The following is a 279,907-nucleotide window of genomic DNA, read 5'->3' as shown; positions in this document are numbered from 1 at the left end:
AGAGAGAGAGAGAGAGAGAGAGAGAGAGAGAGAGAGAGAGAGAGAGAGAGAGAGAGAGAGAGAGAGAGAGAGAGAGAGAGAGAGGTTGCATAGAGACTTATATTTATATTGAATGGAACTCAATGAACTATATTCTTTAGTGTTGATATGATATTTCTTAGAAGTTTCAAATTTCTCTTTCAGTTTAAGTCTCTCAGCATATTTGTGACCTTCGAATCTTTTTGCAATTTTATGATTGTGTGTCTCGTCCACAACATTATAACTCCAATTACCACCGATCAACATATAATTTCTCGTTTCTTGTTGACGTACATCCTATATTCACCACTTTTCTGACAGACCATCATAGCATAAACTTTTCTATTATCACCCTCATCGTCCGATTTCACAACCACAACTATAAATCCTAACTTCTCCGCTTTATCATGAACTCATGCAAGCATCTCTTGTTGTGTAGTAAATTTCCCATGATCGTGAATTGTACGCGAAAATCAATTGCGGATTCCACAACCATCGGTTCTTTGCTTGGTTTTACACTGCCCTTAGACGGCTTCTCATCAAGCTTAGGTTGTTTGTTTGACTTAACATCAACATTAGGTTGCCTGGTTTAGGATCAACTATAATTGAAACCATTAAAAAATAAATGTTATTTACCAGCTCAAGTATTAGAGTGATCCACTACTTATGTAGCGAACTAGCCCAACTGTGTACACTAAGTGTTCGCTACTTAAGTAGTGGATGACAAAAAAGTCCAAAATTTTCTCAAGGGGTTCCCTGGGGGACGTGAAATCTTCAACCATTCTTTCACTTTGAATATTTTTACTCGTCCGCTAGTTATGTAGAAAATAGAGTTCACTAGTTAACTAACAAGTGGGAGTATTTCTGAAAATTCGCAGGGTGCGCGGAAAAATTTAGAGAGTGCCAAAAAAATCTCATGACTTTGAGGTCTTTGAATTTAGGCCCACTCCATAACCAACAATCCAATCAGACCAGTTACACATTTTTGGATCAGGTTCAGCCCACTAAATATCTCTGGTGGCTTGGGTGTAGTACTATATTTAAGGTTTGTGTGACAAGAAACAGGGATAATAAATGCCATGTTCCTTATAGGTAAATGAATAAATGTTCTTTTGATCAGTTCCTAGGGTATAGGGTAAAGAGGGATAGGGTAAAATTTACAAAACAATTCAATGGGCAATGGCATTGACATCACTTCCTACAGCAAACAATTAATTATGCACACCTATATCAACTTTAAACCAGTTTACAGCAACATGTTAACAAGAGTATATAGTAGACGGGGGAAAACCTGCAAATTATAAATGCATATTCCATCTTTATCTTAGTCAAAATGTCAACAAAAGGTATTTTCTTCGGTCTCTTATATAAATAAAAGTTCACATTTTAGATTTATTGAATTAAATTACCAAGCAACCCTAAAAAAAGTTAAATACCAACCATTGAACGGAATGTTCAAGAGTTAATCATGTATATGGACTAAATACTAAAAAAAATTAAGGTCATAAGGATAGTAGTTAAGCATAGAAATTTTGTATTGAAAATGATAATTTTTAAACTTCAAAAAGATTGAATACAACAATTTTTAAGTTTTTAATTATTTACTTCATTAACAAAAAGATTGAATATATACAACAATTTTTTAAGTTTTTATTTACTTCATTAACAAAAAGATTGAATACAACACTCTTTAGTTGTATGAGTTAGAACTCAGGACATTAGTACACTATGAAGGAAGCCTCAAGTTAAGAAAAATAAAAAAGACTTCTGTTTGTAAACACACGATTAGAGGAAGTAAAGACTAAGAAATATTAGAGTACTCTAGCCTCGTGAGTTAGTACTTAGGCTATAATAATGCCATTGTAAAATAAATTAAACTTTCAATCAATCATAATTATCAAATCATAAAAACAGTTTAACTTAATTAACTTAATTATAACCACTTTAAAATCATACATATAAATATTTGTAATTTGCAGAAAATATCAAACTTCTTACACCAACATAACATTAAAATTAAACTAACTATAGAATTATGAATTCATACTACTACCTTACATTGGATATTGATGAATGCAATCACCCCATGGTCCCTTCTCATACTCACCAAATATTGTCCTATTACACTTCAAAACAACACTACAACACTTAGGACCACTTCCCATTCCAAGTTGCCAAATGTTATCACCTTTCTTCACATTTTCCTTGGCTTCCAAGTAAGCAAGTTCATACCACAAAGATGAAGAAGATTGATTTCCAAATCTATGTAATGTCATCAAAGCAGCTTCAATCTCTCTCTCACCAAGCCTCAACCCTTTTCCAACTTCTCTTATCACACCTCTCCCTGAACATGGCAAACAAAAATGCTGTATCACAGTCTTAAAATCAGGCACATAAATTCCCTCAGATTTCATAAACACAAACATCTTTTTTATCAAAGAAACACCATACCAAAATTTCTCAGAAATTGGTAATATTTCAGAACCCAAAATTGAAATATTTGATCTAAGTGTTTCACCAGCTACATTAAGTAAATCTCTCTTCAATGTCACACCAAGTTTTCCATCTGAATCTTCTTCCCTTATAGCAGAAAAATAAGCTTTATCATCAAAAGCTCTTAGTGTTCTAAGTGTCCTAAGTAACAAATATTTTGCATTTTTACTTGCTTCTTTTTTGTTTGAGAGAAGAATTGCAGCACTTCCCATTCTAAAGAGACAGTTAATAAGCAACTTTGATTTTTCATTACCTGAATACCAACCATTAGATAAAATCTCTGTGCTTAAAACAATAGCATTAGAGTCTTTATGAACTCTAAGAAGATTTTGAGCTAAATCAATGCATAGAGCACTAGCACTACATCCCATACCAGAAACATTATAGGTTTTAATGTCACTTCTCATAGCATATTTGTTAACAACAATGGAAGTTAAAGATGGTGAAGGACAAAAACCACTACAGTTTAAGATAAGTATGTCTATTTCAAAAGGTGAAATTTTTGTTTTTGCAAAAAGATCCTCCATGATAGGGAAAATTACCATGTGAAATTCTTTGATGGATTCTAAATGATGGGTTTTTGGTGGAATGAAGTGTAGTGAAGGAGGAAGATAGGTTTGTTCACTTTGGCCTGAAGAATGAAGGACTTTCTCCATGAAAGACATGCTTTCATTGTCAAAACATTCAAACAATGAAGCATTTTCAAGGAATGTTGAGAAAGGTACCCTACAATAGTTTGGTGGTTTAAGACATGAGAAATCAATGAGGTAAATAGGTGAAGGTTTTGAGAGGAAGTGTTTTAGAAGGAGATAAAGAAGGACAAAACATATGAGAAGAAAATGGAACATTGGTTCATAGTTTTGGAAAAGTAAGAAGGCTTCAAAAGATGTTGCTATAGTGTAATGATAGAAAGACATAGGAATTTATCATAGGAATTTATGTGAAGTTGGTGCATTGAATGAAGATAGGGACATGGTTTGGTTTGGAAGTGGCTTCCATTAATATGCTAATAATGGCGCTGAGTTTTACCAAGGATTTTGGTTGAGGAAGCTACAATAAATAGATGGCCTATATAACAAAATCAAAGATCTCTGACAAAATAGATTTCTTATTTTGTGTTTGAACTTTGAACTATAGCAGCATGAATGAACTATTCAATGAATAAAAATTATGGCAAATTGGTATGATGAGAAAAATTGATTTTGAGTTAAATTCAATTTTTGGTGAAAATAATTTTTTGACAGACTTTACTTATCTCAATGGCACGAAGTGTTGTAATTTTTTTTTTATATTTTACATGTTTAACTAATGGAAAATGCTAAACAGTGCCCCGGGGCACTGTTTAAGGAAGCAAATATAGTAATATGACTTTGAACTTTGTGCAGCCAACGCCTCGAAAGTCTAAAAAATATTATTTTCAATTTAAAAATTTCTTTTTTTGGTTTCCTTAACCAGTGCCCGGGCACTGGTTAGCATAACCCTTAACTAATTTCCTTATGATTTAAACAATTTTTTTTTTTTTGGTTTAAAAATTCTTTACTACCTTAATTTTGTTGCTCCGCATTTAGCCCTTATACATAATTAACTCTTGAACATTATGGTTGATTTCTTTTCTTTTTTTTTTTTTTGTTTAGGATATATGGTTGGTAATTTAAGTCAATGAATTCAGCCGGTATACATAATTTACACTACCTTTTGTTGATATTTTGACTAAGATAAAGATCTAGTTTGTTTAGCAAGATAATAAAATTGACTTATAACTTTTGTTTTATTGCTTATGAGTTAAAATATTTGTTTGATAACTAAAATTTACATATAGCTTATTTTTCAGATTTTTAGGTACCATTTGTCCTAATTTTTTTTCCTGTTTTAATTTTTCCTTAAAAGTAAGAAGTTAGGCCAAACAACAATTTTTAAAAGCTACACTAAAAAAACAGCTTCTATAATTTAGGAAAATTATAATGAGGAGTGCTAGCAATAGAGCTGTAAAAAGGGCCTTAAGGGGCCGGTCCTTTAAGGGGCGGACCCACTTATTTCTGATTATTAATTTTATTTAAATTTTAAACACAGTTTTTTTAGGGTGCCGATCGTGGACAGTGCTGATTGAAGAAAACGAGAATAAGTTCACGACACTAGAAAAATTGTTTAAAATTTAAATAAAATTAATAATCAGGAATAAGTGGGTCCGCCCCTTAAAGGGCCGGCCCCTTAAGGCCCTTTTTACAGCTCTAGCCTAGCAACACACTCTTTAACAAACACACTCTAACACACTCTTTTCTATTGGTTAAAATTTATATGGGTCCCATAAAAGTTATATGGGTCCATATTTTTTTATGGGACCAATGTGAATTTCAACCAATAAAAGAGAATGTGTTGGAGTGTGTTTGTTAAAGAGTGTGTTGCTAGCATTATTCAAATTATAATATATTATCAAAGATATCTTTCAACCCTATTATTATAAAAAACAACAACTTTAAACTTTTTTTATAAAAAAAAAAGTAAGATTTGCCGAACAATTTTTATTTTAGTTAAAAAACTATTATTTCTAGCTTGGTTAAAAGAGTTTTTACACCTAAAATAACTGGGTCAAACGGTACCTTATTTCAAGTACGTAGCATATAGCTTAACATTTTTTCTTCCACTTTTATTCTTATTATTTTAACTAAAATCCACTTTTACCTTTTATGATTTATTTTAATTTAAATTAATGTAATCATGTTTTAAAATACAAAACATCTGTATCATATAATTATTTTTTTAGCAAGCAAGTTAAGATTATCTTAATTTTTATTATATGTTTATTACAAAATTTACATAATTACGTTGAATATATTTTATTATTATGTTTATTATTATGTCATTTTATAATTGATATAAATTTTGTTATAAATTGAGAATTGTCTTTTTATATTATTATACCTACACAATATCACATTACTACTGGAGCATAAAGTCTATTTTCAAGTATCACAAGTTGACTAATGTACAAGTACACTTTGACGTGTAATATATATTACCTTAAAGTTAAAAAAATTAAAATGTTAGCTTATAAAAATTAATTTAATAATAACAATATATAAAAAATATATTACATTAATAAATTTAAATTATATTATTTTAAATATAAATTTTATTATTAACTAAGAATGTCATTTTATATTTATCAGTTAGTATTAAACCGTTAGTTCTACCAAACATGCACTTCAATTAGCTTACCAGCTATAAACTATAACCTATATATCAATCATCAACTATAAATTGTAAGCCATTAACTAGTTTATCGGTCTAGGTTCTCATTCTACCAAGAATCGAATTTAATTTAAAATCAATTTTTCTCATCAAACCAATTTGTCATATTTTTCTGTTCATTGAATATTCCATTCGTGCTGCTATAGTTTCAAGTTCAAATACATAATAGGAAATCTATTTTGTCAGAGGTCTTGATTTTGTTATTTACGCCATCTATTATAGAACCTGTATAATTAACTTTTTTTAAATTAAATTTTGGTATTATGTTAAAAAAAATACCTTAACATGTGTTCTTAAGACAAACATTAGTATGATCCAATGATTTATATACTCCCTCCGTCTTAAAATATACGTAAAAATGAGTAAATAAAAGTTAGTAAAATGTTAAACAGTGCCCCGAAACACTGTTTAAGCATCTCAAATATTACGCATTGAAAATTGAAATGTTTCACTTTTTGAATAAATTATTTCTTTAAATTAAATGTTTAAAAAGTGTCTGATGGCACTTGTTAGCAAGACCCTAAAAGTTAATATATCTAACCTAAATTTTACGGCACATATATTAACTTTTATTAACTAATTTATACTCCCTCTAGTCATATTTATAAACAAATTTGATTTTTTTTAATATATTAAAGAATGAATGCATGTGACCTATATCATAGACCACATACATCTTTTTTTTTCAATGTACCAAAAAAATCAAATTTACTTATAAGTATAGCCGGATGGAGTAATTGATATTGGATTAAGTTTTCTACTTTGCAGGTTTTCCCCCATTTACTATACTACTAGTACTTTGCACCTGCATTAAAGTTGATATTTGATCAAGTTTGCATCATTAATTGATTGCTGTAGGAAACCATGTTATGTCAATGTCATTGTTCATATAGAATTGGTTAGTCAATTTTACTATATGCCCTAGGAATTGAAGCGTGATATGTGTTGATCAAAACTCAAAAGAACATTAAAAACCAAAAAAAAAACTCAAAAGAACATTTACTTTTTCCCTTAAAAAAAAAAGAGCATTTATATTTTATTATTTTAAAAAAATACACTTATTTATTTATTACTCGTATTCTTTTCGTGATAAAATATAAATAAAATTAATCATTTTAAGTTTATTATATAGTTAATGTACCGTCTATAATATATAAAAAAATTGCCTTTTTAATCATCCCGGTGTATTATTATACAATAAATCGAAAATAATTAATTTTGTTTATATTTTAGCATGGAAGAAGTATAAGTAATAAATAAATAAATAAATATACTTTTTTTTTCAAAATAATAAAAATTAAAATTTCTAGGGCGTAGGGTAAAATTGGCAACCCAATACAATGGGCAATAGCATTGACATCGTTTCCTATAACAATTAATTAATGATGCAAACTAAATCCAATATCAAACTTTATTGCATGTTCAAGCACTAATATAGCAAACAGAGAAAAAAAAATAGAAGTATGAGTTGCTTAATTTTGTATTATTGGAGGTTTGAAGCAAAATATATATAAGTTGTATAAGTAATATATGATATTGTAGGAACTTAATAATATATGAAACTCAAAATAATATCAACATCGAAAATGCTATTAAGTTGAACAAAACAAACACTCAATATAAAGGAAAAAATCTAGTATCCCAAAAAAATTATTCCTCTATTCCATTTTTTTTCTCTCAATAGATTACTTTGTTTATGTTTTTTAACATATAGTATGTCTAAACCAATCAACATAGTATTCTTAAGTGTTCTTTAATTGTTGTAGGGACATGTGAGATTCCGTAAGAGACTTCCAAACCATTTAATTTAAGAATAAGTGTAATTTATTTTACATCTCTAGTGACGTATTAAGAAAAGAGAGATTAAAAAAGATGAGACACTTTAAAAAAAATATGGTGATCATTTTTTTTACGTAAAAAAAATGGTTTTATATTAAGTATGAAAAATGTAGTTAAGATAATGGGTTCAAGTGGTTAATGACCTTATCCTTAGACAAATTGTTCTGGGAAATTCCAATTTCATTCCTCATCGGAGCAATTTTTTGCAAGACTTTATTTACTTTTTTTTTTTTTTTTTGACAAAGAGACTTTATTTACTTGGAAGTCAAACTTTGGATTATCAGACCCCCTCTCCGGGAATACCAAAATAAAATGTGAAAATGTTATATTGAAGATTATACATTTAAATTTCTTAAAATATTAAATATTCATTTTTATAACACAAAACTAATATAAACTAGATAAATCAATTTTTTTAATTATCAAAAAAGTCAATTTTGTTAATAGTAGTGATCGGATGGAGTACTATTTTTTAGACTTTTAACATGACCATATAAAAGAGAATTATAATCTAAAAAGAGAATAAATACCAATCTAGATTCAATAAAGTCAAAAGTTCTTTAAGGGTGTGTTTGGTTTGAAAGAGAAGTTGTAAAGAGAGAAATAGATAAGAGAGTAAGGGAAGAGAGAAAGATGTGAGAAATAAAGTAAAGTTGGAGAATTGTCGGGTATATGAGAAAATAAAGGTGTTTAATTTGAAGTGTTGATTATAACAAAATGTACAAAAATACCCTTAAGATAAAAAATCATATAAAATAATTTAATTAAACAGTTATTTTATTTAAATCATTAAATTAGGATTATTAGTATTTATTTTCATTCATCAACAATGAAAAACATATCACCCAAATACTATAACAAAAAAAAGTCATCACCCCTCCAATTTTGGCTTTGTTAAATTGCCTTCACCCTTCCAATTTTCTCTCTACCCTCAACTAGTTTCACTCTCTATGTGTTGGTAAGACAGAAGCGAAAATATGTTGCAAGTTTGTGAGATCTAGTTAAGAATAAAAACGATATTGGTGGTGGTGTGTGAGATTTGAAAAACTATTTTTAGAGTTTCTCAAGGGAGGGTAGACGTGGAACAAACTACACTTATTCTTAGAGGAGTGCTAGCGACACACTCTTTAACAAACACACTCTAACACACTCTCTTCTATTGGTTAAAATTTATATAGATCCCATAAAAGTTATATGGGTCCACATTTTTTTATGGGACCCATGTGAATTTCAACCAATAAAAGAGAGTGTGTTGGAGTGTGTTTGTTAAAGAGTGTGTTGCTAGCATTATTCCTTATTCTTAAGTTAAGTGGTATGGTCGATGTCTCATACCTAACTTCATTTGTTCCTCCAACAATTAAAGATCACTTAAAAGTATAGTATGTTGATTGGTTTGGACATACTATAGGTTAAAAAACACAAACAAGTAATCTATTATTCTATTATTGAAAAAAAAAATGGAATAGAGGAGTAAATGTTGTGTCATACTTTTTCCTTTACATTTAATGTATGCTTTGTTCAACTTTTAAAGTGATTAAAATTGATTTTAGAGGTATATAAATAAGATGTAAACCGTTCAAAAAAAAAAGTAAACGTAAACAATGTTAAGAAAAGAGAGATTAAAAATTAGAAGGGTAAATAAAATAGGAGAAGGAAAGGAGTTTTCATACGTGCAAGTATATTTAGATCTTGTTCTTCTCACTTATATATATAAGCCACACATTGGATCCCTATGGTAACGTTATAAAAGAATTTCTCAATTTAAAACTAACATCGCTTTTAAGTAGCATTTACAATTAAACGTAAATAGTAACCAACACACTGATATAATAATTAATTTTGCAAAACAAATAAGTCGTGTAACGTTCACTTTGACCAAATAACAAAACGTGCATGTAACGTTGGGTTTGCTGGATTACGTTTTTGGTGTGTATTCTTTTTTCTTTTTTTTTTGGTTTATAGTGTGTATTCTGTTTCGCATTTCAATTTATTATCGTTGAATTTTTGTTTGGTTGTGTTTTTAATTATTTATCACTTACATGTAAGTTGATTATTGTTATAAGGGTCATGTTAAACAATATTCTTTTGAAAATTCAAAACGACTATCTTTGTGGGATAGAGGAAGTAGTTTCATTTAATGACTTACATTTTTTTTGAAACTATGCCTAGACAAGTGGTTAATGACTTACAATTTTTTTGATTAAGTTGATCAAGTTGAAGATCACAAATGTTTTTAGAACCAATTTCAAACATTGGACTCATCACATTAAGGGTATATGTCTTTAGGTTAGATAGTTTGTCACTTGGGCGGTCTGTTCAGCTACAGTTGGATTCTCTCTTACTATATGTGTTGTCATTCGTTTATTTATGTTTTTTCTTTTTTTTTTCCTTAAAACTGTTACTTTTACTGTGAGTTATTGGATAAAAAGTAGTAGAAATGGCTCCCAAAAAAATTATGTAAATTGCGGTGCACTGCAAGTGACAAGATGAGGTGACTTTGTGTAAAAACAAAAATGAGGTGACTTGTTCCAAAAATATGTGCTCCTCCTTGTGAACAACATTGGGTTCACTCTTTAGTAAAAAAAAATAATAATAATTGGGTTCACAGTTCACACACTCACCCACCATCCCTAGTGAGTAAAGACGATTAAAAATTAAGAGTGATGTGCTGAATATATCGTTCTCTTTTCAATTAAACAATATATTGAAGAAATTAGCTAGGATCATTCACAACACTTGAATGAGTGATGAGTCCTAAGGAAACAAGGAAATTTGTTAAACCAAATAAAAATTGGGCCGACTTATAGCAAGTATAGCCTTTGGGCTTTTAATCTTTTATATTAGAATTTTTTTTTCCTACCCCCAACAATTTTCACTCTACCCCAACAACCAAATTTGAAATGACAAAAATGCCCTCATATATAATGTAAAACTGAAGGAAAAAAAATCATTCTCGACCCTAGTCAAACAAAGTGTTTCGGTGTGAGTTTGGCGTTTTAGGAAAAGTAAGTGTAATTTTACATACCGGTACACTTTTTTTAAGTGTGCCGGTTCGATTTGTTCACCGATACACTTGAAAAAAGTGTCCCGGTATGAATATTCATACCGGTACACTTGAAAGCAAGTGTACCGGTATGCTTTCGACGGTTTAGTTTAAATTTACATATCGGTACACTTTTTTCAAAGTGTACCGGTTCACATTGATTTTTTTAATTATTTTTTTTTCAGTGGTGCGCACTAGAGGATCAGACGATAGAATTAGGCATAACAGATGACGTGGAGAGTCTCGGCAACATCAAGGGGAGCCGGAACACAATGAGCCTTTGCCGGCAGTACCTGAGCAGCAGGCTGTGCAGTAGGGTTGGCCTGGAGGGTCGATCGATACGAGTCTTTTAACTCGATATGAGCAGCATGTTGCTCGTTATGTATGGTTTGGTCAAGTAATACTTTGTTTGTTTTGTTATTATTTGTTAAGTTATATTGATCAAATTTTTTTTAATTTGTATTGTTTATACTCTCGTTACAATTGTTAAATCCTTATTTTGCATACAAATTTAGTGTTGAAATATTATTATAGTTCATTTTCAATGTCTTATGGTATGCATCCAATTATCCGGTCTAATTTATTATTCACAATGTATTTTTTTAAATATATGTAGGAACGTGTCGTATGTGACAAAATTGAGCTACGAATAGCATCTTTAGGAAAAAAGCTAACTGGCAGGGTTCCTGATCACCATCCTGACCTTATTCAAGGGTGGTTGAATATTTCGGGGTTGTGCTGGTTTGAGCGGACTAGCTTGAAACTTACCGATCCGCAGCTTATATCCGCATTTGTTGAGAGGTGGCACCTTGAGACATCGTCATTTCACATGTCGTTCGGCGAGATGACTATTACTCTGGACGATGTGGCATGTCTTCTGCATCTTTCTGTTAGGGGGAGGACTATGAGTTTGCATTGGGAGAGACTGTAGCGCAGAGGGGTGGTTATTTTTCACAACAGTGGCTATATGAGAGTTATATGAGGAATGCCAATTTGTACGGGAGATATGACTGCGCAGCCAGGGCATGGATGTTGATGTTGGTTGGATGTACCATTCTGGATGACAAGAGTTACACACGTGTGGATGCCAAATGGCTAGTTAGGTTTAGTGATTTGTCTACATGCCATACATTTTTCTGGGCCAGTGTTGCATTGGTTTGTTTATACGATAACTTGAACGATGCATCCATGTTTTCTACAAGGGCCCTTGCAGGGTATGCGACACTTCTTCAGGTATGTGACACTCACTACAAAGACATAATTTAAATGTTGCGTAATTAAACTTTTTTTCTCTTTGTTGTGTAATTTTTTTTTATCTTTGTTGCGTAATTTAATTTTTTTCTCTTTGTTGTGTTGTTAACAATTTTGTTTTTTCTTTGTTGCGTAATTTAATTTTTTTCTTTTTCGTAACAGGGTTGGATTCACGAGTATTTTCCTACCCTTGGTAGGCGGGCTGCGTCGGGACTTAATTGTGATGATCCTAGCTTTCCTCGAGGTATGCGGTGGATGTATAAGCAGGGGAAGACCAAGCTTCCCGAGTATCGACCTATTTTGGATGCACTGACCCCTGATGACGTGATATGGCGTCCGTTTGAGATTCATACAGGTAGCATTCCTTTTGATCTGATTACTCTGTATAGTGGTTATCTGCGTGGGTGCACGGTAGTTCCTTACTTGCCCGAGAGGTGTATTAGGCAGTTTGGATATGTATAGTATATACCACCACCACCTCTAGCTCCTGCCTATGCTGCTATTGATAGCGACTGGATTGGTTATCACGCGTCCGTTGATCGGATCCTTCAGTCGACACGTCCAGTGACATATGCTTATGAGACTGCACCTGATTACTTGTCCTGGTACTATAGGGCATCACATCCTAGAATGTGTCGCCCTGTTGATGGACCACATGGAGCACCACCAGTTCCACAATATGCACCTGCACCAGATGCACCAGTACACGATGCACCAGCAGAAGATGCACCCGTTTGTTTTTTGCACTGGATGGTCCGTGTTATTGTAATGTTTTTTTTTAACACTAGTTTATGTACTTTTATTTTTAGATTGTGTACTTTGTTGAACTATTTTTACTAGATTGTGTACTTTATTTAGATTATGAACTTTATCAATCAAATGTTTTTTTGTACTTCAATACATTATTTTTTGACACAATGAACGTTACTATAGTAGGCATTGCACTTTATTGACTGTTCATAATAACAAATTTAGATATTTGACAAAACATAAGTAATATAAATATTTGACATAAAATAAACAATTAAAAATATGTAATATTTAATTAATTGACATAAAATTAAAAATTATTCAACAGACATAACACCACTAGGAGGTTTCACCGGAGGATTTAGAAGTTGCCAATATTGTAGCCGTCCGTTTAAGTTTGACATCCAAGACCTTGCATCACGTGAACAAAATTTCTTCCAATCAGCTGTAACTTCGGGCAACGGAAACCCCTTTGACATGTTTACCGGAACCCAATGATTTCCATCGACAAAACCAATACAAAAAAAAACCTTGCTGAAGAGGAATATGAAGTCATCATAGGAAAGAAAGTCTTACTAGGTTTACCCAACGTGACGAAAACGACATTATACCTATTTGCTACCAAGTAACCCATAGCAGGTATGGTGAACCATCTATTTGCTACCAGCGAATCTCTCACAACCTGCAAACCTTGTTTGAATAATTTCTCATACAAACTGTTATTATTTCTAAGCTCTTCATCTAACTCCCGACGGACGATGGACCAACCTTCTTCTGTGTAACCAAGTAAAGATGCAACAGCTCTAAAACCACAATTTCCATCTTCAAGCACATCAGTAATGTCAACAATATGTGGATGTATATGATTAGGAAATTGCCCCCAAATACTTCTGAGATGTCAGTTTTTTAGACATCTGAGATAGTTGTTTCTGAGATGGTTGAGACTGTTGCTTCTGAGAGGGTTGAGATAGTTCCTTCTGAGATGACTGAGATTGTTGTGTACACAACCTCTTCGATGTACCTAGATTTATGTAAAAACAAAAAAAGTTGAATATATAAAAATAGAATATAGAAATAGAAATATAAGCAATAACTATATTATAAAAAAATAAATTAGTCACCTTGTGAATCACCATATTTTCTTTCAACATGTTCAAAGTATGATGGATCACGATACACAATCATAACCCTTTAGTGCTTTGCCTTTATCTTTGTTCTTCACTCCTCCTCTGGTTTTTATTTTTTCAGGTAGTGGACACTGTTGGGTTTTTGTATATTGGCTACATTTTGCAAAAAACATATTTTAGCCAAGTGTTGAGACAAGTGTGTTGACCCCAAGTGTTGTGACAAATGTTGGGACACTTTGGAACAACACCTGACTCTGTATCGTGCGCGCCAGCTAGCGGGTTTAAATTTCTACTCAATCTTTTGAAGATCTGTTTGAAGAATTATTTCAAGGTTTCTTACAGAGGAAGGCGCACGTGTTTAATGTGTTTCATGAGGCAGCCAAACCCTAGTTTTATTTTCCAAAGGAATTATATTTTTGGAAAATATATTTTTGCGTTTCAAAAATATAACTATTGTTTTCAAAAATATATCACAGCTGCCGCAATTCTAGAAGCCCTAATTTTGTCTTGAAGCCCAAGTCGTTCTACTACTATAAATACGAAGGCAAGCATATGGTTTCAAGCATCTAAAATCGTGTTCTTACAAAGCGTGTGTCTTAGGATTTTAGAGTGTTAATTGTGAGCCTATCTTGTGTCTCATTGATGCAAGCTTAGGACCTGAGTGTTATTGAGTTGTAAGTGTGAACTTCTCCTAAGCTTTGAAGTACGGAGATTGTTCTATTGTGTTGTGTGGTTTACTCGCAAGCTTTTAAGCAAGAGTGAATCCTAGTTTCTTAGGAGTGTGTCTCCACCTGTTGTGTTCGTGGAATTGAATAGCAGCGCTGTCTGTGTTGCTAAGGTGGGAATTGGGACGGGGTCTCATATCTAGGAGTTCCTATGTAGAAGGGTCATTGGGTAGTGATTAAGTGAGAAGTTGTAAACGGGTGAGTTTAGCTTCGAAGTAATACTGCTGATAGTGGACTTCATTCCTGGATTGGTATCCCCCAGAGTAGGATTTAGGCTGAACTGGGTTAACAACTCTCGTGTGTTATTTACTTTACTGTTTGTGTTGTTTTATGTTATTTGCTCTGTTTATAGACAAGTGTTGGCGCACCAGTTACAACATCTGTCTACAACAGACAAGTGTTGCTACACCTTGAGCAACACCTGTCCACTGTGTGCCAGGAATTTCAATTGGCATCAGAGCAGGCACCCTGTTCTGAATTTTAGGGTGAGCTCCAGGGAAATCGTTTCTGGCAAGGATGGACAAAGAAGGAGGTTTTGTTACCAGACCACCTCTCTTGGTTGGCGCTTCAAACTATGACTATTGGAAGTCCCGCATGATGGCCTTCTTAAAACAAATTGATAGCAAGACATGGAAGGCAATTCTGAGAGGATGGACTCCACCTGTGAAGATGGACAAAGATGGTAAACCAACTCTTGAGTTGAAATCTGCTGAAGAATGGTCCAAAGAAGAAGATGAGCTTGCTCTTGCAAACTCAAAAGCATTATATGCGCTATATAATGGTGTTGACAAGCACATATTCAGACTCATAAAAAAGTGTGTCTGTGCTAAGGAAGCTTGGACAATTCTTGAGACTGTTCATGAAGGTACCTCTAAAGTGAAGCTGTCTAAGCTACAACTCCTAACAACTAAGTTTGAAAATCTAAGAATGAATGATGATGAAACCATTCAGGATTTTCACATGACCATACTTGATTTTGACAATCAATTTGATGCCTTGGGTGAAAAGATACCTGAAGAAAAGCTGGTAAGAAAAATGCTCAGGTCTCTACCTAAGAAGTTTGACATGAAAGTCACAGCTATAGAAGAAGCAAAGGATATCACAGATATGAAGCTAGATGAACTGGTTGGTTCACTACAAACCTATGAGGTAGCCACAAATGAAAAGATGGATAAGAAAAACAAAAGTATTGCTTTTGTTTCAAATGCTGAGGAAGAAGATCAACTGAGTGACACAGAATCTGAACAAAGCATCTCTGATGCAATGGTTCTTTTGGGAAAACAATTTAATAAGGTGCTAAAGAGAATGGACAAACGCTCTAAGACAGGTGCAGCTGACACTGGTCGCAACACTTACAGGAATTTCAGAAAACCTGTAACAGATGAGAAATCAGCTCCAAATAAAGGTGTTCAATGCCATGAATGTGAGGGGTTTGGTCACATTAGAAGTGAATGTGGAACCTTTCTGAAGAAACAAAAGAAGGGGTTAACTGTAACTTGGTCAGATGAAGATTCTGAAGGAGAAGCCGATACTGCAAAAGCTATACATGTATTGACAAGTGTTTGCACATCTGACACTGAATCATGTGAAGAAGAACTAACCTTTGATGAACTTGCTGAATCATATAAAAAGCTGTGTCTGAAGAGTGCAGAAGTCTGCAGAGTCTCTGAAGAGCAAAAAGAGACAATCACTAAGTTGCAAACTGAGAAAGCTGCTAATTTGTCAAGAATCTCTGAATTTAGTACTAAATGGGAAGATAGTTTAAAGATCATTGAGGAACAGAAGGCAACTATCATCAACTTAGAAGCTGACAAGATCAAACAACTGACTGAGATAGCCCATCTGAATGAAGAGGTAACTGAATTAAACTCTCATCTTGAGAATTTAAAGAAGCATGTTCTTAGGCTATTCAAAGGAAGTGATCTAGATGAAATCCTGGAAACTTTGCCTGCTCCTAGTAGATCCAAAACAGGCATTGGGTATGAATACAAAAATGTTAATAGGATTATGGATTACAACAAAGAAGGGAAATATATGCCTGAGATAAGTAAACAACCGTCTCCAAAAATGCATGACAGGATGTCGTCACACCTGTCTCCTAGACAGCAGAGACAAGTGTTGCCACATGTGGCACCACATCAGCAAAGATGGCAGAGACCTAGGTTTATACCTAGACCAAGAAGCAGGTATCATTCATGGAGATGTCATCACTGTGGAAGAAAGGGGCACATAAGGCCTTATTGCTACAAACTGTATGGTTATCCAAGTGAAATTCCACAAGAATCTGATCAATCCATCACTAAAACAAAGATGGAATGGAAGCAAAAAGATGATGCAACCAATACCAAGGAGTATACAACTGAAAGCAGTGGGAAAAGTTTGATTGCCCATACATCACTCAGAGCCTCATCAAAAGAAGACTGGTACTTTGATAGTGGTTGTTCCAGACACATGACTGGTGTTGAAAAGTATTTGAATGAAATAAAATCCTATGCCACAAGTTTTGTGACATTTGGAGATGGAGCAAAGGGGGAAATCAAAGGTATTGGAAGACTGATTGACCATGGTCTACCAAAACTTGAAAATGTTCTCCTTGTAAAAGGACTAACTGCCAATCTAATCAGTATAAGCCAACTATGTGATCAAGGCATGAAAGTCAACTTTACAAAAAATGAATGTCTGGTCAGCAATAATGAAGGAGACATCCTTATGAGGGGTGTTAGATCAAAAGACAACTGCTACTTGTGGATCCCTCTTGAAGAAGGTAATGTATCTACATGTCTCTTGGCTAAAAATGAAGAGGTTAAGCTGTGGCATCAAAAATTAGGACACCTTAACCTGAAGAGCATGAAGAGAGTCATATCAGAAGAAGCTGTCAGAGGACTACCAATCTTACAGATACAGGAAGGCAATATCTGTGGAGAATGTCAGATTGGGAAGCAAACCAAAGTGTCGCACCAAAAGTTGCAACACTTGTCCACCTCTAGAGTTCTTGAGTTACTACATATGGATCTGATGGGGCCCATACAAGTTGAGAGTCTTGGAGGTAAGAAATATGTTCTTGTTATTGTTGATGACTTCTCTAGGTATACTTGGGTAAATTTCATTAGGGAAAAATCTGAGACTTTTGAAGAATTCAAAAATCTTTGTGTACAACTTCAAAAGGAGAAAGACTGTGGTATTGTGAGAATCAGAAGTGACCATGGTAAGGAGTTTGAAAACTCTAAATTTGCTGATTTTTGTGCTGCTGAAGGAATAATTCATGAATTTTCTTCACCAATTACACCTCAACAAAATGGTGTGGTTGAAAGAAAGAATAGAACCTTACAGGAATCTGCAAGAGTAATGTTGCATGCCAAAAATGTTCCTTACAAGTTCTGGGCTGAAGCCATGAATACAGCTTGTTACATTCACAATAGAGTAACATTAAGAAAAGGTACTGCTACAACACTGTATGAATTATGAAAGAATAGGAAGCCTACTGTGAAGTATTTCCATGTGTTTGGGTCAAAATGTTATATTTTGGCAGATAGAAAACCTAGAAGAAAATTAGACCCCAAAAGTGATGAGGGGATATTTTTAGGTTACTCAACCAACAGCAGAGCGTACAGGGTTTTTAACTCCAGAACAAGAACTATGATGGAATCAATTAATGTTGTTGTTGATGACAGTGATACAACAAGTGCAGATCCAGCTGAAGAGACAGATGTCATAACACCTGTCCCAACACCTGATGATGATCAAACTGAACCTGAACCTGATCAACATTCTGAATCTACTACAGAGGTTCCTAGACCAACCAAGGGACCATCTACCAGAACACAGAAGAATCATCCTCTGGAACTTGTCATTGGAAATCCAAATCAAGGAATTGCAACAAGAAGATCAAAAGAAGCAATCTCCAATTCATGTTTCATATCAAAGATTGAACCAAAGAATGTTAAAGAAGCTTTGACTGATGAATACTGGATCAATGCTATGCAGGATGAACTAACTCAGTTCAAAAGAAGTGAGGTATGGGATCTAGTACCTAGACCAGATGGTATAAATGTTATTGGTACAAAGTGGGTGTACAAGAACAAAACTGATGAAAATGGTGATATTACTAGAAATAAAGCCAGACTTGTAGCACAAGGATACACCCAGATAGAAGGAGTAGATTTTGATGAAACTTTTGCTCCAGTTGCTCGCTTGGAGTCCATAAGATTACTCTTGGCTGTGGCATGCATTTTAAAATTCAAGCTATATCAAATGGATGTAAAAAGTGCATTCCTAAATGGCTATCTAAATGAAGAGGTATACGTTGAGCAACCAAAAGGGTTTGTAGATCCAAGCTTTCCTAACCATGTTTACAAACTAAAGAAAGCACTCTATGGATTGAAACAAGCCCCTAGAGCATGGTATGAAAGATTGACTGAATTCCTTGTCAGCCATGGATACAAGAAGGGTGGTAATGATAAAACCCTGTTTGTAAGAGAAGAGAAAGGGAAGCTAATGATAGCTCAGATATATGTGGATGATATTGTGTTTGGTGGAATGTCGCGACAAATGGTGGAACATTTTGTGCATCAAATGCAATCTGAATTTGAAATGAGTCTTGTAGGTGAGCTAGCTTATTTTTTAGGTCTTCAGGTCAAACAAATGGAAGACACCATATTTATCTCTCAAGAAAAATATGCAAGAAACATTGTGAAGAAATTTGGAATGGAAGGTGGTAGTCACAAAAGGACACCTGCACCTACACACTTGAAGCTTACCAAAGATGAGAAAGGGGTTGATGTGGATCAAAGTCTCTATAGAAGTATGATTGGGAGCTTGCTATATCTCACAGCTAGCAGGCCTGATATCATGTTTGCAGTTGGTGTCTGTGCAAGATATCAATCTGAACCGAAGATGAGTCATCTGACTCAAGTAAAGAGGATCTTCAAATATGTCAATGGAACATGTGACTATGGAATTTTATACTCTCATGGTAATGATTCTACCTTAATTGGATATTGTGATGCAGATTGGGCTGGAAGTGCTGATGATAGAAAGAGCACCTCTGGTGCATGTTTCTTCTTGGGAAACAATCTAGTATCTTGGTTTAGTAAGAAGCAGAATAGTGTGTCTCTATCAACAGCTGAAGCAGAATATATAGCAGCTGGGAGTAGTTGCTCTCAATTGTTATGGATGAGACAAATGTTGAAAGAGTATAGTGTGGAGCAAGATGTCATGACACTCTATTGTGACAATCTTAGTGCTATAAACATTTCTAAAAATCCTATTCAACATAGTAGGACTAAGCACATTGACATACGTCATCACTTTATAAGAGAGCTTGTAGAAGAAAAAATTGTTACACTTGAGCACATTGCATCGGAAGAACAATTAGCAGACATTTTTACTAAAGCGTTGGATACAAGTCAATTTGAAAATTTAAGAGGCAAACTTGGAATTTGCCTTTTTGAAGACAAATAGCAGTTACAGCATGCAATGCGTGTAACTACCTCTCATCACTTTAAGTTACACGCTAATCAAGGAAGTTCTCATTCAACTTCCCACAACCTCCATCAACCACAATCATTACTTTTCATCGTTTCTCTCTCTCACGCTCAAAAACTCTCTATCTTCCTCATCAACATTTCTCTGACTTCTCCTCTTCTCAGCAAACTTCAATTCCAAATCATGTCTAACTCCGCCAAATCTTCACCAACAAAGACAGATGCTACTCCATCACTACAAAAGGTGGTAATCGATGCTGTTCCTCTCACCACCATACCTTCCATAAGTCCAACTATGAGGAGAAAATCAGTTGCGAAGAATGAAAAATCATCACGAACAAGCCCAACTCCTTCATCTCCCTCCTCTTCAATTAAGAAAACGAAGAAGAAGAGCAAGAAATCGCGAACTGAATCGAGAAGGGCCTATACAATGTCTGAACTATATAATGATCCACTGCCATCGAGTGATGCTCCTACACCTGTCATTAATCCTGCAGAAGAGAATGTTGACACATCTGGTAAGACTTCTGTTAATTTAGGTCTTAATGTTGAAAATCCTGCTGAAACCCTAGGTTTAAAGGACCCTGCTATGTCTGAAAAATTGGGGAAAACTGTTCCTAACCCCCCTACTGTTGTTGATGCTAATATTGGTGCTTCCACTGAGACCAATGAGGTTGTTGCTGATGAGTCTCTCAAGAAAACTGCTCCTGAGACTCATGTTCCCACATCTTTGGCACAAGAAAATCTGGTGGACTATTCTGAGTCTGATGAGAGTCCCCCACCTAAGGATACTGATAAAGAAACTGTTCCTGATAAAGTTGTGAATGAAAATCCTGAGGTTATAATTGTTAATGAAACTACTGTTAGTGATAAGTCTATTCCTGCAAATTCTGAAGCTAGTGTGGCTAGGAGGACTAGAAGTAGGGCTGGTAAAGGTGTAGAGACTGCTAACACACCTGTCCAAACACCCAAACCTTCTAAGGCTAGAAAAGATACTGGTAAAAAGCCTCTGTATGGACCTCCAAAACCTGTCAGTAAAGTGGTTCCTAGAACTGAAACTAAGAAGAGAAAAGCTCCACCAAATAATGATTCTGATTTTGAGCCAGAGACAGATGTTGCTGCATCTGGCAGCACATCTAGGAAGAGTGTAGGAAGGAAGAAGGTTCCTCAAACTGTTCCCTATGCTCCATTAGATAATGTTTCATTTCATCTGGAAAATGGGTCTGCAAGGTGGAAGTTTGTGTATCATAGAAGGTTAGCTCTGGAAAGAAATTTGAAAGCTGATATTCTTGAATGTCCTAGTATTGTAGAAGCTCTTGAGTATGCAGGTCTGATGAAAACTGTGGTTGGTTTGGACAAGTGCTTTGACAGGCTTGTTAAGGAATTTTTTATTAATGTTGCTGAAAACTGTAATGATCCAAGAAGTCCTGAATATAGGCAAGTTTTTGTACGTGGAAAGTGTGTGAAATTCTCACCAATTGTGATTAATCAATATCTGCAAAGAAGTTCTGATGAAGTGGCTCCTCTAAAAGCCACAGATAATGAGGTTTGCAAAGTCCTCACTGGTGGAAGAATTAAAGTATGGCCAAGCAAGGCTAAGTTGTCTGCAACTTCCCTCTCTCCGTTTTATGCTGTTTTAAATAGGATTGCTGCCCATAATTGGGTGCCTACAACCCACTCAGGAGATGTGGCAAGAGGATTGGGTAGGTTCATCTATGCTGTGGGTACCAAGGCCAATTTTGACTATGGAGCTTATTTCTTTCAAGAAACTTTAAGTCATGCTCTGACATATGCTGTTGAGAAGCCAGTTGCTCTCCCCACTCTGCTATGCAATATCATTCTTGAGCAACACCCAGATATACTAAGAAGTACTGATGTTCCTTGTAAAAGGAAAGGGGTGTTGGTGATTGAGCAGAGGCTGCTGGATGGGACAAATGCTGCAGCAGGTGTTGGCACATCTGTCCAGGGTGGTGTACTCTCTAGGAAGCAGATGATTGCAGACTTGACTGAGACCAGCAGAGCTCTTGAGGCCAGGAAGCTGAAAATAGACCGTGTGATTGAGGCACTCAAGGCTGAGGAAGCTGCTGAAATGGCTGAGGGTGAGCTAGATGGACAAGAAGGAAAAGAGGCTAGTGAGTCTGAGGATGGTTCTGAGGATGTGATGGAGGACTCTGATGAAAGTTCTTCAATCTGATTTCTGATGTTTCCTTATATTTGTTACTAATGTACTTTTGGTGTTTCTTTTGTTGTTCCTTTATGGGCTAGGTCCTGAATTTCTAGCACCTGTGTGTGCTCTATGGTCTGTAATAACTGCACACTGATATTCTCTATGCTCTGGTACACTATGATTTCCTATTCATGATGTTTGTCTAAATTGTGGCTAAAAAGGGGGAGTAGTGTGTGTGTGTGCCAAGTGTGTGGACAGATGTTCTCACATCTGGAGACTGTTGACTGTTTTTGCATGAAATGTTCGTATACTCGTATTGAGGGGGAGTGTGAGTAATATGCATGTACTGAGGGGGAGTAGTGAATATTCTTTCTCTATCTGGTGTGTGTATGCATGAATTCAGGGGGAGTGTGAGTGATATTATCTCTTGATCGCCTGAATGTATTTGATGACAAATGTTGTGCCAAGTGTCATGGCACCTGACTATTGAGTCCACTATCTACTATGACTGAGAATTTATTTTTCTCAGATGCCTATGGGAATTTATTTTTCCCTGTGTTATTCCATGAGGCTAGTTGTTTCTATTCCGCTGTTGCATTGCCTCTGATACTACTTATTTCTCTTGGAAGTAGTCTTACTATGTGTTACTTTCTTTCCTAGTTGTGTGATCATGTTGACTTGAAGGAAAGGTAATACTGTATCTCTCTATATACTGGTCTAATATTGTTTTAGCCAAAATTTGCCAAAGGGGGAGATTGTTGGGTTTTTGTATATTGGCTACATTTTGCAAAAAACATATTTTAGCCAAGTGTTGAGACAAGTGTGCTGACCCCAAGTGTTGTGACAAATGTTGGGACACTTTGGAACAACACCTGACTCTGTATCGTGCGCGCCAGCTAGCGGGTTTAAATTTCTACTCAATCTTTTGAAGATCTGTTTGAAGAATTATTTCAAGGTTTCTTACAGAGGAAGGCGCACGTGTTTAATGTGTTTCATGAGGCAGCCAAACCCTAGTTTTATTTTCCAAAGGAATTATATTTTTGGAAAATATATTTTTGCGTTTCAAAAATATAACTATTGTTTTCAAAAATATATCACAGCTGCCGCAATTCTAGAAGCCCTAATTTTGTCTTGAAGCCCAAGTCGTTCTACTACTATAAATACGAAGGCAAGCATATGGTTTCAAGCATCTAAAATCGTGTTCTTACAAAGCGTGTGTCTTAGGATTTTAGAGTGTTAATTGTGAGCCTATCTTGTGTCTCATTGATGCAAGCTTAGGACCTGAGTGTTATTGAGTTGTAAGTGTGAACTTCTCCTAAGCTTTGAAGTACGGAGATTGTTCTATTGTGTTGTGTGGTTTACTCGCAAGCTTTTAAGCAAGAGTGAATCCTAGTTTCTTAGGAGTGTGTCTCCACCTGTTGTGTTCGTGGAATTGAATAGCAGCGCTGTCTGTGTTGCTAAGGTGGGAATTGGGACGGGGTCTCATATCTAGGAGTTCCTATGTAGAAGGGTCATTGGGTAGTGATTAAGTGAGAAGTTGTAAACGGGTGAGTTTAGCTTCGAAGTAATACTGCTGATAGTGGACTTCATTCCTGGATTGGTATCCCCCAGAGTAGGCTTTAGGCTGAACTGGGTTAACAACTCTCGTGTGTTATTTACTTTACTGTTTGTGTTGTTTTATGTTATTTGCTCTGTTTATAGACAAGTGTTGGCGCACCAGTTACAACATCTGTCTACAACAGACAAGTGTTGCTACACCTTGAGCAACACCTGTCCACTGTGTGCCAGGAATTTCAGACACAATGAACTTGAGGCTGGATAAGCAAGTTCAAACACTTTACTCTTCAACGCTCTTTTACCAACAATATCAAGTGACCGAAATCGAGTCCATATTGCCTCCATTGCATGACTCATGTCCAACTCATATCCATCCTCTGTGTCATCCTCCAATGGTTCTTCCATAGTTAATTTCTTCTAGTGATCGTGAACTGAATCTAATGGTATCGGTACACCGCTGGATGTATATCCACCCAATTCACAAGCACAAGGCAACTCACATGTTGACCTAAGTTTGCAACCACACAAGTTTTTATTTGTTCCAACAATGCCGATTCTCTTCATCTCATCAGAAATTAGTGTTATAGCGGCCCTGGAGACAAAGTTTCTCAAATATTGAAAAAATGGACTGTTGTGTGTCTTCTCTACATAATAAAAACTTTTTTGAAAAGACTTCTTAATTTTGTCAACTTTTAGTATTATGTTATTATTCACGGATTCCAAAGACTTGCATAAGTCTCCTTTGCTGTGTTCCAACATTTGCTTCAGGTTCCAATGTGCAGGCTCAACTCTAAATATCAAATTGCAAACAATAGTCAATTAAACGCCAAAAAAAAAAAGAAAAATATAATTACAATTTTGAAATAAAAAAAAATCATACCTATTAGTCGTTGTGTTTCCTAAATGCATCACTCGATTGGTTCATGCAGCAACAAATTGTTCTTTGTGAGGGGCCAACCAGGTGTTATTGACATATTCGACAAACTTGCTTGAATTAACACATGTTTGCTGAAACGCATTCAACCGCTGCTGATACTCCACCTCATTTGGACTTTCAACAATATCTCTCCACAAATTTTTCACCTTCTGTCGCATATCCTTAAGTATATGTAGGGTGCATCTCGTATTCACATTTTTTATTACGTGTCACGTACAAAGCATATTAGTAGTATGTGGAAATATATCTTTAATTGCATTCATCAAAGTAAACTCCTTGTCAGTCAAAATTACTTTAGGAAATATATCTTGCTTAGTAACCAATTCCTTCAACTTACCTAACGTCCAATGATAATTGTTCGTCTTCTCAGATTCCATGTAAGCAAATCCAACAGCAAATGTCATGTTAGTTGACGTTATGCCAGTAATTTCAAGCAGTGGCTGTCTATATTTATTAGTTTTGTATGTGCAGTCCATAACCAAAACAATGGGAAACAAGTTCAACAACTTGATTGAATATGGATACGCCCAAAAAATATCACTTAAAACATCGGAGCCATCATCTTTTCTTCTATTCCAGATGACATATTTTGCATCATCTAACCACTGCAGCAAGTGTTGCGGCTCTGTTCTGGAGCCTCTTTCCTGTATTTGCATCATGTGTCTTTTCCTATATATAAGTGTGGCATCAACAACAGACTCTGAATTTTGATCTTTCAAATCTAAAACAATGTGCCTTGGTGCTACCTTACGCTTTGTCAAATCTTCAACACGTTTGTTTTCATCATCGGTTAAACGTGTCTTGTGAGGATGACCGTGATATTGGTCAGGTAGCCCATGGTTGTGAACTCCATGAATAACCCGAACTTTCCATCCTGAACCATCTGTTGAAGGTGCAACTCTAATTTTAAATGGACAGTTACACTTTTTCGATGCAGTTGTCGTGGAACTTTCTAAAGAGTTATACTTTCTACCTTTTGTCACAACCCAAAATCAACTTGTCATTTCTTCCTCTTATTTCGTTCTTTTTATCCGACCGAGTAATGATAATACCGACTTTATTGGCATCTCCAACATCTCGAGCCCATGTGACAACATCATCTAGGGTAGCAAATTTTTGATCAGTTGTAAAAACATCTGTAGTATCTACCAATATTTGACTTGTATCGCCGAGATAAGCCATATCTGTTTAAAAATAAAAGAACAAATTAAAATTAAAAAAATTATAATAACATATCGGTACACTTATTACATACCGGAACACTTTAACTACCGAAACACTTTAAAAAAGTGTACCGGTATGTATAACGATAAACGAAAGACAATATTGCATACCGGAACACCTTTTTAAAAAGTGTACCGGTAAAATTAACATACCGGAACACTTTTTTCAAGTGTACCAGTAAAGTTAACATACCGGTAAAGATAAATACTTACCGGAACAGTTTTTTGGGAGGATGAAAATTCTACCGGAACAGTATAATATGACCAAAAAAAAATATATTAATTTTTTATAAGGATATACTGCGTATTTTAAAAAATATGTTGGGGTAGAATGAAGATTGTTGTGGTAGAAAAAAAAATTTCTTTATATTACTATTACCTAGCCTCTTAGAAAAAAATAAGAGATTATCTTTTACCCTCGTATCAGTTTCTCGCGCGTCCTATGTCTTTCCATTTTACTCTTTCGCTATTTAAGTAGCTGTTTACGTGGAAATTTGGTAAACAACCGCTAGTTTTTGATAAATACCAAATTTATGTCCAACAGTAGCGAACATTTTTATAGAAATTTCTGTAAATGCTAAGTAACAGACGTTATAAAGGTAGAGTATTTTATGGGGGTGTCTGCTACCTAAGTAGCTGACATGGGTATTTTGGAAAATGCATAGAGCCCGAGAAAATTGATAGGATGACAAAAGAAAATCTAAAAAAAATATAAAGACTTAATTGACTTTTTCTTCCCACTTAAAATATTCTATCGACAAAACAACACTGTCTTTAGGTTTAGTCTAATGGTGAGAGATTCAGATAGTATGATAGAGGTCGTTGGTTCGATCCCAACTCATTTTAAAAAAAATAAAAGTTTATTTACTACAAATCTACTTTTAAACATTTAAACTTATATCCCTCCCATTACATGGAAAAATGCTACAAGGATAGTCCTTACTAAGTTACTACTAAATGACAACAAATTGATCAATATTCAAAATGATCACAGTAAGCAAGTGACGAAGTTTCCACAAAATATTCTGTTTCCCTAAATATCTGCCGATTACACATATTTCAACGTACCCTTTCAAAAAAAGAAAAACGAGTAGTTTAAATAAGAAAAAATAAAGTACTATAGTAATTTAATGTATGCCCCCATTTCAAGGGTTGGGTGAAGAAATAACCGGATTCTATACCAGATTCTAAGAGTTAATAAGCCCCCATTTTAAGGGTTGGGTGAAGAAATAAAGTACTGTAGTAATTTAATGTATGCCCCCATTTCAAGGGTTGGGTGAAGAAATAACCAGATTCTATACTAGATTCTAAGAGTTAATAAGCCCCCATTTCAAGGGTTGGGTGAAGAAATAAAGTAGTACTATAGTAATTTACGTAAATTCTAATATGAATCATTTCATCGAGTGGTCCATGGTGGACCAGTCATAAATAACATTATAACGAATATGAATTTTACAAAATCTACCGTTAGATTGAAAGTTTATATCATATAGATCATCTATAGAAAAATTTAGAAAAATTGAAAATCATTTGATATGTTATTGAGACACATCAAGATTAACGGTTTATTAAATAATGTAAATCTTGATGGGTCTCAATAACATATCAAATGATTTTCAAAAAATTTTAAAAAATTTATGGATGATCTATACGATATAAACTTTCAATCCATCAATGAATTTCGTAAAATTCATATTCAGTAGATCATTTGTCCACGGTGAACCACTTGTAAAGGCCACAAGTGGTCCACCATAGCATTAGCCTAGTAATTTAATGTATGCCCCCATTTCAAGGGTTGGGCAAAGAAAATCATGAATTTATAAGTAAAAGACAATCATCATTTTATAAACTCATTTTATATGATTGAATTAGTTTCTATACCAGATTCTAAGAGTTAATAAATAAATTAAAATTTTAGATCATCTAATCTTAATTTTGATCTTGATTCGATGATCTATATATAATAACTAATAACTTGAGTGTTGTCACTATATTCACACAACCCCAATTCCACAAGCATGTGAATGCCACACATAGAAGCAACCTTTTCAACCTCGTGGAAAGTGAATGTTGTGAACAGAAAAATCAACATGTGAGTGATTGTTAAAGTTGTAATGCATCATCATGGACCATTTTTGAAAAAGAACAATGCATCATGGACCATAGTACTATCGAATTGAGTTGGGTTATGATGATGACAATAAGACAAATATCAACCCAACATAACACACATGATATTTTTATCTACACTACTTTCCCTTTGTCTTAACTTCATTCACAACATTTTTTCAACTCTTGTTCCCATTCCCTCAATCCTCAAACAAAACCAAACACCAAAAACAAAACAAAAAAATCATTCAAGAACATCATGGCTAAACTATGGTGTTCTTTTTTCTTATTCATTTCACTACTACTCCAACAAAACAAAATTTGCATGTCTTTGCTAGAACAAGTACCAAGTCCACCATTACCAATTCTCCCACTCCCAACATATGCACAATTAAAATGGCAACAAAGAGAAATCATAATGTTCCTTCATTTTGGTGTCAACACATATACCGACAGAGAATGGGGTACAGGCCATGAAAGCCCATCAATATTCAATCCAATTGGGCTCAACACAACCCAATGGGCCAATGTAGCAGAAGAAGCAGGAATTTCATTGATGATATTAACTGCAAAACATCATGATGGATTTTGTCTTTGGCCTTCAAAGTACACTAAACATTCTGTCATTAGTAGTACTTGGCAAAATGGTAAGGGTGATGTTGTTCAAGAATTTGTCAATGCAGCTACTAATAAAGGAATTGATGTTGGGATCTATCTTTCACCTTGGGATAGACATGATTCTAGATATGGTGATGATTTGCTTTACAATGAATACTATTTAGCTCAATTGCAAGAACTTCTTAAAAAGTGAGTCTCAAATTTCTCTTTTGTATATTATAATTGCTCTATTTGATCAAATAGATTAACAGCGTGTTTGGATTGACAGTGAAATTGGATCGGAATTTTAATAAAAAGTTCCGGTTTGATCTCATATATTACCTGCATGTTTGAATTAATGGTGAATCCAGAAGAATCTTAATATATTATAGTAATTTTATATTTAAAAAAATTACGTTTTGAAGCTTCAAATTTAGTGATTATGGCATGTCACGGTGATTTTGTCAAATTTACCGTCAATTCAGATATGCGGTATACGGTGACATTTAAAAATTTAACATTATGTTGTATATTTTTTTAGATATCAAGATGTTAGGGAAATTTGGTTTGATGGAGCAAAAGATCCCAAGGCACAAAATGTGTCATATTATTTTTCAGATTGGTTTTCTATGGTGAAAGAGTTGCAAAGTTCTATCAATATTTTCTCTGATGCTGGACCTGATGTAAGATGGGTTGGAGGTGAAACAGGAACTGCAGGGGACACGTGTTGGTCTACTATTAATCGAACCTCTCTTGCAATTGGAGCTTCAAACATAACTGAGTAAGTGCTGATATTTTTCTTTTTTGAGTAAAAGCATGCGAAAAAAGTTGCTGATTTTACATTCCGTCACTTGCACTGAACTCTATGGTGGGATTGGGATCGGTCCCTTGCATTAGTCGGTTTTTAGATTGGATATCAAATTTTCAAAAAAGAAAAAGAAAATACATTGAATTGTATGGTGATTAATAATATATTCCTTTCGATTCTTAATATAAGAAAACATTAAAAAAAAAAAAAACAAAGAAAGAAAGAAAGACTAGAGCGAGTAGCTATAGAACTAGAATTAAAGCTGGATATATGACTCAGGCCCGAATACCAACCCGTTTAACCGGCAGTTTAAACTTCTTATTAAGTACTACTATTATTATTTGTCTTCTTTTTTTACTTGTTACTTAAGTTACTCGTGTAACATAAAATTATCCCTCTAAAAAACCAACATATAAAACTATTTACAATAGTAGTTTTTTTAGCTTTTGAAAATAAAACAAATTTTTCGTAATGCCAAATTTTTGTTATGGCCGGATCTATTTAATCCATGAACTAATGTAGATCATATTCGAGACAAAGTATCACAACTCGTTATCATTTACAAACAAACCAATCAGTCTATTTAACGTTGAATTTATGCGGAATGGATTAAATGTGATGGAACCTCTAGCTAGAATGATAAGGTACTGAAAGTGAAGTTTGAGTGATAAAACTTTTCTTTGTTAGAAAGAAAGCTACTAGGTAAGGAAAGTGCATGTTCCACTAAAATTAAAAGGAAAGAGTATAGAAAATGTATTCTTTTGTGAGCCATACTCCATTCTCAATCAAAAGTGGGTGTTGTGAGCCATACTCCTATCTCAATCTAAAGTGGGTATTGAATCCAATCAACCATCCAAAGCAATAATTTTGTGGGTTACCAAACTTCTTGTCATAAATATTATGCTTGTGCAACTTTTGTGCCTAAGCATCCAACTAATTATGTCTTCAAGTATTTCAATTGCTACAATTATTTTCAATCAAGTCCTTCCATATCTTTTAACTGTCCAAATGTTGATGTTTGTATTGAGAAAAATCCAAGTCTCAAATTAAATAGAGATAAGGCTTTAAAATAATTATAAATGGAGACAATAGATGTCACCTTCCATATTTTGTCTCGTAAGAGTTTTTTTGCAAATGATTTTTTTTGGTTACATTTTTACAAATTTATTTTGTAAGGGTTAATTTAGGTTCAATCTTAGGATCCTAACCTAGATGCAATTAAAATATGATATTGAAATTGCACAATTGTGATATTCGAGAAAATAAATGTACAATTAAGCTTAAATTATAATGCTCCCCTGATCGGGAGGGGCTGAAACCACTTGATGCAAGAACCGACCCTCAAACTAGATTAGGCGGTTCAGTGGGTCTGATACTCGTGGTGGAAGAAAAAAACTTAAATTATAATGCTGATTTTTTTTTGGGTAATGACTGATTTTTTTCCCCTCTGCATGACACTCGTGTATTATCAAATAATAAATTATATTTAGTGGAATGGGAATAAAATCTCTCAAAATTCAAAACAAATCAATAGTTCCATCATGAACAAATTATAGCAATACACCTAGCATACCTGTAATATTTGTATTACATACTATTTGAATTAATAATTGGTAGGTTGTTGCTAATCACAATGTAGGTATCTAAGCACTGGTGATCCAAGAGGAACAGATTGGCTACCAGCAGAATGTGATGTTTCAATTAGACCAGGATGGTTTTGGCATAAATCGGAATCACCAAAAAAACTAAGTGAGCTACTTGATATTTATTACAAATCAGTTGGTAGAAATTGTGTGTTACTTCTTAATGTACCTCCTAATACAACTGGTCTTATATCTGAAAATGATGCACATAGATTAAAAGAATTTAGAAGTGCAATTAATACAATATTTCATAAAAACATAGTTGAAAGTTCTTATGTTAAAGTTAGTAGCCAAAGAGGAGGAAAAGAAGGAGGGTTTGGACCACAAAATATGCTTGATAGTGACCATTTGTGGTCATATTGGGCCCCACATGAAGATAAGAAGGAAAAGGAGGACCATTGGATTGAAATTTGGGGTGAGGATGGAATTTTGAAATTTAATGTGATTAGAATACAAGAAGCAATTGGACTTGGTCAAAGGATTAAAGAGTATGAAATTTATGTGGATGGTAAATTAATAATCCAAGGGACAACAATTGGTTACAAGAGACTTCATAGGCTTGATGGAGATGTTGTGCATGCTAGTGTTGTGAGAATTAGATTCATAAAGGCTAGAGGTGTTCCTCTTATTTCTTCTATTGGATTACATTTTGATCCTTTTTGGCACTCAAAGTTTACTGCCACCTGAAGAACATAATCATATATGTAGTGTTCTAGGAGAATGCTTATTGTGCAAGCAATATTCACAAATAATAATCATTCACTCTTCTAAGTATGGTTAGACATTGGTCAAATCTTCAATTTTTATGCATTATTCTCTTTCTTGCGTAAATCTTTGGTAACAAATAGTGCTCATTGTTATATGTCGAAAGGAACAAAATCATTTTTTACAGTGGCAAATGTGTTCCATAGAAAGGCCATTATTTATTTCTCTGAAAAGCATAGACATGCAGGCCACCATCAATTTGTAGAGTGAGCATGATTTTGTATTTCGCCAATTTATTTTGGTCTGCTAGTTTGAAGCCGTGGCTACCTAACAGAACTGCAGAATATATCTTCATCTGTCTGTATGCAAAGTCTTTGCCAATGCAAATTCTTGGACCTGCCTGTGTGAGGAGATCATAGCATATTAATTGATTGTAAAGTTCAATAGAAATCTAGAAAACAAAGAGTTTGTTTATATGGACTCGTTTTAAAACGCTTGTGAGACTGTCTGGAAGAACTTATGGAAACAACTTATGATGTGTCCATAAACTATTGGATCACATGCTATCAGGTCACCTCTTACACGCTCGATGTTTAGTTTTGGGTTATGCTATAAGCGCTTTTTATCCAAACAGGATTTAAATGTTGTAGAATGGAATATCTTAAACAATTATAGAATGTTCCATACCTGGAAGGCTGTGAACTTAAAAGAGCTTTCTTTCATAAAATTTCCATTTTCATCAAGCCATCTCTCTGGCCTGAATTGCTCAGCATCTTCACCCCATAAGAATTTCATCCTTCCCATGACATATGGTTGGAATGAAACAAGATCACCTTTCTTCACACTATATCCATCTGGCAATGTGTCATCCGAAAAACAATACTTGCTTTCCTATATACAACACCATAACATAAAATTGGTTAAAGGATCAAGCACTCATGCCTTTTGATCTTTATCCGTCTCTTCTAAAGTGAACAACTATTGTAAAGTAGGTAACATAAATTACCAATCATGAATGTGTTGAAATACCAATTTCGTTTTTCTAACTATACTCTCTCGTCAAATCCTTCCTGTCCGTGTTTTAACATAGTTTTATTAATGTCTATATCTCTATATATAAACCCTTTTGGCACTTTTCACGTATATTAAGAAAAATCGACAATGTAAGTAATATGTACATTTTTTATATATGATTATTTCTAATTTTTCTTGTGTATAAATATATTTAAGGTTGACTTTTCATCCCAATATTATCAGTATTAACAAGGGATAATTTTTGTTAGGGATGAATATTAACCATAGATGTGTCGGTAAAATGCAAGACTTATATTTAGGGACAACTCTTTTTCTTCAAAAATGGTTTATAATTTGGGACGGAGTCACGGAGAGTAATAATACCACTGGAAGTGCTGGATGGAGCCTGATAGTTTCAGTCAAAGCTGCATGCAGATACTGCATCTTTTCCATGCTTTCTTCAGTTACTTTAGCTGCAAGTTCATCAATGGTTAGACTATCTTCTACTTTTGTTGCCTCCCTAATCTCTTTTGCAATCTTTTCCTGCACATGAGGATGCTTGCAGAGTTGGTAAATAAACCAGGAAAGAGTGATTGCTGATGTATCTTTCCCTGCAATGATAAAACTCAAAATAATGTCTTTAAGGTACTTTGAATCTGTTTCATTCAATTCTAGAAACCTTGACAAAATGTCTCCTTTCAACCCAAGAGAGTTATCTTGTGGCTTTTGAGATTGCTCAATCTTGCTTGTGATTACTTTGTATACGAAGTCATCGATCACTCTTAGGCTTTTTTTGAGTACTGCTTCTGATCCAATGTTCAAGAACCGCTGAACTTTCCCGAGAAAGTTAACATACCGATACATTATAGCTGCACTTGCTTCATCAAAAGCAATAGAAAATTGTGTACCTTCTCTATAGGTTCCCCGCATTGTGTCCAATTCTACACCAAGAATAACCTTGAATACAGAATCTAGAGTTGATTTCATGAACAGGTCCTACCAATAAGAAAAATTAAGATTAAACAACTTAAAGGACAGTAGGATTTATTTTTCCTTTTATGTATTTCACCGGATAACACATTACCTGCAGTTCAATAATATTGTTTGAGATTGCAGCTTCAGACACTATCCCTGCAAGTTTTACTGCACTGGATTTGAACACTGAACTGCTGAATTCTCTCAATAACTTAGTTGAGAATTGATAGCTTGCTGATTTTCTCTGATGTCGCCACTTCTCTCCGTCCACTGTGAATATACCATCTCCCAGTAGATCTTCCAAGACACTGTGGTGATACCAACCCTGCAATAAATTAAGATATGTTTTGAGGCTAAATGCAAAGGAGGAGCAGTTTTATACATTCTTATTTTTTTATACCTTATAGCTATTGATAATTTGAATAGTACCTTGCCATAGTTTGAGAAGTTTGTCACTAGCATATGCTCAATATTAGCAGGGTTTGCAGTGTACACTTCACTTCTAGTGAAGCTAAGCAAAACCTGTAAGTTTTTCTCTTATTTGTGAGATCAATCATGTACTCTAGCAGCCTATGAAAGTTGAACAGTTGATGCAAGACTGTACCAGCAACAGGGTGATATTTTCTTTTCTTGTCAAATAATCTATAGCTATGAATTTTGATAACAAAAGAAGCTAAAACAATAGCTGTTAATATTGGAAAAAGAGCTTTCACTGCAAAGAGAAAATCTATGAATTTCATCGCTCTTATTTTAATTTTATTACAGATATATATACTATAGTTAGTAAGTAGTAACTATCTGTGTATCTCTAATAGTTCTCTTAATATATGAACTTCGCTGCATGAAGAAAGCTGAAATATATATATATATACTCTATAATATATAGTATGAGCCATGAGGATTGGTTTTTGATAAAATAACATAATTCATTAATGATGATATGATATTGAACTTTGATGTTGATGGCTGAATGAACTATTAAGAAGTGAACGATACGTAATGCAATTTCCACATTTATAAATTCATTCATCTACCAACTCTTTCAATTTTGGTCAGAGTATTCATACCAAAAATGTATTTATAAACTTATTCAAAATATGCAATTGCTAAAAACCAATTAAGAGGTTACTAGTCCCACACCCGTGCGATGCACAGGTGTTATGTGGTATTTTATATTATAATGTTGAAAAATTATTCGTATAAATTGTAACAATAAGTATTATAAAATGAAAATAATAATAATAATAATAATAATAATAATATAAAAGTGATGTACTTATTACTTCCTCCAACCAATATATATACCTATATGTATAGAGAATGAGTACGGACCATCAAAATTGAATGAATTTTTTTTTTGTGGGGTGCGTCAGCCAATGCAATAGTGCAACGCATAGGCGACACACTAAAATTGAATGAAATATGATAATGATAATGGTTATTATATATTTCAATCCCATAACCTAACTTTTTGCATAACCTTCACTCTTCTCTAAAATTATAATGTAATTAAGTCAATAATGTATACACTCTTCGTATTTTTTTGTGTGACTAAATTATAAACTCTTTGTTGTTTCTATGAAAACGGTTGACATTTAAATGAGATAAATGTTGAAAGAGAATTCAACTATGTTCATCTTCATTGTCACTAAGAAATGTTATAATAATGTAGAAAAGTGTAACATCTTGTGACATCAATTTTTGGATAATTGGAGAGGTATAATTCAATAATAATGTAGAAAATTGTAACATCTTGTGACATCAATTTTTGGATAATTGGAGAAACATAATTCTTTATTATTTATTATGATATTGATATAATATAAAAAAAAAATATAGAGATGAGAATGATATAATATAAGGAAGTGATGTGGAAACAAAAAAAAATAGAGATGAAAATGATATAATATAAGGAAGTGATGTGGCATTATTGTGTGATTTAATTGGATGTAAGTGGGTGATGTGGATTAGGGTTAAGATGGATAGTAGGAGAACTATCTAGGAATTATATATATAGATATTCATACCAACATTGTTCATTTAATTGTAGGATTTCAGATTCAATAGAGTTTTAAACATCATTTGTGTTTTTTCCTTTTTTCTATAATAACTCCATTGCTTTGTTATTTAATGTAATGCTGAACAGAAATTGATTAGACAACAGTTGTTGAAGCTCTAAAGTATAGTGCCAAACTTACAGTGGCACAATGGCACACCTTGATTTCGTTAAACTTAAACTCATTGTTAATCTAAACATGCACGTTTTATTTTTGTGCAAAACAATCCAAACATGCACGTAGTCAATATCGCGATCAAAAACCTTTTCTTTCTCATAAATATTAAAAATCTAACCTTACATTTTTCAGTTAAGGAAAAAAAAAAATGAAAGTGGGGTATGAGTAATAAAATAATAAAAAATCAAAACACTATACCTCTCTTTCTAAAGGAAATAGTACACCTAAAACAAATTATGTTAATGGATTGAGGACACATTAAGCTCATCTGAACTTGAATCCTCCAAAGCCAATGAACTTCAGTCACAACTAAGCCTCATGCAGTTGAAGCTAACCACATTGAACAACCCTGTCAGCTTCACCATACTGAACTAGTTATCTCCATTGAAGCCTCATGCAGTTATGCTCTCACGTCGAACAAAAGGTAGGTTTCACCATCTTTTCCCTCCCCAGTTGCCACGACCTCTACCACCACCGTTCGAAAACCTATCACTTGAAAATCTACCATTCCTTCCACCACCACCACTTCTCCCACCGCGGCCACCACCGTCACCAAATCTTCCACCTCTTGATTGATCTCTTTGTTGCAGACGTGGCAAAGCTTTTAGCACCTCTAAACTTACATCTGAGGAATTTTCTTTACCTGTATGTAGAACAAATATGCTTGAGTTAAATATATGACCAAAATAACCATACTCTTCACTAATTATGATGAATCAAGCAAAATTCTCTACCAGCAAGATATGCTTCTAAATCTTCAGCTGGTACATCAAAAACAACACCACTTCCATCTGCAGTGATAGTAAGACCTTTCACAGCCTCAACCTTCTCTTCAGGCAAAAATCTCCTCAAGATTTTGTATGCAAAACTGACGACAACCAATGAAGAACAAGTCAAACAAGTCGAAAGGGTTCGTACAATTGCCACTTGCATGTACAGAATACATAATGGTGTGAAATACACAAACAATCATAAACTCATGAAAAGTAACCCTAATTTATGTCATGCTGATTTCAAGCAAGATGTAAATACCACAATTTGTAACCAAAGTTGTTTATAAAGTTCTTACGTTGGGGTAAAGATAGGTCTCCCGTTTTCGAGAAGTAACGTAACATAGTTCTCCATAGAAGTGAGAAGAGATCTTTTCTTGATCTCAGTATAACCCTACAACATTACGCGATAAACCTCTAAGATGAAGGATTTGGCTTTTAAAAAAATGGCAAGGAAAAAACAAATGGAGAAAATGAAGAGAATTGACTCACAACAGCCTTGGCAAGAGCCTTTGCAAGTAAATCAACTTCTGATAAACCAGAGTTTTTTAAAAGCTCCTCAGCCGCAGACTTGAATGCAGGAATCACACTGCATTTATGACATTTTAAAAATCAAAACACAGCATTAAACACAGTTCGCGGATAAAGAATCATACCTATCAGACACTTGGTTAATCATGTCTGCAGCTTCTCGGCCAACAGCTTTGGCAATATCATTAGCCTGAGGGGCAGATACGTGTTCAAATTTAACACCTGACTCTTTCTCTATTTTAGATATATTTGACCTCCTTGGATCATAAAGCATAACAGCAACTCCAGTGTTTCCTGAAAAAATAAATAACAAACCGTCGCATAACCCAAAATTTGATAACCACAATACCAGATACCAATAGCAAAATCCCAAAGATACCTGCTCTTCCTGTGCGTCCGGAACGATGGATATAGGCTTCAACATCCTTTGGAGGCTCACACTAAATCAAGTACAAATATCAGCATGGCTTGTCGTGATGAATATAGTAATGATGCATAGTATCATATGCATCAAAAGTACCTGAATAATTAGCTGAACGTCATTAATATCAAGACCCCGCGCTGCCACGTTTGTGGCAACTAATGTCATGAATTTCCCAGACCTGAAGCCAGACAAAGTAACCTGCAAGTGACAGGACACAATTAAGAGAAAAGGAAACACAGGTGTGGCACTCACTCTCATCGAAATAAATTGAAAAGAAAAACAAAGGAAACACATCAATTCATTGAAATTCATTCATAGCTCACCTCACGTTGTGCTTGCTGTATGTCGCCATGGAGAGCTCTTGCTCCAGGCAACAACTCTGCAAGATGAGATGCTGATTCCTTTGTCTCGGTGAATATAATTGTTCGACCTCCACTGAACCAGAATAGTGTACCAAAACAATGAAGATTACATTCAACAGACGCTAATAGATATCTTGTGTGAATATAATCGGAAATTGAATCATTAAAAACACCTGCTGTAACATCGAATAATATCTGGAATAAGTTGGGACCTAGCAGAACCCGAACAGGGAAGAATAATATGCCGTACGCTAGTACTAGCCTTCATTTTTGTATTTCCAACAAGGTCGGCAGTTTCCTTATCTGGCTTAAGAAATCTTTTAGCAATCTGGCAAAAGTATAAATAAGATGGTGTCAAAAGACTCCCAAATATAAAATCCAATCAGCATAAAGAAGAAGTTATCACATAGAAACATACATCCTTAACCCAATCTGGCAAAGTAGCACTGAAAAGAAGTGTCTGAACTTTACCTACATTTTTCACCTTACCTGCAAAGATAAGAAGTATATTGTTCGACAATGAGTTCAACACACAATTGCAGCAAATTTTGACACTTTTAGCAGTGCCTCGTGAATCGAGAACAAACTAAAGAGATGAACAAAAACACACACACCAAGAATCAGTTCAACATCTTCAACAAAACCCATCCTCAGCATCTCATCTGCTTCATCGAGGACACGGAACTTTAGTTGGCTTAGGTCAATACTTCCCCGCTCTATATGATCCTGTGTCAGTGCATTAAACAGATAAATTAAATAATTGCCAAATATTGTCTTAGACACAAAACCTTTCTTGCAATCTACCCTTGCATGAATAGATATTCATATAAACAAGAATACAGCTAAACTACAATCAATTAGTATTACAACAATTACCTTTATGCGGCCCGGTGTTCCAATAACAATATCCACGCCTCTCTCAAGCTTAATTTTTTGAGGTTGATATGGAGCTCCTCCATATAAACAACAAGAAGTCAATCCCAACGCACCACCATAAACTTCGAAATCAGCATTCACCTAATGCACCACAGACAGTAAGGAACAGAACATTCAGACAGCAATGCAAACACAAGTACAAACACTGCATGTACCTACCTGACATGCCAATTCCCTAGTAGGTAAAAGCACAAGAACACTTGGAGCCCTCCCATCGCCATTCTTTCTTGATGCTTTTCCTGGACCATTCGTTACAGATTCTAATACGGGCAATACAAAGGCAAGAGTTTTACCCTGCACTTTGCCAAAAGTAGACAATTTAGATTTGAGCCTGTTCAAATTGACTTCTTTGAGCTTATCTTCTGGCATAAGCACTTATGATACTGTTTAGGAGAGCTTATGGAAACAACTTATGACATCTCTATATGTCGGCTTCTTTCCATAAGTTATTCTGAATAACTTGAGAAAACAGTATGAATTTATTTAATCTTTTGTTATTGAAATAACTTATAGACAGACACTTATGCTATAAGGGCTTAATTAAGTTGTTTATCCAAACAGGATGAAAAGCCAAAGTTAATCACACTCCTCTCAAGAAAGACTAATTAATTAATTAATCAAACAGTTCATACCGCGCACTATTGCAGAGACTAATCCCTCGAGATATCTAGGTAAATTAGATCGATTTAAGGGGTTGATCTCTCTCAACAAATAATTTTTCCATAAGCTCAATGTGGTAAGGGATCAAACCCTGAACCAAATTGTTAAGCAACCTAAGTATCTACACCACTTGTAATAGTCTATAGAAATAGAAATAAAAAAACTTATACATAAGTGTTTATTAAGTTGTTTATCAAAACAACACCTAAAAGCAGAAAATTAATCAACCATGTAGCCACAAATAATCACATTCCTCTCAAGAAAGCCTATGCATTTCCAATTACAATACATGAAGACAAAATGGATTAAATTACACACAACTTTAACAATTTATAATGAATAAAGGAAAAAGAAATTGAGAAGATAAAGACACCTGACCAGTGCGAGCTCTACCAACCAAATCAGAACCACGAAGAATGATATCAAAAGTCATAGCCTGAATAGGAAACAATGATTCAATTCCCTTTTCCTTCAATTTTTCCCTCAACGGTTCAGATATCTTAAATTTAGAAACCGCATTAGGATCCTCCACCTTCTTTTCCATCACAAAACTTTCTTCTGACTTAGCTTTTTTCTTCTTACTTTTCTTTTCTTTATCCTCTCTCGAACCTTTCGGCTCAACCACCAGCTCTAAATTATTCTCATTATCATCCTCATTGGTTGTCGTCATTGTCTCTAACTCTGAAGCTTTACGCTTCTTCTTGTTCTTCTTCTTCTTTGTCTTCCCCGAAACCCCATTGTTGTCGGGATCGGGGGGGATTCAGATTGTTAATGCTTTTCCTGTTGTTATTGTCGTCAGTGATTGTTGAATCTTCTGGTTCAGTTTGTGATTGGATCTTTTTTGTTTTTGTTTTTTTGTTGTTATGTTTATGAGTGGAGTGAGATTGAACAGACATGGCGGCATAGAGAGAGAGAGAGAGAGAGAGAGAAAGAGAGGAGTGAGTTGTAGAAGCAGGAGAAGAAAAAGGAGTTATCATAGTCGAGGTTTTCGGTTCTATGCTGCTTGGGGTGGAAACTTTCTTCTAACCGATTCAACTTTCTATTACTAACAACCTTTTTGTCGGTTTCAAACTGTCACTTTACTTTTTTATTTTTTATTTTTATTTTTTATAATTAAATTTAAAATATTAGACACTTTGTTGTTATTCAAATAAAATATATATAGATGCCTAAATACCAATCTTATTTATGACAAGTTTGAATTATTGAACTCATGCAAAACATCATATCCTAATAAATAAACTTTGGAAAATAGTGTATTGTTATAAACTTTTTTTTGTTTTATGTATTATTATAAACTTGTCAATAGTTATCAAAAAACAGTTTATAAAGATAAAAAAAAAAATAGTAAGTGAAAATTTATGAATTAACATTAAAGTTTATTTATTTGCATAAACTTAAAAATAAGTCGATTCAAACGGTCCCTGCCTAGCTTTTTTTGAGCTTATGCAATATAAATTAAATTTTATGTTATTTTATAAGTTCACGCTAGTGAAAATTGTAATTTTATAAGCTATTTTATCATAAACTACCATGACAAACTTATAATAATATATAAAAATTGCATAAGTTATTTGCATAAGCTCTAGATAAGAGGGAAAAAACCCGGCCAAACGATAGTAGATGTTACTAGAGTCTAGTGGTTTTTTTATTAACTAATAATATTGATAAAATATTTCATTATCTCGTAAAAAATTAGTTATATTAATATTTTGTAAAGATTAGGAAACTAAATTTACTTCTTAATCATAAAATACTAATTCTACCAATTGAATTCTACTAAATTGTGTAGGTTGGGTTCCATATAAATTTAGGGAGACCCACGAATATCAATCTGACAATCTCTTTACTTGTGTGTTAAACCAAATTCTCAGACATTGTCAGTCTCATCTTCCTATTCTATAAGGCTGTGAAACCTAAATTGCATTTAGCTGAGCCAAAATTTATGAGGCTTTCAATTCTCAACACCAACCTCAAACTACTCCATAACTTGATCATAAAACAAAGAGCAATTTGAAAAGGAACTAGAAAGCAAACATAATTAAGTAATCAACCAACTTGGTAAAGGGTCTTCCACATTTTGTGTCACTACTACTTCTGTATACAATACTTAACTATAAAGTTTCATTGTTAGAAATTACTAGTATAGGACATGTATGTAGTGGATGAAAAGCACATAAATTACAACAAAAAACTTAGAACAAATCCCAGAATTACTAATAATAGACATTTCTGAGCAGTTACTTTGTATGAAGAAGCAGCATTGTTGCACAAATCAAACCCATACCAAGTATCTCTGGGAATGAAAGTGTTGTAGTAGAAAGTAACAGGTCTGCCATTATAACCATTGATTTTCACAGTGTCGGGTTTCCAACCACTTGAGCCAGATCTATAGAGGTAGACATAGCATATCTGATATGCGCATGGACCATTTATCTGAAATGTATCTGAAGAACAGCTCTCAAATGTACCAGAAGATGGATCATCCAATCTTGGTGAGTATATCTGATAGTATGTGAAAGGGGAAAAAAATGAATTTCCAATGATTCAAAATAAAGCTTCCTTAAGTTAGCAAGATGAATACACAAAATGGGGGTTTTCTATAAGACTCTACTTTGAGTCTATTTGATACAATTTACAGACATACATTCAAAATGCATGGTTCTGTTCAGTGAATTTGCCATACTCGTCATTCAGTCAAGACCCTTTATACACTTATCTTCACATAATGAGAGTCAATAAACCTTAAAAGCAAGCAAGATTCTATACTAATGCTTGTAATGCAAACTATAAAAAGCTTTGTCAGCAAGAGATTACAACGTAATCTTGCCCCAAGTGCTACCCAACAAAAACAAAATCCATGATAGGAATTGGATCGGGAAAAGATAATATTTATTGAATGAAAAAATCCACAGATATTTGAGAGTATTAAGGTTTTAAAATAGATGTACCTCATCCTTAAAAAAATTAACTTGTAAGGTGAAGAGTAGAGTATCTTTATAAACTCACTTGTCTTGGGTTTTTCTCAATAAACCCCCTGATGTCCAACCTTATATGGTACCGTATTAAGTTTTGGTCTAACTCATTGTTACAAGATTTTGCAAAGTGGGATTTCAATCTTTGTAAACTCTTTTCAACATGAGATTTAGGGTTTTCCATAAATCTGCCGAATCTAATCACTATTCAGCATAAGGGTTTTTCCATACTCGAGAGTTGGAGATTGAACCACAGACCAACCACTTGCTTAAGGGGTCTCATCTCAATCTCTTATCATTTGGACTAATCTATTGTTGGTTGTCAGTTGGGTGGCTAGAATTCCACCCTTATGTTGAATAAGCGGAGTGTCTGATGTTCGAACCCCCGACCCCTACATATAGTATAGCAAAGTTTCTACCAACTGAGTAAGTTCATGGGACGCCTAATCCCAAATCCCAATTCTACTCCTCGCCAAATGACTACTAACTAACAAGCTTACTAACTCAGTTGGTGTTATCTATCTATCTATCTATCATTTTAACTTAGTATGTGATTATTGAAGCTAATAAACAACTTTGAATCCTTAAATTACAAACAATAAAGTTAGAGAAAGAAATTAAACAAAACCTGATTTCCATAAGCATCTCCAAAAGCAATACTGATTTGATCCGTTGTATACCTAGGAGATGAACAACTAGTAGATATAACCACCAAGTAAGAACAACTTGCAGCGTTCTTCATCTATTAAAGAAACAAACAAAACAAAAAATTCATCAATTTCAATTTTTTATTGATAAAAGAGAAAAAGAAGTAACAAAAGGGTTTGTATTAACCTGAATATAACTGATATTGAAGGATTCATGAGCATGAGGCAGTAGAGAAGCAGATTGGGAGTCAAACACTGCGACTGAGAGGGTCAATTGAAAGGCCAACGAGAGCACAACAAGAAGAAGAAGAAGAAGAAAAAGGATCTCTTTCATCGTTTTCTTTAACTTTCAAAGCAAAAAGTGTGAAATTTATGATATGAATTTGAAGGAGGAAGAAGCTGAAGAATTGACGGAAGATGGCAAATTTGTCTTTTCACGTTTGTCCATGACAAAATAGTTTTTGTTTATTTTTTGGTAAAAAATAAAGAGAAAATAGTATACAAATAAACTAATTTTAATTTTATATTAGAATTCAGAAAAATTTTAATATGGACAACTTCATCGAGTGATCATGGTGGACCAGTTATCAATCACTTCATGGGTTAAACCAACCACTTAATTACGAGTTTTCTAAGTTTTCTGAATTTCTAGGTTCTTTGGTTTCGTCATTTCAACAATATCAACGGGTTCAACAAAAATAATAAACGGAAGTAGCAATCAAGAGTTACCTTTAATAAGGAGAATCATCAAAAGAAATTTGAAGGTTCGAAACTTAAATTCAGAAAGCTCACTTGAACGAAAAAGAAAAAGGAGGGGATTTAAAAAAATTATAAAAGGGAGTAGGCGAACAAAAGACGAAACAACACAAAAATATTTAGAAGTATTTGATTGTTCTTTGTTCTACTTTGCCTTAATTGCACTTTTGAATTCCCTATTTTTAAAACCTCCTCCATGAACACCAATCTTTCATATGGACCCAAAATTATAGTTCGGTTTGGCACTTTGAAAAAAAATTCAAAATAATTAAAAATAAAAAACAAAACGTTTAATTTTTCAACAAAAACTAACTAGATACGGTCAAAAAAAAAACAAAAACTAACTAGATCTAATATAAAGAATAAAATAAAAGATTAACTAGATCTAGAAACAAAAATTAACTTAGATCAAATCTATTATTTATATATTTAGGAGTTTCTCTCTCATGGTCTTATTCCTATGTGGCATCATTTCCTTGATCCATGTATTATGTGGCATTCTAATATTTCTTCAATTCCTATGTGGCTAACTATGAAGGCCTTTGCAATTTCTCTAATAAATGTGGATATGATTTTACTTAGAATCTTTGGCTAATTTGAAAATTCAATCATTTCTCAATTATTGTTTATAAATCGTATTTAATGCACCTATTATCTATCTCCATTGTCTATTATCTATCTATCTATTATTATTATTATTATTATTATTATTATTATTATTATCTATTATTTATATATTTAGGAGTTTCTCTCTCATGGTCTTATTCTTATGTGGCACCATTTTCTTGATCCATATCTTATGTGGCATTCTAATATTTCTCCAATTCCTATGTGGCTAACTATGAAGGCCTTTGCAATTTCTCTAATACATGATGATATCATTTTACTTAGAATCTTTGGCTAATTTGGAAATTCAATCATTTTTCAATTATTGTTTATAAATCGAATTTAATGCACCTATTAAAAATAATTTTAAAAGGAAATAATTGACTATTTTTGTACCAATTTCGTCAAAAAAAAATTATTTTTGTACCAAAGCAATTGTTTTTAAAATTTTTTTTATGAAAGGAAGATTGCCAACTGCATATAATAATTAGGTATAATTGTCAGCTGGATATAATAATTTTTATGGTCTTCAAATTCAATTAAAAAAATATTAAATCTTTATGGTCTCCAAATTATTCTCTCACAAATTTTTTTCTAAATGGTCGTGTATCAAAATACTAAGGTCACACACACACACACATATATATATATTGTATTACGGTAAAAAAAAAATTATATATTTTCATAATTTTATAATTATATAGAGTCACAAAATATAATTAATATTTTATTATTATTTAAAAAAATTGGAATATGTGTGTTATATTCATGTGCATTAATTTATTTAATTTATTTATAATATAATGGAATATGTCTTATTTACTAATTTACTAATTACTAATTTACTAATATATTTTTAAAATTAAAAATGGAATCAATATATTTGACTTTTAATGAATTTAATTTCATATTAAAGACAAAATTACTCATTTGTCCATTTTTTTTACTATATATATAACATTTGTCTGAACTCTAAAACTCACAATTTTTCAATCTTCATTAATTATCTCTTATTCTTCTCTCTCGATAATCACTATTTTTTCTGTATATTGTCACCTTTTTAAATTTCTTTATTTTTTCTTCTTTGTTCGATATTTCTTATATTTTTAATATATTGTTTGTTTTACCTTTTAGATTATTTTCTTTTGGTCATCTTTTTATTTATTAATCCTATTTATTTTTCGTGACAGGGAAATAATTGAGAGGCAAGACGAAATGCATCACATTCTCACAAAATGGATTGAATTGAGAGCTCGGAGTCTGTTTTAACAACTGTAGTTTTGTTTTTTTAGAAAATCTTGCTTATAGCACTTTATCAATATCAATGATGTCTTGGATACAAGTTGGAATATCAATGATGTATTTACTTGATGAATCTATCAACAAATTAATCAAATGATGTATTTTTTCAATAGTATTAAGTTCATCATTATTGTATATTTTTCTATTGCAATTTTTATTTTATACTTCTTTTTTTAAAAAAAAGGAGATCTTTATTTTTGTGAATCTATTATTTATATGTTTAAGAGTTTTTTCTCAAGGAAACAAATCTACGTGTCACTTTCTTATGAACTTTAATTTTTATTAATCCAATGTGGTATCCTCTCATTCATCATTCTCTTAGGTGGCGTCCTCTCATTTCTTTTACCGGTCAAAATCTCACGTGACAATCTCTCAATTCATTTTGCTGATATGTCATTCTTCTATGTTTTTTCCTTTAGTCATTAGTGCTCAATTATAAATATAGAAATTGTTCAATCAGGTTTTATGAACAAATGTCTATATATTAATATTTTGATACAATTGAAATTTTACATATGGAAACTTTTGATTATTGACCAACTCATTTTTGGAATATATAATGATTAAATTAAATCAATGCTGAAATGTATGGAAATTTCAAAAATTAAGGACCAAAAATCTACTATAGTTTCTATATATACGGGTCAATATGTAAGTGTGAGGGTCATTTAGTGTCTCAACGCCCCTTCTCTATTTTCTCTTCTCACCTTCACTACTCTTTTTTTTTTGACAGAATCACTACTTTTTTTTCCTATCTATTGCTATTGTTGGTTTTTTTTTTTTAAATAAAAAATCTATTGCTATTGTTGGTTATTTCTTATTTATTTGTTCAATATAATTTTTGAAATAAACAAATAAAAATTATATAAATTTGGACATTTTTTAAAATTTGCACATTAACAAATGAGATATGCTTAAAAAAATTATATAAATTTTTTTTGTGTCAAGCAAATGACAAACAATTCTACTGTTCATTACTTTTAAATAAATAATATTAAAATTAAAATCGGCCCATTTTGCTTCTCAAATGTGAAATTTTTTCACACGGGGAAATGAGATAAAATATTCCTGAAGAAAACAAATGTCTAAAGGAGAGAGATGACGATTAAGAACAAGTATATTAACTGTTAGATTAGTTTTTGCATAATGACTTTTTTTTTATGAAAATAAAAGAATAAATATATGAACATGTGAGTTTGGAACGGGGAGTGGAATATCACTCTCCATTATGTCATTTCTCCTTAAAATATCCAAAATTTGGATCTTTTATCATATTTAAATAAACTATTACATTAAATATAAAATTAATTTTACAAATAATTAAAAAAATCACAATATTAAAATTTTAATAATCCATATTTTTCATGTGTGAAAAAAAATGATCTATATTTTTCATAGAACATTAACCCGGGCGATAGCACGGGTAAGTTATACTAGTTATTATATTATTTGGGAGGGTTTGATAGAAGGATTCTGTACACATGGCGTTCCCAAATGCATTTTTCTCCCATATTTTTGGCCATAAATGAATTAAATGCTTTATATGATTTTTTTTTTTTGCATTATTACAAAATGAATTGTTTCTGAAGTGCTATATATAGCAAGCAATTATATAGTCATTATTTTTGTTGACCGAAAATCATAAATTTACTCTAATAATTATTTCTGTACCAATTTCGTCAAAAAAAAATTATTTTTGTACCAAAGCAATTGTTTTTTAAATTTTTTTTATGAAAGGAAGATTGCCAACTGCATATAATAATTAGGTATAATTGTCAGCTGGATATAATAATTTTTATGGTCTTCAAATTCAATTAAAAAAATATTAAATCTTTATGATCAAAATTATTCTCTCACAAAAATTTTTCTAAATGGTCGTGTATCAAAATACTAAGGTCACATATACATATATATATATTGTATTACGGTAAAAAAAAAATATATCATATATTTTCATAATTTTATAATTATATAGAGTCACATAATATAATTAATATTTTATTATTATTTAAAAAAATTGGAATATGTGTGTTATATTCATGTGCATTAATTTATTTAATTTATTTATAATATAATGGAATATGTCTTATTTACTAATTACTAATTTACTAATATATTTTTAAAATTAAAAATGGAATCAATATATTTGACTTTAATGAATTTAATTTCATATTAAAGACAAAATTACTCATTTGTCCATTTTTTTACTATATATATAACATTTGTCTGAACTCTAAAACTCACAATTTTTCAATCTTCATTATCTCTTATTCATCTCTCTCGATAATCACTATTTTTTCTGTATATTGTCACCTTTTTAAATTTCTTTATTTTTTCTTCTTTGTTCGATATTTCTTATATTTTTAATATATTGTTTGTTTTACCTTTTAGATTATTTTCTTTTGGTCATCTTTTTATTTATTAATCCTATTTATTTTCGTGACAGGGAAATAATTGAGAGGCAAGACGAAATGCATCACATTCTCACAAAATGGATTGAATTGAGAGCTCGGAGTCTGTTTTAACAACTGTAGTTTTGTTTTTTTAGAAAATCTTGCTTATAGCACTTTATCAATATCAATGATGTCTTGGATACAAGTTGGAATATCAATGATGTATTTACTTGATGAATCTATTAACAAATTAATCAAATGATGTATTTTTCCAATAGTATTAAGTTCATCATTATTGTATATTTTTCTATTGCAATTTTTATTTTATACTTCTTTTTTTTAAAAAAAATGAGATCTTTATTTTTGTGAATCTATCTATCTATTATTTATATGTTTAGGAGTTTCTCTCTCATAGTCTTATTCCTATGTGGCACCATTTCATTGATCCATGTCTTATGTGGCATTCTAATATTTCTCCAGTTCCTATGTGACTAACTATGAAGGCCTTTGCAATTTCTCTAATACATGATGATATCATTTTACTTAGAATCTTTGGCTAATTTGGAAATTCAATCATTTCTCAATTATTGTTTATAAATCGTACTTAATGCACCTATTAAAAATAATTTTAAAAGGAAATAACTCAAATTCAAATATAAATAATTATGGGGTTTTCTAACTTAGACCCTAGTTAGGTCTAAGTTAGCAAGGTGCACCTTTTGAGTTGGACAAAAATACCCATTTTTTTTTTTTTGAAACAATAGAGCAACTGGGGCATGTATGTAATTTGCATCATAAAAATACCCTTTTTTTTTTTTTTGAAACAATAGAACAACTATTACATTTTTTAAATTTCTTCCAAATTTCGACCTCATTTTACGTGCGAATCGAACGCCGATTTCAAAAACTAATACCGGAAACCTTTGTAAAATTGAAAAACGATCAAAATCCATATAAGGAACGTCGAGTTTCGTTGAGTATTGAGGGAGATCGAACCGGGTCAAAAACCGGGTCGCACGACCCGTTTCTGCATAAAACGGGTGGGAGGGACGATGAACAGTGCGCGTCGCCCACGCCCACTCTCACCGGCGGCGCGTGGGGGCGCGTGCGGCCTTAGGGAGGCTCTATTTTTTTTTTATTTTTTCATAATAAAATAGTAGATAATATTCTGGAAATTTTGGTATATTGTATGAAATTTTTGGAGACCCGAAACTATTTTTAGTTAATTAAATGATTAAAAAGGTAATTAAAAATATTATAATTCCATAAAAAATTTCCAAAATTTTATGTAAAGTACTATGAATTATTTAGAACCCTCTTGTATACCTCACTCTCCCTAGTTCAAGTCATGAAATTATTTTCACAAATTCCGCTGATTATTTAAAACCATTTAACAAATAATAATAATAATTTCATAGATTTGTACTCTGAAACCAATTGTTTTTTTATTTGTTTCTAATAAAATATTAGATAATATTCTGGAACTTTTGGTATATTTTATGAAATTTTTTGAGACCTGAAACTATTTTTCGTTAATTAAATGAGATAAAACGGTAATTAAAAACTATTGTTTGCTTCTGAAACCATTTAGCTGGAAGAATGGTTTCAGAGAGTTATACTGTGAAACCATTCTAGCAGTAAAATGGTTTCAGAAGCAAACAATTAAAAATCAACTCCCCTGAAACCATTCTATCAGTGAAATGGTTTCAAAGTACAACGCTCTGAAACCATTGTACCAGCTAAATGGTTTCAGAATGGTTTCAGAAGCAAACAATTAAGAAATTACTCACTGAAACCATTCTACCAGTAAAATGGTTTCAGAGAGTTATACTGTGAAACCATTCTACCAGCTAAATGGTTTCACAGTATTATATAAAGATAATTAAAGGTAGTGAAAAATTGAGTTTTTTTTTTTGTGTCCAAATCAAACGAACCAAGTCTCTATTTGTAGACGTCAGTGCAGGTAGGACCGCGATGGGTGCTTGTTTTCGTAATAATTCTGGTGAGTTTATGGCTGGAATTACGCAGTGGCAGCAACTGACTTTATCAACAGAGGAGGGTGAAGCATGGGCACTTTTGCAAGCTATGAATGAAGCTAAGAGTAGAGGTTTTGAAAGCGTCCAGTTTGAAAGTGACTCTCAAGTGTTGGTTGATGCTATTCGTACCAAACGGCGAGGCAATTCAGAGTTTCTCTCAATCGTTAATGAAATTATTCTTGTTATGTTATCATGTGTAAACTTTGAAGTTAAGTTTATTAGGAGACAAGTGAATTCGGTTGCTCACAATTTAGCTAGGGCGGCCAATTCCTGGACTAGTTTCCATAGATTTGAGATTATTCCTTCATGTATTGAACTTTTGATATTTAATGAAATGCAGTAAGTTTGTTTGGTTCAAAAAAAAAAAAAGTCTCTATTTGTAGACAAAAAAAAATTATGAATTTTGGTATAAAAATAAAAAAATAAAAAATTAATTTACAACGAAATAATTGAGTTTAAAGTATTAAATGAAGAAAAAAAACACGCCAACCACCCAGCAGTTGACACGTGTCCTGCTTTTTTAAAATGAAATTTTCTCTCTCCAGGCGCAGATCTAGTGTGGTGCACGCGCTGGCTTATCATGGAGATGGATGATCTGGACTGTCTGATTGATCCGACAGCCATGACGAGATCATCTCTTGGCCGTCTGATGGAAATCAACGGTCTGTAACGGTGGTCCTGCGGTTGGCGCGCGACACTGGATCAGCGCCAATATGTTTTTTTTTTTTTAAAAAAAAAAAAGTAAGGGTATTTTTGTCCAACTCAAAAGGTGCACCTTGCTAATTTAGACCCAACTGGGTCTAAATTAGCAGCCCCCAATAATTATATCTCATTAATATATATATATATATATATATATATATATATATATATATATATATATATATATATATATAGGGTCAGGATCAAATGACACCAATTAGTTTGACACCAACTGTTACACCTCTCAATAACGTTTTCACCGATATAAATTTTATAAAATCCACCGTTGGATTGAAAGTTTATATCATATAGATCATTTATGTAAAACTTTCAAACAAATCCAAAATCATTTGATATGTTATTGAGATCCATCAAAATTAACGGTTTGTGTCTTTTTTTATATGCCGTTAATCTTTATATATCGCAATAGCATATCAAATTATTTTGGATTTTTCTGAAAGTTTTACATAAATAATCTATATGATATAAACTTTCAATCCAACGGTGGATTTTATAAAATTTATATCGGTGAAAACATTATTGAGAGGTGTAACAGTTGGTGTCAAACTAGTTGGTGTCATTTGATCCTGACCCATATATATATATATATATATATATATATAGGCTTATTCTAACATGAAAGACCCTCTCATGTCTTTCATGGTGCACCACTTATTTTATTTGTTGGATTGAATTACCCACAAGATCTTATCATGAACAGTCAGCACTATATCAACTCTCGTTATTTATTTTTATTAAAAAACACAGATCTTTCTTTCTTCTTTCTTCTTCTTCATCAATTCACATATCTAACAATGGTGAAAGAAAAACAAAATCAGTAATCATTTCAAATTTTCAAGATTTATAGTCTTAAATTATCAAGATCTGACTTTTCTACAATGAGATTTAAGAACAAGATAACCATCATGCATAAATTCTCAAAAGAAAATCCATGTCATTTTACTGCTATTGTATATGAAATCAGAGAAGGTCAAGACTTAGTACAAAATATATTTGGAAGCAACAAAAAAAAACTTGAAGATTTGGTTTTTTCATCAATGCTGGTACAAAATCGAAAATTTCCACGACCGCATTTCTTTACCCAATTTTTCATAAGCAAATCTCTCTGTCGACCCCCCCAAAAAAAAATTCTTGCTCTCTACCCATTTAATCTAAATTATGTAGAGGGGATTTGAGATGAACAATCCTCCTGTTTGGGTTTTCTGTAAAAAATTGCAAGATATTAATTATAATTTAGAATTAATTTAGAATTAATTGTAATGAAATTGATATTTTATATTAGTAGTAACCAAGCCCATGGATCTAATTAAAAAAAAAAAAAAAAAAAAAAAGAGGGTGTCCAATAATAAACCACAAAGTTCAGAAGAAGATAGTGGAAAAAGAGGATGTTTGTGTTTGGTTCTACCGAGGAAGACAGGAATGAGGAAGATGAGAAAATAAATTTGGTGTGGAAGGTGTACTCTGATATTTAGTGGGGGCTTTTAATCCAATGGTTAAAAATAGTCTTGCATGGTGCAAGACTTAACCCACTTGTTCACCCTAGAGATCGCCATATATATATATATATATATATATATATATATATATATATATATATATATATATATTATACATGAATTTTTTTTTTTGTGAAAGTATTATATATGAAATTTTATATATACCAAACAATGGAGTTTTTTTACGTAATATTTTTTTTTATATATCCCACAAGAGATTTTTCTCAAGGAATATTACAATATAAAGCAATTGTAATATTTTAGGCAATTGTAATATTGTAAAAAAAATTAAAAGAATTCAATTACTATATGATTGTTGACTGTGTACGGTACAATGTACTGCATCTCAATTGTTGATCAAATATAATTATTGCCTTAAATTCTGTCGATACTGCAGTAAAAAAAAATTAAAGAATTGGATTACTTAAATTCTTTCTTTTTGTAATTCTTGCCATTATCTTCTTTCTTGTTGGTTTGAGCTTGCAAGGCTTGTTGATCTTTCTTTTCTGAACCTCTACTGAGAACTTTAATCTCATGTGCTTCCAAAGCACTTTGTAATTCCTCAATTTTCATAGTAGTTGTATCTTTCACATACTCTATAGCTATTACTACATTATCAAAGTTTGGAGTTAAGGATCTGAGCACTTTCTCTACTACCATTTCATCGGTGACAGTCTCTCCACAATTTTGCATTTGATGAACAAGTGCAAGAAGTTTTGAGAAGAAATCACTTACTTTTTGATCCTCTTCCATCACCATAGACTCATATTGCCTCCTAAAGGCCTGCAATTTCACCTTCTTGACCTTGGTTCCACCATCATGGTAACCCTCGAGTATATCCAAGCTTCTTTGGACTTAGTTGATTTTGAAATCTTTTCAAAATGCTGTGCATCACAATTCTGCTGGATATAGAATAAAGCCTTGCAGTCTTTTTTCTTGTTTTCTTTGTATGTGTTTCTCTGATCATTAGTTGGATTTGCTCCCAACTCATCGTATCCATTCACCACTACCTCAAGACACTTTTGTGCTCCAAATAAGGACTTCATCACTGCACTCCATCTATCCCAATTCTTTCCATCAAGAATCAGAATGTTTGTACCAAAACCTTGGGTATTCATCTTGAATCTTCAAGAAATCAATCTACACAGCTCACTTTGTGTTTCTCCACTTGATTCCTTCACAAATCCCTCTTGTTCCTGTGATTGAACCAGGCTCTTGATGCCAATTGTTGGCGCATCAAAAGCAAAGATTGGCTTGGTTCACTAGCACAAGCTGCAGGCTCAGCAGGCTTGATGCAGGCACAGGCGCGCGCAAGATGCAGGGACACAGGCAAGCTCAAAGGCGCGCAGGCTTGGGCTTGAGCACACTAGCAGTTTTTGCAAAAACTGTGTTATGCAAGATGAACAACTTGTTTGATTGATTTTGGCTTATGAACTGATTATGAAACTTAGGGAAAATAGAGAATTTTATTCTTCTTTATTGGGCCACAAAAAGATTGATTACAAATGAATGCACTAATTGCATTTATAGGGTAGCTTGTTTAACAAGCAAGTTTATCCCTAGGCCTAACCAATTCCCTAACTAACCTAGTTAGTTACTAACAAACTTTTAACTAACAAAGTTGGTCGTAACTAACTCTAACAACATTTAACAAACTAATATTCAAGATGAATTAGCACTTCTTAACAAACACTAACGCTGAAAGAAAATAACGGTTTTTTTTTTTTGAATGGGGTCGGAACGGTCAACGCCGTGTAAGGGTAGTGAATTCTTGCCGGAGACGGTGGAGTATTTGATCGGGACTTTTGTTGATGATGAGTCCTTCCCTTTCTCTTCGGAGTTTTGGCAGAAATTGTTGGAGCTTCCTCTCAATGTTCGTTCAATGGCCTGCTGAACGTGTTGAACAAGTTTGCGAGCTATTGGGTTAGTCATCTTCTTATTACAATATTTTTAAGGCTTAGAATGATTAATGGCTTCAAGAGGAAGTTTCAATTGATCCATTTTCTGACAATAGCATTTGTTAATAGCTTAGTTTTATTAAATTCGATGACTAGAATGTTGGAATGTGATTTTTTTTTTAATCTCAAAATTATGATAATATTAGCAAGGAAACAAAAAAACAAAAAATTTGCAGCAAAAAACAATTCTCACACCAGGCATCTTGCAAAGCTTTTGTTCCATCTATCATGCTATTTGCAGGAGTCTATGTCTACTTCTGGTGTGCCACCCTTGGTTTATGAAAAGGTTGCCAATGCAGTGTACGTTTTGGTTATGTGCTTTTGAGGTACTTGATTGAAAGTGGTATGCAGTTATACCTATCATTTGATGGTGGTGAAGCTGTACTGAAGGGTGTTCTGTGGGAGGTATGTACAAGTGCATGCTTTGATTGTACTTTTGAGATCTGTAGATTAGAACCAAGATGTTGGAAGATTTCCAATGCAAAATCATACACGCTATACATACATATCATGTAAAAGGCTTGAGCTGAATTTTGGCACCTACTTGGGTAACATGTTGCAACTTATTGCATTTGATGTGATATATACAGTGTTGTTAGATGGTGGCCAATGGCGGAGCTAGAGTATATTGAGTGAACTAAATAATATATGCAGAAAATAGCTCTATATATTTTGCATTTTGAACACCCTGATTTTTTTTTACGCCTCACGCCCAAAAGACCCAAATCGATTTTACTTCACCTATTTTTCGAACCCCCTAGACCAGGGTCCTGGCTACGTATTTTTCGACAACTGCCATAGGAAAGGAATGCTCGCCATGGCGGCACAATAAACCTCAACAGTGTGTTTATATGACAGATTTTTGGCCTTGTACCATCGACAACGCTGGATATATGCATGAATTTTTTCTTTTGTTTTAATTGGAAATTCTTGCTATTCTTATTATTTTCCATTTTCTCCTTTCAATTCTCTTTTCGTTTTTGTGTGTGTATTTCCAGTGTTATTCAGATTCTTAATTTTTTTTAATAATTCTTATACAGATCAAACCATTGAATTCTCGTTATTCTGAATGTACTGAACTTTATAGCATCAGTAGAAGTGAGGTATATCACAACTCATAAGCTACTTGATTGGCTAATTCTTGTTGATTTATTGTGTGAACTTACTGTCCTGACAGTTTTTGTAGTTATTATTGTAGTCCCAACACGAACACATTTCTTCTACATCTGGAGTTGCTTAATTTCATGATTATTGCAATGTCAACTCAGCTTCTCTGTGGACTGTGGGACATCTCCTGGACCAAATGATGTGAACCCTTTTCTTGATGCCGCAATTGCTCAGGTTAGAAGTTGATATTTTAACATCAATTGTCGGTCATTGAGTTATTCTTTATTTGCAGATAGTAAATTACAGGTCAGTGCTTTGTTGTTTTTGCAGGACAGCTCTCTCTGGTTGGTTTAGTTGTTTGCACATTGCTTCTAAATTTCATGATCCCTCCTAGGGTTCCATTCAATAGGGAAACTTATCCCATCTTTTATGATGGAAGTCAGAGTAGTGTGCTACAGAGAGTTGGTTCTGCAGCTGGTATGAACTGGTGACTGGATATATTTTGAAGTCGAACATGGCAAAGTCTACTCTCCGTATAAACTGAAGTCGAACATGGGGAAGGAAAGCAACTCTATTATTTTTCACCATGAACATAAACTGCATTCGACAGACTTGAGCAGTAGGTTTCGCCTCGGACAGCTGATATAGACTCCCCCCTGCACTTCTTTGTAAGTTAGCACATCAATGAATGAATATACTAAGTCTGTTGTCAAGAGTGAGATATTATTATCAATATTTTTTTCCGTCTAATTGCTTTAAGATTCTCTTCTGGAAAGTTGGGAACTTATTTGATAAGTGTTTTATTTTTTTATTTATTGCCTTGCAGCAAATATTGTTTTATTGATGTTTAGTTATTTGGTCAGTTCAGGCGGCGAAGGGTCCAGAAATCCTATAGCGGATAGCAGTCTTCACCTGCTTCTTGTTTTCATTCATTTTCATGAATGTGCTGTGAGTGGAGACTACTCTGCCATTGAGAATAACAAATCTTCAGCTTCAGATTCATTACTCAAAGAAAATGGTAATATATTTTTCATATCCATATATACCATTTTAATTCATTAAGAAGGCTAGCAATTTTTAATCTGTCTTTAAACTCAGTAGATCCTGATGTTGAGGGCAATGCGCACAGTGGTCGACACATAAAGCTGCCGTTTGTTTCTTTGTTTGATTTGATACACTTGGCACATGAGTATCTTGCTGCCTGTTTACATGTTTGACAATTATATACTATTACTACGTCCATACCATGCTCACTTATGCTTTTATTAATTGCGTCAAACTTCGCAAAATACAATTCACATGTCTGTAATTGTATGCTATTATCATGATGCTAACTTGTGAAATAATCAGAATATATGGCAGTTTTAGATCAATCTTATTATGACATTTTGAAAACTGATTACTTATATTTTTCTGTTTGCCAATCAATATTTATATCAAATGAAAAGTAAGAAAATAATCACAATTTATTCCTTTTTCCCATTTTATGTTTGCTCTTGAAAAAAGATAACTAGTTAAAGGCAAGGTGTATATGATATGAGGCATAAGAATTTATGTAACTATAACTGCAACTGAAATAACCGCCTAACAAATAGAAACTAACTAACTGAAACTAACAAACTATCCAACTGTTTCAGTTGGCTCAGTTTTAGCCAATTGATATTTATAAATAGATAGTTCCTAATTCCTATTGTTTCATCACAATAAATCATACAAACAATTAATAGATTAGGATCTCTAGTTTTACTTTTATCACAAACAACACAAAACACAAGAATAAGTTGAAGATGGAGCTCTTGATAACCAAGAAAAGAAGCCCTGGCTCTATGGAAGAAGATGAGGTGTTTACTCTGGAGATAGCTCATGGCAGCACCTTTGAAGAAGTGAAAGAATCGATAAAGAAGATGAAAGGTATTGATGTCAAAAAACAGTTTTTGTGGTGTAAAGACTGCAGTGGCACTGAATTCATCAACTCGGATAATCTCAACAATCCAGAAGTTGATCCTCGCAATATGGTTCTTTTCGTCAATGAAGATAAAGTTAACGTCGAAGTGTTACTTTGTCCTTTGGTGGAGAACAATCTTTGGTCACTCCAACTTGATTTGGTCGATAGCATTTCTGATCTCAAAGCATTGATCAAGGCACAAACTTCTTTGTGGTGGAACAAAGAAGTTAAAGACTATCACAAAACTATCTGGATGCGGCTATTTGGGAAAGATCGAACTTTGCTTCAAGATACTGAGTTACTTGAAACCATGCAGGTGCGGCAAATCGAATGTGACAACACCGATACAATTCAAGTGTACTGTGACTTGAAGATATTTCTCTATCTAAAGAACAAGGAGGAAGGAGGTGAATTTCGCAATATTGCAATAACAGTGAACAACGTAAACATGTTCATCAATATAGAATTTGAGGTTAACAAAACCGTGAAAGATTTGAAAGACACGGTTTCACCATTAGTGCAAGCTCGATTTCCTCTCTTCTGGTTCTGGCAAAATGGCGCACCACTATCAGAGGAGATATTAGTGAAAAATTTGAAGTCAAACGAAATGAGTTTGACCATGTAACACCTCTATTTTAAATTCAACTAGAAACCAAAATTTGTTACTTGGCTAAATTGATCATTTCTAGCGAAATTATAGTGGAATAATGTTCGAGATTGCTTGGTATGTTTGGCTTAATATATTATTCGTCTTTGAATCCATATGTATACGTTATGTCATTTAAGAAAATAAAATTTTAACTTGAGCTTAATAAATAGTAAATATATAGGAAAGATAGCTATGATTAGTTAAACACAAAATAGATGTAGATAAACTTAATTAGGGGTACTAGAAGTGATAAGTCATGACTATCTTTTGAAAAGGTGGAACATACTATTTTGGAGGTATGACTTCTAGAAAGCAATTTTTCCACTTCCTTCTCATAAAACATTTCCAACTATACCACTTCTAATGTGTTTCATTTCCACTATCTATTCATTTCATATTCTAGCCTTTTCATTTCAATTATCAGCCTTATAAATATCCACCAACTCATTCTCTCAAGTTCATGTTAACACAACACAAATTCTCTATCTCCCAATTTTACACTCTACCGAAAAATAGAAGCAGTTAACACGTTAACGTTAAGCAGTCAGAGGACATCTAGAATCAGTCTTATGTCGGGAAGATTATTCAGGTAAGGGCTTTTTCCCCATAAACTCATACTACATAGAAATTGTGTTGTGAGATACTAATAGGATCTTTGTCTTTTAAAAGAAACTATTAAAATGAAATTATAAAGGAGAAGAAGTTTATTTTATACTTATGGTTTGGTATGTAAAATGTTAATCATTTGTTTCGTATTTCCTATAAAACTAAATAAATAAATAAGTTATTGGTTTTGTATATATATGCTTGTGATGTTTGGATTGATATATATGTTGTTGGAACAAATAACACATTATGTGTGAATTGAAAATAAAATATTTGAGTCCCACATCGGGTATTAGAACATATTAATATGTATTATATACTAGTGTGTATTTTGAGAATAAAAATAATGCAAGTAGACTCATGTTGTAGAAATTCACTTGGAATTACTAAATCTTAGTAAGAGTAGTAGAAATTAAGAGCATGTGTTCCTTAATATTCGGCCACATCACTTTTTACTAAGTCATGAGCATGATCTCAATCTTATAGGAAACTAGTGGTGGCAGTTTTACTTCCTATTATTAAGGACGTGTTATCATTATATAAAGCATTATTATTTTCTTTTGATGATTAATATATCTATTTTAATAAGAAAGCACCCAAATATAAGGGCTAAGCTTAGTAGAGCAAATAGAGTCTGACGGCGGGAACAAAACCTTGCGTCCCCAATATCTTGCCGATGGATGCAAGTCTATTTTTCCAGCACCACAAAAGTTCAACCCATTGATGTGAGTTGTTCATTCTATGAGTTATTCTTTATTGATTTTAAGTAATAGCATAGTTCTATTCATTATTGAGTTGAATAGCATAGTTCTTTCAATATGACATATCTCTATTTGTGATGCATGATGAATTGATGATTAACATGCATATGAATTAGGTCATTTATTACTAGAAAAGACTTTCTGTAATTTTATTGTATAAAATCATGAGACAATACAAATCGACCGAAAAAAACAATGTTGGTTTGAGTTTAAGTGAGTTATGTCGTATTAAATTGAAATCGGAGAATTAGGCCTATTAATTTAGCTACTTTCTTTATTAGGCTATGGTAATCAGAAATATTTGTTTGATATTTTGTTACTGATTTGATTAAAGAATAATAAACTTATTTAGGGGTGAGTAATACTAGTATTAGTATTAGTATTATTATGTTTTAAAAGTGATCCTAGTATCACAGTTCCTTCAAAGTTAAGAATGGTCATAGCGCCATATTCCCTATAATTTGAATGGTCTTAGTTACCATATAAGAATGGTCATATAGTACCATATCAGAATGGACTTAAAACCATAGCGCAATGGTTTTAGTACCATATTTGAGGGTGTAATTCTTGCCCGATATCTACAGTGCAGTATTTATCGGTATCAGTAGAGAACTGGGCTGTTTTATCCTGGAGACTTCGTGGTTGATCGTCTGCCTTGCACAATTTTGGGCAGTGCCGCGAAACGTCTTAAAGAAAGCGTATTCACCCGCGACTCAATCCAGTAATCTCTTCGGTGGCTGAAAATTATATTTAACGATTTTGAACCTCGGAAACAACAATTTTAAGACGTTTCTATCATGCCATGCCTACCGAAGAAATTACTGGCTCTGATTATGATATTGCGGACTAGAACAAACCGTTTCGGTTTGAAGTAAATCACTTAAAAATTGGCAATAAAAATTATGCTTTAATAATAACAAAAGAGTTGTTGTTATTTTGAAGAAAAGTGATTTCAATTTTACTTTAAAAATTGAACAAGCTATAAGGATAAATGGCTAAACGATATTCCCTCGAATTTCTGATAACATGTCTTCGCATTGAAGAATAAGCTAAACAGCAAAATCAGAAAAATGAAGTGTTTGTTGTCTTGAACAACAACACTAAAAAGAAATTCACAGGTCTGAAGCCAACTGGCAAATTATTCAAGAAACAGATACACAATGTGAATTAAAACTCTATTAGAAACAGAAAAAATCATCACTTTTACTAATGACTGTTCAAGTTATATTTTCATACATCTTATGAAAAATAAAAGTGATAATTGATATTTTTGACATGTTCCAATTATATGGAACTGAAATTGAAAAGTAATTCAATGAGAAAATAAATGATTTTGATAGAGGCACAAAAATATGATTCCCACATTTTTAATGAGTATGAAATTATCATGAAACAACTGCACTTTACTCTTTTGAGATGAACGGTAAAGCGAAAAAATATAGAACATTTACCGAGCTAGTTGTTACAATCATGTTTAATTAATTTTGGCATTGCATCTCATTAGTGGGAAAAATTTAATTAATTGATTGTTTTGTCTAAATAGAGTGCCTAAGCGCAAGAACAAAATTTCTACTTATGAAATTTTGAAGAAAAGACAATCTAATTTGTCTTATATTAGAACTTGGGTTTATCTGGACTATGTTTAAATTCCAGAAACCAAGAGAGTTAAACTCACCGGTAGAGCCTATGAATATGTACTCATTGAGTATATAATTAGCATTAAAGATTATAGGTTTTATGACCTAAATGCTAAAGTGATCATAGAATCAAATGAAATTGATTTCTATGAAAATGAATTTCTCTTTAAATTGAGAAATAGTGGGGGCACTGGTGGGGGTATTGCAACTTATCACATTTCAGTGATCAGAAGCAGTGATGAGAACATCGAACAAGATGCTATGAACCTCGAAGAGGTAAGATAGCAATAGTTGCTAAAGAGTGTGAACCTTGTTACATGGTTTATACATTAGAAGAGAATCTATAACTAGTTTTCAAGAAGTGTTGTCTTCCTTGAAGGCTTATATATGGCTAGAGGCCATAAAAGAGAAGATAGATTCTTTAGGGTCTAACAAGACCTGACATTTGAAAGAATTGTCTCCTGAGTACAAACCAATGAGTTGTAAATGAATTTTGGAAAAGAATCTAAAACATTATGGAACTTTTGATAAATACAAGGCTCACCTTGTAGCCAAGGGTTTTAGATAAAAGAAAAAAATATAGATTTCTTCAATAATTTTTCTCCGATCACAAGAATAACATCCATAGTGGTACTAAATTTTCTTGATGCTATTTATAATTTAATAGTACACCAGATGGATGTCAAAACTGTTTTTCCTTTGTTTTACCGTGACTGGAAGAAGAAATTTATTTAGAACAACCTGAATATTTTGTAACTCATGGGTGACAAGAAAATTAAAGTCTATAAGTCATATAGTACTTTGTATGGTCTTTAATAAGCCATAAGAAATGTCATGAAGAATTTGACAATTTGATGATATCAAATGAATTAAAAGTGAATGAAGTGACAAATGTATTTACCATAAACTAGTAAATAGCATTTGCATTATCATATGTCTCTATGTAATTGATTTACATGTTAGAGCAAACATTCATGTTGTGAATGGAGTGAAATCATTGTTGTCTAACAACTTTGATAAGAAGGAGTTCGAAAAGGTAGATGTAATCTTAGTTATTAAGATTATTAACTCATAATGAGAATTCCTTTAAATCAATCTCACTATGTTGAGAAGATCTTTAAGAAGTACAAGTAAACGTACTTGCACACCTTACGATCCAAGTGTAAACTTATTTAAGAGCACTGGTGAATGTGTTAAACAAATTGAGTATGAGAGCATCATTGACAGCCTTTGGTATGTCACTGATTGTATTAGACCCGACATTGCATATGTCGTGGTACTGTTGTGAAGGTTTATTAGTAAACCTAATAAAGAGCATTGATATGCTATTGAGAGGTTCATGAAATACCTGACAAGGGTCATGAATCCCATATTACATCAGTAGAGATTTTCTGTTGTATTTGAAGGATACAGTGACGTAGATTAGAATATATTATCATATGATTCCAAAACTACTAGTAACTATATATTTAATATAGTAGATAAATTGTATCTTGGAAACAGACTATGTTGGCTCAGTCCACTATGAAATCTGAAATGATAGCATTATTGACTGCTAATGAAGAAGCAAGATAGTTGAGATACTTGCTAGCTGAGATTCCTTTATGGAATAATCTATGCCAGATGTGTTGATCCATTGCGATAGTACCGCGGCTATTGCATAAATTGAGAACCGTTATTATAACGGTAAGAGACGTCAAATAAGAAGAAAGCACAGCATAGGGAGAAAAGTTACTCTCTAGAGGAGCTGTAAGAATGGGTCATATACACACTGATGAAAGTTTAGCAGATCCTTTGACGAAAGGAATAGCTAAAAATGAAGTCCATAATACATCAAAGAAGATGAGACTAATGCCTATGAATTGCTCGTAATGGTAACCCAACCTAAAAGACTGGAGATCCCAAGAATTAGGTTCCAATGGGTAAACAACAAGTTGTGAGTGGTAGGAAATGATCATGCAAGTGAAGAAGCATGAATCCTGAAGTGGATGTGAAAGGATGAGATAATAGAAACTCTTAATGAGATCTATACTCTAATATGAGTGGAGTACCAAGCTTCAGGAGTACTCCAGATAGACTCACCTATATGAATGTGGAACTGAGGCCGGTTCCTATGGAGTTTTGAGGCGAATTCCTAGAGCGTTCATGAAACCGGGATACACGTGCAGGGCCATTAAAGCACGGGCTTTTAAGATACACCTTAAGAGAGGTTGTGTGCGGGTTTGAGAAAAATCTGAGATAGAGTTCAAGACAAGCGTCACTCTTGTTAAATCGGGCTCTTACTTGCTATGTGAAGGTTCAAGACAAGCGTCACCTTTGCTTATGCACAATCTTATAGAAGCGTTCTACGCTATTTAAGAATTTTCTTTTAAATTCAAGTGGGGGATTGTTGGAACAAATAACACATTATGTGTGAATTGAAAATAAAATATTTGAGTCCCACATCGGGTATTAGAACATATTAATATGTATTATATACTAGTGTGTATTTTGAGAATAAAAATAATGCAAGTAGACTCATGTTGTAGAAATTCACTTGGAATTACTAAATCTTAGTAAGAGTAGTAGAAATTAAGAGCATGTGTTCCTTAATATTCGGCCACATCACTTTTTACTAAGTCATGAGCATGATCTCAATCTTATAGGAAACTAGTGGTGGCAGTTTTACTTCCTATTATTAAGGACGTGTTATCATTATATAAAGCATTATTATTTTCTTTTGATGATTAATATATCTATTTTAATAAGAAAGCACCCAAATATAAGGGCTAAGCTTAGTAGAGCAAATAGAGTCTGACGGCGGGAACAAAACCTTGCGTCCCCAATATCTTGCCGATGGATGCAAGTCTATTTTTCCAGCACCACAAAAGTTCAACCCATTGATGTGAGTTGTTCATTCTATGAGTTATTCTTTATTGATTTTAAGTAATAGCATAGTTCTATTCATTATTGAGTTGAATAGCATAGTTCTTTCAATATGACATATCTCTATTTGTGATGCATGATGAATTGATGATTAACATGCATATGAATTAGGTCATTTATTACTAGAAAAGACTTTCTGTAATTTTATTGTATAAAATCATGAGACAATACAAATCGACCGAAAAAAACAATGTTGGTTTGAGTTTAAGTGAGTTATGTCGTATTAAATTGAAATCGGAGAATTAGGCCTATTAATTTAGCTACTTTCTTTATTAGGCTATGGTAATCAGAAATATTTGTTTGATATTTTGTTACTGATTTGATTAAAGAATAATAAACTTATTTAGGGGTGAGTAATACTAGTATTAGTATTAGTATTATTATGTTTTAAAAGTGATCCTAGTATCACAGTTCCTTCAAAGTTAAGAATGGTCATAGCGCCATATTCCCTATAATTTGAATGGTCTTAGTTACCATATAAGAATGGTCATATAGTACCATATCAGAATGGACTTAAAACCATAGCGCAATGGTTTTAGTACCATATTTGAGGGTGTAATTCTTGCCCGATATCTACAGTGCAGTATTTATCGGTATCAGTAGAGAACTGGGCTGTTTTATCCTGGAGACTTCGTGGTTGATCGTCTGCCTTGCACAATTTTGGGCAGTGCCGCGAAACGTCTTAAAGAAAGCGTATTCACCCGCGACTCAATCCAGTAATCTCTTCGGTGGCTGAAAATTATATTTAACGATTTTGAACCTCGGAAACAACATATGTTGATATGTTTTAATTATGATTTTTAGTTCGGTTTGTACGTACTATTTTTTTTTTTTATGGTTGTTTCTTTTACTTTCTTAAATTGTTGAAATTAAGAATTGGAATATATAAACAAATAAATAGAAGTCATATGTAAGTTTCTTGTGTGGGTGTTGTATTTGTTGTTGAAAGAAAATGATTTCCTCACATTATAGAGACATGCATCATATAGAATGTGTATAGTGGAGTTTGTGTGATATGCCTTTGTGGCTAGTTGACGCTCATCGGGCCTTTGTGGCAAGAGCCTTTGTGGCTAGTTTGACGTTTTTTCGGGCCTTTGTGGCAAGAGCCTTTGTGGCTAGTTTAACGCTTTTCGGGCCTTTGTGGCAGTTTATTCCATTGGTATGGGTTCTCTTATCCGAATCATGTGTCTCGCATAACATGTAGTATTTGGGGTCACATTACATTGCATCGCGAATCATCTGACCAAAAAGTTTTGAATAATAAATTAATTATATGTTTTTGAAAATCTTTTGATTGGTGAAGAGTTTTATTATTGTTTTATGGCATTTTTCTTATGGTGAGTATGAGTCAATATGGATAAGGAAATTGACCCTTTACACCCAACATTTTATGTACTCAAGGAGAAAGCTGTGATTGAATGTGATGTGATGCTTAAAGCGCGTATGTACGGGGCAAAAATGGGTTTTTTTTTGTAATTTGAAAATTTTATATAATAAATAATTCGCTGCTGTATTTTCTTCCGCAAGGTTTTTCAAACTATTGTTCATTTTAATTAAGTTTATATTTCATGTGAATTTCAATTAAGTTATTATTATAGTATTTTATTTGATAAAAGAAAAAAATCATTACTGCACATTTTCTAATTAAGCAAAAAAAATTTACGAATATTCTTGGAAAAATCCGGGATGTTACAGACCAGGTGAATTTTTTTTTGTTATGGTGGTGACTTTTAGTTTCAGGGTCTAGTACTTTCTTTTCGCAGTTCTTTTGTGCTATTCTTTTAGTTTTAGGGTCTTGTGCATGACACCTGTTTTTTTCGCTATTTTCTTCATGGTGTGATCTTTAGTTTTAGGGCATGTGTGTATGACACATGTACGGTGTGTATTTTCGTTGTTTTGTTCATGTATTTTCTGCTGTTCATCTGTTCATGGATTAGTATCATTTTACTTTTTCACTGGAATTTTTGTAGCCTTGTTTTTCATTTTAATCATTAGTAGTATTGTTTTCTCATTATTATCTTCGAATATCAATGCGTAAATTATAACTCGAATTTTCTCCAGCAATTTGTCTAGATCTAAAATTTACTAAGTAAATTATTTGGACTTATTTGACAACAGAAAAGACGGATAACTCAAACTAGTAGTTTGATAAAAGAGCATAATTTAATTAATTTAAAAAAGATAAAATAAATGATTAAATTTGTAATATTTAATAAAATGAATTGTTGAACTTACTTATATATATAAAAAATGATATAAAATATAAATGTTTAATTAATATTTATTTACTTTTTCTGTTTCAAAATAAATTAATATTTATTTTTTCTAATAAAATCACAAGAGTAACATTGGGAGAGAAAAATAATAAATTAGTATAAACTAATTGAATTAACTTATCAAAATAAGCTATAAATTAATAAAAAAAATTATAAAATAAATATTTTATTATCATATAAATTTATAAATTATGAGCTAAAAATTCAGCATTACAAAATAGAACCTTGGTTTACTGTGAAGAAGGAGTATATGTTATAGGGTATAGGAGGATTATTATAAGATTTAGTAGGAGCGCAAAATCAAACCATCCATCTTATATGATTTTTTAAAAGAATCACAGTCAAATAAATTATTTTTGGTTTTTTAAAAGAATCACAGTCAAATAAATTGATGTATATATACAAATATACCAAACGTTTGAAGAAAATCTCCTCAATTAGTATGTATGTATGTATGTATGTATGTATGTATGCGCGCATGAAACAAGTTTTTGCTTTATCTGTAGTATTTAACCTCAGGACATAAAGCTAAGCAGGATTTCTGATGTCATGGAGATTCTTAACAAGACAAGGTTTTCTGGTGTTCATGGCATTGACCATGAGAAATCTCCTCGGACAATCCTCGAGAACCAGTAAGAATCTGCTCATATATTCATCTATGATTGAATTTGAAGTCGTGTTTGAAAGCGTTTATTTGTGCTCATTTCATAATATAACTACTTATATTAGTGTTTGGATGCATTTATAAAAAAAGCTCCACAGAATAACTAATGTTTGCGAATAACTTTCTGAATAAACACTCAACTAGAATGCACGCTATAAAAAAAAAGAAAGGGTTATGGAATAGAAACTGGTATTGTATATGTCACAATGCATAACCAACAAAAGTTAAGTTACTAGTGAGGAAGATAAGCTAGTGCTCTACATCAATAGATCAGTTGGAAAATTTCACATTAATCCAACAGGCCAAACTTTTTGTTCCAACAATTATCACAAAACAATAAATGAAAAAGTAGACAATTTATAATTCAAAATTGGCTTAAATATCTTTGAACTGCAACCATCTTCCTGACTATCTTGTAACCTGTAGCATACACAAAATGAATCAAGAATGATAATTTCCACTTTTTAAATGTCACTCGATTGATTGTAAAGTGAGGTTGAATAGAGCAACAATTTGTTCCTTCGCGAATCGAAAATAAAAAGGGAGGTTGTGGCGAAGTTAATGCAAAGTGAAAGTGAGAGCGAGGACGATGCACTATTCTTGGTTCAGGCAAGAAAGATAAGAAGAGAAGTTGTCAAAAGATGAAGAGAAAAACAAGGATAAACACTGTTGAATATTCTCCAGCTTAATCTCTCTCAGTTGTGAGCAGTTTTCTATGACATGTTTCACTCCCTTCTCTGTGACATCATGACAATCCTCTAATGATAGTTCCAAAAGCCCACAACAATTCTTTGAGATCACATAGAGCGTTTTATCGTCAACCTTTGCATATGTCAACTTCAACACCTCCAGTTTGGGAACTAAGAAGTTCATTCCAAGTAGGTTCACATTTGAACACATGGTTAAGTCCAAATGCCTAATCTTACAACATCTCCTTAAAACTTGACAAATACCTTCAGATATACGATCACAATGTTTCAAATCTAGCAGCTGCAAATTAGGGAAAATGGAAGAAAACATTATAATGTTTTCATCACTTAACCATGAATTACAACCCAAATAAAGAGACTTTAATTGAGGGTGTTGACCAAACTCCCCCAAAGAATCAAAATTCTCTACACTCTTACTCCCAATCCTTTCCATTTTGATCTCTCTAAGTGAAGGGCAGTTCGTAGAGAGTGCAAACAAGGATGATTTTGTGAGCTCATCACAATGACTAAGGTTTATGGACAACAAATCACCAAGAAACGAAGACAACTGGGTAACATGATGATCATTCAAAAAATCAGCATCTTGAAGATCCAAATGTTTTAAACGTCGACTCTTGGATAACAAACAAAAGATTCCGGCATAACTATAAAACCTGCAACGTGTGAGGACAAGCTTTGTCAAATGAAGACCTTCCCTTGCAATAGAGTAGAGCAAGTTATCTGAGATTCTCAAACACACCAAAACAAGACAATTCAAACCCTTCAAACTCACCAATGAGTCAATAAAATGTGCCGTAGCAAACAGTTTTCTGGATTCTTTATGTAAAGGATTAACAGAGCTAATCGATAAAGACCTCAAAGTAGGTCTATCACGGAGAGCAGAAGCAACTCCTGCGTTGGTTATATCATAAGAGTATTTAAACATGATAAAATCTTCGAGAAGCTTACAATTGTTTAAGAAGTTGAAAAGCGATTGGTTGCTCATATTAAATCCAGAAAGATTAACCTTGCGGAGTTTGATAAGTGCAAGTGAAAGGGCCTCTGCCCCATCATCGAGACAGGCAGGGTAATTATCTTGGCAATTTAAGGGATAGCTGAGGTCAAGTTCTTGAAGCAAAGGGAAACATTCCGCGATGAGGAACAAATCACAGTTATCAAGAGAATCAATGACGGAACAAGTGAGAGAGGTCAAAGTTGTAATGTTTTGGGAGAAAGCTCGCATACCTTTTGCGGGAAAGGTGGGTTGGTGAGAGAAACTGAGCGATGTGAGTTTCAATGGAAAACAAGATATGTTGAGGAGAAGGTTGTCTAGGTCATTGTAGTAGCGTGCAATGCGGAGTGACTTGAGGTTGGTAAATCTATTCAAGAGGGGGAGTATTGAATCGTCGTACACATAGAGTGAGAATCGGGAGCGGTTGGTAATGAAGAGAAACTGTTTGGAGACGAGGGATAGAGAATTCAATGAGTGGCACCTGTTGTAATCGTCGTCATCAATGATGAATTGGAAGATAGATTCCCAACACTCATCGGGTAAATATGATGCAACCATTAGTTGTGATTGTGAAGAAGAACAAGTTCTAGTCCTTTTCATCCTAATATGAGTGCCGTCGCTAGTTGATTTGATTTCAGGGTTTCAAATTTAAAATCACAACTGGGCTTTAAAATCATCCTAATAATGTTCGTTCCCTTTATATAAAATAAAATAAAACAAACGGGCTTTGTTTGTGGACTTTATCTTCCTTTTACTATTGATGATCATTCATAATTGCTTGTCACTCAAGCAATTAGTATTTTATAATTTTTTTTACTATAAGATAATGTTCTTATTTAGAATTTGAACTCATCTTATAAAACGGTTTGTATAGTGTTATGGAAAGAGGAAGAAAAAACGGTTTGTTTTTTTTTTTTTGTGAGAAAAAAAAACGGTTTGTATAGTGATGGGAGTTATTTTTTGTAAACTTTTTTTTTTAATGAAATTTAATTTGGTCTCTTATAATTTTTTTAGACTCAATTCAGTTTTTGACAAAAATAAAAGGATTTAATTGATATGCACCGACGGTGTAAAATAATTTTACACTATCAATTAATATCAACCATATTTTTCGTCATATCACCCCACTTCACCCCACCTTCTTGATATGACATGGCAAAATGATAGTTGTTTATTGGACGATCGTGTAAAACTATTTTACACTCATATCAATTAAACTCAAAATAAAATTCAAATTAGTCCTTAATATTTTCATACTCGGCATAAATTAATTTTTTATGTTTTCGTATACAGCACAGATTAGTCTCTAATATGTGATAGAGACTAATTTAAAAAAAAAACAATCTATGGGCGGCTGAACTGGGGGCCAAGAAATTTGAAGCGGTAAAATGTATTTTCACTCTTTTTTATTACTAATCACATGGTTCATATAGGAGACATACTTTTTTTTTTTACCGTAAGGAGACAGACTTTTATTTTACCCAAAGTTTAGCCTCAAATTAAATAAAATCTTATAAAAAATTATTTCATCCAAAAATCAAACTCGGATTCTTTTAATATTTTGAATCCAATATCTTAGTTGATTCTTTCTAAACTCTTCATCCAATGTGGAACTTTGAATTTAGACTACTTTTTTTTTATTGTTAGCAACAAAACCAAAATAGAAAAGAGACTTTGAATTTAGACTACTTTTTTTTATTGTTAGCAACAAAACCAAAATAGAAAAGAGAAAATTAGGGACGCAAAAAAGCTATCCCATTCCCATCACTATTTTTAACCCCGTCCTAGCTAACATAATTTGCAGCCGAATTTCCTTCACGAGAAATATGGCAAAGTTTACCTTCCAATCGCTCAAGGGGCTGCTCCTACAATTCACTCATATAACTGTGGTAGATACGATTTAATTGAGCCAAAATATTGGAACGATGTCTATGACATTGACAACATGTAGAATTCAATAGTTTTTACTTTTTAGGATTGATATCTCTTTCCTATGTTTCATTATGCTATTATTTATTTGTTTGTTTCAAATGAAGATTTAGAAGCAACTTTTATCTAACTCCTACATTTTTTTATCTAACTCATCGCAAATAGATTTACAGCAAATTTTCGTTTTTATTTTAAAATATCGATCTCATATCCGAACAGTCCAATCTCAAATATCGAACAACTGTCTATCCTTGACTTCATGATTGCGTAGAAATTTCGACTGCCGTAAAACACCAAAATGTGATCCAATATTTAACAATCACATAGTAGACTAATAGTACACTAATGAGATGAGATAGTTTCATTTGTTCAAAACGCATGTCCCCAACAAAGTTTATACAACATACTCATATCAATAAATGTATAATAATCCATCAAAGGAAAAAGAATCACAATATCAATAGGGTACAGCCTATATATAAATAAATAAATAAATAAATAGATCTTGACAAGCAAATGACAAAAAAACTCTAACCTACTAAATTTATGTGAATGTGGTATGATTCATCTCTTATCTCTTGTATTATAAGTTTGTATAGCAAACCCTAAATCTAATTTGTTTTTCCTTCACTTTTATCTTGCAATTTTTATTAAAAAATAATAAAATTTTGTCCTGACTAGGATTTGAACCCACGACCCTTCAATGCAAAGCAATATTTTCAACCACTATGGCAAGTATATCAATTGTGATTAAAATTATGTGCAATAATTCATAAGTATCATCGATTTTCATAGGAAAGATTTCATACAACAATTAAACACCATCAAATTACATTGCATAATTTAAACAATTAAAAACTGATAATTAGAAATATAGCAAATCATCAAATTATACATTTTCTTAGTGTTTTATTTTTCGAAAAAATTTACATTATTTTATCCTAATTCAATATTTTTTTACTAATTAACTAAACATGTTAACCAATTTCTTAGTGTTTTTTTTTACGGAAAGAAAAAAATCATTGGACTTAAAAGTTACTTTTTTTTAACTAAACATGCTAAGAAAAATATATTTTTTTTATGTCTTTCTGAACTTAAAAATTTGTTCATGTTGAGGAGTATGGTTGATCGTATTATTGCAAATATATATCAAGGTGATATTTATGCAAATAGTAGTTGACTCCAGGTATATATCAACGTGACTATATTATTAATTACGAAAAAATCCCTGATTCACATTTGTTTCTTTTGCTAACAATGTATTCTAACCTTTCCGGATCAAAGAAGATTGTTTTCTGAATGAGTTTTGGGTGTTGACGATGGAGAAATTGAAGATGACAACGACGATGATTTAGAACTTGACATTCCATCAAATTTATTGATTCCAAATTCAGGTGATCATCTTGCTTCTATCGTTGAAAGCACATATCCCAAACTTTTACAAAACATGAACAATATAACGTGTTTCCAAAATAGAGTTATATTAGCTCCCAAAAATTCAATAGTCGACACAATAAATGATTATATGTTGGATTTAATTACTGGTGAAGAAAAAACATATTTGAGTTATGATACTCCACTCGCACAAAATGTAGATGGTCAAACAGTGGATGATGTTCATACTCCCGAATTTTTTAACACGATTTCTACGTCGAGACTCCCAAATCACAAGTTGAGACTTAAAGTTGGAGTTCCTGTTATGCTATTAAATAATTTGAATAAAAAATTAGGATTATGCAATGGAACAAGACTTATTATTACAAGATTGAGAAAACGTGCTCTCTTGAAGGAAAAATTATTTCAGGAAGTAATATTGGTGATCAGGTTTTCATACCTAGATTTTCTCTAACACCATCTGACGTAAGAATTCCTTTTAAATTTCAACGGAGACAATTTCCTTTAATGATTTCTTTTGCGATGACTATTAATAAGAGTCCGGGACAATCTTTAAAGCATGTTGGGATATATTTTTCGTCGCACGTGTTTTCACATGGTCAGATGTATGTTGCGATTTCAAGAGTTACTTCTAGAGAAGGATTAAAAATATTAATTATCGACGATGACTGCGAAAATACGACTAAGACTTCGAATGTGGTCTATAAGAAAATCTTATGTAATATATCTTCCTTTGTATGAATATTTATCCAAAATTATTCTTGAACTATCGTTTAAATTTACTCAAAAAATTTCATATACCTTATATTATTGCAATTATCATATCGTAATTTATAATTACATATCTTATGGCTAATTAGACCCGTGCACCGCACGGGTCGATGTTCTAATTATTCTTTATTTTTCTTTCTAAATCTAATAACAACGTGTAATGCATTTACCTCAAACTTATTTCCACTTATGAAACTCAGGTTGTAGTTGTTCCTTGAACCTTGTTAATACTCCATCAATTGCATAATCAAATGCATCCTTAATACCCTCAATCCCTTTGTTATATTTTGCATAAACCATCCTAGGAATGTACTCGATCACTTTTTCCCTCATTTTTTTCACCTCTTCTTTCGTGTAACTCTCGAGCACGGCTTTTACCACCGATGTCCCGTTTATAACTGCATTCCGGTCTATATAAACCGAGTAACTCCCCGGTTCATTAGGTAAAAAATTCTGATATTGTAAATATGCGGTTCGCCGCCAGAAAAAAACCGGAATCGAACCAGCAATCATACAATCGAAAATAGACCGGCGCGTGAAACTATCCCCTCTCGGCTGCAAACAAAAATCAGAGTCGAGAAAGGTTTCAGTGATTGCTGATGTGCCATCCGCGCATTGTGACCCAGCGCAATCAACGATGCGGCACGACCCATCGGAGTCACGACACTGATTCAATAGAATTGCTCTGAAATCATTCTTGAAGGCACGACGTGGAGCTCCGACGAAGCAGAAAAGCGAGGTGCGACGGCGATCGCGGACAAAGCTCTGCCATAGAGTGACATCAGAAGAGGAATTAGGATGGAATCCAGTGGGGTAGGGAACACCAACATCGAAATAGTCCCACGGGTTACGCTCTATGATAAGGCGCGTGATGTTTCTTAACCCTGGCTTGTTGATGCAACTAGAACCCCAATCTTCATCTTTGGCGCGACGAAAATCCCATGTGATGCGTCCCATTGTTATAAAATGGTCCCAACCGTTGGATTTTTTGTAATATGGTTGTTCTTGAAGCCACGTCAGCATCATCTCACAGTGATGATCGCAATCTTTTGTTGTGGAGGTGTTCATCCATAAATACTTTCCCACTGCGAGTCCAACATAGGATGGTATGTAGAACGCTGCAGCGGATTCTGGCTCTAAGGTTCTGCACTTGTGGTTAAGAATACGTTTATGGAAAATGATTTCTAAAACGAATTGGTCTGTCCAGTACCACGCCGGAAGAAGATTTTTCGGGATAATTCCAGCGAGTCCGGTTGCGCTCTGTCCTAATCCGTCATTTGATAGAGCATCACAGCGAGAACTCCATGGATTGAGATTGTCACAATTATCGAGGATTTCTTGGTTGAAGAATTTGGGAAGGTCGTAGACAAAAACCTTACCGGAGGCGCATTGATCGTCGTTGGTAGTGGTAGTGGGAGTAGATTTAGAATAAGAATCCAATACCATGGCATTTTGAGTGGCAGCTGTTTGGATTACGGCGCGGCGACTAGGAAATTGGTGGTGAGGGCGTGAAATTGAGGTGGGGAAGCTACGGAGGTTGAAGAAGAGAAGGATCTGGATGAACATGACGGTGAAGAGAATCCATGCGCGAGGATTTTGAAAGGAGAAAAGCGGTCGAAGTATTGCTATAAGAGAATTCATTTATTTCCGTATTTTTCTTTCAAAACAACAAGTTATAAAACCAAAAACAGATAAAGCGGAAACTATAAGACAAATAAGTTTTTCTCTCTTTCTTTCTCTCAAACCAAAAACACCCTAACCATGGCTGAGAGGCCTTCATCATATAAGCTAATGTTGAGACTTCTCATATGTCTCAAAGACCTCCTCCTTTCTTAGAATTACACACAGTAACCAATGAATTAAGGTGGGTTTAATTGGAATTATCTACATTTAGCAAATTTTCGTTTTTATTTGTGATGAAACAAATTAGCTAAATCTATTTGTGATGAAACAAGGCGGGTTTAATTGGAATTATGAAACTCCTAAATTTTTTATCTATCTCATCACAAATAGATTTAGCAGCTTCTTCAACAAATAGATTTAGCAAATTTTCATTTTTATTTTAAAATGTCGATCTAATATTTGAACAGTTCAATCTCAAATATCGAACAACTGTCTATGCTTGACTTCATGATTGCATAAAACACCAAAATGTGATCCAATATTTAACAATCACATAGTAGACTAATAGTGGACTAATGAGATGAGATAATTTCATTTGTTCAAAACGCATGTCCCCAACAAAGTTTATACAAGATAATCATATCAATAAATGTATAATCCATCAAAGGAAAAAGAATCACAATATCAATATGGTACAGCCTATATATAAATAAATAGATCTTGACAAGCAAATGACAAAAAAACTCTAACCTACTAAATTTATGTGAACGTGGTATCATTCATTATTCATTATTCTTTATTTTTCTTTCTAAATCTAATAACAACGTGCAATGCTTTTTACCTCAAACTTATTTCCACTTATGAAACTCAGGTTGTAGTTGTTCCTTGAACCTTGTTAATACTCCATCAATTGCATAATCAAATGCATCCTTAATACCCTCAATCCCTTTGTTATGTTTTGCATAAACCAACCTAGGAATGTACTCAATCACTTTTTCCCTCATTTTTTTCACCTCTTCTTTCGTGTAACTCTCAAGCACGGTTTTTACCACGGATGTCCCGTTTTTAACGGCATTCCGGTCTATATAAACCGAGTAACTCCCCGGTTCATCAGGTAAAAAATCCTGATATTGTAAGTATGCTGTTCGCTGCCAGAAAAAAACTGGAATCGAACCAGCAATCATACAATCGAAAATAGACCGGCGAGTAAAACTATCCCCTCTCGGCTGCAAACAAAAATCAGAGTCGAGAAAGGTTTCGGTGATTGCCGCTGTGCCATTCGCGCACCGTGACCCGCCGCAGTCCACGGTGCGACACGACCCACCGGAGTCACGACATTGATTCAAAAGAATTGCTCTGAAATCGTTCTTGAAGGCACGACGTGGAGCTCCGGCAAAGCAGAAAAGCGAATTGCGACGGCGATCGCGGACGAAGCTCTGCCATAGAGTGACGTCAGAAGAGGAACCTGGGTGGAATCCTGTGGGATATGGAACACCGACGTCAAAATAGTCCCACGGGTTACGCTCTATGAGAAGGCGCGTGATGTTTCTTAACCCTGGCTTGTAGATGCAACTAGAACCCCAATCTTCATCTTTGGAGCGACGAAAATCCCATGTGATGCGTCCCATCGTGATAAAGTGATCCCAGCCGTTGGAATTTTTGTAATGAGGTTGTTCCTGAAGCCACGTCAGCATCATCTCACAGTGATGATCGCGATCTTTTGCTGTGGAGGTATTCATCCATAAATACTTTCCCACTGCGAGTCCGGCGTAGAATGGTATGTAGAACGCCGCAGCCGATTCCGCCTCTAAGGTTCTGCACTTGTGGTTAAGAATACGGTTATGGAAAATGATTTCTGAAACAAATTGGTCAGTCCAGTACCACGCCGGAAGAAGATTCTCCGGTATAATTCCGGCGAGTCCGGTTGCGCTCTGTCCTAATCCATCGTTTGACATAGCATCACAGCGAGAACTCCATGGATTGAGATTATCGCAATTATCAAGAATTTCTTGGTTGAAGAATTTGGGAAGGTCGTAGACAAAAACCCTGCCGAAGGCGCATTGTTCTTCGTCTTCGGTAGTGGTAGTGGTGAGACTGAGAGTAGAATCAGAATCAGAATCTAATAAAGTGGCATTTTGAGTGGCGGCGGTTTGGATTACGGCGAGGTGAGTGAGGAATTGGTGGTGAGGGGGTGAAATTGAAGTGGGGAAGCTACGGAGGTTGAAAAATAGAAGGATCTGGATGAAGAGAACGGTGAAGAGAATCCATGCGCGAGGATTTTGAAAGGAGAAAAGTGATTTAAGTATTGCTATAAGAGAGGTTTTAGTTTTTGTATCTGAGATTTTAAACGGTTGTGATTTCGGTGACGAGGGAAGTGATTTAGGAAGCATGAGAAGTGGAAAAGAATTTCCGGCGAAAATGAACCGGAAATAATGGTGGATGATTTTTTGCAGGTGAAAAGTGTTTGCTTTTTGGGTTCGTGTGATGAATGTTGTTGTAGTAGTGGAGATAGAGAAAATAAAGAATTTAACTGACACGTGTCTGGTAAATTTACCGGCTGCACAGGAAACCGACAAGGTATTTTATGGAATCAGTGCAATCAGGGACGCGTGGCTCTATTTGTTGCGACTGTTATGCCTTCATATAAGCTCTCTCTGTCGTTTATCTGCATGTGTTCTACAATTTCATTTTGTTTGCTCTTATATAAAACAAAAAAATTTAAGGTTTTTCAGGTCAATTTTTTAGTCAGTTTTCATGAGATTAATTAATTTCTAGGCACATAATTTATTTTCTTTTGATACAAAATTTATTTTTTTATTCAAATATGGACGAAATATAATTTTTGTTTCAAAATATGGACCCGATTATATTAAATTTGAATTCAATACTATAAATGTAGCATGTTAAATTTAACCTAATTACCAGAGAACCGGTATTTGAATTCAATTCTATAAATGTAGCTTGTTAAATTTTTTGAGAAACTAATTAAGGTATTGTGCTCAGATTATTAATAAATTTCTTTCATGGCGAATTGTGCGGCAGAGTTGGTGTTTAAATTATGGTAAGAGCAATTTTTAATCAATTTTTACTTATTTTGGGACTAAATTATGGATTATCTATTTTTACTTATTTGGGACTAAATTATGGATTATCGGGATTTTTTTTGTGAACCAAAATATTAATTCCCAAAAAAAATCTCTTGGGTAAGAGTTTTGCACTTATTGTGGTTCTACTTGATTTATATGATTAATCTGATCTGATATTGGCACATAAAAGATATTGGGCTTTCATACACGAATTGAATCAAAAATATGGATTAAAAACATCAACGAAAAAAATTTCAGAGACTAAAAAGTGTGGAAAAAAATTTCATGAACTAAAATGAAAATTTTAAAAAATTATAGGACCCAAAAATATATTTAACCCTAACATACAAAATAGTGACATTGATGGTGGTTTTATTATAACTATTCTAGTTAGGATTTGAATTATGTCTAGCAAAGACTACAAAGCCAGACACTATATATAATATATTGACAACTTGTAAATCATAAGATATTTTAATTGAATGAAAATGTAAAATAAATTAATGTACAAAATAAATTATGATTAACTAAATAGAATATGATTGGAAAATAGTTGGGATATTGGGTCCATGATTACTATATTGAAAGAAGAAAAATTAGAGAAACTTTTAAGTACATGTGATGAGTTCATGTTGGAATGGCAACCAAAAAGCAATAGATAAAGTGAAAGTAGATTAGTAGAGACTTAGATAGTAATCAATTAATCGAGAATTTGCTAGCTATAAGACTATTTTCAAATTTTAAAATAAATTTTACAAGGAGACAAACAAATCAAGTTGTCCATAATGTTAGTATCCACATATTTGATTGGTTTTATCTTATATTCTTCTCTTTTTTTTTTTACATTCATCTTATATTCTTCTATTGTGATGAATGAAATAACATTCTTTCCGTAAAAAAAATTAAAAAAGAGACTCGTGTAATCATGCCACAATGTCAGATGAATATGATGATAAAGATTGTCTAATAAATTTAATGGCCTAAAGGTATATATTGTTCACAAAAAAAATTATTTTCTTTATACATTTGAACTTATAATAAGTAATTTAAAAAGTAATATTTTGTTCTTCAAATATAATATAAAATTCACACGCCATTCAATATATATATATATATATATATTATACATTAGAGTTTAATTGTTGTGTACCGTCAGTGTAAAAAAATTTTACACGTACATCTAATGACGTGTTGCCATATCATTTAATGAATGTGACACATCATGTATTTTTAATTACCATACGTGATGTGTCATTATATTATTGAACGCATGTGCAAAATAATTTTGTACTAACAATGCATAAAAATTAAATTCATATATAATTCACACAAAAATATAAAAGGAGTATTGTAAATTTGAACACGTAAACTTTTATGGTACTCGATGTGAGATTTGCACCTACATGACATTTTTTTGGTGATATTTGAATTAAGACTTTAATTATATCCACCGTGTGTGTCCAATAATATATCGACGCATCATGTATGATAATTAAAAACACATGATATGTCACATTCATTAAATGATGTGGCAACGCGTCATTGGATATATGTGTAAAAAAATTAGACTGACTGTACACAATAATTAAACTCGTGAATTAAAATGAATGTTTTTCTTAACAATATTTAAATTAAATATAATAAAATTTAAACATTATTAAATGGATAAAAATGTGGACCATAGTAATAATAAAATAATAGCTGTAAGTTAGTAATGCCCCAGTGGCCATGAAGCTGTATTGAAATGACCAAAAAAAAGTTGAATTCAAGCTGTATTGATAGGTGCAGCGGGTGATATGGCAACAAAACAGTGCGTAGCGTAGCGATGAGATGAGGCCTCAGACATCGTCGGTGACCCATCTGTCCCTTGTTGGACCATGGAAGCCACTAGTCTACAAAAACTATTTTTTTAATTCGTGCTTCCAAAAAACTACTAGTAGTATATTAGAAATTATAATTATAATCTTAATAAAAAAATTATTTTGTTTTTGAGAATAATTATTCAAGGTATTTCATTATAAAACCAAGTGAAAAATATAAAGTGACTCGTGATAAAAACCATAGACATTAGTCATATTACTAACAAAATTTTGTAAACGAATTTGTTTTGTGCCAGAATTTTAGGCAGAATCAAACTGAATGTCATATTTATTGGGCTATAGTATATAATTTTCACAAACCTCATAAGATATGCATTATTCTAACTTCTACCTTCACGACAAGCTCATATCTTGGGTGTCAGAAAGTTATCTGCAGACACCTCTTTTTGCATCGTCGGTCATCTTCGTGCTCGGATTTCGACCTCCAACTCAAAGCATTTCTTCCCCTGATTCATCAATGTGAATTCTCTACCTCTTTTTTATCTCTTAAGATAAAACTTGTTTTGTAACGAACATAATCGTGTAGTTTGCTTTTTTATACCGTGAATAATAATCATATAGATTTCTAATTTTTTTTTTGAATAAAAAACTGATTTCTGATATAAAACTGGTTTGGTCCAAGTTATATTTTTAAAATCAAATATTTCTAATATAAGACTAGGTTTCTCTCTTTCGAGTTATTCAACACGGATAATTGTCAGCTAATTAGGTGCAGATTTTTTCACTAAGTCATGGTTTGAATTTGAATGTTGGGTTTAAAGACTTTTGTTTTTTCAAATTTTGTTTCCCTTTTCAGTTAATCCTTGTAGCTAATTGAAACTCTTTTTGGACTAATTATGTTTATTTTTTCTTGACGAGTGATTTTATATCATTACTACGGGTCTTGACCCTCTTTCGTACCAAAAATATATATAATTCATTACTACGAATATATCTGGACTGGCCTTAGAGTCTGATAGTTGAGGGAAATTTCCCCTTGGACCATCGAGCAAGGCCTAAGTAAAGAACAATCAACGAAGACCAACTCTGGTCAACAGCCACGGTGTCTCCGCGCACTGTAATGTCTGACCACCGGAAGATGAGTATTAACTGCTCATCATTACTCTTCAACCGTTTTCCGGCAGTCACTTGATGGTCATAAATGTCATCAAATGTCTTGGCCCAGCGCTCGGGGCTATATATACAACTTTCACAATCCTCACAAGGTATGTATTCACTCACGATAGAAAAATTTTGCCTCACTCTCACTAACTTAAGCGTCGGAGCGCCTGTAGTTACATAACCCCCTCTACTTCATCGGGACTTGAACGGAACAACCCCGGACGCGATCACTCTTCTCGTTAGGTCAATAAGGAATATTTAAATATGTTCCATATTTCGAAGTATTCTGTAGAAAGAAAAAAAAAAAACATAGATTTCCAATTATTACATATCAGGTAGGGAGAGAAGTGAAGTGAATGGGACAAAAATATACACAACATGGTTTGGCAATGAATGTGTTGCGGCGAGACAGGATAAGTTGTGTCATGGCCACAACTTTGAAGCTCAAATAAAATCCACCGAAGTTTCCGACATAACACATGAATCATATCATTATATTGCGTTGCGTCATACTATATTAGGTACTTTCAATCATGGAAAAGGAATGACTAGCAACAAACTACTACGTACTTATGAAGGTTTACAAAATTACCACCACTGTGGAAGCGGAAGCTTCGGGGCTATTGTTTGGTTTGCTTTTTTAGAAGAAAATAGTATAATTAAACCAAGGGAATTGGGTCTAGTACAAAATGTTTCCCAAAAACAATCTTTCCTTTCTCCAATTTCCTTTTACTTCCCCTCTCATAATATTTCATTATTTTCACTCACTTTACTATAAAAGCTTATAGTAATATTTTGTGTAAAGGTTTAAAATGGTCAATGAAAAATAAAATATACAGAGATTTATACTTTTTTTGACAAAAAAAATATAGTGGGTGATTTTATATTTGGTTTTAATGTATAAATTTTTGAGTTAAACTATTGAGCAGCACAACGTTAAGAAGAAGGACAGGAGAAGATTAGTGACAATAGGTTTCTATTACAAACGGTGTGGAGCGGGGTGGTCCAACTACTAATGGTTCAAAATTCCAATCCTCCTCGCCAAAATTAGTGGACTAAACGGGTCGATCCAACGAGCTCTACCTATTTTGTCATCTCTAATCTTAATCCAGTCTTTAGTGAGACAACAAATTGTGATAAAGTTAATTTCGAAAGTTATCATATTATGTATCTGGACCGTGATTCCAAGCAATCACATTTTCTGTACAGTCGTGGTATTTATAGTCGTCCGATCAAGATCGGACAGTCATGATTTAAAAAACCGATCGTGATCGGACGGCTATTAAATGACTGCAAAAAAAAAAATCTACAGCACCAAATCCAATTCTCATGTCTCTCTAATTCAAATTACTATCCTCAATTTTTTTTTGAAAAAACCAAAATTATATATATATATATATATATATATATATATATATATATATATATATATATATATAATAAGTCTTCTCAGCACAAGACGTGCCAATTTGAATTGTACTAAAAACCAGCAAGCAAGATATAATAAGAAAATAATTTACTAATTTATTCTATCAATAATACCAAAGTTTTTGTGTCGACTTTTAATAATACCAACAATACTCTTGATTTTTTTAGTAGCAAAAGAAAAAAATTATTAACAAATTCACCGTAACATAAGACACATCTTTTTTTTAGCAACAAAATTTTTTTATTAACAAATTTACCATAACATAAGACATGTTATTTTAGCATAAGTTAGACACATAATGGCGCGAAACGCGTATGTCTGGCCCGCTAGTAATATATAAAAGTAAAATATTTTAAAAAAAAATTGAACCATAAAATATTTAATTTTTTAACAATAAAAGTAAAATAAAATAATTATTAGTAAAAATTACAAAAAAAAAATCATATAATAAAATATCGGTATGATAAAATTATCATGTATACATCAAAAGATAACTTTTTTTATTATTAAAAAAATAAAAACAAAAAAGATTATCCTTTTTTTTTGGCCAAATCTTATTAGTATCTACATTATATTTATATCCTATCTAAAAAAAAGATATGATTGTTGTATTGTACTATAAATAATAAACTGGCCCAAAATCTCCTAAAAATAAAACATAAAGTTTGACGCGAAGACATAATAAAGCGGCCACTGACACCCTAACCTTCTTCTCTTCTCTCAAACTATCTGTCCTTTTTCTGTCTTTCATCTTAACAACATTCAAACTCGTGTTCCACTTTAAACTCCTCTAATCTTCTCCTGTTGATTCCATTCAATTCCAATTGCCCCCCCTGAATCCATGGAGAACACAGTTGTTAAACTTCGATGCCAAAGGATTGGTTGCGATGCTATGTTCACCGAAGACGACAATCTCGATGGTTCCTGTCAATACCATGATTCGGTAATTTCTCTCACTTTTTTTATGATATCTAAACTTGATCGTTATTGTTCTTGAAATAAATTATGTTTTTGTAAATTGGGTAGAGTTCAAAATTGTTTTTTTTTTAATCGGTAGAGTTCAAAATTTGTTATTTATGTGGATTCAATTTAAATATCTTGTTTTTGTTGGGCTTATGATTTTGACCTAGTATATCATGTTATGTTATGTTATGTTATGTTATACTCACACATGATGTTTGACCAAGGATCCCATAAGACAGTTACAGTAGTAGTACTTTAGATCCATGGAATCATTAATTTATGTAATAGCTTCTGCCCAAGTTTATATGAGCTAGGGGGTGATTTGTTGTCTTATGATTATGATTTATGACGATGACAATTGAATTAATTAAGCTGCAAAAAAATCAATCTCATTGTTTTTTGCCCTTGCCTTGGTAAACAAAATTAATTACTATAAAACTTGCATCATTAGTTACCCTAGCTTATTGGTTATCATTGCCAATTACTTGTTTTTCGGTTAAGAAAGAAGTTTGATTCCTGTCTCATTTTTTTAAGTCCCTTGTTTTTTCTGTTAACCCTTTCTTGGTTAATCAGGCTTTATGTCATAGTTCACTTTAGGCCTAAAAATATGTTGGGCTGCCGATGGTTGTACTCAATTCAGTTGCGTTTGAAACTGGACATGTATAGACCATATAATATAGATTCGTGAATTTAGAAAGAGATTTATAATCAACATGTGTTGGGAAGGACACTTGGTGCCATAAGTGTGCCATAACTAGTGTAGTATTTTTTTGTGTTCTTTGAATTTGTGAGCTAGAATCCAATATTAGGAAATTATCAATGATTCCATGCCCAATAAAAAAACAATTTGCTTTCTTTGTGAGTTGTTAGTTTTGACCTGTCGATAATAACCAACTTGTCATTCTTTGTGAGTTTATATTATTTTGTTGATTTATCATTCATGACTGTTGTGGAATCTTACCAATTCGCTTTCCTTTTGGCATGTTTGGGGCTTGGATTTGTTGTGGCCTGTGGGGGCATCTTGATTTATTCAGGGAGTAAGTCCAATCCTATTAATCTATTTCTTCACATTTTTTCTTTTGGACAATGATCAGATATGACTTTTACAATTGATCATAAATAACTCTTCTTTATTTTCCAGCCTGTATTTCATGATGGGATGAAAGCATGGAGTTGCTGCAAGAAAAAAAGTCACGATTTCAGCTTATTTTTACAAATTCCAGGGTAAGAGATCTCACCCATATGTTCTTTTTCTCTGTTTTAGAAATTCGAATTTAGAATAAATAGGATTTGGTCTGTAGTTAACTGGTCAATTAAGGGTCCATTTTTATGAGAATGTATTGATAGAACATAGAGTCGGTTTCTTCTTATGGAGAAAGTCGAGCCATAAAAATGGCTAGTCAAAATTTGCATTGTAGAGTATGGATGTTTTGCACTAAATATCGTAGACTTTATTTTCCACGTATGCCTGGGTTGGTTTCTACTAGTTCACATCTACAAAAATCACTTATGAGTCTAGTCTTTACTGACTTATCTATTTCAAGAACAATGGACTATATTCAAAATCTCTAATCATTGTGACTTTCCTTTTTATGCATCCATTCTACACTATCAATTCATATCTTGAATGTACTTCTCATGTCTTAAAATTAGTTACCAGTGACTTTGACAGTTGCACGCAATAGATTATTGTGAGGCTTGTTTGTATATGTTCACCACCTGTAAAAGGATCACTTACATCAACATGGTGTAAAACGTAATATATATTCATCTCTTAAAGATGGAGAGTGTAGGTGTCCCCGTGAGCTTAGCTCAGTTGGTAGGGACCTTGCATTATATATGCAGGGGCTGGGATTCGAATCCGGGACATCCCACTTATTCACATTAAGGGTGGAATTTCTATCTGTTAGGCTACTTGACCCCCAAAAATGAAATATGGAGAGTGTAGGTTTTATTAGAATTAAAAGGGAGGCTAGTGTAAATCAAGATTTTCTTAGGAGAGGAAAGTGTATTTTACTCGAGAAATAATCACACTTGTCTATTCCTTTTCATATCATTTAAAAATGCCATGCATTTATTGATTAAAACTTTCTTTATAATGAAGGTGTAAGAAGGGAAAACATACGACAGAGAAGCAAGTAATTGCACCGGCTAAGAAAAAGCCCGTGCCCCCTCCAACTGCAGCTGCAGCTCCCTCAACCAATGGCTATCCATCGATGAAGGACTCTTGTTCTAGGTGTCGGCAGGGTTTCTTTTGCTCAGATCATGGTAATCATGTGTAACAGCTTTTGGCACTGTCTTAACTCTTAAGTTCCATTTATTTTTGTGTAATCCCTAAATCATGCTTCCCAAGTTAATTTCTCTTCTACAATTCATCTATTTTTTAGGTTCACAAAGCAAACCTGTAACTATTGTTGAAGAGAAACCTGTAAATCTTGCTGGAGATGCATCTGCAGAAAACAATTCAAGCCTTGAGGTTCCAAAACTTCCTAAAAAGATAGTTGGTATAAATGAGCCGCAAGTATGCAAAAATAAAGGATGCGGTCAAACTTTCAAGGAAAAAGATAATCATGAAACTGCTTGCAGTTACCATCCTGGCCCTGCTGTTTTTCACGACCGGATGAGAGGGGTTAGTATTATATATTCCACTGAATATTCTTACTATATTTTGTAGTTGTGATATGTCTCTGACTTATGATTTTCATTTCCATATTATCTTGCAGTGGAAGTGCTGTGATGTTCATGTAAAAGAATTTGACGAGTTTATAACCATTCCTCCTTGCGCAAAGGGATGGCATAATGCCGATCCAGTGTCCTGATTGGCGAAGATACCAATAAAGAGGTTCTCTATCTGCAGTCGATGTTTTCTTTTATCGAAATGGAAAAGGTGCTGTTGACTGATAAATTAATTTGTCATTAATTAGAATAACATAACCCCCTTTAAATTTATGTCCCTCATCCCATTTCAATTGGTCAAGCTCTATAGTTAACCTTAAGAAGTCACTCCATGAAATTGCTGTGATGGTGTAGGTCCTGTAGGATGTGAATTTGTTGTCATGTGTTTATTGAATTTCACAATCTTCTTTTGCATGATCAGTTTGGACTTAATCTGGAAAATGTACCATGGTTTCGAACATCGAACATGTTTGTTTTGGTTTTAAAGATATTGTCCTTTTTTTTTATATATATATAAGCAGATATTGTCCTTGTTAATTGGGGACTTCATTATTCAACCTTAACTTCTTAACTGCAAATTGTGTGCCAAAATAAAAGTGTACGAGTGATGAATTTGAAAAAATCTCAGGTGATACTTTGAAGTTTCAAATGTAATTTATGTCAAAATTACGGTGACGTACCATGATTCCGTTGTTCTCATCATATGATTTTATATTTTAAGAAACTGTTCAAGAAAAGTGTTCAATAACAAAGAAAAAGATATTTTATGTGATATTTTCCAGTTGTTTTGTACAGTCTGGTTCCATCCATGCCAGGAGGCTAAGGTCATGGTTAGGGATGATGTGAGGATAGTCCTTGTTGGCTTCATCTATAAATTTGGGAATGCTGAATTATTTCATGAACTTAACATAAATGAATTTTCAAAGTCTAACAAAATAGGAGTAAAATAAAGTTAAGGATTTAGTTCCTGGAACATAGATTTTATGTGTTTTGAAATCGAATTTTCAAAATGTATGTACTCCCTCTGTCCTAAAATATAAGTAAAAATGAGTCAAAAAAACTTGATATATTTGGTTAAAGATTTAGACCAAAACATCCACTTTTGTTGACCTACGTTTGCTTATATTTTGGGACGGAGGAAGTACTTTTACTTTGTTTCATACTTTAATTTTTAGCGCAATTTAAAATTAAATTTTACAATGCATTTACCTAATTTCAAAGACAAAGTGGTCTATTTTATTTTATTTTATTTTTTTTACCATGTAGTCCAGGGGAATGGATCGTCTCCATTGACAATTCCACTTCAGGAAATGAAGTGTTGATCATTACTTTTCATTTTATTCTTTTTTAATCATTAAAGCACATGTGAAATGAAGGGTTGTGATTTCATGAGAGGCAAATTTAACTTGAGACAATCTCATTTTCTTAGTCTAATGACTATATGCAAACACTATAAATAGAGAAATGAAAAATTCAGGATTTAAATTTCGGCTCCTTCAATTTTGATCTATGAAGCACAGACATCTCTATGATTAGGCATGTCGTGGTATCCGACATGGGTCAGATAGCTCAGGCCGGTGTCCAAAAAAACTCAATTTTTTCTTTACTTTGACATTCATGACATCTGTAAGACAAACGTACGACACGTGTCAGACAAGTGTCCCAAAAAAAAAAAAAATTTTTGCTTATACTCTCCTTAAGTGCATATCAGACATATCATATCTTGTTTAAAAACTTTTTTAAGAAATAACTTCTTCAACTTAGATTTACATGTATATATTTTGATTATCAATTTACATCTTTTATAAATATATAGTGGTATCGGTGTCCTATATTGTTTACATTAGCGGTGTCGAGGTGTCCGTGTCCGTATCGAGGTAAAGAATGAATAAAAATACTTTTAAATTACTCACATTAAGTACGAATTCTGGATTAAACAAATGAATTAAAAATGAGAAGGGTGTATGAGTTAAAAGGGATGTAAAGAACAAATTCCAAATAATTAGATTTATCTTGTCAAAATTATTGGATACGTATCATACGTTAACGAAAAGAATGCAAACATGATATTTTCTCTTCCCCCCTCCCATGAATCTTTTATACCCCCCAATATTCCAATTTTGCCCTTGCAGAAACATTCGGTTCGCAGAAACCGAAATTTTTCTAGTGCAAATTCAGAGTAAATTTCGGTTTTTAGAAACCGAAATTTGTTTTCAAGGCAAAAAAAAACTTCGGTTTCTACGAACCGAAGTTTTTTCAAGGGCAAAATTGGAAATTCAAGGGGGATAAAAGATTCATGAGGGTGGGGAGAGAAAATATCTGCAAACATACCTTGTTATTGGGCTGTCTGTCTCGTTGAGGATTTGGGCTGCTTATCAACACCCCCCCTCCTCTCCCAAACCCAAAAAAAACTCTGTTCGAATTTTAGAATATGAAGCGTGCTTAGTTTGAATACTAGAATTTACGATTAAATACGTATATTAGTATATTACAACATAAAGCAGAGTTACATCAAATATTAGTCGAAGAAATTATATCAAACATTAGACAAAAAAATCTCGGATTTACCATTTACATCTCACTCTAAAAATAAAAGATGAAGTGTTCCAACTTTTCACTTATGAGGATAGAGACGACATCAAATAAAACCCTCTTATTTACACTTAGAAAGGTGGTAGAATCACAACTCACCGTAAAAATAAATTCTTCACCAACACAGTGATTCCATGCATGACTTAGACAAATGCTAGTGGATTATTCCTTTGATCATTATTATAAGAAAACTAATTTCAGTGATTAAAAAAGTTAGTTGGCTGCAATGAATTATTTAGATTTGAAGTAAAATACAAGTTAAATTTACTAAAGCATCCTTGTTAATGTTAATAAAAATGGATGGAATATATATAACTGAGTTGATATGAGTTAAGGGTTAAAGAAAATGGAGGTCAAAAAAAACAAAATGTACTATAACCCTACTGTCATTACTAATACTGTTTTTTTTTTTTGCTTATGTTCTGTATATAATAGTATTTGCCTAAACTAAATGCAACCGTACTTGTATAATCGGTGTCATAAGAAAGAATAGTTAATAGTAGTAGTACTTTATTTAAAAAAAATTGAATACAGTACTATATATACAGATACATCATTCAAATACTTTAAATTCGTGTAATTGTTGGTTATTATTATTTTGACCACAAGCGTAATTGTTTACTGTATTAAACATCTATAAGTGTCATTTAAATTGAAGGATCAAAATTGCATAGTGGTATAAATTAAGTAACAATAATTCTAAGCCAAAAAAAATAACAATAATTCTTACTAATTATTGTTTTCTATATAAAAAAATAAGTCACTTTCTAAATCAATTTAATAAATTTAAAAAATAGTTTATCTTTTATAAAAAGAAACAGAGATAATATTATTGTTATTTATTAGTTGTATCAAGTAGGTATTTTATACGACATTTGTTTGGTAGTGTTGGAACACAGTAAACGCACGTTTTAACATCTCAAATTCGATTTTCCTCTTTTACAGAATGTTTGGTAAAATAATGACCCTCTCGAACTCAAGTCTAGAACTATTTAATTTACATCATCCAAACAACATCAATTAATAAGAATTAATTTTATATCAATATATCTAAACATAAATTATTCAACTTATTTTTAATCAAAATCAATTCTTTCCAACTCAATTTTAAGCGTAACAAAACCAAAAAACACTCTCATGTCTCACCCTATCTATGTTAAGGTCAAAATATATAATTGTAAAATGATATGGTGAAGTGGACTAGCGGGTTGCACTTGCACTGCACATGACCTAATCTCCACGGTTGGTATGGACTATGGAGGTATAGTAACTATTGGAAATGGATGTACTCCTTTTTAATATATATGAGCAAGTGACTCCTGTACCCTACAACGCATGAACATAATCATATTGTTTCTTTAGAAATATATATTTAATTAATATGTGGACATCATTGAAACTATCATAGTCCCATTATGATTATTATTGTTACTACTACTAGCTACTGCTCTCCGTCCCAATTTAATTGACACAGTTGACTGTCATGCACTATTTACACATGTTGTTTTGACCTTATTTTTTTGTTAATAAACAAAAATAAATATTAGCATATAAGACATTGTTTGATTCGTCTCGATGAATATTTTTAAAATATCAAATTTTTATAATTTTTAATATTATACGATTAAAAAATTTAATTGTCAAAATTATGCATCAACATACGTAAAATAATAAATTGTGTCGATCAAATTGGGACGGATAGAGTATTATTGTGTGGTATGGAGAGAATTGGTTGGTTGCATGTAGGGGAGAGGGCATGGGCTTCACTCACGGGTCTTATGATGGATACAATCAATTATCAATCACTCTATTGCTTGCTTGCTATTCCCTCTCCACTTCTTTTATGTCTAACCACATATGTGGCCATTATTGTTACTATTATACTACTTCTTCCGTCCCACAATGAGTGAGTCAGTTGACTGCGTCATGCATGTTAATGCATAACTTTGACGATTAATATTTTTAATTATATATTATATAATAGTAAAAAATTATAAAAATATGATATTTTGAAAATAGTCATCGAGATGAATCCAACATCTTATATGCTAATATTTGTTTTTATTTATTAGTAGAAAAATAGAGTCAAAGTAAAATATGTTAATAGTATATGTAGTCAAAATGACTCACTTATTTTGGGACGGATGAGTACTCTGCTTCTTCTTTACAGTAATTAATTAATAATTATACTCTGTTCAGAAACCCGTTCATTTATGTGTATATCTTTTTTGGTACATAAATGTAGTATATAATAAATTATACAAGATAAAAGATAGAGTTAGATGAAATTCAAAAATAATTTAGATAATGTAGTTCAAATGGTTAATTATGTTTAAGCAAGTGGTTAATAAATATAAGAGTATGTCGCAATTGTATTAGAAGATACAAAGAATGAGTTTATATAGACGACATTCGTGAACCCATCATCTTATAGAAAGTTATAAGGATGATTTGGTTTGATTTTCACCTAATACAAAAACAAACCAAAACTGACTATATTAATTATTAATATTGATTATTTAAAAAACAAAAACTCATCTTATGATCCCTATAACAGTAATATATTATTCCAGCAATAGATCAAAGAATTGAACCATTATTCCAAGTATTATCCAATATATTCCCACAAGCTAGATCACCTGGATTGATGAATTCCTAGCTTGGAAATGAATGGATTATGGTCCAAAATTTGGTGATGACACACATATAGCAGTTAATCCATAGTTGATTAATGACAACAGTCGGAGCTCAATGGTTACAGTGGAGACATTGTTACTCTACAAGTTGTGGTGTACTAGTGTAATAACACCATTACTTAGGTTAAATATACATTTGAAATTGAAAATCGTGATTAATTTGTGTTAAGTGGAAGATTAACGTTGAAATGAACAAAGTTGATTGTGAAGTGTGAAGTAAGTGGTCCTTTAAAGTGGAGTATTTGCTTTCTTCTAACCGTGAAATAAGTGTCTGCAAACACTATTTACTTAGTACTCCTAGTCCTTTCCTTTATAACTGTAATTCTACACTACAAATCTACAATACCATCTTTGTTCTTTTTTGACTAAACAATACTACTTCCTCCCCGGTCCTTATTATAAGAAGAATTTTATTTTTTAAATTGATCGAATGTTGAATGTATATGGTCCTTAATATAAGAAGAAATTCACTTTTTAAATACATTGAAATATTAATGTATCTGATGTCCTATCAGAACGTACTAGTACTGTGCTACTGCTGGTGCCTTCACTGTTTCTCTTCACCTCCTTTTTGGTTGACTTGCTAGCTTCCTGTGTGTATTCATTGATGACTTATTTACTTTACTTTTTTGTAGCATCGTGGGTGGATATCAATGGGCGTAAATAATGTTTTAGTAGGTTAAGTCTAAGTAGTTTACACTACTAGTACCTTTTATTTTGAACTATTATTATTGAATGAATAATAAATGCTTACTCTTTTTATTTAGAAACCGGTTATTTTCTTGTTTTTATTATCAGTTTAATTTAATTCGAAGGTCAGTTCTGGTATCAAGTAATTTCAGCCCCCTCCCAATCGCAATTGGGGGAATCAAACAGTGGTATTCCCCAAGTTCAACGTTAATCACCACTGAACTAACTGACGATCGATAAATACTTGCGCTTTTGTCTGCTAAAATGAAAACTTAATTCCTTCTTCCCGTAAACTTAATGCACCGTACTAAAATAATTATCACAATTGGCTGTTTAACATCTCTAAGTCTCTTGTGTCAAGGAAAAAAAATGCTTAATAAGTAAAATGGTCCCTTAAATATATTTTTGGTTTCACATTGGTTCCTTGAAGAAAAAAATGTCTGAATAGGTACCTTAAAGAAAAAAATGTCCGAATAGGTCCCTTGAAGACATCTCCGTTAATAAGTTTGGTCGGATATGTCTTTAAGGGACTTATTCATTTTTCTTTAAGTGGCCTATTCAGACATTTTTTTCTTTAAAGAATCAATCTGAAACCAAAAATATCTTTAAGGGGCCATTTTACTAATTAAGCAAAAAAAATATATCTCAAGTCTCTAATTCATAATCTTCACTCTCTTTTGGTTTACATATTTTGTCTCATTTAATGTACTCCCTCTATCAAAAAATGAATGACCTATTTTTAACTTAGTGTAATATTCATATGACCTAATTTCACATTATTTTTCTATTAATATATAATGTAAATATTAGCATACGAGATGTTTGATTTGTCTCGATGAGTATTTTCAAAATATATAATTTTTAATAATAAATAATTAAACATATTAACGATCAAAGTTGTATATGAGCAAACGTAATGGTGGTTAAACATGTCATTTATTTTAGGACAGAGGGAGTATTTATTATGGGCTATCCTGGTCCGCCCCGATTATTTTTGGGCTACACATTTAAGAGTTCGGTCCGGCCGATATGGGTCATGTGGGCCAATGGGCCAGCCCCCCATTTCATTTTATTTTTTGCCCATTTATTCAATCTTATTTTACGCCATTTTGATGTATTAATTCCTCATAAATATCAATTTTATTGAGATATAATTGTATGAAAGTGTAAATAATTTTTACGTCATCACTATATATCAATTAAACTTAAGTTTGATTTTTAAAAAAATTAAATCAAATTAATAAATCATAAATTTACTTCTTTTTTTAAGTTTTATGTAAATATAACCTTTTTTTTTTGTTGATAAATATAACCTATTTTATTAAGCTTACACAATTAACTATATTTTTTATAATAACTTTTTATTTATATGATAATTTTTTATGTTTTAATTGATATTAATTTGACAAAAATGTCTTGATTTTTTTATAATGGACCAGCCCGAAGCCCGATGGGCTGGTCCGGCCCAGTCCAATTTTTACATGGGTTAATGGCCATGGGCCAAAAAGACCCGATTGCATTTGGGCCATATTTTTTAAACCCGATCCACCCAAACCCGTGAACTAAAATGTCAAATGCGGAAAATTTATTAAAAAATAATAATAAAATATTAAATGCGAAAATTTCAAAAAAAAATATTAGACGAAAATCACCCTACATCATCGCTCAAACCATACCCATCACAAACATTAATCAACTTTAATCAAGTACTTCCACCACAATGTCACACTTCGGTTAAAAAGTCTCATTTAAAGACAAAGAGATATTTTTGAATGGTCATGTGATCAAAAAATTATATTTTGATCACTCTCACAAAAAGATAAATAAATATTTTTTAAAATAATTGAATAATATATTTACTTTTTAAATTATTAAATAATATAATATTTGTTGTGAGAGTGAGCAATCTATAATTTTTTGGTCACGTGGCTTTTCAAAAATATATCATACACGAAACTTGAAAAAATATTGTATATTAAAAATAAACATCTTTCTTTTTTGACAAGAGAGATAAACATCAATTGTAAAAATATGAAGGATACATTAATCCTTAAAAAAAATTCATAAACATCAATTGGACAAATTTTCGTTAATATTTTTCTTGTAATATTGTTTCCCTCTTTTGAACCGTGATTAGATTATATAACAAACAAATTTACACTTAGGAGCAATACTTGCTTGGACACAAATTTTTGAGCACAAAATTTGGACACACTCACACAAATTAAAAAATTTAAAACAAAAATAAACTTGTCACATCACTTTAACCAATTTTGCTTTACTTTTATTAAATCTTGTGAGTGTGCCTAACAAGTATAATTTGGTCTTGTGCCCATAGAAGTATTTCTCACATTTAGGTGGTGCACCATGCAAGACCATTTTTTATCATTGGATCATAAAGTTTCCATAAAATGTTATAGTAAAATGAACTCGTCCTTCTTCCCTTCCCCTTCGCCAGTTATAAGTTGTGGATGAAATGAGTATCTCAATTGATAAAATTAATTTAGCTAAGGGTTGAAGAGTTGAATATTCAGGATTCAAGTCTTGGTAAGGAGAAAAAAACTAACATAACACTCAGTGGCAGAATAAAAAAAAAATAGCGTGGGTGAGCCGAAAAAATTATAATATATGAATGGTTTAATTACATTTTTTGTCTCATATTTTATCACATTCACAAAAGCAGTCTCTCTATTTTCATATGTTGCAATTTTGGTCTCAATCTATATTTTTACTCTAAAAATTGTGATTTTTAGCGTCATAAAAATGATTTATTGTCTCCGGCATTTAATCTAAAAGTAAAACATCACATGTGAAATAGGGGGCTTTAAAAAATTATATATTAATTCAACATATTTTTAATATCATTTCATGTTTATATTTATATATGTTAGCTCAATTGTTAATTTTATCCAACATTATAAATTCAATTAGTCATATATCCTTTATTTTTGGCAAACAAAGTCTAAGTTAATTATTATAAATAAAATTGTGTAACTTAAATTAATATTCTAAGTATATTGATTGATTTGAAATCATAAATAATAGACTATGAACTAATATTTACACTAATACTTGAATTAATATGTGTACCGAGTTACTTAGGATCATAAATAATAAACTCTAAATTAATATTTATACAAATAAATATGTTGAATAACTTAAAATTATTAATAATACATTTAAATTAATACCCTATTCATAAAATAAAATAAAAAATGGGACGGGGGTGGACCGTGAGTCACTTCAACCCACCCCTAAATCCGCCATTGATAATAGTATACTAGTAATATACTATTTCCTCTGATGCTTTTACTTTTTAGATTTATTTATAAGATGAATCTAAAAAGTAAAAATTTTCGTATATATAAACATAAACAGGAGGGATTAACAAGTAACAATTTCTCATTAAAAAAAAACCACTTAATTTGTGTAAGCTATAAACCAAAGCTTGCTTGAATCTTGTCAAAAATTGAAAAGGAAGGAAAATAAGTGACATTCTGAGTTGAAAGTTCCAACTTTCCAATGTTGTAGAGATTAATTTGATTTAGGCTAGCCGTACGCTGCTGACGGCGAACAGCTGGCGGATATGGCGCCGGTAGAATCCTTTTCTGATCCTTTGCTCTGCCCATTGCTGACTCTACTGCCCTGATACTATCCATAGATCATCATAGACCTCATTTAGCCCGTTATGATCGTGCCACGTGTAACTATGTCTCACTAGTGTTGCTTTTTTTTCAATCCCGTTGTGATCTTGCCACGTGTTTTATATTCTCAAAGGAAATATTATACGGAGTATTTTCTTTAATTGATTAGTTAATTGAATATTTTGTGTTCAATTTCAATAAGTGTTATTAGGCTGAGCATGGTTTGTCAATTTCGGGCCAATTATTATTATTTTTTTTTTAACCAAAGGGCCAAAAATTGTTAAATTGTTAAAAACTGCAAAGGTATTTAGACTCAATTTCCATAGTTTATAATTGAGTAAACCACCAAATAATCTTTTGAAATTTCAAAATTCGTTAAATACCTATGGATGACAATGGGTAGAGTATGGGTAGGGTACTATAGTACCCATTTCCATACCCGCGGATTGAAAAAATACCCGTACCCATCCCCATACCCGCGTGGGTAACAACTTTTGCCCCCGTCCCCATACCCTATGGGTACCTAGGTACCCATACCCGTACCCGTTACCCGCATTTTTACTAAAAATAAATTGATCAATTATAAAATATTATATAATTTTAATAGAATTAAAAAAATTTCAAAAATTTTAATATTGACTAATGAAAATTATAAACAAAATTATTACTAACTTTATGTTAAAGTTCATATTTATGTTAAATATTCACATTATTTTTATATTATGTTATAAATAAACATTTTTATTAAAAATATGTAATAGTTTAGTAGAGTTGTATTATTTTAAATTGATTTACATATATTATAATATAATAATATAAATAAAATAAATAAATATATGTTATGCGGGTATGGGGCGGGGTGGGTACTAGATACCCGTACCCGCACCCATACCCGTTCATTTTTGCGGGTAATTACTCATACCCGTGCCCGTACCCAAAATGCGGGTTTTTACCCTACCCATTGTGTGTAATTTTTGCGGGTACCCTCTGGGTATGGGTCAAATTGACATCCCTATAAATACCCTCGAAATTTGGAAATAGGCAAATATTCCCGAAATTATAAAAAGTCAATCAAATTACCCCCTGACGTGGACTCTGGCTGGTAGTGCCAGGGCAATTTAATTGACTTTTTATAATTTTTTTTTGAAGAAAAATTGACTTTTTTATAATTTCAGAAGGTATTTGCCTATTTCCAAATTTCATGAGGATATTTAACGAATTTTAAAATTTTAGGGGGGTATTTGACAGTTTACTCATTTATAATTTTTGTTTATTTGGGTGTTGGGTTATATGAATGATGGATTAAGTGAGTCCGTTGTTACAATTTGATTGAAACTTTATTGTTACATATCCAAAATTCCGTTGATCTATAAATTCTTGCTTTTTTAAACAGTTTAATATCTCGTACATAAAGATGAATAAAAATAACAAAACGAAGAATATACGAGATTGAGAGAGAGAGAGAGAGAGAGAGAGAGAGAGAGAAAAGGTGTTTGAAATCGAAGAAAAAAATTTAATTTGTATCCCGGTGATTGTTCGGATGGTTTTATCTACGAAGAGATAAATTTTTAAAGACTCACATCCGTCTGCATATAGCTGTTCATGATTGATTTTTCGCAAATTTTTGACCTAAGACTCGACCTGCACCCTGATCACATGTTTCTATATATTAACGGTTATGTCGATTTCGAGTCGGATTACAAGTCTGTGCTCATCCCTCTATATGTTCCTTTTCCACACCTTTTCTCTCTTCAATCACATTGTTTGAATTGGAGTTTCCCCTAGAGGAACAATGATAAAAATAACTTCGTATAAGATTAAATATTTGGGTTACTTGTATTTGATAGACTTAACCTATAATTATTATATTTGAGCTTTTTCTAACATGAACAAGTGGTTCATGTAGTGCACCATGGACAAGTCTCGAATAACATTATAATGAATACGAATTTTACAAAATCGATCATTGGATTGAAAGATTATATCATATAGATTATCCATAGAAATTTTTAGAAAAATTGAAAATCATTTGATATGTTATTGAGACCCATCAAAATTAACGGTATTTAATAAAACTCATAAACCGTTAATTTTGATGGATCTCAATAACATATCAAATAATTTTAAATTTTTCTAAAAAATTTTATGGATGATCTATATGATATAATCTTTCAATCCAACGGTTAATTTTGCAAAATTCGTATTCGTTATAACATTATCCGAGACTTGTGTATGGTGCACCACATGAACTACTTGTTCATGTTAAACTTGACCATTTGGGTTACATCTTGTGCTTGAGGAGTTGTCGGTTGCTTTAATAAAATTTCTCTTAGTTTATTAAAAAAAACCAATTCAAGAAAGAATGAAAATATAGATCATCAAATCAAAATAGATCAAATAAAAGGATCCCAAAATAGAGAGAAGATGGTTGTAAATTGTAATAGAAGAGGAAAAGGACACAACATAGCAGCTTTATACTACAATGCAAAATGCAAAGATGTTTTTTTGCCCAGCTAGGGAAAGCTGCAACTTCGGTAGCTGTTGTTATTTCTTGCATATTCATATTCATAAGTTCATAACCCATCTTAATTAAGCTCTGTACAATTGTTCTGGAGAGATGGTTCAGTGTTGTTCATAATTTACCGACAAAGAAATTACTACATTGCTCTTCACTTCACGGGACAACATTTTATTTTACTTTTTTTTTTTTTTTGCGTGCGTGTTAGATTAACACTATTCTGTAAAATAAGATAAAATTATACATCAGAAAATCAACAAAATTACACATTATTGTGGCAAGTGTGAGGTGAGTTAAGTCTCACATTGCTTAAAAATGTGGAGGTTAAACAATTTATAAGTGAGAGGTCGAATCTTTTAAGTAAAAGTGTGATGTTTAACTCACTTATATAGTTGTTCTTAAGTCAAATGTGGATGATCTCCCTCACTGCAACTTCATGACCAACAGTCGTATTAAAGCCAGTGGTTTGACAAAGGATTCGACCGACGCAAGTGCACGGATGAAGGAAGCTTCCGTTTGAGGGGGGGGGGGGTGATAAAAAGAATTAATGACACACTTGAGGAAAAGATTGTTGTGACAAGTGTGAGGTGAATTAAGTCTGTACTGCTTGGAAAAATGAAGATTGAACATTTTTTAAGTGAGATGATCCATAAGTTTAATGCCTTAATGTTTCGAGTATAAGTGCAGTGTCCAACTCACTTGAATAATTGTTTTTTAGTCCAATGTGGATGATTCTTCGGCTAATACTTTGTCACCCAACACACATTGTAATTTCATACTCCGTTCCAAAATGAGTGACCCGTTTTTACTATATGCACTATTCATATAACTTGTTTTGATTGTATTTTTCTACTAATAACTAAAAATAAATATTAGCATATAAGGTGTTGCATTCATCGTGATGAGTATTTGTAAAATATCAAATTTTTATAATTTTTACTTGATACAATTAAAAATATTAATCGTTAAAATTATACATCAACGTGAAAGAGTCAACTGTAACATTGGTTTTGGCAAGAGGAAGTATATGAGATATGTGCTGTTATTATAGTGAGTTTACCAAAATTAAAGTGACAATGTAATTTTATTGAATTTTTTTTTACAAGTATTTTATTGAGATTTTAAAGTATAGTTTTTGTGGAATGAAAAATGCTTATATATACGAATCAGAGAAATAAGAAAGGCAAGAAATAAATCCCCACCACTCATTACGACCATCACACCATGTTTTCCGTAAAAAAGGGAGTTTAGCACATTGACAATTGTTATTCTTGTCTTTCGTTTGCAAAATCCTTCGTGCCATATAGCATATCCCTTGTGGAATAACTATTGGCATTGTGTGAGATGAATTAAATCTTACCTTACTTAGAAAAAATAGAGATTAAACACTTTATAAGTGTGGTGATCCATAAACCTAATGTCTTAAAATTTGGAGTAAAAGTATAGTTTCCAACTCAAATCATTCAAAACTTAGAAAAATTGTAACATACTTGAGGTTCCAATGGACAAACAAGCATATACTTTCCAACAATTGTGACAATTTTGAATTCGAAATTTGTTGCTTTGAACTGGCATGTCAAGTTATGTCATACTTGGAGAGAGGATAATCGTTTTGCTGATTGGCTTGCTAACTTTAATCTCTCATTAAATTCATCAGTTTGTGTTTGAATGGAGGCTCCTCCTAATAAGCTCCGTCAATTTTATCTTTGATAATTTTTCTGAAATTTACATGCCGAAAAATGTTCCTTTGAAAAATGATCATTAATACGTATGGTATTATATTGGTTGGCATACTTAAGCATTCCTTGTGACGTTGCTTTGGTGTTAATATTTTTTTTTGCCATTTCAAAATTTTTAATCATTTTCTTCCTCCCCATTTTTTTTATTTTAAATACTGGTTTTTCTTGACAAACAGAAGTTGGATGGTAATTGAATAACATTGGTAAATGATCGAAACAATTTTTTTTTTCACTTAAAATTTTATTTATTTTAGAGAGTCAAATTCGTTATTTATTAAACCACTAAATAAATATTATCGCAATTCATAAGAATTAAGCAAAAGTAATTTTTACATTAAATTTGTTAATATTGTGTTCTCTCTTTTCAAAATTATCATTCAATTATTATGAAAAATAAATATTCAAATTTTAATTATCTTAATTACCAGGAATATTGTGAAAATTTTATTAACTCACCTTGAACTTTGATAATGATTTTCTTTTTCTTAAAAGGGAAAACAAAGTTTTATATATTGGGACGGATAACATTGATATTCTTGTTAAAAAAAATGTTATCTTTCATAAAATAATAATAATAATAATAATAATAGAAAAGTACTTTGATATAATCTTTAGTTTTTCTATACCACTCTCTCCGTGATAAAATATAAGTAAAAATTATTGTAAGTGAAAATTATTTTTATAGACTATATACTTTATAATAAGTTTAAGTAAAAAGAAAAACTTATAATAAGTTAGTTTTTAACGTGAATAAACTATCTGCTTGAATTTATTGTGCTTGATAAAATTAGTAGTTAAATTACTTTATAAATATGAAATGACATAAAAAATTATGTTTAATTAATATTTATTTAAAGTAAAATGACAGAGGTAAAATTTAAATAAAAAATAATAAACTATAAGCTCATAAATCACTTAGAGTATCCACAATGAAGAATTCTAATTTTGAGTACTTAACTGGGTCCCACGTGAATACGTCAGTCATTTATTATTTTTTAATAATAGTACTTAATAGGTACTCAACTCCTTCAACCTAGCACTTCATAAAAAATTCTAAATGAGTCCCATCAATAATCCCACGTCAATTTAAAAATGTGTGTGAGTCTAATAAAAAAAATATTTTAATCTAAAGTAAGGTGAATCCAAGAGGAGAGAGAATTCTTATGTGAGAAGTGATACCTAATAGATACTCAAAGATATTTTGCTCCGATGGTATTACCTAATAAGTACCATGAGTACCTAATAGGTACTACACCATTAGAGATGGTCTTAAAGTTAGGGTTTGAAAAATCAGTTATAAGCTAGTAAATAACTATAAGCTCTTTTTGAACGACTGCTACCTAGCATGTCTTTTTTAGGCTCTGTTTTATAACAAATGAGCGTATAGCGAATAAACTCGCTAATTGAATTTGTAGTGTTTGGTAAAATTAACGGTTGAACTAACTTATAAGTATGAAATGACATAAAAAAGATATGTTTAATTAATATTTATTTTTTTACAAGTAAAATGATAGGAGTAAAATTGAAAGAAAATAGGATAAATTATAAACTATAAACTCATAAGCTACTTGAAAATTGAAATAGCGCTTGAAAAATAAATTATAATTTATAAGCTATAAGCTATGAGGTCAATATTTGACCTTAAGAGGTTCACTCAAATGAACTTATAAGCTAAGCTAGTTTATGGCTGTTTCCAAACGTAGCCTTAGTTGTGATAATACTGCACAATTAATCTTATCTTATTACTATTAATCGCGCGTGGAGGACAAGCGTTACTAGCACCGTAACTGTACGATAAAAACTGAACACCCTCCCTCTGCTCTCGTAGCGCTTATTGAGACTGTCAAAATCGTATAAAGGCATGAAATGAATCAGACTCATTAAAATATTTGAAGCACGCGAGCAATAGAGCGTGATTCAAAATCACAAAAATCCGATGCGATAGCTGTCAAATAAATAACACTGGGAAACGGCGAGTACAAATGACGGCGGCCACATCTCTCAGTATAAACAGTGACACTCATCTAACGTCCCTTCACCGCCGTTTCCCTCTTTCTCTCTCTTCATACACTCTCTCTCTCTCTCTCTCTCTCTCTCTCTCTCTCTCTCTCTCTTCTGTGTTTACCTTCCACTTCACGCCAAACGCCTGTACCTTCTCTCTCTCATAACATTTCTCTCTCTCGAACTCTGTAACAACCTTTGCAACAGCTACATTTTCTCTCATATTGGTCTTCAACTTTTGTCTTCTTTGTCTTTGTAACAATAACAATGAAAGAAAAAGGATTCTTGCTTTTATACTATTCTGGCAAGAACAAGTTGAGGTTTTTCATGTTCCCTTTGACATTGATGGTTTTCATGGTGTTGGTGATTTCTCCATTTGCATTTTCACTCAGTCAAGAAGGTTTGTGTTTCTTTGTTTTTTTACTATCATTTGGAGTAACCCCTTTAGTTCTTTTTCTTTTCTTTCTTCATTTCACCCATCAAAATTTTGTCTTGCTTGTTTTTGTTTTGATACTAAAAAACAACAATACAATGTTTTGTGATTTTCCCAGACGATTGAAACAGTGTTAAGTTAACTATTCTCCTTTTTGTTCACTTTCTTTTCAAACACATTGCAACAGTTTTTGAACTGTTTTTGTTATGATTTTTTTTTACCTTTTTTTCAATAAAGTTCAAAGCTTTTTCTACTTTTTTCTTTCTATTTTTTCTTTGTCTTTCGACTACCTAATGTTTTTGTTGGCGGCTAAAAGATGAATTTTTTTTGTTTGTTTTGTTTTGTTGGATTTAATGGAACATGTTTAGATTTTTTTTTTGTGTGTTGTGAGATGGAATAAATAATGAGTGTATTTCCCGTGAGTAGGAATGAATAAGCATGTGTGTTGTTATTTTATTTATTTATTGTTGAACTCTCTCTGTCATGGTTATGATGATGCATAGTTCATTTTTCCTTTGTTATGGTTTTTTCTTTGTTATGGTGAAGGAATAAGATACTTGAAGATCTAATATATTCAGATTCCACTTTTTAGTGTCTTCAGTTATGTATAAACTGTAAAAGGGTTTATTTAATTTTTTTTTTTTACTATAAGAGTTTCATGTTTGTTTAGAAACTTATCAAAGGAGTAGCTTCTTAGTATTAGAATTAAAAAATTGATAATATTATTTTTCTAATCAAGCTTATTCAAGGAGTATATTTATTTTTTTATTTTTATTTTTTTATACATGGACAAAATGACAAACCATCATAAACTCACATTCATAAGTGAGAGGGCCGGGGTTCAAACCCTGGTCACCGCGTTCGGCCTAACAATTTAGACATTTTTGCCCGTTGAGCTACGACTTGTGGACAAAGTATATTTCTTTCTAATGTTTAAATTTATGTTACCATTATGATTACCTTTTTTAGTACTGACTTTTAAGCTCTTCAACATTTTTGAAAACATGCTATTTATTTCAAGTGACCAATGTAGTGGCTTGAATGGTTGTTTTCTATGAGCAGTGCAGTGTACCAATGTTGATGCAACTTGGGAATTCTCGTGAGTTATAATTATTAAATTGGGAAAAACCCAAGTCCCATAATAAAGATAAGGATAGAGAATGTGTGAAATGAGTTTACAAAAAGTGATACCTCTCTTTTCATACTTTTATAAGTTGGTTTTGGTAGAATCACTTAGCTTCGATACAAAAATCTAATAACACGGAGTAGTAATTATTAAAATCATGTAAATAAAATTTAGTCTATTTTTCTGCTATGATTTTTTATTTTTGATTTATAATATGGTATAAAATCATTTAAGCTAATTTTATTTATTGCTAAAATTTACAATAATCTGTGTAATTTTATGTTAATTACATTTCAGCAATTTTCTTTGTCAGATCGTTTAAAATAATTTCATTGCTATGAATAGTGTCACTATTTTGATGAAAAAAAAGCTGATAACAGTTGAGCAAATTTAAACAGTAGTATTTTGATTTGTGTCTGAGTGTCTCCTCGATCTAACAGTCCTTCCACAGGTTTGGAGTGATATCATTAAATGCAATGTGTGAATAGTTTTAGAGAATATTAATTATTATTTATCACAGGCACATGTACAAATTAATATGAGGAGTTCATCAAAAATAACATAAAAATATCTATTCTTTGGAAAAATATTCTTTTCCTATGTAATTTTTGGTTTACTTCTAAATATTTTTTCATTTTTTATCCATTATTAACGGTCTGATTTTTTGTCCGTAGATGAAACGACAAAGACCACTTAAAACTAACACACAATTAACAACCTATTTAGATCTAGAGATTTAGATTAGATAGATTATTACTCTTACTTATGAAGTGTCTTTATTGTTGAGTTTTTTTTATTACTGCAATAGGACAAGCATTAATGGCAATGAAGTCTTCCTTCAACAACATAGCTGACGTTCTGCTTGACTGGGATGATGTGCACAATGATGACTTCTGCTCATGGCGTGGTGTTTTGTGTGATAATGTCAGTGTTGCTCTTACTGTGGTATCTCTGTGAGTCTTTTATCCTTCAGACTATTTCCATCACTTGTCTTACTCTCTCATTAGTATCATTTTTTGGTTTATGTGAAATTCTAATTATAATGTTTTTTCTTGTTTATGTAGGAATTTGTCAAGCTTGAATCTTGGTGGTGAGATTTCACCAACTGTTGGTGATTTAAGAAACTTGCAGTCCATGTATGTCACCCTTTGACTGTATCATTCTACGTAGCACTGATACTTTAAATTGAAGATGTGTTTAGGGTCCGATGTGACACCGGCACATTATGTTCGTTTTTGTAGTTACTTTTTTTTTCAAATTATTACTAGTATCGTGTTCGGTGTATTTGTTGGTGCTTCATAATTTATAGATGCACATTTTTTTGTTAATGCTGATTTGATTTGTATACTACTATACTGTATTAACTTTATGTATTTTTTGGTAATGTCAGCGACTTGCAAGGGAACAAGTTAACTGGTCAAATCCCGGATGAAATTGGAAACTGTGGTGCACTGGTTCATCTGTAAGACTAGTCTTGTTTCCTTTATTACTGCTTATTAATGTTTTGGAGTGTTTCTTGCCCTTTTGTTAATCAAATGCTAATCACATTACTATTCTTGATGAATTGAATTTGAAGGGATTTATCTGATAATCAGCTATATGGTGATATACCTTACTCTATATCAAAGCTGAAGCAACTTGAGTTTTTGTAAGTCTTGAATTCTAATATTTAATTCAGTCTTTTGTGCTGTTTGATTTATTTGAATTTAATTAAAAATGGTAAATGCAGGAATTTGAAGAACAATCAGTTGACTGGTCCTATTCCTTCTACTTTATCCCAAATTCCAAACCTTAAGACTCTGTAAGTTTTCATTTTGTTGGTATGTTCTTTTAATCGAGCTAAGTATGTGATGCTTAGTTACAGTCAAACTTGATAGAAATGTCATTTGTTAAATACTTACAAGTTTTTATTCTTTATTGTCTTAATTGCTCAGGAGCATTTTTAACAACTCTTTTGTCATGTTTACAGTGATCTTGCTCGAAATAAGTTTAGAGGAGAGATACCAAGGCTACTCTATTGGAATGAAGTATTGCAATACCTGTAAGTTGTACCTTTTATTTGTATCATATGCAATATTATAACTTGGATTTTTCTTAATATTATTATTTTTCTGTAAAATATTTTGATGTGTTTTGCACAATGATGCAGTGGATTGCGAGGGAACATGTTGACAGGAATTTTATCTCCCGATATTTGCCAGTTATCTGGTTTGTGGTACTTGTGAGTAATCAAGCCCTGCCCTATCGAGATTTTGCTTTGAAGCTACTTTGTTTCTAGACTTCTGTGTTGATGTTTGTTATTCTGATATGTTTTTCATGAATTTTCAGTGATGTCAGAGACAATAATTTGACTGGTACTATACCTGAAAGCATCGGCAACTGTACAAGTTTTGAAATCTTGTATGTCAAGTGCTTTGTTTTCTTTATGATCATTAACCTTTCTTAAGATATTTTTTTATCTTGGTTCTTAGTATATCTTCTCATTGAATTTCAGCGATATATCATATAATCAGATTACTGGGGAGATTCCTTATAACATTGGATTTCTTCAAGTAGCTACTTTGTAAGTACAATAACTTAATGCTTTTCCTAATATCTCTTTTTGACAGTCTCAAAGCGGGATCTTTTCTTAGTGAACAATGACGATTTTTGTTATATTGAATGTGGAAATAAACGATCAATTATTATTGTGATTTCTTCCTAGGTCACTTCAAGGAAATAGATTAACTGGGAAGATACCAGAAGTGATTGGTTTGATGCAAGCTCTAGCAATTTTGTAAGTGTAATCTAATTATTTCATCATTGCTATTGTAATGTTGTAGTTACATTTCTTTACTATAATGTTTAGAGATTGACTATTTTGGATCTTCATTGTTGCAGGGATTTGAGTGAGAATCAGTTAGTGGGACCAATTCCTCCAATACTAGGAAATCTGTCTTACACCGGCAAGATGTGAGTGTCACTTTACGGTGATTATAACTAGCTCTATATAGTTATTGCTTCTTTTCTGAACTTTTTAATTATGTAGGTACCTTCATGGAAACATGCTCACTGGTTCAATACCTCCCGAGCTTGGCAACATGTCTAAACTGAGCTACCTGTGAGTTGATCTTAATTTGTACTATCATCTGTATCATTGTTTTATGCATGAAGTTACGATTACTAAGCTTAATTTTTCCAGGCAATTGAATGATAATCAACTGGTGGGGCAAATTCCTAATGAGTTTGGCAAACTTGTACATCTGTTTGAATTGTGAGTTATAAACATTTCGTTACTGTTAATAACAAGTATTAGGTGTAAGTGTGTGATGCTAAATTCCTTCTTATACAATGTTCAGGAATCTTGCCAATAATCGTCTTGATGGATCTATTCCACATAACATAAGCTCATGCACGGCCTTAAATCAGTTGTAAGATTTTGGAAAACAAGTCAGCAGTTGTTGAGCAAAGTAGATTAGTATTTAGTTAATTTTTATTATTTTTTTATACCTTTGTATATTGCTAATTCATTTGGTTATTTTTGGCAGTAATGTGCACGGCAATCAATTAAGCGGTTCTATTCCGTTAAGCTTTCGTAACCTTGAGAGTTTGACTTATTTGTACGTTCTGGCAAACACTTTATGTTAATTCATTATAACTTGTAGTCGATTTCTTGCTTAGTAAGATTATTAAATTTGTGTTATCTCTAGGAACCTCTCTGCTAACAACTTCAAGGGGCATATACCGGTTGAGTTGGGTCATATCATTAATCTTGATACGCTGTAAGTTCATGACAACATGTATTTAGCACGATTAGTTTTAGAATATGCTGAATTTTAATATTTGACTATATTGTGAATCAGGGACCTATCTAGCAATAATTTTTCAGGCAATGTTCCAGCTTCAGTTGGTTATCTCGAGCATCTTTTGACACTGTAAGATGAAAGTTGTAATTAACAATGTCATCTTATTTTCCTTGTTTCTTTTTACTGAATTTGAGTGATATTACATGTCCTAAATGCAGGAACTTGAGTCATAACCATCTTGACGGTCCCTTGTCTGCTGAATTTGGAAATCTCAGAAGTATACAGACTATGTAAGTGTTGTAGATATTTTCTGTTTTGAAAGATATAATTTCAACATTGTGTTGATTTTCGATCCTAGTGGTTTAACTTTATCTTATGATTTATTATGCCTCTAGTGATATGTCCTTCAACAATCTGTCGGGCAACATTCCTCCAGAAATTGGACAGCTGCAGAACCTTGCATCTCTGTATGTTTAATTGTGAAGTGTTTGCAGTTGATATTTTGTGTTTTCTCTTACTGGTCAATGGTCACTGATTTGCCATTACTTTATCTGCATATAGGATTTTGAACAACAATGACCTGCATGGGAAGATTCCGGAACAGCTCACCAATTGTTTCAGTCTTACTTCCATGTGAGTATGCCTGTCAGTTATACTGTTTTGAGCTTTCTCTGAAGTAGATCCCATGCTAATGTTTATTTTCCTTCATCTTATAGGAACTTATCTTATAACAACTTAACTGGAATAGTTCCATCTACGAAGAACTTCACGCAGTTCTCAGCTGACAGGTAATGCGGAGAAACCTTTTCATCTCACAGTCACGGTTAAGAACTTTTATGTCTAAAATGACTTTTAATGTGACATTTTGCAGCTTCATTGGAAATCCCTTATTATGTGGAACTTGGATAGGATCTATATGTCGTCCTTATGTTCCAAAGTCGAGAGGTTTGTGAATCTAAACCCACTTGAAATGTTAATTTTATTGTGACCAAGTTTAAATATAACACCATTTTTTTTTCTTTGCAGAGATTTTTTCTAAAGTTGCAGTTGTATGTCTCACTCTTGGTATCATCGTTTTATTGGCTATGGTAACTATTGCTGTCTATAGATCCATCCAATCGAAGCAGCTGATGAAAGGATCTAGTAAGACTGTGCAAGGTATGGATGGATGGTAGAATGCTACTTAGATAGTACACTGCTAGCCTTTTTACTCACTCAAACTTTGTTATTTGTGTCTTTTCAGTGCCTCCTAAACTTGTAATTCTTCATATGGATTTGGCATTACATACTTTGGATGATATAATGAGAAGCACCGAGAATCTCAGTGAGAAATTTATCGTAGGGTGTGGTGCCTCTAGTACTGTATACAAGTGTGTGTTGAAAAACTCCCGACCGATTGCAGTCAAGCGATTGTACAATCAGCATCCACACAATATAAGGGATTTTGAAACAGAACTTGAAACAATTGGCAGCATTAGACATAGAAATCTTGTCACCTTGCATGGCTATGCACTTACTCCTTACGGGAATCTCCTTTTCTATGAGTACATGGCAAATGGTTCTCTTTGGGATCTTCTACATGGTAAGTATACAGAACTGTCAATTTTTTCATAATTTGTTATAATTTTGACTCAGGATTTTAGATTTACTCAAAATATTTTCTGCAATGCTACTTTTGTGTGCCTAAATTGTCTTGTGAGTTGCAGGTCCACTAAAGGTAAAACTTGATTGGGAAACACGGATGAGGATTGCTGTTGGAGCTGCTGAAGGACTTGCATATCTTCACCATGATTGCAACCCTCGAATTGTTCACAGGGACATTAAGTCTTCAAATATTTTGCTGGATGAGAACTTCGAGGCTCACCTCTCTGATTTTGGCACCGCTAAATGCATCCCAGCCACAAAAACTCACGCCTCAACTTATGTTCTTGGAACTATTGGCTATATTGATCCTGAATATGCACGAACATCTAGGCTGAATGAAAAATCTGATGTGTATAGCTTTGGCATTGTTCTGCTTGAGCTACTTACTGGGAAGAAGGCAGTGGACAATGATTCTAATTTGCATCAATTGGTATGTGTATAACATTACTATTAATTATCAATTTTAGGTTCATATATACATGAATCTATTATGTGTAGAATATATTATTATTAACTGATTGATTTTTATTGTTTAATTGTTTGACTGATTAATATGATTTTCAGATACTTTCCAAGGCTGATAATAACACTGTAATGGAGGCGGTGGATCCAGAGGTTTCCATTACCTGCATTGATTTGGCTCATGTCAAGAAAACCTTTCAACTTGCTCTGCTTTGCACGAGAAAGAACTCTTCCGAGAGACCTACCATGCACGAAGTAGCTAGGGTGCTTATTTCACTACTTCCCGCACCTCCAAGTAAAGTTAAAGTTGTCGCTACTGCTGCTGCTGCTGCTAAGAGTTTTGACTATGCACCTTTTGTGGTTGAGAAGGGACAGCAACACCGAAAATTGGATGGACTACCACCTCAGCAGGATAGCAGTTCACCAAATGCTGAATGGTTTGTTCGTTTTGGGGATGTCATATCCAAGAGCTCCCACTGACTCATAGTGTTTTCCTACTGGGATTCATGTTATAGACAAAAGTTGATGTGTAGGGTTAAAGTAAACTCTATTTTGTGTTTTGATATTTCCTTAATTATATAACCTTAGGAAATAGATAGGATGGCCATATAGGTAATGGGTTGTCTAAAACAACTGAAAGAAAGTTTAAGGTTGCTTGCTGTAGAAGCACTTATTCCTAGGTATTAGATTCTCAAAAGGTTTGAGTATAAATATTCCTTGTTTTAGTTTTTTGGATAGACACTGATATTGTGACCGATGATATGGTTGCATGGTGTAACTAAGTAGCAGGCACCTCATGTCTTATGTTAGATAAGAATTATATGAAAAGGTTTTAAGCATTTATGCAGTTTATGTTATATCCTAATTCAAGATTTTTTCTTTTGATAGTTGTTCCACTTTCATATGAATATTCGCAGCCTAGTCTAGTTTAAGACTAGGGTAATAATTTCTCTTTAGCATTCCTTCAAATCTTCAATTATACTGCAGCTTGCTACAATGAGGGATCATCCTAAAACTTGTTTTAATATAATTTACTTTTGTGCAAGTGCATATACACATGCAGAGTGTTAATAACATGACAATTTAATTACAATTAGAGGGTGAAAATAGAATTTAAAAGGAAATATCTCACTTTCTTTGCGCTCTACTATTTTTTTTCCTGCTCTCCAACATTTTTCATACCTTTTTCTTCCACTTCTCTCCATGATGATGAACCATCACTGCAACAGTTTAACGTTTTACAGAATTGACGCGCATGTCTAGAAGGATTGTCTAATTCTTGGACTACAATGCGAGAGACAACCACCTCATCTATGATCAGAGGCAATGGAACTATTGTCGTCTTGATCAATTGTCGAGTATAGTAGAAAACCATGACCTTAACGAGATTGTTAATTCTCGGTTTTCTGTTGTTTACAGAATCCTTGATGACGGTGGTACCACTTCGACTAGACAAAAAAAAAAAAGATTAATGTGTGGGTTTTTTTTTTTTTTTTTGAGGCAAGATTAATGTGTGGTTGAGGTTATGAAGCTTATGACTTTTGAATATTTGGCAAGTACATTAGGACAAGCATTAATGACACAAGATGACTTCTGCTCATGCATATGGCGTGGAGCCTACTGTGACAATGCCAGTCTTACTCTAACCATGGTATCTCTGCGAGTCTTTTATCCTTCAGTTTATTTGCATCACTTGTCTTATTATCTTATTAGCAACTTTTTTTTTTTTTTCAGTTGGGTTCTAATGTTTTTACATGTTTGTGTAGGAATTTGTCAAGCTTGAACCTAGCTTGGTGGTGAGATATCTCCAGCAATTGATGAATTATGAAACTTGCAGCAATCCTTGTATGTCAACTCTTAATGCAACATTATGTATAGCACTGAAATTTAACATTGAAGGCGTGTTTGTTGTCTGACGTGACCCTGATATTATGTTACATTTTGAGTTACTTTAATTACTTTTATCTTAAAAAATTATTTATGGTATCTATAGTTAGTGTTGTTTTTGATGAATCATTCTTTCTAGGTTTGAAATGGAAACTGATTTTGTGAGAATCAGAATATGAAAGAAACACTTGTTCCCAATGATGTTTTAATTTTGGGAAATATGTATACATGCCTCCACTGGTGAAGTATAACTATAAGCAATATTAAAGAAAATATGATACTATATTACAAGACAAAAGCAAATTATTATACAATCTTCGTTGCGCAATCTCGACAAAGGAATTCATTTGATGGTTAATCTACAGCAGATCTTGTGAATTTGCTGCCTAGAGTAGTTTCAGCCTCGGATAGTACTTTCTCTTCAGCATTCCTTCAATCATACTGCTGCTTGTTAAAGTTGAGAAACATCCAAAAACTTTCTTTCTTGCGGTTTTCTGCATGGATTTGTTGAGGCAAAAGTTGGTATTGAAATATACTTTCGTACCTTATTCTAAGACTCTTAAACAAAATTTACGTTTTCCAAGGATCAAAGCTCAAATCGTCTCAGACGACAGACGCAGTTGTAAAATTGTCATTAATATACTAGTTTAGTTAAGTAAGAATAAATCAAATAAGAAAGAAGAGTTACCTTTGGTGGATCCCATTTGTTCATTTGAGTTGCTTTTCTTCTACAGCTTCTTCTTCTGCTCATCATAATAAGCTCTCCAAGTGTTGGTTGCTTGTTTGACAAGTCAAAAGTATAATAATCTCCAAGCTCAAAATCATTGTCATTTAGTTCTACTAAACTTGAACCTACCTTTTCAGTATAACCAATATCCCTTTCAAGAAAACCAGACTTTGGTGGAAACAAAGGAAATAAACATTCCAAAAAAGCAGAACCAGTTAAACTTGATCTTCCAGTTTCATAACTACTTATACTACTATCACTCTCTGATGATGCTGGAGAGGATGAAATGGCTGTAGGGAGGGGTATTCCAGGCTTTTCCTCCCAAACAAAGGGAACCGATGCAATTTGTTTGAGAGGAGTTTTTGGTAATTGACAAAATGATGTGTCCACTGGTTTCCAATCTTTTATAGGAATGCCTGGTTTTGTTTCCCAAATGAAAGGAATTGAAGGTGGTTCCCTAATATGTTTCTTCCTTTGTTTTTCATTCATTTTTTTGATTTCTCATAATGTGTGTTGAGTTAATCCATTTTATAGTATTCTAGCTGTGATATATTAAGTGGATTAGTGCCAACTTTTTTTATTTAACTGTACCATTTGTTTTCATAAAGATTAGGCATACCTACTTTTCATTCCCAAATCCTCTAATAGTTATTTTTGGTATGTGGCAAGGCAGGTAGACTTTGAATATTTATTTTCAAACTTTCGCATATACATAGAAATATGAGATGCCTACTTAAATCCGACATCATTTGAGATACTGATAAAACTATTGAGAGAACTCATACAAATAGTTCATTTGTTCATTCACAATTTTTAACTTATTTCCATATGCTCTTGAAGATAGTTTATGATTTTTTTTATAACTTATACAGAAATAATTTATTTTATCTATTATTATAAAAATAGTACCACTGCTGCAAATTAAGTTGGGTGTCCAAAAATCCAAAATAGACCTTATAGAAAAAACATTACATGATTTTAATTTTGTCTGTTAAATTTCCAACTAGTGTGCTAGTGGAAGTCTGAGTGAATTAGGTTGAGTATCAGTGTGGTGTCGCCAAAAAATCTTTCTAAAATATTTTGATTTATATTCATCACGTTTTTTAAGTCAAATTGACGGGATTGGATCATCTCCCGTGAAATTTTAATTGCGGGAGGTTCAGTTCCAAATCCAATAATTCATTTTTCAAATAAGAAAAATTAAAATTGCAGTAATAATACAATATGAGGCTGAGATTTTACAGGACATAATAATATATTGGAGAGAATCCTCTCCCCCAATTGACACACATGATAGTTTATTATCTATAATATTTACAAATTAGAAATTATATGAAATTAGAAATGATATGAAAGAAATTTTTTTGACAAGATTTAGTACTATTTTAGTTATATGATATGATAATATTATTTTAAAATACTCATTGTAGAGCACACCTAATATTTCAGCAATTTTTTTTAAAAAAATTATGCCTTGGCTATTTTTAATATTTATGTCCATATATTTTATTTTTTTAATATTTCAGTTTGATATTTAATAGGATCATAATTTGTCAAAGAAAATCTCAATAGAAGCCAAATATAATTCAAATTAAATGTTTTTAATTTGATCATCAATAGATTTTTTTCATCAGGTGAGTTTATCTCAGTTGACAGCGACATTGCATTATATATGCAGATGACTCGAGTTCAAACTCCGGTCATCTCACTTATCTACTTTAAAGATAAAATTTCTAGCTACTATACTACTTGACTTTAACAATATTTATAGCAGCTATCAACTGAGCTACATTTGCATGACTCTTTTTTAATCAAAGATATCGAGTTTAAATTCCACAACTTGACTTTATAAAATGATTTTCAATTTTTCTTAAAATGTTTTTTTACAACTTATACATCACAAAAGACATAGCCAAAAAGGATCCTATACATACACCCCCCTAAAACTAGCGGTTTATATAGTTGTATCGGATTCGGATCCAGGAGTGCATTTTGTATCCTGCCGCGCTGTCTCCTGTTCCTGCCGTCAGATTAATCTTACGTTTGAGAGGAAAATAGAAAAAAAGAAATATTTAGAATAGAGAGAATTGAAAGCGGGTTGGACTCGTCTCGACAAATTAGTGCCATCTCCGTTCTCCAGTTTCCAGTTTCCAGTTTCCGGTTTCCACCGCCTCTTCAAACACAGGTACATCACTACTACACACGCTGTTGCTTTTACTACTTTGTATCTTTTGTAATGTTAAATTTTCCTTCAACAACCTTTCTCTCACTATGTGTTTGTTTGCAATTCATACAAAACTTCTTCCTTCAACCCTAGAAATTTTGTTTCAAGGGTTTATAACTGGCCTGCAATTTTGGTTCTTTTTTTCGGTCAAACGTGTAACTATTGCGTTTTATGTAAGTAATGTCAAGGGTTTACTGTTTGTTCTTTCCTCTTGAACTAGATTGTACATTCAATTTGTGAAGCATGCAAATAAATATATTGAACTGATGAATTAATGTCTGCTAATGAGTAAACTCATCAGACAAAGTTTATTACTTTCCTTTCAGATTTGGTTTAATTTTTGGTCACTATCAGCTGTTTAGTTTCAGTGGAAGGGGTCAGGTGTGTTCTTTTTTTTTTTTTTGCTCCAGGACACAGAGTTTGATGCTTAAAATTGTTTGGTTTACAGTTTGGTGCTTTGTGTTATTAGCAACTGATTTGTGTGTTTTTTTAGGAGTGATACAATGGTTAAACATAAGAAAATTTATGCATTTAATTGATGTTATTTTGAAATATTTGATAAGATTATGTCTATGTTTGGATTAGCGTTTGGAATTCAAAATATCACGTCCCGAGGCATATCTGCCGGGAATTCCATGAAGCTACAAATTATAGTGTTAGTCTAAGCGCGCGCTTTCTTTGTTTTCACCGCGAAAACAAACACATGCTATATACGACTTTTATGAATTTCAATTTTAGTATTTTAGTTAGTACTTACCGCTCCTCCCAATATTTCGTGCAAATTCAATTAATTGCAAGTGATTTTCCCGGAAGAAGTGGAAGTTTTGTGCAGATTCTCAGTATCAAAGATAGAAAATCAATTTAATTATTATAAATTACCGTTGACATTTTTTATTAGGGTCGATTCTTGTCGTTTTAGCTCCTAGAATAAAGCCCTGTCACTTTAGGGGGAATGAGAGTCACAACCAATGTAGTCAAGATCGCGTACTGGGTCGTAATCTTCCGATCCCCCAGCCATGGAAACATGCTCTGATTCCGTGAAGATTGCTGGAATGAGTTTCATGGGCAAGATCGTGCTGGGTGTTGGAGATTTTTGTTGGGGAAGATACTGCAACACTTGAACAAAGAAGATGTCGATGATGGATGCACATAAAGATTCAAAGCGTGTTTTCACACTAACCTTTAGGTTCTATTTGCCCCCACTAATAATGTGTATTGGATGCAATTGAGATGTACGGCGAATACCCTGCAGGATACTTTGATCACCTTGTAGTGATTTGCACTAACACAACAAGCTTATCTTTGATAATAGTTTACAGAAAGATTATTCTTTCAATTCATTCATGCATTAATGAAAAGAAAGATGATTTAGAGTATTGTAAATGGGAGAGGAATTGACTAAGTTATTTCAGTTTTTCGTATCCTTCCTGTTTCCATGTTTCTCTATTTATAGAGAAATGACTATTACTTAAGGAAAAGAAACTTCTCTTCAGAACGGTTATTGATGTTTTCAGTTTGAAATAAATCCATAACTGCTCTCCTAGTGTTTTGGCATGTATATCACTTGCTGGTAACCAAAGGACGCGTGTTTGGTTCCTTGCAGTTACAGTTTTGCTAAAAATTTGAATTTTAATAATTCAAATCAATTCAACAAATAAAATGCAAAAACAGCAAAATGTGGGAATCGAACCATGCACATGCATGTCGCCCCATTCATTGCTCAACCACTAGAACACATTCAATAACACTGATATAATTCTGAATATTAATAGTTATAAACAGTTACAACAAGTTTATATATTTTGGAAATAACTCTTACAATGGGTTGTTTTTGCGTGACCCATTTTTCTGGGCCTTTTAACTGGGTCGGGTTGGGTTATGTTAAAACTTAAAACCCTACTCTTGTTAAAACGTTGAGATCTCGTTTCCTTTCTCAGAAACCCTAATCGCCTCATTTCTCCTTTCCTCTCATTCCTTTACCGGCGACGACGTCCGCCACTGATTCCGGCGACATAGTAATGGCTTCAGGTACTCGTCCTCGGAATGTTCAATCAACTGTAGCTTCTGCCTCAGTTGGGGTTGCAAACGTTGCAAAAAATGGTCGTGGAATGAAGACTGATCCGGCATGGAAACATGGTGTTTTGATTGATGAAGCTACAACAAGAGTGATCTGTAATTACTGTCAAAGAGATTTTACAGGCGGTGCTCATCGATTGAAGCATCATTTGGCCGGAACCAGTAGAGATATTAAGCGTTGTAAGTATGTTCCAGATGATGTCAAGGAAAATATGGAGGATGTTATTTTTATGAAGGGCTTACGAAAAAAGATGCTGAAAAAGAAGTGTATTGATATCGAAGGTCATGTTGATGAAGTTGAGGTTGCTCCTAATTCCAATGGAAAGAGTCAAAGTGTAGGGGAGATAGCACTCAAGGATACGTTCAAAAGAGGTTTAACTACACTTACGGTTATAGGTTATTTTGTTCATATATTTTAATTTTTATGTTTTTTACGAGTCGTGTTACGATCTTTCATCGGCCTACCGAGCCTACTTAAGATCTTGTGTTTGACTACATTGGTCACAGCAATGGATTGATGCGTAGAAAATGTGGGTTTCCTATAGGTGTTATATTAAACTGGAAGTGGTGTGCACTGGAAATAGCATTTGGATTTAGTAGTTTGTGTCAACGTGAAAATAGGAATGCAGCACAACACCAATCTTCAAATCTAACGTGAAAATGAGAACCACTTATTTTTATAAATTTGAAATCTGATTTCTTAGGTAAACAATTAGAAATTGGGGATACAATCACAGCTAGCGTTGTGTATGTTCTTTCACTTATGCTTCACTAAGTAATATGGTTTCAAGGGTCTACTAATGTACTTTTACTGGTTGAATTAATATTAATGGACAAGAGATTGCACCTGTATTCATGTTACTCGTTTTTCATCTTGTATTTGATGCCATGGAAACCCTTTTAATATCTAATTCCATGCCTTGACACACGATAACATGTTTCACTGTTATCATTTTTAGTGTTTTACAAGTAGCAGGGCCGCACATAATAATTTCATGTTTCCTTTCGTTCTTTGGCAACTTTATGCAGTTTAGAAAGGGAAGCCTGGTGCAATTGATTTTAAGCCAAAACGCTTCTTTTGATTGGAAATTGATTTTACTCCAAAACGCTTCCTATGACTATGCATATAAAGTTTTGCACTTTGGGTTTTGAATTGATTTTGCTCCGAAATGGAATTCTGACTTGTGTCTAATCATGTATTGAATTTTTTAATATATACCTGTTCAACCAATGACTCGGTCGTTTGTTGTCTTGATTTCTTTGATGATGTGTCTCAGGCAACTTTGCTTGTAATTATAACATTCATACATCTCCATACCATCTTAGTTCATAGAATTGGTGCTCTGTTTTGGTGGGTTGGTCTAACTTTTAAATCAATAATAAAAGGCGATTTGGGTAATATTGAAGTTTCAAATTCTAACCCTGCTAATGATGTTTTATTAATTGTGTTTTTTTGTTCTTGTAGTTGAGGATTCTGATTCCATGGCCTCTAAAGCTGAAAGTGAAAGTCCAACTGATACGCCACCATCACCGTAAGCATAATTTTAATCTTTTTTAATCTTGCTGCCTTTTGAATATCACATTATCATGGCCACATTTTGTAAGGTTGTGTTTGGTATTGATAGGCCCAATAAAACAAAAGTCTATCATAGAAGGGGAGCAAAGGGGAAAAGTGAGCAAGGGGGTGGGTCTGCTAGCTCAACCCAACCCAAGGAGAGTAAGGGGCCAAATAGAGTAGGCCTCCAAGTTTATACAAGAAAGAAAAGAGAAGTATCAAGGGGAACAACAGAAGTTGTTGTGGGTGAAAACAGTTAGAGGAGGAATAACAGAAGGGACAAATGGCGATGGAAAAGTGTTAGAGATAGTGTATGTATTGGGCCTTGAGTCCAGCCTCTGTTAGCTTAGTTGTTACAGCTGTCTTATGACAGCTGACTTTCTCTATTGTTAATTAATAGCTTTTATTGGAAGCTTCTAGTTAGTTAAGAGTTAGTAGCTAGTGCTACAAGCTTCAAGTTAGTTAGAGTTTGTTACACTCTGTATCTGTTATAAATACAATTAGTATCATTGTAATAATTCAACCAATTATAATGAGTTCTGAAAATCAAACTTTCTCTCACACTTTCTGGCCATTTATTCTCCTCGGGTTGGGTTGAGACAACTCTTTTGCTCCCCTTTTGTGATTGACTTTCGTTATAATGGGCTTATCAGGTATTCATTTCAAAATTTAATTTATGGTACAAAAAGATAAGAGAGGCATTTTATGCTAGAAACGTTATGAGTGTAAGCCAACCAGGTCTGATTGGTTGTTCATAGAAAGCTCTCTAACCAACTTACAGAAATTGGCAATAACTAATAGTATTTTTGTTGTGTTCAGTGTGAAGCTTGTTCCCTTTTCAAGGGTTTCCGTATACACAAACTCTAATTTTGTCTGCATCAATCAATTTCTTCATTAAAAAAAGTGCAATTTTTGGGTTCAGTTGGACCTGTTGAGCTATGCTTAAGGGCTGATGGTTGTTTTTTCTTTTTCTTTAGGCCAAAGAATGTATACAAGGATCCGGATGATGGGCGGCAGCGGTTTTTGCTTGAACTGGAATTTGTTCAATGCCTTGCTAATCCTACCTACATCCACTGTATGATTTTCATTTTATCAATATGTTTTTAAGAGTTTCAGCTTCATTAAGTAATAGCTACATATGTGGCTGTTGCATTTTGTATGAGAAATAATTTGTTTAGTTAGAAAACAAGGAATAAATTGTGAAAAGGGATGTTGGAGTTGGGAATAATAGGTATTCTTTGATACAACAGATTATTCAGGACTAGATTAGGTGTTGGCTGCTATTTAATTTCAAACATATGGCCTGTTTAAGAGGGTTTTCCTTGACAAATATATTGAGGAAGATTCCTTCCCTCGAAACACATTGTAATTTCTCTTCATCTTAATGAAATTCCCCTTTTTTGACAAAATTAAAATGGAATGCTTCGTCATTACTTGGTGTGTGAATTAGTATGATAGTTTTTTGTTTTGTTCCTTTTCTAATATTTTGGTTAAACTTTTGAACAGATTTGGCTCAGAACCGATATTTTGAGGATGAAGCATTCATTGGGTACTTAAAGTATCTTCAGTACTGGCAACGTCCTGAATATATCAAGTTTATTATGTAAGTATTATCTTTCTATTGTCCCACTGAAGGTAGGGAAAGGGATTATGTTGTTTAAGGGCGCCAATAGGGAAACTCTATTAAGAATTTTACACAGTGCAACAATTTTTTTTGAAGCAGTTCTGTCATTTTTATTCTAGTGATGCTTTGTACAAATGGGTTGCTTTCTGATTTAGTTGCTCATTTTCTACGAATGCTAGGTATCCTCACTGCCTCTATTTTCTCGAGCTTCTTCAGAATGCAAATTTTCGCAATGCAATGGCACATCCTACCAATAAGGTAAATAGTGTTATTTCTACCCTTTTACAAAATCATGATTTCTCATGGATTTCATATTAGAGTGGTCATGTGATATGTTAAACTATTCTCTATCATTTTTTAATGGTAATCTTTCATAACAAACTTGGTTTTAAACTGTATGAATTGAGACAAAGGTAGATATAGATGCCGTGTCATTTTACTTAAATAATCTCTTTGTAGGGAAATCTGTAGTCTATTGTTGTATTTGTGATGTGGTGTAGGTATTGATAAGAATTGGTTTGGTTCCTGCTTGCTGTATCTATCTTATGTCACTAATAGATTATCTGTTTACTTTTGATTATGCACATAGTTTAATCAAGCCAGATTATTTGCATTTCACGTCCTTGAAGTAAATAAGATTAAGTTTTGCTTTGCCTTGTGTTTCTTAGATTGATTTTTTTTTTTTCTATTTTATTTTAGGAATTGGCGCATAGACAGCAGTTCTATTTCTGGAAGAACTATCGGAATAATCGGCTAAAACACATTTTACCAAAACCACTTCCAGAACCTACTGCTGCACTTCCTGCTTCAACTCAACCCCAACCACCTGTGCCTGCACTGCCACCGCCACCACCTGCTACAAATGTTGCTGCGACAACATCTTCTACTCAAGCTCCTTCTCCGATGCCATATGGTTCTGTTGCAAAAAATGACACAAGGAATCCTACGGTTGATAGAAGGAAAAGAAAGTGAGTGATGTATACTTTCTTCCTTCATAGCTGGGAGAGTTATGATGATGATGATAAGACAAAAGTTTTCATGAAACAAAGTTTTTTTTTTTGGTACATTTCATGAAACAAGGTTATTCTTGTTATTACTTTATCGTAATTTATTTTCAGTTGGATTCCAATGCCAAATGAAATTACATATGCAGTCGGTTGAAACTTGTTATGTTTTGTCGAAATGAATTGTAAAATGATTTCAAAAATTTCAAATTTTCTTTTGATTGTTTCCTCTGACTGAAATAGTTCCTTATGTAACAAATGATGAAAGGATGATGACTGATACAAATCAGTAGAAGCTTTGGCTTACGGATTTTGATGAAAATGATCCGACCACTATTAGTATGGACCTTTGAGGTGTGCATTTGATTGTCGCGACGAGCTAAGTAGGACATTTCAGGGAAAATTAAATATTGTTTATAGCCGAATTACCACTCAGATTGTGTAGAATAATAAGACTAGTGTATTTTGGTATCCTTAGTTTGAAAAACTGGTGACTTTTTTCACTATAGCTTCAATTACTTAAAAGTTAAAACAAGGCCTTGTACATTATAATTTAGTAATTTTAAATCAATGAAATTTGGTTTTGATTCTTTATGACTTTGTGTAATTGTTAAAACATTTGAGTTAAGGTGGATGGCACTTTATGGTGAGACAATAATCTTAGATGACACAACAATCCATTGAAGATTAGAAATTCAGCTAAATTGTTAATGTTGTCCAATTACTAAAAGAGTGACACATCATTGTCATCTTAGGTTGTTAACACATTACTACAAAATATCACTCAAATTAGGTCTTATTCTTAGTGATAGGAGTATATTCATTACTGGTTGAACTTTATCCCATTTCCCTTGATTTATGAAGACTTTGATCTAACCAGTTGAATCTGTTGAGGAATTTACGGTTAAGCCAATAATTTGAAGTTCATATTCTATTATTATTTGTAGATTGTTAAAAGAACCAATTCATATTCCTTAGCTCCTCATGTGAACTTCTTATTATGACACATGTTTCTAGTCATAATTATTGAATGAATATATAGTCAAAAAAGATTATTGAATGAACATTTCAACCGATATCTTCTTATAAACAAGTGTTAAATTAATTAATGTTGGGGGTATGCCAAATGACCATATTCTGTTGCAGTTCATATGTCATTTGTTTTCAGCAACTTTACCTTGTAGAGTGTGATATAATACACGAGTTTCATTCATGTAGAGTGTGATATGCCAAACTCATTACTCATGTATTATATCACAGTTGAACAATAGTGTTTGTCTTACATGAGATCTTCAACAGTGGCTAGCGTTCAACATGAATGGTGTGGTGATATAAAGTGGTTGAATGAAGTTAGATGGAAGGACTTTTGTGTTGTAGCTTGTCATTGTGTTTGGATGCAACGAAACAAGGAACATCATGATGAGAATTTTTCTCGGCCTGTGCATAACGTGTGCATGATTATTATCATGCGTATTCTGCTAACAGAATATTTACACAGCAACCGCGGGTGGTTAGTATAATTGGATGGAAGTCACCGTTAGAGGGTTGGAGCGAGTGAAGATGGTAGGATATCTGGGAGTGGTGGAATAGCGCGTGACAGAGGGCATAGGCTTGGTGGTTTTGCTAAACATTTAGGAATTTACAACACTTTTGTAGCTGAGCTCCGGGGGTGAAGGTTGGTTTAGAGTATGTTCCTCCTTGGATTACAACACCATATTCTATGAGTCTTGTCCGATTCAAATTAAAAACTTGTTTGTAGCTGATGGAATGAAGAACACAGCCCCACGTTTGTAAATTGAGAATACATATTTTTCTTTGGTCAAATAGTCTATTGGCTAAAGTTTCACTCCTCGAGATAAATAAGTGGAGAATCTCGAATTCGAATCTCAACACTTACATATATAATATGATGTCCCTATCAACCGAGCTTTGTTCACATAAACAATTTAGAGTACATTTTATACCAAATAAATTTGATTTTTATACGCTAATGTATGGATATTTTACTTGAAAATGTAAAAGAAATTATTATATTTAAATCTTTTCACTTAAATTTTAATAATATGTCTACCTTAATATGATAAGCATTGCACCACAAGATTGAATTCATGTTGAAAACAATAATAGTATAAAATGCAGTGAATGTAAACACTCAAACCAAACCAAATCCTTTGCAAACCACAATCTATTATATTACAAAGAAGTGGCACTATAACTGCAAGAGGCAACACTGCAAGCCATACTTACAGAGGCAATGTGTCTCTATGCAAATGCCATCCCAAACTTTTCAATTTATTAAAAGGATTGTGCCATAGAGGATCTTTGTGAAATCAGTGTCCTAGCAGGAGTATGCATAATAATAAGCTTAAGGTTTCTCCCAATCGGTTATACATTAAAATACAACACTAACACTAGACCGGAACAGGTTCCGGAACTTTGCCATTGCTTGATAGTGCTAAACTATCATAGTAGTCAACTAGCACTTTCCAGCCACCAGGGCACATAAATCCATCCGGAGGACTTTCTTTGTTCCTAGCGAGTGTGCGCATCTGTAAATTGCAAGTGACATTTGTTAAGATACTACATATAGAGAACTTGTGTCGACATGTCAGCGTCAGTGCCATGTCTATGTTCAATGATTTCATAGTTTATTAGAACAAAACCTTAAGTTCCATAATCACAAAATAACATACCTTTGTGCCTGATATGAAGATGAAGTCCTGAGGTCTTGATGGATCAAAGAATGCCATTTTACCCTGAGTCTTGTCATATGCAGCAACCTGAAAATGAATGAAAAAAATTACTAAAAACGCCTAAGAATTGAGCCTCAATGTAATTATTAGTGAGAATAGAGATTCATCAATTACCTTGAATGGAAGAATGTTTAGGCGCTCCAGTCCAGGTGCCATGCTCAATACTTTCTTTCCATGGTCAGCGTCATATAGATCTCTCTTCTCAACTGGATGGCCCATGCCTGCAGGGTCACGGCCGACAATGTAGAAGTTAGCTCCTGCATTGATCCTAGCCTTTGCATGCCACTGCACCTCAGTTGGTCCAGCATAATGCATGGGAGATGGGAATATGGATACCACTGTTGTCTCTGGATCAAGAACACCATCCTCGAGTACCTAAAGAAAGATCAAAAGATATAAGTGAAATTTTCAATATGGTGCAGCTCTAACTGATTTTCTTAGTAGGGAAGTAAATTATTTTTCTTAGTCAACTACCGTTAGGACATAGTAGAACTATATAAATTAGTAGCAGTGTTGTCAATCACAACCACAGAAAATAATGGTTTTGTTCAAAATTTGACAAAATTTTGTACTAAGTAGCACATCACAAAACAATAGTGATTTGTTCAAATTCTAGCCGCTATTTAACAACACTGATTAGAGGGACACATGTATCTTTGGAAAAGCAAGAAATCATGGGATGACAATCAAACACAAAAAGAAACAAAGAAGTGTCATAGCTTCAAACAGTGAGACTCATCTGTCACATCATTGATTTATAGTAGACATACCTTCTCATGTTGTTTCATTCGCCAATCAAGTGGGACATCATCAGCTTTGGTATAGCCTCCAAGTGGATGAAGCAAGAGGATTGGATTCTTGTAACCCATATCAAGAAGACGCTTGCGGGTATCAGTCATTAACAAAGCATGACCATTGTGGACAGGATTCCTGAGCTGAAATGCAAACACAGCATCTGCATTGCGCCTTGTGAATTCATCACGGAGCTGTGAAGGGGACAGACGGAAATGATCAAGTCCATCATGATACTTGATGGGTTCTATAACCTCTAGGTCACCACCAATCAGCCAATTTCCAGCATTAGTTATAGTTTGATCAACATAAGGTAGGCCAGGGGCAGTTGTTCCCCAAGTACGAGCTATCCTTTCTTCTTTAGGGTGCTTATAAATTTCAATACTGAAATAACAAATGAAAAATATAAGCCATAGGAAACAAATGGAACAGTTAAAAGAATGAAAATCACACATAGATATCACTATACATATAAAGGTCAACAAAATAAATCAACTATACATATCACCATGCATTCAACATAGAATTCAGTGAGAATATTGAATATATTTTATAGAATAGTAGTATTCAGTGAGAATATTGTCTTCTTGAGCTTATCTTAAATTTCCCAATTGAAATAAGTTGAAAACAAGATATACTTTTTATTTGTATTTACTTGGTCATAGACCCTAAGGTGTCAAGAGGTTTTTGTGGGTCAAAGACCTTATCATGAGATAATGTTTGACATATTCTAAGCTCCTTATTATAAATCAGAACCATCAACATTGATAAACAGAACCTGATATGACTAAATATCAATTAGATTGAATTAATTAATATTAGTAAAAATAAAATAAAAAATAAGCAAACAAGAATAGATTGAAAGTTGAAACACATCCCAAAATCATTACGCATTATATGACTTGTTGACAAATGACAATCCAACCAATCATAACATTTGAACACAAAATGAGAAGGAATTAAACTAGGACACAACATGTCCTGAAAATGACCTAATACTCAGCATATTCTATCCCAAACTTTGCGTCTATGACCTCCAACCCACCCCAATTCCTATTACACAACTTGATCAAAACACACACATACTAAAAAGAAACAACTGTCAATAATTGACCAAGTAAACTCTGCAAACTTGCATATTGAAAAGAATACAATTTACAAAAGCATATCTCTCATCAAGCAAAAATAGAAACAGTAATCATTGAAGATATTTAAACCTCCCTTCCACTTTCCCCTCCTTTCAATATGATACAAGAAACAGATTAATTTTGATGCAAAGGTTTTTCCATTGTCAACCAAACAATCACAGATAACCTTTTGTATGACTTTTGAGGTAAACATGATTAAAATCTAATGATTGTGATTGATCGACAGTGTAAAATATCGAACTACATATCAATTAAAAATTAAATCCTACAAATGCAAGAAGTTATGAACTTTATCATACAGTAACAATAACAAGAAAAAATCACAAAGTTATGAACTTTATTAAACTATAATTTAATTCTAAGGGTTATGGTATCTTACTCTTTGAGAATAGCAACAGGGTTACCCTTTGAATCAAAAAGAGCAACTTTTTTAGAATCACCGATCCGATGTTTCTGCGCATCATCAATGGCTAAAACAATCGGAACAGACATATTCACCACAGACCCATCATCGAGTCTAAGTGAATTGAAATGAAGCGTTTGGAGGAACTCTCTTTCTCTCATGAAACCACCAAGTGGGGTAGCCCACCCTTCACTAAGTACATGAACCCATTCAATATCAATTCTTGAAAGCTTAATCCTTGGAAGTGATAAAGCTTCACCTTTTTTCAAATCTCTCTTTGAATCTTCAACCACAAGCTCCACCAATTTTCCACTATCCGGTTCAATCAAACCGGATGAAACTCGGAGTTTGCGATGGGTTCTGGGTTTGGTTTTGACTGCTACGTTGACTCTGATGGAAGGTGAAAAATGGGTGTCAAAGGATTTTGACAAAGAGTGAGGAGAAGGGAAAGGGGTTTTGGACAAAAGGGTAGCCATGGAAGCCATTGAAGGCTTAGAATGAAAATTGGTGTTTGGTGGGTTTGGAATTGAAAGTGGTTTTGATTTATAAAACTAAAAAGGTGTTTTTGCTAGTGGATGAATGAGGGTAAAAGGGTCATTCAAAAACGCACAAAAACGGAAACTTTATTAAAAAAAGTTTAGTGTATATGAATGACAGTGATCTTAGACAGAAAGACAGAAACGTAGGTATTTTGAGGGAGAAGAGTTTGTGTGATTATATATAGTGGAGTTTGTTTTGACAGAGACATGTTTGAGGTTTGGGGGGGATGTATCTGGACATGTGCTTTTTACCCAATTTGTTTGGTCACTTATTTCATGATCTCAGTAAATCTATGCTTTCCGTTTTTGAAACTGTTTGTTTTATAGGAGTACTACTCTTTTTCGCCTTAAAAGTCTGTCATTTAAAAATGTCTTAAATATCACATTGGACCTTGTATGTTCCTGTTTTTTGGTTTTATCTCCTATATGTTTTTTTTTAAACAGTTTCTGCATGTTCAATTTCTTTTGGTTTTCGTCTCTCTCCTCTCAAAAATGCTGATGTGGCTAACGGCATGACATGTGGCATACTGGCGTGACAAATGAAGGACCAAAACCAAAAAAAATATTTAATGAAGGACCAAAACCAAAAAAACAATTTTTTTAACAGTTTTTACTTTTAAAAAAACCAATTTTTTTTCAAATAGAAAATAAAATTTAAAATATATATATATATATATATATATATATATATATATATATATATATATATATATATAAGAGTGTTAAAATATAGTTCATATACATTAATTATTTAATGAATTTAAAATTTTTGAAAAGTTATCTTTTACTTTAGTATTACTTATAACTAAGGATATATAGAAGGTACAAATTTGGTTTTAGTGCGGTCAGACTGCATGTAGTAAGTGTATTGAACTCTTCGAGATCAAACAATCAAGATTTTATAATTAAATTTTAATTGATAATAAATAGAAATTTTGAGCTTAAATTTTAGATCATCCGATCTTAATCTCATGGTGATCATTGGACCGACTGCATTGCAATCACTATTGCCCGACTGCACACAACCGAAGTACTTAGTTTTTTCTATTTTAAAAATCAGGTATTTTCTGACACAACTGCAGAGACTAATCCTTCGAGTTTTGTAGACCTAAATAAGCGACAAAATCTTCTAAGAGCTTTAACGATAAAATTTAATTTATCAAACAATCAATGTATTTGGTCTATAATATAAATCATATAGTACTTCAATTATTTAACAAATATAATAAAGTAGAATTTTATTTATAATAGTGATTGGAGACCTTGCAGTCCTAAAAAGAAGTAGGTCAACAAATCTTAAAATTTGATTCAAAATTTGAAATAAATAAGTTCTTTTTTGTTTTTGTTTTCACCACCAGTTAAATCTGGTTCGGTGGAAATACGTCATTTTTTAATACATAGACGAAATACTAAATCATTGAAAATTCAACATATACATAGACAAATAATAAATACGTCCTTAACAATTATATTACCATTTTTGTTTCTCAAAAATCATTGTCTCTGAGACATTATTTAAAATTTTTCATTTTTTTTCATCATCAGTATTTGGCTCACTGAGTCGTCTTATTTGGTTTGGGGGTCAGTTCTGCCATTTTAATCCCCTCCCAATCACAATTATAATTGAACTGTGATCCTCTCTATCAAGTGTAATATTAATCACCAATGAACCAACCGACTATTGGTTTCATTTTTCATTTGTTTATTCATTTTGTTGATTACTTTTTCTACATTATGAGTTAATGTTGATCACTCGTGCGTACCTTATTCAGTTTTTATCTTTTTTTATTCTTAGGTTTATTGAATAATGATTCTTTTTTGACAGGTTGAAAAAGTGATTTTATTTATTTATTTATTTCTGTAAAAAACATTCAAATAAAGATCTGTTAATATGCAGCAGTGGTAATAAACCATTTTTAAAAAAAAATAAAATGATAAACACCTCAATACTTGAAATTTAATAATTACTGTATTTGTCTACTGTGTTACTCAAAACATGTAAAATATACTATCAGAAAAAAATGGATAAAATGAGAGTCAAGTGGCTACTAAACTAGTATTATAGTATAGTATATACTTCATTCGTCCCAAAATATAAATAAAAAGGGGTCAACAAAAGTGAATGTATTTGGACTAAATTTTAAACCAAATTCATCAATTTTTGTTGATCACTTTTTGCTTATATTTTGGGACGGAGGAAGTATAACAAAACAAGCACTAACTCAAGAATCCAATTTTGTCACAAAAAAACACTCAAGAATCCAATTATTAAGAGGGGATAGGTAAAATAATAGTACTACAAATTATCAATAGTACACTGTCTTTCCGAGACACCAAATATCACACAAACATAAACATTATTTTTGTAGATACTTGTTTTATTTTATACTTCCTCCGTCACAAATATTTAGTCCTGCTTATAAAAAAATAAATTTTTTTTAGTCCTTTTAACTTTTTAATTTTGTCCCAAAATTTTGGTCCTTTCAAGAAACCAAGACACAATTAATGATTTTTTATTATTTATACCCTTACATAAAGTAATGCATTCATTAAATGGATTTTCTATTTCTTAATAAAGTAAGGGTAAAAATTACTTAACTCAACAATTTTTGTTATTTCTTAATCCACGTGCAAGACTCTAAAAAAACCAAAGTTTTGGGAAGGAAGAAGTACATTAACTATTATTTTTAAAATTTATTTTGAATGTTTCAGCTCAACGTCTCTTGAATTACACTTTTTTTTTTCTTCATAAATAAGATATCCTCTACGCATAACTGCACAGATTAATTTTTCGAATCTCGTAAGATTCAAATAGGCAATAAACTCTCCTTAAGAGTTTTAACGCTACTGCATGTGCAAGTTGGGGATCAAACTCAGAATCTTAATTAAGTTAGAAAAGACTTATGCTATCTCAAATAAAACTGTTTCAAATGAAAATCTGATCTAAGTAACTTCTCTAAAAAATCGTTTTTATAACTAATTTTTTAAAATAACTTTTATTATGATAAAAAAAAACACTTTCACTTCTATCTATTTTATAACTTAATAGTAAGGTTTAGAGTTTGAATTCAAACATATAATAGCGTTAAAATTTTTAAAGAAACTTTATTGTCTATTTGAGTGTTACAAAATTAAAAATAAATAAATTAGTATTTGTTGTAACCCACAGAGGATACAACTTACACGAAAAATAAACACAAAATAATTCGTAATAAATGAACATTAAATATGTGTCAAAAAAAAATGAACATTAAATATAAAAAGCTATTGAGGGTTTAATAATTCATAATCAAAGAATATTCAGTTAAAAAAAAATAAAAAAAAATAGTGGTAATACTAGTACTGTTTTGCATGCCTCTATCAATCCATAATCGACACAAGTGAAAGCACCCAGCCAAAAAGAAACAAAATAAGCCAATAAAGTGGAAGCATCTTCACTGTGGTGGCTGCCAATAAACTTTACAAAATAATTCTATCTAAACGCAAATGGATTTTTTATTTATTTTTTGTGAAATGTTGAATGTAATAAAAAAAAGTACTATTTCTAATAGTTAAGTTAGTTTTTTATTTTTTATTTATTTTTTTTATTTATAAAAGTTAGTTTTTAACTAGTCATAAAGTCTTTTTTGATATAATTAAAAACTTACTTATAGATAATTCGCTATAAGTTCGTTCACCATCGACCAACTTATAAACTAAAGTATCTATTATCTTTTACCAAAAAGAGCATACATTTGTTTTAATATAGTTGTAAAAGAGCGATGCCTCAAATTTTCACACGTTGTTGGCAATATATGAATGTCCTTGTTACACTTAAGTTACCACGAATGTTCCTGATTTGAGATTCAAAAAGCAACATTGGACGACAGAGACAATATCCTAAGAAAAAGTGACCTCATCCGTTACCTAAGACCAATTGCTCATTCAATTCAACACCTGATGGCTCGTCAACATATTTTTTTATACATTTATAGTACAAGTGAGTGAACATTCCCTTCCTTGCGTCTTCATTCATTCATTCATATAAATTGATAAACATTTTTAAAGTGTTTGTGTGAGAAACAAACACTTCCATATCTACTCTCCCTCGATAACAAACCAATTCAATTCGTGTTTGAATATTATTTTTTTATATTATTCATTTTGAATTCAACATTTCCCCCGTCTTTGGTAGTATTGATATTTTTTAAGAGTGCATGCATCATGATTCATGTAGCATGCAATATTGACTACTAAACAAAAGTGTCATGCATGATCTTTTATTTTTTTGAAGAAGAGTTAATAATTATACACATGTACTATTTATATTTCACAGTTTATCAATGTTAACATTCTCCAAAATTTAATGGTCTCTTTCGTGTAGAATATAAGATATGATAAAGATCAAATTGAATAATTATTATAAGATAGTGTGGCAGAATAAACATTTATCTTAACATATTTTTGAAAAAGTGATGTGAAGTGAATATGAAGAAGTTTAGTGAAATAGTTTATGAAATTCTATTAAGTCACCTTAAAATAAGGATGAAAATAACAAATGTTTTTCTAACATCGTAAATTTGCGTAAATTTATATACATGTTTAGAAGTTTAAACTACTCCCTCCGTTTAATTAAAATATAAGTCAAAGTTAGTCAATAAAAATGAATGTATTTAATCTAAATATTTAATCAAATACATTAAGTTTATTTAGTTCATTTTTGCTTATATTTTGAGACGTAAAAGTCTAAAACTATTAGTACAAAAAGTAGTAGTCTAAAACCATTGGGTCAAAAACTAGTTCAGATAGGGGATTATCTTTTTTAAATTTTTGTCTCTTCTTTGTCCAATTTATGATTTGGTAATTCATCCATACAATTTTTTTTTGTCTGTGTAATCGATCTGGAAATTCAATTCTACCGTACAAAAATCAAACAAAGTTTTGCATGTGAGGGCTTAATTAATTAATTTTTTTTTATAAGGATGTCCTAATTAATTATTTGTAGGCAGGACGTAACTATAATATAAAATGTGTATATTGGCCCCACAAATATATATTTTTTACTTTAGCATCTTCACTAAAATTTAATTTTGTACCATAATTATTTAGTTGTTGTTTCCATTAAACTCGAATATTTGCTTAAATTAGTTTTTTTTTTCCACAATATTCCATTTTGTGTGTTGAGAAATATTTTAATCCCAATAAAAAATTAATATAATTTTGACTCACATTTAATTTTTTTTTTGGAGTAGGCCGATGAGGACGGTAGGAGATCGATAGTGAGAACATTATCTTTTGGTTCAATCGTTGGGTTGGGTGGTGGTTCTTTATACTTTAGATTTAAAGATATTTTTGACCTTTTTGTTGATAAAAATGTATCGGTGGTTGAAATTAACAGGTTGAGGTGGGTCCGAGTTAACAGGGAGGGGTGAAGGATCTTCACTGAAGGTGGTGTCGAAGATTATTTGATTGGGAGGAGAAACAGGTGGGGGAGTACGTGTTGCACTATTTCAGATAATTTTTTATTGCAAGTTAATATTTTTGAAGGGGGTGATTTGAAGACCAACACCTGACGAAGGCTACACAGTCACGGTGAAAGAGACTCGTAATATCTTGACTCAAGTTGAACAAGTCATTTTGGAAGAGATTAACATTATTTGGAATAAAATAGAGTAGTTACATTGAAAGTTTCTCTTTTTATTTGGGGTTATTGTCTAATCAAATTCCCACAAAAAATTAAAGTTTTGTTTTAATGTTAATCAAATTCCATTTAAAACTAAAAATTAAAAAATTTAGTTTTATTTGATGGGGCTATATTTTTGCCTGTTTTCTTTGAACTCTTTGTATCTTTATTTTTCTAGATATATCTTATATCAGAATGTATTTTCAATTTATTTTCTTTAGCTTCTTAAAAAAATGAGGAGTAAATTCGTAAGTTTTTAAGGGTCGCTTTGAACTATCACTCTTGTAAATTAATATTATACATTAATTGTTAACTCCCATTTTAAAAAAGAAATATATAGTTTGAATCAAGGGATTGGAACTGTTCCAGCCAGTTAAAGTAAAACAAAGCATATGGGTCTTTTCACTTTTGGTTATTTTACATGCTTAGTGCTGTACTAGTATGCTTCAACTAAATTAAAAACAAAAATAAATTGGGGCTACATATATTCTTTTTCACTTCGATCATATTTGTCGATAAGGGTAAATATATATATTTTTGTTTTTGCTAGTGATTGCATATTTGTATGATTGAGAGAGTTCTGTTTAAGCATGGAGCTTATCCCATATATTTGTTATATTATTGATTTGGCAAAGTATCATCAACAGCAAAATAGAAGCAAATGAAAAGTAATTTTCAAAAGAAAAAAAGAAAGAAAAAAGAAGTAAGGAAAAGTACGTAAATGATAACAAAATTAATAACATTATAAGTAAAGTAAAAGTAATTAACATTTTTGTACCAAAAAATAAAGGTAATTAACATTTATTTTATATTATTTACTTTGGTGGAAAAACATTTATTTATATTTTATACAACAAACATAACTTTTTTATTATTTATATTTTTGTAGTATAATGGAGTGGGCGGAGTGTAGTGGAATGGGGAATCTATCATTAAAGTTAAACTAATCTCATATAGACAACACTGCCTTCTGTCAAAAAAAAAAAAAAAAACTGCCTTATCAACAAAATTTTATTTGATAACAAGTGGACAATTAAATTTGATAAGCACTACACTATCAGTCAAAAAAGTTTTGCACATTTTCTTTATTTTGATATTTATTTTTATGTAAAGTAAATCTTAACTATATAATTGTTTATATGAGCGTTTAATATGATAATTACGTCGTAAGCTCTTATGCTTAATAAATTTAATATTGACTCGAATATCTAAATTAAAAAAAAAAGTGGGATACCTTAAAAAATAAGTGTGAAGAAGAAAAAAATACATTAAAAAATAGGAAGATAAGTTTAAGATTGACTCAAAAAATAAATTCTACAAAATATGTTAATATTGTGTAAAATGGAGTAGGTGGAATTTGAAGCGAGATATTTTTCATGTTAAGCCCAACGATAAGCTTATTAAAATAGGGCATAAGTAGCTTATGAAATTGTGATAAACACTTTTTGTTAATTTACCCAAACAATAATATAACGGCAACTGATAAGCTCACATAAGCTTAAAATAAGGCCCCGTTTGAATTAACTTATTTTTGAGCTTATGCAAACAACTTATACAATTTTTATGTGTTATTATAAGTTTGTCAAAGTAGTTTATGATAAAATAATTTATAAAAATACAATTTTTACTAATATTTATATTGCATAACCTCAAAAAGCCTAGCTTGCAACTATGTTTTCAATTTTAAGAAGATCATGTGGTACTGCTGTTTCTGTTTCTTCTTCTATTATTATTCCCAAGTTTGTTTCAAGTCTCTTTTCCTGGTGACTTTTGCAATAATCACTCAGATGCTATCGATTCATTCAATATACTCACTACTCTATCAAGGTGTTCTTCCCTCGCTGTTCTTTCCCTTTTCAAACAATTGGAACAATCACCCCAATTCTATCATCGTGTTGTCCCAGACATTCATACTTGGTCTATTCTCATCCAATGCCACTCTAGACAAGGTAACATGTCTTCAGCTATCTCTCTATTTCATAAAATCATCGATTCCGGTCATCATCCTACTACTCAAACTTTGAATGATCTTTTAGATGGTTTTTGTCGTATACACGACATTCATGCAGCAATGCTTTTTTATAATGATATCATACGTAAAAACAGCACCAATTTTGTATTGAACTATCATAGTTATCTTATTCTAATCGATGAATTATATGCGATTGCGGAGAAACCCAAATAGCCGTCGAGTTGTTGAGACATGCATTGCAGATTGACAAGGAACCAAAAGATGGTGGTTTTAGTCTCACTTGCTGCTTTAACTCAATCTTATTCAGACTCTGCAAAGATAGACTTTTAAGCAAAGCCTATGTTCTGAAATGATTCATGTCAACAACATCAAGCCTGATGGTACCACATATGTAAATCTAATCTATGGTCATTGCATATTCAGTCAATTTAAACAAGCACTTGCCTTGTTTAGACAAGCGGAGACATCAACATACTTGTATCCAACTCCTCACACTTTAGTTACGGAACAAGAGGTGAAATCTGCTAAAAGTGCAGCAGCTCTGATGATAAAAGGTGGTGTCAAACCTAATGCTGCTAGTTATCACTCTGTTATTGGTAGATTATACAAAGGAGGATCAACAAGTGTTGTTATGAATAAGATTGCACTAAAGGTGGAAGAGTTGGTACTTGCTGAACATTATCATTTGATATGAATAAATATGATTAAGCTAGGATGGTGCAAGATAACTTATTTGTGGAATGTAGATTACATGCTTTCTAGTTTTCTAATTTGAAGGAACATGCTTTTATTTTCTAAATTTAATAATGTCTGGATTTGAGCAATACATGTCCTTTAAACAGATAGGTATCCATGTTTCTTGTTTCATGCTCTTTGATTATGTATAAATACGCCTATGATTGTCTTGGCTTGTGACATTTTCTTGAAAGCCTTAATCAATTTTCTCTCACAATTATCAGTTTCAGTGTGTGTGAGTGCTTGAAGTTAAACTTTTTCTCTTCAACACTAACAATTGGTATCAGTGAGCAATGATGGTGGATTTTCTGGGACTGGGAATCTCATATGTTCAGATGAAGGTTTTGTTTGGTGCGCAAGAAGTTCTTGCAATTGTTCAAGTGGCCCATGTTAGCACCTGTCTTAGTATCTATAGTTTCGAATTGTACAACTCCTTTGTTTTCCCATAAGTGGTCACAGCACTAACTCGCAATGATTTAACCAATTACAGAGTAAATGTTAGAGAGAACCAATTACAGAGTAAGTGTTAGAGAGAGAATGTTGAAAATAACTTTCATAGCACCCAAATGTTTTTCATCCAAAACAATTTTGATGTGAACTTTTTTAAGAGAGACTAGCATGCTTGCTCATAACTTGCCATATACAAGGCTCATTCTCATCTTTTTTTTTGATATTCCAATGTGTATTGATCCTTTGATTTTTAAACCTTTGATTTTTTTTAATACCAATTAATGGGCAATTATTTTTAAATCCTCCGATATTAATCAAATGATCATGCTAACCGGTGCTTCTGAAACACTAGTTAAGAAAACAAAAAGAGAAAATTTTATACTGAAAAGAACATTTTAAAAATTTGACTACACAATTTTCAAGATACTTTTACTATATTTGATTTCCTAAACAAGAAATCAAATGCAACACAGGTGCTGCGCAAGTAGTGTTGTTTTATAAAAAGCGATTTGCTTTTACCCAAAACACCAGAAATCAAGGATTCCCTCCATCTAAGACAAGCACTGTGTTCATAATTTGAGATGGAAAAGGATTATCTTCACCTCATAGGGTGTGGTAATCTTGGATCCACAAGTATTGACTGCAATTGTAATAAGTCTAGCAATGTTAGCCATGAATCGAGTTGCCACGGGAGAAAGTTATCAGAATATGGACCAGTGTCCAATGGGATGGCGCCACTGTCAGTGAGAATTTTTTTTGCGAACTTGCAAATTCTATACATGGATCCATCCAAGAAATATCGAGTGGTATTTCAGAAGGACCATAATTGTATTTCAGAAAAAGGACCAGAACTTTCAGCATCAGCAGCATACTCTGGAATATTGATGTCTTCTGCAGGTGAAAACACAATGCACTCTTCTTGCTTATCACCCACGCTCTGCACTTTGATTTTTTATGGTGCCCTTGAGCACTAGCCAAAGTTTCAGAATTCTTGGTGTTTTCAAGGTCAACCAAATTGAGAATTTTTTTTAGGCTTAAAATGTTACTCCAGTGAGAGTTTGTAAACAAGAGATCTTTCGGCTATGTCAAACTTCTCTTCTTTCTTTCTTCTGATCCAAACCTTTAGCTTATGATAGATAGAACTGAGCTGGTAAATTTGCTGCCGACCAGACCTATATCAAGTCACAAACATAAATCACATGCAATATCTTCACATAGTTACTTGGATGAGAACGAACCTTCGACCGGATATAAAACTCTACGGTCTTAATTTTGGGGAGTCATCATAAATAATTAGCAGGATATATTTTTATGCATTGTCGGTCAGTTAATTGCATCCGACAAACAGTTAAAAACAAATACAAAACTGATGAAACATGTATTATTTAGATGGAACTCAGTGTAGTTAACTTCAAGAGAAAAAGAAAAGATCAGAAACTTGGACCGGCTAGAAATATGTTCAGAGATATACGTAGATATGGATTATACTGCACAAGCAGCGAGTAGAATCTGTTGGACATTTGCTATTGTGTTCAAATTTTAGCTCTAATCCATGCCAACTAACAGTTTTGGTTTCATGATTACTTCTGCTGATCGGGAAAGAATCACAGACTAATGTTTGTAGAAGAAGCATAAATCTCTATAGAGAATTTAGTTTTAAGGACATTTTTATTGAAGAAAAACAGCTGCAATCCCTTTTCCACTGCGTGCTTATATGAAGAAGATATCAGTCTCAGGTAAGAGACTACAAGAACAAATAAGAATAAGAAATCTATAATAAAACAGAAATGAAAATCTACAGACAAATTTCACCCTAGCTTCTCATCTCATGCACACCTACGATTGCAATCTGGTGGATCAGACTAGAATCACAGGAAAATCATAAAATCAACGGGATCGGTGATTTCAACCTAGTAATGGTGGTGGATAAAGAGTAGAATCACTGAAGATGTAAAATCAGTGGGATCAGTATTCCGACCTAGTAATTCTTCAGGCCCCACAATCAATTTTACACTCTATCTGCCCACTTGTTTCACAGCTCATCCAAATTACAAATCTAACAACTCAAACATAAAACAATATTTCCGCAATTAATTTTCTAAAATCAATTTTCCTTGAAGTCATTTGACCTCCCTTTCATTCCCTCTTAACTTCCAAATCTCCTCTATTTCCATTACTCTACTATTCCAACCCTTTTTCCCATGAAAAGCCCAAGACAGACTTGACAAGCAACAGAACTTGACCATGATAGTCGTGGATGCAATCACATCATGATCATGAAAACTGAAGACAAATGTGGCTGATCCAGACGCAACTGCATAGACTCCGAAAACTGGTGAATTATGGCTGCCAGCCAGAAACCCGTCATATAAATATGGTGTTGAGGCTGAAGCCGAAAACCAGGGCCGGTTTATATGTGAGTGCAAAGTGACCAATAGCACAATGCTATCAATCTGTTAATTCTCTAATATTACAATAATCAAAGACCTCCATGTTTAAAAATATGTACAACACCAACCAACTAGAGCTATACCAGCAAAAAATGGAAACAAATGTAAGTGTAAATTCTAAATGTAAGTGACAAAATCCTCACCAGAAAATCTGCAAGCCCTCAACTTCAGACTCAAGAACCTATAAGAGAGTGAGTTCTTGTGGATTCTCCATAGACTGCCTAAGAATATATTCAGCTCTCCTTTTCTTATCATCTCTTTCATCTTCTCTACCAACCAAAGATATCGCTTGCAAAGCACCCTTCTTCTTATTTCTATCATCGAAAGACTCCCCAATGAACTTTTTCCCAGTTCTAAACTTGAAATGCACAGTAGGCCTCGAAGTAGCAGCAGGAATAACCTTCTTTCCCCCTTCAATCTCATCATCATCGTCATCACACAAAACACCACCACCCCCTAGCTTCTCAATTGCAGGAGCAAATGCCTCCAACACCGAAACACGGTCACCATCAACAATCGGTAGCTTAGTCGGCAAAACAACCGGAGCAACATCTACATCTGCATCTTCATCAGGATCACTTCTTGTTTTTGTTCTTGTTGTTTCTGTGGATTCGTTTCGATTACGGTTACTGTTACTGTTACTAAGCAACAAACGCTTCTGCAAATTCAACAATGATCTCTCAGCCTTTCTACGCTGTCTAGCTTGTTCAACCTTATCCTCACGAGGATCAGAGACTCTTTCATCCCACACAGGAGTATGAATGTAAGTATGAGGATCCGGTAATGCCGGTAACCACGGTGGAATATGCTTTGCCGGTGGAGTTTCACCCATTTGTACAAAACTCGGAATGATTCTCCGTTCACGAATCACCGGAAAATGAGGAATCGGTTGAGCAAAAGGAATTTCAGGCATAGATTCAGCGTAATTCATAATTTCTTTCATACCGTTTGAAAACCCTCGAGGAGCTTCTAAATCTTCCCAAGCACGAATCAAATCGAATAAACTGCATTCTGATCTACCTGCGAGGTTGGAGTAGAATTTCGCCGTTTTGCTGAAGTCGATTAGGTAACGGATTATGATGTCGGAGAAGGATTCAAGAGCGGAGTCTTTGACGGCGTGAAAACCTGTGGCTTCACATAGTTGTGCCACCGCGATTTTTGCCGTTGCTCGGCCGAAGTCGTCGTCGGAAGCTCTTGTTCTGTCGGTTGTGTTTTTTGGAGGCGAAATTAGGGTTTTGGTATTGATTTGGGATTGTTCGTTCGGTGTCATTGAAGAGAAGAAAGAAGACAAACAAATCGGAGGAATGGTTTGAGAGAGAGTACTTGAGACGTTGTGGGATGTGTCAGGGTGAAATGTGAAAACCGGATAGGCGATCCAAAAAAATTTCAAAAACTGAATATTGAAAATAGCCATGGCAATATATAAGGAGTGTTCATGGTTGTGGGTCGATCCGCAAACCCGCTAGGGATGGCAGAAAAACCCAAACCCGTGAGACCCACCCGAACCCAAACCCAAGTCAACGGGCGAAACCCGAATTGACTGGGTTTGGGTTTGGGTTTGGGTGACACCCGAAAATATGGGTGTGGGTTTGGTATCACTCAAACCCACACCCGAAACCCATACACCCACCCGAAACATGTTAAAATTACCTAAATACCCCCACATATATATATATATATATATATATATAAGTGTAAAAGTAAAATTAGGTTTTTCACAAACCACAAACCAAAATTGTGTTTGAATTTTGCTTGAAAGTTGGAAGAACTTAATTTTGGTTTAGTTGTAATTTAATTTCTTGAAAGACTATTTTGTAATTTTAAATTCCCTTGTAATTTTAAACCTATGTTTTTGCTAAGTGATTGACAATATGTTTAAATTCCATTGTTTTTGCTTAAATTTACCTTGTTTTGCTTAAATTTGCAAAGTAGTACAAAATGTGTTGTGGGTTTGGGTTTGGGTGTAAAAAACCCGAACCCAATGGGTGTGGGCGTGGGTGTGATTTTGCCACCCGAACAGATTTGGGTTTGGGTTTGGGTTTGGGTGTTGATTTCGGGTGTGGGTTTGATATCACTCAAACCCGCACCCGTGGGCGCCCATTGCCATCCCTAAAACCCGCTAACTAATCCGATTCAATCCATTAATTATCCGTATCCGTTCATTTATGAGTAGTAGAATCCGACTAAACTCATTGTATCTACAGGTAATTGTATCCACTCGTACACTCAACCTGATGACAAATGACACTTATATTTTTAAATACAAAAATCATAATTGTATAGAATTGAAAAATCTACCTATTTAACACCGTGAATCAGATCTTAGCTATTCCGGCGCGTACTGATTTGGATGGTCAAGATACCATTGGGTGGGGAGAAAAAACCACAAGAAACTTCACGGTTCAGAGCGCTTATAAACTTCAGAGAAGGCATTATCAACCTTTAGATGGAGAGTGGAAGGGTTTTGTGGTCTTGGAAAGGCTCTCATCGAATTCAAACTTTTGTTTGGATCTCTGCCCATGAGCGACTTCTCACCAATTATCGTACGAGTAAATGGGGTGTTGGCATTTTCCCTTTATGTTACAATTGTGAAACCAAAGATGAGACAATTATTCATGTGTTAAGGGACTGCCCAAATGCAACACAAATATGACTCAAATTAATTCCTTGGAAACATATCAATTTTTGAAGAAGACTTTCAACGCCCACACAACCCGACTTTTACTACTCTCAAGGTGGCAAAAGAGATTGAAGGGTGTTCTCAGGTCCCCGAAAGCAACATAAAAAGTGACATTATCTACATTGGTTGGAAAAGTCCTTAAGAAGGGTGGATCAAACTCAACTGTGATGGATCTCAAAATGATAGGGTGAACTTTGTTGGGTGTGGAGGGTTGTTAAGTGACTCGAATGGAAAGTGGATCAAGGGCTACTCTCGAAAAATTGGATCTTGCGATGCGCTTCATGCAGAGATGTTTGGCATGTACTTAGGAATGAACTTTGCTTGGTGGTAGAAAATCACTCATCTCCATGTTGAAAGTGATTCTAAAGTGTTGATAGATATGGTGACTGATAGAGTTAAGCTCAATGAAAACACCCCCACTTTGAAACAAAATAGTTTCCGACTTTTAATTTATTTTAATAAAAAAGTATGTTAAAACGCAATCCAAGTTCATATACCGATGAAGTAGGATGGAGATACTCGAATTCCATGGGATACTCAAACCTCATTAGATATGAATTCAATGTTCTACTTTACATCTCCGTTGAGAATTGAGACAGGTGTGAGGATATCCAAATTTTATGAGTTTGGGTTTGGAAAGGAAAAAATATGTCTCCAGCCCCATTCCTGCCGACAAATATATAAATTTTGAAAATGTAAAAATAAATACACCAATTCCATGTGTGGGGGTGGAAAAGAAAATTTTGAAAAATATTATATAGCCCATTATACGTCCATTGGGTCGGTAGTCCAATAATGTAGATGGCCTTTCATATTCTACTCTCCCGATTTTGCCCTTTATCAGGTTCACTAACCTTGATTAGGTTCACATATTGTCGAGGTTAATCTATAATAAACAAAATTCACCACAAAAAAAAAAAACCTATAGAATTTCATGGGCTGCTTCAAACAAGTGCCTCCGGAAATTTCAAAAATACTCCCTTCTTTATTTAAGCAGCAAACTCAAGGGTGCAAAAACTGAAGAAAAAAATAGTTCACATCTTAGAATGTGAATTTTATAAAATCTATAATATTTTTGTATTTGTCACCCTTCCTTCATCTCTATTTAATAAAATTCGGCATCCTAGAATAATTACGAGTTCTGTTACGAACACTATTTCACCCTATTTTGTATCCTCTTCGGATAATTCCGAGTTCCGGGTTATAAAATTGAGTAGGTAGTTGGCCCTCAAATGAACAATTGTTAGGTTTCACGGTAGACCATCTTGATAGATAGGTCTATGACTTTGACTATGATGAATCAATACTTCAAAATTATTTGAAATTTTAGCTATGATTGACAATGCATTTTGAAAGTAAAATTGTTTTGCTTTTCTTCGACTTTAAAGGTATAATTTGAATGGTGTTAATTTGATTAAGAAAATGCATGTTGATCAAGTAGTTTTGCGTCTAATTTATCAATCTCACGTCCAAATTTGTTTTTACTGCAGTTTTAAGTAGTTAATACCTCCCAAATATATAAGATCTTTTTACATTATTTTTAATTACTAGACACTACTGTTCATAATGAACAGCATGTTAAAGTGGTTCACCGCAGGGGTATTTGGCTGAATAATAATACGGTAATTGGTTTCTATTAAAAAAAGAAAATAATATTTGGTCTAAAGACAAACAAGATGAAAAGGGAGTTAAAGTGAAAGTACATGGTCTTGTTTTAGGGGCTTTCTGAGCATTTCTGTTTTGAATTAATGATGAAAGTTTTTGGTGCCTTCTGATACCGACATAAGCTGTATTTTGGTTCAAAGTTGGAAATGAATTCAGACGCAGGAAGGCTTCTGCTTCTACAGTGAAAATTAAACATGTTTTTGGCATTGGTTGTGTGACTATTCAGAATATTATGGAGCAACACAACTTACTTTAAAATTACACTATTAATAAAGTGATAATTGCATGTTCTATCTAACGTGCATAAGATAGCTTTGCATTATTATTTGAACATATAATTTTTTTGACAATGTATCCTACATGCTGTATAAAAATATAGTATCATTTATAACTATCAATGTATCTTACACGCTGTATATGATGGAGAGGAAGGAAGGAATTTTAATGAGGGGAGGGAAAGGAGGGGAGGAGTTTTAATTATTTATGTGTTTGGTTCAAAATAAAAGAGGGGAGGGGAGAGAAGAGATTTGGACTACATATTTGTTTAATTCAGAGGGGGAGATGAGAGATTTTAAAATTAGTTTACTTTTTTATCCTGTGTAATCTTAACATAGTTTCATAATTTTAAAACTATATTTCATATAGTAAAAAAAAATTATACTTCATAAATAACTTTGTTAAGAAAAATAAAAAATAAACTTAGAAAATTACGTAAAAAAAATAACAAACAACATGCTTGTAATACGTAACAAGAACATATTTGAAAAGAAAAGATGTTTATGTAACATATAAAAAAAAAACTTACTTAAAAAAGAAATGGATATAAGAAATTAGCACAAAAGTTTTTATGCAAGGTAAAAAAATTTACTGAGTAAATTTTTTGAAGCAGGAAAAAAAATACTGAGTATATGTAACAAAAAGATTTGAAAAAAAAAAGGTTAGAAGTTAGAACATACAAAATACTGAAATAGGATAGTTTTGGCATTTTAAAATAATTATGAGGACAATTATGTTAATATAATTAAAATCATAATAACAAATCTTCTCTCCCCTCCCCTCCAAATCCCTCCAATTTGGGGGGAAGCAAAAATTGGGTTTTGGAGGGATTTTGCTCACCTCATCTCACCTCCCCTCTCCTCCTAAAAACTGAACCAAACACAATTAATTTAAAATATCCGCTCACCTCCCCTCCCCTCCAAAATCCCCGAACCAAATAGACCCTTACTATTAGACCAAATCTAATGGCTTATAATTTGTTTATGACAAATTCTCCGCATAAGACTAACTCGGTTAGTCTAACTATATGAGTTGAGAATTGAGATGTTGAAGAAATATTATAAGATCTTGCAATTATTATACCAACTATGGGTGCAGGGCACAAACCAGAAAAGTTATGTGTATATTTTGTACTCCTAGTAGTAAACAATTATAATATTTACACACACAACTTGAAGGCGTGCATTGGCAAACAAGAACCTATGACTAATGACATTAAATTAATGATCCATATTTAACAAAGACATAATTACTGCTCATAGTGAGTATTAGTATAATACTACTATTTATGGCATGGCATGGCATGGCATTTGACAACCTCGTTTCATCATACAAAGTATCTATAAGGAGGATTTCAAATACATTCTAAGTATCCATCCACATTTTTTTATTCCTCTTAACCATGATTATTCCCTCACGTGTATATCACTTCCTCGTTTCACACCTGTTTCTAATTCATCTATACTATTTCATTAACATTCTGCACCTCTCTTGTTGGCATCCCTGCCTTTATGCAACTTAATGCTTAACTTACATAGTACTATACTAGTACATTAGAAAAAAGCTCCAATTGCCGGCTCATGCTAGGGTGAGAGACCATCTCATATCTCTCACCCGTGCACACTATGAGCAATTATTAAATACCGTTAGATTAAATGTGATACATGATATTATGGTGTACCGTCAGTATTATATTTATTTTAATTTTTGGGAAAAAGTTTTCAATTTTTTCGGAAAAAAGTTTTCGATATTTTTTTGGGAATTTTTTTTTTCATTTTTTGGGAAAAAAAGTTTCGATTTCAGATAAAAACAATTTCAGAGTTTTTTTTTGAAAAAAAGTTTCCGATCTTTTGTTGGAAAAAAGTTTCGGATATTTTTCGATTTTTTTTCTAGAAAAAGTTCCGATATTTTATTCGGATATCAGAAAAAAAAGTTTCAAATATTTTCGAGAATTTTTTTTTGGAAACAATGTTCCCGATTTATTCGGGGAAAACAGTTTCGAAATGTTCACCTAAAAAAATATTGCTGATATACAAAAGAGAGTGTAAAAATAAAAAAAAATTATATAATACTGACGGTACACTATAATATCATGCATCAGATTCAATCCGATGCATAAAACTTGTGATGCACCGGTGAGAGATATGAGATGGTCTCTCACCCTAGCATGAGCCCCAATGGCTTAGTGTGTTTGAATTCACGTTAGAAAGACAAAAGTGACTCTAAGACATAAAATTGTTTTTGATATGTTTTGGGTAACTACGATTGCAACACTAATTTGAAGTTATATATAGTTTGCAAGTTTTAACGCCAAACATGATTTTTATGTAAAAAAGGGAGCTTCAACATACAAAATTATCAAAATATACACGGTGATTTTAAATAAGTCACAATCAATTGTCACTCGATAAGATGAGTAAGTGAGATACTTATATCGGTTTGTAAATTCTACTTCAACTAGCTAATATTATTGAGATCGTAAAAATACATATTTTTCATTGTTACCCGAGTTCAAACTAATAATCTTTTGTTCGTGTGTGTGTGAATTTTTGTATAATAGTTCTAATACCGGTCTAAAAAATACTTTCACCCGATGGGAAAAATGTTTAAATTAGTTCAAAGGTTACATAGGTTCATTGTGTTGGGTTTTAAGTGTGACTGGTGTGGTTAAGTCTCACATCGACTATATATGTATACCTTAAGGTTTTAGGTTGGAATGTAGCGTCTCCCTCTCTTACTCCATTATTTCTTCCGAGCTTCCCCGAACTCCCAACACATCGATTATACGAAAGTTTAAAGTTTCCTCGGGTCATCTACAAGTACTACTAATACAGACTGAGTTACACACCATTCTACAAAAGAAGCCAACATCATCGAAGTGGGTGGCATATAGGCTGCAATATAGCAGTACAAAATGTGCGATATTGGGATGTGTTTGTTGTGTTGTGTTGTGTTGTGTCTTTGGAAGAGAGAAGGTCCCACCACACGCACTTGTTCATTCTTTGGTTGCTTGGGAAGTCTCACCCCACCACTACAAAGCATCATCAATCTCAAACATGCCCTTTCTTTGTCCACAACCACGACACGACCATAGTACAAATAAAACAAACAAACAAACAAACCCACATTATTTAATTTTAAAATGACAAAAACAAATCCCGAAGCCTAAAAAAGGAACCGGTCTTGCCCATCATCCAACACTTTCATCATCTTTGTCCTTACTACACTTCTATATAGTTTTTCAAGCAAAATAATTCACTACTATAGTTTTTATTTTAGGTAACAAATCACTATACTTTGTAGTATGCTATATAAATAAATGAAATACATATATAACCATACATGTCCACATGCGGGAACAAAATAAGCCCATGCCTTGTATGAAAAACAAATCTCAGTGACTCTAAGTGCATTAAATGTGCTATGGATACTTGTGTTGTGAGTGAGTATGGTACCAAAGGAAAAAGACTAGTCAATTTGGATTATTATATGCATGTAATGTAAGTATATGGTCCTCACAAAACTTTAATGTCTGATAAAATTCTCCCAGTTTGAGATTGTGTAGTAGTAATAATAATAGTGAGTGGTCCTGGCGTCACGCACCACACTATTATAGTGCTTGGGTTCAATGGCCTCAACTTGAATTATTGAACAACAATGTACTGGACACTGGAGTAGTATAGTAGTACATTATATATGTTTGGTGTTTGTTCAAAAAATAATACTAGTATACGTTTGGTGTCAAACTTGGGGGAAGGACTCATTTGATAAATAAGCTCTATCAAAAATCAAAATCAAATCAAAATCCATAACAATTAACATATGTGAAATTTTCTGGTATTGACACAATACAATGATTAGGTCATGTACACCATACAATTTCACCAAGTAGTAGCACCATAAGAAAACCTCCCTCCTCCCACTAATTAAAAAGTCCCTTTCCTCACGAATCTAATATGATTTGAAACAAATTAAATGAACAGTGAAGATCCCTTCGGGCACATCAGTCAACAAGATAATGCCCGTAGACTGCCATAGTGCCATGTACTGAATCAGAATTACTCACAAAACTAGTAGTACAATATTGTTACATATATGTTTCTTTGTCTTAACCTAATGTTGTTGGGTGAAGTACCTTCTTAATCCAACCATATAACATTACTCAATCCAAAATGTGACTGTGGATTAGCAAAGCGTGAGGCACGGACACGCAACCTGATTTAAAATCGATATGAGCCATAACACATTAAAGCATTCAGATGGATGTAGAGGTTGGATTTCGGGACAATAATGAGAACAAATCGATTATGAACAGTTGCATATGAGACTGCGAGGGAGTGTATGTCTCTAAAATTTATATTTTGATAATTGAGATCGATTGAACAATCAATACGATGTAAATTGTTATTTTCTTCTCTCTCTCTCAATCTCTTATTCCCTTTGCTTTGGATTTTTTATCCATTTTTTGTTATAGGAGATAAATGTTATATTATAAACTTATAATTTATGAAGGAGAAATATTCTAATATATATTTTAGATATATTTTTTATTTTTCATCTACTTGATCTATTGTTGTCCTGTTCATTAGGTCGAGTAGATGGACTCTTATAAGATTATTTGACCCATGTAATTGGTTTGAAAAAGATTATGTTACTTGCAATTCAATTTATTATCTTTAATTATCTACTATCTATGTTCTTCGTCCTAGATTCATAGATAAATGCACATATTTATGAATTGTTCTCAAGAATTTTATGCCTTGTAGCAACGCTTTAAAATATCGATTTTGGATAATTAATCTAATTAGTACTAGGGATAGTAACATTGAACTCGTGATTAGAGACTATAGAATTAACGGCCACTGAATTAATGCGTTCATGAATTCAAATTTCGCTCGAGGGCAGGTGTCTTTAATTGAGTATGGTGATTTTAGTATGCGAAAGCACATAAGCTATAAGACACATGTTCAGTTTAGTAAAAAATAACGAATAGCTAATAAGCCGGTTTACATCAGATGAACTTATAACAAATAGCTCCTAAGTTAGCTTTTATTTAACTTATAGTGAATAAACTAACCGACTGAATTTGTAATGTTTGATAAAATTAACCATGTCGAAAGGGTAGTACTGTACTTGAACCAGCAAGCACAATCAGCAAAGGAAGAAAAAAACACCGCAATTGAAATTGTTCTTTGTTTTCTTTACATATGGTTGCTTCAAAATCTAGAGTAACTCTTTTGGACTCATTGCTAGCTACTAGTACGAGTACTTCTATCTCCATGCGTAGAACCAAATATCTTTATTTTTTAGTTTTGCGTTTATCATAAATAGGCATGGTAGGTAGGTACATGACATCCCCGAGGAGGCTGCGCAAGAAACCGAAGAGAGAGAGAGAGAGAGAGAGAGAGAAGTTTAAAAGCAAGAAAGAGAGAGAAAGAGAGAAAAGGCTTTTACACGTGATTAAGAAAGTAGCAAAAGTGCTTTGCATGCGTGTATAACTTCATCATAATCACCATCATCTTCATTTTCTCTTCCCTCTTCCATTTTCTCTCTATACCCTTCTAATACAGATACTTTCCAACTCATTATTTTTCAATCAACTTCTAGTGGGTGAGTTCAAGTTTTCTTTTTTTCATCATTTTCATGGTGATTTTGCTGTCTTTCCTCTCAATGTTTTGTTTTTTGTTTTTCTTGAGGTTGTTTTTTGTTTTCTCTTCTCCAGAGTTTCATGATCTGTCCTGTATTTAATAATGCAGGTTTCAATTTTGTCTTAAAAAAATCCATACTTTAATTTGTTCTATTGATTTTTGGTAGGGAAGCTCAAAATGTTGTATAATCACATTTTATTATTTATTAATTATTTATTCTCTTCCTTGTTCATAGTCATTGGCTTCTTCACTGAACAATCAAAATGTTCTTTTTTGTCTTTTTCTATTAGCTTAATTTTTTGAGCTGCAAACTTGCATTGGGACTCATTTACTACTCATCTTGTTTTTTTTTTTTTATTATTTTCAACTTTAAATAGTTGAAAGCTGATGTGAAAATTCATTTATTTTTTTATTTTTTTTTTGCTTATTTCACTATAAGCTTATTTTTGGATTTTCTTCCTGAAATATGGGTAAAAAGTTGAATTTCAGTTTTGCAAAAAATTGGTAATGCTTGGGTCTTTAAACAATGATTGTTCTCATAGTACATGAATTAGTTACCACTCATGATTCATGAATAGTGTGTGTCAACTCAATTACATGTTTTTTGTTTGTTCTGTATTTTATAGCTGAAACAATTGGTACTGTTTGGCAGATATATAATAATCAAAAGCTAGAAGCAAAAATTTGAAAGCCAAGATGCCAGTGAGACAAATGAAAGAAAGCTCAGAGCAACACATTGTGATTAAAACCAATTTGCAAAACCCTAATAAGATTCCACCAAAGGCTTCTCAAAATGGAAAAGCTCCACCACCAAATTCAGTAGAAAACCATAGTCAAATTTCACCTCAAGCAAGGAACAAAGGAAGAAGAAGAGGAAGAGGTGGAAGAAAATCTGATCAAGTAGAAATTTTGATGAGACCAAGTTCAAGACCATGTACTGCAATAACAAGTATTTCAAATGGTTACAATTCTAGTAACATTGATGTTGGTTTTCCTACTTCAAACAAGTCTTTGAACTTTGCTCCTAGACCTGGATTTGGAACAGTTGGGACAAAATGTATTGTGAAGGCTAATCACTTCTTTGCAGAGTTACCAGACAAGGACTTAAACCAATATGATGTAAGATCTTTTTCCTTGGTATTAGTATTACTATTATTACTATTTACCACAAAACCGAAAAAGTGATTAAATAGTATTTAAGTTCTTCCTGTGATTTTCCTCTTATAGGGAGGGGGTTCTGATTTTTGCAGTCCTTTATTTGTTGTGCTATTTATGAGACTTAAATTTGGTCTGAAGCTTTTGTTCCTATTGTTGCTTTTGCTTTAACTTAATGTCATAACTCATAATAATGTGTTTGTTGGTTTGGTTAATTTTATTGAAGGTTACTATTACCCCTGAAGTGTCATCAAGAACAGTAAACAGGTCCATTATAGCTGAGCTTGTGAGGTTGTATAAAGAGTCTGACTTAGGGATGAGGCTTCCAGCTTATGATGGCAGAAAAAGTCTGTATACTGCAGGACAGCTACCCTTTTCCTGGAAAGATTTTAAGATTAAGCTTGTTGATGAAGAGGATGGAGTTAATGGCCCCAAGTAAGGATTTATAATTTATTGCCTATAATCGGATCACACAGAGAGATTAAGGATTTGGATTTATTGCAGTCGCAAATTCATGCAGTTCGTACATCGGTGGCCCTGGATCAAGATCCGACAATGCAATATCAAACAGATTTTGATTATTTTTTTAAACTCTAAAATACGCCGGCGTGAAATCTTGACCACCCAAACGTTATCCAACGACCATCCACGTGTTATATTTTAAGAGACTGCCATCAATGTGTTGACTGTGTGAGTGCGTGAGATTTGTGACCGCAGACAATCCAAATCCAAGAGATTGCCCTTTTTATTTTTAATGCATTGATTGATAACTTAAAAAAGCTACCTTTTCAATAAATGTTTTCTATTTGTTATTTCTTTTGATATGTGAGGCACAATATAGCATTTGTCAAAATAAAATAGTTTTTTTGATATGTTTGAATAAGTTCCATTTCAGCTAACACCTTTTGGCCATTTTTTTCTTCCAGAAGGGTAAAGGAGTACAGAGTGGTGATCAAGTTTGTTGCTAGAGCAAACTTGCATCATTTGGGCCAGTTTCTAGCTGGTAAGCGTGCCGAAGCACCGCAGGAGGCGCTTCAAATTCTTGATATTGTCCTAAGAGAGCTATCAACTAAGAGGTAGTGTTGTCCTAGTCATTCATGTGTGGTTTAAATTTTGAACTTCAAGAAATGATATATTGAGTAAGTGTGAAGATTAAGTTCTTATTTATCTTACAAAGACTTCATTTTCTAAAGGTATTGCCCCATTGGGAGGTCTTTCTTTTCACCTGATATAAGAAAACCACAACGGCTTGGAGAGGGATTGGAATCATGGTGTGGATTCTACCAGAGCATAAGGCCTACTCAGATGGGCCTTTCCCTCAATATTGGTATATTACAACCAACATTGATTATAATAGTATAGGTAGTATAATAATTAATGTACTTCCTCGGGATTAAATATAAGCAAAAAGTACATATATTTGGTCCACCGTCCACCAGCTACATGTATTTTTTTTGCTATATTTTTAAGTCCAGAGCGAGTACAATTTAACTCTTGCATTTCTTTTCATTTGGCTTTGTTAATGCATTTTACAGATATGGCATCTGCTGCGTTCATCGAGCCTCTTCCAGTTGTAGAATTTGTTGGTCAGCTGCTAGGAAAAGACGTGCTGTCCAGGCCATTGTCGGATGCTGATCGAATCAAGGTACATAGTGATATGGAGAGAGCATGTGAAGTCGTCTATTATGTTATCATTATTGTTCTTTTTTAAAGAACAGTTTTTTTTTATGCCTAACAGATTAAGAAAGGCCTTAGAGGAGTTAAAGTTGAAGTAACACACAGAGGAAGTGTAAGAAGAAAATATCGTGTTTCAGGGTTAACTTCTCAACCAACAAGAGAGCTTGTGTAAGTTGTTTTTCTCAATAATCAAACTAGTTATAATGATTTTGCATTAGATTAATTTGTAATGTTGATTTATTCGTTTAGGTTTCCTGTTGATGAGAATTCAACTATGAAGTCAGTAGTTGAATATTTTCAAGAGATGTATGGTTTCACGATTCAATATACTCACCTTCCTTGCCTTCAAGTAGGCAACCAAAAGAAGGCTAATTACTTGCCTATGGAGGTTTGGAAAGTACCTTGTAATTCAAGTAACTATTCAATAGTGTTTTTATTTATTCTTGTGTGCTTATGGTTCTCCAGGCATGCAAAATTGTTGAAGGGCAACGTTATACGAAAAGATTGAATGAAAAGCAAATTACTTCTCTATTGAAAGTTACTTGTCAGAGACCCCGCGATCGGGAAAATGACATTTTACAAACCGTTCAACATAATGCTTATGACCAAGATCCTTATGCAAAGGAATTTGGAATTAACATCAGCGAGAAGCTAGCTTCTGTCGAAGCTCGAATTCTTCCTGCTCCTTGGGTAATGTGCTTCTCCTTCTAAAGATCTTGTTTGTCATATACCAAAAATATAATTTATCTTCTTTTTTTGTACTATCCATTGATTTAAATCACTTTCGTCTGCAGCTTAAATATCACGAAAGTGGGAAAGAAAAGAACTGTTTACCCCATGTTGGCCAGTGGAATATGATGAATAAGGTATTTTGTTTCATTGATATAAATTAGACATATTTGATCTATCCCTCAGTTATTATTGTATAGTTTATAATCATGACATTGTCCAATTTATTTGAAATAATGAAACATTAACATATCTACAATTCTTGGTTGGTCTTGTGATTTTCTGGCATGGCTTGTATTACTGATATCTATGTCTCCTAATTCTTGAATGACACAGAAAATGATTAATGGAATGGCTGTTAACCGGTGGGCATGCATAAATTTCTCACGGAGCGTGCAAGATAGTGTTACTCGCACTTTTTGTAATGATCTCGCTCTAATGTGTCAAGTATCTGGCATGGTAGTTTTCTATCTATTTTATTATATCTTCTTTCCGCTTTATAAGTACAGAAATAAAATTTCTGATATCCAATAACATGTTTTTTACCCCATAGGAATTTAATTTGGAGCCTGTTATACCTATCTACAATGCGAAGCCTGAGCAAGTGGAGAAAGCTTTGAAGCATGTTTACCATGTGTCAACAAACAAAACTAAAGGAAAGGAATTGGAGCTTTTGCTAGCAATATTGCCAGACAATAATGGTTCTCTCTATGGTATGCCACATACTAGTATGTTGATATAGTAACAAAATTGTCATATGGTATCAATCGTCGAATTTAAAATGCTGAGTTTTCATATAATCATCCTTTTTTTCAGGTGATCTCAAGCGAATCTGTGAAACTGACCTTGGTTTAATTTCACAATGCTGTCTTACAAAGCATGTCTTCAAAATCACTAAACAGTATTTGGCTAATGTGTCTCTGAAGATCAATGTTAAGGTTTGTTCGCTCTCACAATCACATGAAATTGCATATATTCTTGTGTAAAACATTGTTTACATTCTACTTTTTATCTTTCTTTAGAAAATGTAGTTTGCTTTGATTTTTAATATTCATATAAAAACTTATCTCAGGTCTATAAATGCTTCCAATTATTAAATAATGTTTATTTACCGGCTTCTTGTTGCAGATGGGGGGTAGAAACACTGTTCTTCTTGACGCTGTAAGCTATAGAATACCATTGGTTAGCGACATTCCAACCATAATTTTTGGAGCAGATGTTACACACCCTGAAAATGGAGAAGACACTAGCCCCTCAATAGCAGCTGTATTAATCTAATATTTTTTATCTTTATTTTCGTAACATTGCAACGGTTATTGACTTTTCTTAGCAACTGATACATGCTTTCGAATCTATAGGTAGTAGCGTCCCAAGATTGGCCCGAAGTGACAAAATATGCTGGTTTAGTATGTGCTCAAGCTCATAGACAAGAACTTATACAAGATTTATACAAAACTTGGCATGATCCTGTTCGAGGCACAGTTAGTGGCGGCATGATAAGGTAAAAATACTTAATTGTAATATGAATTTTACTTTGTTAGTTTTGAGTTTTGACATAAGTTGCTTAACCTTTTTATTGTGCAGAGATTTACTGATTTCCTATAGAAAAGCAACGGGACAAAAGCCGCTACGAATTATATTTTACAGGTCCTTATGTTTAATTTATGATTCAATATTTATAATGCATGTTGATGAAAGTGATAGTATATTGGAGTATTAACAAATGTATTTAAACAGGGATGGTGTAAGTGAAGGACAATTTTACCAAGTTTTACTTTATGAGTTGGACGCAATCCGGAAGGTCAATGTCGTCAATATCTTTCTTTTATCGTACATTTATATTCTTTTCATAACAAAAACATGTTCTGATAAGAAATATCTTTGCAGGCATGTGCATCCTTAGAACCAAACTATCAGCCTCCAGTAACTTTCATCATTGTACAAAAAAGACATCATACTCGGTTATTCCCAAACAACCATAGAGACAGGAGTAGCACAGATAAGAGTGGAAATATATTGCCTGGTAAGTTCAAATTGCTATAGTGCAAATTTACATAAACTAATTTCTGAATTCTTGATTATTTTTTTTCTAAAATTATTGTCTAAAACCATTGAACAATTTTCTTAATATAAATTTGTCTTTCAGGGACTGTTGTCGATACTAAAATTTGCCATCCAACGGAATTTGATTTTTATCTCTGCAGTCATGCTGGCATCCAGGTAGATACTATTCTGATTCGATGTTTAGCACCTAAATGATTCTCAAGATAAAGTAGTTATTTAATTTTAAGAGAAAAATGAACCCAAAGTGTAATTCAGTTATCTTGGATAATGGTTTAGAACACAAATCTAACTTGTTATTTTTCCTTTACTATGAATTTTGCTTCACAAACGCAGGGTACTAGTCGGCCAGCTCACTATCATGTTCTATGGGACGAAAACAATTTCACAGCAGATGGAATCCAATCTTTAACAAACAATCTTTGTTATACATATGCTAGGTGCACACGATCCGTATCCATTGGTAAGCCTATTTTTCATTAAACACCAATATTTTCTATTTTTGCTCGAGTTATGATGCTTGAAGCCTTGACGCCATACTCTCAAGACTAGTTGAGGAAGCTACAAGTTTTACAACATGATCGAACATTTTAACCTTCTTTCAATAGAGTAAAAAATGTTCCATTTCATTATACTTTTGTCCAAACCTTAAGTTGCTGCAAAATTCTTTTTGTGCAGTTCCACCAGCATATTATGCACATTTAGCAGCTTTTCGAGCCCGTTTCTATATGGAACCAGAAATGCAACAAGAGAATGGTTCTTCAGGTGATGGTAATTCTAGTCATAATAGTTCCAAGGGAACAACAAGAGCAGCTGGAGAATGTGGTGTTAAGCCATTACCAGCTTTGAAAGATAATGTTAAGAGAGTGATGTTTTACTGTTAAAACTACTTTAGTTGGCATTGTAAAGAGTATTCTGTGTCAATCTTCATTTTAGGAAATTTTGCTTAAAGGCTTTTACAGATGTTAAGGGGAAGTTTTTCTAATTAGTCTTACAGAAACATTAAGCCAACAAATCGTGTTTATTCTGCACCATAGCTGAAGGAAAATGAGTCAAGTCAGTGTAACATTTCTTTGACATTTCTCCATGTAAATACTCAACCAAAAATATTACTAGGAAAAAAAATGATTATATGTGCTATCCCATGGGAGTTTCATGCACAAATTTAATTTGAATACCGTCACTGTTATTTGATTCATTTGTTTCTGCATTTGTGTAAGAAACTCACTGAACTTTCATTGGAGTCTTAGCATGGGTGAATCCCACATCGACTAGAATACAAAGAAAGTGAATGTTTATAAGCCTCATACACAGGTGCATTTTGCCGAGCTGGGTAACATCAGCTTGTAACCCAAGTGGGGGCATTAATGTGGTGGAACATGGCTCAGGTTTCATTGGGTTGGGTTGGTTGCTTCAAATTCTGGCTTGCCCACTCCAAGTAGAGAGTTGATATATGCGGGCCTGGCCGTAGGCCTAAGTCACGTATATCCTAATTGAAAGACATCGCGTGAGGCTGGCTTAACAGAGCAACGTAACTTTCAGCTCTCAACAGTGGAGGGATAACAGGCTGTTGTACTTCTGGCCCAATTTGCCTAGTGAGCCTAGCTACTTGAACCACCGCTTTTTGGATTCTGCTCTTTAGGCTCATCATAATGCTCACGGCCACTCATAAATCTAACTTTCCCATTCAAAACGGTTCGCAAGTTATCTTATGAATCATCTCAAATCTTGCACTTTTTGTACTTTCACTTCTTCAACACTAAAAAGTTAAGATTTCTTCCAAATTGTGATTGGTAGATAACTTCTAAAACTTCAGTTGACTGCGTTTTTACTTTTCTGTTTTAGAATTTTAGTTATAATTTTTTTAATGTTTTATTTTGTGATGCATTTGTAAGCATGGTTGAACTTCCCATTGATTTGAAATCGGACATTTTTAAACTGAACTGACATTGCTCAATTTGAGGTGCATGTTACTATTGCAAAACACTTTTTCACAATAAAAAACATAAGGTTCCAGATTATTCGACTAAATTGCATAATTTTAAACAAAAATGTTGATTTACTCTTTAAAAGTAAAATATATCTCAACATCCTGGCATTATAAATGCTGTTTATATATGTCTTCACATTCATTTTTTTTTTCAACACTATCAAAAATATCTTTCTAAGTGACCATCCAATCATTCAACAATTTTAAACTATCATTTTTTTATACAAACTATTTCATATTCTCTATTTTTCAAACAACTTCAAATTAAATAAATTCATACAAATATTCAAAACCAAATATACAAAATCACATAAATTAACATCATTCCATTTCCATGCTAATTTTTTTTTTCATAAGCTGTTATACACTAAACCATATTATTTCATCTATATTTATAAAATATCCATGCTATTTAGTAAAAATAATTTAAATAAAAAAGAAAGTAATCCACAAAAATAGGAGATTTGACCAATTAGATTTTGACTTACCATACATTGGGTAGTGAGTGGTTATTATTTTGAAGAGTTACATGATGCCATATAAATTCTTGTGTTTTTTGTAAACAATCTATCTTAACAAATAACAATAAGCATTTTTCTTTATAAAAATAGTATTAGCAAGAGGTCTAGTTTGGTTCTCTGGTTTGTCGATTTTTAATATTGAAAATTGAGAATCAAACCAAACTAGTTCGACTTTCTTTGGTTCAATTTAGTTTTTTATTCGAATCAAACTAAATCGGTTTGGTTTGACCGGTTTTGTTTGAACCGCTTACACCCACCCTTACAACGACAGTCCCTACTACGAATTTAGCTATTTTTGCTCAACTGCAAGTCTCAAAATGAGGCATTCAACAACATTGTTTCAACCGCTTCAGTTTAGCCAGCTCATGAAGAAGTCCACTACTAGCAGCAATACAATGGTTCTTAATGTGGATCACAACGCTTTAACTAACCCGAGTAAAGCATGCAATGATGGACTGGTTATAAATTTTGAGGGAATTAACTTTTAATTTGTCTTTTATTGTAGTGTGAGTTTGTCCAATATTTTATATATAGAAATTCATGCCATTATGATTGGGATTAAGCTTTACTGGGAGGTTGGTTATAACAAACTGGTTTGTTTTTCTGACTCTCTCTTCGTGTAGTGTATTTGATGTCGAAGGGAGTGCCAAAACTCCACCATTATACAAGCTTTTTGGAACTCATTCTAGTTTATTTGAATAAGAATTGAAATATTTCATTTATCAAAACTCTTGCGAAAATATGCATACTAAATTGGGTATTAATCATAGAGTCTTTTGTTGCGCATAAACCATTACATTATCTCTCTTTAACCTTACTAGACTAGATAATGTCACTTCTTCCCGTCACATTCATCTTCAAGACATTTATGCGAAAAGTTTAATTTATTAAGTTAGAAGGAGATTTATCCCCCGGTATATCTCAGTTTTTTATTTTCTTAGTGATCGGAAAGGAGGGCGCCTATGTTACAAAAATGGAAGGCTATCACGATGGAGTTTTTGATTGTTTTTTTAAAAAAATGTAGTTTAGTTTTTTTTTTTCTCCTTTGCTTTTTTCTTTTGTTTTTTTTCTCATATAACAAAAATATATACATAATACGTCATTATAATTTTTTTCTTACTCTAATTTTTCCCTTCCTTCACACACACTCAGACTAACTTAATAATTAATAAAATATAACGAAAATCAAATATGAATTATGAAAAAATTTAAAAACCATGGAAGGGAATGAAAAAACGCGGGAACGTAACCGTTTTCTATGGCACTCACACGCACTTCATGACCTCTAACGTCTTAGCGAAGTTCTCATTTCCCGCCCTATATAAACACACACGCATTCCTTCACTTCTTCAAAATTCGTTCAGAATTCAAATCTCTCTCTCTCTCTCTCTCTCTCTCTCTCTCTCTCTCTGCGAATTCAAACTTTCCCTAAACAAACCACGATGATTTCAAGTCTCAAGTTAGTAACAGAAACTAGATCGATCCATTTCTTCTCCATTTCATAATTTCAACTCTATTTACATTTTAATCGGCTAATAATTTATCTGTTTCGTTTTTTCTTTCCAGATCCGAAGAATCCAGCGGTCAGTTGCAGCTGGTTGAACGTGAAGATATGGAAGATGAAGAAGACCTCTTCGAAGCCATCGACAAGCGTAATTTCTTTCAACTCTGTTTTACTATTTCTGATTTTCGTTTTTCTAGATCAACGTATGATAAATCGATCTCTTAATCGATTTTGTTAGATTCACTTTTCTACATAATTAATCGATTAATTAGAATTGTATAATCATCATTTTCGGCGATATTTTGTTTTCCTTCGCTTCGATTTTTCGAAAATTTCGACTAGTTAGCTTATACTGTTTCATTGAACAATAATATCAAGTTTCGAAAGAATAATTCTATGCTAGTTTCGTTATTGCTTAAACGTTTCAACTCCGATTCATAAGAGTATGCATCTTCGCAGTGATTTCGCAAGGAATTAATGCTGGAGATGTGAAGAAGCTTCAGGATGCAGGGATCTTCACCTGCAATGGCTTAATGATGCACACTAAGAAGGTTTAACTTTAATCACTTATCTGATTTGAAGATCTAGGGATTTTGAATTACTCTGAACGAACTTCAATCACTTACGTAATGTTGTTTTTTGTTTTTTCCGCAGAACTTGACCGGAATCAAAGGTCTATCTGAGGCTAAGGTCGATAAGATCTGTGAAGCTGCTGAGAAGCTTGTGGTTAGTGATTGTAACATCTGAAATCTAAGTTAGTTTAGAATAATTTTTCAACTCTTTATAATTTGATGTTTCTAATTTGATTTCTGCTTCCGATGCAGAATTCTGGTTACATTACCGGAAGTGACGCACTGCTCAAAGTATGTTGTTTAATTTGCATCTAATTTCTTAATTATAGATTCAATTTCGATCTGCATAACATTATAGAAATTTTGATTTACGTCTTAATTACTTGTATTTAAATTAAGTATTTATTTATTTATTTGTACTCTGTTACTGCAGAGAAAGTCTGTGGTTAGAATTACAACTGGAAGCCAAGCACTTGATGAATTGCTAGGAGGTGGCTCTTCAACTAGAATTTCGATTTTATAGTTTTGCATTTTTCTACTTATATGACTCGTTAATTTTGAATCCTGTTCCTAAATATTTTCTCTCTGAATTTCTTTTTAACGTTTGAAAAGGTGGAATCGAGACACTGTCAATTACGGAAGCATTTGGAGAATTCCGGTAAGAATACAAACATATGTATGTTTTCTGATATATTTTGTTCGTTTTCAGTTTCAGAAGAAGTTCATTCTAACAATAGGACTTTATATTTCAGATCTGGGAAAACACAACTTGCTCATACTCTCTGCGTTTCCACTCAGGTTTACTTTTATAATCCATCCTTGGTTACTGCATATTAGGTGTTTGTTAAAAATAATATTAATGAGTATTTGATTTTTGAATTTGTCATTTCAATTGCTTATCTTCTCTATTCTATGCCAGTGTTTTTTCTAAATCAGTGTTTGTATCTCTTATTGTGTGCATTCATAGCTTCTCAATCACTATTTTTAATGCGTACAGTACTAGCCTTATCTTCTCGCACATTGAAATGTTTGTTGTATACTACAGCTGCCAACTAATATGAGGGGAGGCAATGGAAAAGTTGCTTACATTGACACAGAAGGAACTTTGTATGCTTTTTACTCTTTGTATTTTAAAAACTATTATGAATTTCTAGTTTGATAAAACTTGTGATTTTCTTTTCAATTGATACTCACCTAGCACAATGTTTTATGTTCATTTGCACTGTAGTCGACCTGACCGTATTGTTCCCATAGCTGAGAGATTTGGCATGGATCCAGGGGCTGTACTGGACAATGTAAGTTTCCTTTGTTTAATGTATATGTATCATAGTTAGGTCCTGATAGTGAATATTTTGGTGCTGACTGCTTACCAATTTCTGTTTGTGACTGCAAGATTATCTATGCTCGTGCCTACACTTATGAGCATCAGTATAACCTTCTCCTTGGTTTGGCTGCTAAAATGTCTGAAGAACCATTCAGACTTCTGGTGAGATGTTTACTAATGAAGTTGTATAGAGTTATCTTCTGTTGCAATATCATGTTATGTGGACATTTGACACTGACAGATTATATATTTTTTGGTAGATTGTGGATTCAGTGATTGCCCTGTTTCGGGTGGACTTCACAGGAAGAGGAGAACTTGCTGAGCGCCAGGTCTGTGAGTCTGTAATTTACATGCACCAACAGATTTTTAATCCCTTTATATCGGCTTTTACTAAAATGAACAAGCTATTTTGCAGCAAAAACTGGCACAGATGCTTTCTCGACTGATTAAGATAGCTGAGGAATTCAACGTTGCGGTTTATATGACAAATCAAGGTAAATTCTGCTCCGGTTGAATGGATTGCTTCCCTGTTAATATTTCACTCCAAAGTTCCAACTGATTAGAATCTGAAAGCTTTTGTTTATATCATTTGCTTATCTGCACAATAATATTTTGGTTGCAGTCATAGCTGATCCAGGAGGTGGTATGTTCATAACTGATCCAAAGAAACCAGCAGGAGGACATGTGCTAGCCCATGCAGCCACAATAAGGCTGATGTTCAGGAAAGGGAAAGGTGAACAGCGTGTTTGCAAAGTGTTTGATGCCCCAAACCTGCCAGAGGCTGAAGCAATATCCTTTACCAGAGTTTTCACCCTTGAAATAATAGACATTCATTGAACTAAAAATGACTTTAGCTAACTAAAGTTTTGTGGTTTAACTTCATAATCTGGCCCAAATCAATAATTAAGCAGTTGTGGTAGTTAATACAACTTGAAATTAAATTTAGATAATTATAAATAACCAGATGCCTATCATCATGGCCGTTGAAACCAAACTATAGTGCATTTGAGATTGAGGAGTCAGTTACCACTATTGTCTGCATGTTTTACCTTGACAGAGTTACGTCTTCCAGATAACAGCAGGGGGCATTGCTGATGCAAAGGACTAAGATTGATGATGCAAAGGACTGAAGGCATCTGCTTCCTACTTTTAAGACTATTCCACAAAAGAGGCTGAATAATTTTAGTATAACCTTAATCTTCTTGATAAATGCTTATATTTTGTATTAAAAGCGTTGTTGCTTGAACGCTTAGTATATTCCAGAAATATCATTTCAGTACCTTTTATATATGTTTCCTTTATATTAAGCAGCTGATATTTGGCAATTACAATGTAATTAAACATTTCAAAATCTCCAATGTCAATAGTGACTTTCTGGTGTTAGTCTGTTTGTGATATAATATCAATCACATTAACATTTTTAAGTAGGGCATAGATAAACCTACACTTTATGATGAAGGCAGTAAATAATCTTCACTTTATGATGAATCAGCGCGCAAGTCAATATTATTACATGATATGTGCCAATAGAGTGTGATCTCAATATTTGTTTGCAACATGTTCATCAAATCATATCTTAGTTCAACAAACTAATAGGATAAAGCTAAGTCTTGGTAGAGCCTCAAGTTATCATATGATGGTAACAGATGCCTCATTATCATACAAATGTATGATGGGAAGTAGGAACAAATGACCAGAACTAGAAAATTTAATCGAGTACAGCTATAATAAAAGTCTTAATTCAAACAAATAAAGTTGCAATCAGATGTTATTAGACCAGTTAGCAGCACTCCCAACCCTTGGCATGCCAGTTGATTCCTTCTTAGCCTCTGCATCCACCTTGAAAGTTGCACCACATACATCTCCAGAACTGTCAACCCTTGGTACAGGCTTCAATTCATTAAGCGGATGCTCAAAACTGCTCAAACCTCCAGATGTTGTAAAGTAACATCCTGAAATGAAACGTGATAAGATTTGTTACCTCTTGCATGAGACCATTGTTATGTACCATATGGAAGATAGAAGATATGCAATTGACATTCAAATTGCAAAGTAAACAATTATATAAAGGTGGTTGAGAAACAAAAGAAAACATCATTTGTTATCTATCTTAAAGGAAAGTGGAATTGAAATTCCGAAGTCATTGAACTCATCATTCTTTTCTTCCTCTCAATTCACTTTTATGTTCTTGTGCCATAATTTTCGAGAGGGAGGTCTAACTTTCCACAGCAGATCTAAATATTACCTTTTGGGAATGGTGCAGAAGATTTCCCACAGCTCTTGGTTATCGTCTCTATCTCATCCGAAAGAACAACATTTCCATCAGCATCAGTTCCCCAGAAGAAGGGAACACTCCCATCAGCATCCTGTTGCACAGAACACCACCATATGGATACCAGGTTAGAGAAGCAAACAATTAGAAAATATGACAGCAAAAAAGATGGACCAAATATAACTCACCCCAGAAATAAATGCATTTTTAGAGCCACTGTCAAACAGAATAAATGCAAATTTTCCCTGGAAGTCTCTCACGACCTGAGAAGCAGGATAGGGGCCACGATCTCTTAGAGTTCTGTACGCCTCTATGACAATGATCACTTCATTTGCTGTTTTATTCAATCCATATTGTTGCTTAAGATTAGCAATATTCTCAAGGTGGCCTTGAAACAAGCAGAAAATGTCATCCACAACCGCAAACAGCCTACCAACATAAGAAAAGAAACATAAATAATAGGTTTGGTTTTCATGAAAGAGCATACATAATCTTTAAGCATCTAAATGTCTTTCACAAAATCAGTTAATGAAGTATTTATACCATAACAAATAAAAAAGAATGAGAAATTTCAGCTTAACATCAGAGATGAAAAATTAGGGATGTATTGCTCTAAGGTCTAAGCAGAAACCCCATTATACACTCTTTTTTATCTCATTAAAATTACAATAATATGAAGCATAAGGGGAGTCAGAACTCAGAACAACAAGTTAAAGTCGATATCATATTATGTGACCAAAAGGTTACAAATTAAAGTCGTGGAATCAATTTCTTACAAATTCAAGGTTGCCTTATAGCACTAGGTTGCCTTTTTTTAATACGATAACAAACAACAGAAAAAGGTGAAAGCATATGGTAGAAATATTAAAAAATGATATTGGAAAACTATATATCTTGGATTATCTACTACTAAAGTTGGATCATGGTAGGAGCTTTATAGTATTAGATCTGTAAATAAATAACAATAGAACTCTTGTATTATTTATAACATAACCAAAGTCCTAAGGGATTTTATATAATGATATAACATGGATTATTATTGGATTAACTTTTAGGCAAAAAAATTAATCCCTCCTTATGTCCTTGTCATAAAGTTCTCAATTCAAACAACTACATGCCAATGATTTTTCCAATATTAAATAACCTAACACATTAAAATGACTCACTGATTATGAAAAAAATATTCCTATGTTATTGTTTGATTTGAGAACGACAAAGATAAAAGCTTGTCCTTAATTAAATATCATTATCAAATATCAATCAAACAGTATATAAACTACAGAAAAATCAACTATACACCCTTAACCCACAAGATAATCAAAGAGGTTTCAACTTTAACCTAATAACCCAGATCAAGAAAATAAAATATTGAACTAAAGTATAGCATAAAACACATAAAAATTGGATTTTTATTATTTAACAATCGAAATAATGAAGAAAAAATAAAAGGGGTAGTGAACCTTGGGAGGAGAAAGTTCTGTTGATGAAGAGAATAAGCTAAGATACCAGAAGGGCCAAGGTTAACGGTGACAGGAGAAGGGTAAACAGATGAGAAGTGTTGTGCCAGAAATCCGTCTTTTAAGGCTGAAACAGAGTTTGAGTCAGGGCTTTGAAGACCCTCTGGGCTCTTAGCAACAGATTTATCAAAAATCGCTAACATTTTTTTTTGTAGATCGTTGAAAGAAAATGAAGGATGAAAAGAAAAAGTAGTATGATGAAGATGAAGATGAAGATGATTCTGTGCAGAGAAAGAGGTTAATATAAGGTTATGGTGTTGTGTGTTGTGTTGTGTATGTGGAATGGGATATCAATTACCCATTATACCCCGGACTTTTTGGAATTATTTTCCGAAATTGTATGCTTATTGTGATATATGTTTCCTTTTCTATGGTCATGTTCTTACCCTTTTTTGTTTTCAGTGAAAAATAAGTTCTTACCATTATAAAACAAAATTAAAATAAGTTCTTACCTTTTTTTAATTAAAAAAATGGTTTATTCTCTCGTCACATCTCTCTATTTATGTACTTTTTACATTTTTTATTTTGGAATAAGGATGGACATTTTTACTTATTTTAAAATATGATCATTTTAGAGAAATTCTTGGTAATGACTTAATTAAGAATTTCTTTTTATTTTATGCATTTATCTCTTTCGAGAGTTTAGTTTCTATTAAACATAGATTATCTCTTTCTAGATTAATATTGTCATTGTCATTTTGTTTATTTATCTAAAAAAAGTATAGATTAATTTTTTTTTTGAAGAGGCTAAAATGAGATATATTAACAAACAGTCTGCTTAGCACAAGATGTGCCAAAGTAGACTAAAAATTTACAACATGTCACAGAAAGAAAAGCCACCCAAAACAAAACAAATCATACAAGACCCAGACATAATAAAGGACTAGACCCCCATCTATGGTAGTTTGAGACTAAAGTAAAATTCGTCGTCTTCAACCACCGATAAGAAAAAAGTTTGATCTTGTCCAACATCTGATGCAAAGTACTAAATGAGCCACTGAACACTCTGTGGTTTCTCTCTGTCCACATTACCCAAACACTAGCCAGCCAAATAAGCTGCAAAAAAGTATAGATTAATAATAGTCTATTTGATATAATTTTCTCAATCTATAAATATTTTTTCATAGAGATAATTTATCTTTTTTGTATAACCTTAACGTTAAGTTTATAACGCAACAAATGAATATGGTTGTTTACTCCCCTTATGAGAGTGATCATTTCTTTTCCTAGTCACTGATCCTTTAATTTTGTATCTCTATATGTTGAATTTTTAATTAATAATTAATAATGGAATGAGTTAAGATTATTTGTTGAAAAAAAATCATTTTAAAATAAAGCTTTGTCAGACGCACACAAGCTGAAAGATGGTTTCATTTTTAAAATTGGCAATGGGGAAACGAGTTTCTGGTTTGATTTTTGGGTTCTTAAAGAAAGATTGTGTACGGTTGTGCCTTTTGTTGCAATTCAAGATACAGCCGCAAAGATTAACGATGTTTGGCAGAATGATATGTGGAATTTGCGATCTCTATATACGCCTCTACCTAACAACGTTGTTACTGCAATTACATCTATTCGGCCCAGGATTGTGGAACATCTGCCTGATGTCTGGACTTGGATTAACTCAAGCTCGGGGTTATACTCAGTTAAGGATGCTTATATTTGGCTATCAAATCCAGCGTCGTTAAATGACCATGTAAACTGGCAGTGGATTTGGAAACTTCAGCTCCCGACGAATATTCAATTTTTTACGTGGCAATTAATTCATGGATCAATTCCGGTGCGAGCGGTGCTGCACCACAGACGGGTCTGCAGTACCGATATCTGTCCGCGCTGTTCAGTAGCCCCGGAAAGCATTGATCACTGTCTTTTTCGATGTGCAGTTTCAGCTCGTTTATGGCGTGAGTGCGGTCTGAATATTTCTCCCAGAAACTCTCAAGATGAGGATAATTTTTCTTGGTATAAGAATCTTGGAAAGAAACACGGGACTTTCTTTTTTATTGTTCTTTGGGTGGTCTGGTGCGTGAGGAACGATATTATCTTCAACAACCATATCGAGAGTATTCATACTAGTATGGCAAAAATCTTTTCTCTGGAGAAATCCTGTGATTCTGTCTTCTCTACTACGAACACGTCACCGATCACTTCTGTCAATCCAAGATTAGTAGCTTGGTCTAGGCCTACGGAAGGAACCATGTGTCTTAATGTGGATGGTAGCTTGCTGGGCACTACAAATACAGCCGGGTATGGTGGGCTGTTGCGTAACAATAATGGTGACTTTATTTTGGGTTTTTACGGTGTTGCAACAGTTCAGAGCATTTTATTCGCCGAGCTTATGGCGGTGCTACATAGCTTACAAATTTGTTGGGAGAATGGGTTCAGAAGAATCATTTGCTTCTCAGATTCGCTTCAGGCAGTTAATTTAATTCGGGAAGGAGTCTCAGCTCATCACCGGTTTGCGAATGAAATCTTTAGCATCCGACAACTAGTTGATAAAGATTGGGATGTAGTTCTTGAACATACGCTCCGAGAAGGTAATGCTTGTGCGGATGTGCTGGCCAAGATGGGTGCTCGCTCTAACTTGCCATTAGTGAAAATTACTTCACCTCCTAGTGAACTCTCTATGCCTCTTCTCGCTGATGCGCAGGGTGTAGTTTTCATTCGGGAGTAATTTTTTCTTTTTCTTTTTTTCTCTATTGTAACCAAAAAAAAAGACGCACACAAGTAAATTACTTGTGCACTATATGCATGCTTCTTTTCTACTATTAGATCAACAAAGTGCACACATAAATTACTTTTGCATCAATTATTTTTCACCATTAGTATAATAATTTCTTATTGAATTAAATGGTGAAATTTATTCATTTAATGGCAAAAACATACTTGTGTATGATGTCTAACTCGTCTCAGATGTGAATTAACCCTTATTTAACTTCAAAGTGAGATTTATTGGTCCAATAGTGAAAAGTTATTTGAATATGATGTAAGACTTATCTCACTTATGCACCATATAATTTGCCTAAAAAAATAAAAGATGGTTTCTTGTGGGTGATCCTCCCAATGCTAAAACTTCTTCCAATTTATTTTTTGGGTTAAATACAATTTTATTCCTCCTTTTTAAAAAATAAAATAAAATTAGTTCTCCTATTTTAAAATTTTAAAGATGATTTTTAGTACCCTAGTTTTACTTACTTTTTTGCTGCTTCTAAATTTTGGTCCCAATATCATTTATGGGTATTTTTTATGATCTGACTGATCTATTTATTTATTTATTTATGATGTGTCATTGCTTATTAGACCACATTAAATATTCATGTTGTGTCAAAAATGAATAAGCTACACCGTCAAAATACAACCAAAAAAATGAGATAGAAGAACAAAATTTAAACAAACGTAAAACTGGAAGATACAAAAATAGATTTTTAAAATAAAGAAAACAAAACTTTATTTTTATAAAAAGAAGGGGGAAAATGCATTAAATCATATTTTTCTTTTCTTTTTTTTAATGAGAAAACTTATTCCAAATATGTTCCACCTAAAGACACCTGGGAAGAGATGGTACACAAATTGTCCAATAACAAAAGATAATCACAACTCCTATATGGATCAAAATTGATGTAATTTCCCTTATTTAAAATTGAAACTCATCTTTGACTGAAACATTAGAACCACTTGTTTACAATCTAGATGTTCTCCCAGTAAAATATTAATTTATTTGCAAGGGTCGGTTCCCACTTCCCAACATTAAACGTTAAACTACTCATTGAAATGGGTATTGGTGATTAACATTTGCCAAACATATGGTATAATAAAGAATAACAAATATCCTCTGAATAGTAAAGTTCCCGTGAGTTTAGCTCAGTTGGCACGGACATTGCATATTATTGTAGGGATTGGGGTTCAAACCCTGATACTTCCACTTATTCATCTTAAAAGGTGAAATTCTAGTCAGTAGGCTATTTGATCAAATTAAAAAAAAAAAGTAAGATGAAGACTCGAGTTATAACACACAAAGTAGTGGATATGTGTACCGTTGAATCATAATTAATTATAACAAGAAAGCATATTTAACAACAGATTCTCAAATAACCATCTTCTGTTCCAATAAGAAACAATCTAGAGAAAGGAAGTATACTAATACTTGATAATGCTGATAAGCTTCTCATTCCATTATCAGAAGAAACATAGAGTTTCTGGGGGATAATATGATGCTGCCCATCCTGTGTCATGAAACCAAATAATCATGACCAAAGTTTTGAAAAATCTATATATCATCATTAAACAATGGCATCAAGCACAAATGAATGAAGCCATACAAGGATGTATAACATATGCAACTGAAAGCTTTACGGCATCTATCGAATTAGAAAATTTTCAGTACTTCCTCAGTATATACTCTCTGACAAAAATTTCACTGCTTTCACTGCTCTCTCAAAAATTTAAAATAAGGCAAATCACATGAAATGCTTCCTGTTATGATTTCAGCGGAGAGGGTATGTTAAGGGAGGACTGAAAAAATTTCCTTATCAAGCAGCATATGCATTGCACTCCCTTAAATCTATTAAGAGATGATTGGCAGGAAAGGTGAGTTATATATAAATGTTTTCAGTACTGGAGAGTGGAATCTATTTAGACAAGCAAAGGGAAAATAAAAACGCATTTAAGTAACATTGGTATAACCAAAGCAAGAATGAAGAGTTATTTTGACGTTTAAAATAATAAAATTAGGTGCTAGACATGCAAAATCTACAAACCCTTTTTAATTCCTATCCTCATCACGTCAGTGTGAGCCTCAAAAAAAGAGAAGCATACCGTTTCAATGGCAGATTTAGACAAGGAAAGAAGTCCAATCCTATTCCGGGAAATTGAAATAACATCTTGGCCCCAAATGGAGAAACTGGATATGCCATCTGAATGACCTCTGAAAATAATGGGCTGTGATGGTGAATTCCTGCACGAGTAATTAAGAGATGAGCTACAGGATATATCTATCCAGAAATGCGAAAGAAATCTTGTCATTTTTATTTAGTTTCTTCTTTAGGAATATATCTTCAAATAAAATGCACAATATATCAAGCAGACTGCAGAGGACTTAAATGTATGAATTTACTAGAGTGTAGGTCAAACAAGTTTTTTTTTTTTTTTTATCATTTTGATTACTAGGAAACTAAAGAATTTCCTAGGGTGCAATTATATGCGTCTATATCTTGTAAAAACATTCTTACTGTGGAGTTTATAAATCATCAAGTAGGTGTATATGTATATGACATAAAGGGAGATAATATAGGAACAGGTATAATGACAGATGCACTTACATTCTCAAGTCCCAGACTCGTAAAGTTCTGTCCAGAGAGCTGGAAATGAGTAGATGTTCTTCAGGTGATGCCAACTGTAAACAAAGACATTGATGAAGCTGTGAGTAAAATCAGATCATGAGTAAAATCAGATCATGTAGTCCCTAATATTTTGTAATTTGAACATAGCTGAAGTACCTTAGTCACAAATCCATCATGAGCACGCCAAGAAGCAACGACATTTCCACTCTTTACATCAAACAATTTACAGTGACCAGAACTTAGTCCAGTTGCAATTAAAGATGATGAGGTGGAAACTCCACCTGCTTGTGCCTTGTTAGAACCAGAGGAACAAATAGCAGAAATAAGTGAATGAAAACTAGATTCGTTAGATTCCCCCCTCCAAATATGAAGCTTTTGACCTCGAGCAACATCAAAGAACCTGTAGAATAAAGATAAAACATGAAGTTGAAGGGCATCGGCATATTTTCTAATGTGTATCTGATTGAAATGGGAATTAAAACAGAATTAATTCACCTGAGAGAGCCATTTCCAGTGCCGGCTACAAGAGTTTCAGCAGAGTCTAACAGATGCATACAAGTATAAAGGCTTGAATCAAAAGCACCAGACAACATTCCATTCGATAGAGTATTCAAATTAAGGACATTTGCCTGTTCACTGGTCATTTTTGGCACAGATGCTGAATGGTTCGTGGGATGGCCAGATTCTGTTTCAGACTCGGCAAATACTGATATTTGCTTCCCTGTTTGACTATTCCAAATATGAATCGTTCCATCGCAAGATGCCACTCTTCCACTAGATGATAAAATGCAAATATCGTTCACAACCTAAAATTTGAGATGAATAATAAGTCCTACATTCATAGGAAAAGTTACTGTAGAAAAAGACAAATTGAAAACCCATTTGAAGCAGAAAAATCTATAAGCATAGCTAAATTCAAGGTCAAGGGGTAATTATTACGATAGGCTATACTAATAGTTGCATTTTATTTCACTAATTACATAAAATTATACTACAACAGGTTTTGTTTAAAATCTTCATTCATCATGCTTCACTTTTTAGTTAGCACAGTTGATACCATAGCTGAAAAAACCTATAAGCACAGCTCAACTCAAGGGTAACTGTTACAATTGGTTATACTAATAGTTGCATTTTACTGCACTAATGCTTAATACATCCAATTATACCACAGCTCCTTCTGTATAAAATCATTAACCATCATGCTTCACTTTGCAGTTAGCATACCAATACCATAGTTGAAACTTGACCAGTACTGAATAGCTCACCCCAATGGAAATATATAAATACTACAGGGATGTACACCAAGCAATAGTTCTCTAAGGTTGAAGAGTGTTATTTTCAGGAAAAAAAAATAAAGCAAACCTCCTCATGACCATAATAGCCTGACAGACAGTTAGTTCGGCTTAATTCCCACTTCAGAACAGTTCCTTTATATCCTTGGCCAATTCCAGCAGTAAAAACGGTAGATTCATCCTGATGAACAGCCAGAGACCTCACTGCTCCATGATGTGCACGTACAGAGTGGATTACAGATGCTCTGATCTTCCATGGAAGATCGTCTTTTTGGATCCCCACCCGCCCAAGAAATGCAGGGCCATCCCAGATGGTGGCTGGACTAGGGAACCAAAACCACGGTTCCTGGTTCAGTTGGTTTGACATTCCTTCTTGCATTACTACTGGGCTTTGATGAACTTTAAACGGTCTTCTCTGAATTAAATTTTTGGCACCTCTACTTCCCTGGGATTGTGGAATTGACCATCCAACCCCATTGAGCAACAACTTTGCTGGATTGTATTCAGAGGTGAATCCCTGGGAAGTTGCAGGTCTTCTAGCAATGTTATTTTCTGAGCCAATTCTTGATGATTCTCCTGCATATTCCCACTGAACCACAATGGGTTTAGAAAAACAAAAAAGAAAGATGTACAGAGGCTATGTGACAGAAATTATCAAATTGACAAAAACTAAAAAATTCTTATATGGGAGGAAATAAGAAACAAATGTAAACATAGGTTACCTTCCAGTTATGACGGCGTAGAAGTTGTTGTTCAAGAAGCAACCATGTAGCACAACATTGACGAAGTTTCTCTATCCCAAGAAGAGATGCAAATGAGGTATAGAGAAGCAACCTGCGTATATAAAAAGGGTTTAGTACAATAATTTTCTCCCCCCTCCTTTTACCTAGATTTGTTATACTTTAAATAGCCGGGAGAGCGGTTTCTCCCAGCATAAAACCTACTTTGGAATTGAGTTTGGACACTCACACTAGATCCATACGACTCTCAATTTGGAAGTCCCCTCCAGTTTTTAATTTGGTAACCTTCAAGTTTCTGCTGACAGTAGTCGAACCTTTAGAAATTTCCTGGGAGAAAGCAAGCTCATCAAACAGTTCTTTAAGTTTTGGAAGAATATGCAATGCCGTCAAGTCTGCTCCCACCCGTTGACAAATTTCAAAGAGAGTAGTAGCAGCAACCTGACAACAGAAGGCAACTAAGTTATTTTTAAGCAACTAGTTAATGGACAAGATGACTTAAGGAAATTAAATGGTTCAGACATCACCATAGCATCAGGACAGGATACAAGCCAAGTAAACTGTTTGAAATATAAATTCAGAGAATTGCACAACACACACAAATAATTTGGAAGAAATGCCATAGTGTGTTAATATGTTTTAGGTGCAATGCTTGGTTTCAAAACTGAAGAGCCAAGGCACAAACCTCTATCATTGACACCATAACGACTCTTCATTTTGGTCATTCTAATTAAAACAAGGCATAAAAAAAATCCTAGCATGTTCATGTAAAACTGTAAATCCTTAGTAACTTGTGATTGAAAAGCAACATGTCCTTGGTAAAGGGTAAAGCTAAGATGCCTTTTAAAGCCAATGGATCCAAGAAAAGGGTGACAGATCCAAAACAAACCAATGAAGAATTTGAAGAACCTGAAGCACGGCAATTTCCATATGTTTCTGCTTAAGAACCCCAATGTGTATGCAACTTATGTCCTGTGTATTCACAATGCATTCAATAATTAATTGTTATACAACATTTACTGGAAATTAAAGCATTTTGAAGCCAAAAAAGAATAAAAAACACACACTTCAAGCAGCTCCTTTACAATGACTTCTTCTGTCAAGAAAGCTACAAGGCCATCTAAAGTCATCATACAATCAACAAGGGCTAAAGAACTCCAGCTCTGGACAGGATTAGGCTTATTCATGCATGACACGTCAATGAAGGATCGGATAACATTTTTCAGTAATGGAAGCATCTGTTTAACAATAAAGTATTCCCCAAAAATACCCCCTGGGAAGTCAAAAAAAAAATGAAAGGGGGTTAGAACTGGAGATCTCCCTAACAAAAATAAGGAAAAATACACAATTCAATCAACTAAGAATACCAATTCTGACCAGCACATCAATGCCATCTACACACAGTCCTTTCCCAAAGCAGTGAACAAGAGGCAAGATAGTCTGATTCAATAAAACAATAATGATTTCACCTAAGTGGGAGTGCATGCATGTGGACAGAGTAAAACATTACTGAAGGTTGTTGCAAAACTGAAATTACCTGATTGATGGTAATTGGTACACCAATCTCCTCACTAGAACCGATTAGTAGCACTGAAGCAGATGCAGCTGAATTTTTATCCGGAGAAATATACAAGTTTGATAAGACCAACGGGTGAATAGTTTCCAGGTATGCTTGTTTACCAACTCGGTTCCATATTTCACGTACAAATGAATCTTGTAAAAGAGAAACCTTTAAATGTAAATAACCTGTGTTCTGCAAAAAGATGTCTAAATATAAAGTCTGAAGAATTTTTTAAGAAAATAAAAGATAGAAAAGACATCTGCAGACTAAATAAAATTCACAAAATGAAGTAAGCAACTAGCCTGTAAAATTTTCTGTATGGTTGGCAATATTAATATTTCCACTGCTTGTGCTGTTAAGCATTTCATTAATTCCTCCAGTAGTACGTATGCCCATTCAGTTTCAGCATCACTCACAGCATTCACTATAAGTGGCATGCAATAAGTAGCACACATTTCAGTTGCAAAAGCACCCATCTGCCTGAGAGCTCCCTGCTTTGCAAGATTTGCAGCAAAACGAAGACGAGATTCATCTTTAGCAACAAGCTGAAGTGGAGCAAGAAACAAGTAGGAGGACTTGACAGTTTTTGGAAAATAAGGTGATTCCAAAAGAATTTTGGCCGATGGCCTCCTGTATAGAAAAATAAATAAATGATATTTCAATAACTTAATAGAAAAAATAAGCCCACGGAAAGCATACCTAATAGGACAAACACATGCATTCAGTTGCAGAATGCAGATGTACACATGTGCATTAATACCTCGTCCAATCTGTTTGGATGCATGCTTCAACAAGCATTCTAACATGAGGAGGAAGTTCCTGCAGAAATCCTGGTAATGTTCCATCCTCCAAGTACATTTCCAATGAGATTGAATCAAAGAGCGGTCTGCAAAGATGAAGTTCTGCCAAGAGACAACCGACAGAAAATATGTCCCTTGCAATATCTTCAGAGGCAAGTCTTGAAGAAGACAATTTCTGCCTCCAGAGCAGCAAGTCTGGATATCCTAAAGAGGCTTCATCTTCATCTTTCATATGTTGAAGAAAAGATATATGATTGATTTTATATGGCATCCAATAATTTTTGTCAACCAATACACCGCTTATATTTTTACTAAATGTGCCTGCTGTTGGATCTCCCAGAGATGAGGTGTTCTTCCTTTTCATTTGACTTAATGGGTAACAGTAACAAGCATTCAAATGCCTAGCATGTTCTGAAAATGAAGATGCTTGTTCCAATTCTTGTAGATAAGCAGTTTCAGATAGAAGAGATGTCTCTCGCTGCATTTCATTTGTTTGGGTCAAAACTTTGACATATTTATTTGACCCGTCGTTACGTGTTATTCTTGCAGTAGCATGACGTATGGGGTGTGGCCTCATAAAGAGCTGACGACGTCCGGTTGATCTTGGCATTATGGATTCTGATTGAGTAAGCATAACATTCTTAGCAACAATTGCGGCCTGCCCAGACATTTTGTACCCAAAGATTATATCTATCCAGTGATGGAGTTGAAATGACACCCTATTACTTTCCAATGCATCACGATGCAATTTAATGAAATCCTCAGGGCTCTCTGCCCAAGAAGGTATGGCCAAATCAGCCATACCATCATTTATCGACCTAAAAATTTGGGCATCGCAATAAAACTCTGGAATGCATTCATCGGGTGTCCATTGATAAAGCCTCTGCATTGAGGAAGGATATTCATTAGGTTCATACACTGAACGAACAGCCATTCGAAGAACACTCAAAGGCAACCTTCTTGCTTTATAACTGCAGACAGCCAATTCAGACAGACATTCATCTGATACGTGATGAGGGATTTCAGACGTTGAATAGGTGAAATCCAACTGTTCATCACCTTTTGCCAAACGCCATTTGCTCTTGCTTAAGTCCCGCCACCCTGCATCACAACTATCATCGGGTTTTGAGCTAAAATCGACAACCCAAGGCATTACTGGATGAAATGTATGGTCCCCCCACCTTCTTCCTGCTAATCTGTTTAAGATGAGTAGATACTCAAAATTACTTAGTTCTCCTTTCCACCACTGATGAAAGCTTGAATGCCAATCTATTAATGGGGAAAGCTTTAGATCAGCATAAAGATCATTAGAATGACAATCACCATTACAACAACCAATTTTTGCACGTTTTGAATTATCACTTTCACTATCTTGCAAAGTTAAATTAGACTCCAATACAGGTTCATTCCATAATCTCAGCCAAGACCATAATGAGTCAGTCAACATGATATTGGATGGGCATATATTACCATGGGAAACCCCTAAACCATGCAAGTACAATAGAGCTGAGAGTACCTGATATATAAGAAATCTTCTATTCCAGTCAGACTTTAAGGCATTGGGGTTAAAATATAGAATACTTTCTAAGTTGTATGGAGTCTTCGGAAGCACCACCGTGTTAGTGCGGTCAGATGTTTTTAAAATTGCAAGTACAGGAGCTATGTTTGGATGCCTCAAAGAGCCTGGAAAGTTAGTTTCTTCAAATGATGGAAACCCAATTAAACTAAGGAAATTCATACTATCACGTCCAGATGCTTTTCCTCCAATGAAGAGATTAAGTGATTCTAACACATGATCTTCAGTTAACCCGGACAAGAAATCATTGGCAACCTCTTGAAGTACAGAATAGGAAGACTTTTCGACACGAGCAACTGGGGCAAGCGAAGCAGTTGTCCTCGAGCAAGAAAACCTTCCACAATGATTACAAGTCTTATTCTTGGACAGAGCTTTACCAGTTTCAGACTCATCAGATAAGGCAAATCCATTTCCACCATTAACTACATCATTATATTGGCTACCACCACTGTCAGGATCATCACTCTTAGTACTTTCACTACTATCGAAAATATATTCATTTCTGCAAACAGAACAATAGTTTATTACTTACAACAAGTATTAATAACCAACCATCAATTAATTTCACAACAATAAACCCAAACGATAAACAACTTGTGTGCGGCTTATGCCACAAGCACTATGTATAAGCTATTTCTATAGGAAAAGAGAAAATAAAGTTAAATTGTTTTCGTATAACCAAGCTATAAGCTGTTTTCACAAGCTATCTTAGAGAACTTATGAAAATAAGCTGAAAACAACTATTGAACAATGTCATAAGGTGTTTTCATAAGTTCTCCCAAACAGTTTCATAAAACTTACCCAAGTATATAAGCTCAAATAAGTCAATCCAAACAGACCCAATAACCAACAACAACAAAAAAACAATATTTTATAACAACTATTATTGCAAGAATGTATAAAAGCACAAACAAATCAAATAATAAGTCACAAAACCATTAAATTTAAACTAAATTAAAATAGTAATTCACAAAAAATGAAGAAGAAACTTACACATAATTGGTAAAACAATTGGTCTCATGATTAGAAATGTACTGCAATATAAAATGAGCGCTTGAAGCTTCACCACCAGCTGAACCAGTAATCTATTTTGCAAAAAACCAAAATTTAAGAAAATTAGATTGAAATTAAAGAAATTGATCTGAAAATGAAGAAATAGAGTAAGAGTAAGCGAAAGATACATTGAGAATAGCTGAGGATCCGAAAGGAAAAGGAGAATCGGAGATGGCATAATTGAAGACGAGTTGGTCGGAGAAATCTGAGTTGATTCGGTGTTGGAGACACTCGAAGCACTCGCTCTCTCCTTTCATTGAATCACTTTACTGAGTCAACTCGGGCGATTTTCTCATTTATTTCTTCTTCTTCTCCAAAAAGTTTATTGCAATGACAAAATTAACCTTTTTTGCATTTATTAGTTGAATTTTGTTGATTGTTATGAATATGATTAAGTTCTGTCTTGTTAAATTGCACCTACGGCTACCAGTCTTAGCAGGGGATGCTTCACTTCCCCATCATAGGTCTCTCACCAATGTATTATATGTTTTGTGGAATGGATTGAGTGTGTGCATGATATTATGGTGTACTGTCAGTATTATATTATTATTATTTTTTTTTGGAAAAAAAGTTTTTGATTTTTCCGGAAAAAAGTTTTCGATATTTTTTCGGAAAAAAAAAATCGATTTTTTTTCGGAAAAAAAGTTCCCGATTTTTGGGGGAAAAAGTTTCGATTTCAGATAAAAACAATTCTTAAGTTTTTCTGGAAAAAAAAGTTTCTGTTCTTTTTTCGGTAAAAAAGTTTCAGATATTTTTCGGAAAAAAAGATTTCGGTTTTTTCTGGAAAAAGTTCCGATGTTTTCCGGAAAAAAGTCCCGGGTTTTTTGGGAAAAATAGTTTCGAAATGTTCACCTGAAAAAATATTGCTGATACAAAAAAGAGTGAAAAAACATAAAATATTTGAAACTTTTTTCCGAAGAAAATATAGGAACTTTTCCAAAAAAATATCGGAAACTTTTTTTCTGGAAATATCCGAAACTTTTTTCCGAATAAAATATCGGAACTTTTTTCCCGAAAAAAGAACGGAAGCTTTTTTGTTCTGACAAAATCACCGGAATTGTTTTTATCTAAAATCGAAATTTTTCCGCCAAAAATCGGGAACTTTTTTTTTGAAAAAAAAATTGAAAATTTTTTTCCGAAAAAATCGGAACCTTTTTTTCAAAAATAAAAAATAATATAATACTGACAGTACACCATAATATCATGTACACATTCAATCCAGTCCACAAAACATGTGGTGCATTGGTGAGAGATCTATCATGGTCTCCCACCCTAGAATCCGCCTTCATTGTTTGCTTCATAAGCAAAATACTTAGTCTAGAGACATAAAATATTAATAAGATAATACTTGTACATTAAAAAAATAATTAATATTAATTTATAAAGTTTTAAGTTGGTCTCTGTGTTTAAACAGTTTTAAGTTAGTCACTTAAGTTATTAATGTTAACACAAGTTCGTTATTCTAGTTAAATTTTGAGTTAATTGTATCTACAATTTTTATGTGGCACTCTCGTAATGTATGCAAATCTTCTATCTTATGGTTGATTGAAACAAGCGGGTAGTCGATTTTTTTTTTACAAGAAAACATTGCCTGCCAAAAGTTTTAATTTCTCAAAGTTTATTTCTCTCATGAACCAATCAGCTAAAATTGGTGATAACAACATAGATAACATCGTTGGTCTTTGCATGATTTCGTTGTTGTACTATATTATATGATTCATACTCATATGATGTCTTAGGAGTTCTTGACAAAAAAAAGTGTAAAGATTGAGGCCTTGCTATGAACATAAAAATGATGGTTTTATTTTTAAACAAAAACAAGTGTTATAATGGAATCCTAAGTAATTTGTTGAAGTTATAAAAACATTAAACATAATCATTATTAGGCACACAAAAACATCTTAGAATAATTTTTGACACAAAACGCAATCACAAGATATCATAGCATAAAACGGAAAATTAAAGACATTCATTGTTCACAAAAACCATAACTCATACAAATTCAAATTTATTCTAGAGGGTCATCATAGACCCTATAAGATCCACAAGTTCACAAAATCATTTTAAAACAACCAAACATCACAAACAGAGTTCCAAACAAAATTCAAAGAGAAACAAGGTTTCAAGACCTTAGTCGAACTGGTCGAGGAAATACTCATAAGGCTTGGTGCGACTGTGACGTCGTACCTGATCGACATCTCTTGATCTAATGAAGTGTGCCGCAATCTACCTTCATTGTTTGCCCACAGAATCCAACCCGCGGACAAAAAGACTGAAAAGAACAATGTCAGTGTTAGTTGAATTAGTCAAATTTTATCCAATTTCATCTAACTTTATATGCTCACTTGAAGAAACAGTTTCAACTTGATCTCCAAAACAGGAGAACACTTATCATGAGACAAAACAAAAAAAAGAGGATAACCGGATAAATTTATAATGATTAAATTTGGCAATATTTAATAAAAACATATCTCTATTAAGGAAAGATTAAGATCATATTGATCTTCAACTTTTTTTATGTTTCAGTTATAAGTTTCCTGATCTATACTTCAGTTATAAGTTTTCTGAGTTTTTTATATTTGACATTGCGAAATTAAAATTTTAGATCCCATGAGCCTCGTTAAACAAAGATATTCATTACTGTATTTTGGGCTGCTGGACTATCATGTATGTGTTGCTTTGTTTAATGGGTCACATGAACTTTAAAGCCATGTTTGATATAAAAAAAAAAGTATGCTATAATTCAATTGATAAATTGTGCATATATAATGCAAAAAGATTTGTAAACAAGAGAACATTTGCAAAAAAATCTTACACTTTCTTAAATAGAGTCCAACGACCAAACGGTTGAACCGAACTCCACCACCAAGTTCTTGTTCAGCGATAGCAACCTCCTCAAAAAATTCATATGGAATGGCTATCATTCATAATGGACTCTAGCGCAAGGGCATGTTTTTCCGGAGGATAAAATTGCAAGACGGTCTGTTCTCTTGCAAGCAATAGAGGTGGAAATGTCAGCATAGCAACAATCATAAGGCGTTTATCGGCTGCAGTCCAGTTGGCTGTCATTGCTACAAAATATAGAGTCGTATATCGTAAGCTTCTTACCACATCATATAATAGCTTCAAAGATCTTTCAGAGAAGTTTAATGAGGTTTTGGTAAAAATCGGAAAAGTTCAAATTTTTCGTACTCAAATGGAAACTTTTTTATCAACTGTTTTTTCAGTAGCAAACAATTAATGAATTTACCCATAAAAATGGAAACTTTGTTGTGAAACCCAGGAAAGTTCAAATTTTTCGTGAGGTGAGGTAGATAATATAAAACAGGCAATACATAGTAGATAGAAAGCAGATTGAGCTTAATGATATACAATCGAATAAAATGCTATAAATTTCAAAATCAATCTACAATGAAGAGAATGATACCTTAAGGATGATGGTCAAGAGTGAGTATTGTTGCATGTATATATCAGTAATTCTACAGCAAGAAATTTGAGCCAGATTTCGAAAGATTTCATAGGATCAAGAAACACTGAACAAGTCTGAAGTCACAGTCGCACTAGGGCTTATCGGTTTTTCCTCAACCATTACTGAGATATTGGAACCTTGTTGGAGCTTGATTTACGTTTCATGTTATGTTTTTAAGTGATACTACTTTCATCCCTAATTATAAGACCCCATTGAGAAATTGCGAAGATTAAGAAAGTAGGTTGTAGCATTAAATTTGTTGACAATGGTAGTGGTTTTACAATTTTATCCTTCAAGAAAGAGAATGAGTTATTGTTTTTCTAAAGTATTTATTACAGATTGTATAAAAATATGCACTTTAATTAGGGGCATGTTGGTAAAAAAAATAACGAATGCCCTTAAAAATATGAAAGAAGTCTTATAAAAAGAGACAAAGAAAAATGTAAACATGGTCTTATATCTAGGGAATGAGGTAATATTAAGTTTAAACTTTGTTGGAGCTTGATTTAGCAATAATGATCCTTTGATTTATGTTTCATGTTATGTTTTTAAGTGATAGTTAAACTTTGTAGGAACTTGATTTAGCAAAAACGATCCAAACTTTGTTGGAGCTTGATTTAGCAATAATGATCTTTTGATTTAGGTTTCATGTTATGTTTTTAAGTGATATTATGTTTAAACTTTGTTGGAGCTTAATTTAGCAATAATGATCGTTTGATTTATGTTTCATGTTATGTTTTTAAGTGATATTTAGTTTCTAACTTTATATGAAATAACTAGTAACAACATATATGGATACTCTGCTAAAATTTTAGTGGATCTTGATTTGTTAGAATTCCTTCTTATTAAATAAGATGACTATGCTTGTAATGAACAAAAGTATGCTAGAATGTTTAAAGAGTGTTCGAAGACACTAGTTAGCATTTTTGATATATTATTTAAGAAAGATAAAAAATAAAATAAAAATTGGGGAACCCAAAATCTAATGAAACAAAAAAAAAAAGTGAAATTTATAAACATTATTGAAAGAATTTTTTTTGCGCCCATTTAAATTTCTAAATTACCATACTCGCTACTTAAGTTGCGAACTCAATTCCACCTTAAGTAGCGAATGACAATTTTTTTTTTTTTTTTTTATCTCAACCTCATTGTTTACACCCGTCACACCCCATAAATGAAAATATTATGAAAAACACAGTTTGCGAACATAGCTTGCATTTTAGCCAATAAACCTTATAAAAATTTGGTCACTGTCCAAGACTACACTTTGATTAATTACTAAAGCGGCTGTGACATAGGATCGACCAATCATACATACACCGTATAATTCATTTTCTAAATCACTCGCTCGTATAATTTATATAATGGATGTTGTGTAGATTTTCAAGGGAGAAAAATAGTTTTTTCTTTCTCATATTTTATTTCCTCATCATTCTTTGTATTTTTTTTGCACGTCAACTATCCCTTGAATGACTAATAACATGCTAAAATGAAATTGTACCAAAAATATAAAAAAAAATACTAAAATGAACGAAAATATGAGAGCCTTTCTAGCATTAAAAGCATACTCATCTCATTTAACAAGAAGAAATTCCAACAAATCAAGATCCATTAGCATAGTATCCACATCTCTTACTACTAGTTGTTTCATCTAAAACAAGAGGGATCTCAATACCTCTTCCGATTGAAAAAAAATATGTGACCTCCAATATTTAATAGGAAAACCATGAATTATAACCCAATACTTAACATTGGTATTTTTAACCAAATTCAGATTAAGCGAAGAACATATGGAGAAAGACTATGATTCTACAATCTACACGGACAGAACCAGAAAAAATAGTCGTGGGTGGCGGAAAGATAACACGTAACAAATAATATTGATCAACAAATCTAATTTCTTTTATTAGTAATCGTATAAAATTTAATTTAATGAAATATAAAAATCATATATCCTACAAAAGCAAATACATATAAAAAGTACAAACTTTTACCATGGCCAATGTAAACTTTTCTTTTATAATCATAATCAAATGTCAAAACAAAAATCAAAGAATGAAACAAGCTACTATAATTTTTAGCAAGTCGGTTATATATATAGATATGTGCCATTAGTTATAAAGGTTTGATAATTATTCTACGGTGTCAAACACTAATTTTTTGATTAAATTTACAGGGGCAACCATTATGTACATAACGTGGGGTACTATAACATCATACAGATAAGGGTGGCGATCGCCCCATATGTTACATACCTAGTTCCGTCCCTCTATTGTCAACAATAAAAATATGAGAGATCATTTGCCAAGAACATAGGAGTATAATAACTTTTTGTGCAAGACATCAATTATTAGAGAATTGTTGGACCGACAACAACACAAATAATGAACGCACCATCACAAACAAGGTCCTTCAGAACGGATGAAGCTCGCGAATGATAATCTATAATGAGATTATTTTAAAAGCTTAATATGAAACAAAAGCTTCATATAGAGAAACAATGACTATTCAACAGAATATTAAAATCAACACACCTTTTTAATTAGTTTTGTGTCATCAACACCTGAAAAATGAAAACCGGCACCTAAGAGTTAAAGTGAACAAATATTTAAATTTGAAGTTCGGAATAAAAGGCAAGTTCTGTCATGTAATTACTAACTACATACTGTAATCTTTACCTGGTCTTGTTCCGTCATCGAAATTAGCTGGTCATTAAACAAACAGAAGCACCATTCCAAAAGCAGCTGTTGCTTTTGCTGCAACACTTGTTAAGTCATATGCATGCTCAACAACTGCATAACGTGTATACTGTAAGCACAAAACATAATGCAGGGAAGTTTGATGTTGGCTAAATACTGAAATTTTTGAATCATTGACAATACCAATTACTAGAATTACAGAAAAAAAAAGTAATGGAGAGAACAAGGAAAAGATTGTACGAGAGAAAGAGAGAATGAATATGACACATAGAATAATTTGGGGAAAGTTTTCATCATCTTGCTTATATTATAACAATGGATTCTACATGAAAAGAGAGACAAAGCGTACATTAACTGCGATTGATAGGGATTACATTACCGAGATGCCTTTGCAAGAGAGATCAAAATGAAGCTGGAGCAAATGCAAGGACATATAATACCACATAAATATAACCTGCGAATTGAAGAACAGAAACCCCAAAGAGGCCTAAAATGGTTGTGGATGCATAGTATTATATTTTTGAAGTCCCACATCGGAAACAATGTAAACTAAAACGAGGTAAGATGCTTATAAATAAACTAAACATTTATATTAAGTCTCGGTCAATCACTTCAGGGGTATAAAGCAACTGGTTAATTTTGCCAACATTTTTAATATTTGAAATTTTAAAAATATATCAATTATCGGGTAAACAGAATTTTTAACATACTAGCCGCGAGGCTCTAATTTAGTTTTAAATTTGTTTGTGAAATTAACAAATTTAGTTTTAAATTAAATTCTTTGTGAAATTAACAATTTTCTTGAGTAAAAAAAAAAACTTTTTTGTGCAAGATATCAATTAACAACACAAATAATGAACGCATCATCACATACCACGATGTTTAGTATTGGACATTAAAAAAATAATACCACGATGTTTAGTATTGGACATTAAAAAAATAATGAATTTGTCCCGTAAGTGTAACTCAAATTATAACTACCAGAAACATTATTGGAGTGATCCGGGTTTGAATCTCGAATTCCACATTTAAATGTGTAAGAGTCTAACCACTAGGCTACTTGACAAATAAATAAATTAACAATGGATTTTAGAAACTTTTTATAAAGTTAGAACTGACCCCGAACCAGATTAGGCGGTCCAATCAAATACTGATGCTGAAAACCAAAAAGAAACTAAATATGTAACAAACATTGGTAGAAAAATGAACTCGAGAAACAGTTTATAGAGTCAATGACCATATTAAAATTTTTATATTCTCAAAAGACCAATTTTAAAATGCCTTACAAAATCAAAGACCAATTTAATTTTTTACTCCTTAAAAGATAAAACTAGTTTTAGCATTTGATTGATAATTGCGACTCTTACATGCTGCTAGCTAAAGTTTCCTACAAAAGTAATTGCTGAAATTCTGAAACATCAATTGTTTGGCTTGAAGGCGAGGACCGAGATCAAAATGAATAATTTAGGAGAAAACTTAGGCACAATACTAACAGCGTGCTTTTGGTACGAAACAGGATGACAAAGTAATAATATCAGTCATCCAATCTAAATCATTGGTGAAATTAGTGACAGATTAATCATAGTCGTCCGATCTAAAATTTTCAATGGATGTAGTTTAAAACAGTGGAAAACAATGTAAAAAATTACTGCGGTGGATCTGGAATTCTGGATTGCTTTTGGTACAGCTTGCCAATAACAAAATGAATAATTACTTTTAGGTACTTACACCTACACGTATCTATCTGTTAATACAATAGACACGGTCTATTTTCTTCCACACAAGAAATTTCCATAATCATGTAGAACAATATCACAATCTCCATCCTCTAATGTAGAACAATATCACCAGCAATCATGGCCAAACCATTGTATATCAAAGTATAAGGTAAACACGTGATTTCCTTCCCTCAATCATCCGTTGAACCAAACTAACCCTTAAGAAACCCCGGTAAACACAAAATATAAGGTATCATATTGCATACGAAGTATTGTTCCCACAAGATTTAATTTTCAGTCAAAATCCAGTGAAGTTCAGACCAATGAATATAAAAATCTAGTTGTATATCAAAGTACAAGTGACGGCTGTCTCCAAAAGAGAGCAACAAAGTGCTCACCAAAAATAATAGTTATAATGTTTCACAGAGAGAAAAACATCTATAAACCCCTAACCCTTTAATTTAATTTAACTAAAAGAAGGAAAGGCATAAGGTTTCTGAGGGAGGGGACTCAAACACGGTTGTAAGCCACTGACTTGCTGAAAAGGCGCCTGATATATATGACTTGCAGTGCACTAACAGCAGCCAACAGAAGGTACTCTGCCACAGTGTAGAAGATTACACGTTTATGGGTACTCTCGTTCGCTACAAACAACAGAGTTGGGTAAGTAAGAATGAAAGTAGAGTGCAGCGAGCCCAAAAGGAGGAAAAAGAAATGTGTCCATATATCTTATAAGTGCATGCATTATATATGATGACAAGAATATTAACATGACTACCACGATCAAATTTTCCAAGTAGAACATCGTAAGTTCATGGAAAAGAAAACTACTTACTGTGGCGATGCCTTGCATCACGAGCTCTCAAGTACTTCTGTTCAGCTGTAACAGATTCCAATGCCTCTCTGAGCTCGGCAATTTTAACATTAATTGGGTCCAAATGCTCTGCAAATCATCAAAATTAAACTGAAAGTCCAGATAACAAAAACATAGGGAAAGAAAAGAACACTCAGATCATTGTACACAACTTTCAAGAAGTAACTAAGGTAAATAGTAAATTTAACACTTCAACAAATACACACAGTAATATGATCATTGATTGTGTAATATACTAAAAGAACCCAATTTCACATAGAACATACCGTCCTTGGCAAGGTCATGCTCAGAAGGAATATGACCAACATGGATATAGAAAGAAACAGTCTCAGGTGTTGAGTGTGGGTTATGAAAACAAAATTTATACATTCCGTGTACTGGGGCCTTAAATTGAAACTTGTCTCCAGAGGTTCCCTTGATATCTTGGACAACATTTCCTCCAGGTGATGTTACCTGCAGATAACCGCAAAAATAAGGATATCTGAAAAGCTAAAGTTACAAAACAATATGAAAATTTGGGCAAAGTCATTCTAAACTGAATCTGACAGCTATGCAACAACAGATTCATAGATTAATAGTAACCAAATATCGATTCAAGTGTGCTTCCTATAATACTAGCGAGCACACGTTATTTTTTCATGCAAAGGAGTTATCAATGAGTTTCCCACAGCCAATAACAATATAGTCAAGCCTCTAGGTATCTAGATCTCAAGCTGCATTCCGCAATATATAAAAGCATAACATAGCTGAGAATAAATCCAATTAGGTGCAGAAAATAAAGACAATCCATTTGAATATCAGCATTCAGCACCAGCCAGATGGACATAAAATACAAAAGCACAAGATGTCCTTTAAGTGTTTTTCTTTTCCCTCCCTATTCCTTCCTTCATTCACCACCACTTTCAACAATTCAATTTTCACCCTAACTTGGCTAAAAAATTTCACATCTTTAGCCTTTTAAAGGTGCATGAAAAATTATTTATATATTCTATATAGTTTGCGAACATGCCGATCTAACTTGGACTAATCAATACTAAATCCTATTATGCACTAACAAACATCGGTCAACAACCTAACAAACAACTACAAATGTTCAATCTAGATAAGGTTAAGCACAAAAGACAAGGAGGTATTGTACTGCCAAGGACTCACCAATCACCATTCATCATACAATGTATATCAATAAAATTAAACCTAACATTCCACCATTCACCATTCATTATATAGCACAGCAAATTCCCTCTTAAAAACCCTAAAAAATAAAAATTCAATTTTTCCCTCACCAAAGCAAAATACAAAACACCCCAATAACTTCATCGATCATAATTCAACGAATTAAGAACTGGGCAAGGAAAATTATAAGATTAAAAAAAAAGTGACCCAGAAAATCCAAATTGCACAAAAAAAAAAAAATACGAAATTGAAAACCCATAAGAGAAAATTACCGAATTGAGATTGAACTCACCGAGAAATCAATGCCAGGGTGATCAGAACTCCAGAAAATATCATGGTCAACGACAACAAAATTCCCCGAAACGGTATCACCCTCATAAAGCACATATTCATAGAGACATTCAACCTCATTCACCGTAACAGAAAGAGATTCAATTCGATCAACGAAGATAAACAACAAACACATAAAAACCATCAACATCTTCGCGTTTCCCTTTCCTTGCGCTCGTTCCATAACTTTTCCCTCTTTTTTATTTATTTAATTTGGGGGTTTTTTGTATAGGGATTTTATTTTGAGATTGAAAAAAGAAAAAGAAAATTGGGGTTATGGGAAAATTGAATGGATCTTAAAGATTGAATATTTGAGAAGGATTTTGATCCTTTCTCCGTTTCTCTCGTTACTGCAAAATGCAATGTAACAAAACGGCAGCAAGTGTAGTCGTACTGGTCTTGAAGGGGTGACTGAGTTTATAATAAGCTTACGTGTAAAACGCAGAGAGACTGCGACGTGCACTAGCCAATCACAAAATAGAATACGTATTGCCTAAAAATATTATAGGATATTTATATTTAATTTTTAGATTAAGTACTATAAATGTGTAAAAAAAAATTAACTACGATATTTATTTTTTTCATTGATACATATACTCTTTAAGATTTGTATTTCTCCTAATCTAAGTTTTTTTTAATAAAAAAGTATAATTTAGTAAAAATAAAATAAAAAGTATAGTTAATATTTAAAAGTTTTTCAATAATAAATTATAAAAAACTATTTCAATGATACAAAATATAAAAAAAATTAAATTCTAAATAAAATATTATACTTTTATGTTACTTTTTTAAAATAACATTGAGAATAAACTTTTTTGAAAATAAATTGTGATACGTAGTAGGCGGGGTTGTATGTTCGATCATTAGGTTCGTTGCAAAAATAAAAAAATATTGTATCAACTTTTTTTTTAGTACATAGAAGAAATGACAAAGTCAACATAAACTTACATACACAAGTGAGGGAGTCGGGGTTCAAACCCCGATCATGGCGTCCGACTTAATAATTTCGACAATTTTTATCGGTTGAACTAAAAGTTGTTGACAAATATCAACTTGACAAAAAATAAAATAAAATATCACATGATGATCTTATGATGTTGTAACCCCACTCACATCACATACAAATTGTGAAGTGGAATAGAATGCAATTAAAATGCAGTATCTTATTCACCCTTGTTATCCATAACAATAAAACTAGCATAACATATTAATTCAAAAGCTAAGTTAACACATGAGAATTATGCATGTTGGAAGGGGAAGAAGTCTAAGTTAACACATGATAAGTCCCACATCGTTTAATACATGACAGAAATTAGTGTTTATAAGCTTCTGACAAGGATGTCAGTTGCCGAGTTGGGTAACTCCAGCTTGTAACCCATGTGGGGGCATCAAAGTTGTTGAACATGGCTTAGGATTTGACAGGTTGGATGGTCGTTGCACCTTGCTGGCTTGCCCGCTCCAAGTTGAGAGTTGATCAATGGGACCTAAGCGAAAGCTTGAGTCTCCTTGATTCTAGACTAGAGGGTACTGTGTGAGGCTGGTTTCATAGAGCAGCGAATACCTCTGGCTCTTGACAGTGGAGGGATAACAAGCTGCAGCACTTCTAGCTCACATTGCCTGGCAAGCCTAGCCACTTGAACCACCACTTTTTTGTTCTCCTGCATTAAATATTCCAATGAATTATTTCTTACACTGTTTTTTTTTTTTGGGAAACTTACACTGTCTTTTCTGTTGCAATAGTTATTATGTTGGAAATTGAGTTTATGCAAATAATAAGGGTTACATCAGTAAAATTTTCTAGCCTCTTTATTTCTCTTCATATCCTTCCCTTGCTGATTTTTTTTTATAATATTTATGATGGTGGCATTTGAATTTATAATGCTCCACTCCTGCAAGTGTGGCAAATAGCATGCACTTATGTCTCAAGGATATCATTGTAACCATATACATGCTTGAAATTGCAAGTTGTCGAAAGTTTTTGTTTCAAGTGTTCCCCTTGCTGGATAAATCTTTTCTCTCATTGTACTGCGTGAGGCTGGTTTCACAGAGCAGCGAATACCTCTGGCTCTTGACAGTGGAGGGATAACAAGCCGCAACACTTCTAGCTCACATTGCCTGGCAAGCCTAGCCTCTTGAACCACCACTTTTTTGTATCAAGTGTCCTCTTTCTTTCTCTTCATATCCTTCCCTAGCTGATTTTTATTTTTTATAATATTTATGATGGTGGCATTTGAATTTATAATGCTCCACTCCTGCAGGTGTCTCAAGTCAAGGATACATTGTAAACATATACATGCTTGAAATTGCAATTTAAATGGATGTTTAAATCTATTCTGTTTCTGCATCCTTATGCAAATGTCATAAATCAATCTGCCTTTAATGATATGTAGCTAGCACCATATGTTCAACTTCAAATACATTTAATCTGTGATATATAATATGGTAATTTATCGCGCTTCTTCATATATAGAACTGTAGTGGCTATTGCCATGCCATACAATACAAGCCTTGAAAATGTTGGTTGAAAATTATGGATAAGAGGATCCTTCAGATTAGTTCATAATTAATAAGACTTTGTTCTCCAAATTTCATCTACAAATGCTTTGTAAAATACTTTTACTATTGCAGTTTGAGTTTAATTTTCAAGCAGCAAACATGGTAATGTTGAATGGTTCTGCCCATTTGAATCACTTTAGATTTAGTGGTTAGGCCAAGAGTATGATGCTAGCTACTTTGTAGTGCAAACTTCTCCAACCTTCTGCATTAAATGTTTCACTGAACCTGACTATCTATCACACAAACTGTTGTTTCTGGTTTCCAGTCAAATATGCTACTAGCCTACTAGACTGTAAATTGTGAAATATACAGTTTAAATGAACTGTTCTAGACTAGAGGGCACTGCGTGAGGCTGGTTTCACAGAGCAGCGAACACCTCTGGCTCTTGACAGTGGAGGGATAACAAGCCGCAGCACTTCTAGCTCACATTGGCCTGGCAAGCCTAGCCACTTGAACCACCACTTTTTTGTTTCAAGTGTTCCCTTTCCGGATAAATCTTTTCTCTCATTGTGGTAGTGTTGAGTGGCTTTGGTTTTTTGGCCTCCTGCATTAAATATTCCAATGAATTATTTCTTATACTGTTGTTGACTTGTTTCTGTTACAATAGTTATTATGTTGAAAATTGAGTTTATGCAAATAAGAGTTACATCAGTAAGAATTTCTAGCCTCTTTTTTTTTAATAAGTCCCACATCGTTTAAAACATAACAGAAACTAGTGTTTATAATCTTCTGACAAAGCAATCAGTTTGCCGAGTTGGGTAGCTCCAGCTTGTAACCCAAGTGGGGGCATTAAGGGTGACGGAACATGGCTTAGGATTTGCCAGGTTGGGTTGGATGCTGCGACATGTTGGCCTGCCCACTCCAAGTTGAGAGTTGATCAATGGATCCTAGGCGAAGGCCTGAGATTCATTGGTCCTAGACAAGAGGGCACTGCGTCAGGCTGGCTTCACAGAGCAGCGAACACCTCTCCCTCTTGACAGTGGAGGGATAACAGGCCTCTGCACTTCCAGCCCACAATGCCTGGTGAGCCTAGCCACTTGAACCATCACTTTTTTTGGGTTCTGTCAATAGTAGTTTTCAACAGCTTTTTTTCATATATCATCAGATCTCTATGGTCATGATAATGAAATTGTGGATTAGGTGATTAGTAACCAGATTATAATAAAGTTTATAATTATTTCTATGAAAGTATCATTTTTACCAAAAAGAGAACAGTTTCATTGCATAAGGCTTGGAGTCAAAATAGTTTCTTCCCTTGACATGTTTAAGTTTAAATTTAAAAGTAGGGGCATTAAGGGTGACGGAACATGGCTTAGGATTTGCCAGGTTGGGTTGGATGCTGCGACATGTTGGCCTGCCCACTCCAAGTTGAGAGTTGATCAATGGATCCTAGGCGAAGGCCTGAGATTCATTGGTCCTAGACAAGAGGGCACTGCGTCAGGCTGGCTTCACAGAGCAGCGAACACCTCTCCCTCTTGACAGTGGAGGGATAACAAGCCTCTGCACTTCCAGCCCACAATGCCTGGTGAGCCTAGCCACTTGAACCATCACTTTTTTTGGGTTCTGTCAATAGTAGTTTTCAACAGCTTTTTTTCATATATCATCAGATCTCTATGGTCATGATAATGAAATTGTGGATTAGGTGATTAGTAACCAGATTAGCTCCAGCGCTCCAGCTTGTAACCCAAGTGGGGGCATTAAGGGTGACGGAACATGGCTTAGGATTTGCCAGGTTGGGTTGGAGGCTGCGACATGTTGGCCTGCCCACTCCAAGTTGAGAGTTGATCAATGGATCCTAGGCGAAGGCCTGAGATTCATTGGTCCTAGACAAGAGGGCACTGCGTCAGGCTGGCTTCACAGAGCAGTGAACACCTCTCCCTCTTGACAGTGGAGGGATAACAAGCCTCTGCACTTCCAGCCCACAATGCCTGGTGAGCCTAGCCACTTGAACCATCACTTTTTTTGGGTTCTGTCAATAGTAGTTTTCAACAGCTTTTTTTCATATATCATCAGATCTCTATGGTCATGATAATGAAATTGTGGATTAGGTGATTAGTAACCAGATTATAATAAAGTTTATAATTATTTCTATGAAAGTATCATTTTTACCAAAAAGAGAACAGTTTCATTGCATAAGGCTTGGAGTCAAAATAGTTCCTTCCCTTGACATGTTTAAGTTTAAATTTAAAAGTGGAGCTATGAAACACGGACACGACACTTACATGTTGACACCGGTGAAAGCTATGAAACACGGACACAACACTTACATGTACTCGTTGACACCGATGAAAATTTGAAAAAATTAATTAATTGAAGGTAATCACATGTGCTAGTGTCATGTTGACGTCGGATACCAGGCACATATTTCATAAGAAGTGTCGGTGCTGCTACGGAGCTAAAGAGTAAAGACAGATATTATGCACTAGTACATACTATTTATTTATTTTGGAAGCAAAAGTTCTTGTTAAGTTGATAGTGGGTCAGAGGGGATAGACACTTCAACAACCCTTTGGCTTTAGCATAGTTTTTATTCTAACTATTATTTGCTTTTGTTTGTCAACTTTGCATCTCAGGTAAGGCAATAATAGCGTTGAAGAAGAATGGAGAAGACTGAGATTCAAGTCCCAAGAGTCAAACTGGGTACCCAAGGTTTAGAGGTAAACTTTCATCTTCCTTATTTGCAAATACTATATCATTAAGATTTGTTTTTCATAACAGCACGATTAGTTCAACATTAGGAGGAACAAGACATTAAATTGACATTAGGAGGAACAAGACATTAAATTGATAATTGATTAGTAACCAGTTCTTCGTTGAAATTTGTTGTTTGCAGCAGAATGATTACTTATATATTAAGAGGAAAGAGACATTATTAGTTTAATATTTGTGAATCATAAAGTATTTGTGGAATGCAGGTTTCTAGGTTGGGATTTGGATGTGGGGGATTATCTGGAATTTACAATGCTCCTTTGTCACATGAAGAAGGATGCTCAATTATTAAGGAAGTATTCAATAGAGGGGTTACCTTTTTTGATACATCAGATCTCTACGGACACAAACATCATAATGAAATCATGGTTGGTAAGGTAACATATTATCCAATAACTAACAAATCCTTTTTATTGTAACTCTGAGTGTTGAAAATACATGAGCAAACTTATAAGTGTCTTTTTTCTTCTGTCATAGGCATTAAAAGAACTTCCTCGCGAAAAAGTCCAGTTGGCTACAAAGTTTGGTGTTACTATGTCTGATGGAATGGTTTTTGGAGTAAAAGGTACCCCTGAATATGTGAGAGAGTGTTGTGAAGCTAGTCTCAAGCGGCTTGATGTTAAGTATATTGATTTATATTATCAACACCGAGTTGATACTTCAGTTCCAATTGAAGACACTGTAAGTTTTCAATGGTCTTAACTCTTAATTATGCATACCTTTCCAAGTTCTAACACTTGTAAACTCTAGAAAATACTTATATGATTAAGTGATTTAACATTGATCTCTTTATGAAAGATGGAGGAGCTCAAACAACTGGTAACTGAAGGAAAGATAAAATATATTGGGTTGTCAGAGGCTAATGCTGACACTATAAAGAGAGCACATGCAGTTCATCCTATTACTGCTTTGGAAATGGAGTATTCCTTATGGTCCCGTGACATCGAAGAAGAAATAATTCCACTCTGCAGGTATAGACATTGAACAAATATCTGCTCATATAGCACTAGTTACAATTATAATCCAGTTGTATCTGAAATCGTTTTTACAGTGACTAAAGAAGCCTTGTGTACTTGCAGAGAACTTGGCATCGGGATAGTGGCATACAGCCCTCTTGGCCGTGGCTTTTTTGCAGGAAAGTCAGTTGTAGAGGCTTTGCCTAGTCAGAGCTTGCTGGTATGCAGCTAGTTACAAGTAATACAGTTTTATGTTTGCAAGAATTTGGAAATTTTCCTAAAAATGATGGTCAAAATAACATTATTGAGAGAGATTTGGACAATTTGTTGAATCAGATCTCTGCTGAGGGAAAAAGGCATAAATATCGCTGAATTGGTACCTTCCTTGCAGTAATTTTCTACTGAAATTTTTTCCTGTATCTGTAACAGGCTATGCATCCAAGGTTCACAGGAGAAAATTTGGAAAAGAACAAGCTTTTCTATGAAAGAATCAATGACTTGGCTTTGAAGCATGCATGCACTCCTTCTCAATTAGCCTTAGCATGGCTTCTCCATCAGGGAAATGACATAATCCCTATCCCTGGTACTGTCTTCATTTATATTTAGGAAGAATACTTGTGTTGTATGTTCAACATATGTGATGATTTTTAGCTTTCTTAAACCCTTGGCATATTCCGGCAATCTACTTTCCAGATTTTACTTGTTATCTCAAAAATTACTACTCGATAAAGAAAAAACATGATGATATTAAAACCATTTTCTTTGTAATGTAACTTCTTTCATAAGTCCATCATCTATCTTTGCTTGGCATAATGTTTATTTCTTCATTGATAGTACCTAAAATCTTGACCATAAAGTGTGTAGATATTGTAAGCATGAGACTAAATTGATTCTATTGACCAAGTGCTTTATGATGTATTTGTTTGATACCATAGGAACTACTAAACTGAAGAACTTTGAAAACAACATTGGATCTTTGACTGTGAAGCTTACAGAAGAAGATTTGAAGGAAATTTCTGATGCAGTTCCTGTTGAAGAAATTGCTGGGAAACGAGAATATGATAGTTTATTGCAATATAGTTGGAAGTTTGCAACTACACCACCAAAGTAATTGCATAGAGAGAACTGTGAAACTATGTAATTAACTGAGTGCTGTGTTTGTATTCCACCATTATGCTTATCTCAATGAAATAACTACTCCAGAAGATAATGCCAATAAAGTCGAAAGAAAAATGCTTATTGTTATGAGATAGTTACACAAGAAATGCAAGAATTCAATCTATGTTGTAGCAATATAACATTTCCAAATAATAATCACTCACCCTCCCATGTATGGTCAAATTTCATATTTATAACGATTCTTCTGCCACTGCTAACTGAACTAATTTATGTATGCGTTTGAGAGATCACAGGGGTGCTTTTATTTCTGTTAGGATAGATATTTGTGAGAAATTTTAAGAACTAACGTAAGTGACGCCACTATGATTTGATTGAATGTATGTGTAAATTAAATTTACACCATAAACACATAGCAATTATTCTCTTTATTTTATATGATCTTCTGTTCTTGTTATTAGTTTGTGATTTTCTATTGAAACTTAAAAGTTGGTTTCATGGAATAAGTTTTAGGTTCTTGGTTAACTAACCAATTGGTTACGGTAATAAAATTAGCATAGTAAATTAATCGGAAAACATAGGCATTGAGAAATGAGCATGTTCAAAGGGGAATGAGTCATAGTTAGCATCTGTCAAAAAAATAAAAAAATCTTAGTAAACATTGACAATTCCCACATTGGTTGCCTAGTTGGGTACCTCCAGCTTGTAACCCAAATGGGGGTATCAAGGTGTTGGAACATGGCTCTTAGGATTTGTCAGGTTGGGTTGGAGGTTGCCCCATGTTGGCCTGCCTGCTCTAAGTTTAGAAAGTGATCAATGGTTTGTGGGCGAAGGCTTAAAATTCATTGGTCCTAAACATGATGGCATTGCGTCAGGCTTTCTTCACAGAACAGCGAACACCTCCCGGTTTCGACAGATGAGGATAATAGACCTTTGCACAGGATTGCGTCAGGCTGGCTTCATAGAGCAGCGAAACACCTCTGGCTGTTGAGTCTTGACAGTGGAGGGATTGACAGGCCTCTGCACTTCTGGCCCATGATGCTTGGTGAGCCTAGCCACTTGAACCATCACTTTTTTTTGGGTCTATGTTCCATTATTAAGCAAGTTATTGTCTACATTTAAATTTGTTTCTTCGTGACGGCTGTTTAATTCAATGTTAAGAGGAAGAAGATAGTTCTGCATTAAGAGGAAGGAAAAATACATCACTGCATTTGTTTTAGTCCCTTCAACAGTGGTAATATTGATTGGCATTTTTCTCTTTGGCATTTTTCTCTGAATTGTTGCGTCAAATGTTTCTATTGATATCTTCAAGGATTTATTTTCTGGTAAATAGCTGAGCAGATATCATATACCTACCTCAAAATCAAAGTCTACATGTTGTAAATTAGCTAGAGCAAAAACATTAGTCTCCAAATTAATTAAATGAATAGTTTTAAATTCTTAGTTAACTAAGGATCAGTCATAACCACCAATTATTATCTTATCAATAGAGCAATAGAATGTTCTAGACTATACTATATATATACCGAAGTAAAAATCTTTTACAAGTAAAAGGAATGTTGAGTTGCTCACAATCAAGTATTTTGATGATGTGGCACTCTACAAGAAAAGTTTACAATCTCTATTAAAAAACCTTTTCATCATCTCCTTTAATTAAATCATTTTAATTTTAATTATCAATATATCAAATTATCAAGTTTACAATCTCTATTAAAAAACCTTTTCATCATCTCCTTTGATTAAATCATTTTAATTTTAATTATCTTTAATTAAATCATTTTAATTTTAATTATCAATATATCAAATTATCACTATATAACTTCTTAAAAGGGACCAACTAACTAAAATGAAAAATTATTAAATTAAAATGGACCAACTAATATATAAGATTTATATAACCACAAAATATTCATGACTATTGGAATTCTTTCAATACTAATACTAATAAAAAAAAATGAATCTTTTACAAGTAAAAGGAATGTTGAGTTGCTCACAATCAAGTATTTTGATGATGTGGCACTCTACAAGAAAAGTTTACAATCTCTATTAAAAAACCTTTTCATCATCTCCTTTAATTAAATCATTTTAATTTTAATTATCAATATATCAAATTATCAAGTTTACAATCTCTATTAAAAAACTTAATTAACACCCTATAAATAGTTAAGTACTCGACAATCATCTTATGTGGATAGTGGGTAAATGTATCTCTATTTGTCAGGCATTATATTTTATTAATATATGTGAGACTTAATTTTTTTTCATCTATAAGACTTTCTTTACCTTAACCAAAATTCAAATATATAAAATCTTCGTCCAAACTTATATATTGACAACAATAATCTTTTACAAGTAAAAGGAACGTTGAGTTGCTCACAATCAAGTATTTTGATGATGTGGCACTCTACAAGAAAAGTTTACAATCTCTATTAAAAAACCTTTTCATCATCTCCTTTAATTAAATCATTTTAATTTTAATTATCAATATATCAAATTATCAAGTTTACAATCTCTATTAAAAAACTTAATTAACACCCTATAAATAGTTAAGTACTCGACAATCATCTTATGTGGATAGTGGGTAAATGTATCTCTATTTGTCAGGCATTATATTTTATTAATATATGTGAGACTTAATTTTTTTTCATCTATAAGACTTTCTTTACCTTAACCAAAATTCAAATATATAAAATCTTCGTCCAAACTTATATATTGACAACAATAAATATTCAAGTTTATATAATATAATAAGGAGGAGAACAGGATAAAACATACTTATATTTTTGCTTACGTTGCATCCTTGCTCCTTATAAAGCCTATGAAATGGCACCTCATGTAAGGATGTGTATTTAACTCTAATGGCAGTTTGTAAACCATCTTTTTTTTTTATTGATCTAATGTTTGTAATTAGACAACTTTTCTTTTTCATTTATTATTTTATTAGTCTAATGTTTTAGCTTATTTGTTTCTTATTTTCTTTTTCATTTATTATTTTATATAAGGTAAAAGATTTGTATAAAAAATTGTTGATTAATGGGAATATAATTAATTATTTTCATGTGAATAAGTTGAAGAGGATAAAAGAGACTTCTATTTATTGATTTTGAAGTGCCTTAAAATTTATATAGATCGAGGGTATATTGATGTTGGAGGCATTCAATTAAAAGAGGACAATCCAAATAATTTAGAAATATAAATATGTGTCTCATTTTTAAATACTATATTATCTACAATGTGTAGGTGATCTACTTGATCTCGATCAAGAGAAATATAGAAACAAAAACAAAGTAGAAATTAAATTTTTTTTTTTTTTTTTTGTAGTTGACACTCGAGTCATGCGGTTCTTATAATTGTAATACATGTGTACCGGGCCATGGACCAGGGTGTGATTTGTTAAGGCCCAATACGAAAAAGCCCAATGGGAGCATCTAAAGGAGAAGCGTGAAAACAACAATGAAAAACACATGATAAGCATGATCCACCATGACTTGGAGAAGAAGGAAGAAACTTGGAGAAGAAGGAAGAAGCTTGGAGAAGAAGGAAAAGTAACCGCCCACTACCCATGAATTCCTCTCCAAGCAAGGCAGTTACTTAAGAAGCAAGGGAAGATTTTTTGCCTATAAATAGGGTCTGTTTCAAGAGAAGAGGGAGAGGACTTTTTCACTGATTCTACATAGACTCACTCTCATCATGAGAAACCACCATACTTTCATTCTTGTAAAGAGACAATTCTTTCATTCTTGTAAAGTTAATCAATTTTTTCATACTTGTATCCCTTATCAATCTTGAATAATACAAACTCCCTATGTTCTAATCGAATTCTGACTTATAAAACTCCCAGGGTTGTTGGGATTGAACTGAGTGTAATCACACCATTTGATCAATAATACAAACCCCCTTGTTTTTTACCAGAACATTTTCAGTATCGTTGGTTGATAGCAATAATCATTTTTCCTGGTGCTAGCATATTTTGAGCAAGGCATGTAAGAGTGTATAGAAAGAATATTTTTGTATAAATCATAGCTGACTTTTGAGTGATAGCAAAAGACACTTCATATAATACTTGATCTGTATAGCAGAACTGTTTCAGTAGCTTATACATCAGGAGCAATAAAATTATGTAAAAGATTGTAACCTCTCTTTTTCGCTTTACTAGTAATTGGCGGTGTGAGATAATATTTATACTTATGGTAACAATTGAAAGATAATCTTAGGTGATAGAGCACCTAAGTAGTGTCCAGTTTAAAAACTCAAGACTAAAGATATAGTGCTTACCTATTTCAATGAATGAATAGCACATTTAGTTAATTCATATGTACATCCCCAATTTTATTTGAAATTAGATATATTTGAATCTACATATTTATTTGTTTACATACTCATTGACATTTGACGAAATATGTATGCTTACGAGGAAATCACTCATGTAACCATTTCAAACGTCGACATCATCGCCGTCAAAGTCATGAAACCGAGCACACAAACATTATCGGATCATTTGTTAAGCTTGAATAACCATAGTCCAATACAAAGTACTATGTTAAGGGTGGAGTGCCCCGCTACCAATGATCATCTTGAGGTGGATGCTGTTAAGAAGGAAAAAGCTGTCAACGAGCAACCGTAAGACATTCCAAATCAGATCAAGACCGATGCCTAAGGCGTGTCATGCTTCTAATTGAGTCAAGAAACAAGTTGGTCGACTTCTTCATTGTTCCATGGCGGAATGGACAACTCAGGTCTCAGAGACTATGCTTGGAATCAGGTTAAACTTTCCACTTTTATTTTGGTCCACTTTTCTCGGTTATGAGTAAACATTAATGAGACTGTAACTATTGGTGACTGTCATTATAACATCAATATCGCCCTGACTATGTGTTAAGTTCAAAAAGTGATAACAATATTCATTATAACTCTTTTAGTTTCTGAGTATAAATAATGGTCTAAGAACCCTTTGCCTAAATCCATGATCCACTATAAATTAAATTCTTCCACCATGATAAGGTTGATTTCCTTGTTGCCATGTTTTAATTTAACCAATATATTTAATGATGACAAGTACCTTTCACCTTCATTTCTATATGATTCTTCTCGGGTGACCACATTTTTATTCCGTCATTCTAAAGATAAATTGACATATAATTTAGCAGTTATATTATTTGATACTGAACTATCTCTAACTCCATTTCTCATAATGTTGTTTGTGTCTTTCTTACATATGTTCAAAGTACTTTGACAGCAACACTTTTTCAAGAGGTGATCATAAAACACAAGCAGTTGGTCATTGTTGCCACTCGGCGAGAAAGAAGCCGCCAACTAATATTTCAGGTTGAAGCATATTCCGCGATAACTACCGCAATGGAGCTCAGTCTCGCCACGTCAAAACATAATTGCTTTTCTTACTAGGCGAGGAGCGCCGCGACAAACCGTCCATGGCGGTATCATTTTCGTTTATTTTATTTTTCATATATTATTATCGTTGAACCTCTAATGTATCAAAGCTTATTTGCAGTAATCATGATTAAGCTGCGGACTCTGAACAAAAAATTATTCAAGATCAACTCATATGAAAGCTCTGAACCAAATGTAAGGTTGAAAGGCCTTGGCGTTACCTGTAAGTCTTACGAGTTGGGTACGTCAGAAAAAGCAAACTTAAAAAAGGTTGAAAGGCCTTGGCGTTACCTGTAAGTCTTACGAGTTGGGTACGTCAGAAAAAGCAAAATTAAAAAAGGTTGAAAGGCCTTGGCGTTACCTGTAAGTCTTACGAGTTGGGTACGTCAGAAAAAGCAAAAATTAAACAAGGTTGAAAGGCCTTGGCGTTACCTGTAAGTCTTACGAGTTGGGTACGTCAGAAAAAGCAAAATTAAAAAAGGTTGAAAGGCCTTGGCGTTACCTGTAAGTCTTACGAGTTGGGTACGTCAGAAAAAGCAAAATTAAAAAAGGTTGAAAGGCCTTGGCGTTACCTGTAAGTCTTACGAGTTGGGTACGTCAGAAAAAGCAAAAATTAAACAAGGTTGAAAGGCCTTGGCGTTACCTGTAAGTCTTACGAGTTGGGTACGTCAGAAAAAGCAAAATTAAACAAGGTTGAAAGGCCTTGGCGTCACCTGTAAGTCTTACGAGTTGGGTGCGTCAGAAAAAGAAAAATTAAACAAGGTTGCAAGGCCTTGGCGTTACCTGTAAGTCTTACGAGTTGGGTACGTCAGAAAAAGAAAAATTAAACAAGGTTGCGAGGCCTTGGCGTTACCTGTAAGTCTTACGAGTTGGGGGCGTCAGAAAAAGCAAAATAAAACAAGGTTGAAAGGCCTTGGCGTCACCCGTAAGTCTTACGAGTTGGGGGCGTCAGAAAAAGCAAAATAAAACAAGGTTGAAAGGCCTTGGCGTCACCTGTAAGTCTTACGAGTTGGGGGCGTCAGAAAAAGATACAGCGAAGAAAGGCGAGATTATTAACGCCGCCAGAAAAAGCTTATACATAACCAAAGCAAGGCGATTCATCACAACGCCAAATCATTTGCAACCGCCAAAAGGCAACAGGTATAAAGTCATTCATAAATGATATATAATTATATTTAAAGTGCTAAAGACATTGCAGGTGCAAAGTTAAAAATTTCAAAGGCGAGATTATTTTCAACACCAAACACAAAGTACAGTGGAAGGGCGACTCCGAGCAGCGCCAATTCTTTCTAAATCTCCAAAGAAACAATAGTTACAAGATAAGGCGTGCAAGCCTGACAGTACGAAAATCAACTACAACGAGACAGATTACGCTAGACTACTTACAATCTTCAAATATAGAATGTCAAAAGAAAATAAGAAACTCATGTTGAATAGAAGAAGCAGAAGTACAGACCAACAAAGTTACTATCCTCAAAGTTTCAATTTGATTTCAAGAAGACAAGGAGGGACGAATCGCGAGAGATGAAGAGGCAAGATTGGTGACAACGCTAGCTTGAAAATGCAAATACAATGAAAAAAAGAGGAAGGGCGACTCGCCAACTTGCTCAAAGTCGCCAAGAAACAATGACAACAATATTCAAAGCCACAAATGGCGTACATCAAGATATTCAAAAGTCATAGAAGGGCGTACAAATTAGCTAAGAAATATCAACAACAAAAGGAAGGCAAAGGCGACAAGCAAACAAAGAATATGAGTCAGCAACAAATGGGCGACATAGAACAACATCGAGGCATAATAATTGCCAAGTGACTTCATTCAAAAGCACTTCGCCTTCTTGAAGCCTCGTGCTTCGGGGGCTGTGTACCGGGCCATGGACCAGGGTGTGATTTGTTAAGGCCCAATACGAAAAAGCCCAATGGGAGCATCTAAAGGAGAAGCGTGAAAACAACAATGAAAAACACATGATAAGCATGATCCACCATGACTTGGAGAAGAAGGAAGAAACTTGGAGAAGAAGGAAGAAGCTTGGAGAAGAAGGAAAAGTAACCGCCCACTACCCATGAATTCCTCTCCAAGCAAGGCAGTTACTTAAGAAGCAAGGGAAGATTTTTTGCCTATAAATAGGGTCTGTTTCAAGAGAAGAGGGAGAGGACTTTTTCACTGATTCTACATAGACTCACTCTCATCATGAGAAACCACCATACTTTCATTCTTGTAAAGAGACAATTCTTTCATTCTTGTAAAGTTAATCAATTTTTTCATACTTGTATCCCTTATCAATCTTGAATAATACAAACTCCCTATGTTCTAATCGAATTCTGACTTATAAAACTCCCAGGGTTGTTGGGATTGAACTGAGTGTAATCACACCATTTGATCAATAATACAAACCCCCTTGTTTTTTACCAGAACAACATGCAAGAAGTTATATTGATTCAACTTGACTTAGAGGTTGTCCAAATATATAATCTTCATGCATTTATCGTATAACACCTGCCTAAATCTGGATGGTTCAATATGAGTATATATGAATTTTAATGGACGGTTCTATTTTAATCTATGCATGTCATCTTATTCTTACAATCATAAAATGAATCGATGAAAAGAATTGTGCTAAAAACATGTTAGTTTAGAAATTGTGCTAAATACTTTTTCCTCCCACTTAGAATTGTACTAAAAACTTTCTAAATTAAATTAAAAAAAGACAAAAATTATTAAATAAAAATTGTTGATGCTCATTTGTCAAAATAAATTTTTGAAATTATTAAAACTGTAGATGTTAAAATATATTTACATATACTTAGAAAATATAATCACACATATATTTAAACATATTTACACACAACTAAAATTCACCAATAATTCAAAAATTATTAATTTAACTTACATAATAATATAACTTTTTGGATAAATTAAGTACATATTCTAAAAGAATGTTTACGTTACGGCTGAAAATAAAATAGTGGAATATTTATAAGAATAAGATGACATTTTTTTAAGCAAATAAGAAAATGACACATGTTAAATCTTAAATTCATCTATAAGACTTTCTTTACCTTAACCAAATAACTAAACTTAAATTCAAATATATAAAATCTTCGTCCAAACTTATATATTGACAACAACAAATATTCAAGTTTATATAATATAATAAGAAAATAAATGTTCAAGAAAATATTAAATAAGAGGGACAAAAACTAACAATAATTTTGAAGAGACACAAACCTCACCAAGAAAAAGAAAAACAAACCAAAAACAAAAGGACCAAGCAAAAAAAAAAAAGTGAACCAAACAATAGACTAAAAAATTGGGACTAATAAAGTTGGAATAAAATTTCACCAAGTGAATAAGTGAGAATAAACTACAAAGAAAACGATAGATTGGTAAGTAGATAAGCTATTTGGAACCTTAAATTGCTTAGAACGTAGTAAGCAAAATATGCTATTTGATACATAATTTTCAAAAAATGAGAACACGTGGAACAAATAGTCAAAGCCACCATATATGAATCATATTCTATAATCAAAACTTTTTTTAACATTTCTCATGAGCAATATTGTCTATAAGTATAATTAGTTATGCCTCCAACTCTTATTGAAAATAATAAAATAAGGGATACATCAAAAATAAAAAACAAAGTGACATTTGACTATAAAATTGCAACTCATATAAAGAAAACTAAAATCTTATATTATTACACTAATCTTTTATATTATAAGCTTGTATACACAAGCAAACTCTAAACCCTAATTTGTTTTCTCTGTTTTCCCTCCATTTTATATTGCAATTTTTATTAAAAAATAATACAATTTTGTCTTGACTAGGATTCGAACCCACAACCCTTCAATGCAAGACAATATTTCCAACCATTATGGCAAGTATAGCAATTGTGATTAAAATTATGTGCAATAATTGATAAGCACCATCAATTTTAAAAGTATATCATATCAAAATTATTGTTGACTATATTATTTATCACGAAATATTTTTATGTCTTTCCTGATCAATGATTTTTTTTTACCGGATCATAAATTTAGAGAATAATTATCATGTGAGATTTGAAAAGTTATTATCACGTGTAATTTTGAAAGTTATTATCAAACTCAATTCTGCTAAATCAATTTTTTTTGCAATACAACCAAACACAACCATAGTCATGTCACTAATCACATTCATTATTTTGTTTTTAATATTGCAGATTTAATATTAACCGATGATCAAATGATATAATATGCACTAGCAGACCAATTGTGATTTAAATTATGTCCACAAAGTGTTAAGCTCCATCAACTTTCATAGGAAAGATTTCATACGACAATTAAGCACCATCAATTTTCATTGCACAATTTAAACAATTAAAAACCGATAATCTCTTATATTATAAGCTTGCTAACATAAGCTAACCCTAAACCATTTTTTTTCCCCTCTCATTTTCTCTTTCTTTTTATTGCAGCTTTATATTAAAAATATACAGATTTGTCATTGAACCTGCATCTCTTACTAACAATAAAACCTTTCAACCACTAAAACACGTGCTTCAATTATGAAAGAATTTAGGAATCTAATATGTTAACCCTGTTTTCAATAAATTTGAACGGCGGAATTAATTATAATTTTTATTTATTTATGGATGTCTACTTAAGTTTATGTTCTTGATTATGTCTTTAATTTTTTTTTTAACCTTTAATTATCATCAATTTTTTAACCTTTAGTTATCAACAATTTTTTTTAATAAGTAAACAAAACGATGGGGTTCCAAAATTATTTAAAAAATATATAAAATATAAAATAAGCACATAAACAAATATAGAATAATTAGTCCATGAAATTCCCTATATTACTCTTATTGAAAATGCTCTTAGAATTTTTGTATTTTATTTTTTATTGTTACATATTACACGTAATTAGACTCATGCACCGCATGGGTCAAAGTTCTAGTAAAATAAAAAATGATGCATCCTTTCAAACTTATGATATATTATAAGAGATCTATTACATTAAAATGTAAACAAACTACGATATAAATTAATAAAAAAATCTAATATTTCTAAACAACTTTTTTTTTACTCATATACTAATATTAAATATAATCATATTTTAAAATAATATCTATTATTTAACTATATGTGATTATAGTTATCACAATTATTATTTTTTATTTATAAAAATATTTTAATTATATATTTTAATCAAACCCGTGCAACGCACGGGTTTACCCCTAGTAAACAGTAAAAACAAAACAATATTTGAGGTCCTCAACGTTCCAAGTTTACAAACCCTCATAGCCTCAAATTCAAATTTTCTTTGCAGCACTTTTGGTCCTAGTTAGAGCCACGTCTGTTGCTTTTATCATGTGTGGACAAATGAACCCACGTGAACCAATTACCTTTAGGATCCATTTACACACTACGTGGAATCAAAACGTCCCTCACAATGCTTTCATTTTATTCTATATAAACAACTTTCTTTAATGCTAAACCTACCAACCTTAACCATCTAAGTTCAGTGAGATTCACAAAGCTATCCTATCTATCTTCAAAAAATCTTTAGTCTCTTAAGTTTACCATTGTAAGATTAAGGAACTATTATCAATGGCTGTTTCATCTTATCAATCTATCATGTCAAGCTCCATGACCAGCATTTCTAGCAGGTCTAGAGTTAACCAATTTAGCAACATCCCTTCTGTCTACATGCCAAACATGAGAAGGAATGCTAGCTTCAAAGTTCGATCTATGGCTGAGGTAATTCATGTTTTATAAAAACAAGTTTTAAGGTTATATGTGCATATTTGATCTCTTTTTTGAAAATTCAGTATTCGGCCCAAGAACCGACTAACCTGAGGGAGGGGTCAGAGATAGTTGTATAGTAGTTATTATTGTTACTTTAATTAATAATAATTTTTTGATATGTTATTCAGGAAGAGCAGAAAGAGCAACCAAAGGTTCCTGTAGACCCAATTACACCAACACCAACACCAGTTACACCACCACCAAAACCAACCTATACTCGTTCACCAAAGGTGAGCATAGTAGTAGTAGACTAGTAGTAAAAAAAAAATGAAGTTTTTTTTTTCTTTCTGAACTGTATGAAAAAGTATTAATTTTGGTCAAAATTTATGTGACCCTTTTGATGATTAATGTTGATTATATCATGACAGATAAGCACAAAATTTTCGGACTTGATGGCTTTTGGTGGGCCAGCACCTGAAAGGATCAATGGAAGATTGGCTATGATTGGTTTTGTAGCTGCAATGGGGGTGGAGATAGCAAAAGGACAGGGTTTGTTTGAACAAATATCTGGTGGTGGAGTTCCATGGTTCTTGGGAACAAGTGTGGTGTTGTCACTTGCTTCATTGATTCCATTTTTTCAAGGTGTTAGTGTTGAATCTAAGTCAAAAGGTGTCATGTCTTCAGATGCAGAGTTGTGGAATGGAAGAATTGCTATGTTGGGTTTGATTGCTTTGGCTTTTACTGAATATGTTAAGGGTACATCCCTTGTGTAATTGACTTATATAGGGATATAATTAATGTCTATAGGATTTTTATGTAGTTTTTTCTTTGAGGTATTTCTTCCATTTTCAAGAGGGAGAGACAATGTAATTGTTCTCTCCATATACTCTCAATTTGAACACAAACTATTGAACAATCTATTATGGAAATAGAGGTTGTATTTTGACATTATAAATGCTTCTTTGTAAGATAATTCAAAAGATTATTGTGCAAGATCCACATAAGTTTAATTCCTTATGCATGTTATAAATTAGATTTTTTTTAACCCATAAGATGAATTATTTATTAATTTTTATGTGCAAAAAATTATAAAAAAAAATATATTTAATTCATTTCTTGATAAAAAAATTAAATTTTTGCAAGAGAGATTCATATAGTGTACTAAATATAACCGCACGAAAAAATTTAAAATTTCGAATAATATGCACGAGTTGAATGAAAAGTAAGGACCAAAAATCATGATAGGAAATACTTTATGGACCAAAAGTTGCCGAAAAATTTTATTGGGACTAAAAATAAAATTTGAGATATTATAAGGACCAAAAACATATACAACCCTTTCTTACAAGAAAAACCTTGATAGTGGTTACCTGAAAAAGAATTGATTAGGTGATTAAAATAAGTGTCGACAACATTGTCATATATAAAGAATTTTTATCATCCAATCAAACTGTAGTTACGAATTATGTTGACTTCAGGACTAAGCTTATTGAGGTTTTAATTAAGAGTTGTCCAGTTGGAATGTGCCCAACCTCAATAAGTTTAATTCCTTATGTGGGGACTAATGAACCGGTTGGACCGAAAACCGGAGGTCAACCGATCTGATCTGAATGTTGGATCAGATATGCTAACGAACCGGTAAAAACTGGTGAATCGGCGGTTTTGCAGACCGACCGGGTTAAATGCGCACAACTGGTTTTTTTTAAAACGCGCACGTTTTTTTTAGTAATAAATGCTTTTTTTTTTATATAAGTAATAAATACATGAATGAATGTTTTGAACGAAGATTTAATGTTTAAAAATTTTAGAAAAACTGGCATCAGTAGGTTTCGAACCACTGACCTCTCCGTAAAACATGCAACATGCTGCCACTCGGCCGGTCTGGTCCGGTTTTCAAAACACTGGTTGCATGAGAGAGCTGTGCTACACTGCTACAACTGTACTACTCACTCTTCATCATCATCGGTATCATTCTCTTCATTCTGCTCTGATTATCTCACGAAAAATTTGAGCTTTTCATAACAAATTTTACATTTTTATTTGATTTGAGAAAAAACAACATTTATCTTTTGTCTCCATTATCTTTCAGACTCTTCAACTAGCAACAACACTCATCCTTTCTCTCCATCATCTTTCACACTCTTCAACTTTGAGATAATTTTTTGCAACTTAAAAATTTGAACTTCATGAGTTTGATAACAAAGTTTCCATTTTTATGTCTGTATCGTATCCTTTCTCTCCATCATCTTTCCTGGGTTTCATAACAAATTTTACATTTTTATTTGATTTGAGTAAAAACAACACTTATCATTTGTCTCCATTATCTTTCAGACTCTTCAACTAGCAACAACACTCATCCTTTATCTCCATCATCTTTCACACTCTTCAACTTTGAGGTAATTTTTTGCAACTTAAACATTTGAACTTCCTGTGTTTGATAACAAAGTTTCCATTTTTATGTCTGTTTGAGAAAAATGAGAAGTTCAAGTTATAATTTTTTGCAACCTAACTGGGACGGAACAACGCATAATAATAATAGTTATTATTGAATTTTTCCCCAGAATGGGCCGGCGCGCCAAGCCCGATTTTCCCCCGAGGCTTGGGCCTTGAAAATTGTAGCCCGGCCGATTGAACCGGTTGGAACAAAAATCGGAGGTCAACCGGTCTGGTCTAGATGTTGGATCGGATATGCTAACGAACCGGTGAAAACCGATATGAACCAGGAAAACCGGTGCGTCGACGGTTTTGCAGACCGGCCGGGTTAAATGCGCACAGCTGGATCTGGATTTTTTTTAAAACGCGTGCGTTTTTTTTTAATAATAAATGCCTTTTTTTATATAACATGAATGAATGTTTTGAATGAAGATTTAAATGTTTAAAACACTCGTTGCATGAGAGAGCTGCGCTACACTGCTACAACTGTACTACTCACTCTTCATCATCATCAGTATCATTCTCTTCATTCTGCCCTGTTTATCTCACGAAAAATTTGAGTTTTTCATAACAAATTTTACATTTTTATTTGATTTGAGAAAAAACAACATTTATCCTTTGTCTCCATTATCTTTCAGACTCTTCAACTAGCAACAACACTCATCCTTTCTCTCCATCATCTTTCACGCTCTTCAACTTTGAGATAATTTTTTGCAACTTAAAAATTTGAACTTACTGGGTTTGATAACAAAGTTTCCATTTTTATGTTTGTATTGCTCTGTATCCTTTCTCTCCATCATCTTTCCTGGGTTTGATAACAAATTTTACATTTTTATTTGATTTGAGAAAAAACAACACTTATCATTGGTCTCCATTATCTTTCAGACTCTTCAACTAGCAACAACACTCATCCTTTCTCTCTATCATCTTTCACATCTTCAACTTTGAGGTAATTTTTTGCAACTTAAAAATTTGAACTTCCTGGGTTTGATAACAAAGTTTCCATTTTTATGTCTGTTTGATAAAAATGAGAAGTTCAAGTTATAATTTTTTGCAACCTAAGTGGGACGGAACAACGCATAATAATAATAATAATAGTTATTATTGAATTTTTCTCCCGAATGGGCTGGCTCGCCAAGCCCAATTTTCCCCCGAGGCTTGGGCCTTGAAAATTGTAGCCCGACCGGTTGGACCGGAAATCGGAGGTCAACCGGTCTAGTCTAGATGTTGGATCGGATATGCTAACGAACCGGTGAAAACCAGTATGAACCAGGAAAACCGGTGAATCGACGGTTTTGCAGACTGGCCGGGTTAAATGCGCACGGCTGGATCTGGATTTTTTTTAAAACGCGTGCATTTTTTTAATAATAAATGCCTTTTTTTATATAAGTAATAAATACATGAATGAATGTTTTGAATGAAGATTTAAATGTTTAAAAATTTTAGAAAAGCTGACATCAGTAGGTTTCGAACCACTGAACTCTCCATGAATGAATGTTTTGAATGAAGATTTAAATGTTTAAATGTTTAAATGTTTAAATGTTTAAACAAGTTTTATGTTATTTATTTAGTATTTATTTTTTTGTTATTTAAATTTCATCTTCGTTGACCTCTCCACTGTGCTATCGATTTTATTTTGTATGCAACTGGATTTTACTTTGTATTGAATTTTTTTTATGTTATTTAAATTTTATTTATTGTTTGCGTAATATTGATTTAATTGTTCAACTCTCATTTTATTTAAATTCTAATTTATTATATTTAACATTAAAATTCATATGTTATTGTTTTTTTAAATAAAATTAAATATATGTAGTCATCGATTCAATTCAATTTAATTTAATGCATACAATTATTTTTTTATTAAAACTAGAAAATAGAAATAGACTTTGTTACGATTAGACTTTGTTCAAAATTTATTTGAATTTCGTCTTGTATTATTTAATTTCCGTCTTGTATTATTTTCACATTTTTTAGGTGTCATGATTTTTTTAGAGAGCGAGTCATCCGGTTCAACCTGATTTAATAACTATATAATTTTATTATAGAGATCGGTTCATTCCACCAGTTTAATTCGGTTTAATCCGAATTATCATGTGGTTCGACCAGTTACCTGATGGTTCGACCAATGAACTAGTGACCCAATACTCTCACCGGTTCGATATCCGATCCAATTTTTAAAACACTGCCTCAAATTCTCAATGTACAGTAAAATGTAGCACCTTCTTGTCCTAACTCCTAACTAGAGCCACGTCTGTTGCTTTTAGCATGTGTGGACAAGTGAACCTACATGAACCAATAACCTTTAGGACCATTTACACATTACGTGGAACTTAAATAACTACCAAAATACTTACCTTTACACACTACGTGGATATATATTCAAATGTCCCTCACAATGCTTTTCATTTTATTATATATAAACAACCTTCTTCAATGCATATTACCTACCAACCTTAACCATCTAAGTCTTTTATATATTCATAAAAGACTTTGGTCTCTTGAATTTTCAGTGTTACATTAAGGAATTATTTTCAATGGCTGTTTCATCTTATCAATCTATCATGTCAAGCTCCATGACCAACATTTCTAGCAGGTCTAGAGTTAACCAATTTAGCAACAACCCTTCTGTGTACATGCCAAACATCAGAAGGAATGCTAGCCTCAAAGTTCGTTCCATGGCTGAGGTAAGGTTTTATTAAACAAATTTTAAGCGAGCAACTTGTTTTATATTTAATTTTTGTTCATGTGTAATTATCTTATATATATATATAAGGCTTTTGGAATTTTAAGCCGATATAGTATTATATGAAACATGTTAAAGATTAATTTATGAAATGATTAATTGGTTACTAAAGCTAATTACTTATTACATTATTCAGGAAGAGCAGAAAGAGCAACCAAAGGTGCCCGTTGATCCAATTACACCAACACCAATTACACCAACACCACAACCGGTCTATTCTCGTTCACCAAAGTTGAGCATAGAAGTAAAAACAATTTCAACTTTGTTTTTTTCTTTTCAGAATTATATGCTAGAAGATTAGTTATGTAAAGTTTTGATTTTGATCAAAATTAATGAGACCCTTTTGATGAATAATGATGATTATATAATGGCAGATGAGCACAAAATTTTTGGACTTGATGGCTTTTGGTGGGCCAGCACCTGAAAGAATTAATGGAAGATTGGCTATGATTGGTTTTGTAGCTGCAATGGGGGTGGAGATAGCAAAAGGACAGGGTTTGTTTGAACAAATATCTGGTGGTGGAGTTCCTTGGTTCTTGGGGACAAGTGTAGTGTTGTCACTTGCTTCATTGATTCCATTTTTCCAAGGTGTTAGTGTTGAATCTAAGTCAAAAGCTGTCATGTCTTCAGATGCAGAGCTTTGGAATGGAAGAATTGCTATGTTGGGTTTGACTGCTCTGGCTTTTACAGAGTATGTTAAGGGTACCTCCCTTGTGTAATACAGTTTTTTAGAGACATGATTAAAGTCTATAGATTTGTAGTTAGAAGCCATTGCATGAAACCTTATGCATATTTTCAAAAGACAGTGTAATTGTTCTCTCCATATATACTTATAAAGAGATTCTATAATATCTTCTAATTTTGCCCTATGGCCTTTCCCTTATTTGTTGAGAATTTTCTACATAAATATTAGGGTAAATGATCTTTTATCCCTGTAAAATAATCGAATTTTTGTTTATCCCCTGCAAAAGATAGATTTCTTCATTTGTCTCCCTAAGTATACAACAGAACATTTGGCTGGGCAAATTTGCTGACGTGGCTTGTACACGTGGAAAAAAATTCATTTATATTTAATTTTAAAATTTCACATCATCTATTAAAAAAAATTGAAAAAAATATTTTCAAAACAAAGCTTGATATTTTTTTATTCTACAAACTTTACTCCAATAAGTTTATTAAACATTTATAAATCTTTATTAAACTTTACTCCCATAAATAATTTTTTCAATTTTTTAATAGATGACGTGGAATTTTAAAATTAAATATAAATGAATTTTTTTCATGTGTAAAAGTCACGTCAGCAGATTTGCACAGTCAGATGTCATGCTGTACATCTAGGGGATAAATGAGGGAATTTATTTTTTGCGGGAATAAACAGAAAAAAAAAATATGAGCAGGGGGTGAACGAAAATTCGCTTGTTTTGTAGGGGGTAAATGATCATTTACCCTAAATATTATGTTTTTAAATTAGGTTTTTTCTTTTTTTAATCTCTTTTTTTTTTTTCACCACCAGTTTAATCTGATTCGAGAGTTATTTCTGGCATCAAGTGGTTCCAACCCAATCCCGATCGCAGTTGCGGAGGATCGAATCGCGTTTCTCCCTTTCAAGTTCAGCGTCAATTATCATTGAACTAACTAACTATTGATTTCGATCTTTTATTTAGTTTCATGATACTATTAGCGGCATTGATTAGTGGTCGTTTGTCCGTTACCGCAAACTGGTAAGGTGTAAGACTATACTTGGTGGTAACTCCGATCAACTCTCTATATTAATGCAAGACTATACTTGGTCCCAGTTCATGTGGTTAGGCAAGAAAGCAACTTAGCAGCTAGCTAGAGCAAAAGCATGGTCTTAAAAGTCTAATACTCAAGAGACAAATAAAGATGCCAAACATGTCGAAATCATAAACCCAACTATTCATTCCAAATTTAGTCACAACATTCTTTTTAAATAAAAGCAGATATTTTCTATATTTGGATATGAAAGGATCATTTTTCAAATTTGATGGAAATTGTGCAATGTGCCTTTGGAAATAATTGTACAATGTCGTCAAAAAATTGAAAAGCAGGAAACAACTAGGAAACTTCTCTGCTCAAGTCAACATATTGTAATGAGTTTAAATTATTCCAACAATCAGGCAACTCACCCTTTAATTCATTGTTTGATATATACAAAACTACCAAATTGTTAGGCTTACATTTGCTGCCTAAAAGAAACTAAATCTGAAAATTTATTATTGGAAAGATTCAGTGCTGGTGCTTGCAATAAAAAAGAAGGAATGGAACCTTCAAGTTGATTTGAACTCAAATCTATTTCAGGATAGTTGGTAGCCTGAGTTCCAAATTGGGAATCTTTCCGGTAAGATTGTTGTTTGAAATGCTCAATCGTTCTAGTGTTTGCAATTTTCCGCAAAACCAAATAGGTATTGGAGGTATAATATTATCGACATTTCCCAGATGGAGAAGCCATATGTTGAAGACACAAGTATTCTTCCTAAATATAAATGAAGATAGTACCTTCTTGTCCTAACTAGAGCCATGTCTTAATTAACACATGTAACCAACAACAAAAAAAAAACTCTTAATTAACACCTCAAATTCTCAAGTATGTAGCAGTAGCAGCTTCTTGTCCTAACTAGAGCCACGTCTGTTGCTTTTAGCATGCGTGGACAAATGAACCCACATGAACCAATACCCTTTAGGACCCATTTACACATTACGTGGAACTTAAATAACCAGTTTAACAGCATGCCTGCTGTGTACATGCCAAACATGAGAAGGAATGCTAGCCTCAAAGTTCGTTCCATGGCTGAGGTAAGGTTTTATTAAACAAATTCTAAGGTTATATAGTATCTGTATGTTAAAGATTAATTTATGAATGATTAATTGGTTACTAATGCTAATTACTAATTATATTATTCAGGAAGAGCAGAAAGAGCAATTAAAGGTGCTGTAGATCCAATTACACCAACACCGGTTACACCGACACCACAACCAGCCTATACTCGTTCACCAAAGGTGAGAATAGTAGTAAAAATAATTTCAACTTGTTTCCCAGAATTGTCTGCTAGATGATTTTAGTTATGTAAAGTTTTGATTTTGATCAAAATTAATGAGACCCTTTTGATGAATAATGATGATTATTATATAATGGCAGATAAGCACAAAGTTTTCGGACTTGATGGCTTTTGGTGGGCCAGCACCTGAAAGAATCAATGGAAGATTGGCTATGATTGGTTTTGTAGCTGCAATGGGGGTGGAGATAGCAAAAGAACAGGGTTTGTTTGAACAAATATCTGGTGGTGGAGTTCCATGGTTCTTGGGAACAAGTGTGGTGTTGTCACTTGCTTCATTGATTCCATTTTTCCAAGGTGTTAGTGTTGAATCTAAGTCAAAAGCTGTCATGTCTTCAGATGCAGAGTTGTGGAATGGAAGAATTGCTATGTTGGGTTTGATTGCTTTGGCTTTTACTGAATATGCTAAGGGTACTTCCCTTGTGTAATAGACTTCTATAGGGACACAATTAAGGTCTATAGGATTTGTAGTTAGAAGCCATTCCATGAAACTTTCTGCATATTTTTATGTAGTTACTTCTTTGAGGTTTTTCTTATTCTCATATTTTCAAAAGACAGTGTAATTGTTCTCTCCATATACTTATAAAGAGAGTCTCTAATTTCTTCTAATTTTGCCTAATGATCTTTCCCTTATTTGTTGAGAATTTTCTACATAAATATTATGTGTTTAGGTTTTTTTCCTTCTTTCAATAATGAAGATGTTTGCTCCGGACCGTGTCTCAGTCCCAGTGTGGCTGATCATCCGAAAAGACCAACTAAGAATCATTGGCTTGGTTAGCCTTTACCTGACCAACGCCTACTCCTACTAAACTCGCGTTTCTTTCTTTTAGATGGACAATTCTCTATATTGACTATCTCGAGTCGAGGAGGGAATTCCTTAAGACTACCACAGCCTCAGCCGAACAACACCAGCACCATCCCCACCACCACTTTCATTTTTACTTCCCTCTATGCCTAAAGTCACCAGTTCATGTGAAAATGAAGTTAGGCATGCTATATTAATCGCCAGAAACGTTCAGGGTTTAAAATATACTAGAATCTTAATTAATGCAAGACTAGTACTTGGTCCCAGTTCATGTGATTAGGCAAGAAATCAACTTAGCAGCTAGAGCAAAAACACGGTCTTAAAAATAAGGGTATCCTACGTATTCGGAGCAATCGTTAAACATATTAAAAATAAAAATAAAAAGACAATTTTTTTTTTGGTTAAATAAGTTTTTACTAGTTCCTATAAATATTTCGAATTTTGATTCTAGTTCCTAAAAAATATTTGATCAACTTTTTATCCCTCAAATATTTTCTATCATAACTTCTGGTCTTTACTTTTAATCAAATTGTTGTGTAATTTCATATTTTTGAATGATTTTTTGTATTTATATTTATAATATTATAAGAACATCTCTCTACAAATTTTTTTTTTGACATGATGAATTATTCATGAATTTTTATGCGCAAAAAACTAAAAATTTCATATTTAATTTATCCGTTGTTAAAAAATTTAAACTCTTTTGCAGTAGATGTTGATATAATGTACTAAATATAACTGAATTTTTTTTAAAAAATTTCACATGATAGATATAAGTTGACTGAAAAATAGGACCAAAAATCATGACGGAAGATATTTGAGGAGCTAAAATTTGCTAAATATTTTTTTATAAAAACTAAAAATAAAATTTAAAATATTTATAAGAATCAAAATTATGTGTAACTTTTTTTTTTTTTCTGAACTAATACTCCGGAGACACCGTCACATTCACATTCCAAATTTATGCAATAATTGAGATTGGGCAGATTCCAAACGGAAAACTTTTAATTAACACCTCAAATTCTCAAAGTATGTAGCACCTTCTTGTCCTAGCTTTTTTTATGGTCCCTTCTTGTCTTAACTAGTGCTGCACTTCCGTTGGTTATGAAATAAGGGATTTTATTTTTTTTTGCAATCTACTCATTTTCTCGCATTTCCTACGAATTTACAAAAATATTTACTTCCGCTACTTTGTTGGCTGGACACCCTACCAACTTTTTCTTTTATAATGTCTGCTACTTAAGTAGCGAGCAATATTTTTCAAATTTTTTTCATTTTTATAACGTTCGCTACTTAAATAATAATAATAATAATAATAATAATAATAATAATAATAATAATAATAAAAGAGTATAAATAAAAACAAAGCGAAAAATAAAGTGACAGAAAATATCTCATATATATAAAATGTCATTTTATTTGGGAATAACGTAGCTGCAAAGCAAAGGGACCTTTAGTATGAAATGAGTCCACAATAATAGAGCAATAAACCCAACTATTCCAAATTCAGTTACTACATTCTTTAGTGTGTGACTGTGTCTCTATTATGATTTCAAGTTTGGCAATTTTTGTATGGAAATGTTATGGCTTCTGCTATCAAGTTAATAATGTAATAATACCTTTAGCATGATTGTTGACACACTTGTATATCACTATCTTGATTTGGAAGTTTTATCTTCAATTTAATGAAACAAAAACAACTATTTTGAATTAAAAAAACCAACTGCTCAACTCATGATACTAATCACTTTGACAGAAACAAAGGGTTATATAGTTCAATCCTGAGTTATGCTCATTCTACCACCACACCACAATATCCAAAACGCACCCAAGTAAATGTTCAATTGGATGAAGAATCAAGATGATAGAGTATACCATATTAGATTCGTGACTTTTGACATCTATCCAACATGTAATGAGAAACATAAATACATATCATGTAATTCAAGGTTCATATAGTTCATTCAAACAAATCTTGCAAGATTATGCCTTATTTAAGCTTTTAAATATTAAACATAACAGAATGGTTCTGCCTTTTACTACATAACAGAGTCATAATTACAATATATGAGCCATCACTAGTTTTGATGTAATTAGCCCAATTGTTCACATTACATTAAGTTTAACACTACTACCAGCTTTTTTATTTTTGTAAATTAGTCTTTAGAATTTTATATTTAAAGAGGGAAGTAGTATTATATTGTTGACTATAAAACAACTATCACCTATGAGTAAGGTAACAAAAGGCAAAAGTTATATTTAAATTGCTAGAAAGGAATCTAACCGAACGGTAAATAGTTATATTCCATTATTTGTTTGGATTTGCAAAAAATCAACTTAAACTACGATTTAATCCATATTTATTTTTCAGTTTCCATATTTTCCTTCCGACCAAACAAACCCTTAATTAGCACATGTAACCAAAAAAAATATATTCTTAATTAACACCTCAAATTCTCAATGTATGTAGCAACTTCTTGTCCTAACTAGAGCCACGTCCGTTGCTTTTAGCATGTGTGGACAAGTGAACCCACGTGAACCAATAACCTTTAGGACCCATTTACACATTACGTGGAACTTAAATAACCACCAAAATACTTACCTTTACACACTACGTGGAATCAAAATTTCCCTCACAATGCTTTCCATTTTATTCTATATAAACAACCTTCTTTAATGCATATACCTACCAATCTTAACCATCTAAGTTCAGTGAGATTCACAAAGCTATCCCATTCTTCAAAAAACTTTAATCTCTTAAGCTTAGCATTGTAACACTAAGGGACTATTATCAATGGCTGTTTCATCTTATCAATCTATCATGTCAAGCTCTATGATCAACATTTCTAGCAGGTCTAGAGTTAACCAATTTAGCAACATCCCTTCTGTCTACATGCCAAACATCAGAAGGAATGCTAGCCTCAAAGTTCGTTCCATGGCTGAGGAACAACAGAAAGAGCAACCAAAGGTGCCTGTAGATCCAATTACACCAACACCGGTTACACCGACACCACAACCAGCCTATACTCGTTCACCAAAGGTGAGCATGGTAGTAAAAATAATTTCACCTTCGTTTTTTTCCTAATTGTGTGCTAGAAGATTAGTTATGTAAAGTTTTGATTTTGATAAAAATTAATGAGACCCTTTTGATTTGATTAATAATGATGATTATAAAATGACAGATGAGCACAAAGTTTTCGGATTTGATGGCTTTTAGTGGGCCAGCACCGGAAAGAATCAATGGAAGGTTGGCTATGATTGGTTTTGTAGCTGCAATGGGGGTGGAGATAGCAAAAGGACAGGGTTTGTTTGAACAATTATCTGGTGGTGGAGTTCCTTGGTTCTTGGGAACAAGTGTGGTGTTATCACTTGCTTCATTGATTCCATTTTTCCAAGGTGTTAGTGTCGAGTCTAAGTCAAAAGCTGTCATGTCCTCAGATGCAGAGTTGTGGAATGGAAGAATTGCTATGTTGGGTTTGATTGCTCTGGCTTTTACAGAGTATGTTAAGGGTACCTCCCTTGTGTAATACAGTTTTTTAGAGACACGATTAAAGTCTATAGGATTTGTCGTTAGAAGCCAATTATGAAACTTCATGCATATTCTTATGAAATTTCATAATAAGATTTGATCATATATGCAAATTGTAATAGTGACATTTGGTATATTCAATATAAGTTTTTGTTTTCTTTTTTGTCGACAAAAATCAAAGACATTTGAATTAAGAAATATCAAATATACATCTTGTGATTGCATCGGCACAAGATGGGTTATTTTGCACAATTTTAAAAACTACAAGGCATTTAAAGACATCAATGATTATTTGAGCACTTTTGCCTCGGTGTACACATTTATATTATTCATGTATGACTCCTACCCTTGGCTTATGACTTGCCTTAATGCTAAGAAAGTTAGAGAGGAGATTCTCTCAATTTTAAATTTCACGGGAGCAATGGTGATCTACATCCTTAAAACAACACGTTTCTTTTTTCTTTTCTTTTTTTTTTTTTAATTTCAAATCAAGGGTCCATGTTCCACTTCACCATAAATTTATGGGAGAGAATTCTTTCTCGAGAAATTTGTTGTCCTCCCATCTTCTAAGACAAGACCAATGATACTTGCATTTGCTATGCCAGAAGTAGATCCAAAAATTGTTGCTATGTGCAAAATTCTAAAAGAACCAAAGATTATGGAGGGAGTAATATATATAATAAAATAGGGAGTAATACATAATTAAAAGACACCAATGATTTTTTTATTTTTTTTTATAATAAGCAACAGTGATTTATAGTAATACATGTAATATATATAAATATTTAGAAAGACAACCTTTTTATAATAGAATGTATTATTAGTTAAAGGGACAACCTTTTAAAAATTGAATCTAAATCATATACACTGTAAAGTTATTTTACACATGGGTCCAATAATATACCGACACATCATGTATGGTAATTAAAAACACATGATGTGTCACATTCATTAAATGATGTGGCAATACATCATTGGATGTATGTATAAAAAATCTTTACACCGACGATACACAACAATTAAACTCTTAAAAAATAAATAATGAAAGGGGTAAAATTTTTTGTACTAGTGTGTTTTTAAAAATATCTTTTATTTGTATGCACACATGTATAAAAAGAAAGGAAGAGAAGAAAATACAAAAGAATATATTCTTTTTAATTTGTGAAGGATAATTTTTATTAATCAATGACACTAATGACTATTTTAATTACAACCATCCCATGATTTGAACTCACCTACAAGGCTACAAGGATAAACTCATACCACAAAGTTAGCACCTCAAATAAAAAAAGCACAATATAATAAATGAAAATCAGTGAAAAACAAAACAAATAAGTAATAGATTTTCAATAAAATAATAGAACCTTACAAAATTTTATTTGATTAATCAAATATATTAAGTTATTTGATAGATAACAAATGCATAAATGTAATAGAAGTTTTGTAAAAATAAAATAAATTAATGAGGATTAAAATTTAAAACCACTTTATATTTCAATTATATATAATATTTATTCTCACTAACATGCATGACTTCAATAGTCATAATTAATACATGAAAAAATGAGATAAAGAATTGCACGATTTACAAGATATATTGGTAAATATCGTGTATATATATGGTTGGTGTTATTTGTGATTAAAATGCATGACTGAAGTAAAATTTTGAGTTGTCAAATGGGTTGTCCGACCCAGGGGTCCGACTACATAAATGGGCCCATTTATTATTTGGTTAGGATACATATTAATGAGTCTAGATGAACTCATGTGATCCGTTTGGACTAATGGGTCAGCCCGATCCATTTTTATTTTTATTTTTTTTGTTTTTTTATGTTGCTTTAATGCATTAGTCCTCACAAGTCACAATTATCAATTTGTTGAAATATGATTTGATACAAGTATAAATAATTTTTACATTAACATTTAATATTAACTCTAGTTTTGATTCTTGTAAAAAAAATTGAATCAAGTTCATAATTTTTAAACTTAATTTTTTTAAAAGTTTTTGCTAAATTTATCCCTTTAAATATATTTTTATTAATAATTTTACAATTAGACCATCATTGTTTATGTTTTTTTAATAGTATTTTTTGCAAAAATCACATAAAAATGTTGATACCTAAGCTCAATGAGCTCGCCCAACCCATTCCATTTTTCATATGGGTTACGCCAAAAAGGCCGATTGTATTTACTCTAGCTTTTCTGAGACCGGCCTTTTTTTTTACAGTTTTAGATATTTAATTTATGAAAATGAGAGAAAGAAAATCAATTGTGTGTGATTTATCCGATATTCAATTTGATCTAGGCATAGAAAAATGTCAGAACTGACCCGGAAGACTAGAAGTATAATCGGTTCAATTTGGACAATTTTTTGTTAAAAAAATGTTTGAACCGGTCAAATTTTTATCTGTTCAATTTGGTTTGGTTTTTACTGTTCTTTAAAAATGAACGAACTCATTTTGATTTGGTTGATCGATTTATAATGATATTTATTTTTTTAAAAAAAAATATATTAATCTTGTGTATTCTCTGCTGTGATTTTTTGGTATATTACTATCAATTTTTCAAACTATCATTCTTTCATACAAATATTTCATACTCTATTTTTCAAACAACTTTTAATTAAATAAATTTACATATATAATATACTTAAAACCAAATAAACTAACATTATTTTATTACCTTATTATTAGACAATATTTTACAATTCAATACCATGTACCTTCCAAGTGGACAACCCCTCCCCTCTTATGAGTTATAAGTTATAACCTCAAATTCTCACTTTGTAGCACCTTCCGGTCCTAAGTAGTGCCACATCTATTGCTTTTAGCATGTGTGGACAAATGAACCCACGTGAACCAATTACCTTTAGGACCCATTTACACATTACGTGGAACTTAAATATCCACCACAATTCTTTCCTTTCAATAAGTTTACACACTACGTGGAATCAAAATTTCCCTCATAATGCTTTCTATTTTATTCTATATAAACAACCTTCTTCAATGCATATACCTACCAACCTTAACCATCTAAGTTCTAGTGAAAAATTTCAGTGATCAAAGACTTTTAGTCTCTTGAATTTTCATTGTAACATTAAGAAATTACTATCAATACCAATGGCCGTTTCATCTTATCAATCTATCATGTCAAGCTCTATGATCAACATTTCTAGAGTTAACAAATTTAACAACATTCCTTCTGTGTACATGCCTAGCTTGAGAAGAAATGCTAGCCTCAAAGTTAGATCCATGGCTGAGGTAATTTAGCTTTTATCAAACAGATTTTAAGGTTATGTGTATTATATTTGTTCATGCATATCTTATTTGTTTACTTGGAACACTAATCATATGAAACATGTTTATGATTTATGACTTACTTTCTCATGGAAAAACTAGATTCATTGAAAAATTATGTACGGAATATATTTCATTGAAAAACAGATGTATCTAGTGGTTTTTTGTTTATAACAGTACCAGAGACAATATGAAATATGTCCACGAGCTAAAATAGTCATTTATGTCACTTTAATTAATAATAATGTTTCATTACATTGTTCAGAAACAGAAGAAAGAGCAACCGAAATTGTCTGTAGACCCAATTACACCACCATCGGCAGCCTCTACTCGTTCACCAAAGGTGAGCATAGTTAGTAATAAAAAGTTATGACAGTGTACAAGTTTAGTTATCTAAAGTGTTACTAATTTTGATCAATATTTATGAAACACTTTTGATGAATAATGATGATTATTATATAATGGCAGATAAGCACAAAGTTTACGGATTTGATGGCTTTTAGTGGGCCAGCACCTGAAAGGATCAATGGAAGATTGGCTATGATTGGTTTTGTAGCTGCAATTGGGGTGGAGTTAGCAAAAGGACAGGGTTTGTTTGACCAAATATCTGGTGGTGGAGTTCCATGGTTCTTGTATACAAGTGTATTGTTGTCTGTTGCTTCATTGGTTCCATTATTTGAAGGGGTTAGTGTGGAATCTAAATCAAAAGGTATCATGTCCTCAAATGCAGAGTTGTGGAATGGAAGACTTGCTATGTTGGGTTTGATTGCTTTGGCTATTACAGAGTATGTTAAGGGAAGCACCCTTGTGTAATATAGAAATCCATAGGGACACAATTAAGATATATAGGATTTGTGGTTAGAAACCAAGTTATGAATCTTAATGTATATTCTTATGCAATTTTATAAAGAATATTTTTACCATTGATAAGCAAATTTCTTTGATATTAACTTGTAGCCTTAAAGCTTGTATTGTCACAAAATTTAAACCATATTTGCTAAGTGAGGATACTCTCCGGTGAAATTTTAACCGGAGGGCCTCAAGTGCACATCTACACCTTTCATATGTATAGAAATAGAGATGAACACCATCTCAACATTACTTATAAACATCTAGGCAATTCTAATCAGGTCACCTGATGCTGATTTTGACTACTTAAAGTAGCACATTAACTATGAAAATTTGCTTGCATCTAATTGAAAACCATGAAGCCAATCTTTATTACAATTGTAGCAAGAGATATTAGACTTAAGTTTAAGAAGGAATTAATAGGGAACTTCTGTCCTCAGAATGCGAAAATACTAGAACTGAAACAGCATGACATATCCTCTTTCTCTTTGTCTATCAAACACCTCAAGTAGACAGCAGATAAGATAATGGTGTAGGCTGGTAGCGATAACTCAAAATTTACTAATGCTTAAACATAAACATGTAACTTAGATACAACTACACGGTATAATTTAAAAATGTGTCCATAAATTTTAACATTATGCTTGTACAAAAATGACACATAATAGAAACGTTGAATTCTTCGATCAACAGCATTTGTGAGGTGCAACTGAGCACATCTACAAAAGCTGTGTGACATTTGCATGATATTGGCATCAACGCTTATTATTCAATACATGGATATCTCATCTTCATCTACGGAAATGAACCTTTACACTCACATATTATATGAACAGAAAAGAATGAGAGAACAATACACATCTTAGTATCTCTTTTTTTTTCTTTCAGAAATCTTATCAGCTACATCATATATACAAATAACTAATGTATTTGAGAGCCACGTTTGTACTAATAATACAAGCAGCTATGGATCAAGCTGATACTCAGGCTTATCAAAATCACCATTTTCGAGTGGGCTTTCCACCACCCCATTTTCAAGTTTCTGCAATTCATAAAAAGTCAATGACAGAAACAAGGGAAGAAATCAGTGCATGAAATTGTGACCATATTACACAATGCATATAATTGTGTGGTTTGATTTTTTCAAACATACTACACTTGAGTTTCTTAGATGAGTAAGACTTCAAACTTATTTTTTTCAATTAATGCAATCGAATAGTCAGTATAATAAGGCAACACGTATATATACAATCAAACCACGTTAGTTTTCAAGTGCACTCATATCAGTACAGATGAGATGTGAAAATGATAATTGTGTCGCTTGCAAGTAGATACACATACACATACACAAATAGTAAAGGAGATATTCAGATACATACTTCTGTGTGTAGATCAACTGGAAACAAATTTATGGCACCTGCGTTGAATGTGAATCCACTGGAGATGACACAATTTTTGCATTAGTGACATGTACAACAAAAAAATAGAAAGGAAAAAAAGCATTCGTAAAAGAGAATTAACAAAAGTTGAAATAAATAATGAGATAGTAAAATTAATTCCCCTAGACCGTGTATCTCAAGCCTCGATACTCTTGATTATCCAAGGCTGGTACTTAATGAGCAAAGAAATAGAGTTTACAGGCAGAATGAAATGAAATAAGACCAACAAATTTGAAATTGTTATGTGAAATATTCACTAGCAGCCTCGAGATAACATGAATAATAAGCTCGAAGAACCATACCAATGAGATAGTACAAGCTGCCAGACATATGGTATAAAAAACTCCTCTGGATGGCTCTCTTGTTCGTACATGAAGCGCAGTTGAGTAAACATCTGTCAAAGGAAAAAAAAATACAGCCTCATTGAAACAGTAGAAGTAATCCTCTTAAATTCTTAATGATATATTCCGTACTGGAAGCAAATTACAAATGATTTTTTTCTTCTTATCTTACCTTCATTCCGTCACCTCTCCAAGAACGACAATTGACAATTATCACTTGGAGCACTTCAGTGACTGACCAGTCACCATCCACTCGTTGAGCATCCATACGAGTATTAAAAAAATCTAATACCTGCAAATATTTAACAGGTATATTTTTCAACGACACAAAATATGATGTAAAGACAGCACAAAACTTGCTTCATGAGAATTTGCAAGGTTTCAAAGGTTATGCATATATTGTAACTTTGACTTAAATATAATGTTTTAAAATTATTAAACATACAGTATAGATGTTTTCAAGTAGTTCATGGAAGCGTGGGTGACTCTTGTATGGCTGAAAGACTTCCTGCCTGTGCATGACTGCATACACTACCTGCTCCAGTCACATAAAGCAATTCAGTAACACAAATTTTGACTATTTTGAACTAGATAAAAACAGGTCTGACAATTCTTCAATTAATCAAGTGGAAACTAAATCAAACCTCTGGATTCCGAGGCAGTGCATAAGTCAGGATTGCATTTATTATTTCTAGTACAAGTCTCAAGAAATCGGTATAAATTTGCAATTCAGTTGACTGCACCAAAAGAATACATAATTTAGAAAAATGATTCGTCAAAAGTTTTGCAATAGAATCATAAAAGCACAGAGACAGTATATATTATACCACATCTTCTACAAAGTTGTTTCCTTCAATTGAGTTTTCTTTTGCAACATGAAGCTTAGTATCTCTGCGATCAGCCAATTTGTTATACCTAATGAAAAGCAACGATATGTGTCAAAACCAGAGATCACAATCAGCTCTAAAAGGTATAAATTCGAAATGGAAATGGTACATTTTACAAAGGTAAAGAAAGAAGGAAACATACTTGCGTGAAAGCATATCAAAAAGGCTAACTAATCTCTGAGATGCATATGCACTCAAACGATGGACATGAGGTGCCATGTTAGCCAAAGTTGCCAGACATGTTGTGTGGAGATAAACATCCTATCATTATTTAAACATAACAGATTGATCAGCAGAAGAAACCTATACAAAATAAAAGCATTTTAATAGTTCAATCCACGTAAACTAAACAAGGATCAGAAACATTTTTAAGATTAAAATATGCCAAGTATCCATAGGCATATGATAATCACTGTTTTCAGTAGACATTGGATGACAGATCCCAATGCCTTCTTAGATCCAATTCCAAGTTCCAACACATGCAAAAGTGCAAACTTTCTGTCTATCCTTAAAAAAGATACCACTTTTCTTTATGAAAGCTGCTATTAGAACATGATACCCTAATCATATTTGATCACACCAACTAAAGATAGCATTAGACCAAGTAGGGAAATAAATGCAAACTCAAATCTTACATGCTTGAGTGAAAATTACATTATCCAGAGTCCTTGAAACTTGAAATTTAATATGTTGAAAATATGTGCACAAGAAAACATAAATCCTTGCACTTCTGAAATAGCACTAGAAAATCAAGGCAGGATCCTATTTCATTGGTCCAACGTTATTATAAAAATAAACCATGTTAGGTGTATTTTTTTTTTACCCTCTTGTTCCTAGAGGAAGGAGGCCCTAGTAATCTGGAGTTCGGCCGGAAAGCAAGAAATATAGAGTTCAACATTCGCATTTGGGTAAAATACCATCAAGTGAACTAGAACAGGACAAAGTATTTCCCATAAAAGAGAAACATAACAGTTAATTGCATCAATCAGTTTATATATTCCACTTGTAAATACCGATAACAGTACTAGCACACATCTAAGTAGCAACCATATTGATTGGCCAATGTATTAGGTTTTGCATTCAATATATATCTTACGTAAATAATCATTAGGTAGAAAGAGGTATTTTAGAAATTAGTAGAAACTAACAAGAGAGTAAATTAATAATCTAACTGAGTTTAAGAATCATACCCGTAGTTTAGACAAATTATACTGTACAGTTCTGATAAGAATTATAACCGTAAGAGAACCAAGAGAAGTCTGATGGAGAAGACGTTCTTTGTACCATGGAACACCCGTCAATATCTGTCCATTTACATACCAAATTAACATTTAGCACAATGCAGTTCCAGGCATATTCTAATGGCAAAAGACAAGTACAAAACTCTTACCAGCTTATGAATGCTTGAATTGAAAGAAGCATCTTGACTAAGTATAAGAAGTATAATCAGCAACATGTATATTTGATTAGCTGTCCTTCTTGGAGTATTATATAGAGCTTCCAGAATCGGCATTAACTGTTAATGTCATAAGATAAACAAGAATCGGAGTAAGAATCAATCTTTAGTCATTTTAGATGTTATCAGTAGGGCCCATATGATTTACAACGACTTAAAGCAAGTAGTTACATGTCACGTGATAACAAAGTGAATACATGTTTCACAAAGTAGTAAGCCTCGCGTACTTCATCTTAAAATTCTTATTTTGACTTTTAAATGTTTAAGGGAAATTGCACTGACCTCTAATATATACCCCCTCTTTTTTTGTAAAAGATACAGACCTCCTTCAATTACACTGACCTCTTTATCTTGTAAGAAAATAGAGGGTGTTTGTGTCATTTAATTTAACAGATATAAGGGGAAATGAGTGTGATTTCTATGACAAAGAAGGGTGGCAAGTGTTTGTTTAAAAAATGAAAGGGGTATGTATGACATTTAAAGATATCTCAAAGTAGCTGAGTGCAACTTCCCCCATAAATTATAATAAATTCATTCCATTATCTTTCATAAGAGAAATTCAAGTTTGCTGTATCATACCAATGTATCCATATCAGTCCGCACCAAGACATACTCCAAAAATGCAGAATTTCCTTGCAGTAATGAGTAAAGCAGTAGGACAGCTGTCTCATCAGCTAAGCACCTGTAGATGAATAAAAGTAGCCAGGTTCGTTAAAAACAACAAATATGAAAAATCCAAAATAATGAATTTCAATTAGTATGAGTGTCTGACAGTGACACTATGAATAGATATAACTACATACAAAAAATATCCAAAGTGGCAATAAATGAAGGACACTTATTGCAAAACTGGAATTATAGGCCACGAGATAAAGGACCTTAAACCAAGAAAATAAGGTAACAGAGACACGAAGCTGCAAATAACAATTATGTGCTCACATACACGAGGAAATCCATACTGCCTGACTGAAGAGCAAATATGAAACGTGAAAAAAAAAAAAAAAAAAAAAGGAATGAATTTTTATGTCTTTCATACTTTTCATTTACTTTCCCTTCTTTGATATAAGTATTGATTGGTGAACAAAAAATAAAAGGAATCAGTTTTTGAAATGTCATAATAAGATTCATCTGCAACTGGAATATATTCTGATCATCTCACAAGTTACCATCATGATAATAGCATACAACTACAGCCATGTGACTTGTATTTTGCAGAGTTTGACTCAATTAATAAAAGCATAAGTGAGCATGATCTGGACGTAGTAATAGTATATTAATCGTCAAACACGTATACAAGCAACAAGATACTCACGTGCCAAGCGTATCAAACAAAGAAGCAAAAGGCAACTTTATGTGTTGACCATTGTGCGCATTGCCCTCAACGTCTACGCGATCCACTGCATTTAAAGACTGATTAAAATTGCGAGCCTTCTTAATCAATTAATATGGTATATATATAGATATGAAAATATATTACATTCACAGTCAATTGCATGTTCTAAGGCCTTGCAGTAAGGGTTGTCAGAAAAATGAGGATTTTCTTTGAGTAATGAATCTGAAGCTGGAGATTTGTTATTCTCAATGGCAGAGTAGTCTTCACCCACGACACATTTATGATAATGAATCAGAACAAGAAGCACATGAAGACTGCTATCCGCTATAGGATTTCTTGAGCCTTCGCCGCTTGAACTGACCAAATAACTGAATGGCAATAAAACAATATTTGCTGCAAGGCAATAAATCAAAAAATAAAACACTTGTTAAATAAGTTCCCAACTTTCCAAACAAGAATCTTGAAGCAATTAGAAGGAAAAAAATAAATTAATAATAATGTCAAAATGGCATATTTGACTTCAAAAAATCCATAAACATTAAATAGAAAAAAGTATATCCAGTCACCAGTTCATACCAGCTGCAGAACCAACTCTCTGTAGCACACTACTCTGACTTCCGTCATAAAAGATGGGATACGTTGCTCTATTGAATGGAACCTTAGGACGGATAATGAAATTTAGAAGCAATTTGCGAACAACTAAACCAACCAGAGAGCTGTCCTGCAAAAACAACAATGCACAGACCTGTTATTTACTATCTGCAAATAAAGAATAACTTAATTGATGTTAAAATCTCAAGTTCTATCTAACCTGAGCCATTGCGGCATCAAGAAATGGGTTCACATCATTTGCTCCAGGAGATGGCCCACATAGAAGCTGAGTTGACATTGCAATAATCAGGAAATTAAGTAGCTCCAGATGTAGAAGAAATGTGTCGGGACTACAATAATAATAACAAATCCTGTTAGGACAGTAATTTCACACAAAAACTCAACAAGAATTAGCCAATCAAGTTACATATGAGTTGTGATATACCTCACTTCTACTGATGCTATAAAGTTCATTACATTCCGCATAACGAGGTTTTCAATGGTTTGATCTGTATAAAAATTATTATAAAAAAATAAGAATCTGAACAACACTGGAAATAAACATGTAGAAACGAAAAGAGACTTGAAAGGAGAAAATGAAAAATAAACTATGAATTGCATGAAACATTAAGAATTTCCAATTCAAACAAAAGTAAAAAATCATGCATATATCCAGTGTTGTGGATGGAGGAAAGCCGAAAATATGACATACAAACACGCCGTTGAGACTTATTGTGCCGCCATGGCGGGAATTCATTTACAAATTGCCTATGGCGGTTGTCGAAAAATACGCCACGCCCAGTGGCATGGCCAGGATCCTGGTCTAAAGAGGTGAAGTGAAATCAATTTGGGTCTTTTGGGCTGGTGGTGCAAAAAAAACTCGGGGGGTCCAAAATGCAAAATTTATATAAGTATATGTGCATTTAAGTTCAGGGTGTTCAGTTGAACCCCCTCAATATACTCTAGCTCCGCCACTAGCCACAATTTAACAACACTGCAAATATCACATCAAATGCAATAAGTTGCAACATGTTACCCAAGTAGGCGCCAAAATTCAGCACAAGCCTTTTATATGAATCTTATGTTAATACACCGCCCAAAATCATATATGCAACGAACTTCAATGACATTGATATGTATGTATGTTTACAGATCTTAATTCTAAATCTTCCAAAATCATGGTTCTAATCTATAGATCTCAAAAGTAAAATCAAGCATGCACTTGTACATACCTCCGAGAACACCCTTCAGTCCAGCTTCATCACCATCAAAAGATAGGTACAACTGCATACCACTTTCAATCAAGTGCTTCAGAAACACAGAACTGATGTAGACTGCATTTGCAGCCTTTTCATAAACCAAGGGTGGCACGCCAGAAGTAGACATGGACTCCTGCAAATAACATGCTAGATGGAACAAAAGCTTTGCAAGATGCCTGGTGTGAAAATTGTTCTTTGCTGCAAAACAATACCAATAAAATCCCAAAGCAAAAGTTCGCATAAGAATTCAGCATGAGCACTCTATGAAGCACATACACTAACATATAGACACCGGTGTGAGAAAATAGAAGTAATTAAATTTAACCACATGTGTCCATGCCAACACACCTTTAATTTGAAGTGTCGGTGCTACATAGTGAGCACATTATACCTTATGCAATCAAGCATATAATATTATATTGTTCTCTTAATTTTTTTAGATATCAAATATATATATCAAAATATTGATTTAGCCCTTCCCTCCAGAGTCCTCCAAAAAGGAACTCGCAAACACACCCTAAGACTTAAAATCATCCGGAATCACTTCTCTTAAAAACAAATTTTTCTGAGAGAGCATAAATAGAAATGAAAACTCCACGATGACATGATGTTATTATCCTTTCGTGAAAGGAAAATCACACTTCAACAATCTACCATAAACTCATTCTATTAGAATCCCAATATATTTAGACAACACAAATAACATACTAAACTCCTTGCTATTAAAACAAAATCACATTCCAACACAAAAACTAAGCTATTAACTAATGCTATTATCATAAAATGGATCAATTGAAGCTTCTTCATGAAGCCATTAATCATTCTAAGCCTAAAAAAAACTGTAATCAAAATATGACTAACCCAATAGCTCACAAGCTTGTTCAACACGTTCAGAAGGCCATTGAACATTGAGAGGAAGCTCCAACAATTTCTGCCAAAACTCAGATGAGAAAGGGAAAGACTCATCACCGACAAAAGTCCCGATCAAATACTCCGCCGTCTCCGGCGAGAATTCACTACCCTTACGCGGCGTTGAAGGTACCGAACCCATTCGGAAAAAACGGTTATTTTCTTTCGGATATAGTGTTCAAATCTCGATTGCTATGATTTGGTGGAAGATTCAAAGCAACGGCATTGTGTGAAAAGTTGCAGAGAGATGAAAAGGGTTTGATCTAAAGACGAAAATGGAAATGGGTTTTGAAAATCTCGAAGGTTCGTGTAGAGAGAGAAGAGAACGGAGAGAGTGTGAAAGAAGAAAAGGTGAAGAAGAAGAAGAAGAACGACAAAGAGGAGCTTCTTCGAAACGAAGGTTTTGCAGAGAAAAATGAATTAATTATAAGGACTTGTTTGGATGAGCGGTTATTATCAGTTAATAGTAATAAGGTTTTCGACGTCACCGCTTGGTTAAATTGCTTCAATCCAAACAAGACATAATTTAAATTTTCTCAAAATCCAAAATTTCTTTTTTTGGTACAAGCAAAATCGATTAATTTCTTCTTTTTTTTTTTTTGGGTGCAAACAAATTTTGTTACATTAAATAGATGTATAATAAATATAAATAAATATCGTGAATAATAAGACAAGACAACAAATTGCTTAAAAAACAATTTTCTCAAAAAAAAACAAAATTGCTTAAAAAAAAAACTAATTAACAAATAACGAATAAAATAAAACGTCATATGTTGAATAAAATTTGATTTTGTTGAAATTAATTGGTATGGCCTAGCTTTCGGACTTTTTGTTTTTGATAAGAAAATGGGATAGATCATAGATCTAATCAATCGCAAATGGACAATTATCTAAAATTAAAAACAAAAACTAAACAAACTATACATATAAAGTATAAATTAGTTGGTATAGTTAATGGGAAAATATAACTTATGCACTAATTTTAATGATACAATGTGTTTGCATTTAGCCTAACGCTTGACTTACCAAACATAATAATTCTCAAAATCTCAACCTAAATCCTACTATAATGCAAAACAACCATAAAATTTTGACAAATTTCTACTATCCTTCGTTTTAAAATTTTTTTTACCACTAGTATCAAACTCATCGGACTGTCTAATCTGGTTCGGTGGTCAGTTCTGACATCACGTGATTACAATTTCCTCTCGATCGTAATTGGGGGATTGAACCGTACTCATCCGTATCAAGTTTAGTGTTAATCACCACTGAACCAACTAACGATTGGTTGAGTCAACAAAATTTAAAATGCGAGATTTCTTCTTTTTGCGCCCAAGAATTTAGCACACGCTGTGCGACCTTTCAATTCTACCCCTCGTAATGTAGGATGTGAGTGTGTAAATATGGGGAAAATTAGTTGGCAATGTGAACAAACCTTATAAAACAATGTATAATATTTTTGTAAAATAATATAATTTTTTATTTATTTATTTGTTGTAAAAAAATTCAAAATTATTAGGTTGTATGTCATAGCCCATGTTTGAACTCGGATCCTTTCATTTTGTGTGTATAAATTTTCAGTTGTTTTTCATTTATCTATCTATAAAAAAACTTTACTGACAATATTGTTTTCGAGGTTCAAACTTCGACTCCGTAATCTTATTTATTGAATAGAGAAAAGTATTTGAGTCGATTAGTCGTGGGTAAGGGATGTTTCCATTTGGAGATAGATCATCCTCCAACTTCAGTTACAATTGGGCACGTAGAATTTATAGTCTATTTTGACAATCTCATTCCTACCGACATAAAAATCAGAAAATGCTAAGTTTTATAGAAAATGCCCAATATGTTTTATTGAAAATGCTAAGACACATGTCAAGAAATTATATATATATATTTGGACACCCCTTATCTGCTCACGCTTCATTTTATTAATTTTTATTTCTCTTCCTATTCTATCATGATTATAATATGGATCAATATTCATAGTTTTTTTTTTTTTTTTTACAAAATATTCATTATTTTTTTAGTAAATTGTAATAGTAAATTTGTTTTTGTCAAGAAATTTCACACCAGATGTAAGGTAGTTTGAACATTTGTTTTTTGTTTATAAAATAGAGTTATTTATTTTTTTTGAAAAAACTAAAATGATATATATATATATATATATTAACAAACAGCCTTCTCGGCACAAAGTGTGTTGAAATAGACTACATAAGTTTATAAAAAGTCACAGAAAGAAAAATAACTAAGCAAATCATACAAGACCCAAATATAAAATAGAGATAATTATCATATTACAAGCTGATTTTGTAAGGATGATTTATGCCTAATATAAAAATCTACTATGATACCAAATAATTTTCCATTCCTAGTCGATGTGAGAGTTAGTCACTCTCCAAGTGTAAGTTCTCACATTTTATAATTGATCTAATACCATAATCAACTCTCGTTCTCCACCATGCCAAATCATGATTCATTCTTATAAAACTGACTTGTAAGGTGTAAAGGATGTCCTTTTCCAAAAAAGGTGTAAGGAATGTCACTCTTTATAAACTCTAATCAAGACTTTTTTTTTTTTTTTTTTGAAAACATCAAGACCTTATATTTAATCAATGTGAAACTTGATTTTTTTCATTAGTTTTTATTTTTTATTGTTATAAAATTTATTTTTGTCAGAAATTGTAAAATCTATCACATCATTTTTTTTCTAATTTTTTTCGTCTCTCAAGATATATACACATACGAGGTTTCCACCAAGGCGCTGGCTAGCATGCACAAGGCTGCTAGGTCTCCCACCATGCACAAGGTTCCTTATGCATTGGATTAAACGTAGTACATGATATTATGGTGTACTGTCAGCATTATATAATTATTATTTTTTTATCTTTTTTAATCAGCAATTTTTTATTTTTTTTAACTTTTTAGTTTTCGGGAGAAGAGTCTTTATGAGACTGTTTGGCAAGACCAATAAAAAAAACTAATTTATAGTTCCCGTCTTATATCTTATAAGTTAAAATATATGTTGTTTGGTAATAGTCTTTTTACCATGAGCTTATAACTTATTTTAATAATATTTTCTATATGCAATTTTAAATAACTTTTGAGCTTATAGGTTATCAGTTATCACGTTTTCGTCCATTTTTACACTTATTACTTTATCTAAAATCCAATTTTATCCTTTATAGTTATTATTTTTTATAATTGAATATGACATACTTCTACCTACCAGACATTCTGTTTTTTTTATTGTTTCCCTTATACTTTATTTTTTTTTACGAAACGTTATATTTTATTTGGCAAATAATTTTTTTGACAGGTTTTTTGGTAAACATTTTTTTGGTACAGGCAAACGTTTTACTTTTGATCAGGTCGACCATTTGAAGAAAATGCAATTTACATCGTCCCTATCATGCATCTCAAAATATTTATTATATTATATGGATTAAAAATTATTATATGATAAATGTAAACACAACATTTATTATATTTATTTATAAACACTCCATTTATCTTATCAACTATAAGTTATCTGTCATTACCCATAAGCTATAAGTTATCAGCTAGCTTATCAGTCATTCGTTATTTTTACCGAACAAAGTGATGTTATTTTAATAAAGACTCGGCTATTATTTTTCTCGTGGTAAAATTAGTTCTTTTTTTGACTGATATGTTATTTTCCCTTATTACTTTTATAAATTAGTTTGTTTATTGGTCTTACCAAACAGTCTCATAAAAACTCTTCCCCCGAAAACTAAAAAGTTAAAAAAAAACTGATAAAAAAAAAATTTTAAAAAATTCTAATATATAGTGCTGACAGTACACCATAATATCATGTATTACTTTTAATCCAATGCATAAGGAGCCTTGTGCATGATGGGAGACCTAGGAGCCTTGTGCATGCTAGCCAGCGCCTTCCACCAAATGACTTTTACATGGTTAGCTAGCAAGAGCTTTCCACCCTAACTCAGCATTGCAACAAACCCTTTTATAACTTTGATAACCATGTGCCGACAATGAAGCAAGCGCACCATAAACACGAGACATAGCTTTTAATTGGACACGTCAATACTGATAATAGTTTTTTAAGAAAATTGTATAACTAAATGTATCTAGATGTATTAGATACCTGATATACTTTTAATATGAAATATTCGTGTTAAATAGCGCAATGATGGAAATTTGGTCCAAATAAACTCTCACACGCGAGATTAAAGTTAGCATGCATGAAGCAAAATACAGCAACCCAACTATAAATCAATATTATCAATGAAGCCAACTAGAAGAAATAAAATTTCAGCCAAGTTTGGAATTAATAAAACCTCCTATTTAGGAAGACTAGAGGCAAGATAACCAAGTTGCTCAACCAATACTTGTACATCTTCAACATCTACTTCATCTTCAATATCCTCTTTAAACAAATCTTGCCAAAACACTTCAACATCAATCTCTTTATCTCTAATTTCAAGTTGGTTCATGAGATTAGCATGTTCCTCAACATCTCCTACTTCAACATTACTAGGCCCTTGATCAATAGTTCTTCTCCTCTTCTTACAAAAAACTTCTTCTAACTCTTTTCTCCATTCCTTCTTCTGAACCAATTGTTGCAAGAAATTAGGATTTTGCATTGCTCTTACCAAGAAATTCATCATCTGTTTTTGTTTATGTTCATTTCTTTTAAGCCTTTCTTCCATTGCTTCAATGTAAGTTCTAGTATTTTGTTGCTGTTGTCTAAGTTTCACCAATTCAACCATTAGAACTTGTCTGTCGCGCCTTAACCGATCGATTTCAATTCCGTCTAATCCAAATCTTCCTACCTCAACACATGAAGGGTCTAGAGCTTGTTGTTGCATTGCTTGAGATTGATTTGTTTTTCTCCTTCTAGTTATGTTCTTTAAAAGGATTTTTTGTCCTCTTAGAAACATCTCATTAGCAAATTCCCACCTATCTGGATCAACCTTTTTAAATCCCTACAATAAATATCAAATTTCTTCCATTTTCAAGGCATCATATTAATTAACAAAACTTCAAATATATAGGGAAATCCAATTAAGATAAGGTTATTGTAGCATTGCATCTAAATGCACTCCATAATTGGTTCAAAATTGCGGTTAAGGTCACAGTTGCAATTACGTTGCAAACCTTATAATATTTTAAAATACAGATAAATGTGTCTGCACTTGTAGATTTGATGTCATTGCAAAAACATTTAAAAAGTTTATATTTTGGCCCTAATTTCAATTTTCATCTGCAATTGGACTAATCCCTCAAGATATATAACTGTACAGATTAATCTCTCAAGGTAAGTGAGATTTATTTAAAAAATTGATATTTCCCAACATATATTGTTTCATACACACCGGTCAGGAATTAGACAAACCAAACGGTTATAAGGATACAAACATCTAAATTTGCCACTTGTGTCACAACATGTTGGTATCGCAATTTAGAACTATACAATTCTATATCTCATGAAAACAAATATAATTCTCAAGTTGTCATATAGGTTTGCTTCATCTCATCACAATATTAATAAGAAGACCAAAGATCACAAATAAAATAATCACACACACACACACATATATATCACCTCCAATTAATCTTGAAGAGTAGAAATAAATTAAGAGAATTTGAAGCTATATATAGTACTCACATATGTGTTAAGTTGTCTGACAAAACTGGTGAAATTGTTGTGCTTGAAGAATCTAGGGAGAAGACTAATGGAAAAGGCTTGAGGATCCCAAACAACAAAGCTATTGTTCCCTCTACTCCATGAAACTATATGATTTGTGGAAGGATCATCAACTATATCATATGTTTTTGTAAGGAATGGTGGAGGACCATTTTCATGAAGTCCTTCCATTGGTTGAGGATCACCAACCACACAAAATGAAGAACTTCCTCCCACAAACTCCTCCTTAACTCCACCATGATGAAGATTCATATTCACAAAAAGGATATGTTTTGGCAAATATTGAGGTTTGAATATTGAGAACTTAAACTAAATAGATTGATCATGATTAATTACTAAAACAAAAAAGGAAAATTAGATCATATGTGGTTTCTATGTAAAATTTAAAGCTCATAAAAAATAAGAACATGGTAATTGGAGTTTGGAAGTGTTTGGCATCATGAAGTTATGTGAAGGAACAAGAAGCAAGTGCATGTGTTGAGTTTTGTTAAATTTATAATTATAAATGTATGTTGATGCTTATGTTCTTTTAACTTTTTACTTTATAGATATATTAGTATTATATGTCATGTGACTAATGGGGAAGGTAAAGTGCAAGACAAATCCCACATGTCGACTATATATTTTTCTCTTTTTTCTCCTTATGGAAAGCCGTTGCACCTTCCATATTACATCATTTTATTTGTTTGAAAAACCCATCTATAAAACCCTTTTGTTTATTAAGCATACTTGCATATTAGAAAACTACATAAATATAAGATGGTGGCATTTCTAAAATAATGAAATCATATGGACTTTTGATGATGATGATGATACAAAGATGAAGAACAAGAGACATATTGTAAGTGACAAGACTATGGTGGGGCGATGGACGTTAGATGCCACACTTTTGCTTCACGGGAATTTAGTTCTATGCCAATCCGGGTGCAAGGCAACAACCTTATGTGCAAGCGTATAGTGTCAGACGCCAACCTAGGCGTTTGGTGTAATGGCTTGCACATGAGCGCAACATTGATGTTTGGTTGAATGCTAAGAGCCCTCTAAGCGCAAAGCAACATGCCCTATGCACAGTCAAACTTAAATGATTTCGTGCATGGAAAATTGTGTATTATTTACTACTACTATAGTAGTAAACAATAAATAATTGCAAGTTGACAAAGTACTCAGAATTGAATTTGACAAAAATATTGTAAGCTTCACAATTTGACAAAAATATATGGTGGTGGATGGGGCACGATATGCTACCTAGTCTGGCAAATGAGAGATCGAAACGTGTAAGCAAATATACTTTTTATATTGAATAAAATATATAGTTTATGGGAGAGGAGAGATCTTGTAAAAAATTATAGAGATTAGAGAGATGAGACAAAAATTATTAAAATAATACTAATACTCCAATAAAAAGAGATGAGACTAGAACATGATCGAATATGCCCGACATCATCAAAATTCAAAAAGCAAAATCACATATAATTGTAGTGTCCCATGTCTTGCTTTTTTTGCCTTTTGTTTTTCTCTTAAGCACTTAATTTTGGTTTGTCTAATTCAAACTTTAGAATCAAATCACCTCATTTGGCATACTATTATAGTATTAGGCAAATTAAAGCATGATTAGGTGGAGACGTGGAGTGTTTCTCGTCACTCAATTAAGACCACTAATCTCCCTAGTTAAGAAGCATTGTATACTTGTATTGCATGATCACGTGTATTTGTGGACATATCATTCGTGCGGTTTCGTCTAACATGAAAGAATGATTCAAGTAATGCATAATGTATAAGATAAGTCATGAATAACATTATAATGAATACAAATTTTACAACATTCACCGTTGGATTGAAAGTTTATATCATATAGATCATACATAAATTTATTTAAAAAATTAAAAATCATTTAATATATTATTAAAACATATTAAAATTCACAGTTTATGAGTTTTTGTTTCCCTAAAAATTTACCTTTTAAAGTAAATAAGTGAAAGATCCTGGGTTGGAATCTGGTTCATGTGTATTATTGCAATGTTTTTAGTAGCATATAAAAAGCAAGGTTATTATTAAAAGTATGGTTGATGATGAATTGTTCAACCTACATGTGTTTGATGCATTATAAGTAGGATATGTTGAGAGATTTTTCGTAATAAAATCGAAGAACACGACTGATAAAGCCTTCAGAAAATTTTAGTTGAAAAATCTTACAAAATTATGTGATATTGCTAAGACACTCTAGTTGAATACTATCTTTACTAGAATCTTCTATTCATGTGTTAAAAAAAACTCTTCTATTCGTGGAGTAGGATGTGACTTCTCTGCATGTATACAGAGTGGATTCATATATATTGAAAGGAAGGAACTTATTTGCCAAAGATATAGTTTTTGTCTTGCCTTGGAATGACAATATCAGTTGCTTGTCTAGAACTGAACTGAGCAATGATGAAATAGCAGAATAGAGGAAAATCACCTTCCATTGCGTCCACCAACGACGCTATTTTCTACCTCAGAGTTGATGACTCGACTCTTTCCAACTCGACACAACAAAGTCTTTTCTTTTTTTTTTTCCTTTTTCAAAAGCTAATAAAAAATACTTTTAAAATTTTCAGCATAAATGATACTCAGTATCTTACTAAAAAATGAATTTATCCCTAAATAATCTTAAACAAACACGCTCAAACTCCTTTAAAAGTCGATTGCAACCAATACAGCACAATACAATACATTAACATTTTATTTATGAATGTTTATTCAGTCCCCAGTACTGATAACAATACTTGTAAATGCAACTTTTTATACAACACAGACAACAAACACCATGGATATACTATAGTATGTAACATCAAGACTTTAAGGTTACTCACATACCACAACATAAAAGGATGAACCTCTTTGACATAGAGACCATTATTTTTTTCAAACTTCATTTTAGTATCAAAGCCTTAGTCCTTTCTATCCGATGTTACAATCAGGCAGAACCGAATCTTAAGCAGTGGTGTCAACAGTATGGTTGGCAACATCTTTCTCCACGAAAGTCTTGATATATTGCCCTCTGCACATTGAAAACAGAATGTGAGGTTCGAAAAAAGTCTATGATAGTCTCATATGCTGCTATTAAACCAGTTAAAGCATACCTTGCAGGGAGATGATCATGTGGGCGATTGTATGGAGTCCAAACTGGTTCACCAACAAAAAATCGCAAAGCCTGCATAATTACAATCATGTAAGAAACATGGATGAAGTAGAGGGATCTCAGCAAATGTTAAGATTAAAAATTAAAATAAAAAATAAATTAAAAAAAAAAAAAGAAGTTAAAATGCCGCATAAAAGATAACAAAAACAGTCTTGCAATGTCACATCTCAAGTTACACCTTCATCTTTGAAATCAAATCCTTCTGTTTTCTAAAAAAAATTGTGAAGGTCGGACGCACAAAAGGACTTCCAAAAAGGGCACAGACAATGTCCTAAAGTATTCAACGAACCAAGTTCAAAAGCTAAAGTTTCCCAAAAATGGGATAGACCGACAGAAAAATGAGAAGCTAAGGGGGTATAATGATTTTCTATTAGCAACGGATGAAAGTAGTGTAGCTACAATTTGCAAATATGCAATCAATACCTTAATATAATTGCTCTCATCCAATGTAAAACGGTGATAAATTCCAGCAGGTAAAATGATCAGTCCTCCTTTCTTCACCAATACACGGATCCAAGCCTCATTGCGATCCCTCACATCAAAATAACCTAAAGAAAAACAGGAAATACTTAGCAACTTAACAGGGTAGGCATGGTAACGAGAAAATCAACTCAAACAAAAAACTTTGCTCATACCACTTCCAGCAACACAATAGCGGATCTCCTCATCAGTGTGCAGATGCTCCTCAAAGAAGCTTTTGATCTTCTCTTCATAATTTGGCAACTTTTCTGGGCAGACCTCACAAACATCCTGCAGAAAATGTGCTCAGATAAAAATGTAAAAAGCATGACATAGCCACTTAGCCAGAATGTTAAAAAGCGGACATTTGACATCCAAGCAAAAAGAAAAAAAGTTACTTCCCATAAATAGTTCTGAATGTTACATATAACTAAACAGACATGGTTTTGCATATTTTGTATATTTCTTTGTATATTAGCATGACTAACCAAGTACGAGTAACCGCGTTCTTCACGGATCTTTTTCAGCTCTGGATCTGTATCAGGGTTATCGGCATCTAATTTCCAGCTAAGAACTCCAAGTTCTGCAATGTTAACACGAGTCATAGTTCAGAAGTTACTTGTGAGTGCAAACCCTACAATTAGGCTATAAATATAACTGACACCTGCAACAATAAGCTTACCAGCAAGTTGATCCAATGAGACAAACTCTTTGGGTTCTTTGTGATGGGGAAGTCGTTGATCTTCATTGCTATCATCCATATACCATGCTTGAATAACTTCTTCTCGGGGATCCTACAATAAATGACATATAAAAATATGATTACTCTTATTTCTGCCACCTCTTAACAACCCAAAATGTAACAGAAGCAGTAGTGTACACATATTACTGAGTTGGCAATTTGAGCAAGTGATATAAACAAGATTGGGCTTAATCCTTCTAAAGTGAGGGAGTGCAATTTAGAGGACATAATAAAGGGATAACCATCCCTTGAAAACTAACAATTAAGATTTCGATAAAATAATTGTACATGGATAACAACAGACTATATAGTTGTCAAATGCTGAACAGTTGTTGGTAAATTATTGTATCAAGTATAAATCATTATCATTCTGCACTTTGTTTTTTAAAATTCATCCTCTCAAATCAAGTTTCAAATCAAATGAAGTAAAGATTGTATTTGTAATCAGAAAACAAAAATAAAACAAAAAACTGTTTCAAAATAGTAAATGGACGGCTTAAGAAACATTGCATTTTCATACCACATCAACACCAATACAAAATAAGGAAACTAAATTTTAAGAGCCACTTGCTTGCTATAGGACATTATGACACCAAAAAAAGACAGATATCATCCAATTCTCACATCTCACAACCCACATCCCAAACTATTATTTGTGTCCCCGAAGAAGTGACCCAGTAGTAAAGATTGAAACACCAAAGGAACACTTCTTATGATCCTAAAAATAAGAAAAAGTTGGATCAACGAAAGTTGATGTATGTAGTCCAAATTTTGAATTAGATACATCAACTTTTGTTAACTTAATTTTATAAATAATTGATCTATTTAGTCCAAATTTTGAACCAGATACATATAAACTTATGTTGACGTAATTTTCTAAATAGTTGATGTATGTAGTCGAAATTTTGAACCAGATACATCAACTTTTGTTAACTTAACTTTATAAATAGTTGATGTATGTAGTCCGAATTTTGAACCAGATACATCAACTTTTGTTGCCGTAATTTTCTCTGTATAGAACTAAGGGTAGAATTACGTAGCAATCCCCTCGCCCTAGCAAATTAACGACTAAACAATACGCATATACAAAAACCTATAAAACCTAGTTTACTAATTATGTCCTGAAAATATGAGTGATAACAAATAGTAGCTCATTACCAACATAATTAGACATAACACCATTTATGTACTTAATAGATAATCAATTTTGAATTCAAAATTTGTAAAGATTTGACATATGTTTTGTCTCATATAAATTCCTATAAAACCAAAAAACCCAGCAGTAGTACACACGCAACAGGTTGAACAAATCTAAGAAAGGCGAAAAATAATGAATGAATGAATGAATGAATAAATACCTTGTTGGAGGAAACCATGACGATGATGATGATAAAGAGTTTTGAGTTGTTATTCTTCTATCGATCGGGTTTATGCCCGCAAATGCTTGATGTTTACGCGATTTTATAATTCCCAACCACACCCATTTATTTACCAAAACGCCCTTCTCTATGTTGGAATATTTTTTTTTTAGTTTGTTACGATTTTTTTTTTTATTTTTTCAAAATTACATATTAGTCTTTTAACAAAATTTTAGATAACTACTCCCTTCCATCTTCATATAAGAGAAATTTTATTTTTTAAATTCATTGAGAATTTAATGTATCTAGTTCATATTATTGACTAGATACATTAGATTTGTAATGAATCTAAAAAGCAAAGTGTATTTTATATTAAGGACCGGAGGGAGTATTACTATTAACCAATCGTTAGTTGGTTTCAGTGGTGATTGACACTGAACTTGGTAGGAAGGACCACGGTTCGATCCCCTGCGACTGCGATCGAGAGGGAGCTGGAACCACTTGATGTCAGAACTGATCCCCGGACCAGATTAAACTGGTGGTGAAAGAAAAAAAAATTAGGTAACTATTATTTAGTCCTTTTCTCTAAAATAATCTTTTTTAAAAAAAAAAAAAAAAACACCATTTAGTCCTTTATTTTTATGTTATTTTTTATCTTTAATTTATGTTTGTATATGATTTTTTGAACATCAAATCTATGATTTTCTTTTAAGACATAAAATGTATTTATGATTGAGATTGAACAAAGAAAAAAAACTATAAATTTGAAATTTAAAATTCATATTCAAACATGAAAAGGACTAAAATGTTATAAAAAAAAGAAAAAAAATAAATGACTAAAGTGTTAACTGAAATTATGTTAAAGGACTAAAATGTAATTTTACCATTTTTTTTACTACTTTCATCATTTTTCATTTTATTTTCCTTGTGTACTTTAGTTCCTACAAAAAAAAAAATTTACTCCCCATCTATCAAATTTTTGTGTTGATGATCTTGCGGATATGACTTAGATTACAAAAAGACTTTATTATTTTTTACGTTTGTCGTGAGAAAATTCAAGAACGTTTGAATGCTGATGTATTCGGAGTTTCAACTTCGAGACCAGTTGCTTTGTAGTTTCCCTGTTCTTGGGCTTTTGCCAAAAAAAAGAGAGAGTAAGATAAATATAATTTGCTTTTAATTCATAAGTGTTGAAATTATTTATAGTTCTTGAAAAACATAATTGTTGGTCTTTCTTATTTATAATTTGGGAGAAAGAAAATGGTTTTTTCTTATAAAATAATCTTTATTGCAGACTTATAAAATACTAACAAACAAAAAAAAAATCATACAAATTTATGGGTAATTTGGGAAACGGAGGATAGAGAATTGAAAATTGACCTATGGTTTAGGTGGCACCTTCACTAGATATATATTCACATTCACATTCACATTCACAATCACATATTCTAGCTTTGACTTTTGACAATTTTTTTCAGAAATAATTATTTTAATAAAAGAGAGTATTAAAAACTATCTTTTTTGTTTTTTGCTATACAGTTGATGACCTTTGGAATTTGACTTTCATAGAGATACAGATACCTATAGTATATTTGTACAATACATTCATATATTAGTTCTTCTTCACAACATCATTTGTCCATGCTTGTCTTGTATTTTTTATTGGAAAAATCATAGTCAGTAAGCTTTAAAATAACAATATAAGTATATAAAAATAAAAATAATGTCACATGTTAACATTCTCCAAATAATAATAAAGAACGGTTTATAAAGAATTAGATGATAATAAATACTAAACAATTTATATCTTAGAAACACAAAGAGGACTATTTCCTTTTATTGTGTAACCACAAACCACAGTCTTGCATCAAAAGCAACGTTCACAGAATGAAAACTTAATTTTGAAGCACCAAATTCATCTGCATGCAGTATAAGTTCCAGGAATGTACAAAGAAACCTTTAACTATAACTAATAAACACAGTATTCGGAAATCGACGGAAACAAGCTACCATGAAGAAGAAAACTTTAATAGACCTTATCATATACACTTAAAATGGATGATTTAATTATAAAACAAACTTTGCTATAAAATTATTATATTTATACATGAATTTCACCTTGGATTGTGAAGCTGTTTATTTAGGGATGTAAACATATTTGGATCAGAATGGATTGCCAGTAAGGCTATTCTGCATGTTCCAAGGCTCTAGTTTCTAATGCTATTGATATTTCCTGCAAAGATAAAGGGCGTGGTTATGTTAGATGATACATCCATTTTGTGAGTATAAACACAAATATTGCTACAACTCGTATATGCTTACAAAGTCGTAGTAATGGAATTTACCATTTCGTTTGAGAAATGAAGAGGATCTCTACCTAATTCACGAGTGTGACTTGCCATTGGATATTATTAGAGTAAGATGAATATACAAACCATCATTTTATATTTTATTAATTTATTTTGTTTCTCTCTTTCTTCTAAATGAAAGTGAAGAATTTGGATCCTTGTGATAAATTGATAATCCATGGCTATCTATTTGAATAATTAGAAAAAATTGGTATATCATAAATAAATGTAACTTGCCTTTAGCTTTGCAGTACTTGAGAACAAGCAGCTTGATGTGATTGCCTGCCCATGATCTAAAAGCCATCCGACTTCACTTAGCGTTTCGCCATCCTTGTTTTGTTCAAATGAACACCAAAGTTGCTTAGGAAGTAATACATAGTTTTCTCCATCTCTAACAGTCTTCTGTGTTTTGTCATCTAAAAGCTCTTGAAAGATCGCCTGGATTTACATAGAAAACCGTGTAATGTAACCAATAAAACAAGAACAATACATATATGAAAAACAAAGGGTAAGAGAGATCCTTGCACTCACAGTGTTTGCAGTGCCAAAAGTGGAGACATCTTTAGATCCCTGCCAGATACCAGTAATATCTGAAGCAGTCACCGGTGGTGTAGAAGCAAAAGCAGAATCGCGAATGGCACAACCTCCTAGTTGATCGCCATTTCTGAATGGTCCATACCACTGCTCACGAAATACTCTAATACCTTGTAGCTTCAACTCTGTATTATTTAATACACGGATACGCTGAACAATCCTAACCCGAGATTCAAAATCTTGAGGATTGATCAAGCAGTATTCCAACTCTATTAAGTCATCCTTCTTTTGCCAGAGAGCAACGTAAGAGCCACTAGGTTGGTAAGCAAAGGCGGTAACTCCACTGTTTTCTCCACCAACTTTTCTCTCATCGGAATTGTATACCGTAGCAGCATCAGCCTCACATCCAACCGTGGGAAGCAACTGAATGGACCTGTACTGAAGAACACGATCCTCTGTGTCAGCAAGAGTGGGGCATTGAGTTTGCCAATCAAATACTTTGACCTCCCACTCTCGGTATGCTTCAGGCACCACCGACTCTGGAAGTTCGATTACCGTCCCTTGATTACTGAAATCTGCTCCAAATCCATCCCATTCACCCGATATTTTTCTGGCAAATTGTGACCAAGCTTCATTACTTTTGTCATGTACCTAGAGAAAAGTTCTAAGTCCATCATAATATGGAATAGCCAAATTGGTATTTTAATTACCTAGTAATAGCATAGCATGAATTCCAAACACGACAAAAGAAGCATAAATTTCTATCATTCTAGATTATATCCGTTATCCACAATTACGGATAAAATCAACAGCAGCAACAAGTTACAAAATCACAATCAACAATTACGTTCGATAAAAAAAAGAACGATTGGTCCTTCAAAAATATAGGCTACATTACATCAGTCCTCCACTTATACCAAATTCAGTCCTTAAAATAAAAGATTCCATACAACCAGTTTCATCCTTCAAGGACCAACTTAGGTAAAAATGCGACATTAAAGTACAAATTTGATGTACATCTAAATGGGAAGACCATTATAATGTCATGTGTATATATATTTACTCAAAATTCAAAAACAGAAGGATAAGAAACAAGTTGACAGAAACACGTCTATTCTTACTTGATGAGAATCAACTTCAGTCAGTACACCTATCATGCTATCAGTTTCGTCGGTTTCTTTCACTGCTTCCCTTGCATCTTGATTGGCTACAGACATTATAGTTCTCCTGTTCTAGATTCAAACACTCCAATTTACTATTGACAGCTTCATCAATAAGAGTATGCTATAATAATAAGACAACACACTAGATAGTACTATGGGGGAAAATGTCAACTTAATCCGTAACAATAAAGTTTAGATACATCGACAATTTCCACTTGCCCATTTTTCACTCCAATAAACCATACAAAGGAAATTAAATTAAACCACAGATAACAATGAAAGCAACAACATTTAGAAAATTAATAGCATGTTTGAATTAACTTATTTGAGATTATCTACTGATATAAACATATGCGACCGTGAGAGCTCATGGAAACAGCTTATGACATGTCTGTCTATAAACAGTTTTGAGTTTATTTTCATAAGCTCTCCACTCCAGCATAGCTTAAATGAAAACAATTTTATCTTTTTGTTATAGAATTAGAAATAGCTTATACATAAACACTTATACGATAAGTTATGCTGCTATAAGTGGTTAATTAAATTGTTTATCGAAATAGAGGCTAACTACATGGATAAGTATGAAACATGGAATATTATTACCTCATCCTCCAATTGAAAGAAAATGGTCTTAAACCCAGCAATAAGAAAACCCCAAATTTCTTATTTTGCAGCAGTGAACCCTGAATAAGAGAAAGATAATATTTTTAAGCATAATTATTAAAACCAATCAATCATGAAGCTAAAATAAGAAAATTTTATTCCATAAATTATGAATTAATCTCGGAAAGAATAAATAAAAGAAACAGTTTGAAACATTAGAATTGAATAGAATGAATGAATTGATGAAAGAAAGAAAGAAAGTACATGTGGTGGTGGTGGATGAGTAGAGGATGAGAAACGGCGTCGTTGAAGAATGGATGGAGAAAGTGAAGTTGTGAGGTTCAGAGAGAATGAAGCCATTACAGTTACAGTTACAGTTACAGTTAAAGTTACAGAGCAACTAACTAACCTTGTATTGTACTTTTAACGGCAGAGCAGAGGATCTGTGTCTCCTCGGTCTATCCTATGTAGTCACACTTCAACCAGACATATATCACTTCGTTTTTTTCATCAATTTTAAATATTTAAAATACAAATTTATGTACAATTTTTATTTTTGACCAAAAATATACTATGTTACAACTTATTTAAATAAAAAGTGTAAAATATGTGATAAATCCGTCACAAGTTATAAATTGATGACTACATGAAGCACGGATACCGGACACGATACGGACACTAACATGTTGATACCAATAAAAACTTGAAAAAATAACATAATTTAGTATAATCATAAGTGTCTGTGTCGGACACGGACACCGATACGTGTCGGACACGGACACGCCTAATCTGAGGACGGTTGGTGTTTCCTAGTGTAAACATTGATTAAATAAATAAAAAATTGATGTATTTAGTATGAAATTTAAACTAAATATATAAGAAAAATGAAAGGAATATTTATCAATTTGACATAGATTAAAAAAAATAGTTAATTTTGTATAAAAAAGATAAGTTATTAGTTTTTTTATAAATTTATCATCCGTCAATAGGAAATGGAAATCAATATAATTGAAAAAAGAGATATTAATAAAAATAAAAATTAAACATTAATATTTTATTGATATTGTAAATTAATTTATAATTTGAGATAAATTATTTTTTATAAAGCGACTTATAATTTAGAACGAAAGAAATAACTTCAAAATTTTGGTCTAATTGTTATAATGCATACTTGAATTCGGAGGGGTACTTATAGAATTAGTGTCAAAATAACCAAATTAGAAAGTTTCTCATCATAATTTTCTTGGATATAGAATTATACTATTATTTTTCGTTATGATTCATACTCTCAAAATTATGCTCTTTTTTTTGAAGTCTTTCATATCAAATTTAGATGCTAGATAGAATGACTTAATTATGATCACAATATCAATAAAGTACAAAAAATGAGCATGTGATCATGTTGAAGAGTTTGGAAAAGCGTTGGAAGTAACAATGAGTCAATGCTCTAAGTCGCATGAATCACACACGTTTTCGCCGATGCCTGACAAATATGAACATTGACATAACATTTTTTTTGGTACAACGTAACATATGACATAACATTTACTAATGCTCTTAAGATTATTTAAGACAACTTCATCCCATGTTTGATCTGTTTTAGGTTCATAGATAGGTCTTATTTTTAGAGTAAAAAATCTATACAATAACATACAAACAGTTCCATCACAAACTATAAAGTTATAATGTCTAAAAGAAGATATATAGTTGCATATGTTCTGAGGGTCCTAATGAGCTGCAAGTGGCACTCCAGTTTTCTCATTGAAGACCTTAATGTATTCCTTTCTTGCAGGGTTATCTTCCTGTGGTCGATTATATGCCGTCCACACTGGCTCGCCTTTAAACAACCTCATTAACTGCACAAAACCACCAACATATGCAGATTACAAAACAATTAGTTCTACTCAAACTCAACTGATATAAAGCGTTGAATCTTGATCTTTTTAAAGTTTTAAACAACCTTAAAACTGTACTACTTTTTATTCTACTCTCCACAGCCCAAAAATGAAGCCTTGATCAAGGAGTTGAGATCAAATTGATAACTGTAATTCCAGACTCTCAAGCTTAATCAAGAGAATTGATAACTGTAATTATGTACCTTCACATAGTTACTTGTGTCGAGAGTGAACCGGTGGTAGATTCCAGCTGGTAAAATGATAAGATCACCGGCCTTGATCCAAATGCGAACCCAGCGATCGTTTTTGTCTCGAACATCGAAGTAGCCACATCCCTCCAAACAATAACGAATCTCTTCATCCTGATGAATGTGCTCAGTGTAGAAGTTCTTCAACTTCTCTTCATAATTTTCAACTTTCTCTGGGCATAAATCAAGCAGATCCTAAAACATATTCAAATAAAACAGAAAAATATTCAAGATACAAAGATGATATGGTTGAGTATGGCTCATATTTGCTAATAAGTGGACAGACACTTGAGCGTAACATAGCAAAGCGAGTGGAGCTGAAAGCGAAACGAGCGTACCAGGTGCTTTTCCCAAGCCCCCCGGTACGGTTTATGAGTGAACTGGATTATTGCATTTAAACAAAGTTTTGTACTCTATAAACCTTAATTCATTTCATAAGAGAAAACTCCAACAGTCACAATGTTTTAGAAGATGCAGGCACAAATTGACCAAACCAAACTTCATGATCAATCATTGTATTTTCTCGCACTTTAGAACATGATTTGCTATTCTAAAATATGAACCTTGATGTTCCCGTGAGCGTAGCTCGGTTGGTAAGGATATTGCATTCTATATGTAGGACCGGAGTTCGAACCGGGATTTCCCACTTATTCATCTCAAGAGGTGAATTTCTAACCATTAGGCTACTTGACCAAAACAAAATATGAACCTTAGCGAATGGTTAGCAAACCATGGCAAATTTAAAAAATGAATTCCCCTTCAAAAAGTGCAAAAATCTCAAAGACCAAAGTTCAACCAAAATGTTCAACTTCAACAGGCCAAAAATTAATCTTGAAATCACCATATATCCAACAACTATACTGCAGCTGTTCCAGAATAATATAGTATAGCTGCTAAGCCATATGCACAGCACAGCATGTCCGAGGAATTGTATATAACTATCTTATACAAGTCAAAAATTAGAAGGCCATTAATTAATAAATAAACTATATAATAAGTCATATGTTCCCTATTTTAATCTCAGAAAAACATGTTAAACCCAAAAAGAAAAACTCTATTTCAATTATTGTATTGTATCACGAAAAAAACTCAATATGAATAACCGACATTAAAAAAAGCAAATGGAAAACAATACAAATAGTATTACCATGTAATTGTATCCCCTGGCTTCTCTAATCTTCTTCAACTCTTGATCATTTTCATAGTCATTAGGGTTCAGCTTCCAGTATAAAACCCCCAATTCTGCAAAAAAATGACCATTTTCCCTCAAATTAATGTCACAGTATATATATATTAGATGTAATATTTTTATAATAATTAGTTACAATAAAGTAAACTATATAGAGGACTAACAATTGGTCTAAATGATAAGAGATTTGAACTCCTTAAGTAGACGCTCAGGGATTCGATCCGTTACTCATGTATATAGAGAAAATTTAGTTGGAAGAGGAGAACAGTCGGTTAGGGATATCTTGTATGTCCTATAATTAGTTACCGCTAAATGACAGTAGAAACTTTATAATAATAAAAAAAAAAAAAAAAAAAAACTATACAAAGAGAGATGATTGTGATGAATACCTGCTAATTGGTCCAAGGAAACAAATTCATTGGAGTTGCCATGGTGAGGAAGCCTTGGGTCTTCATTGCTATCATCCATGAACCATGCCTGTCACAAATTTTCAATAAACATCACAAATCTTAGATTAATTGAGATTAATTAATTAATAGAGAAATAAAACTCACCTCAATCGCCATGAGTAACAATTTTCTAGTTTCAATGACTCTTCTCTTCTCTAGCTTACTCTAATTCGTTTCGTACACAAATATATATGCTGATAATGTATATTTATATTTGTTACGAGACATTAACAACAATTAATAAAAAAAACTGCATAATATTATTGTGGTGTATTTTAACACCCGTGAAAAAATATCAACAATGTCGTTTTATGAGATTGTTTCTTTCTGGCTGGGTCGGTGCTGGCTTTCTAGTTTTTTCTCTTATTAACTCAATTTTATTTTTTATTTTATGTCACAGAAAAAATATACCACAATATAATTAAACAGTTTTAATTTATCATAATCAGTAACAACACAGTGTGGTACAATTGATAGATATTTAGACCCCTTTATCATTTAATTCTAAGTTCCAACCCTGAGCTTTCTCCATCTCCTTAAAACTATGGGCTCCACTGCTTGACCTACACCTGAGCACCCTATTTTATAAATAGTACGTAGTACATGTCTTCTTCTTTTATTCAGAATAACTCAACAAACCTTTACATTTGTTCTACCAGAAACGCACCAACATCATTTATGATAGTGCTGAAGTAATTCAGAACCAAAAGAAGCATCAACATCACTGACTAAAGCATTTCCTCACTATAAGTAAATATTTCTCAGTATAACAATTACTCACCCCGAAATGAATAGTAACAATCACAATAAAATTTTGACTGCAATGTCAAGTTTCAAGTCCCAAAACCTGCACTTTGTAGATGAGTTTACCTAACTATAGCTACCACTCATAACCTGAACTGATGATCTGATCCCACAAGCACAGCTACATCATATGAGAATTCTTCTTACTTTATAGAGTGTACTACATAGATGAAAAATAAATGCAGCAACAAAGTAGTAATAAAAACAAGAGAAAACAGTCCAGTTTAGGTTGCACAAAAGCTATTAACAATTAACAAGAGGCAGCGGCATGATGAATTTACAATACATATCACATTCATGGGAAAATGGCTGCTCCTGACGCTAAATTTACTAACTCAGAAAACCTCAAGTTACGGAAACAAGAAATTCCCGAACGATGAAATGAAACTACAAGATTGTTATTACAAAATTGATCAGGTCAGCGCGACACTAGACTATCCTAAACATAATAAATTTTCCCAGCAGTTAAAGCTACTAAAAATTGACCACTCTATTCTAGGCCCAATGTTTTTTTTATAGGTTCCCAGAAGCTATATGGTATTTTCTCTTCAGTCATACATCCATGGCTTGGCTCTCTTCAATCATCTACGAGTTCCAAATCTGCACAATCTATCTAGTCTTGAGTTTTAGCATTCTTGAACATCTGTCAAGACAACGAGATTACATAAACACATGACATAAAACATTGAACAATAATTTGGTAATCTAGCATTAAGGCTGGTGCTTCATCAATTATTGGTTTCCTTGAGTACTAAATCAACATCACAATATTATCCTTTGTAAACTTATAACCAGTTAAAACAGTAAAAATCTGCAAGTTAAATATGAGCACTGCAAACTAAGATCCTCCTTTGATGCTTGTCATATAAGTAGAGATCTTTTCAATTTCTTAAACAAATGGAGAACTTCACAACTATGGTTTTGGGTTATAATAACCTAGTTATGTCATCAATTATGGAAATGAGTACCTTTATATTTACTAGCAGAGAGATGGCACTAACGTGTCCGTCTGTCATCATTTTTATTGTGTTTAGTATGTTTAATTTATCGCATTTGATGTCTAATATTCGTTTTTACTTTAAAGTATTAATAGAAAAACAAATATTATTTGTTTGGAAATGATATTGTTTGCTCATCCTTGTTGATTTGACTTGATAGGGAAAAACAAATGTGAAAATAAAAGCAACATATTTTAGTTTTACGGTCGAAATGGAACTGCTACCGAAACCAATGAATATTATGCGCAAATTTTCAATTGCTTCCTGCATTTGTTTGTTAATTGTATCTGATAATAATAAGAGTAAAATTGGAAGAAAAAAATCAAGTCATACCAAAATCCTGTATTGTCTTTATATATAGGACAACTGCTTTATTTATTATTTACGAAGACCCTCTGATTAATATACTTTGAGAAGTTTATTGTTTCTTTCTTGTTAGCAAAAAAATAAACGTTATTAATTTGTTAAATTAACAGTTGAAGAAAAGATTGTGAGTTTGTGACAGACCTTTATCATTCAAATCAATGGGAAGGGTAACTTTTGGCTGGTTTTCAGCTGAGCCACCGGAAACTAGAGGCAGTCTAGGCTGTGGTGGAGAGTCAGTGCTACTACGACTTGAATTACCATTTGAGGCATGGAGCTTCGCTGGAAGGTTCAAATACATCTCAAAGTTAGATGAAGTTATGCCAGTCAGTTTGTTGCCCTTGGATCTTCCCCTAAAACGGCAGAGTAATAAAATAATTCAGTGTGTATTCATTAAAACTAAAAAAGTGGTAACACAGTAATTGATGTCAATAAACAGATGACAGTTTAGTACTGCAGATACCTGTCCTTTCGCTTTTCACGATATCGCTGCAGCGACACTAATCTGCTTGCCTGACCCTCTACATCTTTTATAAAACAAATAAATATTACTGATGCTTGGGTTCTCATAATTTGAGGTAATGTAAGCTTGATACAAGCTTTAAGTTTAAAAAGATAATTATTCTCTGTAGCTCTTAGAAATTCTTGTAGCTTACGTTCAATATCATGCTACCATGTGAGTGCATCGACATGTGTAATGCTATCAATTTAATACATCAAAAGGCTTCCTCTTATACACTCCTACTGCAGTACATTATAGTAAGACCAAAAATATTTCTTCATATTGCATTGCTTTCAGAATTACAAAGAACAAGTACTTTTACCCAGGTAATATACGGAATGGGTGCACATGGTGCCCAAATACATAAATGGCTAGCAATCCCTCTCAGGTGAAAATAGACAGTATGAGTACTGGTATTCACACATATTTTGTACATGCATGGGATCTTTTGAGGGGGAAAAACTACTGTGACTGCTGAGTGCTGAATCCAGTACTAACAAATGATCAATTTATAATTACATTTACATATATTGTAGCAGGCGAAAATCTACAAATACTCTAATGGTAGCATTTTTTTGTACAACTAATAGTAGTGATTTTACTGAAGAATGCATGATTGTTAAAAAAGGCAAGAAGCTCATGCATTCCAAAGTGGGGCTGACATCCAAAACTAAAATAGAAAAATAGCAGTAACTTTATAACCCAAGGATAATAATAACAATAAAAACAAAAGCTTCTTCCACTAGATAGGATAGGCTACAGGGACCAAATGGTGTGTGTTGTTCTATCAATGACAAATCTTACGTCAAGTAGGTCACTTGGGAGGTGGCATTTAACATGGGACACTTTTAAAGTTCCCATGATGGACCGGTCTATATATTATACAATTAGATCAAACAGAAACACAGATCTTATTGTAGTCCCTCCATACTATATTTTTTTTACACTATCTTCAACCTTTCCTCCAACTATTATCTCTTCCAAATTCAGTTTTTAGACTCTGTTAGAGCTAATTGATGCTGCTGCTTTGCTCGCCTGAAGATTTAGAAAGTTAGCTATAAATTACTTCTTGCTTATTTGCATTAAGTTTATGAATTTCCCTTATCTTCCTTTTGTCTCCATCCAACAAGACTGAACAACCCCATTTTAACGGGAGGAACCGCAACAAAAAACAGCATAACTAACCAACTATGTTTGAAACATGTCTTATTTTAACATTAACCTAGATCATTCACTTTTCAATTTTGACTCCAAATAAAGATTAGCTTATATGAGATTATAAAAAAGATCCAACAAGAAAAAAATTCAGCATCGATTAGCTTGATGAGAGTCTAAGAACTGAATTTGGAAGGGATAATGGTTGGAAGAAAGGTTGAAGATAGTGTAAAAAAATAGTGTTGAGTGACTAAAATAAAATATGTGTTCCTATTTGATCTAATGCTAAAATATAGATTGGTCCACCATGGGAAACTTTAATAGTGTCCCATGTTAAATGCCACCCACTTGGGATGCCAAGGAAAAACTAGCCAAATCAAAAGAAATTCGATAAAGGAAACTCCAAATTCAGCAAGTATCTATCAATAACTTTCTACTTGAAAGTATCTGTAAATCTGCCAAAAGAGACACAAGATAAAGTTCTAGAGCAGACTGCAAAAATTTAAACACTTAATTGTCCCTACCAGCATCACGAGCTACGATCCCTTTCTCCCTGTATTGCAGAGGATATTCCACCATCTTATCTGTAAAATCAAATTGGTAACACCAATTATGAAATTAAACAACTTCAGTTCCTGACTAATGAATGCTGCTGCCATGATTTTAAACAAGTAAAAAATGTCGAGCTTGTTCATCTTCTAGATGCACGGACTCAATAAATTGAACTCAAAAATCTCACTTCCTAACTTATCAATGTTATCATGATTTTAAACAAGTCGCTGATGTTGAGCTTGTTCAACTTCTAGACATAATAAAAAAATAGTTTTAATTCAAAAAATCAGTATTCAGAGTAAATGTGGTCATAACAATGTCTGCACGTCCAATGATTTTTGCACTTGCACAGAAAAGGATCGATTAATAGTATCAAAAACTGATAGAACATAGCATGCAAAATAGTATGATAAAAAAACAACTATTAGCTTGAACCCATTTGTGAAAAAAGAAAGATAGGCAACTTAGTGATATATCACTTGTCGAGTAATAAATTGTATGGTATGTAAGCCACAAAAAAGGCTATAATAATTTCTGCAAGTTCTTTCATAAACACAAACAAATTCTTTGAAGTTCCAGAAAATTATGCAATATGCATTGAAAAAAGTGATTGCTTTCCACATTAGAGTACTAGGTTTGAAAGCAAAATTAAGCAATTTTTCTACCTGTTTGAGCAACCTGAAGGATTGCTGTGTCATTGGGAAAGAGGACATCCTTATCAATCGGTATGTTGCAAGGAGAAGCCCAAACTGCTGCATTTTTATTTAAAAGATTATCCTGAGGAAACGAGGATGGACATGCAGCAAGCTGCATGATTGATTGTGCCTGCAAATAAAAATAATGTTACATTAATGGAAGGTGAAATTTTATTGATGTATGGTAAGATATTCATGCAAGAGGACACATATTTAGCTACCTTATCCGGTGAGACTCCATCATAGACATTCACTTTACCACAGTAGAAAATTGTCATTTGCCCAAATGACCCACTAGCTGCGCACCCCCTGTGCTCACATCAAATATACAACCAATGTTAAGAACTTGAATGGATAATAGATAATAACAAACATTAGTCTGCCTTCAGTTATATTTTACACAAATTTATTGAATTTAAATTATTTGGCGTTTTAAGCAACTAAATCACTTTTTTCGTATGGAAAGCAGCTATAAATTGAAAGTTCTGCACACTTAACCACTACCACAGACTCCTACCGACAAAGAATGGCATAAGTTCAGTTTTTAGTTTAAGGGAATAATAGATGTTTTAATAAATATAGAATAGAACAGCTAATTACAGCACTAATGCGGCTCTTTTTTCAGGTAGATATGATTACTACCTATAGGAACTGAAAGAAACATTTCCTTCAGATTCCAAATAAGCAAAAGTTACAGTTTACTACCATATTCATTGCTGGAGTCAGGAGCAATTGGTTATTCAGCGTTCAAACGAGTATAGATGCTAAAAAAACAAGCTTTGGCATAAGAACAATACAAACACATACTATAGTTTTTCATCTAACTTGTTCTTAGCCCTTTAATATTCAAAATGATCACGCTTAATCTAAATGAAAAAATGTAAATTAAGCAGCACGAGATTGTCAGTACTTTGATGGCACTAAAACCTAACCATGACATTGTACAAGTTCCACCATGAAAAGAAAACTGAAAACAACAATTAAATGAGACAGTAAAAAATAATGCAAAAGCAACACAACAAATTCAGAATAACAATGATATTAAAGTTATAGGGATCTAGATATTTGACAATGACAGGAAGAAAGAACCCACAGAATACATCCCAGTAACAAAGAAAAAGTCAAACTGACCCTAAACATTTTCCACCATTCCATCTAAATAATATACTAGTATCTCAAAAATATAACATATATGTCCATAAACTGCAGGCATACACAATCTGACCCTATAATAAACTTTCACAACCAATCCACTAAAATAATTCACCTTCCCTATCAGCACACATTCATTATATGCCAAAAATTTACTTTCTTATTATACTCTCCCACTTCACATAAAGCTGTTAAACAATGTGCCAATTTTCCAAACTAAAGCCAAAACCAAAATTTAATGTTTCAACCAACCAAATTCTATGAAACACAAACACTCCTCGGATTAGGTATGTCTCATTGTCAACACTAACATGGCACCGACACGTGATTAAATTGAATTATGTAATTTTTTCAAATTATTATCAGTGTCGATTCGTTGTGTCTATACTACATAGGCCAACTTACTTTTATACTATCATCAACTTATCTAATATGCACATTTCACTCTCACTTAACTTCAACCAAGCAACATTAAGAACTGAGAAACAAAAAGTTACCAACACAAAGAAAAAACATGAGTGAAAATTAAGAACACACCCGGAGAGTTTAACAACATTGGCATCATTCGTTTCAGTAGCTTTTTCCGCAGCAGTTGAAGTGGTGGATTTCTTAAGATCCTCCACAGCATGAAAACCGGTATCATCGGGATCGGCACCCTTCGCCGGAGCTTCATTCAAATTCCTCTACATTCATCAAGTAACAACAATTAAACTTAGAAACCAAACAAACAAGAGAGAGAAAGTTTCAGAGACTGACCTGAGGAGGTTGAGGGTGGTGGTGATGATGGTGGTGAATGGCGGAGGAGACGCCGACGGGAGCAGGGAGATCATCGGCGGTAGGTTCTAGAAGTGCTTTGAGAGAAATGACTTGCTGGATCGCCTGAGATTTGTTCCAGGAAGGCCTGCGCATCCCTGTACGAACACGTGTCTTCTTCTTCACTCATTTTTTTTATTTTATTTAGAAAATAAATAAAAAATCCGCATCCCGATTATTAATAATTAAATTAATATTAAATTAAATTAAATATAGAAAGAAAGAAGAAGCATTGGGTAGAAAAATTAAATGAAGGTGTTCTCAGATACCGGAAATCATGGAGTAGGAAAGGATAAAATCGGAAGAAAATAATTAATAATTTATTATTTTTGTTGTGAGAGAGAGGAAAAAAAAAATTTGAGAGAAAGAAGAGGAGGACCTTTATCTTTGAGGAATCTGCGACAGTCTTCACGAGTGAGTTGAGAAATGTCATCTTCGGTGAGCTGGTTAAGGGGTTTGTCGAGGATGGATCGGACGGAGGTGAGGGTGGTTCCGCCGTTCATGGATTCCGATTCCGGTAAGGAAGGGTAAATGGGACCATGTACTACAATTTATGAGATGGAGATAGAGAAAGAGAGAGTAGTGGCGAGTGTTTAAGTGAGAGAGAGAGAGGGGTTGAAGTGAAGGACTCAACTCAACTGAAGGGAGGGTGTGTGTGTGAGTACTGTTTGCAGTAGGGTCTTTGGGGGGAAACAAATGGGAAGGGTAGGGAGTGCTTTTTTTAGGACTTGTGATCAACCCTAAGCTGCCACGTACGCTTTTCTCTTCATTATTAGTCTCTAATCTCTTTTTTTATTATTATATATTATATTATTATTATTACCTCGGGAGTTTGAATCACTTTGTAATTATTTTAATTTAATCGTCTTTAGAAGTTTTTGTTCTTGGGTTAAAAATTGATGAATCTGAAGAATTTTCTAACCACTATACTACTTGACAACAAGAAAATTATTGGATCTGAAAAAATCTTAAATTTAAAAAATACTATAAAAAAGTCTTTACAAAATTTTTAAAAAAATTAAAATGAGAAAAATGAATATGAATTTTTAAAATTTCAAAAGATAAAGACAAAACACAAAAGTAACGAATATTTTGACTTATAAGTTAAATTTATTATTATTATTTTTTAATAATTTTTTATAATGTTCTAAAATTGTGCAAAATAACTTTGTAGGACCAAAACATCTAACTTTTTTTACAAGAACAAAAAAAAAACAAAATTTGTTAATTGTATAGGGATCAAAAATATATTTAACTCTAAAAAATATTATTTTGATAAATGATCGTTTTTATGTTTAGGATCGAAATTCAAATACCAACTTTTTTTAGTTTGCCTCAGATTTTTTTGAGATAATAATTGTATGTGATGTTGTTGAGTATTGCAAAACTACTAATCAACGCAACGCGATACAATATGTCTCATACAATATGATCGTGTTGATCAGAATGATGCGACTTCGCCGGCGTTTGCGGTGGTTGAGAGCGTTTGAGACCCCTGTTGGAGCGGAGGGGGGTTGTGTACCTGCAGGCACTCCGACGCTCAAGTCAGTATGTGTGTAAGGTTTTCTTAGCTATAAAATGCGTACCTTGCAAATGAAGTGGAGATGCATATATATAGCCCCCAGCGCTGGGCTAAGGCCCTTGATGGCATTAATGGCCATCAAGTGGCTGCCGGAAAACGGCTAAGGAGCCATAATGTGCAGTTAATGCTCATCATTCCGGTTTACGGCCGTTACAATACGCAAGGGTATCTGACCGTTAGGACATGTTCGGATGGTATGTGTGTCCGACACCCACTGATGCTCGAGCTCGACGCTCGGCCCAGAACAGGAGCCCCCCAAGTCGTTATGCTCGTAGACGAGGGTAATGACTTGAAGCTTTATCGATTCATCTCGATTTACCGAACACAACAGATCCGAGTTGGGCAGCTGAATTTTCGCAGTGTCCCTGTGGTCAAAGTCAAGCTTTGGAAAGGGAAAATCGTTTATTCCAAGTGGTCAATCCTAGGTTTCTGCAGCCGCCTCTCGCATTTATGGGATGTCAGGTGTGGTGACTGGTCCTTTGGGCGGCAAGTTTTGCTATAAATACTTGCTTATCCTTTGGCTTCCCATATCGTGAGTTTGAAGGCTTGCGATGGATAATAGGGATTCCAAGAAGGTTGTTGCTGATGGCTCTGAGTCTCGAAGAGGAAAAAAGAGAGTGGAGGTTCCTAAACCTGCGCCGGCTCGTTCTCAAAAGGGGAAAGAAGCTAAGGTGATGTTCCCTTCCTCGGATACTTCTGATACCTCAAGTTCCGATGAATCGGCGGACTTCATTGGGGCAATCGAGGAGTTCCTGAGGGCTCGTCAATCTCCCCACCTCTATCCTCCTGGCCCTGCCTCTGGCGAAGGAGGGTCCCAGGTTGGGAAGGAGGCTAAGATATGGCCAGAGGAGGTGCTGTGGACTGATTCGGATTCCGCAATTAGCTCAGGTTCCGAGCACGAGGATTAGGTGCTCGGTTCCCCTTGTAATCTTCTTCCCTTTGTAATGGACTATCATTAATAAAATAATTCTCCTTTGAATTTTCCGAGTATAATTTATTTGCACTCATGCTCTATGTATGTCTTTGATTTAATAATGTCGTGGACCTTCCGAATGACTCCGAGCGGACTTTTCGATCGAAAAACCGTACTCCTTTTTCGAGCATGTTTTCGACTTTACGAATTTGTCGATGTAGCGCGGTGTTTTTATTCGGTGGTTGCGGCCTTCCCCGGATTTTCAGCAAAGAAATACGGGGAATGGATTCCGAGGATCTTGCGTTTCCTTTTTCGGTTGCGATTTTCTCGGGATGTGGTGTCTTGGATTCTGCGAGATTTGCGCGAGCAGACGGATGTGACTTGAAAGGACGAGTCGCTTCGTTTCCTCTCGCCACGTGTAAAGACTATTAAATAGTACTTGAGTGGCTATTAACTGAGATTTGAATCTCGAGGTCGTCTTGACCCGTTGGATTTTCGCGCCTTTTCGTTCCCCCTGAGATCAAATCTGAGCCACTTGATCGTGATTGATCCGGACCGTTGGATCGATCCTGTGGTTCAGATGGAAGCGGCGCGGGTTTTCCTGTACGGACGCGTTGGCCTATATATAGGAGGGAGATTTTTTCGTTTGAAACTTTACAGTTCCTTACTCACTTTCTCCATCATTTGGCCTTTCCGTTTCAAGCTTCCTTTGGTGGTTTTGCTCCTCTTCCGTTCTTCTACTACAAACTCCTTACTCCTATCTTCATTTAATCAACAAGTAAGTGTTTTATCCCTTTTAATCTTTGAAGATTTTGCTTTGGATTTTACTTTGATTATGTAGTTAGTTGCGCGGTAGGGGTTTGTAGTTTTGTCTCCTGTGTAGTTTGGGTAGTCCCTTTGAAGGTTGTAGGTGGTGATTAACACCCTTTTCCCCCCAAAATAGGGGTTTTTCGCGGTTTTCAGGCGAGAAATCGCCGTTTTTACCAACTGACGGTTGGGTTTTGGCTTAGAACAGTGTCGAGCACCACATGCGTTTCGTGCTCGGTTATTTTATGAACTTAGCGCCCGGAGAGAGTATTTTATCCCTTTCAGTTTTCGCGTAGTCTTTTGTTGAGATCCTCGCCCTTTCACTTGATTTGGCGGTGGAAGGGTGGATTTGAATGTCGAATTCATTTTTCCTTCCTCTGCTTTTTCAGGTTTTCTTTTAGATGGCTGAAGGATCTCAAAGTCAAGTCTCGTTCATAGATCAACAGCCGTCCTCGTCAATTCGTGTCCGAGCCGACCTTTCATGGGTGGCGGACGAACCTCGAGAGACAGAGTCGATCTATCAGAATTGCGAGAGTGACATCCCAGAGACGATGTGCACGGATATACAGACTCCTCCTACTGAAGATTTTGAGGTGCGGATTCCTACTGCTCGTCATAGGATCTGCAGTAATTGGGCTTGGGGGACGATTCCCATATACGAGATTGCCTTTAAGCACCTGGGAATTCGGCTGCCCTTCACAGATCTGGAGGTGTCCATCTTTCGTCATCTTCGCTTGGCCCCTTCGCAACTTCATCCAAACTCGTTGGCCTTTATCAAGGCTTTCGAAAAGACTGCTGAGTATTTGGGTTTGGGCCCCACCTTGCCTTTATTCTTTTACCATTTTGGCCTTCAACGGAGCTGCCCCCGGGGGGAACAGGCGAAAGGGAAGCTCGCTAAAGGAGCCCCGGTACCGGACACCAAACATGGATGGGTTTCTTTGAGGCAACGGAAACGCCTCTTTGATATGTTCGACGAGTCGGTACGGGGTTTCAAGTCTGTTTTCTATGGGGTTAGGCCCATAACGACGAAAGGTTGGAACAATTTCGTTCGTAGGGGGCATCGAATTGATGAGCTTGGACAGGAAGTGTTTGATGAGCAAGGTCTCCCTATAGAGGAGGATTTTGCTAGATTCCCGTTCTATTGGCGCAGGGATCATTATTCCATGTCGACCAAAGAATTTGTGTTTACGCTGGGAGCGTTATCAGCTGAGGAGAGAGCTGATTATAAAAAATTATTAGAGTTTGTGGAGGGCTTGCCTCCTTTCCTTCTGAGTGACTCGAGTGGCGAGCCTTTGTTTGGGGAAGATGGTCGAAGGTTGACCTGCCCGAAGGTGATCGCTACGAAAGAGTTGCTCGCCTGTGATACCTCGGAAGAATTGACTGCTTTTTGGAGTATGCTCGCAGCTTTCTTTTATTTACTTTTTTACCAACTGTTTTTGCTTCTTTTATTTGCTCGCCTTCTGTTTTGCTAACTGTTGCTCTGGTTTGTGTAGGTACAATGACCAGTGGATCTGCTGCTCTCCGCAAAGCTCGTGCTGCTAAGAACAAGAGGGAGGCGAGCAGTGCTGCTACAACTTCTTCTGCCCCTCAGTCTCCCACAGCCTCAAACCTGGATCGCTCGAAGAGGATACGACTGGAGGAGGAGACCTCTTCTCGTCAGGGGCACGAGGTAGTGGATCTTTCTGGTCAGGATGATCCTCCTCGCCCCGGTCCTCATAGGTTGTCTGCTGGTGTTCCTGCCGATGATTTCGTCCTTCCTCCACTTTATGCTCATGAGAAACTGTTGACCGGGGAGACCAAAGTGAAGATTGATCTGACAGATGAGGCCATCCTCTCGGATATGGGTCCTGAGGGTCTCCGGACTGAAATAGCCGCCCAGTCCATGGCTCTGCTCAAATTAGTCGAGGTAGCGACTTTTTTGAATGGCCGGGAATGCAAGTATCTGGAGGAAAGGGATGAAGCTCGCAAGGAGTTGCCTTTGCTGCAGCGGAAGTTGGCAGAATCCGAGGCCTCCTGCATGGTGTTCAGGGAGGAGCGTAAGACCCTCTCGGCCAATCTCAAGGAAGCGGAGGATAGGCTCAAGACGGTGTCCGAGGAGAGGGATAGTGCCGTGCAGAAGGTTGATGAGCAGAAGGGTTTGATTGGCGAGCTGGAAGGGAAATTGGAGAGGCTCCAAGTCACCGGGGTTGTTGAAGATCGGGAGAAGGAGCTCGATCCTCAAGGGGAGTATGCTTCCTCCTCTCGTGCTGATCTGATCGCCAAGATCCAGGAGCTTGAGTCCAACATGGTGGCTGCTGCGGCCTTTAGTTTTAACAACGCGGTGGCTCAGCTCAGGATTCTCAACCCCAGCTTGATCGAGGAGGGTTTGGATGAGGAGAAGGAGGTGCGGGATGGAGCTATTGTCACCTCTCCTGATGATGAAGTGTAAATTTATTTTTTCTTCTTTGTTTCGCTCGGGCACTTGCCCTTTTTGATGTAACCGACAATTATGGCCCTTCGGGGTCTTTAACTATCAGTACTTTGATTTATTCTCTTGCCTTTTTACCTTTATCTCATATCTAGACTTAGGCTTTGTATGGCGATGTTTTCAATTTCCTCTGAATGTCGAATCGGCCGTTCGTATGCTTCACCGTTTTTAGGTTCGTGCCTTGATTATTTTTTCGTAGCGACGACCTGTATTCCTGTGCTCGACTAGCTTTGAGGTTTTTAACGGTAAATTTCCAAACATTCTATGCGCCGAGCTATGTAATTCTTCGCGCTAGTGTGTGTCTGGATGGTGGTCATCGTTATGATAGCTGGTACCATTGATGCCGAACTTAGAGGGTGCGGGGAACCATTCTAAGTGTTTGGAGATGTTAATCCAAACTAATAACGAGGAGAGGGGCTGTTGTTAAGCTTTCCTCCTCGGGGTGTGAACATCCCATCGCGAGCTGGGGTTCTACCGAGCGTGTACTACGACGATGGTGTTCCGTGGTCTAGAACTATCCTCGCCAACATCATCGAGTTCCAAATGCCTCGACTTTGTTTTATGTTTTAAGATTCATGCCCGTACCTAAGCACTCCTCCGTTGTATAGGCGTGCTTCTCATGGGCGAAGACATAGCCTTCGTCGAGGGATGGCTTGGAGCTTCCCTCAACTGTAGTATTGTTTGAGTTTTTCGGCATTCCAAGGTCGTGGAATTTCTTTTCTGTAAAGATCTTCCAAATAATAAGCGCCGTTTTCGGTTTTGGCTCGGACACGATAAGGTCCCTCCCAATTTGCCGCGAGTTTGCCCTCGCGAGAATCTTTTTGGTTGCGTCGGAGTACTAGTGTCCCAACGTCAAATTCTCGCTTGATGACCTTTTTGTCATGCCGTTCTGCTATTTTTTGTTTCAAAGTAGCTTCTCGGAGGGCTGCGCCGTCTCGGAGTTCTTCCAAGAGGTCGAGCTCCTCTCTGAGCATTTCGTGGTTGTCTTCCCCTTCGAGGGGTACTTCTGTTCGGAAGGAGGATGCTCCGGTTTCCACTGGAATTACGGCCTCTGTTCCGTACGTCAGTCGGAAGGGCGTTTCTCCCGTTGTAGAATGTGGAGTGGTTCGGTAAGACCAGAGTACGCTGTGTAGTTCTTCTGTCCATTTTCCCTTTGCTTCATCCAACCTTCTTTTGAGTCCTCGTAGTATAACCCTATTTGCAGCTTCGGCTTGGCCGTTCGTTTGAGGGTGTTCGACAGAGGTGAAATGTTGGGTTGTACCTATTTTTGCCATGAATTCTCGCACTTTCTTGTCCGTGAATTGAGTCCCGTTATCTGTAACGACAACTTGAGGGATCCCAAACCTCGCGAGTATATTGCGTTTGAAGAATCGCAACACGTTGAATGTTGTGATGTGGGCGAGAGGTTCGGCTTCGATCCATTTCGTGAAGTAGTCGACAGCTACTATTAAGTATTTATTTTGTCCTGCTGCCGTTGGAAACGGTCCTAAGAGGTCCATCCCCCACCAAGAAAACGGCCACGGGGATGATAGCGTCTTTAGCTCGTTTGGAGGGGCCAAGTGCATATCTCCGTGGCGTTGGCATTTGTCGCATTTTTTGACATGCTCTTTTGCGTCTGCTTGCATGGTAGGCCAATAGAATCCTGCTCGCAAGGCCTTTCTGGCCAAGGAGCGTCCACCGATGTGTTGACCGTTTATTCCTTCGTGGATCTCGCCGAGGATCGAAGCTACCTTGCTTTCCTCGACACACCTTAGCAGAGGGATGGAAAATCCTCGGCGGTACATTTTTCCATTTAGGATTACATATGCGCAGGCTCTCTTTTTTACCTTAGCTGCCTCCTTCTTATCAAGTGGGAGGTTCCCAGTGTTCAGAAATTCGAACACGGGTGTCATCCAGCTGTTGGCGTCGATCTCGCATATCAGGAATACCTCGGTGGGTTTCACTATGCTTGGTTTGGATAGCGTTTCCTGAATAAGCGATTGATTTCCGCCTTTCTTTTTCTTAGTGCTTGCGAGCTTTGATAAGATATCTGCTCTTGCATTGTGTTCGCGAGGAACGTGCTTAATTTCGGTTTGTCTGAATTTGGTTAATTTTTCTTTGATCAAGTTTAAATATTCTGTGAGTCGCTCGTCTTTTGTTTGGTATTCTCCGGTTATTTGTGATGCGACGAGCTGTGAGTCCGTGAATATTTTAATTTCCTCGGCTTCCATATCCTGAGCCAACCTTAACCCTGCCAAGAAAGCTTCGTATTCGGCTTGGTTGTTTGTGGTTGGAAAGGCGAGCTCGAGTGAAACTTCTATGAGCGCTCCTTCACCGCTTTCGAGTATGATACCTGCACCACTCCCTTGTGGATTCGAGGATCCATCTACGAAGATGGTCCATTTGTTCTTGTCCGGGGTGGATGGTGTGGTCATCTCGGCTATGAAGTCTGCTAGCACTTGGGCTTTTAAAGCCTTTCTGCTTTCGAAAAAGATTTCGAATTCGGACAACTCGAGCGACCATTTTAGCATTCGTCCTGTCATATCCGGCCTCGCAAGGAGTTGCTTAATCGGTTGATCAGTTCGAACCACGATGGAGTGAGCTAAGAAATAGTGTCTTAACTTTCTTGCGGCCATGACTACTGCTAAGGCCGTTTTTTCAATCTGTAAGTATCGGAGTTCTGGTCCTTGCAGAGCCTTGCTCACGAAATAGACAGGTTTTTGCCCTTGCTCGGTTTCTCTTATTAGAACGGCGCTGATGGCCTCCGATGCTACGGCGAGATAAAGATATAAGGTTTCCCCTTCGTTGGGTCGTGTTAGGACTGGGGGTTCGGATAGTGCTCGTTTTAAGTGTTGTAGCGCATCCTCGCATTCTTTTGTCCATTCGAATGCGGACTCTTTTCTAAGTAATTTGAATAAAGGTAGCGCGTGTTGAGCAGATTTTGCGACAAAACGAGATAAGGCTGTGAGCATCCCGTTTAATGATTGGATTGATTTCTTTGAGTCCGGCGTAGGGAACTCAAAGAATGCTCTGCATTTATCGGGGTTGGCTTCGATTCCTCTTTCGGTTAAGTAAAACCCGAGGAATTTCCCAGCTTTTACGCCGAACGTGCATTTTTCAGGATTGAATCTCATGTTATACTTTCTCGCTTGGTCGAATACTCTTTTTAGATGGGCTGTATGATCGACTTCCTCTTCGGATTTGACGATCATATCATCCATGTAGACTTCGAGCATGTCACCGATTTCATTATTGAAGACTTTGTTCATCATCCTTTGGTATGTGGCGCCTGCGTTTTTAAGCCCGAAAGGCATTACGTTGTAATAATAATTACCGGATTCGGTCATAAACGCTGTTTTCTTTTTATCGATTTCAGCCATTTTTATTTGATTATAACCCGAGTACGCATCCATAAACGATAGTAATTTAAATCCTGATGAATTATCTACTAATTTGTCTATGTTAGGTAAAGGGTAAGCGTCTTTAGGGCAAGCCCTATTAAGATCGGTATAATCAACACACATGCGCCATTTTCCATTCGATTTCTTAACAAGTACAACATTGGATAGCCAGGTGGTATACCTAGCTTCCGAAATGAAATTTGCCTCGAGGAGGTCTTTTACAGCTTTTTCAGCAGCCTCCGCTTTTTCGGGAGACTGCTTCCTACGCCGCTGAACAACGGCACTAGCCCTAGGATCTAAAGTCAACTGGTGACAAGCGACCTCAGGGTCGATACCAGGCATTTCTGCAGCGCTCCAGGCGAACAGTTCAGCATTGTCCTTAAGGCAGGCGATCAGTTGCTTTTTGACCAAGTCGGGAAGTCCAGTTCCAATCTTGATCCCTTTGAGGGGGTCTTCGCCCAAGGGCACCAGCTCGAAATCTCCGTCCGGAATGGGGCGGTAGATTTTCTTTTCAGCATCGGTGAGGTCCTTCTGTTTCTCTTCTTGATGCTCCTTTTTTGTGAGTCGAGCATCGATGTCGACGGATCCTCCAATAGTGTTTACCCCCGGATTTTTCTTTTCGGTTTTCTTGGGGGTTGCCACGGTACTCAGATTTTTCGCCGCGGCCTCGAAACATCTCCTCGCAGCAGCTATGTCGCCGTTGATGGTGGCGACCTGGCCGTCCGGTGTGTAGTATTTCAGCTTCAAGTGGACGGTGGACGACACAGCAAACAACTCCGCTAAAGTAGTTCTGCCGATGATGCAGTTGTACAGCGAGGGACAGTCGACGACCATGAATTGCGTCCTCACGGATTTCATAGCCTTTTCCTCGCCGAAGGTGACGATGAGGTCCACATATCCCCAAGGCTTGGTAGTCGACCCATTGAACCCCTGAAGGTCGGGTCCTACGTAAGGGACCAAGTTTTTCTCCGACAGCTGTAAAGTTTTGAATAGCCCCGAGTACATTACGTCACACGAGCTTCCCTGATCAACGAGGATGCGGTGGACGTCGAAGTTCGCCATGCGAGCCCTCACCAACAGTGGTATCTGATAGTTTGGCGAGCCCCCAGGGACTTCTGATTTGTAGAAGGCCAGCGGGTCGGAGTCTCCCTCAGGTTTGGAGATGGTGATGGGAGTCACTGAGCAAACGTTTTCCAGCTCCTCGAACTTTCTTTTTACTGAACCGAGGGTGATCTTGTTTAGCCCTCCTCCTGTTATCACCAGTGCTTTTGGGAAGTTTTCCCATGAGCCGTTCAGGTGGGCGTTGAAATGCCTCATGAGTGCTCCCTCGTCTGACCCCGGGGATGGGAGTGGAATTTCAGGTGCCGAGATGGCCAATGCCTGAGGGACGATGCCTCTGTTTTCCTGCTCGGGAACATCAATGGCCATTGCGACCTCTTGAGGCTCCCGCTGTTGTTGTTGTTGTTGTTGTTGTGCTTGTTCGTCGTTCTGAACATATCTTCGGGCATAACCCTTTTGTATCAGAATCTCGATGGCATCTTTTAAGTGGACACAGTCCTCAGTGACGTGTCCATGGCTTTTATGATAGCGACAGAATTTCGTCCTATCAGTATTTGCCTTCATGGGCTGCTGTCTTGGGAAGTGGATCCCAGCCTTTTTGAAGTCCGCAGCGGAGACTTCGGCGAAAATGCGATCTCTTGACGCATTCAGTGGAGTATATGTTGTGAATTTTCCCCGAGGAGGTTTGGAATCTTTAATCCTTTCCTCCCTTTGCTTTTCGTTACCTCTTCGCGAGGTTCCAGCTTCATCCTTTTCGTGGTTCCTGGTTTTTTCTTGACCTTTAGGCCTTCTTAGATCTTTGGCCCTCTGTTTTTCCTCGTAGGCAATGTAATTCTTCGCCTTTTCGAAGAATGCATCCAGCGTTTTCGGCTCTTCGATACCGACGGCTTTAGCAAAGTCGCTGTCCGGATGTAATCCCCTATCGAGAAGATACAGCTTCATGCCCTCCTCGACCTTCACTTCTACGGCTGCTTTGTTAAACCGTTCGAGGTAGGCCCTTAAAGGCTCGTTCTCGCCTTGGATAATGGCCTCGAGGGTTGCTTCAGTTTTTGGATGACGCCTCGAGGAAGTGAAGTGAGCCCGGAAGCGGGCGCACAGGTCCGACCAAGAGTCTATGGATCCTGGCGCCAAGCTCTTGTACCAAGCCATAACGCCTTTCCTCAGAGTTGTGGGAAAGAGCTTACACTTGATAGAGCCTCGTACATTTCTGTACTCGAGGAGAGCTTCAAGATTTTCGATGTGCTCGTCCGGGTCTGTCGAGCCATCGTAGGTATCCATTGCCGGTGGTTTCTCGAGTCCGACCGGTAGGGGAAGTTCTCGGATCCTTCGGGAGAGGGGGCCTTGGTGACTGTCCCTCTCTGCCGGGGATCGGTTCCTTTGGCGGCGAGGAGGGTTGTCCCTTCTAGGGGAATGTCTCCTCGGCGGGGTGGAGTTTCGAGATATAGCCTCGTTTCTCCATGGGCTCGACCTCCTTTCGCTTCTGTGGTGAGCGAGACCTGGAGTAGGTTCTGCTCCTCACAGGTGTGGGTGAACGGCGAGCTGGGCGAGCTTGCGCCGTGACCCTCGACTCAGCAATTGCGTCGATGCGACGGCTTTGTTGCTCGAGCCTTTGATTCTGCTGCTCGTATCGCTGGTTCTGCTGCAGCAGTAAGTCCGATTGGCGGTTGATTGCATTGACCAACGCAGCCATCATTTCTTGCATGGGAACGCCCGGAGGGATAGCCACTGCCGGAGTCGCCTGTGGCGGGGTAGCCACAGGGATCTGCGGTTCTTCTGGGTTGTAGGGCTCGTAATGCGCGTCTTGCCCTCCCTGGCCATCTTCCGTTACGGAGGCGAATTGTCCGTCCAGCGGGTGGTACGGCGCGTAGTCCATTGGTTGAACGTTGTTCTCCGCCACGAGCTCCGGGATTTGGTGGTTGTTAACGCCAGCCATTGGTCGTGAAGAGGGTGTTTTGAAGGAAGTTTTTTAGTTTTTGGTTTGGTTAAACAGGGAAACTATGGTTCCCACAGACGGCGCCACTGATCGTGTTGATCAGAATGATGCGACTTCGCCGGCGTTTGCGGTGGTTGAGAGCGTTTGAGACCCCTGTTGGAGCGGAGGGGGGTTGTGTACCTGCAGGCACTCCGACGCTCAAGTCAGTATGTGTGTAAGGTTTTCTTAGCTATAAAATGCGTACCTTGCAAATGAAGTGGAGATGCATATATATAGCCCCCAGCGCTGGGCTAAGGCCCTTGATGGCATTAATGGCCATCAAGTGGCTGCCGGAAAACGGCTAAGGAGCCATGATGTGCAGTTAATGCTCATCATTCCGGTTTACGGCCGTTACAATACGCAAGGGTATCTGACCGTTAGGACATGTTCGGATGGTATGTGTGTCCGACACCCACTGATGCTCGAGCTCGACGCTCGGCCCAGAACACAATACTTAAGGAAAATGAAATGTGGAGGGCAAAAATAACTTTTACTGCGACAGAAAGATTAGTGGTCTAATGAAAGGTTCCCGTATTGCAACAAAAACAATAGAAAGATCTGATGATAGAGTGCCAGGGTGTAATGGTTGGTTTACAAATTCGTGGTGACAGTTTCAGAATTGAGATTATATCTTAAAAAACGTTTATTAAATGATTCAATTTTGTATAATATTGATTGATATTCCCTCATTTTTATAAGCAAAACTATACATTTGCACACTTATACGATAAGTTCTCTACCAAGATATAATCATTACTGTCTAAAAGAAAAGCATATGTGGATGACTAAATCAACAACCGACGTTGACGAACAACATCTCTATGCCCTTGAGTGATTTTTCTCTTCTTGTTGTGAATTGCGTGCAATTTGACTTCTATTATGAAGTCAATTTTATCTTTATCTTTATTTTATGTAAAATTTGTGTTACTATTAATTATTACTCCTCCCGTCCCTTGATCTTATGAAGAATTGTTTTTCTAAATATAAGTCCCTATGTTGTATTAGATGAATTTAGTATTATTATTTCAAACATACACATTATTAATACTACTAGTTTGTCTTGTGATCTAAAAAGTTAAATTTAAACATATTCCTCCGTCTCTCAATTGGTGTCCCTTTTTAAACCACCATTAACCTTTAAATTTATCAACAACTTTTTAAAAATGTAAGAAAAATCGATAGCACTTATAATAAGGGATATAGGAGGAGTTAGCAGCATCAAAATTTTATGATTTTTGGGAAGAGTTCATTTTTCACATTTCCATCAGTATAGTACTACTAGATTGAGATGAAATTGCATGCAATAAATATGTGAAAGTGTTAGATTGAACCACTACTAATAACCATACCTATATCAAGTCAAACAAGTCATAAACTTTGTATTCCACAACTGAATGAATAGAATACGTCCCACAAAGTTTTGAAAGTTTGAGATCTTAGAGTGTATTTATGATAAAATCTAATATTCGAATTCTTTTAGTATTATTTTTATGTTCGATTACGGCGCAAAACTTTAACTTTAAATAATATTGTATTAATAAACGGTAAAATTGGTGCATCATATATTAGTTGATTTATAAGTTGGATATCATTTTTTTTTAGGTTCTTGCTAACGAGCAAGGTTGTCAGAACCGGATCGGTCATCGAACCGGCGAGCTCACCGGTTCAAAGTTCAATTGGTCGGACCGCGTTCAATCGAGGTCGAACCGTTTTTAATTAAATATATATTTTAAATAATATATAAATAAATATACATGAATAATTGCTCAATATTTCATAATTTTACACATTAAAAAGATAAAATATCACAAGTCAAAATAAAATAAAATTTATAATTCAAACCAAATGAAAAATAGATGAAAAACAAAAACATTTCTTATTCCTACGACGTCGTTGTTTTGTTTCAGATTTTTTATTTTTTTGAAAAAAATTAAAACGACGTCGTTTTGGCCTTTTTTTAAAAAAAAAAAAAATCTGCAAAACCGTTTGAACCGCCCGACTGGTTCGACCAGGTCCGACCCCGGTTCACGCGTTTTTTTGCCGGTCGGTTTCCTATCCGTTTTTTGCTCAAAACCGAACCGTTTTCATGACCGGTTCACGGTCCGACCAGTCCGACCGGCCGGTCCGGTCCGGTTTTGATAACCTTGCTAACGAGTTCCCCCGGGGCACTCTTTAAGCATTCCATTAAAAAAAACTTTTTATTCAAAAAATTAAACACTTCAATTTCCAATGCGTTGACTTTACGCATTTCCATAAAAATTCTATAAAAAACTTACTATTTAAGGGCTTAAAGAGTGCCCGGGGCACTATTTAGCATTTGTCTTTTTTTTTAATAAAAAAATAGGGCATGTCACACGTGAGTTGTCAACTGGCCTTGGTAATGACAAACACCTCATTGTGTGGCTTTATGCTTCTGGTTTGGATACAAACTACAAAGCTTCAAAGTATCATCCATCTAATGACTCAATGTCTCATCCAATAAGGAATATGCTTCTATTTTTGGCTTCAAATTGCAGTAATTTGTCAAGCCATGGAAAGTGTTTTACTCACTACTTTTTTCCCTTCTTTTTATTTATTTTCAATAGACAATACGGTAAACATTATAATACTAACACCTAACTGTGAGATTCCGATTTAAATTATCGACTCATTTAATGATGAAACAAATTAGTATGAGCTAAAAGCCTAAAACAAATTAGACTACGTCGAACATTAAGTAGGTTAGACCATAGACCCATATAGGTTGGTCGACCTATTTCCACTCCTAATAGTGTGTCATAGGTGTAAGAGCCATTAATTCGTGTTAGCATGTGATAGGTTAAGATAATTTCATAATGGACCAAGTTGGGCCAAGTTAGTACAAGTCAGTGTTGTTTTGCTAATTAAACCCTACCCTTTAGTTTTTCAAAAAACTAAATACCCTACCCCTTTACGAGATACAGAGCCAAATGGACTGGTCCATGTGAAGGATTTTCAACACAGTTTAAACTGTCATATTTTCTGTGGTACATAACATAACATTTTCAATTTTTTTTCAAATTTAATATAAGATTATCTAAGTAATTATATTATTGCAACCATAGAACAAATGACACATTAACTTATCACACATTCTTTCCAAAAAATCACTATATACACCACAAGAAACAAATGCTGGTGTCCTAAGGAATCAACTAATAAGGTCATAAAAACAAACACTAGAAGTTGCTATAACCCAAAAAATAAACTAGCATTATAAGTAACAGTGTGATTCTCTTTCTTTGTATGTACACTCCGCCAAACCTAAAATGAATAACCCAAATGCTCCAAGGGCCCATTAGTAGGACCATCCTTATACAGGGCCTGAATTTACAAGATTGACCCTGCAAAGAACTGTATAATTTTTCCTTTCATGCTCACTAGTCAGTAGTCACTGTAGAGTTGAAACAACACCAGAACAATTGGTTTAATTTGTACCCAAAAATAAAATGTTCGCTAAAAAATCTATATATAAAGAGGATATTTTAAAGTTTAAACAATTCAAGTCTATAAAGATGGTTAGTCCGATTGAGACAATTTTCAACAAAATGGATGGACATATTGCATCTATAACATGGTTATCGAAAAAGAGATACTAATATAGTACATTTTTTGCTTCAAATATTACTCTTCGTTCAAATTATTTTATTCATATTTTATCCTGGTTTATCCAATCAAATAAATAAATTTCTATTTTAAATAAAATCAAATTTCAGCACTGTAGTCTTCTTGTGAAAAAGAATTAGTTTAAAATAAATAACATTTTCAAAATAAGTATATAAGAATTCAAAACATGAAAAACGTTTATCAAGAAGAATCAAGAAAATTTGTCAAAAAAAAGAAGAATAAAAAATAAAAAACCGAACAAATGAGCACATGAGTGTCCCTTACATCCTCTGTAGTCTGTTCCTTCATGATGCCAGGTTTTGAACCAAGTAGCAGTAGGTGAAGGGTTAAGGCATTCTAAAATAAATTGAGGAAATAATGTTGGTATTTGAACTATTAGATTGTACCTATAAAACAATACTATAATTTAAAAGAAATGGATTAAAATTGATTGATGGTTGAGATGTGAAAATTGAGGGAAATTGAGAGAAAACAAATTGAGAGATCCTTTCTCGATGCTTGCGTCTAACCAATAAATGAGATGTAAATATAATTTTTATTGGTTATTGATTATAGAAAAATTAAGATTGAGAATAATAATAATAATAATAATAATAATAATAATAATAATAAGCTTATAAGTAGTACTATAGATCTAAACCCGGATACATTTATTAAATCGTTAGCGTTTGCCTAAAAATAAATACTACACCACACATGTTGATGTTCTGAGCATAAACTAGATTTTCTTAACGTATCGTAGGAACAAAGACACGAGCCATGAGGTATGCAATGAAATGCCACAGCCTACAAGCCTACCTCGTTGGTTTGCCAAGTAGAAGCAAAGCAAAAGCCATAAATTGAGGCATCTAACGATTACTGGTACTACTCAATCACACTTGGCCATATATACTTTACATTCAATTCTGGATACTGCCACCGTGATAGGTTTAGGATAGGCCTGCAGCACCTGCATAAAGATCATATACCTTTGCTACATTAATTACCATTTTATCCGCTATTTTATTGGAAGGAAAAAAAATGAGAAAGAAAGAAAATGCGAAAATTGAAGAATTAACTTAAACTAAGTTTAAGTCTAAGTTCATTTATTTGTTTCGGTATTTTTTCCCCAACCAAACGGACCCTAAATACTCCAAAAGAGAGTTAGAATACGGGGTGATTGTAGTTTTTATTGTTAAGGTTAGGCATATGCGTGGAAATCTAATCGTATTATAAAATTAAGTTTATTAGGTTTTTCTCTTATTTTCAAAACAGTTTCTCTAAAATTCAAAACAAAACAAAATAGAGGTTTATTGTTTTAAGTTTTTGATATTTATTTTTATGTATGTTAACTCATCTTTTTCATTACTCATTTGTTGTCTTATTTTTGTTATACGTAAAGTTTTACTCAATTTCAAAAAAAGCAAAGTTTCGAAAATCAAGTAGCTAATTAAGCGAGTTCAAAATACATCAAGAAAAAATTAAAAAAGATGGAAGAAGCAGCAATTTTTTCCCATCAAAATTAAATTCAAAGAGCAAATGAAGATTTGTGGGAATGGTTTTCAAAGGATATCAGTCCTATACATGGCATACATGCAAGATCGTAAATAATTATTAGGTTTTCACACTTCTCGTATAAATAGGAGAACTTACCACCGTTGCCTAAAACACATAACATAACCATATATGTATGCATGCAAACACACAATGCACAAGGATACATTTCTTAGATGGATGTAAATCTTCATTGATGTATGAAACTCAATTTAATTTGATGCGGTTTACCTTTATATAGCAATTTACAATTCGTAGCACATAGACTAGATTTAACAAAAAGACACTAAAAACTCCCAAATTCGATCAATCATATTTGTTAACCGAAAGTCTTGCGCGAGATCTAATCCAAGTTCTAGTTTGAGCATTAGATTCATTATGTTGAAGTGAAACTTCTAGGCCACTAAGTTACTTGACTGAAAAAATTGAATACTCCTTTCGATTATTTTTATAGTAAGAAATAAAAACTTCAATTCATCAATACCAATGAAACATTCTGAAACTAGTTGATTTTATAATACATTTATAAATTTAAATTTATTTCATAAATATCCTACTTCATAAATATCTCTACACGAATTATTCATAATTCTATCAACTTAGTTACTTTTAATATTATTTATTCATAATAAATAAGGCTACAAAAAATATAACATTTTTTTGGTACAAAAAAAAAATAGCATTTAATACACTTAAAAGTTATTAAAATTTCTTATAAAATTAATTAAAAGAATAAACATTTTTGTTTTTTATAAAAAAAGACAAACGAGAGTATGTATATTATTTTAGAAATTGTGTAAAACTTAAAATGATATTGAGAGATTGTGTAAATCTTGATTTGACAGTTTTGTTTTTATTTTTTAATATTAAGTATTTTAATCCAGAGTAATTAATGCTATAATAAATGATCAGGGAGTTTGTTCTATGTTCTGTTATACAGGTGCCAAATTGAATTTATGAGGCCGTTTTTTTTTTTTTTTTTTGATAAGCAATTTATGAGGCCGTTGGTGGCCGGTGCTTCTAATATGAGAAAATGGAACATTCACTATTTTTTCGGTACAGATTAAAAAAATAGTGATTTTGATCTAAAATGATTTAGAGATTAATTTTTAGAAAATTTTAGAAAAGTTGAATTTACTTTGTGTTTGTTTATTACTCTCTTCGTCCCAAAATATAAGGATTAATTGACTACTGCACGCACACCAATACTTAATTATGATTACGAATATTTTTAATTGTGCATTAGTAAAAATTATAGAAATTTTATATTTTGAAAATACTCGTCAAATAATAGTACTACTTATTAATTTAAAAAAAAGTACTCCCTCCGCCCCAAATTATAAGGGAAAAAAACCCATTTTTTTCCCAAATTATAAGAGAAAAAATTATTTTCAAGAATGTTTTTTTCCTTATTTTCATAAAATTAAATGCAAATTGCATTTAATTTCTTCTCTCTCTCATTTTCTCAATAAACAACAACCAATAAAAATTGTTTTTACATATTCGTATTCAACTTATTATAAGAAAAACCCACAAAAATATATTTCAAATTCTCATATTTTATTTTTTCTTAATAAATGTGATTTTTTTATTTTCCCTTATAACTTGTGACGAAGTGAGTAGTTGTTAATGGATTAAAAACACTTGAATGAGAAATAATGGGGGGTTTGGCATTGGCATTAATTGCATTGATCCAGCCAGCACAAAGGGTCAGATGAAATGTTTGTCTCGTACGAGACAGACTCTCAATCCCATACGTACACTGATTTACACGGCCGTTGTTTGTTGCCATCCACCCTCAATAGCTCTTTCTTCTCCATCTTTTTGACTCAATTACTAGCAATACACAATTTCTTCCTTCATTTCTAAAATGATCATCATTTACTTCCTTATGGCTCAATTAGATTGTTTGCGGTTATTGAAAAAACGATTACTCAATTGTGTTGGTTTTTATAAAGAGTTAGGCAAAATGTATTTTTGGTCTATGAAATATTAGGAAATTTAAGTTTTAGTCTTTTAATTTGGCTATGCCGCACAAAAAATTTGACAAGGTCACAATATGTTGATTGAACCACTGTTAGGTGGTCAGTTGACACTGATTTGACTTGTATTGAGAACGAAAATCAAAATATGTTCAAATTATAGGGACGAAAATCAAAATTCGTTCAAATTATTTGGACGAAAACAAATATGCACATAGATCAAATTTAAAATTCATAAATTTGAAAATTCATTTTCTACCTTGTCACCACCATTAGAGAACTCTTTTCACTTTATTCATCTCACAAACCCCATAAATTCTTCAACCAAAAAAAAAAAAACTTCACTTCAAAAGAAAATTACCAACACTCGGAATATTATGGTACCCTGATTTCTTATATTATCCCATGACACAAATTTCGATTTTTATAATAAACATGGAAAAAATAAATCAAATTGACCATAAACCAAAAATTATTTATTTCCTTTTATACATATATATTGTTGCTTATAACTATTTCAATTATCTATCTAATACTAAATAACATCAGCAACAGTTGCGTAACAGTAAAATGTGCTACAGTCTTTCAAGATGAGGTCAATAACATTTTGAGAATCCGAATATATTGCACAAAATTCTGGCATATTTCAAGTTTCTAGCAAGTCTCAACCCATGATAAATAGTCACAAGCTCATCGAAAATATTATCTATAATGTCCAAATATCTACTAAAATCAATGATCCAACTATGTGATTTCCAACCAAACAATATTTATACCTTTGCTTTAAGCCACACATCAGCTATAAAATATCAGTCTCAGGAACTACCTAGCTTATAGTTTAAATTTATCAAAACAGAGACTAAATCAACTTTTATTCTTTAACTTAGGTTCTGTTTGGTATAGCAGATAAGTTAGCTTATAGTGAATAAACTAATTAATTGATCTTGTAGTATTTGGTAAAATTATCAGTTGAACGAACTTATAAATATGAAATGACACAACTTAAAAAAAATATGAAATGACATAAAAAAAAGTTATGTTTAAGTAATATTTAATTTTTTAAAATAAGGTGGCAGAGGTATAATTTGAAGAAAAAATGATAAACTCTAAGCTAATTGATACTAGACTTTGTTCCAATTTTGAGTAATTTGATACTGGACTTTGTTGATTTGCTTGAAAGAGATACGACTTCACTTTCTTTATGCTATTGGCAGTCTGGTTCATTCATTAATTTCCAAGGGTTCCGTTCCTTTGAGTTCGTCTCTGTTTCTAATGCTTGTCATAAGTCGCGCATCACACTTTTTTTGCAATTTTGAATTGTGCTTGTGCTACGTGTTTGTTTGCTTGTTGGATCTTACAACCACTTTTGTTGTAGTAGTTTTACTGTTTGTATTTTTGTATTACTCGTTAGGCTGATTACTACACTTTTGCGTGGTTTGACTGAGTTATGTTCATGTCCCCCAATCTTTATATCTTTATATCTTCTTGTTATTTAATCTACTGGACAAGGTCAAACTGTATTCTTTCTGGTGGTTAAAGTCAACAAATTCAAACATAGTTTCTAACTACTATAGCTAGTGGTCGAGCCCACTTACTTGTCTAGGCCTGGTGTAATTTGTAAACTTCATGTTTTATGTTTTTCTTCGATTACAATATTTGTAAATACTTATAGTCTTTTTTGACACACCTTATGCTAAAGAGATTAGTCGATTGGTTTTATATTATATATCTCATTTTAACTTGTAAAAAAAATATATTTTTCTTTCTTTTGCATAAGCTAATTGAATCAACTTATCAACTACAGGCAAGTAAAAATTAACCATAGTTCAATCTAAGGATAAAAATGAGGATAGCTGCCATGTTAAATACTAACAAGTTGGAAAACACAACACACCACCTTATGACAAATAATTCTGAAGTTTAGTAGGGTCCATGTCCCCAAACCACCGGGTCCACTAATTTCTCAGATACTCAAACAAGATCTCTCACACCCTCTTTGGGGTTCTTTCTTCTCTTTTGACTTGGACTTTCTTTCTCTCTCAACAAAAACATACACACGCAACAATCTGCAACACTTCTGCAACAACATTTAATAATACCAAACACACCTTCCTCTCAAACTATCTTTCTCATCAACCTCTTCCTCTTCTTCCCAGCTTCACTAACGTGCGCATTCCACCTCACCATCATGTGCGTATTGCGCCACCGCAAACACCACCATCATCATTGGTTGTTACTCATTTTCATTTTTCTCTTGTTCTCTTCAACTTTTGCCATAACCATTCTCGCACCACAACCCAGTAAGTTCATTTCAAACATAGAACTATTTTCCAATTCAATAGTTTTCAACTATACCAAACACAGACACTATTTGGATTAGACGTGTCTCAGTTGAATTAGACGTGTCTCGCTATCAGATACATGTTAGATAGGCACGGACACATATATGATTATATTGTATCCTGTCATTTTTTCCAAATTATTAACGGTGTGAACATATCAGTATCTGTATCCGTGTCCGTATCAGTAATTTTTAATCCAAAATACTCATTTTTTATTTTTCATTTTCAGGTAGCGGAACAGTGAAGCACAAAGACAAGGAAAATGGGTCTCCGGCATCACAGTGGAAGAGAGAAGTGGCCGAGCAGAAGAAACTTGGCGGTCCAGGGTCGACGCCTCCATCATGTAGATCCAAGTGTGGTTGGTGCAACCCATGTCATCCGGTTCATGTTCCGGTTCAACCCGGTTTTATCATACGTCTTGAGTATTATCCAGAAGCTTGGCGTTGCAAGTGTGGCAACAAGCTTTTTTTGCCTTGATTGAATAATGATGACAATATATATTTATATATTTTTATATATATAAATAAAAATGAGTAATCCTAGTACAAAAGAAAAAAAAAAAACACAAACGTTGCCAGAACCGAACAGAGAAAATGTTGCAGAGCAGCCATCTTAAATTTTTACCCTTTTGGGCTTTTTTTTGTTATCATCATCATGCATTAATTAATGTTACTAAGGTTGAGTTTTTGGATGTGCTTGCTTGCTTGCTTCTTGTGAGTACTACTGCTGATATTGATTTTGAGTTAACCTTTTAAGGGAGTTTCATTGGGAATGTAAGATGTTTGGGTTTGGTGTGATTATCGAGAATAGACCCTCTCTATTGTACATAGAAGATGATGATTTATGTTTCCTTTTTTGTTTTTTGGTTTATGTTTGCATTTACCCCTTTATGACAAAATATGTTAAGGTTGTAGTAACTTGGAGTAATTTGTAACTATATGAATTATTTGATTATCCTTCTCTTCACAAAACAGAGAAACCATGTTGTTTTTCTTCTCTCTATTTATTGATGTGTTGAACTTGATTGTACTTTTGTAATGTTTTGAAGTTTATGCTACCTGGCCTCGTCACTATTTCACACATAGATATATTAATTGATGAGTTACATTCTTAATTTTTCTTAATTTGTTTGGTTTTAAGTTTGTACTATTACTGTTGGAAATTATTTTTAATGTGTAGTATATACAAGATCTGTCTTGTTGTTCTCTTCTCACTATCTCATTCACTATATATATGCTATTAGGATTTCACTATTTTCCATTAAATGTGCACATGACATGCTAATTAGAGGTGTTTTCATCTTCTGTAGATAGCAATGTTTCATACATATCAGTAGTGTGGTTTAATGTGCCAACAAAGAAAGATAACAAAAAATCACGGATTATGGCACTTTGTTTTTTTTTTTTTTTTTTTATTGCCCTCGTGTTCATCGTTTTATTGCCCTTGTGTTCATCATGTTTGATAATTATTGAAGTGGAGAAGTTTCTTGTTTTCTCTTTCTTCTGTAAAAATTGGTCAAATTTGCTTTTAAAACGAGATAAATTGAATATTTTATGTGTTTGTTCCTAATTCCTATTCTTAAATCTTCCATTTATATACACAATCAAGTTATTTAATGAGTTGGCCGGAGTATAAAAAATTCCCGACCTGGATCCTCTGCAGCGGCAAATATCTGCTGCAATGCCTGCTGCTAAATCAACACCATTTGATTGATCATGCGGTTTGAAATAGAAGGCACAAATAACATTGATTGTGCGGTGGATACAGGTTAACTAAATCACATATTTCCTACGGACTTTGTGCATCTTCTTCGCAGCGGCGGTGTCGACGTCATGCAATCTCATCTGTGGCGGAAAAGAGGAGGGCGGCTGCAGTGAGCAGTGGAGCTTGTGCAAAAGCATAAAGGGATAAATCTAATTTTGTTGGAGAGTATACAGTATCAATGAATTCTCCCTCTTCTCCATGTAATTTTGAGTTAATTATAATTCATTGAATTGAATTGTATTTCTATTTGAGTTCATTCTATTGGGGAAAAAGCTGAGAAATTGATTTTTGCAAACATGAGAGACTCTTTGATCGATTATTTGAGTCATGTTCATCTTGGGGATTAAACCAATAGATATATGCTGTGAAACGAATGATTTTGTGTCTTTTATTTCAAGCCGTCGGATCAATCAGATAGTCCAAATTTAGCAGCAGGCATTGCAGCAGATATTTACCGCAGCTAGGGTTGGGAATAGGCCAGGCGGCCTACAGGGGCCTTCGGCCTGGCCTGTATAAGCCTGGTCTGGCCTGGCCTGGTTATTAAAAATGCCAGGCTTAGGCTTTGAAAACGGCCTGTTTACATAAATAGGCCAGGCTTAGGCTTCTAAAAAGGCCTACGAAGCCTGATAGGCCGGCCTGTTTATAATAATTATTATTTATATAATATTATTATTTATATCTTATAAAAAAATATTATTTATATAAATATTATTAGCTTTTAATTATTGCGACTTTTCGTAATCGTATTTGTTATTTTATTAGTTTTTAATTATTGTGTTAATCATATTATTAGCTTTTTCTTAATGTTGTAGAAATTATAAAAATTAAAATGTGAACTTTTTAAGGCCTGTTTAGCCTATTTAAAAAAACTATAGAGAGAAGCTTTAATGTAACACAGGCTTTTAAACAGGCTACAAGGTCAGGCCAGACTTTTAAAAGGCTCAGGCCAGGCCAAAAAAAATAACATTTGATAGGCCACAG

At 33.5% G+C, this 279,907-nt stretch overlaps 31 protein-coding genes, 1 long non-coding RNA gene and 3 pseudogenes across 37 annotated transcripts; 15 read left to right on the top strand and 20 right to left on the bottom strand.

The window, feature by feature from the left end:
- Nucleotides 1-1,963: 1,963 nt before the first annotated feature.
- Nucleotides 1,964-3,510, bottom strand: LOC123902704 (3-ketoacyl-CoA synthase 5-like). Its single transcript, XM_045952488.1, is given in 2 exon segments — nt 1,964-3,423; nt 3,425-3,510. Coding segments are annotated over 2 exon segments (1,437 nt in total). The 3' UTR covers nt 1,964-2,072.
- Nucleotides 3,511-11,620: 8,110 nt separating this feature from the next.
- On the top strand, nt 11,621-12,751 carry LOC123912968 (protein MAIN-LIKE 1-like). Its single transcript, XM_045963565.1, has 4 exons — nt 11,621-11,875; nt 12,056-12,304; nt 12,356-12,625; nt 12,734-12,751. The coding sequence occupies exons 1-4, from the start codon at nt 11,621-11,623 to the stop codon at nt 12,749-12,751; spliced, it is 792 nt and encodes a 263-aa protein (XP_045819521.1).
- Nucleotides 12,752-24,848: 12,097 nt separating this feature from the next.
- Nucleotides 24,849-25,821, bottom strand: LOC123912939 (protein FAR1-RELATED SEQUENCE 5-like). Its single transcript, XM_045963536.1, has 2 exons — nt 25,613-25,821; nt 24,849-25,539 (listed from the first exon to the last, which is right to left on the bottom strand). Exons 1-2 carry the CDS (start codon nt 25,819-25,821, stop codon nt 24,849-24,851), a joined length of 900 nt encoding a protein of 299 aa, XP_045819492.1.
- Nucleotides 25,822-27,891: 2,070 nt separating this feature from the next.
- LOC123902701 (alpha-L-fucosidase 1-like) lies at nt 27,892-31,850 on the top strand. Its single transcript, XM_045952487.1, has 3 exons — nt 27,892-28,778; nt 29,110-29,349; nt 31,016-31,850. The coding sequence occupies exons 1-3, from the start codon at nt 28,231-28,233 to the stop codon at nt 31,704-31,706; spliced, it is 1,479 nt and encodes a 492-aa protein (XP_045808443.1). The 5' UTR covers nt 27,892-28,230; the 3' UTR covers nt 31,707-31,850.
- An 88-nt stretch (nt 31,851-31,938) lies between these two features.
- On the bottom strand, nt 31,939-34,453 carry LOC123902703 (annotated as a pseudogene).
- Nucleotides 34,454-36,022: 1,569 nt separating this feature from the next.
- Nucleotides 36,023-40,639, bottom strand: LOC123902700 (annotated as a pseudogene).
- A 1,003-nt stretch (nt 40,640-41,642) lies between these two features.
- LOC123902699 (embryo-specific protein ATS3B) lies at nt 41,643-43,698 on the bottom strand. The gene is made up of 3 exons (XM_045952486.1): nt 43,440-43,698; nt 43,234-43,347; nt 41,643-42,135 (listed from the first exon to the last, which is right to left on the bottom strand). The coding sequence occupies exons 1-3, from the start codon at nt 43,584-43,586 to the stop codon at nt 41,812-41,814; spliced, it is 585 nt and encodes a 194-aa protein (XP_045808442.1). The 5' UTR covers nt 43,587-43,698; the 3' UTR covers nt 41,643-41,811.
- A 23,856-nt stretch (nt 43,699-67,554) lies between these two features.
- On the bottom strand, nt 67,555-69,351 carry LOC123912930 (F-box/LRR-repeat protein 2-like). Its single transcript, XM_045963528.1, has one exon. The coding sequence runs from the start codon at nt 69,349-69,351 to the stop codon at nt 67,687-67,689; it is 1,665 nt and encodes a 554-aa protein (XP_045819484.1). The 3' UTR covers nt 67,555-67,686.
- Nucleotides 69,352-73,020: 3,669 nt separating this feature from the next.
- LOC123902698 (xyloglucan galactosyltransferase XLT2-like) lies at nt 73,021-74,567 on the bottom strand. Its single transcript, XM_045952485.1, has one exon. The coding sequence runs from the start codon at nt 74,527-74,529 to the stop codon at nt 73,066-73,068; it is 1,464 nt and encodes a 487-aa protein (XP_045808441.1). The 5' UTR covers nt 74,530-74,567; the 3' UTR covers nt 73,021-73,065.
- Nucleotides 74,568-75,122: 555 nt separating this feature from the next.
- On the bottom strand, nt 75,123-77,292 carry LOC123902697 (xyloglucan galactosyltransferase XLT2-like). The gene has a single exon (XM_045952484.1). The coding sequence runs from the start codon at nt 76,899-76,901 to the stop codon at nt 75,360-75,362; it is 1,542 nt and encodes a 513-aa protein (XP_045808440.1). The 5' UTR covers nt 76,902-77,292; the 3' UTR covers nt 75,123-75,359.
- Nucleotides 77,293-82,647: 5,355 nt separating this feature from the next.
- LOC123902651 (cysteine and histidine-rich domain-containing protein RAR1) lies at nt 82,648-86,203 on the top strand. Its single transcript, XM_045952431.1, has 6 exons — nt 82,648-82,950; nt 84,005-84,007; nt 84,112-84,194; nt 85,075-85,238; nt 85,358-85,599; nt 85,694-86,203. The coding sequence occupies exons 1-6, from the start codon at nt 82,849-82,851 to the stop codon at nt 85,787-85,789; spliced, it is 690 nt and encodes a 229-aa protein (XP_045808387.1). The 5' UTR covers nt 82,648-82,848; the 3' UTR covers nt 85,790-86,203.
- A 15,195-nt stretch (nt 86,204-101,398) lies between these two features.
- LOC123885169 (LRR receptor-like serine/threonine-protein kinase ERL1) lies at nt 101,399-109,846 on the top strand. The gene is made up of 27 exons (XM_045934436.1): nt 101,399-101,926; nt 103,894-104,038; nt 104,150-104,221; nt 104,476-104,547; nt 104,662-104,733; nt 104,815-104,886; nt 105,055-105,126; nt 105,235-105,306; nt 105,414-105,485; nt 105,580-105,648; nt 105,790-105,861; nt 105,966-106,037; nt 106,114-106,185; nt 106,267-106,338; nt 106,424-106,495; nt 106,613-106,684; nt 106,775-106,846; nt 106,928-106,999; nt 107,089-107,160; nt 107,266-107,337; nt 107,432-107,503; nt 107,587-107,658; nt 107,742-107,815; nt 107,897-108,028; nt 108,114-108,452; nt 108,577-108,944; nt 109,079-109,846. The coding sequence occupies exons 1-27, from the start codon at nt 101,794-101,796 to the stop codon at nt 109,454-109,456; spliced, it is 3,006 nt and encodes a 1,001-aa protein (XP_045790392.1). The 5' UTR covers nt 101,399-101,793; the 3' UTR covers nt 109,457-109,846.
- Nucleotides 109,847-111,126: 1,280 nt separating this feature from the next.
- LOC123897042 lies at nt 111,127-112,107 on the bottom strand. The gene is made up of 2 exons (XM_045947538.1): nt 111,552-112,107; nt 111,127-111,357 (listed from the first exon to the last, which is right to left on the bottom strand). The coding sequence occupies exons 1-2, from the start codon at nt 112,077-112,079 to the stop codon at nt 111,250-111,252; spliced, it is 636 nt and encodes a 211-aa protein (XP_045803494.1). The 5' UTR covers nt 112,080-112,107; the 3' UTR covers nt 111,127-111,249.
- A 1,540-nt stretch (nt 112,108-113,647) lies between these two features.
- On the top strand, nt 113,648-120,307 carry LOC123899367 (mediator of RNA polymerase II transcription subunit 31-like). Of its 2 annotated transcripts, none has more exons than XM_045950479.1 (6): nt 113,648-113,775; nt 117,356-117,422; nt 118,423-118,520; nt 118,952-119,048; nt 119,249-119,327; nt 119,769-120,307. In XM_045950479.1, the coding sequence occupies exons 2-6, from the start codon at nt 117,373-117,375 to the stop codon at nt 120,039-120,041; spliced, it is 597 nt and encodes a 198-aa protein (XP_045806435.1). In that variant the 5' UTR covers nt 113,648-113,775; nt 117,356-117,372; the 3' UTR covers nt 120,042-120,307. The 2 variants fall into 2 exon arrangements, with proteins under 2 accessions (XP_045806435.1, XP_045806442.1); XM_045950486.1 differs by lacking the exon at nt 113,648-113,775 and adding an exon at nt 114,146-114,195.
- A 1,871-nt stretch (nt 120,308-122,178) lies between these two features.
- Nucleotides 122,179-125,932, bottom strand: LOC123903074 (ATP sulfurylase 1, chloroplastic). The gene is made up of 5 exons (XM_045952947.1): nt 125,146-125,932; nt 123,597-124,002; nt 122,941-123,201; nt 122,767-122,853; nt 122,179-122,622 (listed from the first exon to the last, which is right to left on the bottom strand). Exons 1-5 carry the CDS (start codon nt 125,652-125,654, stop codon nt 122,485-122,487), a joined length of 1,401 nt encoding a protein of 466 aa, XP_045808903.1. The 5' UTR covers nt 125,655-125,932; the 3' UTR covers nt 122,179-122,484.
- Nucleotides 125,933-133,115: 7,183 nt separating this feature from the next.
- LOC123901668 lies at nt 133,116-134,294 on the top strand. The gene is made up of 2 exons (XR_006807125.1): nt 133,116-133,319; nt 133,544-134,294. It is a non-coding gene; the product is annotated as an uncharacterized LOC123901668 (long non-coding RNA).
- Nucleotides 134,295-134,901: 607 nt separating this feature from the next.
- Nucleotides 134,902-138,379, bottom strand: LOC123897124 (transcription initiation factor TFIID subunit 8-like). The gene is made up of 2 exons (XM_045947618.1): nt 137,121-138,379; nt 134,902-135,699 (listed from the first exon to the last, which is right to left on the bottom strand). The coding sequence occupies exon 1, from the start codon at nt 138,245-138,247 to the stop codon at nt 137,159-137,161; it is 1,089 nt and encodes a 362-aa protein (XP_045803574.1). The 5' UTR covers nt 138,248-138,379; the 3' UTR covers nt 134,902-135,699; nt 137,121-137,158.
- Nucleotides 138,380-146,956: 8,577 nt separating this feature from the next.
- Nucleotides 146,957-154,066, top strand: LOC123896580 (protein argonaute 10-like). The gene is made up of 21 exons (XM_045946953.1): nt 146,957-147,208; nt 147,899-148,365; nt 148,628-148,836; nt 149,328-149,477; nt 149,595-149,728; nt 149,937-150,046; nt 150,140-150,246; nt 150,328-150,466; nt 150,544-150,768; nt 150,873-150,944; nt 151,144-151,266; nt 151,361-151,520; nt 151,624-151,745; nt 151,936-152,073; nt 152,166-152,308; nt 152,392-152,454; nt 152,545-152,608; nt 152,695-152,830; nt 152,954-153,027; nt 153,205-153,331; nt 153,547-154,066. The coding sequence occupies exons 2-21, from the start codon at nt 147,943-147,945 to the stop codon at nt 153,750-153,752; spliced, it is 2,925 nt and encodes a 974-aa protein (XP_045802909.1). The 5' UTR covers nt 146,957-147,208; nt 147,899-147,942; the 3' UTR covers nt 153,753-154,066.
- Nucleotides 154,067-156,765: 2,699 nt separating this feature from the next.
- On the top strand, nt 156,766-160,243 carry LOC123891646 (meiotic recombination protein DMC1 homolog). The gene is made up of 15 exons (XM_045941563.1): nt 156,766-156,838; nt 156,946-157,031; nt 157,343-157,434; nt 157,538-157,609; nt 157,708-157,746; nt 157,889-157,946; nt 158,068-158,113; nt 158,208-158,253; nt 158,501-158,562; nt 158,684-158,750; nt 158,849-158,941; nt 159,040-159,108; nt 159,195-159,273; nt 159,402-159,568; nt 159,843-160,243. Exons 1-15 carry the CDS (start codon nt 156,822-156,824, stop codon nt 159,885-159,887), a joined length of 1,038 nt encoding a protein of 345 aa, XP_045797519.1. The 5' UTR covers nt 156,766-156,821; the 3' UTR covers nt 159,888-160,243.
- A 13-nt stretch (nt 160,244-160,256) lies between these two features.
- LOC123891652 (stem-specific protein TSJT1-like) lies at nt 160,257-162,905 on the bottom strand. Its single transcript, XM_045941569.1, has 4 exons — nt 162,512-162,905; nt 161,240-161,480; nt 161,025-161,145; nt 160,257-160,731 (listed from the first exon to the last, which is right to left on the bottom strand). The coding sequence occupies exons 1-4, from the start codon at nt 162,709-162,711 to the stop codon at nt 160,541-160,543; spliced, it is 753 nt and encodes a 250-aa protein (XP_045797525.1). The 5' UTR covers nt 162,712-162,905; the 3' UTR covers nt 160,257-160,540.
- A 3,655-nt stretch (nt 162,906-166,560) lies between these two features.
- Nucleotides 166,561-175,377, bottom strand: LOC123899174 (protein GFS12). Its single transcript, XM_045950247.1, has 16 exons — nt 175,049-175,377; nt 174,861-174,952; nt 172,252-174,369; nt 171,794-172,121; nt 171,468-171,683; nt 171,298-171,370; nt 170,998-171,203; nt 170,840-170,902; nt 170,163-170,371; nt 169,916-170,027; nt 169,264-169,782; nt 168,397-168,707; nt 168,058-168,301; nt 167,881-167,954; nt 167,378-167,516; nt 166,561-166,785 (listed from the first exon to the last, which is right to left on the bottom strand). The coding sequence occupies exons 1-16, from the start codon at nt 175,175-175,177 to the stop codon at nt 166,633-166,635; spliced, it is 4,986 nt and encodes a 1,661-aa protein (XP_045806203.1). The 5' UTR covers nt 175,178-175,377; the 3' UTR covers nt 166,561-166,632.
- Nucleotides 175,378-183,041: 7,664 nt separating this feature from the next.
- Nucleotides 183,042-185,642, bottom strand: LOC123902098 (transmembrane emp24 domain-containing protein p24beta3). Its single transcript, XM_045951755.1, has 4 exons — nt 185,146-185,642; nt 183,947-184,133; nt 183,642-183,749; nt 183,042-183,450 (listed from the first exon to the last, which is right to left on the bottom strand). The coding sequence occupies exons 1-4, from the start codon at nt 185,365-185,367 to the stop codon at nt 183,317-183,319; spliced, it is 651 nt and encodes a 216-aa protein (XP_045807711.1). The 5' UTR covers nt 185,368-185,642; the 3' UTR covers nt 183,042-183,316.
- Nucleotides 185,643-190,130: 4,488 nt separating this feature from the next.
- Nucleotides 190,131-192,759, top strand: LOC123896873 (perakine reductase-like). Its single transcript, XM_045947290.1, has 7 exons — nt 190,131-190,396; nt 190,655-190,825; nt 190,926-191,129; nt 191,247-191,419; nt 191,528-191,624; nt 191,834-191,987; nt 192,340-192,759. The coding sequence occupies exons 1-7, from the start codon at nt 190,340-190,342 to the stop codon at nt 192,513-192,515; spliced, it is 1,032 nt and encodes a 343-aa protein (XP_045803246.1). The 5' UTR covers nt 190,131-190,339; the 3' UTR covers nt 192,516-192,759.
- A 10,583-nt stretch (nt 192,760-203,342) lies between these two features.
- LOC123902691 (early light-induced protein, chloroplastic-like) lies at nt 203,343-204,596 on the top strand. The gene is made up of 3 exons (XM_045952474.1): nt 203,343-203,653; nt 203,830-203,931; nt 204,070-204,596. The coding sequence occupies exons 1-3, from the start codon at nt 203,504-203,506 to the stop codon at nt 204,412-204,414; spliced, it is 597 nt and encodes a 198-aa protein (XP_045808430.1). The 5' UTR covers nt 203,343-203,503; the 3' UTR covers nt 204,415-204,596.
- A 3,936-nt stretch (nt 204,597-208,532) lies between these two features.
- LOC123898202 (early light-induced protein, chloroplastic-like) lies at nt 208,533-209,689 on the top strand. Its single transcript, XM_045949100.1, has 3 exons — nt 208,533-208,761; nt 208,957-209,064; nt 209,195-209,689. The coding sequence occupies exons 1-3, from the start codon at nt 208,612-208,614 to the stop codon at nt 209,537-209,539; spliced, it is 603 nt and encodes a 200-aa protein (XP_045805056.1). The 5' UTR covers nt 208,533-208,611; the 3' UTR covers nt 209,540-209,689.
- A 1,220-nt stretch (nt 209,690-210,909) lies between these two features.
- On the top strand, nt 210,910-212,498 carry LOC123898209 (annotated as a pseudogene).
- Nucleotides 212,499-215,376: 2,878 nt separating this feature from the next.
- Nucleotides 215,377-216,405, top strand: LOC123898219 (early light-induced protein, chloroplastic). The gene is made up of 2 exons (XM_045949123.1): nt 215,377-215,739; nt 215,882-216,405. Exons 1-2 carry the CDS (start codon nt 215,494-215,496, stop codon nt 216,224-216,226), a joined length of 591 nt encoding a protein of 196 aa, XP_045805079.1. The 5' UTR covers nt 215,377-215,493; the 3' UTR covers nt 216,227-216,405.
- Nucleotides 216,406-219,228: 2,823 nt separating this feature from the next.
- LOC123903045 (early light-induced protein, chloroplastic-like) lies at nt 219,229-220,459 on the top strand. Of its 3 annotated transcripts, none has more exons than XM_045952907.1 (3): nt 219,230-219,488; nt 219,796-219,867; nt 219,993-220,459. In XM_045952907.1, exons 1-3 carry the CDS (start codon nt 219,348-219,350, stop codon nt 220,335-220,337), a joined length of 558 nt encoding a protein of 185 aa, XP_045808863.1. In that variant the 5' UTR covers nt 219,230-219,347; the 3' UTR covers nt 220,338-220,459. The 3 variants fall into 3 exon arrangements, with proteins under 3 accessions (XP_045808864.1, XP_045808863.1, XP_045808862.1); XM_045952906.1 differs by having other exon boundaries at nt 219,790-219,867; XM_045952908.1 differs by lacking the exon at nt 219,796-219,867 and having other exon boundaries at nt 219,229-219,488.
- A 581-nt stretch (nt 220,460-221,040) lies between these two features.
- Nucleotides 221,041-229,360, bottom strand: LOC123903044 (dymeclin). The gene is made up of 18 exons (XM_045952904.1): nt 228,541-229,360; nt 227,653-227,877; nt 226,866-226,929; nt 226,641-226,770; nt 226,406-226,550; nt 225,974-226,222; nt 225,809-225,893; nt 225,076-225,178; nt 224,431-224,556; nt 224,231-224,344; nt 223,183-223,301; nt 222,981-223,068; nt 222,798-222,890; nt 222,599-222,688; nt 222,326-222,445; nt 222,115-222,206; nt 221,753-221,810; nt 221,041-221,415 (listed from the first exon to the last, which is right to left on the bottom strand). The coding sequence occupies exons 1-18, from the start codon at nt 228,728-228,730 to the stop codon at nt 221,338-221,340; spliced, it is 2,169 nt and encodes a 722-aa protein (XP_045808860.1). The 5' UTR covers nt 228,731-229,360; the 3' UTR covers nt 221,041-221,337.
- A 3,417-nt stretch (nt 229,361-232,777) lies between these two features.
- On the bottom strand, nt 232,778-234,909 carry LOC123922538 (heat stress transcription factor A-6b-like). The gene is made up of 2 exons (XM_045975250.1): nt 234,242-234,909; nt 232,778-233,558 (listed from the first exon to the last, which is right to left on the bottom strand). The coding sequence occupies exons 1-2, from the start codon at nt 234,530-234,532 to the stop codon at nt 232,914-232,916; spliced, it is 936 nt and encodes a 311-aa protein (XP_045831206.1). The 5' UTR covers nt 234,533-234,909; the 3' UTR covers nt 232,778-232,913.
- A 2,017-nt stretch (nt 234,910-236,926) lies between these two features.
- LOC123922546 (1,2-dihydroxy-3-keto-5-methylthiopentene dioxygenase 2-like) lies at nt 236,927-240,143 on the bottom strand. Its single transcript, XM_045975256.1, has 7 exons — nt 240,018-240,143; nt 238,600-238,711; nt 238,406-238,500; nt 238,094-238,208; nt 237,882-238,006; nt 237,400-237,470; nt 236,927-237,317 (listed from the first exon to the last, which is right to left on the bottom strand). Exons 1-7 carry the CDS (start codon nt 240,033-240,035, stop codon nt 237,251-237,253), a joined length of 603 nt encoding a protein of 200 aa, XP_045831212.1. The 5' UTR covers nt 240,036-240,143; the 3' UTR covers nt 236,927-237,250.
- A 1,680-nt stretch (nt 240,144-241,823) lies between these two features.
- Nucleotides 241,824-245,127, bottom strand: LOC123884925. Of its 2 annotated transcripts, none has more exons than XM_045934153.1 (6): nt 244,930-245,127; nt 244,666-244,745; nt 244,021-244,126; nt 242,897-243,550; nt 242,603-242,803; nt 241,824-242,250 (listed from the first exon to the last, which is right to left on the bottom strand). In XM_045934153.1, exons 1-6 carry the CDS (start codon nt 245,023-245,025, stop codon nt 242,203-242,205), a joined length of 1,185 nt encoding a protein of 394 aa, XP_045790109.1. In that variant the 5' UTR covers nt 245,026-245,127; the 3' UTR covers nt 241,824-242,202. The 2 variants fall into 2 exon arrangements, with proteins under 2 accessions (XP_045790109.1, XP_045790117.1); XM_045934161.1 differs by having other exon boundaries at nt 244,021-244,131; nt 244,930-244,961.
- A 1,008-nt stretch (nt 245,128-246,135) lies between these two features.
- LOC123914283 (1,2-dihydroxy-3-keto-5-methylthiopentene dioxygenase 1) lies at nt 246,136-248,909 on the bottom strand. The gene is made up of 5 exons (XM_045965384.1): nt 248,552-248,909; nt 248,387-248,474; nt 247,956-248,050; nt 246,764-247,003; nt 246,136-246,521 (listed from the first exon to the last, which is right to left on the bottom strand). Exons 1-5 carry the CDS (start codon nt 248,561-248,563, stop codon nt 246,393-246,395), a joined length of 564 nt encoding a protein of 187 aa, XP_045821340.1. The 5' UTR covers nt 248,564-248,909; the 3' UTR covers nt 246,136-246,392.
- Nucleotides 248,910-249,443: 534 nt separating this feature from the next.
- On the bottom strand, nt 249,444-256,210 carry LOC123914269 (protein TIFY 4B-like). Of its 2 annotated transcripts, none has more exons than XM_045965364.1 (9): nt 255,860-256,210; nt 255,424-255,578; nt 255,205-255,350; nt 253,737-253,824; nt 253,486-253,645; nt 252,793-252,852; nt 251,075-251,138; nt 250,756-250,964; nt 249,444-249,893 (listed from the first exon to the last, which is right to left on the bottom strand). In XM_045965364.1, the coding sequence occupies exons 1-9, from the start codon at nt 255,981-255,983 to the stop codon at nt 249,877-249,879; spliced, it is 1,023 nt and encodes a 340-aa protein (XP_045821320.1). In that variant the 5' UTR covers nt 255,984-256,210; the 3' UTR covers nt 249,444-249,876. The 2 variants fall into 2 exon arrangements, with proteins under 2 accessions (XP_045821320.1, XP_045821328.1); XM_045965372.1 differs by having other exon boundaries at nt 251,075-251,132; nt 255,860-256,169.
- Nucleotides 256,211-276,763: 20,553 nt separating this feature from the next.
- LOC123883576 (EPIDERMAL PATTERNING FACTOR-like protein 5) lies at nt 276,764-278,133 on the top strand. The gene is made up of 2 exons (XM_045932424.1): nt 276,764-277,120; nt 277,392-278,133. The coding sequence occupies exons 1-2, from the start codon at nt 277,009-277,011 to the stop codon at nt 277,637-277,639; spliced, it is 360 nt and encodes a 119-aa protein (XP_045788380.1). The 5' UTR covers nt 276,764-277,008; the 3' UTR covers nt 277,640-278,133.
- Nucleotides 278,134-279,907: the final 1,774 nt, after the last annotated feature.

The sequence above is a fragment of the Trifolium pratense genome, linkage group LG1 (assembly GCF_020283565.1).
Source record: "Trifolium pratense cultivar HEN17-A07 linkage group LG1, ARS_RC_1.1, whole genome shotgun sequence".
NCBI classification, from domain to species: Eukaryota; Viridiplantae; Streptophyta; class Magnoliopsida; order Fabales; family Fabaceae; genus Trifolium; species Trifolium pratense.
The sequence above is the reverse complement of the archived record's forward strand: the minus strand, read 5'-3'. Positions and strand labels throughout refer to the sequence as shown.

Coding starts and splice junctions, on each gene's coding strand:
- LOC123922546 (XM_045975256.1), bottom strand. Junction 238,209..238,405: donor AACGCGGTTACTCGTACTTG/GTTAGTCATGCT, acceptor CATTTTCTGCAG/GATGTTTGTGAGGTCTGCCC. Junction 237,471..237,881: donor ATGAGAGCAATTATATTAAG/GTATTGATTGCA, acceptor GTAATTATGCAG/GCTTTGCGATTTTTTGTTGG.
- LOC123896580 (XM_045946953.1), top strand. CDS start 147,943: ATGCCAGTGAGACAAATGAAAGAAAGCTCAGAGCAACACATTGTGATT. Junction 150,247..150,327: donor CAACCAACAAGAGAGCTTGT/GTAAGTTGTTTT, acceptor TTATTCGTTTAG/GTTTCCTGTTGATGAGAATT. Junction 151,267..151,360: donor TGTGTCAAGTATCTGGCATG/GTAGTTTTCTAT, acceptor TTTACCCCATAG/GAATTTAATTTGGAGCCTGT.
- LOC123903045 (XM_045952906.1), top strand. CDS start 219,348: ATGGCCGTTTCATCTTATCAATCTATCATGTCAAGCTCTATGATCAAC. Junction 219,489..219,789: donor AAGTTAGATCCATGGCTGAG/GTAATTTAGCTT, acceptor TACATTGTTCAG/AAACAGAAGAAAGAGCAACC. Junction 219,868..219,992: donor CCTCTACTCGTTCACCAAAG/GTGAGCATAGTT, acceptor ATATAATGGCAG/ATAAGCACAAAGTTTACGGA.
- LOC123891652 (XM_045941569.1), bottom strand. CDS start 162,711: ATGTTAGCGATTTTTGATAAATCTGTTGCTAAGAGCCCAGAGGGTCTT. Junction 161,481..162,511: donor CAGAACTTTCTCCTCCCAAG/GTTCACTACCCC, acceptor TTATGTTGGTAG/GCTGTTTGCGGTTGTGGATG. Junction 161,146..161,239: donor AAAATGCATTTATTTCTGGG/GTGAGTTATATT, acceptor TCTGTGCAACAG/GATGCTGATGGGAGTGTTCC.
- LOC123883576 (XM_045932424.1), top strand. CDS start 277,009: ATGTGCGTATTGCGCCACCGCAAACACCACCATCATCATTGGTTGTTA. Junction 277,121..277,391: donor CATTCTCGCACCACAACCCA/GTAAGTTCATTT, acceptor TTTCATTTTCAG/GTAGCGGAACAGTGAAGCAC.
- LOC123902698 (XM_045952485.1), bottom strand. CDS start 74,529: ATGAATTCTCTTATAGCAATACTTCGACCGCTTTTCTCCTTTCAAAAT.
- LOC123912968 (XM_045963565.1), top strand. CDS start 11,621: ATGAGGAATGCCAATTTGTACGGGAGATATGACTGCGCAGCCAGGGCA. Junction 11,876..12,055: donor GGTATGCGACACTTCTTCAG/GTATGTGACACT, acceptor TTTTCGTAACAG/GGTTGGATTCACGAGTATTT. Junction 12,305..12,355: donor GTTATCTGCGTGGGTGCACG/GTAGTTCCTTAC, acceptor GGATATGTATAG/TATATACCACCACCACCTCT.
- LOC123902691 (XM_045952474.1), top strand. CDS start 203,504: ATGGCTGTTTCATCTTATCAATCTATCATGTCAAGCTCCATGACCAGC. Junction 203,654..203,829: donor AAGTTCGATCTATGGCTGAG/GTAATTCATGTT, acceptor TATGTTATTCAG/GAAGAGCAGAAAGAGCAACC. Junction 203,932..204,069: donor CCTATACTCGTTCACCAAAG/GTGAGCATAGTA, acceptor ATATCATGACAG/ATAAGCACAAAATTTTCGGA.
- LOC123897124 (XM_045947618.1), bottom strand. CDS start 138,247: ATGACACCGAACGAACAATCCCAAATCAATACCAAAACCCTAATTTCG.
- LOC123912930 (XM_045963528.1), bottom strand. CDS start 69,351: ATGGTTGCATCATATTTACCCGATGAGTGTTGGGAATCTATCTTCCAA.
- LOC123912939 (XM_045963536.1), bottom strand. CDS start 25,821: ATGGCTTATCTCGGCGATACAAGTCAAATATTGGTAGATACTACAGAT. Junction 25,540..25,612: donor ATTTTGGGTTGTGACAAAAG/GTAGAAAGTATA, acceptor ATTTAAAATTAG/AGTTGCACCTTCAACAGATG.
- LOC123914269 (XM_045965364.1), bottom strand. CDS start 255,983: ATGAACGGCGGAACCACCCTCACCTCCGTCCGATCCATCCTCGACAAA. Junction 255,351..255,423: donor ACCACCCTCAACCTCCTCAG/GTCAGTCTCTGA, acceptor TGATGAATGTAG/AGGAATTTGAATGAAGCTCC. Junction 253,646..253,736: donor ATGGAGTCTCACCGGATAAG/GTAGCTAAATAT, acceptor TTTTATTTGCAG/GCACAATCAATCATGCAGCT.
- LOC123902697 (XM_045952484.1), bottom strand. CDS start 76,901: ATGCTTCCTAAATCACTTCCCTCGTCACCGAAATCACAACCGTTTAAA.
- LOC123885169 (XM_045934436.1), top strand. CDS start 101,794: ATGAAAGAAAAAGGATTCTTGCTTTTATACTATTCTGGCAAGAACAAG. Junction 106,496..106,612: donor TGCACGGCCTTAAATCAGTT/GTAAGATTTTGG, acceptor TATTTTTGGCAG/TAATGTGCACGGCAATCAAT. Junction 107,000..107,088: donor CTCGAGCATCTTTTGACACT/GTAAGATGAAAG, acceptor TCCTAAATGCAG/GAACTTGAGTCATAACCATC.
- LOC123884925 (XM_045934153.1), bottom strand. CDS start 245,025: ATGGCTTCATTCTCTCTGAACCTCACAACTTCACTTTCTCCATCCATT. Junction 244,746..244,929: donor CTCATCCACCACCACCACAT/GTACTTTCTTTC, acceptor TCTCTTATTCAG/GGTTCACTGCTGCAAAATAA. Junction 242,804..242,896: donor CTTTTGGCACTGCAAACACT/GTGAGTGCAAGG, acceptor ATGTAAATCCAG/GCGATCTTTCAAGAGCTTTT.
- LOC123897042 (XM_045947538.1), bottom strand. CDS start 112,079: ATGAATGAAAAACAAAGGAAGAAACATATTAGGGAACCACCTTCAATT. Junction 111,358..111,551: donor ACAAATGGGATCCACCAAAG/GTAACTCTTCTT, acceptor AAATCCATGCAG/AAAACCGCAAGAAAGAAAGT.
- LOC123899367 (XM_045950479.1), top strand. CDS start 117,373: ATGGCCTCTAAAGCTGAAAGTGAAAGTCCAACTGATACGCCACCATCA. Junction 118,521..118,951: donor TAATCCTACCTACATCCACT/GTATGATTTTCA, acceptor ACTTTTGAACAG/ATTTGGCTCAGAACCGATAT. Junction 119,328..119,768: donor TGGCACATCCTACCAATAAG/GTAAATAGTGTT, acceptor ATTTTATTTTAG/GAATTGGCGCATAGACAGCA.
- LOC123922538 (XM_045975250.1), bottom strand. CDS start 234,532: ATGAATCTTCATCATGGTGGAGTTAAGGAGGAGTTTGTGGGAGGAAGT. Junction 233,559..234,241: donor TCAGACAACTTAACACATAT/GTGAGTACTATA, acceptor TATTTATTGTAG/GGATTTAAAAAGGTTGATCC.
- LOC123898219 (XM_045949123.1), top strand. CDS start 215,494: ATGGCTGTTTCATCTTATCAATCTATCATGTCAAGCTCTATGATCAAC. Junction 215,740..215,881: donor CCTATACTCGTTCACCAAAG/GTGAGCATGGTA, acceptor ATAAAATGACAG/ATGAGCACAAAGTTTTCGGA.
- LOC123902098 (XM_045951755.1), bottom strand. CDS start 185,367: ATGGAACGAGCGCAAGGAAAGGGAAACGCGAAGATGTTGATGGTTTTT. Junction 183,750..183,946: donor GCATGACCTTGCCAAGGACG/GTATGTTCTATG, acceptor GATGATTTGCAG/AGCATTTGGACCCAATTAAT. Junction 183,451..183,641: donor TGATGCAAGGCATCGCCACA/GTAAGTAGTTTT, acceptor TGTTGTTTGTAG/CGAACGAGAGTACCCATAAA.
- LOC123899174 (XM_045950247.1), bottom strand. CDS start 175,177: ATGAAAGGAGAGAGCGAGTGCTTCGAGTGTCTCCAACACCGAATCAAC. Junction 174,370..174,860: donor AATTGTTTTACCAATTATGT/GTAAGTTTCTTC, acceptor TTCTGTTTGCAG/AAATGAATATATTTTCGATA. Junction 171,684..171,793: donor CCATACAGAAAATTTTACAG/GCTAGTTGCTTA, acceptor ATCTTTTTGCAG/AACACAGGTTATTTACATTT.
- LOC123902651 (XM_045952431.1), top strand. CDS start 82,849: ATGGAGAACACAGTTGTTAAACTTCGATGCCAAAGGATTGGTTGCGAT. Junction 84,195..85,074: donor TTATTTTTACAAATTCCAGG/GTAAGAGATCTC, acceptor TTTATAATGAAG/GTGTAAGAAGGGAAAACATA. Junction 85,600..85,693: donor TTCACGACCGGATGAGAGGG/GTTAGTATTATA, acceptor ATTATCTTGCAG/TGGAAGTGCTGTGATGTTCA.
- LOC123902699 (XM_045952486.1), bottom strand. CDS start 43,586: ATGAAAGAGATCCTTTTTCTTCTTCTTCTTCTTCTTGTTGTGCTCTCG. Junction 43,348..43,439: donor TCAATATCAGTTATATTCAG/GTTAATACAAAC, acceptor TTTCTTTAATAG/ATGAAGAACGCTGCAAGTTG. Junction 42,136..43,233: donor GAGATGCTTATGGAAATCAG/GTTTTGTTTAAT, acceptor ACATACTATCAG/ATATACTCACCAAGATTGGA.
- LOC123898202 (XM_045949100.1), top strand. CDS start 208,612: ATGGCTGTTTCATCTTATCAATCTATCATGTCAAGCTCCATGACCAAC. Junction 208,762..208,956: donor AAGTTCGTTCCATGGCTGAG/GTAAGGTTTTAT, acceptor TACATTATTCAG/GAAGAGCAGAAAGAGCAACC. Junction 209,065..209,194: donor CACCAAAGTTGAGCATAGAA/GTAAAAACAATT, acceptor ATATAATGGCAG/ATGAGCACAAAATTTTTGGA.
- LOC123896873 (XM_045947290.1), top strand. CDS start 190,340: ATGGAGAAGACTGAGATTCAAGTCCCAAGAGTCAAACTGGGTACCCAA. Junction 190,397..190,654: donor TGGGTACCCAAGGTTTAGAG/GTAAACTTTCAT, acceptor TGTGGAATGCAG/GTTTCTAGGTTGGGATTTGG. Junction 190,826..190,925: donor ATGAAATCATGGTTGGTAAG/GTAACATATTAT, acceptor CTTCTGTCATAG/GCATTAAAAGAACTTCCTCG.
- LOC123902701 (XM_045952487.1), top strand. CDS start 28,231: ATGGCTAAACTATGGTGTTCTTTTTTCTTATTCATTTCACTACTACTC. Junction 28,779..29,109: donor TTGCAAGAACTTCTTAAAAA/GTGAGTCTCAAA, acceptor ATATTTTTTTAG/ATATCAAGATGTTAGGGAAA. Junction 29,350..31,015: donor GGAGCTTCAAACATAACTGA/GTAAGTGCTGAT, acceptor ATCACAATGTAG/GTATCTAAGCACTGGTGATC.
- LOC123903074 (XM_045952947.1), bottom strand. CDS start 125,654: ATGGCTTCCATGGCTACCCTTTTGTCCAAAACCCCTTTCCCTTCTCCT. Junction 123,202..123,596: donor GAATGAAACAACATGAGAAG/GTATGTCTACTA, acceptor ATCTTTCTTTAG/GTACTCGAGGATGGTGTTCT. Junction 122,623..122,766: donor TCTTCATATCAGGCACAAAG/GTATGTTATTTT, acceptor TGCAATTTACAG/ATGCGCACACTCGCTAGGAA.
- LOC123903044 (XM_045952904.1), bottom strand. CDS start 228,730: ATGGGTTCGGTACCTTCAACGCCGCGTAAGGGTAGTGAATTCTCGCCG. Junction 227,878..228,540: donor ACAAGCTTGTGAGCTATTGG/GTTAGTCATATT, acceptor ATTGTTTTGCAG/CAAAGAACAATTTTCACACC. Junction 222,446..222,598: donor TACTTGAAAACATCTATACT/GTATGTTTAATA, acceptor AAATATTTGCAG/GTATTAGATTTTTTTAATAC.
- LOC123891646 (XM_045941563.1), top strand. Junction 157,032..157,342: donor CTTCGAAGCCATCGACAAGC/GTAATTTCTTTC, acceptor GCATCTTCGCAG/TGATTTCGCAAGGAATTAAT. Junction 157,435..157,537: donor TAATGATGCACACTAAGAAG/GTTTAACTTTAA, acceptor TTTTTTCCGCAG/AACTTGACCGGAATCAAAGG.
- LOC123914283 (XM_045965384.1), bottom strand. Junction 248,051..248,386: donor TTCCTTGGACCAATTAGCAG/GTATTCATCACA, acceptor ATTTTTTTGCAG/AATTGGGGGTTTTATACTGG. Junction 246,522..246,763: donor ACACAAGTAACTATGTGAAG/GTACATAATTAC, acceptor GGTTTTGTGCAG/TTAATGAGGTTGTTTAAAGG.